Raw genomic sequence first — 232,142 nt, forward strand, 5'->3', positions numbered from 1 at the left:
CATAGAAAACCCTAAAGACTCTTCCAGGAAATTACTAGAGCTAATCAATGAATATAGTAAAGTTGCAGGATATAAAATTAACACACAGAAATCCCTTGCATTCCTATATACTAACAATGAAAAAACAGAAAGAGAAATTAAGGAAGCAATACCATTCACCATTGCAAAAAAAAGAATAAAATACTTAGGAGTATATCTACCTAAAGAAACAAAAGACCTGTACATAGAAAACTATAAAACACTGATGAAAGAAATCAAAGAGGACACAAACAGATAGAGAAACATATCGTGTTCATGGATTGGAAGAATCAATATTGTCAAAATGGCTATTCTACCCAAAGCAATCTATAGATTCAATGCAATCCCTATCAAGCTACCAATGGTATTTTTCACAGAACTAGAACAAATAATTTCACAATTTGGATGGAAATACAAAAAACCTCGAATAGCCAAAGTAATCTTGAGAAAGAAGAATGGAACTGGAGGAATCAACCTGCCTGACTTCAGACTCTACTACAAAGCCACAGTCATCAAGACAGTATGGTACTGGCACAAAGACAGAAATATAGATCAATGGAACAGAATAGAAAGCCCAGAGATAAATCCACGAACCTATGGACACCTTATCTTTGACAAAGGAGGCAAGGATATACAATGGAAAAAAGACAACCTCTTTAACAAGTGGTGCTGGGAAAACTGGTCAACCACTTGTAAAAGAATGAAACTAGAACACTTTCTAACACCATACACAAAAATAAACTCATAATGGATTAAAGATCTAAATGTAAGCCCAGAAACTATAAAACCCCTAGAGGAGAACATAGGCAAAACACTCTCTGACATAAATCACAGCAAGATCCTCTATGACCCACCTCCCAGAATATTGGAAATAAAACCAAAACTAAACAAATGGGACCTAATGAAACTTAAAACCTTCTGCACTACAAAGGAAACTATAAGTAAGGTGAAAAGACAGCCCTCAGATTGGGAGAAAATAATAGCAAATGAGAAACAGACAAAGGATTAATCTCAAAAATATACAAGCAACACCTGAAGCTCAATTCCAGAAAAATAAATGACCCAATCAAAAAATGGGCCAAAGAACTAAACAGACATTTCTCCAAAGAAGACATACAGATGGCTAACAAACACATGAAAAGATGCTCCACATCACTCATTATCAGAGAAATGCAAATCAAAACCTCAATGAGGTACCATTACACGCCAGTCAGGATGGCTGCTATCCAAAAGTCTACAAGCAATAAATGCTGGAGAGGGTGTGGAAAAAAGGGAACCCTCTTACACTGTTGGTGGGAATGCAAACTAGTACAGCCACTATGGAAAACAGTGTGGAGATTTCTTAAAAAACTGGAAATAGAACTGCCATATGACCCAGCAATACCACTTCTGGGCATACACACCGAGGAAACCAGATCTGAAAGAGACACGTGCACCCCAATGTTCATCACAGCACTGTTTATAATAGCCAGGACATGGAAGCAGCCTAGATGCCCATCAGCAGATGAATGGATAAGGAAGCTGTGGTACATATACACCATGGAATATTACTCAGCCGTTAAAAAGAATTCATTTGAATCAGTTCTAATGAGATGGATGAAACTAGAGCCCATTATACAGAGTGAAGTAAGCCAGAAAGATAAAGAACATTACAGCATTCTAACACATATATATGGAATTTAGAAAGATGGTAATGATAACCCTATATGCAAAACAGAAAAAGAGACACAGAAGTACAGAACAGACTTTTGAACTCTGTGGGAGAAGGTGAGGGTGGGATGTTTCAAAAGAACAGCATGTATATTATCTATAGTGAAACAGATCACCAGCCCAGGTGGGATGCATGAGACAAGTGCTCGGGCCTGGTGCACTGGGAGGACCCAGAGGAGTCGGGTGGAGAGGGAGGTGGGAGGGGGGATCGGGATGGGGAATACGTGTAACTCTATGGCTGATTCATGTCAATGTATGACAAAACCCACTGAAATGTTGTGAAGTAATTAGCCTCCAACTAATAAAATAAAATTTTTTTTAAAAAGTGATTTTTTAAATGAATGGTTGAGTCTATGATATCTCATGTGGGCTTACTGACTTAGGAATATTTTGAAACCAATGAATCTAATTGACAGTAATCATTACAAAATAATTCAAACACTGAAGAATGTAACATTAAAGATTAAAAGGCACAGATATCAGTCAAGATCACTTAAGGTGATTAAGGTACCAAAATTTCAATATTATTAGCATTACCATATAATTCAAACACTGAAGAACATAACATTAAAGATTAAAAGGCACAGATATCAGCCAAGATCGCATAAGGTCATTAAGGTACCAAAATTTCAATATTATTAGCATTATCATATTATCATCATTGCAATCAGAAGTGTTTTCTAAATTGTTGCATATATTGAGAAATAGAGTGCATATTCAGGTCATTCTTTAGGTGGGCAGTTCTGTGTACTAAGCTTAAAGGTAAAATTTGTATAAGATTTATAATTAATTATGCTAAATGGCATATGATCTTGTAATGGGATTCTGTTGTTTCAACCTGGCTAGGCTATAATACAAGGGTTTAAGGTAATCCATCAGCCGCTTTGAACCCTCATCTCCTGGAATTATTCAAGCAGATACTAATCTAGGTGATGCTGTGAAGAGGTTTTGAGGATGTAACTCTGTGATACAGACTCTAATCTAAGGAGGTTATGCAGATGCACCCGATTTAATCAACAGGAGGTCTTTAAAAGGATGTATAGAGACTCCTGGAATAAAAGTGCAGACAATAAGTGGATCAGCATTGCTCCCAGTGCCTCAGCCTCGTGCGGGCGACGACTTTGCCCTGAATAACTCGGATTCCAGCCTGCTTGTGTTTACCCGCCCCGAGGAAGGCCCTCCTGCCCTCACTCTTTCCCCTCAGCATCACGGGGGGCAGCTCCCTGCGCACAGGAGCTCTCTCTCCTTCTGTAACTGAACCCTAGCTGAGGCAAACCTGATACACTGACGGTAACTATTAGCTTAACTTTAACTGTAAATCTTACAGTCCATTGACTGACAACGGCCCTCCCAGTATATTAAGATAGATAACCCAAACTTTTCATGGATTTTTTTTTTTTTTAATTGCTGCAAGTTCTTAGCAATAAAACTTATTTCCACTGCTTCTTCATGGGTCAAGGAAGAAGGTGACCACTCTTTGACCCAATTAAACACCTTGCCCGGGTTATTAGGAGATGCCAGTTTTGAAAATTTACATTTAGGAAGAAAATATAACTACACCTTCTTAGAAGAAATGTATCATCAGTAATTTTCTGCTCTTTCCTCCTGATTGCATGCGAGGTGTGGTTTCCACTGCTTGCTAGCTGCCCTCCAGACGATCATCTATGTATAGCTTCATCAATCACCAACTTGAATGATTTTGTTCATAAAATTTGCTTCCTAGCCTTATTGTATTTTTATTCATGTATTTTTATGATTGTGCTCATTGCAACACATTTAGTTACTAAGGAGTTTATAAAGGAAACATTTTACAAGGTAAGGCCCCAATCATAATTACCAACTGCAATGTTTTCATCGTTGTTCTATGATCCATTACTTTTCTGTGAATCTTTTCTCACGGACCCCTGTACTGGAACTGTGGTGGGGAAATTTTAATGAGAGATGGGCTAGGTGACATTAAGAACATTTTCAAAATGTTGGTATCTCACTTTCTTGCTTCCTAAATTTAGAAGTAGGCCACTCTCCTACTGGGAGTGAATATATTGGGGCAGAACTATTTTCATATGTATACTTAAGCTCTGATCTGCCAATAACGTGTTTCTTTCTGACTTAGAAAAGTAAAAATAGAAGCAAATTCATGCTCATTTGAATGAGGTATGCCACTTGTTTTCAAGCCAGCTTCTGCATTTATTCTTAGCAGAAATCCTGACTCTTTGTCACTAATACATAGTTCACTGATGTATGAATGATATTGGAAATCTGCTTAAGATTAAGGCCCTCTCATTATTTGTTCTTTACTCCCCCTCTAGGTTCCTGGCTTTTTTCCATTTTTTTGTTTTCATGAACTATTGTATCTTTTATTAGTAGTTGTATCTTTTGTATACCAAAAAAAAAAAAAAATGAGTTTGAATATTAATCTTGTTTCCAAAAGAAATCTTAATGATTTGTTTATTTTTTGTATACTCTTTTTTTTTTTACTTTATTGTTTATTAGTGTGTTTCAGGTGAACAGTTGTTACATCAGAAATAATGATCATACTTGAATTTTTATACCTAAACTTTATTTCTTACTGTGTTTTGACAGTTGTCTAAAAAAGCATTAATAGTGGTGATGTATTATTGTCCTGATTGTGAACTTTAAATTGACACTCCAAAGCTTTAATACAGAATTTGCAACTACTAACATGATTTAAATTTATGTTTAAATTAACATAAGTTTAAATGATTCTTAAGCATCTATTAACTTACCTTGTTTTAGGTTTTTAACTCTGTTGGTAAAGAATCCACCTGCAACACAGGAGACCCTGGTTCGATTCCTGGGTTGGGAAGATCCCCTGGGGAAGGCATAGGCTACCCACTCCAGTATTCTTGGGCTTCCCTTGTGGCTCAGCTGGTAAAGAATCTGCCTGCAATGACGGAGACCTGGGTTTGATCCCTGGATTGGGAAGAACGCCTGGAGAAGGGAAAGGTGACCCAATCCAGTATTCTTGCCTGAGAACACAGTGGACTATATTCCATGGGGTTGCAAAGAGCTGGACACGACTGAGCGACTTTCACTTTCATTTCAGATCATGGTGTGTACTCGTATGTTCATGGCATCCTTTCTTTCAACTATCAGTCTGATTTTTCCTCCGACACATTAATATAAGCCAATTGTATTCATTGGTTCCTTTCAGAAATCCTGTTATTTTCCAGAAATAACCCACATGTAATGATTTTTTGACAATATGACAAATTCAGACAGATTATCTCAAACTTTGTTAGAGTGGAAATTCATATTTATGCAAGGCCCCATGGTATACAAGGTTCTTCACTTGCCATGTTTTGTTTTGTTTTTTTTTTTTTTTGATGACCTAGATGTTAATCCTCTGTTCCATAGTAACATCACCCACAGGAAAACTTGGAAATTATTCAAAGTCCAAACACTTCTCTCACTCCTTTCTCCAGATTATTATCTTTTTTTTAATATAGACTAAACTACTCATCTGCAGTTTTGCTTTTCTTGATTTCAGTTACCCAGGTGGTTAAAATCTTGTTCAGGAAAAATTAAATGGAAAATCTAAGAAATAAACAATTCAAATATATTTGTGAGTCATTCTCTGTAGTGCAATGAAATCCCACACCATCCAGCTTTATCCCAATGAGAACATGTATTGTCACTTTTTCCTGCTTATCCCACCCTCATTGATTTAACTTTCTGGGTTATCATATCAATGGTCCTAAAAATCACACTAGGTGTCTTCAAGTAGCCCTTATTTAACAATGGCCCTCAGGTATGGTGATAATGAAGGTGGTATTTCAGATATGCCAAAGGGAAGCCATAGGGTCCATCCTTTAGGAGATGGTTTCTGTCTTTTCCCTTATACTATTGTAATAGAAAAAGACACGCAAATTCTGAGTGCTCTAAAAGAAATGCTTTTCCCAGTTTCCAGGGCAATGGCGATTTCCCTGCAAATCAGATTTCATCCTGAGGATGAATAGATGTATATAGGGCAGAGAAAGTTACAAGAAAGCAGGAGAAGTTTGCAGGCTGACGTTGGCCTGGTTGGTGACCAGGTCTGCCTATGCTATGCAAGCTCTGAGTTCTTGTATTGTGGTCCAGGAAGTGGGAAGCACATGGTCATATTGTTGTGAATTTAGGAAGTTCATGAAGAAAGTGAAAAACCACAGCATATATTCTGGACACATGGTAACAATAGAAGAATTTATTTTCAGGAATATGGAGGACAACCAAGTGAAATTTGCATTCGACACTATCTTCACATCAAATAACAATAAAGGAAGCTCCATTACAGTAGAAAGAGCCTAAAGGTCAGGAAGTCTCCTTGATATGCAGCACTGGACAAGGGCTCCCTCAGGGCAGGAGTCCTGAGCATCCCATCTGGGCCGTGACTCAGCCTCCTCACCTGTGGCCAGTGCAGATGAAGGGCCTGACAGGGAAAGTGCACACGCCATCATCGTACCTCCAAAGGAGGCAGCGCTTGGCAACATCCACAAAACTAATACTCCCACTGTCACAATCAAGGAACACCCCAACCCTGTCCAGAGGTCTCTCTATGTACAGAGGCGTGGGGGGGGTGGTGGTCCAGAGTTGGTAATGGTCATCCTGCTTCACACACACAAGAAGAAAGTTGTCCCTGTTGGACTTGTCCAGTATGCCGTCATCCTTCCTTATCCAGGAATCCTTACAGACGCCTACAGCCCAGTCCCAAGAGCTGTCCACGAGCATCTCCCAGTACTGTTTGCCAGAGGTGAAGCTCTGGTCTCCCCATGCAGCAAAATACTTGGATGTTCCACCATCCAAAGACGCATGGAGTCTGGCATGTTCATACGTCAGACGTCTTGCATCATCGAACAGCCTGATGTGCTGACTGCTTACTTCATTATTGAATGAAAAGGTAACTGTGGAGAGATGAGAGAAAATGCCAGTCAAAATCAGTGTTAAAAATCAAATTACCTACCAGAGAAGGTGGTCCCCCTGGAGTCTCACTGGAAATACATTGTAAGATTGGAAGGGCAGTTCTGATTGGAAAGTATAAGATTTAAATATTGCTAACATATCTGCTGAAGAAAGAGTTAATTAAAATGAGGGGGAAAAAAGTCCCAGGAGTTCAGAGATTATAAGTTAGAGGGAGGTCAAGGTAATTTCTGACTGGGAGTAATATTGTATATTTATTATATCTAAAAGATTGGACTCCTGGACATCGATCACCTCCAAGACCATGACAGCATATCTTATCCCCACCTTCCCTACCACTGTGCAAGGAAAAAAGCTGCATTGTAGAACAGAAAATGGTGATCATTCTACCATTTCAGTTAAGTTAGCAAATTAACACTGAAGAAGTATAACCTAAGGACGGCTTCTTCAGAGTAGTTTCTTTGTAGGGCTTATCTGTCTTTGATCTGTGGTTCCAAACTGAAGCCTAGTCTTCCACTTCCTGCTGTCACCTTCCGGGGTGAGGTTTATCATGGAGCTCATTGTGGCCTCATCATCCAACCATTTGCTTCCTTTTGATTTCTGCATTTGATTTTTGAGGCTTATGCATTTTACCAGATTATGTGAGTGGAAAAAGCACTTTATGTCTTCAGTTGCTAAGAACTTTTTAAGCAAAAATGTTTTTAGGGCTTCCCTGGTGGCACAGTGGATAAGATGCTTCCTGCCAATTTAGGGGACATTCATAATCTGGGAAGATTCCACATGTTGTGGAGGAACTGAGCCTGTGGATTACGACTACTGAGCCTGTGCTCTTGGGCCCAGGACCCACCACTACTGAGCCCACACGCTACAGTTACTGAAGCTCACTCATCAGGGGTCTCTTGTGCTCTTGAGCCCAGGACCCACCACTACTGAGCCCACACGCTTCAGTTACTGAAGCTCAGTCATCAGGGGTCTCCTGTGCTCTTGAGCCCAGGGCCCACCACTACTGAGCCCACACGCTTCAGTTACTGAAGCTCAGTCATCAGGGGTCTCCTGTGCTCTTGAGCCCAGGGCCCACCACTACTGAGCCCACACGCTTCAGTTACTGAAGCTCAGTCATCAGGGGTCTCTTGTGCTCTGCAGCAAGAGAAGCCGCTGTGATCAGAAGGCCCCCACTGTCGTGAAGGGGAACCTGGCTCACCACAGCTAGAGAAAGCCTGGGCAAAGCAACAGAGCCCCAGTGTGGTTAAAACTAAGTAAAGAAAATATTTTAAAAATAATATAAATAAAAAAGAAAAGAAAATGTATTCTTAAAAGATGTTTTAAAACTTAACTTCACTTAAACTCTGAAATTTTAATATCCTGTTTTAATTACCAGTTTTCTAGATGTCAGTGAGCAGCTGACATTGTATTTCATGATATTTCTAGGGCTCAAGAAGCCATTTTGGGAGCATGTTACTTTTTTCATTATACAAATTTTTATGAAATATAAAAAATTTGATGAGGCCTGAATCAAATCAGTATCTGCACCAGCCTGCATGTAATCTGTAAGGATGTCAGTGACTCTGACCACATATGTCTGCACCTGCCTGTTTGCAGGCTGTCCCCCTGCACAAGGTGAAAGCTAAGCAGGAAAAGACTCTGTGGACACCATCACTGACGGAGCCTGCAGAATGGACGCACCATGGGTTGACACTCACCTCGGAAGCGGTTGAGCCAGTCCATCAGCCCGGACATGGGTCGTGCAGGGAGTTCAGGGACCAGGGGCTGAGGCACGTGCAGCTGTGCTGACTCACTCCTGTAAGAGGAAGATGCGGGTCATCCTTCTGCTGCCCAGGGCTGGTTAAACACAGCCTTTATGATAAGACAACACCCTTCAGCTCAACATTCTTCATCTAAATCTCTTCTCCACCCTCATGGGATAGAATTGAGCTGTTTTTGGAAAATTATTCTCACTCTTCTTCTTGCCCTGATTCCAGCCCATTTCTCAGAGATAATTGCCTCTCTAACCTCAAATCTGGGAAAAACTAGTCTTTGCACGTCTAGCTGCTTGTGATTTTGAAATCTAAATCAGAAATTACTGACCTTTAAAAAATTTTTGCACTGAGCTAGAGAATACCTCCCTCTGCCACAGGAACAAAAAGGCTAACTTCCTTTTGAGCAAGAAATCATACTCAACAAAACAGGTGCAGACACATGTACACAAGCAACCTAGCATTATCTAGGTAAGTTATGTCATCGCTTTGTTAAGTGCTGCTGTATCTCTGTCAGAGCCCACAGGTGCCCTCATCAGCATGGAAAAACTTACCATTTCAGTTTGTCTTCCAATTCCTGTCAAGAAAAAAAAAAAAAAAGACAAGTTAGACCTTATAGATAGGCAACCATGATTTGGCTTGGCAAAACTTCAGTAGAGTTCAAATCATCACCATCAGAAACAGTCTGAGACATCTGTTTTCCTTTTCTTTCTGAAAACAAGAACAAAAACCTTTGGGACAGCATGTTTTATATGGATGGAATGTATTTCTTGATGAGTTAATAAAACAAAACGTGAAACAGAGAAAGGTCAAGAGTACTGGTGATTCACCCTCTGCTCTCTGCACATTGATCTTTCCTGGGGCTTTTCCCCAAAGTGTAATAAGCTCCAAACTAATGTTTAATGAAACATGGTATATCCCAATAGGACGTGGAAATACACACACACACACACACACACACACACACACACACACACACACACACACACATATATATACACACATATACATGTATGTGTGTTTGTATATAAGTATATACATACACATATGCACTTTGTCCAAATGTCTCCCATTACACATTTGGAGACCAAAAAATGGAAAGAGTACAGAAGCTGTTCCTTTCTGGTTTTAATAGAGGCAAGTTACAAAAGGAGATTTTGAAAAGGGAATATTCCCTGGGGAATGTCTAGGATCAGAATACTGTAAAGCTTGCTCAGTCATGAGTTGCATGAGTTGCACTTTATCTATAATATTTCCAAGTAGGAGAGAATCCCATCTTAGTCTCAGGGGATGAAGAAATTTACTATGTCAGGGAAGTCAAAGGAGGGAACTTCAGGTAATGTATTTTCAAACAGATCCTCAGTTCTTACCTGGAGCAGCTCCACATCTGGTTTAGAGCACATTTGAATGAGCTCCTTGTGTATTTCTCGGAGCTCTCTCTTCTTTCTGATTATTTCCTCTTGGCTTCTTCTGAGTTGATTGCATATGTTTTGGCCTTCTTCTATAACACTCTCTACATAGTAATCTTCTTCCTCTGGGAGAAATGGGGGTGCCATCTGATAAGTTCTCCTAATCATGTCTCCATGTCGATACACATAAAACTGTCGAGAGATGAATTTCAACATCATTTAGTTTGCTCTGATTCATATTCTTTCCCAAGAAGCGACATCCATGCTAAATGCATGCCCTTCCTCATCTCAGAAGTCAAGTTCATTCCTCTTTCCTTCACTTTGTTTTCATTCTTTTTAATTGATCAGAAACCAAACCCACCCTTTCCTCAAACAACTTTCATCTAATTCAGGAGTTCCTGAAACACTTGGAGAAAATCTTTTCATGAATCATTTCTTTCATATGCCTCCTGTTAAATGTGAAAGGGCCCATGTAAGCAATTGAAATTTATGGGTGATTCATGTGTCATATGAAATATCCTCATTTCAATGCTAATAAGTAAGCTTGTGTTTCACCTAGTATCTCCTGGCTTTCTCTCTTAGTAGCCATGCTACATAATACTCTCAGTGTTGGTAATCTCAGGAAACATCTTCCCAAAAATTATCGCCTGCCCTCGAACAGTTGTCCAGCCTCGATCGTTTCTTTCTAGTGTTCTTTTCTCTATCAGTCAATTTTCTGCCTCCCTGTAAGTTCACAAGCTTCTTCCCATACTGTTTGGAAGATCATTTCTCTTCATTCCATTTCATAGTCCTCCTGGTACTGAATGACTCATTCTCTCATGCTCCAACTCATTCTCCTTATTCCTTTCCCCCTGAGTTGTTTAGCATGTCACATTTTCTCTAACTTGAACCAATATCACTCTCTAGCCAGAGAGCAATCACTCTTCACCATGATGGGCACACTCCTTAAAATGTTAAGGACTTAACTGTTCCTGTTTGCTCTGCATCACCTGGGCTCAGGTACTAATCAGATTGAAGTACTCTGTGGTCCCCAACGACATGCGTTTTACTTTCTGCAATGTATGACTGACAGAAATCTGTGCCTGAAATAACCCATGGATTTTAAAACATTTACTTGAACTTCAGAACTGGAATTGATCTTAAACTTGAGAAATTTTCCTTGAGATACTGAATCATGTCTATGCAATCATCCACATCACACCATAAACCTCCACCTTAGAACTTTCTTCTAATGGGTATTTTGTTTTAGTTACTGATCCACTGGATTCTAAAGATCTCGAGAGGCATGAAAATGTTGGTTGAATGGTGATGAGATTTTTTCTGATGGTGTTCAACTCACTCTCTGAATTTCACTATACATGGTAATTTCAGCTGACATTATTAATGATAAGTTTCTCACTGTCTGCCTCAGTCTGTTTTTTCCAGAGAAATATGTTCTTCTACTTACCATCCAAGGGTCAGTTCCTCTGCCATTTTTCTTGAGATTTCTTTCAGTTTCTTGAATCTTTTCCCATAAGGATCTCATTTGGTTTGCCAACTTCTCCTGTAAAAGAATTATGAATTTTAGTACAAGAAAAGCAAATACATTGGCGTTTCAGAGCCCAAAGATTGGGATGTACTGATGATTATTAGATAAAAGTCCTTGAGGGAGACACTAACAGACCACGGCAGGTGATCACGTGTCCTTATTTTTCCTCACTCATGATCTGTTGTATGAAATTCTACACTAAAAATCCACACATCATTAGGTAATTATCTGCCGAAGATATCACTAATTTTCAGCTGCTGTGGCAACTTATATCAAAATTTGAATATACTTATGTTTATCTTCTGTAAAATCCAATGTACTGACTGTATCTTCCTTCTTGTCCAGGATTAGAAAACCTATATTCAATGAAAAGTATTTTGGCACTTGTTGATTTTACAGTCAGTTTCTTTCTTAAAATGAAGGTCCTACAGTGTCATTAGCATAATAATATATCACCCAAATAATTTCAGTTAGCTTCATCAGCCAGCCATTGGATACAAGTTCCACAAAGCAGGTATACTGCTCTATATTCTTCACCACTTTATTATTGTTAATTAGATCTGTTTGTGGCACTCAGTAAAAGTGAAAGTTGCTCAGTTGTGTTCAACTCTTTGTGACTCCATAGACTGTATAGTCCATGGAATTCTCTAGGCCAGAATACTGGAGTGGGTAGCCTTTCCCTTCTCCAAAGGATCTTCTGAACCGAGGGATCAAACCCAGGTCTCCTGCATTGCAGGTAGATTCTTTACCAAGTCAGGAAAGAGAGAGTTTAAGCATCATCATTTTAGTCTCTTAGCTGTACCACCCCCAAGCTTCCTACATGTCTCAGAGGCATCACTCACCCAGGATTCCTCAGCAGCCTCTTCAGTGGGACAATGTCTGTGAGTCTTGTGCTCCTGACCTTGAGAGCAGACCAAACAGAGCAAGCTCTTGTCAGCTTCACAGAAGATCGTCTTTGTCTGCTTGTGGATCCCACACAGGTGTTCCTCATGCTTCAGGAATTGCCTGAGATTTACTTTTCTGACAGCAGACACCAGATTCTTCAGAAGAAAATTGGTTTTGAGGTTTGTCTGTCCTGATTGTTGTCTGCACACTGGACAACTGGCAGGGACTTCGGCTTGTTCCCAGAAAAGACAAAGACAGGACCTACAGAAGCTGTGCCCACAGCCTATGGTGACTGGGTCTAGAAGGAAATTCAGGCAGACGAGGCAGGTGAGCTCCTTCTGGAAGGCTTCTGGGATTTCTGAGTCCATTTTCCTGAGGGAAGAACATCAGTTTATTCCTCTTTCCCCAGGACAAAAAGGGAACAAACAAAATTAGACTTGGGTTGTGACTAAATAATGCACTGCTTAAGGAGCAGAAGAATCTGGATTTTTCATTGGATGCAAATGGAAAACAGAAACACAAAGAGAGCTTTCAAGAGCTACAGAAAATTTTCTGTGGCCTCACCAACACTATCTATCTTCTGGCCTGTTTCCCTTCTAATTACTGGAGAAGCTCAGTTTTGATGAGGTCTTGTTTTCCTCTAGATAGCACGAGCTTCAGGAGCTTGACCGAATTGACAGCTGTACATGGTGGGTCCTGATTTCTGCAAACAGTCACAATTCTCTATGTCAGTCATTGATTTAGTGTGAGATAGTTGATTAAGCTTGTATTTTTATTATTTCATGTAATTATCATGCATTTTCTTTAGATGTCCTTTTTTTATAATCTCAATCTGCATTTGTATCCAAAAAAATTTTTTTTCTTAAAACACTTTAAGTACATTCAGAATCAATAAAGAGGAAACTAAATCTTGGCAAATTGTAACTTATCCAACCAGCGTCACTTTTCTGACTGCTCAATCATTCCCTAGCTTCTTTAAGATTTCTGTCAAAAATGTATTTATTGGAGGGATGATAATTACCTCGCTTTAGCAATATTTTCAGCAATTCCTTGTGTGCATTCTCAATAGTGTAGAGTATTATCTCTCTGGTGAATACAGACACACTTCACTTTTCGGGTAAGTGGTGATAGGTACTACATATTGAATCAAATAGTCTTAAGAAATATTTTTAGAAGCTACATCAAACACAAAACATATCAGTCAGCCACTTTCAGAGTCCTTAAAATGCATGGGGACACAAGAAAGAAATGCACTCACAGAAGTAAAACACATCCCCCTAATCATTCCACAGTGCATGCCAAGACAAGCTAACAAAACCGGAACAGGATTATTTCACTAAGTTATTAAACAGGGTTGTTACATTGAAAAAAAATCTCATTTTACCAATAAATTAAAATTAGGGAATTCCATTTGTTTTCCCTCAGGAGAGTCACAGGAGCTGCTCTGTGGTGAACTGTGTACTCACCTAAGGAGCTGTAGAAACAGTCTACCCTGGAGAATAATATGAAGTTGGTTCAGGAGTCGAGAGTTCCAAGTGTGGCTTTCAGAAGTCTCAAGATGCAGATGAACTCTAAACACTCCCTCTCAGTTCTGGAGAAGACTGACTTTTCCTCCTGGAGTCTCCTTATATTGTGTCTCTGAACCCCACCCATTTGTTCAAGTGATTACATTTCACCAGTCTTCCAATGGGGTTGATATGGATGATTAGATTTCCTGAAACAAGATTCCTTTAACAAATTGGCTTATCTTCAAAAACATATCTGCAAACATCCTCTCATCAAGAGTCACTGATTGTATCACAAACCCAACCTGTGACTCTCTGTCAATAATTTTTATTTTTAATCTACCAGACAAGTTGGAAAGATTCTTTCATCTCTATAGAGTTTAGCAAATGTCTTGAAAAACTTGGGAACTTGTTTTCTGAGGTTTCACTAAATATATTCTGTCATGAAAGAAGAGCTTTACTGTATTGATTCATTGAATTTTGGATTGTAGAAAAGCACTTCAACATAAGAACTCCTGTGGTCACCACTCTAGAATGGAAATTTCTCTGCCCCATATCCTCACAGAGATCAAGCCTTCCAGTGCCCCCAGCAACAACAGGCCAGGAAACTCCCTGCCTCGTGGGAGCCAGTAGAGAAAGGCCCCAGCTCAGACACCCCTTTGGGTCAGTTTCATGAATAGGTTACTCTCAGACAAAACAGAAACAACAGTGACCATTTTGGAAAAATTAAGCCAAAAAATATTTTGAAGAAGTCACACATTTCCTTACCTTTCTTCCCTGACATATTTTCCACTGAACAATCAGTTTGAGAACACAGAATTTTTGAAAGGAGTGGGAATCTTGACCCTGTCTTTAAGTCTTTTGAGACACATGTACCGTTTGTGTACATTTCAAGTGGCTGATGCTCCTGAGTGCTTATGGACAAGTTTTTTTAAAATGACAGTATGTTGCAAAGGCACCACCATTCCTTGCTGGGGCAGGTTCTTGTTAACATCAACCCCATGGGATTTATATTCCAAGTCTTAACCAATTTCCTTACCACTCTCCTTTCCTAAGTGAAATATGCCAATATAGGATAATGCTACTATAGTATGATTTGTCATAGTCATGAAGTCTTTTTAGGAATGCTGGCATGATAGTGATTTTATTTCTCAATGTTTCTGTATTTTACAAAATAATGACAAAAGTGAGGTCACCAGACCCAAGTATAATGTTTCCTCTTGTGGAGACACTGGTGAAGTGGATCACCTCAGAGGAAGAGCTTGAAGATGGGACTAACCCGGAGCTTCCTGTAGAGGAAGACACTGGGCCTGTGAGTGTGTGTTTATTAAAAGTCTGCCTGTCAAGCAACAGTGAGAAGATGAATTAGTGTAAGCTCTCTAGTTTGAAATCAGGGTAAGATTCTTGCATGCAAACTTCCTTCATGATAATCTTAGCTTACTCTAGCACCTGAGTGAATAATCACAGGAGGTGTGTGCATGCTACAATATGGCTGCTACTCTCACTCCCCGCTTTGTTGTCTAGCCCTGCCCACCCGGCATGTCACAGAGCCATTGTGAGGTTCTGTGACACAGAACTTATCAAATGCAAGTGTAAATCTACCTGCTTCATTGTAAGTTTATTATGCAAGACCACCCACAAAGTAAATGTTCTAGATATACATTCTGAAACTCAATAAAATGATCATGTTACTACACTTTTCTGATTGAAAAGTTAAGAAGGCAAAATTTTGTCTTCTAAGTTTACTCTCTGTGAGCTTGAGCGATGTCAAGGAATTTTTTTTTTTTTAAGGGAGTTTCTATATTTAATTTTACCTCAGTCAGTATTAATTGTCTTGCAGTGGTTTTGTTTTGTTTTAATGTGGAATCAGTTATTTTAAAATATTAATAAAATCTATTATTTTTAAAGAATAACATTAGTTCTTCTTCATTGACTATGCTAAAATGTTTGACTGTGTGGATCACCAAAAAATGTGGAAAATTCTTAAAGAGATGAGACTATGAGACCATTTTACTTCCCTCCTGAGAAACGTGTATGCAGGTCAAGAAGCAACAGTTAGAACTGGATGTAGAATGATGGATTGGTTCCAAATTGGGAAAGGATTATGTAAAGGCTGTATGTTGTCACTCTGTTTATTTAACTTAAATGTGGAGTTTATCATGTGAAATGCTGGGTTGGATGAGGCACAAGCTGGAATCAATTGCTAGGGGAAATATCAATAACCTCAGATATTCAGATGACAGCACCCTTATGGCAGAAAGTGAAGAAGAACTAAAGACCTTCTTAATGAAAGTGAAAGAGAGTGAAAAACAGGCTTGAAACTCAACATTCCAAAAACAAAGATCATTGTGTCCCATTGCTTCATGGCAGGTAGTTGGGGAAAATGTGGAAACAGTGATGGACTATTTTCTTGGGCTCCAAAATCAGTGCAGATGGTGACTGCAGCCATGAAATTAAAAGATGTTTGTTCCTTTAAAAAAAAAAAAAAATGCGTGCTCCTTGCAAGAAAAGCTATAAAAACCCAGATATTGCATTAAAAAGCAGAGACATCACATTGCTGACAAAGATCTGTATAGTCAAAGCTATGGTTTTTCCAGTAGTCATGTGCAGATGTGAGAGTTTAACCACAAAGAAGGCAGAGCGCCCAAGAATTGATGCCATCAAACTGCAGTGCTGCAGAAGACTTTAAGAATCCCTTGGACTGCAAGATCAAACCAGTTCCTCCTAAAGAAAATCAACCCTGAATATTCACTGAAAGGACTGGTGCTGAAGCTGAAGTTCCAGTACTTTGGCCACCTGAAGTGTTGACTCTTTGGAAAAGACTGATGCTGGGACAAATTGAAGTCCAACGGAGTAGGCTATGCCAGAGGGTGAGTTGGTTAGCAAGCATCTCTGATTTAATGGTCATAAATTTAAGTAAACTCTGAGAAACAGTGGAGGACAAAGCAGCCTGGCATGTGGCAGTCCATGAGGTTGCAAAGAGTTGGAAATGATCTAGTGACTGAACAGAAACCACAAATGTATTGGAAGAAATCAAAAGGAGTAATTGGAAAAGATATAAGCACCCTAATATTCATTGTAGTAAATATGATCTCTTGTGTCTCTTTCTCAGGATTTAGGCTGTTTTTTCCCCCAATCTACAGAGGTATGTAGGAGGCCTTACAAAAAGCTGAGAAAAGAAGAAAAGTTAAAGGCAAAGGCATAAAGATATGACACTAAAAGATGAATTCACCAGGTCAGTAGGTGCCCAATATGCTACTGGAGAAAAGTGCAGAAATAACCCCAGAAAGAATGAAGAGATGGAGCCAAAGCAAAAACAGTGTCCAGTTGTGGATGTGACTGGAGATGGAAGTAAAACCTGATGCTGTAAAGAACAATATTACATAGGAACTTGCAATGTTAGCTCCATGAATCAAGGTAAATTAGAAGTGGTCAAACAGGACATGACAAGAGTGAACATTGACATTTTAGGGATCAGTGAACTAAAATGGACTGAAATGGGTGAATTTAACTCAGATGACCATTATATCTACTACAATGGGCAAGAATCCCTTAGAAGAAATAGAGTAACCCTCCTAGTCAACAAGAGAGCCTGAAATGCAGTTTTTGGGTGCAATCTCAAAAATGGCAGTATGATCTCTGTTCATTTCCAAGGCAAAACTTTCAATGTCACAGTAATCCAAGTCTATGCCCCAACCAGTTATGATGAAGAAGCTGAAGTTGAACGGTTCTATGAAGACTTATAAGACCTTCTAGAACTAAAACAAAACAAAACAAAAATGTCCTTTTCACTATAGGGGACTGGAATGCAAAAGAAGTAAGTCAAGAGATACCTGTAGTAACAGGCAAGTTTGGTGTTGCAGTGCAAAATGAAGCAGGGCAAAGGCTAACAGAATTCTGCCAAGAGAACACACTGGTCATAGCAAACACCCTCTTCCAACAACAAAAGAGAAGACTACACGTGGACATCTTCAGATGGTCAATACTGGAATCAGGCAGATATACTGTTTGAAGCCAAAGATGGAGAAGCTCTCTACAGTCAGCAAAAACAAGATGAACTGACTGTGTCTCAGAGCACGGACTCCTTATTACCAAATTCAGGCTTAAATTGAAGAAAGTAGGGGAAACCACTAGCCACTCAGGTATGACCTAAATCAAATCTCTTATTATATACTGGAAGTGATGCATACATTCAAGGGATTAGATCTCATAGACAGAGTGCCTGAAGAACTGTGGATGGAAGCTTGTGACATTGTATAGGAGGCAGTGATGAAGACCATCCCCGAGGAAAAGAAATGCAAAAAGGCAAAATGGCTGTCTGAGGAGGCCTTACAAATAGCTGTGAAAAGAAGAGAAATGAAAAGAAAAGGAGTCGGGAGGAGCTAACATAGCGGAGGAATAGGACGGGGAGACCACTTTCTCCCCTACAAATTCATTGAAAGAATATTTGAATGCTGAGCAAACTGCACAAAACAACTGCTGATCGCTAGTAGAGGACATCAGGTGCCCAGAAAAGCAGGCCATTGTCTTCGAAAGGAGGTAGGACAAAATATAAAAGATAAAAATAGAGAGAAACGAGCTAGGGACCGAGACCCATCCCAGGAAGGGAGTCATAATAGAGGAAGTTTCCAAACACCAGGAAACCCTCTCACTGGCAGGTCTGGGTGAAGTTTTCGAATCTCAGAGGGCAACCTCACTTGGAGGAAAAATAAATAAAACCCACAGATTACATGGCTAAAAGCAACTCCCAGCAGAAAAGTACACCAGACGCTCGCATCCACCACCAGCAAGTGGGGGCTGACCAGAGAGGAGTGGGCGGCATTGCTTAGGAACAAAGGAAGGACTGAGCAATTCCAGAGAAGAACCAGCCGGCTGCAGACCAGCCCATCCCCCGCCAGAGGCAGGAGGCAGGGGGGAGGGGAAAGGAGCAAATTCCGCCCCAGAGATGGCACCCCCTACCAAACTGCAAACAGGCTCCCAGTTTCTAACCAAAGACTTCCTGAGATTCTGGATGGTTGACATTTGCCAGGAGGGTCATGGCTAGAAACCAGCTCCCCAGAACAGACACAAGGCCCACCGCACCGGAGCGGGCAGAAACTGAGTCTGGGACCGCGGAGGGGAGAAGGCGCACCACACCCGGGGAGAGTGCGCTCGTCAAGCTCCTGGCTGCCTGAGCTGCTCGGATCCAGCTGAGTCTGGGCTTTTGTGGAGTACCTGAAAACTGGAACCGCGTGCAACGCAGCCTGAGCAGTGTAGCACAGACACTGTGAGCTGGGGCAAACCCAGTGTGGCTGGAACACTGCGAGTGCTCCCCACACACGCCAGTGATATTTGTCTGCAGCATGCCTCCCTCCCCGCAGCACGACTGAGCAAGCGAACCTAAACAAGAGACCACCTCCACCCACTTGTGTCAGGGTGGAAATTAGACACTGAAGAGACCAGCAAACAGAAGCCAAATAAACAAAGGAAACCGCTTCAGAAGTGACAGGGGCAACAGATTAAAATCCCATAGTTGACACCGACTACACCAGAAGGGGCCTATAGATATTGAGAAGTGTAGGCCGGAACAAGGAGCTATCTGAAACTGAACCAAACCCACATTGCCTGCAACAGCTCTAGAGAAATTCCTAGATATATTTTTACTTTTTTTTTAATTAAAATTTTTTTTTTTTTTACTTTTTAAAAAATTATTTCTTCTTTTATTTTCTTTTAAAATTCCCTCTGACTCCTCTATTAATCCTCAATTTTCATTTTCATATATATTTTTACTCTTTTTTAATTAATTTTTTCCATTTTTTTCTTTTTCTTTCTTTTATTTTCTTTTAAAGTCCTCTATTGCTCCTCTATTGCTCCTTAATTTTTATTTTCATTCTCATATATTTTTACTATATCTTTAATTAAAATTTTTTTCTTTTCTTCTTTTTTTTAAAATTTTCATTTCAAGTCTTCTATTACTCCTCTATTACTCCTTAATATCATTATCATTTCACTATAACCTAACAAAAAACAAAAGACCCTATTTTAAAAGTGAACTTCATATATATTTCTTAATTTTTTTGTGTTTTTGTTTTTAATATTGCATTTTTAAGAGTCTAACCTCTACTCTAGATTTTTAATCTTTGTTTTTCAGTATTTGATATCAATTTCAAACATTTAAGAATCCAATATTCAATACCCATTTTTACTCAGGAGCGTGATGATTACTCTTTCCCCCTTTTGACTTGCCCTTTTCTCCCCCAGATCACCTCTATTTCTTCCCTCCCCCTTCTCTTCTTAATCCAATTCTGCGAACATCTGTGGGTGTCTGGAGTACAGAGAACACTTAGGGAACAGAGTACTGTGTAGATCTGTCTGTCTCCTCTCGAGTCCCCCTTTTTCTCTTCCTGCTCATCTCTATCTCCTTCCTCCCTCTCCTCTTCTTCATGTAACTCTATGAACCTCTCCTGGTGTCCCTCACAGTGGAGAATCTTTTCACAATTAACCTAGAAGTTTTATTATCAGTGATGTATAGTTGGAGAAGCCTTGGGGCTACTGGAAGAATAAGACCAAAACCCAGAGGCAGGAGACTTAAGCCCAAAACCTGAGAACACCAGAGAACCCCTGACTACAGGGAACATTAAGTAATAAGAGATCATCCAAAAGCCTCCATACCTACAATGAAACCAACCACTACCCAAGAGACAATAAGTCCCAGAGAAAGACATGCCATGCAAATTCACCAGCAACGCAGGAACAGAACCCTGGGCGTCAACATACAGGCTGCCCAAAGTCACACCAAACACATAAACCCATCTCAAAACTCATTACTGGACTCTCCATTGCACTCCAGAGTAAGAAATCCAGTTCCATGCACCAGAACACTGACGCAAGCTTCCCTAACCAAGAAACCTTGAGAAGCCAATCGTCCAACCCCACCCACTGGGAGAAACCTCCACAATAAAAAGGAACCACAGGCCACCAGAATACAGAAAGCCCACTCCAAACACAGCAGTCTAAACCAGATGAAAAAGCAGAAAAATACCCAGCAGGTAAAGGAACATGAAAAATGCCCACCAAGTCAAACAAAAGAGGAGGAGATAGGGAATCTACTTGAAAAAGAATTTAGAATAATGATAATAAAAATGATCCAAAATCTTGAAAACAAAATGGAGTCACAGATAAATAGCCTGGAGACAAGGATTGAGAAGATGTAAGAAATGTTTAACAAGGACCTAGAATAAAAAAGAGTCAATTAAAGATGAATAATGCAATAAATGAGATCAAAAACACTCTGGAGGCAACCAACAGTATAATAACGGAGGATAGGATAAGTGAAGTAGAAGATAAAATGGTGGAAATAAACGAAGCAGAGAGGAAAAAAGAAAAAAGAATAAAAAGAAATAAGGACAACCTCAGGGACCTCTGGGACAAAGTGAAACACCCCAACATTCGAATCATAGGAGTCCTAGAAGAAGACAAAAAGAAAGGCCACGACAGAATACTTGAGGAAATAATTGCTGAAAATTTCCCTAAAACAGGGAAGGAAATAGTTACACATGTCCAAGAAACCCATAGAGTCCAAACAGGATAAACCCAAGGCGAAACACCCCAAGACACATATTAATCAAATTAACAAAGATCAAACACAAAGAACAAATATTAAAAGCAGCAACGGAGAAGCAACAAATAACACACAAAGGGATTCCCATAAAGATAACAGCTGATCTATTAATAGAAACTCTTCAGGCCAGAAGAGAATGGCAGGACATACTTAAAGTAATGAAAGAATATAACCTACAATCCAGATTACTGTACCCAGCAAGGATCTCATTCAGATATGAAGGAGAATTTAAAAGTTTTACAGACAAGCAAAAGCTGAGAGAATTCAGCACCACCAAACCAGCTCTTCAACAAATGCTAAAGGATCTTCTCTAGACAGGAAACACAGAAAGGTTGTATAAACAGGAACCCAAAACAACAAAGTAAATGGCAATGGGACCATACGTATCAATAATTACCTTAAATGTAAATGGGTTGAATGCCCCAACCAAAAGACAAAGACTGGCTGAATGGATACAAACGCAAGACCTCTATATATGCTGTCTACAAGAAACTCACCTCAAAACAAGGGAAACATACAGACTGAAAGTGAAGGGCTGGAAAAAAATATTTCATGCAAATGGAGACCAAAAGAAATCAGGAGGTGCAATATGCATAACAGATAAAATAGACTTTAAAATAAAGGCTGTGAAGAGAGACAAAGAAGGACACTACATAATGATCAAAGGATCAATCCAAGAAGAAGATATAACAATAATAAATATATATGCACCCAACATAGGAGCACCGCAATATGTAAGGCAAATGCTAATGAGTATGAAAAGGGAAATTAACAATAACACAATAATAGTGGGAGACTTTAATACCCCACTGACACCTATGGATAGATCAACTAAACAGAAAATTAACAAAGAAACACAAACTTTAAATGGACCAACTATACCTAATTGATACCTATAGGACATTTTACCCCAAAACAATCAATTTCACCATTTTCTCAAGTGCACATGGAACCTTCTCCAGAATAGATCACATCCTGGGCAATAAATCTAGCCTTGGTAAATTAAAAAAAAATTGAAATCAGTCCAGTCATCTTTTCTGACCACAATGCAGTTAAGACAAGATCTCAATTACAGGGGGAAAAAAAAAAAACTATTAAAAATTCAAACATATGGAGGCTAAATAACATGATTCTCAATAATCAACAAATTATAGAAGAAATCAAAATATGCATAGACATGAATGAAAATGAAAACACAACAACCCAGAACCTATGGGACACTGTAAAAGCAGTGCTAAGGGGAAGGTTCATAGCATTATAGGCTTATCTCAAGAAACAAGAAAAAAGTCAAATAAACAACATAACTCTACACCTAAAGCAATTAGAGAAGGATGAAATGAACAACCCCAGGGTTAGTAGAAGGAAGTAAATCTTTAAAATTAGGGCAGAAATAAATGCAAAAGGAATAAAAGAGACCATAGCCAAAATAAACAAAGCTAAAAGCTGGTTTTTTAAAAGATAAACAACATTGACAAAACGTTAGCAAGAATCATTAAGAAACAAAGGGAGAAGAACCAAATCAACAAAATTAGAAATGAAAACGGAGAGATCACAACAGACAACATTGAAATACAAAGGACCATAAGAGATTTCTACCAGCAGCTCTATGCCAATAAAATGGACAACTTGGAAGAAATAGACAAATTCCTAGAAAAGTATAACTTTCCAAAACTGAACTAGGAAGAAATAGAAGATCTCAACAGACCCATCACAAGCACGGGAATCAAAACTGTAATCAGAAATCTTCCAGGAAAAAAAAGCCCAGGACCTGATGGATTCATAGCTGAATTCTACCAAAAATTTAGAGAAGAGGTAACACCTATCTTACTCAAACTCTTCCAGAAAATTGCAGAAGAAGGTAAACTTCCAAACTCATTCTATGAGGCCACTATCACCCTAATTCCAAAACCAGACAAAGATACCACAAAAAAAGAAAACTACAGGCCAATATCACTGATGAACAGAGATGCAGAAATACTTAACTAAATTCTACCAAAGAGAATCCAACAACATACTAAAAAGATCATACACCATGACCAAGTGGGCTTTATCCCAGGAATGCAAGGATTCTTTAATATCCACATATGAATTAATGTAATACACCACATTAACAAATTGAAAGATAAAAACCATATGATTATCTCAATAGATGCAGAGAAAGCCATTGACAAAATTCAACACTCATTTATGATTAAAACTCTCCAGAAAGCAGGAATAGAAGGAACATACCTCAACATAATAAAAGCTATATATGACAAACCCACAGCAAACATTTTCCACAATGGTGAAAAATTGAAAGCATTTCCCCTCAAATTAGGACCAAGACAAGGCTGCCCACTCTCACTACTACTATTCAACATAGTTTTGGAAGTTTTGGCCACAGCAATCAGAGCAGAAAAAGAAATAAAAGGAATCCAGATAGGAAAAAAAGAAGTAAAACTCTCACTGTTTGCAGATGACATGATCCTCTACATAGAAAACCCTAAAGACCCTACGAGAAAATTACTAGAGCTAATCAATGAATATAGTAAAGTTGCAGGATATAAAATTAACACACAGAAATCACTTGCATTCCTATAAACTAACAATGAGAAAACAGAAAGAGAAATTAAGGAAACAATACCATTCACCATTGCAACAAAAAGAATAAAATACTTAGGTGTATATCTACCTAAAGAAACAAAAGACCTATACATAGAAAACTATAGAAAACTGATGAAAGAAATCAAAGAGGACACAAACAGATGGAGAAATATACCATGTTCATGGATTGGAAGAATAAATATTGTGAAAATGAGTATAATACCCAAAGCAATCTATAGATTCAATCCAATCCCTACCAAGCTACCAATGGTATTCTTCACAGAACTAAAACAAATAATTTCAAAATTTGTATGGAAATACAAAAAAGCCTCGAATAGCCAAAGCAATCTTGAGAAAGAAGAATGGAATGGGAGGAATCAACCTGCCTGAATTCAGGCTCTACTACAAAGCCACAGTCATCAAGACAGTATGGTACTGGCACAAAGAAAGAAATATAGATCAATGCAACAAAATAGAAAGCCCAGAGATAAATCCACATACGTACAGACACCTTATCTTTGACAAAGGAGGCAAGAATATACAATGGAAAAAAAGACAACCTCTTTAACAAGTGGTGCTTGGAAAACTGGTCAACCACTTGTAAAAGAATGAAACTAGAACACTTTCTAACACCATACACAAAAATAAACTCAAAATGGATTAAAGATCTAAATGTAAGACCAGAAACTATAAAACTCCTAGAGGAGAACATAGGGAAAACACTCTCCAACATAAATCACAGCAAAATCCTCTATGACCCACCTCCCAGATTATTAGAAATAAAAACCAAAATAAACAAATGGGACCTAATGAAACCTAAAAGCTTTTGCACAACAAAGGAAACTATAAGCAAAGTGAAAAGACAGCCTTCAGAATGGGAGAAAAAAATAGCAAACGAAGCAAAAGACAAAGGATTAATCTCAAAAATATACAAGCAACTCCTGAAGCTCAATTCCAGAAAAATAAATGACCCAATCAAAAAATGGGCCATAGGCCTAAGCAGACATTTCTCCAAATAGACATATAGATGACTAACAAACACATGGAAAGATGCTCAACATCACTCATTCTCAGAAGAATGCAAATCAACACCTCAACGAGGTGCCATTGCACACCAGTTGGAATGGCTGCTATCCAAAAGGGTACAAGCAATAAATGCTGGAGAGGGTGTGAAGAAAAGGGAATCCTCTTACACTGTTGGTGGGAATGCAAACTAGTACAGCCACTATGGAGAACAGTGTGGAGATTCCTTAAAGAACTGGAAATAGAACTGCCATATGCTCCAGCAATCCCACTTCTGGGCATACACACCAAGGAAACCAGATCTGAAAGAGACACGTGCACCCAATGTTCATCTCAGCACTGCTTATAATATCCAGGATATGGAAGCAACCTAGATGCCCATCAGCAGGCGAATGGATAAGGAAGCTGTGGTACATATACACTATGGAATATTATTCAGCCATTCAAAAGAATTCATTTGAATCAGTTCTAATGAGATGGATGAAACTGGAGCCCATTATACAGAGTGAAGTAAGCCAGAAAGACAAAGACCAACAGAGTATACTAGCGAATATATATGGAATTCAAAAAGATGGTAATGATAACCCTATATGCCAAACAGAAACAGAGACACAGATGTACAGAACAGGCTTTTAGACTCTGTTGAAGAAGGCGAGGGTGGTATGTTCAGAGAGAACAGCACTGAAACAAGTATACTATCAAGTGTGAAACAGATCATCAGCCCAGGTTGGATGCATGAGACAAGTGCTCAGGGCTGGTGCACTGGGAAGACCCAGACGGATGGGATAGAGAGGGAGGTGGGAGGGGGTTCGGAATGGGGAAGACATGTAAACCCATGGCCAATTCATGTCACTGTATGGCATAAACCACTACAATAAAAAATTTAAAAAAAAAAAAAGAAAGAAATGGAGAAAAGGAAAGATATTCTCATTTGAATGCACAGTTCTAAAGAATAGCCAGGAGAGATTTAAAAAAAAAGCCTTCTTCAGTGATCAGTGCAAAGAAATAGAGGAAAACAATAGAATGGAAAAGACTAGTGATCTCCTCAAGAAAATTGGAGATACCAAGAGAATATTTCATGCAGAAATGGGGCACAATAAAGGACAGAAATGATACGGAACTAAGAGAAGCAGAAGATATTAAGAAGAGATGGCAAGAATACACAGAAGAACTATACAAAAAAGATCTTGATGACCCAGATAACCATGATGGTGTGATCACTCACCTAGAGCCAGACATCCTGGAAAGTGAAGTCAAGTTTGCCTTAGGAAACATCACTACAAACAGTGCAAGTGGAGGTGATGGAATTCCAGTTGAGCTATTTCAAATTCTAAAAGATGATGCTGTGAACGTGCTGGACTCAATATGCCAGCAAATTTGGAAAACTCAGCAGTGGCCACAGGACTGGAAAAAGTCGATTTTCATTCCAATCCCAAAAAAAGGCAATGGCAAAGAATGCTCAAACTACTGCACAATTCCACTCATCTCACACGCTAGCAAAGTAATGCTCAAAATTCTCCAAGCCAGGCTTCAACAGTATGTGAACTGTGAACTTCCAGATATTCAAGCTGGATTTAGAAAACGCAGAGGAAACAGAGATCAAATTTCCAACACCCATTGGATCATTGAAATAGCAACAAACCTCCAGAAAAAAACATCTATTTCTGCTTTATTCACTATGCAAAGCCTTTGACTGTATGGATCACAATAAACTGTGGAAAATTCTGAAGGAGATGGGGGCACCAGACCACCTGACCTGCCTCTTGAGAAACCTGTATGCAGGTCAGGAAGCAACAGTTACAACTGGACACGGAGAAACAGACTGGTTCCAAATAGGAAAAGGTGTATGTCAAGGCTGTGTATTGTCACCCTGCTTATTTAACATATATGCAGAGTACATCATGAGAAACGCTGGGCTGGAAGAAACACAAGCTGGAATCAAGATTGCCGGGAGAAATATCAATAACCTCAGATATACAGATGACACCAACCTTATTGCAGAAAGTGAAGAGGAACTAAAAAGCCTCTTGATGAAAGTGAAAGAGGAGAGTGAAAAAGTTGGCTTAAAGCTTAATATTCAGAAAACTAAGATCATGGCATCTGGTCCCATCAATTCATGGGAAATAGATGGGGAGACAGTGGAAACAGTGTCAGACTTTATTTTTTGGGCTCCAAAATCACTGCAGGTGGTGATTGCAGCCATGAAATTAAAAGACGCTTACTCCTTGGAAGGAAAGTTATGACCAACCTAGACAGCATATTAAAAAGCAGAGACATTACTTTGCCAGCAAAGGTCCATCTGGTTAAGGCTATGGTTTTTCCAGTGGTCATGTATGGATGTGAGGGTTGGACTGTGAAGAAACCTGAGCGCCAAAAAATTGATGCTTTTGAACTGTGGTGTTGGAGAAGACTCTTGAGAGTCCCTTGGACTGCAAGGAGATCCAACCAGTCTATCCTGAAGGAGATCAGTCCTGGGTATTCATTGGAAGGACTGAGGCTGAAGCTGAAACTCCAATACTTTGGCCACATCATGTGAAGAGTTAACTCATTGGAAAAGACCCTGATGCTGGGAGGGATTGTGGGCAGTAGGAGAAGGGGACGACAGAGGAGGTGATGGCTGGATGGCATCACTGACTCGATGGGCATGAGTTTGAGTAAACTCTGGGAGTTTGTGATAGACAGGGAGGCCTGGCATGATGTGATTCATGGGGTCACAAAGAGCCGGACAAGACTGAGCGACTGAACTAAACTGATGTTTGTGTGTGTGCGTGCGTGCGTGTGCGTGTGCATGCGTGCGTGTGTGTGTGTGTGTGTGTGTGTGTGTGTGTAAGCTAACTGGTTTATTAACATTTTTAGACAAGAACATCTAATTGAGAACAAGGATCTGCAGCAGGCAAAAAAAAAAAAAAAAAAGCTTCAACACTGAAGAATATAAAATTAAAGATGAAAAGTCCCTGATGTCAGTTAAGTTTACATAAGGTGATTTAAGATACCAAGATTTCAGTTATTATCATTGTTAGCATTCCCATATTATTATTTATTGCAAATAAAAATGTTTACTAAATGCCACATTTATTGAGAAACAGAGTTCATATTCAGGTCTTTTTCTGGGTAGGCAATCATTTGTAGTATACCAAAAATGAGAGAATACCTATGTTTTAATACTTTTTCTGCTAAATAGCATGTGACCTTGCCTGGATTTGTGGTGTGTCAGACTGGCTAGGGTAAATTGCAGGGATTTCAGAACACACTGACCACTTCCTGGCACACACATCTCTTACAGCTATTCAAGTGAATATTAGACAAGGTGCTGCTGTGAGGGGATTTCTCAAGAGGCAGGTCAGGTGGTCTGGTATTCCCATCTCTTTCAGAACTTTCCACAGTTTATTGTGATTCACACAGTCAAAGGCTTTGGCATAGTCAATAAAGCAGAAATAGATGCATTTCTTGAACTCACTTGCTTTTTTCAATGATCCAGCGAGTGTTGGCAATTTGATTTCTTGTTCCTCTGCCATTTCTAAAAAGAGCTTGAACATCTGGAAGTTCACAGTTCACATATTGCTGAAGGCTGGCTTGTAGACTTTTGAGCATTACTAGCATGTGAGATGAGTGCAATTGTATGGTAGTTAGAGCATTCTTTGGCATTTCCTTTCTTTAGGATTGGAATGAAAACTGACTTTTTCCAGTCCTGTGGTCACTGCTGAGTTTTCCAAATTTGCTGGCATATAGAGTGCAGCACTTTCACAGCATCAGCTTTTAGGATTTGAAATAGCTCAGCTGGAATTCCATCCCCTCAACTAGCTTCGTTTGTAGTCATGCTTTCTAAGGCTCACTTGACTTCACATTCTAGGATGTCTGGCTCTAGGTCAGTGATCATAGCATCATAATTAACTGGGTCGTGAAGATCTTTTTTATACAGTTCTTCTGTGTATTCTTGCCATCTCTTCTTAATATCTTCTGCTTCTGTCAGGTCAATACCATTTCTGTCCTTTATTGAGCCCATCTTTGCATGAAATATTTCCTTGGTAGCTCTAATTTTCTTAAAGAGATCTCTAGTCTTTCCCATTCTGTTGTTTTCCTCTATTTCTTTGTATTGATCACTGAGAAAGGCTTTCTTCTCTCTCCTTGCTATTCTTTGGAACTCTGCATTCAAATGGGTATATCTTTCCTTTTCTCCTTTACTTTTTGCTTCTCTTCTTTACTCAGCATTTGTAACGCCTCCTCAGGCAGCCATTTTGCTTTTTTGCATTTCTTTTTCCTGGGGATGGTCTTGATCCCTATCTCCTATACAATGTCCATAGTTCGTCAGGCACTCTGTCTATCAGATCTAGTCCCTTAAATCTATTTGTCATTTCCACTGCATAATCATAGGGGATTTTATTTAGGTCATACCTGAATGATTTAGTGGTTTTCCCAACTTTCTTCAATTTCAGTCTGAATTTGGCAATGAGGAGTTCATGATCTGAGTCACATTCAGCTCCCGGTCTTGTTTTTGCTGACTGTATAGGGTTTCTCCATCTTTGGCTGCAAAGAATATAATCAATCTGATTTTGGTTTTGGCCATCTGGTGATGTCCATGTGTAGAGTCTTCTCTTGTGTTGTTGGAAGGGGGTGTTTGCTATGACCAGTGTGTTCTCTTGGCAAAACTCTATTAGCCTTTGCCCTGCTTCATTCTGTACTCCAAGGCCAAAGTTGCCTGTTACTCCAGTTGTTCCCTGACTTCCTACTTTTGCATTCCAGTTTCCTATAATGAAAAGGACATCTTTTTGGGGTGTTAGTTCTAAAAGTCCTTGTGGGTCTTCATAGAACCGTTCAACTTCAGCTTCTTTAAGAATACTGAAGTCGTTTGCTGTTCCCTTCTCCAGTGGATGGCATTCTGTCAGAAATCTCCACCATGACCCAGTCATCTTGGGTGGCCCCACATGGCATGGCCTAGTTTCACTGAGTTAGACAAGGCTGCAGTCCACGTGATCAGATTGGCTAGTTTTCTGTGATTGAGCCACCATCATCACATGAAGCTATTCTTTATAAATGTGAATTCTCTCCCTTGTTTTCTGTCACTATAAACAATATAGTTCACTGACAATCCTTCTCTCAGAAATACCAGGATTATAATTTCCAAAATTCCCTTCTTCTTTTCGAATTTGCTTACAAAAACACAAATCTTTGGTATACAATATAAAATAGATGCAATATATATTGGAATATATATATGTATGTGTGTGTGTGTGTGTATATATATATATATGAGGAATTTGTATATGAACAAAACTCACGGAATCTGAAACTATGCTGGAACTTCTCCATCTTCCAAAAATCCCATTGTGTCATTCAGCTTCCTGCATGTCCCATTCCCAATATCAGCCTGAGCAGGGTGTCCAGGAAGTGACAGCACCTTAATGAAAAAATTTAAGAGATTTTTCTCTTGAGTCCCAGATTTTATTTCACTTAGTATCTTTGCATTTTGACTTCTCTGGTGGCTCAGCTGGTAAAGAACCCACCTGCAACGTGGGAGACCTGGAGATCTGGGTTTGATCCCTGGTTTGGGAAGATCCCCTGGAGAAGGGATCTCCACTCCAGTATTCTTGCCTGGAGAATCCCATGGACTGTGTTATATCGATCATTTGGTTGCAAAGAATCAGACACGACTGAGCGACGTTCACTTTCATCTTCCCATTTTAGCACAAACTCTGTAGAGTTAGAGCCTTGCAGTTAATGGGATATATTGGGGTTCAGTGAATATTGCCTTGGAAGAGTTTAGGACGTTTTAGAACATTTCTTTAAAAAAAGAGTTTCTATTTTGGTGTGAAGTGTTCAGTTCAGTTCAGTCGCTCAGTCATGTCCAACTCTTTGTGACCCCTTGGACTGCAGCATGCCAGCCCTTCCTGTCAATCAACAACTTCTGGAGTTTACCCAAACTCATGTCCATTGAGTCGGTGATGCCATCCAACCGTCTCATTCTCTGTCATTCCCATCTCCCCCCACCTTCAATCTTTCCGAGAATCAGGGTCTATTCAAATAAGTCAGTTATTCGCATCAGGTGGCCAAAGTATTGGAGTTTCAGCTTCAGGATCAGTCCTTTCAATGAATATTTTCAGGACTGATTTTCCTTAAGGATGGATTGGTTGGACTTCCTTGCAGTCCAAGGACTCTCAAGAGTCTCCTCCAACACCATAGTTCAAAATCATCAATTCTTCCGCGCTCGGTTTTATTTATAGTCCAGCTCGCACCATGTGAAGTGTAAAGAAAGTGAAAGTGAAGTCCTTAGTCGTGTCCGACTCTTTGTGACCCCATGGACTGCAGCCTACCAAGCTCCTATGTCCATGGGATTTTCCAGGCAAGAATACTGGAGTGGGTTGACATTTCCTTCTCCAGGGGATCTTCTCGACCCAGGGATGGACCCCAGGTCTCCTGCATTGTAGACAGACGTTTTACCTTCTGAGCCAAGGTAGAAACAAAACCTAAATGACATAGAGTCAAGAGACCAGGTGAGGGTGTGTCAAGTCCTGGTAACAGGGTGGAACCCAACAAGAAGACAGACTCCTTTCCTGACGATTAAGCCAATGAAAAACCAAACAATCTTTCCTTACCATAGCCTTTCCCCTTCTTTTTCCTCTCTAAAGGAGAGCTTTTCTTAAACAATAGTAAACTGTTATTTTTTGCTGTAGCTAATGAGGATGACCTCATGCAGGGAGTTTTCAGGCAACCCGTCAGATACCTGACTAAGCCCTTATCATTTGTTTCCAGTATAAAAGAAAGGCCTGGCAGGGACACTGGAGGACTCATCTGAGTAGAAGGAATTCCTGGCGGCATTCAAGAAACCAACACCTCTCCTTCAACATCTAGGAACACACCAAGCCCGCCTGCTCACAAGTTTTGCTATGGAATGAAAAACACATTGAATGGGGGCGGGGTGAGGGGAGTCAAAAGACTGTGGGAAATCTTCCTTCTCACACATAAGAAATGAGTCTGGATTCAGTGATCCGTCTTTCTTATCTCTGAGTCCTTACCCAAGGCTGGAGCTCGGTCCCAGAAACCCACTACTCCTGCTCCCACTGATATCACGTAGAGGTGAAGGTCTGGGCTCCTCCTGGAGCGACTAGTTAGAGCCCTGAGAATTCAGAAATGCATCTTGATGGTCATGTCTGCACCGATAACTTCTCACATTGTCAGACAGCCTGTGAGTGTAGGTGGTTACTTGATTTAGGAACTTTACACAGTTGAAACAGAGTAAGAGTTCAATAAAAGTCAATTTTAAATGTCAAATTGTCTTTGACATAAGAGCTTCTTCCTAGAATCTACCTGGATAAGAAAAGCAGGCTTAGACTCATAGACAGTTCTGGCTGGAAAATCTAAGACTTGCCCTCCAAGCAAAACTGCAGTAGAAGCTACATCTAACCCCAGACAACAAACTTGCTAACATTTAGAGATTATAGAGGTCTGTTTGTCTTTTGTTTGGTTTGATTACACAGTATTGCTTTTGCTCTGGCTGTAACTGCACACACAATAGTGGATGGTGGTTATTCCCCAAGACTCTGTTCCTTTTAGTCATTCCTGGCATATCGTCTCATACCCCATCATTCTATTATGCAATCTGTATGCACATTTGAAATAATGATGCTAGCATGTGAAGTTAAGGATTATGGCATAATTGTACAATACAGGATAGACTAAAAGAAATCACAGACAATCTGTGAAAGAAATGTGATACTGTCTATGAAGTTTGGCCACCATCTCTTAAGATTTTCTCTATTTTGACTGTTTGCATTCTATTCCTCAAAACATTTTCCTATTTAATCAAAGATGGGCCATCATGGTCCACTCAAGGAAAGATACTTTTTTTTTTAATTTTTTCTGAAGTATGTTTGATATGTTTGATTTACAATATTGTGTTTAGTTTCAGTTGTATAGCAAAGTGAATCAGTTTATATATAAACCGATATCTCCACTCTTGTCTTCATACTGTTCATGGGGTTCTTGAGGCAAGAACACTGAAGTGGTTTGCCATTCCCTTCTCCAGTGGACCACGTTTTGTCAGAACTCTCCACCATGACTCGTCCATCTTTGGTGACCCTGAAAGGTATGACTCATAGCTTCCCTGAGTTACACAAGGCTGTGATCCATGTAATCAATGCAAGAAGGTAAAGTATTTCTGAAGAGGCTTTACAAACAGCTGAGAAAAGAAGAGAAGGGAAAGACAAAGCAGAAAGGGAAAGATATTCCCAACTGAGTGTAGAGTTCCAGAGAATCGCAAGGAGAGCTAAGAAAGCTTTCTTAAGTGAACAATGCAAAGAGATAGAGGAAACCAATAGAATGCGAAAGACGAGAGATCGCTTCAAGAAAATTGGGGATAACAACGGAAAAGTTCATGCAAAGATGGGCACAATAAAGGACAGAAATGGCTACGTTTTATCTTTATGCTTAGAGCCCACTTGACTTGATTTTTTGTGGATGATTTGTGCTATTTATTGGAACTTTCTGGATTTTTTGCAGATAGTGTTTCAGTATAAGTTTTTGAAAAGATTACGGTTTCTCCACTAAATTCCTTTCTCTTTTATTTTAAAAAATCCATTTTCACATATACAGAGGTGTATTTCTGAGCTCTTTCTTTTTGTGCAATAGATTTAGTTATTTCTTTGAACACCAATACCACTCAGTTGTGATTACTGTTGCTTTAAATAAGTTTTGGCATTAGGTAGTATTACTCCTCCAATTATGTTCTTTGCAGTAACACAATAATTTATTGTCGGTGGGAGTCACATTCTATAAATGTCCATTAGGCCAGGTTGGTTTATAGTGTTGTCGTGTCCTTCATGATCTTCTTTTTTTTTTTTTTTTTCATTTATTTTCATTAGTTGGAGGCTAATTACTTCACAACATTGCAGTGGGTTTTGTCATACATTTACATGAATCAGCCATGGAGTTACATGTATTCCCCATCCCGATCCCCCTCCCACCTCCCTCTCCGCCCGATCCCTCTGGGTCTTCCCAGTGCACCAGGCCCGAGCACTTGTCTCAAGCATCCCACCTGGGCTGGTGATCTGTTTCACCATAGATAATATACATGCTGTTCTTTTGAAACATCCCACCCTCACCTTCTCCCACAGAGTCCAAAAGTCTGTTCTGTACATCTGTTTCTCTTTTTCTGTTTTGCATGTAGGGTTATCATTACCATCTTTCTAAATTCCATATATATGTGTTAGAATGCTGTAATGTTCTTTATCTTTCTGGCTTACTTCACTCTGTATAATGGGCTCCAGTTTCATCCACCTCATTAGAACTGATTCAAATGAATTCTTTTTAACAGCTGAGTAATATTCCATGGTGTATATGTACCACAGCTTCCTTATCCATTCATCTGCTGATGGGCATCTAGGTTGCTTCCATATCCTGGCTATTATAAACAGTGCTGCGATGTGTGGATCAATTTGATCTATTTGTCTATTAATCTATGGATTTCAGTGTTCAAAGAGATGTTGAAGTATCTATTGAAATCTCAGACTACAATTTCCATTTCTCTTGGCATTTCTATCAGTTTTAGCCCTACGTAGTGTGAATCTCTCTTATTAGGTACATGAACACTTAGGATTCTTAAGTCCTCTTCATGATTTGATCCTTTTAACACTTTGAAATGAACTGGGAATAATATTTTTATTCTGAAATTTACTGTTTCTAATATGCATATAGACACTCCTGTTCTTAGAATAGTGTTAACATATATGACTATTTAGTTGTTTCAATTTAGCCAATGTGTGAATCTATATTTTGAGTTTTTGGACAACATGTAGTTGTACCTTACTTTTTTGTCTATCAGAAAACTTTTGCCTTTAACTAGAATGTTTCCATCACTTATATTAAATATGATTATTGATATGGTTATCAGTCAGTCTATCATTGCTGCTATTTGTTTACTGTTTTCCCACATGTTGTCCCCCTTTCTTCTCTCTCCCTGTCTTTGTAAAATATTGTTTATGATTCCATTTTGTCAACTTTGTTGGCTCATTAGTTGCAACCCCCAATTTAAAGTTATTCTAGTTGTTTATAAAAAGTTTAGAATATTTATTTTAATTTATCATAGTCTATATATATGTGTGTGATATCTCACTTCACAAATACTAAAATAACCATATTTTATGTGTAAATAAATATACATGTATGTATTTCTTCTTCCAAACTCTGTAATATATTTGTCATATATTTTACATTTATATACATAGGAAAAGGTTCATAACATTGTGAAGTTTTTAATAATTGTCATATTGCTTTTATTATAATGTTTTTATTTTTAAAATATAATTCATTATCTTAAAGAGTTTCAAATAGCAAAATAAAGCCTTATATATTTACCCACATAATTATAATTTCTGGTGCTCTCCATTTTTGTGTGTTTATTTTCCTTGTTATGTGCTATACATCTAGAAGCCATGATTTCTTGCACTTTTTGGTATCATACAAGAAGAAACACCTAGTCTCTATTTCTCCATCTTAAGAAGTAGCAGTCTCCCCTTGTGTAACTTTTGTGAGCAGTAGTAAAAATTTTATAATGAAAAGAAAATGGACTTTCTGTTAATTTTCTTTTACTAGAGTTTTAGTATTTTAAAACTAAAATTGGATTGCTAGTGAGAATATCTTACCTTGCTTATTTGGGACATGAACACTTAAGAAAATATTAAGATGCACCAGTGGGAGACTGAAAAACATTGTGATTTTTAACAATGACTTCTATCTGGGTGATATTATTACAAACAAATGTGCAGCTATGTATTTTGAAAAACATGTTCCAAAACACGCTTATTTTTCTTTATTGTTTTATACAATTCCATTGTCTCTTTGAAAAAAAATTAATATTAAACATTTAATTGTAAATACGCCAGAGTTTTGAGGTCACTGAAACACTCCTTACTTCTTTTTCATTTTTTAAATAAAGCTAATTTTTTACAACAGTTTAAGTTTACAGCAAAACTGAGCAAAGTAAGGGGATTCTGATATACCCCTCTCCCTCACACATGCATAGCGTCCCCCACAAGCAAAATCCTGTAGCAAACTGGAACCTTTGTGGCCTTTGCAGACTGGCTTCGCTTACTCACTCATAAACAATTAGACTTCCTTCATGTCTTCCTGTGGTTTGACAGCTGCTTTCTTTTGAGCACCGAGTAACATGCCGGGGTCTGGATGCGCCATGGTTCACTCATCCCTTCACCTAGTGAGGGACGTCTTGGTTGCTCCCATGTTTTCACAGTTCGGAACAAAGTTGCTACAGACGTCTGTGTACAGGTTTTGGATAAGCAAACATTTTCTACCCCTTTGTGCAGATAACAGAGTGAGATAGCTGGACAAACACAAGTTTAGATTTGGAAGAACTGCCAAAGTTTACTCCTAAGTGTCTGCGCCGTTTTGCATTGCCAAGAGCAATAAATGAGTTTCTGTTAACTCCACGTCCGTGTTGGCATTTGACATGTTTTCTACTCCTTTATATTTTGCATGGTACATGCAAATATAGGACTTGGTACATGTTTATCTGAAGAAATAAGTTTAAACAAGCACCATGATATTCAGAGTTGAAAGCAAACAAACCGGAAATCCCAGCTGGATTTACCTCAGAGGAAAAAGGCCAGTGCTAGGAGCGCACCAGGGCTTCCCAGGAGGCTCAGCAGTGCAGACCCCGCCTGCCAACGCCAGACACAGAAGACGCGCCGGTAGGACGCGGGATAGATGCTTGACCAGGGACGATCGGCTGGAGGAGGAAACGGCAGTCCCCTCCGGAATTCTTGCGTGGACGATTCCATGGACAGAGGAGCCTGGCGGGTTGCAGTCGTCCTCGGTGTCCCGAGGAGGAGGAGGAACTGGGCGCACACAGGAGCTCCCGGGTTCGCTGTCTACGGCCGGCTGCGCCTGGCCTGGGGGGTCCGGCAGCGCCGGGGATCCTCCTCTCAGGTGGCCCTGGACACAGAAGTCCCCCGCGGCCTCGCTCCGCACCCGGGGCCCTCGGCGTCCTTGCCCGCGGAGCCGGAGGTGAGGTCGCGGCTACAAAAGTCCGCGAATCTCCTCTCGGGCTTAGTGGCCCGGCGCGCCCCGTTTCCAGCACAGGGCCCGCAGGTCCCGGTTTTCTGACGTGCGACCCGCCTCCCTCCCGCGACAGCATCCGCGGGGACGCAGGCCTCCTGGCGCCACCGGGCACTCGTGGACAGAGGGGGCCCGGGTACCGTGAGGAAGCCCTCGGGTCCCGTGAGGAAGCCGTCGTCTCCCACCAGGACTCGGTTGCTCTCCGTCGCCCTCCACGGCCTCCTCACTCCCGCGCGACTTCGGCGGGACGGAGCCGGACACCTCCCGCAGCCCAGCCCGGGACCGGCTCCCGGGGCGCCCTCCCGTGTCCTCCCAGGGATATGGAGCCGCGCGCCCCGCGCTCCGTTTCTGCGCTTCTCTCTGCGGCGGGCGCACTCGGCGGGACGCGGAGAGGAGTCCCCCGCCGCCCCGCGACGGCTCGGAGCTCAGATCCGCAGACATCTCTTGGAGACGCGCCTCTCTCTGGGAAGGAGGAGGCTCCTTCCAGAAAGGATGCGAGAACCGGGGACAGACTCTAAGTTCACAAGAGTTCTGTCCCTAGCAGTGACACGGAAGCAGAGCCGGGGCTGAGGCCGGGGATCTCAGATCTGCAGGGTCAGAGGGTCCCCGGGGCCGCCCCTGCTCTTGCTCACGCCCCTGGGGCCGCGGAATTCTGCGCTGTAGGGCTTCAGTCTAGGGCCCTGAGGCCTTTGTATATTATCTTTGATCCAATATTTTTCTGTAGCACCGCTTACATTTTTTTTTCTAGATAACGTTTGTATTTTTTACTCCTATTGTTTTTGTTCAAAGCCGAATCCCTTGATATTTTAAAAGATAATACAAGAAATACAGTGAAAACTTTGTTTCTAAATTAAACCGATAAAAATAAATACAAATTATAAATCTAACCAATTTACAAAAAGCCTGCAGTATCACAAATTCATGAAAGAGGAAACTGGAATTGTTTATAGTAAGACAGAAATGAATTTACTCATTTTTATATATTCTAAAAATAATAATACTACATAATGAAAAAATAAAACTAAAGTGGAAATGCTCTCAAATTTTATACAACTCAGATTCATTTAACCCAGTTACTGACTGTGTCATTTTTAAGTCATTTTGGACAAAACCTCTACTTGCCTTTGCCCTCCCGTGCATTCTCGCATCAAGTCACGTGTAGCAAAGGGCTCTGGAATTACTGGTCTCACTCTATTAGAGAGACATAAACAGGCCACAATTCCATCCAAACACCTGTTTCCCATCAATAGAATTCCTGAAACAGTCAGCTGATTTAAATTCCCTGTCTTAGATTGTATACTGTACATGATACAAACATGAAAGAGGACAGTAACTAGTAGTTTCAGTTTCATGAGTAAGTGTTGCCAGATCTCTCCTGCTATTGATCCAGAAAGGAAAATTACAAGCAGGGATTTATTTTCTGCCCCCGCACTAAGGTGGTTGTCATTTTTCTGGGAACTGGCAGTGAGTTTCAAGGAGACAGGACAGAGAAATTGGGAACACTGGGTCACAGCCTGGGAAGGGAAGGACTAGGACACGCACGAACCTGGAGTCTGTACACTGTCCTGGCCCATTAACTTCTGTGACAGACTGTTCCGCCTCTCCTGCCTCATTCTCATTATTATTTTCACTTCATCTTGGCTCCTGTATCAGTCACCCTTTGTATATTGTGACCTTACATATGCTTTGCATGGCTCTCTCAATGGTAATGCTTTCTATTACTGATTACACTCACTGTTCAATCTTCAATCAAGAATGAAATACTATAAAGTTAAGAACTGTAACTTTTAGGCTTGTATCCTATGCAACAAGACATGCTTAGAAAATCTGTTCACTCTTCAAGGATAGAATAACATAGAACTGTAACTTTTAGGTTTTATATCCTCTGTAACAAGACATGGCTTAGAAAACAGTAGATGCTGAAAGAATTAGAAAATATGCACTTTAAATTCACAAGAAGAGCCCCACTTGACTGGATATCTCACTATCTATCTTGGGCTATAAGACTTATTAGCACTTCATGGCAAAAATAACTTAGGAGAAAATCTCCTGATTTTAGGTAAAAAGAACTGTAACTTAGTCCTAGTTTTCAAATTAAAGCCAAGTAGGGAAGTAAGTGACACAAACTGATAAGAAATTTTCCATACAAATTCAATGTTTTAGTCATCTATTAATAAAAGAATATAAAATAGAAAATTTCTGGAAACATTAAGAAATCAAAAGCATTTATGTACAGTGCATTTTAAAAGCATATATTGAAGAGCATACCAGTGTATGAAAATTCATACACAGCATTCTATGGGAAATAAATGTATTGGTCATTTTTTGGATACCAAATGTCTTGTACACTACTTAAATGCTTGTTATTTTAAAAAGAATTCGTGTAACTCTATGGCTGATTCACATCAATGTATGACAAAACCCACTGAAAAATAAATTTTAAAAAAAAGGCAAAAAAAATAAATAAATAAAAACAGGAAAAAAAAAAGAAAGTCAAAATCACCTTTTACAAATATTTGCTTAATAAAGTAAAACACAAAGTGTTTTGAAGAGTCTGAAAAAAAAAGTATTTTGATGAGTCTGAAATAACTAGCTATCTGCCTATCTACCTAATATGTATCTATCTAATTTAAAGACATTTATGTTTTAAAATAAAAATATTTTCATATAGCAACAGTGAAATCTATGGGCTTAGGTGATAATGATGAGTCCATGTGGGTTCACAAGTTGTAAAAAAATATATACATATATATATCTGCTGCATAAGGGAGACAACTTACAGAAAGTGTGAGAACGTGATCATGAGGGAATCCCTATGTCCAAGTTCAAGCAAATCTACAGTCCCCATCTACAGCACGTCCTTCAGGACACTAACTCTAGAGCCGAGGACCCAGGTCCACCTTGTACTGTTTCTGCACCTCCTCAACCTGCTTCTTATAACACTGTTTCTGACTCTTCAGGACGCCTTGGCAGGATCTGCCAATCTCCAGCCTCCTGCAGGGAGATTCTGGCAACTAGACTTGACCATTAATCCTCATGGAAAATCTGACCTCTGTCCTTGGAGGGGTTTTTAGACTCTCCATGGAATTGAACTCCTCATGGAAAAATAATTTTCTGGGGGAGGTTCAACTCTTGCACATTGTCCTAAAACTTCTCATGGGCTTTCATTTGGATTCCTTTGGGGACATCTGACTTCTTGGAAAACTGGACACATAATCTCTTGGAATATTTCTTTGGGAACATCCATTGTCTTGGAATATTGAACACTCGAATCGTGTTCCCTGAAATGAACCACTTTCTCCTCGGACTCCTATTTCTCCTTGAAATCTTGAATGTATTTCAGCTTTATGTTCTCTGAGAACTATTTGTCTTTCTCAGACAGGACCATTTTCAGCCCCTGATACTCAGTTTGGGGTATTTTGGGAAGTATTAGGGCCATAAGTTCTTTAAAAAATGGGTAAGCTTTCAGGGGCTTCTTGGGTAAATTAGAATAGTGTGTGTATGTGTGTGTGTGCGCGTGCATGTGTTTTGTTTTCATGAGGATTTTTTAAATATTCCTTAATTTCCAGGAATAATTCTTAAAGTGCACAGTTTCCTCATGTTGTAAAAGTTTCTAACCATTCCATTATACACATTTCTCCAGAAGTATCTTACAAGTAATTTTTCCCCAGTCTATCAGGGATGGAGGTATTTTGAATGGGTGGCCATCACTGAGCAGGGGACTATTCTCCATGTCTTCTAGTAATTTCACAAGATCTTTCTTGGATACTGGACTCTCTGATTCTAGAATTTGGGGCCACTTACAAAGTGCCAATGATGCAATCACCATCCCAAGAGCTTGACCATCCTCACACTAAAGACGTAGAAGGTTAATTCCTTCTTGAAATTCTATAGTGTGTGGGATGCAATGATTCCATAGACAATCGAAGGAAAATCCCTTTCCTTGTATTTCCTAAATGGGAAAATCACACCACACTTGTTATATATCAATTCTATAATCTAAGTTGACCCTAAAAAATAAAATGAAAATTGTTGCAAATCCTGAATTGAAATTTGTGCTTGGATTTCAGATGCAACATCTATACTCTTCAGCATTCCCTTTTCTCTTCAGCCTGTTTTCCACCCAGTTTTACAGGGTTTATCCTAAATGGAACTTAACCAAAAAATGAGTTATTCAATCAAGAGTGTTAGAATCAGAGATGTAATCCAGGAAAATGTACTAAAAAGGTGAAAATGAAAAGAGAAATGGCTGAAAGGCTTGGGATTCCATACCACAGAGAATGGCCTTCTGTGAATTGAAGGACCAAGGGTCCAAGAGAGGATCTGGAGATAAAATGAGATAAACAGAGAAGCTGGTTTGAGATCTGTCAAAAAGAGACTGATTGTCTCAGGGAAATTTCAAAATCAACAGTATAAAACAAGCTTCTGTAGTAGATATTTTTAACCTCAAGATAATGGAATTTCCTTAAGCTGTGAATCTGCAACTCAGTTTCCTCTCTACTCCTGACTTTATCCCTAGTACTTTATGTCTATTATGTTCACTATCTTTTGGAAAATTTTGTCAATGAAGGAATATTTGTCTATACAGTTCAGTTCAGCCTCTCAGTCGTGTTCGACTCTTTACGACCCCATGAACCGCAGCACACCAGGCCTCCCTCTCTATCACCAACTGCTGGAGTCTACCCAAACCCAAATCACCATCCATTGAGTTGGTGATGCCATCCAACCATCTCATGCTCTGTTTTCCCTTACTCCTCCTGCCCTCAATCTTTTCCAGCATCAGGTTCTTTTCAAATGAGTCAGCACTTTGCATCAGGTGACCAAAGTACTGGAGTTTCAGCTTCAACACCAGACCTTCCAATGAACACCCAGGACTGATCTGCTTTAGGACAGACTGATTGGATCTCCTTGTAGTCCAAGGGACTCTCAAGAGTCTTCTCCAACACCACAATTCAAAAGCACCAATTCTTCGGCACTCAGTTTTCTTCATAGTCCACCTCTCACATTCATACATGACCACTGGAAAAACCATAGCCTTGACTAGACGGACCTTTGTTGACAAAGTAATGTCTCTGCTTCTTAATGTGCTGTCTAGGTTGGTCATAACCTTTCTTCCAAGGAGCAAGCATCTTTTAATTTCATGGCTGCAATCACCATCTACAGTTATTTTGGAGCCTGGAAAAATAAAGTCAGCCACTATTTCCCCATCTATTTGCCATGAAGTGATGGGACCAGATGCCATGATCTTAGCTTTCTGAATGTTGAGCTATAAGTCAACTTTTTCACTCTCCTCTTTCACTTTCATCAAGAGGCTCTTTAGTTCTTTTCACTTTCTGTCATAAAGGTGGTGTCATCTTCCTATCTGAGGTTATTGATATTTCTCCCGGCAATCTTGATTCCAGCTTGTGCTTCTTTCAGCCCAGCATTTCTCATAATGTACTCTGCATAGAAGTTAAATAAGCAGGGTGACAATATACAGCCTTGATGTACTCCTTTTCCTATTTGGAACCAGTCTGTTTTTCCATGTCCAGTTCTAACTGTTGCTTTCTGACCTGCATACAGGTTTCTCAAGAGGCAGATCAGGTGGTCTGGTACTCTCATCTCCTGAAGAATTTTCCACCATTTATTGTGATCCACACAATAAAAGGGTTTGCCATAGTCAATAAAGCAGAAACAGATTTTTTTTTTTCTGTTTCTCTTGCTTTTCTGATGATCCGGCGAATGTTGGCAATTTGATCTCCTGTTCCTCTGACTTTTCTAAAACAAGCTTGAACATCTGGAATTTCACAGTTCACATATTGCTGAAGCCTGTTTTGGAGAATTTTAAGCATTACTTTACTAGCGTGTGAGATGAGTGCAATTGTCCAATAGTTTGAGCTTTCTTTGGCATTGCCTTTCTTAGGGATTGGAATGAAGACTGACCTTTTCCAGTCCTGTGGCCACTGTTGAGTTTTCCAAATTTGATGACTTATTGAGTACAGCGCTTTCACAGCATCATCTTTTAGGATTTGAAATAACTCAACTGGAATTCCATCCCCTCCACTAGCTTTATTCGTAGTGATACTTCCTAAGGCCCAGTTGACTTCACATTCCACGATGTCTGGCTCTAGGTGAGTGATCACGCCATCGTGATTATCTGGGGCTTTTGTCTATACAGATTCTTTAATTCATGTGTTTCTTCACTGATTCACCTAACACGTCTATGTGTTCTGTTCTGAGTACTGCACAGAGAGTGGGATGTAACAATAATATGAAATAAGACAAGAACTGTCTGAACTGTCAGAGGAATTTGACTAATTGAGAATTATTCAAAATATCTACTAACTTGAGAAAAGTTTGCTGAAGAGTGTAATGAGAAGGTATATGCTAGAGTCAGTAAATGGTATTGGGCATTTTTTCCTTTTGGAGGTCACGCATATGTCCCACAATGAAATAGTCCTGGTTTTACAATTTTGTATATTTCTAAAAACTACTGATTATGTAGTTTAAAAGTAGTGACCTTTATGACACATAAACTTTAGTTTAATAAAATAGTCCTTATTTTAAAAAGAAAAGCAATTGACTATATTCTATGAAATACTCCATAATAAATGTTTATTAAAAAATTAACAGATTTATACATACAACAATTTTATGCCATTTTGTAAACATACAATCACTATGTCACATTAAATAGCAATGCACTGCTGAGCACAGTCAGGTATCCTGTGGCCTCACATGAAGTGAAGGGCAGCATTATCCCCAGAGAAGAAGCTCCAATAAATGGCCTGAGAAGTGGACAATTCATGGAGATTTAAGGCAAAGGAAAGGTATCAGAGGGGAGGAGAAAGCAGAAGGAAGGTAACTATATATGAGGGAACTTCTGAAAACATCATAGAAGCTCACAGTTCCGTTGTCATAATCCAAAAACACTCCAATTCTACCCAGAGGCCTTTTCACAAAATGAACGAAGGGTGGGGAGGTGGTGGACAGAATATACTGACTGTTCACCTTTGTAGAACACAGAAAAAATGCTTCTTCAGCACCAATAATGATACTGGTATCACGTGTGAAGATGCTTTTACAGACCCCCAGAACCCAGCTGGAGGACAGTGCCACGTCCAGCTCCCAGTAATGCCTCCCGGAGGTGAAGGCCCAAGCTCCCCAGGACACAGCACACGCCCCGCCCCGGGGCTGTCCTGACGTACTGGGGTTGTCATCCTCAAACAGCACACTTGCATCATCCAGGATCACATGGTGAACGGTCGTTGTCCGACTCAGAACATTATTCACTGAGGAAAGAGTAAAAATTGTGTCAGCCAGTTGAATTTCCATGTCTCTGAGAGGCATAGACTCTCTACACAATAAGCTTTTTGATTTTCCTTTCCTCCTTCAAGGAAATCAAAACAAAGACAGCAAAGGGAGTTAGAGTGACTCTTCTCTGAAGAATAAAAGTTATTTAAAAAGACATATATCATGAATTGGGTGAAGTCTGAGTTAATGTCAGTCTCTTCATAGTTTACTTTAGGACTCACCTAAAAACATTTATTCTTATATTAGAAAACTTTTCTTTTGTCCTTTGTACTTAATACTATGGAAACTGCAGATGGCACTTTGTTATCACGTGGCTATTTATGAGGGTATAATCTCTACCTATTACATTTTCAAAGGTCAAAAGAACTGATAGAAATCCATCTATGAATAATTTGGAAGCTTCAAAATAGATGTTCTGACTAACAGTGTTCATGCATCCTTTGCCTTAAAGTTGTTGTGAGATTGAGAGCATTACAATTCTTCTGCCAAAGTCCATTTCAGTTTTTCTGTCATTTATTCCTAATTTTAGAAATAATAAATATTCTTTGGACAATGTGTAATAAATGTAGCTATAATGAAGTTAAAGTGAAAGTGTTAGTCCTTCAGTCCTGTTCGACTCTTTGTGACCCCACGGACTGTATGTAGCCCACCAGGCTGCTCTGTCCATGGAATTCTCCATGAAAGAATACTGTAGTGGATTTCCATTCCCTTCTCTAGGGATCTTCCCGACCCAGGGCTTGAACATGGTTCTCCTGCATTGCACGCAGACTCTTTATCATCTGAGCCACCAGGGAAGCCCATACAGTGAATTAAAAAGCACCAATGAAAAGCAAAACAAAACAGACAAACAAAAAGCAGCAATGATGGATTTAAGCTCAAGAGTGAAATAAACTGAGTAAGCAACATATTTATGGCCACTCACAAAACTAAATATTCTGTCTGTTTATAATCACAGTAACAACGTGGTTGCTCTCCTTTAGCTCATCCTATTTCATATATATTTATATATATGTGTATATGTATATATATATGTATGTGTGTGTGTGTGTGTGTGTGTGTGTGTGTGGTTTTGCATTTTCAAGAAATTGCAGTGGCAAACATCAGACTTGGTGTTTCTAATCTGACTATAGAGGCAACAAAAGTGTCCGAAATGCAGTACTTGGATGCAATCTCAGAAACGACAGAATGAACTGTTCATTTCCAAGCCAAACCATTCAATATCAGAGTAATCCAATTATGCCTCAACCAGTAATGCTGAAGAAACTGAATTTGAACAGTTCTATGAAGACCTACAAGTCCTTCTAGAACTAACACCCAACAAAGATGTCCTTTTCATTATAAGGGACTGGAATGCAAAAATAGGAAGTCAAGGAACACCTTGAGAAACAGGCAAATTTGACCTTGGAGTACAGAAAGAAGCAGGGCAAAGGCTAATAGAGTTTTGCCAAGAGAACGCACTGCTCATAGCAAACACCCTCTTCCAACAACACATGAGAAGCTTCTATACATGGATCACCAGATGGTCAATACCAAAATCAGATGGATTATATTCTTTGCAGCCAATGATGGAGAAACTCTATACAGTCAGCAAAACAAAGACAGGGAGCTGACTGTGGCTCAGACCGTGAACTCCTTATTGCCAAATTCAGACTTAAATTGACAGTAGGGAAAACCACTAGACCATTCAGGTATGACCTAAGTCAAATTCCTTATGATTATACAGTGAAAGTGACAAATAGATTCAGGGGATTAGATCTGATAGAGAGAATGCCTGAAGAACTATGGACAGAGGTTCATGACATTTTACAAGAAGCAGTGATCAAGAAAAAGAAACGCAAAAAGGTATATGGTTATCTGAGGAAGCTTTATAATTAATTGTGAAAAGAAGAGTACCTAAAGGCAAAGGAGAAAAGGAAAGATATACCAATTTGAATGTAGAGTTCCAAAGAATAGCAAGGAAATAGCAAAAAAAAAAAAAAAAAAAAAGAAAGAAAAGAAAAAGAAAAAGGAAAAAAAAAGAAAAGCAAAGAATAGCAAAGAAAGCCTTCCTCAGTGATCAATGCAAAGAAATAGAGGAAAACAACAGAATGGGAAAGACTAGAGATCTCTTCAAGAAAATTAGAGATACCAAGGATATATTTCATGCAAAGATGTGCTCAATAAAGGACAGAAATTATATGGACCTAACAGAAGCAGAAGATATTAAGAAGAAGATGCAAGAATACACAGTAGAACTACACACACAAAAAAACCTTAATGACCCAGATAACCATGATGGTGTGATCACTCACCTAGAGCCAGACATTCTGAAATGTGAAGTCAAGTGGGCCTTCGGAAGCATCACTAAGAACTAAGCGGGTGGAGGGGATGGAATTCCAGTTGAGCTATTTCAAATCCTAAAAGCTGATGCTGTGAAAGTGCTGCACTCTATATGCTAGCAAATTTGGAAAACTCAGCAGTGACCACAGGACTGGAAAAGGTCAGTCTTCATTCCAATTCCAAAGAAAGACAACGCCAAAGAATGCTCAAACTACTGCACAACTGAACTCATCTCACACGCTCGTAAAGTAATGCTCAAAATTCTTCAAGCCAGGCTTCAGCAGTACATGAACCCTGAACTACCAGATGTTCAAGCTGCATTTAGAAAAGCCAGAGGAACTAGAGATCAAATTCCCGACATCTGCTGGATCATTGAAACAAGAGAGTTCCAGAAAAAAACATCTATTTCTGCTTCTTTGACTACACCAAAGTTTTTGACTGTGTGGATCACAACAAACTGTGGGAAATTCTTCAAGAGATGGGAACACCAGAACTCCTGACTTGTCTCCTGAGAAATCTGCATGCAGGTCCTGAAGAAACAGTTAGAACTGGACATGGAACAACAGACTATTTCCAAATTTGGAAAGGCGTAAGTCAAGGCTGTATATTATCACCCTGCTTGTCTAACTTAAGTTCAGAGTACATCATGAGAAATGCTGGACTGGATGAAGCACAAGCTGGAATTAAGACTGTTGGGAGAAATATAAATAACCTCAGATGTGCTGATGACACCAGCCTTATGGCAGAAAGTGAAGTAGAAGTAAAGAGTCTCTTGATGAAAGTGAAAGAGGAGAGTGAAAATATTGGCTTAAAACTCAAAATTCAGAAAACTAAGATCATGGCATCCAGTCCCATCACTTCATGGCAAATAGATGGGGAAACAATGAAAACAGTAGTAGACTATTTGGCAGGGGGTGGGAGGTGTGTGGTCCAAAATCACTGCTGATGGTGACTGCAACCATGGAATTAAAAGATGCTTGCTCCTTGGAAGAAAAGTTATGACCAACCTAGAAAGCATTTTAAAAAGCAGAGACATTACCTTGCTAACAAAGATTCATCTAGTCAAAGCTATGGTTTTTCCAGTAGTCATGGATGCATGTGAGAGTTGGACTATAAAGAAAGCTAAGCACCAAGATCGATGCTTTTGAACTGCAGTGTTGGAGAAGACTCTGGAGAGTCCCTTGAACAGCAAGAAGATCCAACCTGTCCATCCTAGAGGAAATCAGTCCTGAATATTCACTGGCAGGACTGATGCTAAGGCTGAAACTCCAATACTTTGGCACCTGATGGGATGAACTCACTCATTTGAAAAGGCCCTGATGCTGGGAAAAACTGAAGGTGCGAGAAGAAAGGAACAATAGAGGATGAGATGATTGGGTGGCATTACTGGCTCAATGGACATAAGCTTGAATAAACTCCAGGAGTTTGTGATGGACAGGGAAGCCTGACGTGCTGCAGTCCATGGAATCGCAAAGTCAGACAAGACTGAGTGACTGAACTGAACTGATAGAGGTAGAGAAGATGTTACCAACTTCAGGAATGTGTGTACCACCTTCATATCCAAAAAAGAAAAAAGAAATACAACAAAAATGAAAGAAGATTTTTTTCCCAAGAAGCTCTAATGAAATGTAGCCCTGATCACCAAAAGGCTGACTCTTACCTCTGAAATTGTTCAGCATGTGTAGGAATCCAGAGACAGGCCAGGAAGGGAGCTCTGGGTTCACGGGCTGAGGCTTCTGCATCTGTGCCAAGTCAGTCCTGTAACAAGAACATCGGTTCCATGTCAAGACCAATGGCTAAACACATGAGCATTGCAAAACAGCAGACTTCACTACAGGATCCGATATGTTCTCAGGATTCTCCTACTTTTGGTGATTTGCTTATTCAATATATTCTACTCATTTGAGAATATAAAAATGTTGCCATATATTTTACTAAATATAAATTATATCAAATTTCATTTTCGCCATTTTTCTCAGACAATATTCCAAATTTGCACTCACTAAACTTCATTCCCTTCCTCAATTTCAAGATCCTGGGCACTTTACAGAGAGCAAAAAATTCAGGCTAAGCCTTTGAGACTTCACTCACAAAGTAGCCATGTTGTCTAAACGGAAGTGCTCACTGACCAGACATGTTTACTCTTGTCAGTCCAGCAAAGTGACCCAGGTCCAACCTGGCTGCCCTGGTCCTGAACGTCTCACTTCCCAGTGGGCAGCAGAAAGCCGCTCCCTGTGAGGTCCTGCCTGCAGGGGGCTTGCTGTGATGGAACGGGCTGAGTCACTGCTACTCAGTATTAACAAAATCACAGCCTCTCTTTTCATGGTAGGGAGTGTGCCTCTTTCATGCCTTTTCCACCTTTCAATTACTAGGCTAGGTGCTTACTCTATGATGTCTTAGAAAAATCCCTGGCTAAGTTTTATTGCGGTCAGGTTGGAGAGAATGGGTCGAGTGGGTGGAACAAAGCCCAGAATGTCAGCAGGTTTTCAGATATATTCGATTTCAGTCAAATGAAAAGGAAACTCCTGAGACCAAGGGTCAGAAACCCATGAAATTCTTTTGAAATAAAATAGAAAATAGCCAAAAAGACAATGTTGGCAATCCATATGTTAGGGTTCTGTACCTGTGGATTCACACATGGATTCACCTGTATATTCTGGGCTATTTATTTGCTCATTTATTCCTTTATTTTATAACAGGATCAGAGCTACTGTTCTAACTATACTTCATATACAGTGTGCACCAGTCCATCCTAAATTCCCAGTGTTCCCCCCAGTGTTCCAAAACCCCTAATTCCTTTCCTTTTGCCTTTGTTCTGAGTTGAAAAGTTCACAAAAAATTCCAGAAACTTCCAAAAATATAAAAATTGAAAATGCCACACACCAGGGTATGACTTATGTAGCATTTACTTTACACTGTATGTGTTAGTTGTAAAGTTGTCTAGAGATGACAAAGTGTTCAGAAGCATGTGTATTAGTTATCTGAGAATACTATGGCATTATGTCTAAAGGATCCTGTATCCTGGGATTTAGATATGGGGGAGGACCTGAAATCAATCCCCAGGTCCCAAGCAAGAACTGTGGGTCCACCCCATCAAAAAGACAAAAATATTTCAGAAATCAAAAAATGGCAGTGTATACTCACATTTCCAGCACATTGTCCAAGTCCTGCAAAGGGGAAAAAAAAAATCATGTTAATCATTAGTGTTCTGTCCTTTTCCATCTCCTTTCCTATTCCTGTTTCAAAATAAGACAGGGTTTTATAATTCTTTTCTAAGTAACACTCAGAAGCAATCTTCCTAACAGACCCTAACCTAAAGCATGATGGGCTTCCTCAGGTCTCATTAAAGAGGGAAAGAGGGCAGGAACGGTCTGCACAATGATGCAGCAACCTCTAGATTTCCAGTGTCACTCACTGCCCACTGCTGTCTTCAAGAAGTGATTCCACCATTTATGGTAACAATTAAAGTAAACCAGACAATTGCATAAAAATAACTATATTGCATTAAAACTGATACCAGTTCTAAACATCTTGCCTGTGTGACAGGAAGAACATCAATGTCTTCAGGAAGCATGGATAACAAAGGGTGCCAAGGGTTTAAGGAGATGTATACTGAGATTTACTCCAAGAAAATTAACTTTCCCCTGGTCACAGAATCTTGCTGATTGTGTTACCATCTGTCTGGATAGGTAATATTTCAGTGTCATAGCAACTCATCTAGAAGAGTGTTTCTCTCTCTGAGGATGGATCCTCCTTTCTCACCTGGAGCAACTCCACGTCCGGCTTGTGGCACATCCCGGTCAGCTCTCTGTACATTTCTTTCAGACTTCCTCTCTGTTGAGTCATTTGGAACACACTCTCCTTGAGTTGTTCACAAATCTCCTTGGCTTCTCTCTCCAGGGCTTCTAGATGCAGTTGCTCCTCCTCCCGGAGGAACAGAAGCATCCTCTGATACTCAAGCTTGATCATCACCTTCCTTAAGGCCATGTAGTCCTGCAGAGAGAGTGGATCCAAAGCATTACTTATGTTCACATTCAAAAGAAAACCTCAAATATTATTTCCTTAGTGTCATCAAGGAAGTTCCTGACAAACTGCCACATGCATCAAAGAGTCTTAAATATTTCCTGGTCCTTATTGCCCACGCTTTCTCTGAATTCCTAGTCTCTTTCCCTGTTTAAATTAAGTCATCTAAGGGATCCAGGCTGTCTCCCAAGGAGGATTCTTTGGCGTTCTTACTCCATCAATTATTTCCTCTCCGACCTGAGTCTTGTTTTTCTCTTGTTCCTTTCTCTGATTCCTCTAAATATTCCTTCATGAAGTAAACCCATTTTGTAAAATGTATTTTTTTTTTCCCTGCATGCTAACTCTCTTCAGTTGTGCCCAACTCTTTGTGACCTTGTGGACTGTAGCTCGCCAGACTCCTCTGTCCATGGGATTCTCCAGGCAGGAATACTGGGGTGGGCTGCCATTTCCTCCTCCAGGGAATCTTCCCAACCCAGGGATGTACTCCATGTCTGTTGTGGCTCCCGCATTGCAGGCAGATTCTTTACCCCTGAGCCATCATTTTCCCTCTAGGTACGACTCCCTTCCTCTCTTCTCCTTCACAGTCACAGTTAGTGTGATGTGTCTAATACTCCATGTCTGAAAAGGCTTATTCCAATCTTCAAAGCGTGGCCTTGGAATACATTTCATGGCTTGGTCTCCCAAAATACTAGCATTCTTTGAACTAGCATATATTAGCCTATTCTAATTGCAGTTACTGATCAGTCATTTGAAACCACTCCTCCAGGGAAGAGACCAGTAGCCTTTAACAGGAACTTACATTGACCTAAAAAATCTAAGTTAAAATTATATCAATATTTATACAAATAAATAGGAACATTTAATTCTCACCTCAAAGGACTGAGTTGTGTTAGCTTCCTGATTCAGGCTGATTTGTATTTCTTCTCTCATTTTCCATAAAGACCTCATTCTCTTTAGGAGTTCCTCCTGCAAAATACCCATGGGATTTAGTGACATAGAAGATGACACCTTAAATTTAACCCCCTTATTCATGAGCAAAGGCATTTATTAGTTATATAGAAACCTTGACTTAGGAGGCTGTCATCAGACTTTTCCACATTAATTTAATTTGATGCCAATATTTGATTATCAAGAAATAGAACTATTTACTAGAGAACTGGGGGAACGTTACAGATAATGGAATCCATTCCCCAAGATACTGAGACTCAGACTCTAGTAGCCCGAGTAAGAAAGCCTCACGCTCCCATCAGAAGCCTGTGTCCCTGGTGCCACCCGCCCCGGGATGCTGCATTTCCTCACGTGTGGACAACTGGGCAGCAACACTGAAAGGACACATTATATGTGAGGGTCCACATTCAGGAATCCCACCTCCACTGTCTCCATCCCATCACCATCACAGCACCCCCGCCTTCCTCTCTGACTTGGGAGCCTCTAGACCCCAAACTGCCCCAGGGCATCACCTACCCGGGACTCCTCAGCAGCCCTGTGTATGGGACGGTGGCTGTGAGCTGCGTGCTCGGGGCGCTCAGAGCAGGGCCCGCAGAGCAGGGTCTGGTCAGCCTCACAGAAGAGGCCTCTGGCTTCCTGGTGTGTCTCACAGATCTGCTCCTCAGAGCGGTGGTCGTGGTCAGCTCTGGCCTGTCTGGCAAGGGAAGCCAGCCTCTTGAGGACAATGTTGGTTTTGAGATCAGGCCTCTCTGCTATTCCCCTGCACTCAGGGCAGCTCCTTGGAGTCTGGCCTTCTTCCCAGCAAAGGCTCAGACAGGGACGGCAGAAGCTGTGGCCACAGTCTATGGTGACGGGGTCCAGGAAGCAGTTCATGCAGATGGAGCAGGTGAGTTCCTGCTGGAAGGCTTCCAGCTCGTCTGAATCCATGTTTCTGAAAATTAAAGAAAGAAATAAGAGAGGATAAGGGAAAAAGTCTTTCTTCTGCCCTCATCAGGAAAAATAAATCCTTTCGACAAAGTCCTATCATGAACTTTAATTTGCCTATTTGTTTACCTCCCGAGAACAAACCTGGAAATGGTGACTATATACACTTTGAGTCTGAACTATTATACAAAAGATAAAATACAATAAAAGAGTCCTTAGCACCTTTTTTGTTTAAAATAAACCAGGATTTCAGTCATACTAAAATTATTAATACATGGAGAAGCTTAAAGATTAGTGTGAGTATGCTCAGTCCTGTCTGACTCATTGCTATGCTATGGACTGTAGCCCACCAGGCTCGTCTTGGGATTTCCCAGGGAAGAATCCTGAAAAGGGTTGCCATTCCCTTCTCCAAGGGATCTTTCCAACTCAGTGGCTGAACCCACATTTCCTGCATCTTCTGCATTGGCGGGTGGATTCTTTACCATGGAACCACCTGGGAAGCCCCTTAAAGATTAGAACGGAGGTAAGTGGTGGGATGACTTCAGAGTTACTTCATTAGCTGATTCGAACAGAAGCACACACAGAACCTCAGCCTATGTCTCTCTCGATCTCCATGACTCCCTGATTGGAACCCACACTAGCACACCCTTCATTTCTCTCCTCATGGCCTCAGTTCCTTCTGTCATCAAAGTGACAAAACTGCTTTTCTGAAGACAAAGCAATTTGTTTACAAAGAACTTATGCTTCATACAATCAATGTTGGCTTTAATCTGATGTCTTAACCCTAAAGTGTTCAGAGCTTGCTTCCAACTTAAATAACAAAACTGCTCCTTTCAAGACAAAAAGAAGAAAAAAAAATGTCACTTCTAGTTCAGGAAAGCAAGTTTTCCTGGAGTCGGTTCATATCATCAGAGCACGTCATATTTTGAACTGGTGAATGTTCAACTATCACAATAATCAAGGAACAATAGTCAACATGAATATAGTAATTTGTAGACTGATAGCATCAATGACCATGATACTATTAAAACAATAATAGCAGAACTTAATATGTGTTGCCTAGGGTTTCTCAGCATTGAGTAAATCCTTTTCTATGGATTAACTACTTTAATTGTCTCAACAATATCTACTAATTTTCTATTTTTACCCACATTTTATAAGGAGGTTACTTGATATAGTGTGGGTAAAAATAAGTTACTTGTCTGCAAATCCCACATGGAATCAATGCTTGAGGAAGTGCTCAAACAGAGATAGTACTGACAGAATAAATGCAACTAGCTTTTGTGTCCAGGACTGCCATTGAAGTTTTACTTTTAACTGAACATATCAGAATTTCATTGTACCGTATTCAGAACTCACCTTTGGTTGTAGTTAATAAAATTGTCCACTCTTTTTCAGTCGGTAATTCTCAAATTCAGTTCAGGATTTAGGTGCTCCACTGCTGGTGGCAGAAACTTTCAAAAGTCTCCACAGATCAGCCAACTCCAGACACCACAGCTCTGGGCTCCAGAGAAGATTGAGCTTGGTGCTTGCTGGATGCTTTATATTCTCCAATGACCATGCCCATTTCTTCCAAGTGATAGGGTTATCAACTCCATGAAAAGGTATAGGTGCACATGATTAGATTTTGCAGAGTTGGAAACACATCAGGATGCCAATGATTGAATTCAAACGTTTGAAACCTACTTAATCAAGTTGCCACAATCCAACCTCTGAGAAAAGTCTCACCATGAATTCACCTTTGTAATTCATGAAGTTTTTTTTTTTTGAATAAAATATCCATGTATGAATTTCACATCTCCATCTAATAAAATATATTATAGTTTTAATAACACCTACCTATCTAGACGTATCACCCACTAGATTTACTTGCCTTTCTAATGTGCCTGCATTCATTCGGTGATATTTCTTCAGAACGAGGAGTCCCTCACATTCTATTTTTCAACCCGGGTACTCAAGCTCCGCCAAAATACCACATACAGCTCTGGCCAAGATAGCCAGAAGTTGTTTGGAAATAACTGAACTCCCGAGGACTGAATTTCATATCTTCATTTTATAAACGATATGATAGCCCTAATTGCAGCAATCAATAATCTCACCAGTAACAAGTGAGAATGCGTGCCTGCTAAGACTCTTCAGTTGTGTCAGTCTCTTTGCGACCCCATGGACCATAGCCCAACAGACTCTTCTGTCTGTGGGATTCTTTAGGCAAGAATACTGGAGTGGATTGCCATGCCTTCCTCCAGGGGATCTTCCCAAACAAGGGATCGAACCCTCAGCTCTTATGTGTCCAGCATCTGCAGGTTCTTTACAACTAGCTCCACCTGGGAAGCCCACAAGTGAGAAAAGGGACTGTGATTTTCATTCTAGGAGTAGCAGTGATTCAGCTTGTTCCATCACAGCAAGTCCACTTGTTCTCTAAAATGCAGCAATCTTTGCCTTACTTGACATGGAATAAGGGAAGGGAATGAAGTTCAATGAGTTCAAAAATGAAATAATACCTGAGAAAAATAGGATAGTTTAAATTGGATATATTTTGAAAACATAATATGGTAAGATTTTATATTCCCAAAGGTGCCATTGCTGGTTTTTAATTTTCTCTGTATTATAACTGAATCTATTATTCATTGCACAAAGAATATTTATTATTTGTAAAATCAGGAATAATTGACAAAAAATGATTAAAATTGTCTGAGGCTGAATAATTGTAAGGATCATATGAGGAATCTAAATATTATATCAATATCAAGTAACTGAAAGGCAAGAGATATGTGAACATGGTTATCTGGAACATCCTTTTTGAAGTTTCCTGTATTGACTGATGAATTGCTATCAAATTTTTGGACTTTTAAAAATATACTAGGTAGAGAAAACCCCCCAGTAAATAACCACGTGATAGGAAAGTGCTATCTATATGCTCCATTAGTTTAACAAAAGGGACACAAGAAAAACTTTCTACTAAAAGATAAAAATAGTGTTTTGGGTGAGTCCTGAAATAAAGGATCAAGACCACAGAGTGTGTGTGTGCTCAGTTGTGTCTGTGACTCCATGGACTATAGCCTGCCAGGCTCCTCTGTAAATGGGGTTTCCCAGGTAAGAATATTGGAGGAGGTTGCCATTTCCTTTTCCAGGGGATCTTCCTGACCCAGAGATCAAACCTGATCTCCTGTGTCAGCTGCATTGGCAGGCAGATTTTTTTTTTTTTTTTTTTTTTTTGCCACTGAGCCTCCTGGGAAGCCCAAAAGTATCAAGAGACTGACATTAAATCAGGCTTCACAGTTTATAATATACCTCTCTTGCTTTTGTTTTACCTTCTCTATGTGATTGGAGGTGTTTCTATATGCTGTAGTGATACTAATAACTTTTGTTCTTCCTAGAAAAGTCAGTCTGAGCTCTTTGCGGTTTGTGCTCTGTCCTTCTTTGGAGAAGGGAAACTGAACTAACTCATTGAATAGAAAGACTTCTTCTCTGAGGATATGGAAATGCCATTAACTGACCTGATTTTTCTCTTTCTCCCTTGGATAACATTCTCAGTCAGAAAATTAACATTCACAATGTGAGCCTTTCAGAGGATGATCCAAGTGTGATGTTTTGAAATCACCAGTACTGAAAGTTTCTTTTAAAAAAATAAACATCTAGCAAAAAATGCAAGTGTTGCTACAGAAAAAATATTGAATCAAAAATAGTATATAACAGCTTCAGCTCCATAGTCTGAACTCCTACAGCCCAGAATTAACCCGGCCACCGCAGCGGAGGGAGAGCAGAAAGCCGTCCTCAGGCCCCTCTGACCCGGGGGGCTAGAGACAAGCAGCCCCAACCCCGACTCAGGGCCAAGGCTTCCCCCGGAGACGGGCGTTTGGAGTCCTGGGGAGACCCTAGACTCTCCTTTCTCTGGCATCCCCGCTGATGGAGCCACCTCCTTCCCCAGAGACCTGCCTTCCCCGAGAGCAGCGTGTCTTTCAGGAGAACCGGGTCTGCCGGGGTCTGAGCCCGGGCGCTCCTGGCGGTCAGTGGGCTCCGGCCCGCCGCTGAGGGACCCGCCCGAGGGGGGCGCGGGGCTGGGGGCGCTCGGACACCCGCTCCGGGGGCGCCGGGAGGGACGCCAAGTCCGCACGGCCGCAGGGCTCAGAGCCCGCGTTTCTGGGAAGGATCTCGGCTTCTGTCCGCCCGGGAGTCCGCAGGCCCAGTAGGGAGTCAGGAGGACGTGCCTGGCGATGGGAGGACGGCCGTATTCCCGGATCTTACACGGGCTGCTCCAGGGAACCCCAGCATCTTTTGTCTGCAAGTGCCTGGCGGGGCCCCGGAGTCAGGCCGTCCTGAGGATCCTGCGTCCCGATGGAGGTGGCCGGAGTGTCAGAAAGGAACTCAGATCCGCGGGCACCATATGCGGGCCTTGGCGAGAGTCACATCCGCAAAGAGGGGTGCTGGACCACCAAGCCGGAGGGGTTCCTGGGGATTCCGCGGCTGCGGCCTCATCGGGCTCTCAGGAGCTCCGCTGGCGCCTGAACCCTGCAGGTTCCCCGGCATTGCACCTGCCACCCGCCGAATCTTCCTGTGCGAGGCCCCGAGAGTGGCTCTCTGTCAGGGTGAACTCAGGGGAGAAGCGACTGAGTCAGATAAAAAAGGTAAATATCATGTGATATTGACCATATGTGGAATCTAAAATAATGGTACAAATCAGGTTATTTACAAAAGAAAGACACAGATGGAGAAAGCAAGCTTAAGGTACCAGGCGCTAAGAAACAGGGTGGAGGATGGGAGGGATAAAGTGGAGATCTGGATGATAATACACCCATTCCTATGCATAAAGCTGTAATAAATAAGGATCTACTTTGTAGCACTGGAAATTCTATTCTATACTCTGTAATGACCTGTATGGGGAAAAAAATCTTTAAATAAAGAGTGGATACATGCATTTATATAATTGATTCACTAGGCTGTACAAGAGAAACGAACACAACCTTGAAAATCAAGGATATTCCAATGAAAATTAAAAAATAAATACATTTTCTCATCTAGTAACCTTCCCTGAGTGAAATATTATGGCTCATCATTGAATAAATAGAAAAAATGTTTTGAGGGCTGGAATGCAAACTCAGTATCATAAAGAAAACCTGAAGTTGTCCAAACTCAACAGACAATATCATATTTCTTTCACAAATTGTCTATTATTTTCTAGTCAATCTTGTACTGTACAAAACAAAGACATAATCATTAACTCCACAAGCTAGCATCAATATTTGCACTGTGCATACATGTTGAATAATAGAATGAGAGGGTATTAGGTCGTATGCAAGGAATGAGGAACAAGTATAGAGTCTTAGAGAAAAATCACCGACAGTTATTGTGTATGGAGTTACACACATAAAGAAAAAAAGCAATAGTGTATAACCTAAACAGAATAACAAAATAAAAAATAAACAAATAAAAAATATTCTGAAATAAAAATTTCATGCAGAATTGTACGAAAAGAATAAAATGTGAAAGAATTTTAGTTCAGATGAGGTTGAGAATACCTATCAGAGACTAGAGTGCTGTCTCAGCCCAGTCAGTGGTATTTGGGGGAGACTGAGTGTCCCGTGTTGAAAAATGGAATCTGAAGGACCCTTTTTTCTGAAGAAGTGTCACAGAGTGAACGCAGGCAAATTCAGACAGACAACTAAATCGAGTGGGTGATGAACCTGGATGGGTCAATGAAATTAGGACTATTATATTGTTCATGAAATGAAGGTATGAAATTCACATTTGAGGAGTTCAATTATTCCCAAACAATATCTTCATGGATAACAAGTGTGAACCATGGTGTGACTTCACCAGAATGGAATATGTAAAGACATATATATGAAGCACACACATATATATATGCACACATATTTTTGTATATGTATATATTGATGCATACTTTTGTGTCTGTGTGTGTATACACACATGAGAGGAATTTGTATTAAGGGAGTCTAGTGAGATCTGAAACCACGCTGGTCCTGTTCCTTTCTTCCTCCAACAATTCCACTCTCTCATTCAGTTTCCTGTCTGTACCATTCCTACCACCAACATGAGCAGGTTGTCTAGGAAGTTACAGCTCTGTAATGGAAAGATTTAAGAGATTTTTGTCTTAATTTCCAAGTTTCATTTCACTTAATAGCTTCCCATTTTTACCACAATTCTTTATAGACAGAGAAGTTTGAATTAATCAGATATATTGGAGTTAAAAACGTATTGCTGTGGAGGATTTAGGAAATTTAAGAAAGTTTCTCAACTTGTTTGGTGTGCACAGTGCATGTGTCCTTGGTCATGGCTGACTCTGGGATCTTTGGACTGTAGCCCACCAAGGTTCTCTGTCCATTGAATTTTTCAGTCAAGATTATACTGGACGAGGTTTTCATTTCCTCCTCCAGGCAATCTTCCCAACCCAGGAATCAAACCCGTGTCTCATGTGTCCCCTGCATTACATTTTATGTGAATTCTTTACCCACTGAGACATCAGGAGGAAAAAAACAAAAAACAACAACAACAACAAAAAAACCTAGATGACATAGGGGCTTCCCTGATAGCTCAGTTGGTAAAGAATCCAGCTGCAATGCAGGAGATCCCGGTTGTTCGATTCCTAACTCAGGAAGATCCAGTGGAGATCCACACCAGTATTATTGGGCTTCCCTTGTGGCTCAGCTGGTAAAGAATTTGCCTGCAATGTGGGAGACCTAGGTTCGATCCCTTGATTGGAAAGATCCCCTGGAGAAGGGAATGGCTACCCACTCCAGCATCCTTGCCTGGAGAACTCCATGGACTGTATAGTCCGTGGGTGGCAAAGAGTTGCACAGGACTGAGTGACCTCCACTTTCAGATGACATAGAGGCAGGAGCCCAGGAGAGGATGTGGTCCTGTACTGTTAGGAACTTTACACCTTGGAAACTAAAGGAGGGAGTCCAGTAAAATCCCTTTTAACAATAAAATTGTCTCTCATAGAAGAACCTCCACCAAGATTCTTTCTGGAAAAAAATAACAGGCCATGACTTTCTGATAGTTCTGACTGGAAAAATATCAGTCTCAAGACAAATCAGCAAATCTACAGAAGAAACTGGGAAATATTGTAAAAATTCTGAGATTATAAAGGGTAGGGAAATCATAGCTATGTTTCTCTGATTACTTTCCATGGCACAGGAAAGTTGTGACCTGTGTATTGCTGCAAGTTCACAGCAAGCAGCTGAGCCTGACTATCGGCCAGTAATGGCTCCTGAAATGAGCTCCGGGGTCACAGGCCCGCACAAGGACAGCAAGACTGACTCATTATTGCGGTGAGGATTCTGCAAGAGTTCTTCTTTTGCTGCCACAGGCTTCAGCAGTGTTTAGTAATACATATTAACCTGAAAATGTTCATCAGAATTTTTTTCTCATATTATACTAATCAGGCAGAAACATCAGGTGAATTTGTATCATTCTTAGAAAATCTTTCTAATTTCTCTTTTTTCCTGTCTGTTTCCACTGTCCTGACTTTCAGAGGTACTTGCCTCTATTACTTACAACCTGGGGAAAGTTAGCCTACAAGCTAGAAGAAGTTTATGAATTTGACTCTTAAAAGCATAGGTAGCAAATGTTTAGCAATTTATGTCTTGAAGCCTTCAAAACATACCACTGCAACAAAAGAGGGCTGCAGGAAAAAGGAGCCCAGAATAACTTCAGATTCAGAGACACAGGAGATCATATTCACTATGATGAATATTGGAGTGCATATATGTTTTCCATGTAGTCTGTTTGATTTTTTCTTAATAAAGACCCAAAGTGAAATTGAGGGAAAATATGCTGATGCAGGACCATGTGGTAGGAAGGTACTATTCATTAAAACTTTCAAGATTTTTGTTTTTATTTTCACTACTTTAGGAGGTGGGTCAAAAAGTATCTTGCTGTGATTTATATCAAAGTATGTTCTGCTTATGTTTTCCTGTAGAATTTTATAGCATATGATCTTCCATTTAGGTCTTTAATCCATTTTGAGTTTTGGTTTATGGTGTTAGGACGTGCTCTGATTTCATTCTTTTACAGCTATACAGCTAGCTGTGCAGTTTTCCCAGCACCGCTTACTGAAGAGACTGTCTGTTCCACCATATATAGTTGCCTTTTTTGTCAACAGTAAGGTTACCATAGGTGTGTGGGTTTTCTCTGGGATTTCTGCCCTGTCTCCTTGATCTGCATTTCTGTTTCTGGGTCAGTAACCTGCTCTCCTGATCACTAGTATAGTCTGAGGTCAGGGAGCCGGATGCCTCCTGCTGACTCAGCTTTGAAAGTCGGTGGATGATGTGTGTGTGCGGAGGAGCCGTGCGGTCCCTGCGGTCTCAGGGGGGCCCAGGGGAGAGGCCGAGGTGACCCTGGGCTCCAGGCGCCTCCTGCTGGAGCTGCTGCGGGTGAGGACGGTCCGGCCCAGGAGGCGGGGCTCACAGAGGAGGCGGGGCTCGCAGAGGAGGCGGGGCTCGCAGAGGAGGCGGGGCTCACAGAGGAGGCGGGGCTCGCAGAGGAGGCGGAGCCACTGCAGCTCCAGCGGGGAGCGTGCGGGGCCCTGACCTGGTGCGGGTGAGGCGCCACGGCCATCAGGCCGGGACGTGGACCGGAGCTCACACTTAGCGCCTTTTCCGTCCCTAGAGGTGGACGAGGGCACAGATCTCTGATCCCAGCCGCCCACGGCAACCGAGGAGTGATCGGGAGGAATTTACAGGGAATGGCCGTGACCTGAGTGTCGGTGGACACTGAAGGCCTTGCTTTCTTCTGAATTTCCATCAGCCGTACCTCCATCAGCTTTCCCTGGTGATCCGAAGCCGAGGCTGGGGAAAGGGGCTGAGGCCTGATCCTGTCCCTAGCTCTGGGGACACAGGGAGCTCACACTGAAGAGGAATCAATCGCCACCTCGTTGTTTGAGTCTCATTTGTTGCCTGCACTGGCCTTCGGTATCTCTTGGTTCGCTTGCTTTGTTTCCGGGCTGCTTGAGGAGTGGGACGCTTCAGTGCTGCTTACAGCAGAAAATAAAACTAAGTTACTTTAAAAATATATTGGTAGATTATGTTTTTATATATGACCTGCTACCTCTATTAACTTACTCAAACACATATAGTTTAGACATAGATTTGTGCTACTTGTGTAGAATTTATCTGTACAGACTGTAGATAGACATGTTCTTCTAATAGGTAAACTAAATGGGATGGCCAATATTAGGCTGTGAGCTCTAAACAGAAAAAAAATACGAGATGTGCCAAGTCTACCCAAAAAAATGACCTCATTCAGTCAGTAACTTTAAAAATAAATCTGTGAAATAATGACTTTCAAACTTAGACATGATGAAGGAAGATGATGTTGGAGATGCATAGCACAGAGAAGAAAATTCTAAAATCTGCCAGTGAGAAAAATCTGTGCTGTTCCTTTAACCCATTAAGCTGGGGAAACATAAGTGATATGCTTTGACCTCCAGCTATCTTAGAAATCAAGCGAACAGACAAGAAAGAATAACAATTGCAAAATATTTCCAGAGAGATTACATTTATTTCAAGAAAACAAAAAAATTTATATACTTATATTACATTAAAAAATGCATTTCATAAAACAAGGTTAAGTTATGGAAAGTCAAGCAGGCACAAAATTAACAATCTCCATTATTCAAATTCCTGCCCCTGGGGTCAGAATTTTGACCTCTCCCTCATCAGCAGTGTCCAGAGCAAAGAAAAAATTTGAGAGGAAAAGAGAAGGAGCAGTAGAGGAAACTGCAAATGAGGCAACTCTTGGACACACAGGAAAACTCACAGCACCACCATCATAAACCAGGAACACTCCCACCAGGCCCAGAGGCCTTCTGACAGATTGAGATGCATGTGGGGAGCGGGTAATAGCCTGCACTGACTGTTCCCTTTGATCCAAAGAAGTAGAAAAGTTCCCTCCGAGTCAAGGACCATGTCATTCTCCCAGGATCAAGAACAATTACAAAATCCCATAGCCCGGTTGCAGCAGCCCATCACGTTCACTTCCCAATAATATTGACCTGAAGTAAATGACTCAGCTCCCCAGGCAAGAACATAGTTAGATCTTGGTGGAGTGTTGTTGACACCAGAATGATCAGGGCCAAGCCAGCAGACATCTCAGATCTTCAAACAAAGGGACATCACGAGTGACTCTTTCATCATCTGAGGCAATGTACAGTGTGTGTGTGTGTGTGTGTGTGCGTGTGCGCACATGTGTGTATATGTGTGTGTGTGCACATGTGTATGTATGTGTGTGTGTGTTCACATGCATGTGCACACACGGGTTCAGTCATGTCTGACTCTTTAACACCCCAATGACTCTAGCCTGCCAGGCAGCCCTGTTCATGGAATTTTCCAGGCAAGAATAGTAGAGGTGGTTGCTGTTTCCCTCTCCAGGGATCTTCCTGATCAAGGATCGAACTCACATCTTTTGTGTTTCTTGCATTGGCAGGCAGATTTTTTCCCTCTGTGCCACCTGGGAAGCCCCATATAATAATATTACGCTATAGGCATTTCAAATTTCAAGCTAATGAAATTTTTATTGGTTATGACTCTGAAAATCAATTTCCTGTCTCTTGTTGACATTATTCATTAGTATTTAATGTGTAATATGTTAGGTAGATTTTGGAAGACTTTAATAACCATAGAGTAATATTTCAGAGTTTTAACTCTTTCACTCATGTACTTCTTTGTTCATTTGCCTTACATTTATTGTGTGGCATGTTCTCAGTGCTGAGCTGGATAGTGGGAATAGAGAAGTTAATAAGGCAAAGACTGTGGTTATTCTCTCAGGAATTGTATTCTCCTAGTAAAATACACCTAGTTATTTAAAGAAATTTTGTTGAACATTGTGATGTATCTGGCCAGAGAGTACATTTTAATAGAAAGCAAACTGGTCTGGACAGTCAGGAAAAACTTCCTGTAAAAGCTGTTGATGAGCTATGATGTAGTGGATGACTCAGGTTTAGAGAAAGTCTAAATGTTTGACAAAGAGAAAGGGTTTCACAATGTCTGTCAAATATGTAAATCCACACAAGTAGGTCACACTCGAAGAAAACCTGAGTTATTTCTTTTGTTTATGAGGCTGCAATATATACCACTTCATTCTTCTCAAATATGATTCAACTATGCAAGGAAGACACATTTCTTTAAGTGAACATGAAACTTATGGCATGCAAATTGTATTCTGATAAAACTATTATAAGTAAACCGAATATCCACTGATTATATTCAAGAAATGCTCAAGTATTTTATTAATAGATAATTTAATTAACGAAGTTATACTTTCAACCTGGTTATGCTACTTTATAAACACACACTCATAATGTTCCATTAAATCACAGTGAGATCAGAGACAGTCAGGTATCATACTGTAGCCTCAGGCGGTGTTTCAGGACTGTATTTTCCTCAGACGAGAAGGTCATCAAATAAACTGGCCCAGAACTTGACAATTCATGGAGACCTAAGGCAACCGAAAGCTCCAGAAGGGAGGAGAAGGAGGAAGGAAGGAAGCTATATGTGAGGGATCCTCTGGAAACACCGGAAGCTCCCAGCTCCATTGTCATGACCCAGAAACACTCCAATCCTACCCAGAGGCCTTTCCACATATTGAACTATGGGTAGGAAGCTTGGGGGCAGAAACTAGCGATTGTTCACCTGCCTAGAAAATAGAAGAAATGCTTCTTCAGAATCAATGACTTCCCTGGTGGCTCAGACGGTAAAGTGTCGGCCTACAATGCGGGAGACCCGGGTTCAATCCCTGGGTCCGGAAGATCTCCTGGAGAATCAATACTGATAGTAGTATCACTTGTCAAGCTGTTTGTATAGACTCCCACAATCCAGTCGGAGTGGGTCACATCCGCCTTTCAGTACTGCCTCACAGAAGTGGAAGGCCTGAGCTCTCCACATCACAAGAGTCTCTGCACCCTGGGCTGTCTGGACGAGAGGTAGAGGCTTTTTACACAATGAGCCTTTTCATTTTCTTTCCTCCAAGAAAACAGGAAATGAATACAAAAGGGAGTTCAAACAGGTGCTTCTATGAAGAACAGCAGTTATTATTATATCTATAGCATATGGAAAGTCCTCAAAGCATGTAGAAAAAGTAAAGAGAAAATACAAATATATAATGAACTCTGTGAAATTTGGCAATGCCAAAATCTTGACAGCTTACTTCAAGAACACATAAAATTTAATCTTTTCATTACTTTAGAAAATGTATTTGTGTCATTTGTCTTTTATATTATTTAATATATAAACAGCACTTTACTATTACATGGGTATTTTGGGGACTATAGTTTGTACCTCTTAAGTTTTCAAAGTAAAAATATTTGAGAGGAGTTCATCCATGTCTTGTTTGAAAGCCTTTAAGTGGGTGTTCTGACAAGCCATGTTCACATACCCCTTGCCATTCTGTTGTTTTGATATCATCTAACAGCATTACACTTATTCTGCCTAAGACAATTTTCATCTATTTTCTCAGATGTTAGTAATTTAAAAAATAACAAATATTTGTGTACAATGAATAACAAATGCAACAGTAATAGAGAACAAATTAAAACCAAACAATGCCATATTTAAACTTTCAGAAACAAAATACCTGAATAAACTTACATATGGAATGCTACACTGACAACTAAAGCTTCTGTTTAGAACCAACTAACCAACTAATCTCTTCTTGCTGTCCTTATTTCAGATGTAACTAAAAATATATGACAAGGCCACATGCCATTTGGTATAAAATTATAAATATTCTCTGATTTTCTGCTTACTACACGTGATTGCCTATTCTGAAAATGACTGGAATATGCACTCTGTTTCTCAGTAAATACATCATTTTAGTAAACATTTATAATTTCAGTGTCAATGATATGGAAATGCTAGCAATGATAATAATTGAAATGTTAGCATCTTAAATCACCTTATGTGAGCTTGACTGACATCAGCCTTTTAATCTTCAATTTTATAATCTTTAGTGTATGAAGTCATTTTCCCCCCCTAGTGATCATTGTTTTCAATAAATGTATTAGTCTTATACACACACAAAACATATATTAGCCTAAATTACCACTTTAAAATATCTTCATTTCTTTAAATGGAGGAAATACAGCTTTTTAAACAAGAGGTTCTGGGAGAACACATAGCTCCAAGTGAAAATATGAAATAGAACATTCTTTAACTGTTCAGTCGCTAAGTCATGTCTAACACCTTGCAACCTCCCAAAACTGTAGCTCACCAGGCTCCACTGTCCCCCACTGTCTCCCAGAGTTTGCTCAAATTCATATCCATTGAGTCGGTGGTACTATCTAACCATCCCTTCTGCTGCCCCCTTCTCCTTTTGCCTTCAATTCGTCACAGCATCAAGGTCTTTTCCAGTGAATTGGCTCTCTGCATCAGGTGGCCAAAGTATGGGAGCTTTATCTTCAGCAACAGTCCTTCCAATAAATATTCAGGGCTAATTTAATTTTTTTTAGGATTGGCTGCTTTGATACACATAAATAAACTCAAAATGGGTTAAAAACCTAAATGTGAGACTGTATACTATAAAACTCTTAGATGAAAACATAGACAGAACACTCTTTACCATAAATCATAGCAAGATTTTTTTTTGAGCCTTCTCCTAGAGTAAAGGAAATTTTTAAAAAATAAGCAAATGGAACCTAATTAAACTCAAAAGCTTCTCCACAGCAAAGGAAACTGTAAACAGTACAGAAAGAAAACACACAGAATGGGAGAAAATATTTGAAAAAGATGAGACCAACAAGAGATTTGTCTCCAAAAACTTATAAAGAGCTCATGTGGCTCAGTATATAAAAAAGTAAAAAAGGCAGATGGGCTAAACAGACATTTCTTCAAAGAAAACATACAAATGGCCAAGCAACACATGAAAAGATTCTTGACATCAATATTTACTGGAGAAATGCAAATGCAAATCTACAGTGAGATCTAACCTCACACAAGTCAGAATGACCATCATTAAAGCTACTACAAACAATAAATGCTGGGGAGAGTGGTAACTCAGCATTGAGACTGCTAACATGTGCATGATCGTGGCCTCCAGAGACATGGGTTCAACCTGGGGCCAAAAGACGCAGGACCAGTCATTCAGTGCTTTGTGCAGTAAAGTTTATTACAGTAACAGTGAAAGCTTGCTGGAGAAAACCTCCAGCAAAGTTACTGGAAGAGGCAGGAGAGTGCCTGCCTCACTAGTTTAAGCAGGGCCTTATACCTCATGTGAAGAGTTGATTCATTGGAAAAGACCCTGATGCTGGGAGGGATTGGGGGTAGGAGGAGAAGGGGACGACAGAGGATGAGATGGCTGGATGGCATCACCGACTCGATAGGCATGAGTTTGAATAAACTCTGGGAGTTGGTGATGGACAGGGAGGCCTAGCGTGCTGCGATTCATGGGGTCGCAAAGAGTCGGACACAACTGAGCGACTGAACTGACTGACTATGTACTTCTCAGCTGGCTGTTGAGAATAGATAAAAAGAAGACCTCAAGGTTGTAAGAGTTCCATGAGACCCTTTCCCAAGGCACACATCCTGAGATAATTTGGCACAAGATTAGCCAGGGAGAATGGTACTGGGCAATGGCTCAGCAGTACGAGTCTTGAGAAACAGGTTCCCGGGCAAGATCCGTTACAGTTATTAACATAGAGCCTAAGAAAGGCATTTCCACCAGTAAGATGTGCTGTGTGATCATTAGTTCCTAGAGAGGCCAGTTCTCAGGCAAGATACCTTGCTGCACAAGGCATAAGGAAAGCATGAGTGAGAATGTTCACCTCCTCCTTAAAGGTGACCTGGACTGCCTAAGCGTTAACTCTCTCAAGAATGTGGAGAAAAGGAGATCTTCCTGCTCTATTCATGGGGATATACATTGGTAAGCCACTGTGGAGAACAGTTAAAGTGTCCTTAAGAAACAAAAATAAAGTGACCATATGATCCAACAATCCCACTCCTGGGCACATATCCAGGGAAAAGTGTGGTTCAAAAGGATACATGCACCTCCATGGTCATTGACAAGTTGTTTGCAAATGTCAAGATGTGGAAGGAACTTAATGTCCAAGGACAGATGAATGGATGCAGAAAATGTGATACATATATACAATGGAATATTCCTCAGCCATAAAAAGAACCAAAAATGCCATGTGCAGCGACATGCAAGGAACTGGAGACTGCCATAATGAGTGAAGTAAGTCAGAAAAAGGAAGAGAAGTATCATATGATATTGGAATCTAAGAAAATGATGCAAATAGTGATTTATAAAACAGAATCACAGGTGTAGAAAAAATAACATGTAATTTGGGGCTAAGAAGGAGTGAGGGATTAATTGGGAGTCTGGGATTGACACATACATGTTACTATATATGAAATAAATAATTAATAAGAACCTACTGTATAGCACAGGAAACTCAAGTGAATACTTGGGAATGATGTGTAAAAAAAAATCCTAAAAAAAGAGTTATTGTTGTTATTCAGGAAATAAGTCATGTCCAACTTTTTGCAGCCCTAAGAACTGCAGCACGCCAGGCTTCCTTGCCCTTCACTATCTCTGGAAGTTTGCTCAAACTCATGTCAATTGGGCCAATGATGCCATTCAACCGTGTCATCCTCCTTCACCCCCTTTTCCTGCCTTCAATCTTTCTCTGCATGAAGGTCTTTTCAAATGAGCTATCTGTTTGTATCAGGTGGCCAAAGTACTGGAGTTCAGCTTCAGCTTCAGTACTTCCAATGAACATTCAGGGTTGATTTTCTTTAGGATAGACTGGTTTGATCTCCTTGCTGTCCAAGGAACTCTCAAGAGTCTTCTCCAGCACCACAGCTTGAAAGCACCAATTTTCTGGCACTCAGCCTTCTTTACGATCCATCTCTCACATGACTACTGGAAAAATCATAGCTCTTATATAGGGACCTTTGTTGTCAAAGTGATGTCTCTGCTTTTGAATATGCTGTCTAGATTGGTCATAGATTTTCTTCCAATGAACAAGCAGCTTCTAATTACATGGCTGTAGTTATTGGCTGCAGAGATTTTGGAGTCCAACAAAATAGCATCCATCACAGGTTCCAATCTTCCCCCATCTATTTGCCATGAATTGATAGAACCGAATGCCAGGATTTAGTTTTTAGAATGATGAGTTTTAAGCCAGCTTTTTCACTCTCCTATTTCATCCTCATCAAGAAGATTTTAAGTTCCTCTTTGTTTTCTGCTGTAAAAGTGGTATCATCTGTATATCTGAGGTTGTTGATAGTTCTCCCAGCAATCTTGACTCCAGCTGGTGAGTCATTCAGCCTGGCATTTGGCAATGTACTCTGCATAGAAGTTAAAGAAGCAGGGCGACAATATACAGTCTTGACATCCTCCTTTCCCAGTCTTGAGTCACTCTCTTGTTCCAAGTCTGGTTACAACTCCTGCTTCTATTCCTGTATACAGTCTTAGAAAACAGGTAAGGTAGTCTGGTATTCCCATCTCTTTAAGAATTTTCCACAGTTTTATTTGATTCACATAGACAAAGGCTTTAGAGTAGTCAGTGAAGCAGACATAATTCTTTTTTTGGAATTTTCTTACTTTTCCTATGATCCAACAGATGTTGGCAATTGCATTTCTGATTCCTCAGCCTTTTCTAAATGCAGCTTGCACATCTGGAAGTTCTCTGTTCACAAACTGCTGAAGTCTAACCAGAAAGATTTTATACATAATCTTGCTAGCATGTGAAACGATTGCAGTTGCACAGTAGTCTGAACATTCTTTGCCACTTCTTTCTTTCAGATTGGAAGAAAAACTGACCATTTCCAGTCCCATGGCCACTACAAATTTTCCAAATTTGCTGACATATTGAGTGCAGCACTTTCACAGCATCATCTTTAGCAATTTGAAATAGCTCAGCCTGAATTCCTTCACCTCCACTAGATTTGTTCCTAGTAATCTCTCTTAAGGCCCACTTTTTTCACACTCCAGATGTCTGACTCTAGGTGAGTGACCACACCATTGTGGTTATCCAGGTCATTAGGACTTTTTTAGTACAGTTCTTCTGTGGATTCTTGCCACTGCTCCTTAATCTCTCTGCTTCTGTTATGTCCTTGATATTTCTGTCCTTTCTTGTGCCCATCTTTGCAAGAAGTGTTCCCTTGATATCCCCAATTTTCTTGAAGAGATCTCTGGTCTTTCCCATTTTCCTCTGTTTCTTTGCATTTCTTACCTTTCCTTGCTATTCTCTGGAACTCTGCATTCAGTTGGGTATCTCTTTCCCCTCCTCTATTGTGTTTGCTTCTCTTGTTTTCCCAGCTATTTGTAAGGTCTCCTCGGACAAGCACTTTGCCTTCTTGCACTGACTGCATGCATCACAGCCTGGTGTAACTCAAGGAAGCTATGACTCATACCTGGCAGGGCCTCCAAAGATGGACGAGTCATGGTGGAGAGTTCTGACAAAACGTGGTCCACTGGAGAAGGGAATGGCAAACCACTTCAGTGTTCTTGCCTCAAGAACCTCATGAACAGTATGGAAAACAGAGGTGAGAGTATAGATATATGTATATATATATACATGGGGTCACAAAGAGTCAGACACGACTAGCGACTGAACTGAACTGATATCTGATTCACTTTGCTATAAACCTGAAATGAATACAATATTGTACATCAACTCTATGGCTTATTCATATCAATGTATGACAAAACCCACTGAAAGGTTGTGTGTGTATATGTATGTATATGTATATGTATATATACATACATGGGGTCACAAAAAGTCGGACATGACTGAGCGACTGAACTGTACTGAACTGATATCTGATTCACTTTGCTATACACCTGAAACTAATACAATATTGTACATCAACTTTATATTTTAAAAAAATTAGAAATAAGTAAATAAATTTTCCCATTTAGTATCGTTCCGTGAGTGGAACTCCATGACCCATTTTTTATTAAATACGAAAATGTTTTGAGGAATAGAATGCAAACAGAGTCAAAATAAAGAAAATCTTAAAGGATAGGTGTCCAAACATCATAGACAGCATCACATTTCTTTCACAGATTGTCTATGATTTCTTTAGTCTATCCTGCAGTGTACAACTATGCAATAATCCTTACCTTCACAGCCTAGCATCAATATTTCAAATGTACATACATATTGAATAATAGAATGAAAGGGTATGAGATGATATTCAGGGAAAGTCTAAAAGGAACAGAGTCTTAGAGAATGACCACCACCCGCTGTTCTGTGTGCAATTATAGCCAGAGCAAAACAACAGTGTGTAACCAAAATGAGCCTCGGAGGGAAGAATTTCATGGAAAACTGAATGAAAAGAATAACATTTAAGAGACTTTAGTTTTGAAGGGGTTGAGGACATCCATCAAACAGCAGAAGGCAATAGTAGTAAGTGGTATTATTAGGGAGCTTGACTGTTCTGGGTTGAAGAACAGAATGTGAAGAACTCTTCTTCCTGAAGAAATGTCCAGAAAGTAATCCAGGCAAATTCAGACAGGTAATCAAAGCTAGTGGGTCACTTCAATTAGGACTATAATAAATTTCTATAAGTGGAGATATGAAATTTATAATTGGGGAGTTCATTTATTAACCAAACTTCATGGATTGGAAGTGTGAACTCAATCTGTGACTCTTTACCTGAGATTGGATTATGGTAATTGGATTAAGTAAATTTCAGAAGGTTGGACTTCAATCCTTGGCATCTAGATGTGTTTACAGTTCTTGAAAAATCTAATCAGGTGTTCCTATAACTTTCTTCAGGGTTGATACCCTATCACTTCAAGGAAATGAACCTGGTCTTCAGAGGATATATAAAGCATCCAGCAAAGATCCAAGCTCATTCTTCTCCAGAGCCCAGAGTTGTTGCCTTTGGAATTGACTTGGCCTTGGAGACTTAAACCTGTTTGCCACCAGGAAGTGAGCACCTAACCTCTGAACTGAATTTAAAGAGTTACTTACTAAACAAGAGAGAAGACTTCTGTAACAGTACTGAGGTGAGTTCTGATCCAGGTATGATGAATATGTGCTATGTTCAGTTAAAAATGAAACTTTAATGGTAATCATGGATAGAAAGCTAATTTTTTTTTTTTTTTTGGTCTTCCAGTGATATCTGTTTTTAAGCCCTGCATCAAACATTTGTCCCATATGTGATTTTTAGACAAGTAGCATTTTACCCACAGTATGTCAAGTATCTTCTTTACAAACTGGGGGTAAAAATTAGTGAATATTGCTGAGAATACTAAGATGGTTAATCCATATAACAGGAGTTAATCCAATGCCTAAAAATAGTTTTCTTGGGGATGGTTTTGACCACCACCTCCTGTACAGTGTTATAAACTTCCATGCATAGTTCTACAGGAACATAGTCACTCCTTACTAACAGCTGAGAAAAGAAGAGAAGCAAAAGGCAAAGAAAAAAAAAAAAAGAAAGAAATATCCATCTGAATGCAGAGCTCCAAAGAATAGCAAGGAGAGATAGGAAAGGCTTCCTAAGTGATCAATACAAAGAAATAGAGGAAATTCATAATGGGAAAAAATAGAAATCTTCAGGAAATTAGAGCTATCAAGGGAATATTTCATGGAAATTTGAGCACAATAAAGGACAGAAATGGTATGGACCTAATAGAAGCAGAAGATATTTAGAAGAGGTGGCAAGAATACAGAGAACTATACAAAAAAAATCTTAATGACTCTAATAGCCATGAGGGTGTGATCACTCACCTAGGGCCAGACATCATGGAGTGCTTAGTCAAGTGGGCCTTAGGGAGCATCACTGCAAATAAAGTTAGTGGAGGTGATGGAATTCCAGCTGAGCTATTTCAAATCCCAAAAGATGATGTTGTTAAAGTGCTGCTCTCAATATGCCAGCAAATTTGGAAAACTCAGCAGTGGTCACAGGACTGGAAAAGGTCAATTTTCATTCCAATTCCAAAGAAAGGCAATGCCAAAAATGTTCAGCCTACCACACAAATTGCACTCAACTCACAGGCTAACAAAGTAGTGCTCACAATTCTCCAAGCCAGGCTTCATGAACCGACAACATCCGGAGGTTCAAGCTGAATTTTAAAAGTCAGAGAAACAAGAAATCAAATTGCCAACATCCACATGATCATAGAAAAGGCAAGATAATTCCAGAAAAATATCTACTTCTGCTTCATTGACTACACTAAAGCCACTAAAGTCGTGTTCCACTCTGTGTGACCCCATAGACGACAGCCCAACAGGCTCCCCCATCCCTAGGATTGTCCAGGCAAGAACATTGGAGTGGGTTGCCATTTCCTTCTCCAATGTGTGAAAGTGAAAAGTGATAGTGAAGTCACTCAGTCGTGTCTGACTCTTAGCGACCCCATGGACAGCAGCTTACCAGGCTCCTAAATCATGGGATTTTCCAGGCAACAGTACTAGAGTGGGTTGCTCCTGCCTTCTACCGCCATTGTCCCTGGGGGTCACTATTTTTATCAGTTTCCTAGGGCTCCCACAACACCCGACCCCACACGGGGTGGTTTAAAACCAGTGTAATCTCTGACAGATCTGGAGGCTGGAAATCAAGGTGTTGGCAGGGTTGTACACCTTCCAAAAACTCTGAAAGAATTTGTCTTTGTCTCTTCCAGTGACAGGTGGCTCCTGGCAATCCTCAAATTATGACATTTAACTTGCATCTCTTCCTCCTTACAGGACCTTTCCTGCTGCATCTAAAACATCCCTCTTCTTTCTCTCATCAGGACACCTGTCAGCAGGTTTGGGGTCCACTCTACCCTGGGTGGTCTCATCATGGTATCTTTACCTCGATTATGTCTGCAAAGAATTTATTCTAAAAATAAAGTCACAGAGATACTGGCTGTTGGGATTTGGACATAATTTGGGAGAGGGTAAGAGGCACATTTTGGAGAAAGGCATGGCAACCCACTCCAGTATTCTTGCCTGGAGAATCTCGTTAACAGAGGAGCCTGGCAGCTAACGTCCATGGGGTCACAAAGAGCCAGACACGACTGAGCAGCTAACACAACGGGCACATTAACTCTCTACTTCAAGAACAGAATGAAAGAATGTTGTCCTAAATTCAAGAGGTCTCAGATTTTTCTGGGGGAAGTAAAAACCTCAATATTTTTTCTTTGCTTTGTATGTAGATTATATGCAGTAGAGAAATAGTTAAAGCAAGGTTTCAGATTTGCAAGGTTTTGCCCAGTGAATTCCTTTGAAGTTTTTTCGAGGTTAGAATTACTGGGTCAAAGGCAAATATACTTTTTAAGATCTGGATGTATATATACAAAGCATTCTCAAGTCCATTGACTGGTTGGATCTCCTTGCAGTCAAAGGATCTCTCAAGATTCTTCTCCAATCCCACAGTTCAAAAGCATCAATTCTTTGGTGCTCAGCTTTCTTTATAGTCCAACTCTCACATCCATACATGTGGATGGAAAAACCATAAACCAAAACCAAAGCCATAAACCAAAAACCAAAGCTACTGGAAAAACCATAGCTTTGACTTGACAGAACTTTGTTGACAAAGTAGTGTCTCTACTTTTTTAATATGTTGTCTAGGTTGGTCGTAACTTTTCTGCCAAGGAGTAAGTGTCTTCTAATTTCTTGGCTGCAGTCACCATCTGCAGTGATTTTGGAGCCCAGAAACTAAAGTCTGTCACTGTTTCCCCATCTATTTGCCATGAAGTAATGAGACGAGATGCCATGAGTTTCCTTATTTGAATGTTGAGTTTAAGCCAACTTTTTCACTCTCCTCTTTCACTTTCACATAAGATACTCTTAAGTTCTTCGCTTTCTGCCATAAAGGGTGGTGTCATCTGCGTATCTGAGGTTATTGATATTTCCCCTGGTAGTCTTGATCCAGCTTGTGCTTCATCTAGCACAGCATTCCTCATGATATACTCATGACATATATCACGATATACTCATGATATAAATAAGCAGGGTGACAATATACAGCCTTTATGTACTCCTTTCCCTATTTGGAACCTGAACATTTTGGAAATTTTTTATTTTCTCTAATAGCGAATCTACTAATATTTAATCTTTTTTTGTATTATAAATAATGCAGCATTTGTTGATTCCATTAATTTTTATGGATTATAAAATATTATATTAAAACTAATTAGAACTACTGACCTCTGCAAACTATTTATGTGAATATCATATATGTAAGAAAAATAACTGTGCTTTTTCAAGAACAGTTCATCAAAAACTATGAATTATATATAGAGAGATGAAACATTTATTTTTAGCAAATCCCATCTACTACCTACCATGGAATCCTCCAGAAAGTTGAGCAGTCCAGTGTATATTTTGATATATGATTTCAGCTTTGCCTGTGCACATCCATAAGTAAAAGTATATGCCCAAAATGATGCCATAGTTATTTACTGTTTTTTGATGCTAAGCATCAAAATTATTTCACTGATTTAGGTTTCCCAAATAATATCCTACTGTTCCATGTTTCACAATACTAGTTGCAAAGTATATTGATATATAAATTTGGAAATAGAAGAAATCAGTTTTAAGACAGTTATGAAATCTGTTATTGAAAGCATTCTTTGGCCTAATAATTAGTCATTTCAAGCTAGATATACTTTTGACCATGTTGGATTGAATCAAATTTTTCTCAACAAAGCAATTGCATTTTTAAAAATGCACTGTTCCTGTTTAATCACTCTAAAGTCAGAATTAAATCAATCACAGATGCCAGAATTTGGAGTCTCTTTTTTCTCTAATTCCCAAACTAATATACAATAATTATTCATATTTTGATCTATTCTATACACTGGTAGAATATGCATTAGAACTGAAGGGGTTTTAATGACCATTGTAAATTTGATATGTTATTAGGCCTTAGAGCTTGTGAATAAAGTGCAGAAGTTATCAAATCATGGAAGGATATATATTCAATATCTTAGTAAACTAAAATTAAATATGGAGGGAATTTAAGGAGAATGTAAGATCCTTAAAATCACAGAGGAACGGGTATTCAATATAAAACTCAGAGATGAGGACTGGGACTTCAGTTGTGGATTCTATTAACATATAGAGATTAGAAAGAGATTTAGTGCAGTTAGTGTTGATTGGGTTTACCCAAGGGAACTGTGGTAATCTAATCAGGAAGGGGCCTCAGGGTCCTGATTGGTGGATCTCAGATGCACTGTTGCTTCTGTTCACAGTTGTTCTGAGTTGGCTGGACTGTGGACAGCTCTGAAAGTTACAGCTGCTGACCCATCCAGAGAACATAGAACTCCTGACTGGACGGGACTGATTTTGTACCAGCACTGGGGAGACCAAAGCTACAACTTTCTGGTGAGTAGATTGTTCTGAGTAGATGGATTCATATTTCTTTCCCTCAAAAATTAAAAAAGATAATTTTAATTTAGCAGTAGCAGGCTTAAGAATTTCTTAAGCAAATGAAAAGAACTAGTTCATAAGAATTATGTTATTACTTAGAATTCACTCTGAAACTATAGGCTTACCTTCAAATCATTGGAATTTGTGAATGAACATGAGTGATTCTATGAACTTATGATTTCATGATATAAAAGGAAAATATGAATTTCTTGATGGGAAGTCCTAGACAGTTTTTCCATTTAGCATGATACCTAAAATTTGATTGAGAAACTGTGCTGTAGAACATGAAAAGTAATGTATTTGTGAGAAAAAGTTGGGATTTCCGCCTTTAAATTGTCCAGTAGTAATCCAGACCCGATGATGGCTCTCAAAACAACATCAGTAACACACCAAATAGCTGAAAGAAAAAGAAATTCTGCACTCACTCTGATATGGAAGTGAAAACTTTTATTAACTTCAGTCATGTATTTTGAAGCACAGTATATTAGATGGCTGGCTTCCCTGGTGGCTCAGGGGAAAAGAAGCTGCCTGCAGGAGACACAGGTTCAATCTGTGGGTCTCAAGGGCCGCTCGAGAAGGAAATGGCAACCCACTCCAGTATTCTTGCCTGGAAAATCCCATGGACAGGAGCCTAGTGGGCTACAGTCCAAGGGGTTGCAGAAAAGTCGCACAGGCCTCAGGGACTAAACAGCTACAATATTGGATGGAACTGTGTGCTTATGGAACTGATGGATTTGATGACATTGGCTGCACCAAATCTTTCTTGCACCTCAAGGGATCTTTAGATGGGGCACGCAGACTCTTAGTCACCACACAGGAACTCTGTATCTTGGCAGGTGAACACTTAGCTGTGGAATGTGGGCTCTAATTCCCTGACAAAGGACCAAATGCTGGGCCCGTCCATTGGGAGCATGGAGTCTTAGCCACTGAAGCTCCGAGGAAGTCCCAGAATTGGTCTTATTGTGACTTGGAATTTGTATGTTTTGAAATAGGAAAACTTTTCTGATAGTAGAGTAAATCTGATATGATTGGGAGTATGCTGATGTGATAATCAAAGAAATGGATTCCCCTTACATTAAGGCCATTTAAATTGAAGAGTGTCATTGTCAAAGAGAAGAGAAAATTCAATTGTTAGAGTTCTCAGAACTGAAAGTTGTAGTTAAACAAAGATTACTGTTATGCTTAAGAGTCATTTTTATTAGAGACAGAAGGGACTGAGTTTTAATAGAATAAAATAGAACATTGAACTTGAGTACCTTTGTTTAGTGTAGATACACTGTGTGTGATATGTCATTGTTTCTCAGATTGCCCTATCAGAGGCGGTAAGAAGACTCTTCTTGTGTGAGTGCAGGAGACACGTGCAGAGAAGGGCTTCTCTCCCAGCGCCTGAAGTACCTGCACCTCCTCCATAGGTGAGTGTTTCTATTTGTTCATTTCTATGAGCTTCCGATGAGACATGTTTTGTCATCTTTATATCTCAGCCAAAACAGAGTCCTTGGCTTATTGTGAAGTGGTGAAGTGAAAGTCACTCAGTCATGTCCGACTCTTTGTGACCCCATGGGCTATCCAGTGCGTGGAATTCTCAGGCTAGAATACTGGCGTGGGTAGCCTTTCCCTTCTCCAGGGTACTTCCCAACCCAGGGATCAAACCCAGGTCTTCTGCATTGCAGGCAGATTCTCTACCAGCTGAGTCACAAGGAAAGGGTCTTGTTGTATATAGTTGTATTTACTATGCCTTATTATAATGTCTATTGACCTCACCAGAAATGGAATATTGACCACTTAAACTCTTTTTCAATCCTTACATACATGTGTTTACCCTTCTCTTCTCTTCATCTTCCTTTTGTACTTCGGTGACCTGTTTCTTAGGTGAATTATATCATATCATCTCAACTGCACATTCAGTCTATGTCCATCTGGACTTTTTTTAGAAGGGAGCTATGCTCAGAATCCTAAGGAGTGTTATTATTCTAGAGAAGATTGCATTCACGATAACATTGAGCAGAAAGTACAGAATTCCCGTCTACATCCTGCCTCCCTAGAATAAGTTCGTGTTTCTGTCTCCCCACCCCCGCCCCCCGTTATAACATTATGTCTCAGAGTGGTGTGTTTATTATGATTTAGGAACCTCCACTGACACTTCATTATCACCCAAAGTCTATGGTTTCACATTAGTGTTTACTTTTGGTGTTGTGTATTCTGTTAGTTTTCACTGATATACAGTGACAAGTATCTACCTTTATAATATCCAGAAGTGTTAGACTGCTGAAAGTCATTTGTGATCACCTATTCATCAGCCCCGTCACCCTAACTGCTGGGAAGCAAAGTTTATTTCACTGTCCTCATATATTTCTCTTTTTTTCCATATATTCCTCTTTCCTGGAATGTCTTATAGTTGGACTCATGAAGTATGTATGCTTTTCAGCTTAGCTTCATTCACCTAGAGATATGAATTAAAAAATTCTCTGTGTCTCTTACTGGCTTGATCTCTCATTAATTTTTAGAACTGAGTTCTATTTCTTGGCCTTGATGTACCAGAGTTTCTTTATCCTTTCATATTGGTTGTTTCCTAGTTTTGTGATTATGACCAAAGTGGCTATAAACGTCCCATTGCAGGTCTTTTTATTTTTTAATGGATATAGGTTTTCAAATGATTTGGGTGAATATTAAGGAGCATGAGTCCGGACTTAAGAGGTAGGAGGTATTTAGTTTTGTCACAAATTACCTTATTGTCTTTCAGAAGGCGTGCACTGTTTTCATCGCCTTAGGAAACGAATCAAATTTCCTGATATTCCACCCTCTCAGCACTTGGTCCTTCTTGGGGATTTTGACCATTCTTTTCCGTGTACTGTGGTATCTCGATGCTATTTTAAAGCCCTCTTGCTTGTCAGGCATTTTTATTTTTAACTTCCCTTCCTTTTCTCTCATCTTTGTCCCTTGAGTGAGTCCCCAAGCTTTTGTTCATTTCTATGTAAAACTCACTGTGGTGAGACTGGAAGGCAAGTTGGGGTCAGGCCTGAGGATTTTTAATTGTGAAAAGAAGCTTCATAATGCTCACAGGACTCTCAACTCAGAGGTTGGGCGGGTTTTCATTTACGTTCTTGAGGGTAAATGAAATGACAGAAGGGACCTATGCCAAGTGGGTGGTGCTTCCCTCCTGTGTCACAAAGGAGAGTAACTTTCCTTTTCTTTCTCCACAGAAACGGAGGATCGCACACACTGCAGGACTTCAGAAATAACTCACCTGCTGAATCTTGAGAGTGAAGAAGCTGAAGATTCTGCTGAGGTGTCCGAACTGCAGGGGTCACATAAGTGTCCCAAAGACCCAGAAATGGCGATGCAGAAACGCCAAGACGACTGGTCCAAGGAAGACATTGTGCAGTTACTGGAATGTATGGAGAAAAACATTCCATCCAGTGACAGGCACACGTTCAAAAAAACCCAGTCAGTGATGGACTGGGAAAAAATAGCTTTTAAAGATTTTTCTGGGGAAATGTGCAAACTCAAATGGTTAGAGGTTTCCCATAAGGTGAGAAAGTTTCGCACGCTGAAAGAATTAGTCCTGGAAGCTAAGGAAAATGTTAACAATCGTTCCAAAAAACACAAGAAATCACAGAAAACACAAGAAAACACCAGAAAACACAAGAAACATGCTTATTTGTTCAAGAAGTCCCTGACAGCTTACCACCACATTTCCCAAGTGATGCAACCCCAGTACATCCAAAAACACCCCAAGATAAGCAACCAGGAGCTGACCAGGGATCTGCCTGAGGAACACAGGAAGCTGCCTGAGCAGCTGAGGGTGAAACACGGTCAGGATCTTGAGAAAGAGAAAAAGGATTTTAGGGAGAAAAAGGCTCTGTTCAGAGAACAGCACCCTGATCTAGGCTCAAACCCCAAGAAATCTGGTGTCCCCCAAAGAAGTGAAATGAAAGTGCAAGAGAAGTTTCAGGAGACTGTTCAAAAAGTGAAGTCTCCCCAAGAAAAAAGTTTACCCATGATGTGGAAATTCCACGGAGAGCCCAAGAAGCCCCCAATGAATGGCTATCACAAGTTCCACCAGGATCTCTGGTCGAGCAGGGAGCTGAAAGTGATTCCCCCGAGGGAGCGCATGGTGGAGATCAGTAGACGCTGGCAACGGGTACCCCAGGGCCAGAAGGAGCTTTATAAGAAGCAGGCAGAGGAACTGCAGACACAGTACAAGGTGGAGCTTGATCTCTGGCTCAGGACTCTGTCTCCTAAAGAATATGCTGCTTACAGAGAAGCAACCTGTGCTAAGCGTAAGAACATGAGCGTGACAGGGAGCCCGAACCCCAAGATTAGAAGGATGGATCTGCAGTTCCCATCATCAGGGAATCTGCAAGAAATGCGTAGAGAGGACCTGGGGCTTCAGGCTGCAGAGTTAGCATCATCAGACACCATTGGAGAACATTCTTCTGCCTCAGGGAGATCAGAAGAAAATGAGGAAGAGGAGGAAGGCAACTCCTCAGCCCCCAGCAGTGAGGATGAAGATGGAGATTCTGAGCCGGAGAACTGCAGCTCCAGCTCATCGTCCTCAGGGGACTCCTCTGACTCGGATTCCGACTGAGTTTAGTTCACAACCTGAAGGGACAGAATTTTCAGCAAAAGTCCACCGGCTCTTCTCTCTATGCCTTTTCATTGCCTTCCTTCTTTCCTTCCCTCTTCATACAAAGTGGGATCTGTTGGATAGAAGGCATCTTGTGCTGTAATTTCTGGCCTCTCCATCTACCCCAAGTTGCCCCGGAGAGAAAGTCAATGCAATGATGCCCCCTGGAATAAACCCTGAGCTGACCGGGCTGCGGGGCACCCAGGACTAGACTGAGCTCCCTGAACTGGAAAGGTTTGCTCTCCTCAGCCTCTGCTTGCCAGACGTGTGAGGGCTCCAGGGGTCTGTGAGCCCCTTCTCTGTGACCTTGTCCCTCAGGACTCAGGCACTGAGCTGGGGAGGGAAGGTCTGATTGACTGGAAGTAGGAGATTTGCCTTAAAGAGAATTGTCAGGCCCTGATGTCTCTGCCCCATCTCTCTGAGGTGAGGAGTTGGCCCTTCCTTACCTTGGAAGTGGGACTGGCACGTGGGCAGCAATATTTCCATGTGTGTGTGCATCCCGTTAACTGCCTGTGAGATTTCTCACTGATCAAAACCTCAAAATTAAAAATGTGTAACCCCTCCACCTGAATCAGCTTTTCCTTAAAACCAGCCTCCTTTGACCAGTGGCCCTGAGTTTGCAGGCCATGTCTGAATTTCTGCAGGTTTCTGCCCCAGCCCCTTCCTTCTGCTCCAGGTTGTAAGTGAATCATGTTCTTACCATAGACTTAAATTGTATTATATTATGACTTGTATAGTTTGTGTGTCATTATTTTAATTCCTAACTACTAAACAGTTTGGGAATTCATCTACCACTATGACACATTTTTATTTTGATTTATTGATGTATTTGAAAGTGTATTTAAAGCTAGTGCCATCTCATTAAACTTTTTTTTTCTAAACTTCCCTGGCTGTTTTCATTTTTGATTCTCATGGACAGTTAGTATCACACAATATTGTTCTTGTGTATGAAAAGTGTTGAATTTTAAAAGTGGAATATTTTATTCTTCATGAATATACAGCTGGGAACTTACTGTAAGGCACATGGAACTCTGCTCAATTTTGCGTGGCAGCCTGGATGGGAGGGAAGTGTGGGAAAGGATGGACACAGGTTTATTTATGGCGAGCCCCTTTGCTTTTTACCTGACATTACCACAATATTATCACTTCTCTCTTCTCTCTTTTTTTTTTTTTAACAGATTAATTTAATTGTTTTTCACTGAGTTTGGTGTTCTTGCAGTGCAGGGGATGTTCCCAGTTAGGGGGGGCTGGGGCAAATCAGTGCTCGGGTTTCTCCCTGGAGTGGTTTCCCTGGTTTTGGAGCAGGGCCTTAGAGCAGTGGCTCAGTAGTTGTGACACATGGGCTTCGGTGCTCCAGGGCCTGTGAGATCTTCTGGGACCAGGAATCAAACCCCTGTCCCCTGATTGGGAAGGCATATTCTTAACCACTAGACCAGCAGGGAAGACCTACCACAGAATTATAACTGGCTGTACTGCAATACAAATAAAAAGTGTTTAAGGAAAAAGGCAAGAAAATAGACATACTAGATGAATATAGGCTAAAATTCTGAATTTTCTAATAGAAGAAGACAACATTGGTTAAAATACTAAAATATGTATTTATCTGTTGCTTCAGCTATGCATGAACTGGGAATAAACCTCCAGTCTTATAGGATCTAATTTAAGATTAGATTTAGTGCTTCCAAAATGACTTGCTCACAGTTCATTCACACCCACAAAATGTGAAGTGGATTTCTTTCCTTTAGGAAAATCTAAACATATCTTTTGGTTGAAAAGACTCAGGGAAGAAAGCAGGAAGCACTGCTCACTGCCTGCCAGACAGCTTCTCCCTTTATTCTAGAAATGAGATTGAAGCCAGGAGTCTAGCAACTCAACCCCAGGGATAACTTCTGCCTCTTTGGCTGTGGGACCCAGCTGCTCCACGTCATTAGACCTTCCTTCTCAGAAGCTGCCCAGCCTGCACTTCTGACACCTTCACTGCAGAAAAACAGGTGCGGGGCAGCAGCAGGAGGAAAGCGGGGGTCAGGGACTCACCTTTCAGGATTCCCGGTCTCCCCTTTCCCGTTGAGCTCAACCGACGGATTGGTTTTCCATTCCTGATGCATGGGCTCAGGATGGACTCATGCTGGGACTCTGTGACCCCACACCACTCTAAGTTCACTTCCTGGAGTGTGGCTGCAACTTATTCCAGAAGAACGTGGAGGATCTCAGGACTAAAGTCTGTCATGGTGACCACACTCAGATCCAGGTCTTTGAGCTGATGCATGTTTGGGCTCTGGGACAGATGGGGCAAGTCTGACTCTGTAAGCTGCCAGTTAGTTACTGCCAGGTGGGTCAAGGGGGTCCTCGGACATCTGGGGAGAAAGCAAGCAATTAGCTCTGAGAAATCAGGGTGGCAGCTGAGCTAAAGTTGCGAGATAGGTGATTTTCCCAAAGACAAGGTCCTACTAACCACCTCCTGAAGGTCAGTACACAGAATGACCCGTCTCATTTTGGCCTGGCAGTTCCTCTCTGCATCACCTGCAAATCACCTGCAGCTTTGTATGATCTCTGGCTCCTGCTCCACTACGATCCTCTCAGAATTATGCATTTCTTAAATATTAACTAGCTTTTCAGGAGCAAAAGGCAATCTTTTAGGGACTGGTGATTTGAGACAAATTCATTGTGTTCAGGAATCTGGTAAGCACAGAGATTTTCTCTCTGTCTCTCTCCCGAACTTTCTCTTTTCATTTTTCTTTTCTGGTCACACTGCACAGGTTGTGAAAATTCTTCCCCCACCAGGGATCAAACCTGGACTTTCAGCCCCGAAAGAGGAGAGTCCTCACCACTGGACCCTCAGGGAATTCCTCAGACCTTTTCTCTCAAATTGCTCGGGTCTGAGGTGGTGTCCCTTCTTTAATGCCCTCTTCACTTACCTATTTCCTTAGTCATCTGACATAGCTTTCCCTTCCTAAGGGAACCCATGCCCGCCCTCACGGGATCCAAACCGCCCCACCCAGAGATCTCTAGTGTGCTGTCTCTGCTCCTCCCCCTTGATTTCCGAGGTGAAGTGATAGCACCGCGCAGGACGGAGCCATGGAGGACCCGGTGTGCCTGATGTGCCTGTGTTGTGTTCACTGTTTCCCAGGCAGCGATCCACCCTCACCTGAGCGTCTGGTCCAGGCAGGTTCAGACAAGGAGGGAGAGTCCAGATAGACAGACTGGAGACGGTGAGCTTAGAAACAGAGGGGGAAATCAGACCACTTCCTGCTGCTGCTCCTCACGGGCAGACCATGAATAGGGGAGAGACGGGGTCTCTGCACATTGCTCCTCTGACCCAGGAGAGGAGCAAATGTGGCCAGGATGGGCAGATGCCAGATCCAGGTCATTTGCACCTCCTGGATACAGTCCAGCTGCATATTCAGGACCTTCGTGACACTGTCCAGGGCCATTGCAGAGATCGTCAGCTTCTTACAGCACAGGTCTATGCAGGCTTTTCTCTGTGACACCCACCTGGGGAGGTAAGGGAGGAAGTTGTCCAGAGTCCTTTTCTTCAGGCAACGTTCTGTGTTTACCTTTAAGGGAGCCAAGGCCTGGTGTGTCCTTGAGCTCTGCTCCACCACTGGCGCCATTCCTGAGTGTGAGCACCCTTCAGTGCTGGCTCCAGCCCACGTGCTCCAGAAATTCTGGCCAGTAATCTGTGAACCTAGCACCTGCAGTTTGCACCTCCTATGAGGAACAGGAGATTGACAGGGATGCATTACCATCCACACAGACTGCAGCTACAGACTCAAAATAAGACCACAGACTGCCACATGTGTTTACCTCACATCTCTCTCCTCACCTGCTGCCTTGCCAGCTCCCCACTGAACCTCTCTGTCTCAGCTCCCTTTCTCCCCCTCTCCTCTCCAGGTCTCCACTTCTAGTAGGATTAGGCTCAAGGGAAGGGGATGGGGCATGTTCTCTCACCACCCCTGTGTTTCAGGCACCCTTGAACATCAGGAGGCATTTCCCACGGTGAGCCCAGGCCTCCAGCCTCTTCACGGCCACCCTCAGAGCCCTCGGCTCCATCCCTGGGTCACCCCCTTGGCCCACCCCAGAAGTCTCCTCTGGGATGCCCAGGACCCTGTCAAGCTCCCTGCATCTGGTTCCCCTGGAGTGGACCTTCTGGGCCAGCAGGACATCAAGTGCTTCCAGCGCTGCTCACAAGGGCCCCACATGAAGCAGGGCAAGCAGGACCCCCAGAGACAGGCAGACAAAGGGACAGGCTTGCACCATGATCCCAAGGGCTTGATGTGTCTCCCATGGATTGCGTCCATGAAGAGGGGTGGGAAGAGCTCCCTGGGCAGAAACTCCAGATAAGAATAGACCAAGGCATCTTCCCTGAGCAGGTGGATTCCCTCAAGGTCCAGGAGCCTACGGATGATCCGGACACTCATCCTGACTCTGCTTCAGGAGGAATCCTGTGGAAAATGCTGATGAGCATATCGTCCATGTCAGGCCAAGCAGGAGCACACCCAAGACAATCTCCCAACCCTTCAGAGGAACCTACTCAGGACTAAGGCACTGCTCTGGCAGGGGTGGACATGCCTCAGTCAGGGCACATGCCATTCAGGCCTCAATGGGCACAAAGCTATAGCTCTTTCCCTATTGCATTCAGAACAAGCCTCTCACAAGTACCAGTCCAGAGGAAAGGCAACCACCAGCCCATTCAGTTCCACACACTGCTTTGATTAATCCAAGTCCCACCTGGAAGGGGGTAGCTGGAAGACTGAAAACTCACTCCAGTCTTCATGAGGGGAAGATGCCAGTGTATCATTTAGAGCCCTAAATCAATAAGAAGAGGAAGGTCATGTGGACCAACACAGCCTCCATCCTCAGTTACCCCTAACGTGAATGCCATTTGTGTAAGAACTGTATATTTTAAATTCATGAAACAAAAGTCCAAAAAGATATTTTAAATACTTACTTCAAATGTCTTTAAAAGATATTTTAAAATGATAGAAGTTAAAGCACTAATTAAAATGTTTGAGTTCAGGCAAAACTACACTGAGAGGCAAAATTAAACCTGTAATATGTTCATCAGAAAGAACTGATTTTTTAATAACTCCTCCTGCACTAGGGATACATTCCACCCTTCATGATTAGCTAAGCAGCAGTAAGAGAAGAGCGTCCTTGTATGAGGGTGGTAACTTACTGCTCTAATGTGACTGGTGGGGTGCTCACACCTCACACCCTGAGAGAACCCCTCTGATGTCTCCAGAGCCAGGAAATTCTGCACCTCTTCTCCAGTGCTTGAGACTTTTATAAGTCTTTCTTTTTCTATCATCCCTCTGCTGCACTGCTAACCCAACCAAATCAGTATATCTGATTAGATTACAGAGCGAGCGTTGGATTGACCATGATTGGATCATCACACTTCTCTAGATTAGTTGATTGAATCATACACACATCACCAAACAGAGAGTGGTGGGGTGTTCAGGGAATCAAGGACCTATTCACTGATTCACTTAACAAATATTGACTGTATTCTAGTAATATGGACAGTTATATTCTTGTGGGTCAAGCATGAAAGGGGTTATTGATTCCTGCCCTTGGACAAGAAAGAACAAAAGTTGACAGGATCATTGTTGGGGGATTTTTGGTCAAGTCAAAATTAGCAAAATGTCCTTGAATTAAAACAGCTTCAAAAAAATAAAATAAAATAAAACAGCTTCATGAAAACAGTGGTGTTGTCATCAAAAAAAACAAAATATAGTCATTCCTGTATGAGATTTTCAGTCCGGTATTACATGGGAAACACAGGAGCTTCTGAGCCTATTCAGGTAGCAAGGGAAGAGCTTTGGGGGATGTGCTTGGTTTTCCAGGCCTAAGCCAAACTGTCTCTGAAAGTGGACAGGTCAAAACCTCAGTGACAGTAAGAGTGGGTTCTGGACAGTTTGGAGCTGAGCATTCCTAAAGGGACATCATGAATGATCCCAACAGGAAACACAGAAAAGGTTTATTTTATAAACTTTTTTTTCTTTTTTTTTTTTAATTAGTTGGAAGCTAATTACTTCACAACATTTCAGTGGGTTTTGTCATACATTGATATGAATCAGCCATAGAGTTACACGTATTCCCCATCCCGATCCCCTCTCCCACCTCCCTCTCCACTTGATTCCTCTGGGTCTTCCCAGTGCACCAGGCCCGAGCACTTGTCTCATGCATCCCACCTGGGCTGGTGATCTGTTTCACCATAGATAATACACATGCTGTTCTTTCGAAACATCCCACCCTCACCTTCTCCCACAGAGTTCAAAAGTCTGTTCTGTACTTCTGTGTCTCTTTTTCTGTTTTGCATATAGGGTTATTGTTACCATCTTTCTAAATTCCATATATATGTGTTAGTATGCTGTAGTGTTCTTTATCTTTCTGGCTTACTTCACTCTGTATAATGGGCTCCAGTTTCATCCATCTCATTAGAACTAATTCAAATGAATTCTTTTTAATGACTGAGTAATATTCCATGGTGTATATGTACCACAGCTTCCTTATCCATTCGTCTGCTGATGGGCATCTAGGTTGCTTCCATGTCCTGGCTATTACAAACAGTGCTGCGATGAACACTGGGGTGCACGTGTCTAAACAGAAAAGGTTTATAAACTCAAACCCAAAACAACAAAGTAAATGGCAACTGGATCATACTTATCGATAATTACCTTAAATGTAAATAGGTTGAACGCCATAACCGAGAGACAGAAACACTGTCTCTCAGCTAAGAGAATAGAGTAGTAGCAAAATGGATTAAAGATCTAAATGTAAGACCAGAAACTATAAAACTCCTAGAGGAGAACATAGGCAAAACACTCTCTGACATAAATCACAGCAAGATCTTCTATGACCCACCTCCCAGAATACTGGAAATAAAAGCAAAAATAAACAAATGGGACCTAATGAAAATTAAAAGCTTTTGCACAACAAAGGAAACTATAAGTAAGGTGAAAAGACAGCCCTCAGTTTGGGAGAAAATAATAGCAAATGAGGAAACAGACAAAGGATTAATCTCAAAAATATACAAGCAACTCCTGAAGCTCAATTCCAGAAAAACAAATGACCCAATCAAAAAATGGGCCAAAGAACTAAACAGACATTTCTCCAAAGAAGACATATAGATGGCTAACAAACACATGAAAAGATGCTCAACATCACTCATTCTCAGAGAAATGCAAATCAAAACCACAATGAGGTACCATTACACGCCAGTCAGGATGGCTGCTATCCAAAAGTTTACAAGCAATAAATGCTGGAGAGGGTGTGGAGAAAAGGGAACCCTCTTACACTGTTGGTGGGAATGCAAACTAGTACAGCCACTATGGAAAACAGTGTGGAGATTTCTTAAAAAACTGGAAATAGAACTGCCATATGACCCAGCAATACCACTTCTGGGCATACACACTGAGGAATCCAGATCTGAAAGAGACACGTGCACCCCAATGTTCTTTGCAGCACTGTTTATAATAGCCAGGACATGGAAGCAACCTAGATGCCCATCAGCAGATGAATGGATAAGGAAGCTGTGGTACATATACACCATGGAATATTACTCAGCCGTTAAAAAGAATTCATTTGAATTAGTTCTAATGAGATGGACGAAACTGGAGCCCATTATACAGAGTGAGGTGAGCCAGAAAGATAAAGAACATTACAGTATACTAACACATATATACGGAATTTAGAAAGATGGTAACGATGGCCCTATATGCAGGGCAGAAGAAGAGACGCAGAAGTACAGAACAGACTTTTGAACTCTGTGGGAGAAGGTGAGGGTGGGATGTTTCGAAAGAACAGCATGTATATTGTCTATGGTGAAACAGACCACCAGCCCAGGTGGGAGGCATGAGTCAGGTGCTCGGGCCTGTTGGGCTGGGAAGATCCGGGGGAATCGGGTGGAGAGGGAGGTGGGATGGGAGACCAGGATGGGGAATTCGTGTAACTCTATGGCTGATTCATATCAAAGTATGACAAAACCCACTGGAAAAAAAAAAAGAAAAGAAAAGAAAAAAAAAAAGCTCGCTGTACACAGAAAAAAAAAAAAAAGAATATCTCTCTGCCCACCACCATCCAAAAAATAAATAAGTAAAAAGCTTCCCCACCAGGAACTGTGGCAAGGAAAGGCTAATATTAGAAATGTATTTATTTCAGTAAGGTATTACCCTGTCCTCTTGGTTCTTTTAATTTTTTTAAAATAATTTTTATTTATTGAAAAAAAAAAAGAAAAAAAGAGAATAGAGTAGTAGGAGATGAGAACTAGCAGCAGGACAACTAAAATCTGAGGTGGAATTTGCATGATAAAAATCGGTGAGGTGAGATAAAGTTCGAGAGCCAGTTTTCTCTATGGAGAAGCATCCTTTTCAACGTTTTCTCTCTTCTCCAGTTATAAACATCCTACGCAGTAGACTTGTTTTTAAGTCACTCAGTCATGTCTGACTCTTTTGCAACTCTCTTGACTGAGCCTGCCAGGCACCTCTGTCTATGGTATTTCCCAGACGAGAGTACTGGGGAATCTTCTCTACTCAGGGCTCAAGCGTGCATCCCCTGCATTGTCAGATGGATCCTTTACCACTGAGCCACCAAGAAAGCCCACACAGTAGATACTTGGGCTTAAAAATGAAACAAAATGGACACTTCCCCTTCTCCAGTGATCATCTGATATTCTCTGCTATCCTTCTTACCCTAGGATCTGAAAATTTTCACTACCAGCTTCTCTGATAATCAAACTGTTGGTTCTTTTGCAGCAAAAGCTTCTGAACATAATGAGGTCTGTGTGGAAAAAAATACAAGAAAATAAAAAAATCTGAATAGAGAAACCAACAAAATCAGAACATGGTATGTAAGCAAGAAATTCTATTTCATTCAGCACAATCTTGAGAAACATGATGTTTATTCTAAACCTATGTTTGAACTAAATATTATAATGTTTATGTCTCAATATGGGTGACAGACCAATTACAAAAGGCTTTCATGTAACCATGTGGAATGAAGTCCATCCCTTTGTAGGATTTCTTTCTAAAATCAAAATATTGAGCTGAAAGATCTTACTTCCTAGATAACACCATAACATACCAACGGTTATAGAAAAATCACAGTCATAATTTGTCAATGAGATAAACCCAGGGCTTCTCACAGGGAAAATTTTTGAAACTTTCAGGAAGACAGCTCTAACCATTTGGATAGAATGGGACAAATTGAAGTTGGAAATATATGCATGTGCCAGGCAAGTAAAAATGTGAGAGTTAAAGACTAGAAGCTAGAGGAATCATGTGAATATTGAGATTCTACATAGTTCATGTAGGTTGACACATGTATTTCATTAGAGATGCAGAGCTGAGAGATATGGCTGGAAATGGAGATAGATGAGTTTCAAACGTGACTTAAATTCATGGGTGAAAAATTTGGATCTATCATTTGCTGATTCAAAAATGTGAATTGAGCACCCTATATAAAAGTGGTCAAATAGCAGTATATCTAGATTCTTGAGTAAGTAAACATTTAATGATGTGAAACATATAAACAAGCAATATTAAAAGACACTTCTCACCACTATAAAGAAAATTTAAATGGGACTGTGTGAATGACAAGGAGAGATAACAAAATTATCTCAATTATTCAAAGATGACATACCTAAGGTTAAAGTTTACAATGTTTGTCCTTTGAAACGTTGAGTGGCAGATATGTCATGATAACTGTCCTAAGCCAGTGTAGAAATAGATGAAAGGAACAGATTTCCTTGTACTCACAGATCAAATGGAGTAATGAAGAGAGTCAGTTAACAATTCTATACATAATATTTGTGGCACGATCCATTGTGATAAGTGCTTTTGAGAATAACAGCAATAAAGTTAAGTAATAAAAGTAATTTTGACAAAATTGAATTTTACATATGATCAGAAAAGATTTACTAAGCAGGTTCATGTTTGGGCAGAGATTTGCTTGAGGGTAGAATTCAGGGCAGGGGGCTTTCTGTGGAAAGAGGTTTCTTAGGGAGAGATAACTAAATCAACACATCTCAAACTAAACTTATTCTTTTCCCACAGCACACTTGCCATGGTTTACTCTATTGTGTCAACCTTGATATAAAGGGAAATGAGAGAGCATAGAGAAATTGGAAGCCAGATCTGAAAGTTGAGAAATTCTTAAAGGAAAGTTTAGGAAATAATTACCCACAGATAATGGGAAATGATAGAATTCAAGAGATATTCCTGATGGTAGAGCAATATCAGAAAACAGGAAGCACTTGATGTGTAATGTTAAGAGGATAAAATTTAAGAACTGATACCTAGTTTCCGCTCTGAAGGTAGGGCATCATTGAGGATAGAAACAAAGGAGGAAGTGCCATTTTCTGTTAAGAAAATATTAGAGTTTGAGAATGTGAAACTTTGAGTTTCTGACAGATATTCTAACACAAATAGGTAGTATGCAACTGGGTGAACAAGGATGGACCTTGAGTGAACGACTTGGTCTGGACAGGAGCATTTCAGAGTTTTCTGTATATTCCAGGCATGAGACGGGTATCACAGAAGTGTTTTAAGGATGGAAAGAAAAACATGTTTACATGGGAAGATAACTGGAGGAATCTGTGTGGGTCAATCAGGGAAAGAAGAGCTGGTTAAAGTAGACTAATAAAGGGAAACAAAAAAAGGGGGTTTGTTTGAAGCCCAAGGTGTATAGGTTTTATAAAGGAAGGATTGGGGTAACAGGAAGAAGTTCTTAGAAACATGCAGAGTGAAACTATATGGACTCAGCAAAGGAGGTTCCTGATAAGAGGAATGTGGTTTCGTTAAAGAAGTCCTGGAAATTGAGGAGAGTTTGCTGCTTTGGCGAAAGATTGAGTGCCGCAAACGAGTACTGTGAACATGCAGTCATGATCAAAAAATCTGCTCATCGAAAGTAAAGACAACACAAGAGAGAAACCAGTGAAGACTTTGGTCAATGGTGTATGTCTTGTTTTTCTTAAATGTGAATCATTTTTAAAGTTTAAAGGAAAGAAGGAAAATAGAAAGTGGAAAAAAAAAAAAAAAAAGAGAGAGAAGATGGGAATTAAGACCAGAAGGTAGTTGTCTGTTGACCAGTGTCTCTTAGGATAGGGTGGAAGCCGGTTAAGATGTGGAGTGTACAGCATCAGACAGGAGAGTCAAGCTACACTCATGTGCACAAGGTTCTGCTTTGCATGCAGTTTGTGGACCTGAAAGTAAATATTTTAGAAAGATGTTATCTAATTCTGTGACTATTTGCTATTATTCCTTTATAGCAAAGAGTCAGTCTATAGGTAAATATGTGAGGATAAGATAGACTCAGTAGTTTCAGTCATTGGAGTACCCCACATATTATATAAAACAATTATTAAATCACAAATTCACATTTTTAAGAAGTGTGGATATTTGTGGCAGTGTTCAGAGTCAAAATGTTGGTTTCAGGTTCAATGAAATAAAAGCAGCTGTGTGTTAAGTCGCTTCGGTCATGTTCAACTGTGTGCCATCCTCTGGACCGTGTGGCCTGCCAGGCTCCCCTGTCCACTGGGATTCTCTAGGCAAGAACACTGGAGTGAGTTGCCATGCCCTCGTCCAGGGGACCATCCCCACCCGGGGATCGAGCCCGTGTCTCTTACGTCTCCTGCATGGCGGGCAGCTGCTTTACCCTAGAGCCGCCTGGAAAGTGCACCGCCCCCACCCCCACCCCACCGCCCGCTAAAAAAGCAGCTAGAACAACAGCAATAAAAAAAAAAACGGATTCCCAGATTTTTGTTTTTAATGAACATACCAACATTTCTGAAAGTTAGAAGATAAATAGTGGATAACAGTTATGGATGTGACCTGATTAATTCATCGTCATCCCAGAGCTACATGAGTCCGTGGAAGAAGATGAAACAGACTGAATATTGGAAGGTGTTTCACTTAGTCTACCATGAAGTGAAGCATCATTTAGAGAAAACAGAAGAGGAAAGCAAAGAGATTTTTCAACAACTCAAAGAAAGTCAATACAATATGGACTTAAAGCAGAAACTTTTAAGGCAGATATATGAGGAGCTCAAGGAACTGTGCCATAAGCCAGACTTGGAGCTGATCCAGGTAAGGAAAGAGGACTGAAGATTCATGGTGCTGCTTGGATAATATCCACCTCTTCTCTGCCTTCCATCTAGTGTTTGCAGTCATGATTTCTGTTGCTGTAATAAGAGTTTTATCTGTCCAAGTAATGCTAGTGACCAAGGGCCCTTCTTGCCAAACACCAGAACTGCAAAGCTTCATGGAGAAGTAAGCAAAAGAAATCCTACAGAATAATTCTTCTTAAATTCTCCTAATATACATTTGACTACTGAGCAACTGCCACAGAGAAGGTGTTTAAAGATGTATGGATTGGTACCTGGACCTGGCGATAATGAGAAATTTGGGAATCCCTGTAACTCATTTCCCCTCCTGTTTCTGTGTACATGATACAATTTGCTGAAATTTGAGTTAACCCATCCTTGGAAATGAGAAACTAAATCTTCACTGTGAATCTTGTGAAGTGTATTAACGCGTTTTCTTTTTTATATCTCTCTGTACAGCATTATGAAAACATGTCCAGGAAGGTAAATTTGCCCTCATTTTCTTTTTTTTTTTTCTTTTTTTTTTGCCCTCATTTTCAAGTTTTGATAATTGTAACTGTGATTAGTCAGTTGGTGCTGAAATGGGAGCATGAGTTATCAGGACACTATCACCTCTTTCAGGATGTATTTAGATCCCCGTTTCTCCAAAGGTAGAGTTTTGTGTGTTGCTTTACCCGCGGTGGAGCTGGGCAGGGAATTACTTTTAGGGTTTTGTACAAAGATCTCATGACAACAACTACCATTCCTGATTTTGATTTTTAGAAAAAGAAAAACACAGAGGGAATTTACCCAAAGTCATGACAGAATAATGTGCAAGGAATAAGGGTTTTATAGAAACCTAACGAGGTATCAGGGAGAGAATGGGCCAACAGAGGATCATCCGGGTTCAGGGTTTCCATGTGCAGCACACGGGGAGGCAAAAACGAAAGACTCTGTGATGCCCTCAGGAAAACTGGGTCCCAGGAATTGGGACTGCTGCCCCAGCTAAGCCCCTCAGCCGCTAGCTGTGGTTGTACAGATGCTGAGTATTTCAGCGGTGACTAAACGGCATTAAAAGTCAGATGCCCCTCTTGAACATCCTTCATTTCAAGTCATTTTGTGTAGCCCTGAGATTGGCTGCAGGAAACCAGATACTGTCATGACTGATTTGAATTGGATGCTAGGATTGCAGTGTTAGCAGATGGGGTAGAATTTTATTGGATTTTCATAAAATAAATTGCCATTGGTCACATTCTCTGGATTGAGGAATTACTTTTATGTCCCTGGAATCTAATTATGAAGATTTAACGGAAATCCGCAGAGTGTGCAGCCATAAATACTGTGATGAACACGTGAGCTCCAGAAGACCAATGAAGTGCCCTGTCCTGCAGGGGTGAGTCAGCGCAGCTGCTCCTGCCCCGGCCTGTAGCCCCCCAGCTCAGCGCGTGGCCCAGCCCTGGGCTCGTAGACTGGCCCGACCAGTTCCAAGGTAAGAGGCAGCCCTCTGCTGGGGTGGGATACACTGGCCTCTGTTACTGTCCTATGGGTTATCTTTCCCCACTGTCCAACCTGTGGACTATGCTGGAAATTTTAATATCCACACTCACCCTTATAGGAGAATACTGTATATGGAATAAAGCTAAAAGGCATCTGGAAAAAAAGACATTTGTAATGAGTGGTAGTAAGCTATCTTCGCTGGTGGTTCAGATGGAAAGAGTCTGCCTGCAATGAAGAAAACCTAGGTCCGATCCCTGGGGTGGGAAGATGCCCTGGAGGAGGGCATGGCAGCCCACTCCAGTGTCCTTGCCTGGAGAATCCCCATGGACAGAGGCGCTGGCCTGCGACAGTCCATGGGGTGGCAAAGAGTGACACGACCGAGCGCCTAAGCACAGCACTGTGAGCCCCCTGGGGGTGAACAAGGGGAAGAGGTAACCGACGCCCTCAGCGGACTGAGGGCTAGTGCTGACTGCTCACATGAAGCATGTGGCTCTGCAAGTGCACTCAGGACATCCCGAGGTTTAGGTATGGGAGCTTGTCAATGGTTGTGAGATGCTTAGAGAGTTTTAGCTCGTTTATAAAACTCTTTGTAATAAATGCAAAGCATACTTCACTCACATCATACAAAAATCCCTCTATGGTCAAATTTATTATAAACACAAAATTTTATACACAGTTTGTATACAACATTGGCAAAGTGAGCTGACTTCTTTTGTCAAAAGATTTTTCCCTTTTCTTTTCAAGGGGTGCTGGCAGAAAATTCTCACAAAGAAACCACTTCAAAAAATATAAGTTTTTGTTTCATTTTAATTTTTGATGCTGTAGTGGAAATTTCTTGTCAGGAAAAGTGATCAGAGTTTTATTACTATTATTGTTATTAGTGTGTATTTCCTGTGGAGATCGCAAGATACTTTTGTTTCTGACAGTGAATTTTTACTTAATTGCCAATTTCAAATGTTTCAGGGAAAATAATGACCAAAATATAGCAATAGGTCTCATAGACAGAAGTTATGACTTCTCCCATTTGGTCTGGCTCAATTCTTCTTCTCATGAAGACAGACCTATAGATCTTGGATTGCAAAAGATTCCTCAAGTTCTCTTGATGTTCTGCCTCCAATTTCTAGTCATACGTTAGGAAACTCAGACACTCTCCAGAGCTCATGTCCATCAGGAATTTGTAACACTAGTTGCTAATATAACTTTTTCTTCTTCCTGCAGTGTACATTGCTTTAGATAATGAAAGAGTCACTCATCATGTCCCTGTATTTGAAGGTCTGAGACGTGTCTGCTGGCTGGTCCTGATGGTCCTGGGGTTGACTACACTCCACCAAGATCTAAATATTTTCTTGCCTGGGGAGCTGAGTCATTCACTTCCGGTCAGCACTACTGGGAGGTGGATGTGGCGGGCTGTTGCAACTGGGCCATTGGACTTTGTAATGACTCTTGGACACGAGACAGTGACATGGTCCTTGACTCAGAGGGAATTTTTCTACTTCTTTGTATCAGAGAGAACAATAAGTGCAGTTACTTTACCGCCTCCCCACTATTACCTCAATATGTCAGAAAGACTCTAGGCCATGTGGGGGTGTTTCTGGATTATGGCGGTGGTGTCGTGAGCTCGGTGATTGTGGCCAGAAGTTCTCTCATTTGCAGTTTCCTCTCCTGCTCCTTCTCGTCTCCTCTCAAACCTTTTCTATGCTCTGGATACCCATGATCAAGGGCACTTTAGAAATTTGAAAACAGGTATCAGAAATGTCAATAACTGGCATCACTAATTTGTGTCTGTATGACTTTCTGTAATTTCATGTTCCTTTATGAAATGTATCAATTTATTTTTAAAAGGTTGATATATTAACTATATAAATTTGTATAAATTTTTAAATAAAAATGATATATCTTGGAATACTGTATGCTCATTATTCTACATCTTGTCTGCTCCTTTGATTTCTAAGGTAACTGGATGTAAAAGAACACCTTGCTCTTTTTACCCAGCTTAGTGGGATAAGGCAGAATTGGAGTTCTCTTTTCGCTGCTGTACATATTACTTCATCCAGTCTCAGCTTTAAAATCTCTTTTTCATGATGTTATTTGTAAAGCTTCTGAACTAAATGACGGCATCTTGTTGGGTTGACTCAGAGCATCTTACATATTTCTTTGTAAAATTCACAACCTAATATTGGTCACCCCACCTAGTTTCCCCTCTATTAGAAGGTTTGTGTCTGCAACATGTACAGATAAATCCCAAATAACTAACATAAACCTACCTACTTGAAATAAATTCTGCTTTAGTAAGTTAATAGGTGTACAAACTCATAACAAAAAGATCTTTCACCAATGTTAAAATGCTTATTATATGTTCAGTTCAGTCGCTCAGTCATGTCCGACTCTTTGCAACTCCATGAACCACAGCATGCCAGGCCTCCCTGTCCATCACCAACTGCCGGAGTCTACCCAAACCCAAGTCCATTCAGTCAGTGATGTCATCAAACCATCTCATCCTCTGTGGTCCACTTCTCCTACTGCCTTCAATCTTTCCTGGCATCAGGGTCTTGACAAATGAATCAGCTCTTCCCATCAGGTGGCCAAAGTATTGGAGTTTCAGCCTCAGCATCAGTCCTTCCAATGAACACCTGGGACTTATCTCCTTTAGGATGGAATTGTTGGATCTCCTTGCAGTCCAAGGGACTCTCAAGAGTCTTCTCCAACACCACAGTTCTAAAGCATCAATTCTTCTGCACTCAGCTTTCTTCACAGTCCAACTCTCACATCCATACATGACCACTGGAAAAACCATAGCCTTGACTAGATAGACCTTTGTTGACAAAGTAATGTCTCTGCTTTTTAATATGCTGTCTAGGTGGGTCATAACTTTCCTTCCACGAAGTAAGTGTCTTTTAATTTCATGGCTACAATCACCATCTGCAGTAATTTTGGAGCCCCCCAAAATAAAGTCAGCCACTATTTCCACTGTTTCCCTATCTATTTGCCATGAAGTGATGGGACCAGATGCCATGATCTTAGTTTTCTGAATGTTGAGCTTTAAGCCAACTTTTTCACTCTCCTCTTTCACTTTCCTCAAGAAGCTCTTTAGTTCTTCTCTGCTTTCTGCCAGAAGGATGGTGTTCTGCATATCTGAGGTTATTGATATTTCTCCCAGCAATCTTGATTCCAGCTTGTGCTTCTTCCAGCCCAGCGTTTCTCATGAGGTACTCTGCATATAAGTTAAATAAGCATGGTGACAATATACAACCTTGACGTACTCCTTTTCCTATTTGGAACCAATCTGTTGTTCCATGTCCAGTTCTAACTGTTGCTCCCTGACCTGCATACAGGTTTCTCAGGATACAGGTAAGGTGGTCTGGTATCCCCAACTCTTAAAGAATTTTCCACAGTTTGTTGTAATCCACATAGTCAAAGGCATTGGCATAGTCAAGAAAGCAGAAATGGATGATTTTCTGGAACTCTCTTACTTTTCTGATGATCCAGCAGATGTTGGCAATTTGATCTCTGGTTCCTCTGTCTTTTCTAAAACCAGCTTGAACATCTGGAAGTTCACGGTTCACATATTGCTGAAGCCTGGCTTGGGGAATTTTGAGCATTACTTTACTAGCATGTGAGATGAGTGGAATTGTGCGGTAGTTTGAGTATTCTTTGGTATTGCCTTTCTTTAGGATTGGAATGAAAACTGACCTTTTCCAGTCCTGTGGCCACTGTTGAGTTTTCCAACTTTGCTGTCATACTGAGTGTAGCACTTTCACAGCATCATCTTTCAGGATTTGAAATAGCTCAACTGGAATTCCATCACCTCCACTAGCTTTGTTCGTAGTGATACTTCCTAAGGCCCACTTGACTTCACATTCCAGAATGTCTGGCTCTAGGTGAGTGTGATTGATCAAACCATAGTGATTATCTGGGTCGTGAAGATCTTTCTTTTTCATTTTGTACAGTTCTGTGTATTTTTGCCACATCTTCCTAATATCTTCTGCTTCTTATTATATGTAGCCAACAGCAGATGGAAAAAGTGAAATAGGTTACCTTTAAAATTCATAAGATAAAGAATTTCTATATCACAGACAATTAAATATTAATATATACATACATTAACAGAATGACACTGACAGAGAAAATAAGACTGTATACCTTGGAAATTTCAGAAATTTTAATGGTGAGACCTCAAGACACAGAAATCCTGAAAGTTCACTTACCAGAATAGACTGTAAAACTTTTTGCAGTGTAAAATAAAGAGTACAGAAGAAAAAAATCATATTTAAAATTTTTTTAAGTTGATAAAATCTTAAAAGTTTCAAAACAATAGTACATTACTACAATATGTAGTTATAGTATGTTACTACTACATTATTACTACAATATGTAGTAATAGTAAATTACTACTATATAATTCATAAACACTGCATGATCCAGCAAATCCACTTCTATTTATTGAAGAAAATGAAAAGACCAGCTGGGAAAAGATACACGTACTGCAATGTTCATTGTAGTGAATTTGATTTCCCATGTCACTTTTTCAGAAATTAGTCTGGGCTTTTTTCTCTCCTCCTGTGTTGCAAAAGTATGTCTTGAAGGAGTCAATGGGTAATAAACTGCTACCTATGTGTTTAAGATTCTAATTCAGGGCTTCCCTGGTGGGGCTCAGTGGTAAAAATAATCTACCTGCCAATGCAGGAGACACGGGTTTGATCCCTGATCCAGGAAGATCTCACATGCCCTGAAGGAGCTAAACCTGAGTGCCACAGTTATTGAGTCTGTGGTCTGGAGTCTGGGAGCTGCAACTACTGAGCCCATGCATCACAGCTACTGCAGCCCGAGCATCCTAGAGCCTGGGCTCCACAGTCAGAGAAGCCACAGCAATGAGAAGCCCATGCACAGAAACTAGAGTCATCCCCACTCTATGTATCTAGAGAAAAGCCGGCTCAGCAACAAAGACCCAGCACAGTTAAAAACAAATAAATTAATAAAATTATTAAAAAGAAAAGATTCAAATGGATAAATTTACTCTGGTGCATAGGCTAATTTTCCCCAAGTAGCATTAAATGAAAGGCAGATCTGGCTGCTCACCACTTGAAAGGTAATACTCCAGAGGCAAGGCTAGTTGAAGGGAAAGACTGCTTTACTTTGGAGACCAGTCACTGCTGGAGCAAACCTGTATGTCCAAAGACCCATTCCCTGCTGACAATCTGTAAGCAAGAACTTTAAATGGGGAATTCCAGGGCTATATAGGAGACAGGAGGGGACTCCATGCAGAAACAGCATATAGACCACACTAATGGCAGAGAGTGAAGAGGAACTAAGAGCCTCTGGATGAGGGTGTAAGAGGAGAGTGAAAAAGCTGGCTTAAAACTCAACATTCAAAGGAGAAAGGTCATGGCATCTGGTCCCATCACTTCATGGAAAATAGAAAGGGGAAAGTGGAAGCAGTGACAGATTTTATTTTCTTGGGCTCCAACATCACTGTGGACAGTGACTGCAGCTATGAAATTAAAAGATGCTTGCTCCTAGGAAGAACAGCTATGACAAACCTAGATAGAGTATTAAAAAGCAGAGACGGCACTTTGCCAACAAAGGTCCATGTAGTCAAAGTGATGGTTTTCCCAGTAGCTATGTACAAATGTAAGAAGGCCTGCATGCTAACTTGCTTCAGTCATGTCCGACTCTTTGTGACCCTATGGACTGTGTAGCCCGCCAGGCTCCTCTGTCCATGGGATTCTCCAGTTAAGAATACTGGAGTGCGTTGTCATTTCCTCCTCCAGGGGATCTTCCCAACGCAGGGGTTGAACTTGCATCCCTTACATCTCCTGCATCGGCAGGCAGGTTGTTTACCACTAGTGCCACCTGGGAAGCCCCACAAATGTGAGAGTTGGATGATACAGCAGGCTGAGTGCTGAAGAGTTGATGTTTCAAATTGTGGTGCTGGAGAAGACTCTTGAGACTCCCTTGGACAGCAAGGAGATCCAACCAGTCCATCCTAAAGGAAATCAGCCCTGAATATTCATTGGAAGGACTGATGCTGAAGCTGAAACTCCAATAGTTTGGCCACCTGATGTGAAGAACCAACTCATTTGAAGACCCTGATTCTGGGAAAGATTGAAGGCCAGAGGAGAAGGGGACAACAGAGGATGAAATGGATAGATGGTATCACCAACTCAATGGACATGAGTTTGAGTAAACTTCGGTGATTGGTGATGGACAGGGAGGCCTGGTGTGCTGCAGTCCATGGAGTCGAAAAGAGTTGGACACGACTGAGTGACTGAACTGAACTGATGCTGAAGTTGAAGCTCCAGTACTTTGGCTATCTGATGCAAAGAGCCTACTCTTTGGAAAAGACCCTGATGCTGGGAAAGATTGAAGGCAAGAGGGGAAAGAAGCAGCAGAGGATGAGATGGTTAGATAGCATCACCGAATCCATGGACATGAATTTGAGCAAACTCTGGGAGATAGTAGAGGACAGAGGAGCCTGGTGTGCTACAGTCCATGGGGTTGCCAAGAATTGGACACAACTTAGTGAATGAACAACAACATGTCATGGACAATCTGGTAATCATGCAGTTAACTTCTTCCATCGAGTGGGATTTTTAGTTTCTACAAAACTGCTCAAAGCATATGGCTCAGAATATTACTTATAGTCTTTGAAGAGGAACTAAAGGTTCTTTGCTTAATGACTAAACTATTATTATTTCATCTTGTTTCATTGTTTTCCTTGTTTTTGGATTTTCTCACTTCTTTGATTAAATTTATTTATTTTTTTAGTGGTATTTTTTTCATTTATTTTTATTAGTTGGAGGCTAATTACTTTAGAATATTGTAGTAGTTTTTCCCATACATTGACATGAATCAGCCATGGATTTACATGTGATTTGGATGGGGAGGGAGGTGGGAGGGGGGATCAGGATGGGGAACACATGTAAATTTATTTTTTGATTAGAGACAAAAGGCAGGTAAGTACATTGGAGGCAGAAGTTAAAAGGAGCATAGGGTCCTGTTCTGTTTCAGTAGCAGGTGAGAGAGGCAAGTACATCTGAGAATCAAGCCAGTGGAGGCAGATGAGAAAAATTAGAAAGATTCTCTAAGAATGATGCAAATGTATCTAGTGTTTGGGCATGAGAAAAAGGTTTGATGAAACATTTTCAGGTGAATATGTATGACATTCATAAACACTATGATGAAACATGTAGGACCCAAAAGAGAAGCTCTTTTTTTAAATATTTTTAATTTATTTATTTTAATTGGAGGCTAATTACTTTACAATATTGTAGTGGTTTTGCCATACATTGACATGAATCAGCCGTGGGTGTACATCTGTTCCCCATCCTGAGGAAACTCTGCAGGAATGAGTCAGCGCTGCTGTCCCTGTACCAATCTGTGAACCCAGAATTCAACCCAGGAGTCATCACTGGACTGAGGGACAGACTCAAACTTTCCAAGATAATATAGCCCATTGGTGGAACCACACATCCCTGTCCTTCGAACATGGTTTTGCATTGGCAATCTTAACCATTGTGTTCAGTTCAGTTCAGTCACTCTGATGAGCTACCCTGGTAGCTCAAATAGTAAAGCATCTGCCTGCAATTCTGAAGAACTGAGTTCGATCCCTGGGTTGGGACGATCCGCTGGAGGAGGGCATGGCAACCCACTCCAGTATTCTTGCCTGGAGAATCCACATGGACAGAGGAGCCTGGCGGGCTACAGCCCCATGGAGTCTCAAAGATTGGGACACAACTGATTGACTAAGCATAGCAACAGTAACTTGGATATGGTACTTCACATCTAAAAACAATTTCCCCTAAACATTTCTCAGTAATTAAATTTGTTACAATGAACACTACAATTGATATATGAATAAAAATAACTAAGTATGCAAAACAATTTTTATGAACAAGAAAATAATACAAGTTGGTGACTGAAGGAACACTATATAGAGCCAAACCTGGAGGACAATCTCTTCTAAGGAGGTGCATTTAGGTTTTTCTTTTCAGTGTAAATTTTCTCCACTACCATGTCATAATAATCCTGACAATGTGATCACCAGGTATTTTGGTCTAAGAATAGTCACTTTCTCCCCCAACCCAAAGAAGCACTGGAGGTAACTTATATTACTAAGGACTTGAAGCAATGCACAGATCATGAACTTCCTTGTGGACAGAAAAGTAACCAGAGAGAAGTAGCCATGATTCCCTTTCCCCTTTGTAATCTCAGAGTTTTTAGGAATTGTCTAGTGGGGTTAGATATCATTTCTTCAGCAGATATGCTGGTAGTGTCTGAATCTATTTTTTTTTTTCAGTCAGAACTATCCAGGAAGTCTTTGTCTGGTTTTTGGGTTTTAGTGTTTTGGTTTTTTTTTTAATCTAGGAAAATTCTACATAGAGTGACTCTATTATGTCAAACACAATTGCCACTTTAATATTGAGTTTTGGCAGGAGGGGGGATCAGGATGGGGAACACATGTAAATCCATGAATGATTCATGTCAATGTATGGCAAAAACCACTACAATATTGTAATTAGCCTCCAACTAATAAAAATAAATGGAAAAAAATATTAAAATTTTTAAAAAATAAAAATAAAATTGAGTTTTACTGGATTCTTCTTTTGTTTTCACGGTGCTAAGTTTCCTAAAATAACAAAATCACCAACACTAGTCACAGGCTGTTTGACAATGTGAGAAGTTGAAGGTGTAGACATATCATCAAGGTGCATTTTGAATCCTGAAAGGTCTAACTAGTTTGCTGTGGGAGAGACCACGGGGAAAGCTGTCTAGAAAGCGTCACTGGGTGCAGAATGCAGTGGGCTCCCGGGACTGAAGTCCAGCTGTGTTTCTGGTTTCTTGGATAAGGTGGCACATAGACATTCAGTTTCTTACAGTGTCAAGGATGGAGTTCTTCATATTCTTTGAACCATCCTTCAAACGTTTTCTCCTTACACAGAGGAACTTCCGGGCAGGATGGGTGTGTTCCTTGACATTGAAGGGAGAGGTTTCACTTTCTTCAGTGCTGCCAAGTGTCCCCTCAGCTTAGTCATCCAATTTCTGTGCCAGGCCTTATTTTTAAACTGGACGCAGACTTTGAGGAACAAAACAAGGAACAATGCAATTAAAAGCCATGCTACTAAATATATCTCTTTCTGTATATCATTTTCTTAAGAAATTCTATGTGAAATACTATAGGATGCTATTGCTGGCTTATTTTTGTGAATGTAAGATTTTGATAGGCAACACAGTACAGTGCAGTTACAGAGGGTGATGGTCTTTCTCTGGCTGGAGTGGTCTCTGACCCCTCTGATCCTGTCTTATCCCATCCCTTGAATCAGGAGTGCAGGGTGTGGGTATGGAGAATGGAATTACAGGACCAGAGGATCAGCAGGCATGCACAATGAGGCATTCCCAGAAATTAGGTAGAATACCAACTGGAGGGTGGGGGAAATACTGGGAGCAGGTTTAGCAAAGGAGTCGGAGTCCTGGGTGTGGTGGGCGTGGGAGGGAGGGCAGTGATTCCAATCAGTATTTCCCAACATTCCTAGTCTCACCAGATACACACACACACACACACACACACACACACACACACACATCACACATGTGGATTCCACTCCTGGTTGCACAAGAATCATGGAACCATGTGGTCCGCAAATCTGCAGAGTTTATGCTTCTAAGCCCAAGGGAGTCACAGAAAATTCTTGTGACCTATCTGGTGGCCAGACCTCTCAGCCTTGTCATCTGCCACTTGTCTGGTATCTAAGGACCCCACAGCCCAAACTAGAAGTCAGAGTACCCGGGATTTATTGAAAAGCTGCTAGGAGGATGACTAGAGTTATCATGGCTGTCAGCAGCATTTGCAGATACTATGTAAATTATCAACTAAAAAGGATGATAATCTGTACTATTCTATTATTATTATTTAGGTCTTGTAGAATAAAGTTGGGCTTCCCATATAGCTCAGTTTGTAAAGAATACACCTGCAGTGCAAAAGACCCCGGTTCGATTCCTGGGTCAGGAAGATCAGCTGGAGAAAGGATAGGTTGCCCACTCCAGTATTCTTGGGCTTCCCCTGTGGCTCAGCTGGTAAAGTTAACCATTTTTTCTAGATACATAATGAATGTTAACACCTTAGCTTTTACTTGGCATAAAAATTTAACTCCCTCAAGATGAATTTGAATTTACCTATGAGAAAATTGACATTTGGTTGCTAACACGAGTTTATTTCTGCATCCAATGTGAGGGTTGTTGTTTAAAGAAAGAAATAATTAACAAAAATATATCACTGGATATGTAAATATATATCACTTTTTTTATTTGTTATATTTTAAAACACAAATTATTTTGTTTGTTATTTACCTATTTTCTTCAGAAAAAAATATGTAGCTACATGTATAAGTCCATCTATGGAAAGACATTGAGTGACTCAAGGTTAAGTGTCATGTAGGTCGCAGGCAGGTGAAGACCACATTCAACGGGAAGGTAGGTACCATTCCTGATTCCCCCAACCAGGTATCTGAGAGACCCAGGCTCCGACAATTCCAGCTCTAGGCTCAGTGAGGAGCGTCACGTCTCCTGCAGCAAACCAAGGAGAGGCCCACATCCTGAAGCCCCCTGGACAGAACAGAGCAGCAAGTAGGACGAGCCAGGGGACTGGGGACCCAGCTCTTTGACCTGCAGGGTCTCAGACACCTGCTTCCAGGGGCTGGTGGTAGGAGAGACCTCCCTTTTCCCAAGGACTGGATCTCAAGAGGGTCTGAAGAAAAGTCTTCTGCTCCATTGGCTCAGGAAAATCCCCAGGAGTAGCCAAGGCCCAGGGACCAGGAGGAAGTTTAGGGATTAAAAATCGTGGTTCTCCAGGAGCTCACAAAATTCCCCAGGGTGGGGAAACTGCTGTGGTACCAAGGAATCCTGGCAGCTTCTGAAGGGACTGGACCCAGGAGGGAGGTGATCTCCTGCCCACCCCAGGCCAATCTGCCCACAGTGGTGCGGCGCCCCAGTAGACTCAGCCCTGGACTCAATGGGTGGCTGCCCGCTGGGACCTTCCTTCAGGGCAGGAAGGGACCCTGCAGACCTTTGAGGGGGCAGCACTGGGTTCTGTGTTCTCGTCCCCGCCTCCATAGGCACTGAAACTCTGACAGCCCAGCGTGGTTTTGTCCAGAGAGGGAGCTTTTCCCTGAGGCCCCAGAGCAGCTCGTGTACCTGGCACATCTGGTAAAGCGCAGGTGAGGCTCTGCTCAGCCTGGAGTCCCCCTTGGAGGATGTGCAGGAGGGGTGGGGGGCTGCAGGGGTCCCGGAGCTGCTCTTTACACTCAGTCTGTGCCGCTCACCTCCAGAGCCTGCACCCCCAGGGGAACCGGTGGGCCCCACTCCTGGAGAGAGGGGGCAGAATAACTAGGAAGGACTCCAGGACTGAGAGTTCAAGAACTCCTGCCCTTCACTGAAAGAGAAGCTGCAGACAAGGAAAGGGGAGACCGGGAAGGTGAGTCCCTGACCCCCGCTTTCCTCCTGCTGCTGCCCGGCACCTGTCCTTCTGCAGTGAAGGGGTCAGAAGTGGGCAGGTTCTGAGAAGGTTCTGAGAAGGAAGGTCTAATGACGTGGAGCAGCTGGGTCTCCCAGCCAAAGAGGCAGAAATATCTCTGGAGCTGAGTTGCTAGATCCCTGGATTCAGTTCCATTTCTAGGGGAAAGGACTGAGCTGTCTGGCAGTGTGAGCAGTGCCTAGTGTTCTTCTCCACAAGTTTTTCATTCAAAAGGTCTGTTTAGATTTGCCAGGAGGAAAGAAATTCACTTAACGTTTTGTGGGTGTGAATGAACTGTGAGTCAGTCACTTTAGACACACTAAATCTAATCTTAAATTAGATCTTAAACTATTGGAGTTTTATTCCCAGTTCATGATTGGATAGGTGAGGCAATAAATATAGATTTATTATTTTAACCAATGCCATCTTCTTCCATTAGAAAATTCAGAATTTAAGCTTATATTCATTTAGTGTTAATATCTATTAACAAAGAAGCTTTTTATTTTATACTGTAGTACCAGTCCATCCTAAGGGAGATCAGTCCTGGGTGTTCACTGGAAGGACTGATGTTGAAGCTGAAACTCCAATACTCTGGCCACCTGATGCAAAGAGCTGACTCATTTGAAAAGACCCTGGTGCTGGGGAAGATTGAGGGCAGGAGGAGAAGGGGACAACAGAGGATGACGTGGTTGGATGGCATCACCGGTTCAATGGACATGGGTTTGAGTGAACTCCGGGAGTTGATGATGGACAGGGAGGCCTGGAATGCTGGGGTTCATGGGGTCGCGAAGAGTCAGACACGACTGAGTGACTGAACTGAACTGAACAGCCAATTTGCAATGTTGGAGTAAATGTACAAGGGAGTAAACAATGTACAATGGCTCCTTGATGGTCTGGTGGTTAAGAATCCCCCAGCCAATGCAGGGAACATGGTTCCTTTCCTACACTGGGAATATCCCACATGCCTCGGAGCAACTAAGCTCATGCACCATAACTACTGAGCCAGCACTCCAGAGCCTGTGCGCTGAAATAAGAGGAGTCACTGTATTGAGAAGCCCAAGCACCACAACACGGAATAACCCCCATTCGTTGCAACTGGAGAAAGCTGGTTCACAGCAATGGAGCCAAAATAAATAAACCTTTAGGAAAAAAAAAAAAAAAAAACAATGCCGTGATAGTTTCAGGTGAAAAGCAAAAGGACTCAGCCATTCATGTATATGAATCCATTCTCCTCCGAACCTCCCTCCCATTCAGTCAGCCACATAACAATTGAGCAAGAGTTCTGTGTGCTATATAGCAGGTGCCCGACCTGTATATTTATAAAGTATTTCACTAAGGCATCAAGGAGTAAGATGAACCCTCAAAACTCTACTCTTTTTATATATAGGAACACAATTTCATGTGGTAAAGAAACTGCCTGCCAATGCAGGATTACCCGAGGTTTGATCTCTGGGCTGGGAAGATCCCCTGGAGGAGGAAATGGCAATCTACTGTACTCTTGCCTGGAGAATCCCATGGACAGAGGAGCCAGACGGGCTACAGTCCATGGGGTCACAAAGACTCAGACATGACTCAGCATGCATGCATGAACTTGTGTGATACTTATTGTCCATGAGAACCAAAAATGAAGCTAGCCAAGAATATTTAGAAAAGTTTAATGAGATGGCACTAGCTTTAAACACATTTTAAAAGAAACTAAAATTACAAAAGCAGTCCCATAGTGGTACATGAATTCCCAAATAGTTTAGTAATCTCTGCACTAAAATACTTACCCAGATCATGGACAAATGCATAGCATAGTACAATAAATCAAATGTATGGCAAAAAGCATGATTCCCTTACAACCAGGAGCATGAGGAATGGGTTGGAACAGAAACCAGAGAAATTTAAACATGGCCAAGAAAATTAGTGCCACTGAGTCACAGGAGGCTGGTATTAAGGAAAAGCTAATTCAGATCAAGGAGTTTTAAATTTTTAATTTCTAATGTTTGGGATAAGAAAATCTCATTGCAGCTAAAAGGATGAAAATACATATAGAATTGTTACTGCCCACATGCCCATCTCCATTTTGAAGATAAGGAAGGGCCAACTCCTCACTTCAGAGAGAAGGGAGAAAGACGCCAGAAGCCTGACAAAGTTGCTAAAGGAAACTTCTCTACATCCAGTCAATCATAGCTTCCCCTCCGCAGTTCACTGCAGGAGTCCTGAGGGACAAGATCACTCACAGAGAAATGGGGAGTCACAGACTCCTGGGAGCTCCGTCACACCTATGGCGGGCAGAGAATCCAATGGATGGAAGAGCCTGGTGGACTTCAGTCCAGAGGCTGGTAAAGAATCAGACATGACTGAAGCGACTGAGCTCACACACACACTTACTGCATACAAGTTAAATAACCATGGTGACAAGTCCAGCCTTGCTGTAATCCTTTCCCAGTTTGGAACTAGCCTGCTGTTCCATGTCTGGTTCAAACCTTTCCTTCTTGATGTGCATAACAGTTGTCTCAGGAGAGAAGAAAAGTGGTCTTGTACTCCAAGCTCATTAGAATTGTCCACGATTTGTTGTGATCCACACAGTCAAAGCTTTAGTGTAGCCAGTGAAGCACAAGTGGATGTTTTTCTAGAATTCCTTTGCTTTCTCCATGATCCAACAAATGTTGGCAATTGGATATTGGGTTCCTCTGCCTCTTTGAAATCTAGCTTGTACATCTGGAAGTTCTTGGTGCATGTACTGCTGAAGTCTATCATGAAGGATTTTGAGCATAAGCTTGCTAGCATGTAAAATGAGGGCAAATATAGGGTAGTTTGAACATTCTTTACCATTGCCCTTCATTGGAATGAAAAGTGACCTTTCCCAGTCCTGTGGCCACAAATGAGCTTTCCAAATTTGACGAAATATGGAGTGCCACAGTTTAATGGCGTCATCTTTTAGTAATTAAATAGCTCAACTGGAATTCCATCATCTTCACTAGCTTTGTTTTTTGTAATACTTTCTAAGACCAACTTGACTTCATATTCCAGGATCTTTGGCTCTAGGTTAGTGACTACATCGTCATGGCTATCCAGGTCATTAAGAGCCTCTTATACAGTTCTTCTGTGTATTCTTGCCATGTCTTCTATCTCTTCTGCTTCTGTTCAGTCCTTAATGTTTCTGTGGTTTATCATCCCTACCCTTGTATGAAACAGTCCTTCATATCGCCAATTTTTTTTAAGAGATCTCTAGTCTTTCCATTCCATTGCTTCCCTCTATTTTTTGCATTGTTCATTTAAGAAGGCCTTCTTATTTCTCCTTGCTTATCTCTGGAACTCTGTGTTCAGTTGAGCGTATCTTTCCTTTTCACCCTTGCTTTGATTTTTCTTCTTTCCTCAGCTATTTGTTAAACCTTCTCAGACAACCACTTTGCTTTCTTGCATTTACTTTTTCTTTGGGATGGTTTTGGTCACTGCCTCCTGTACTATGTTACTAACTCTCCTCCATAGTTCTTCAGGCATTCTGTCTGTCAAACCTAATACACTGAATCTATTCATGACTTTCAGTGTATGATCATAAGGGATTTGATTTAGCTCATACCTGAAGGTCCTAGAGGTTTTCCCTACTTTCTTCAATTTAAGCCTGAATTTTGCAATAAGAACTCTCGATCTGAGCCACAGTCAACTCCAGGTGTTGTTTTTACTGACTGTATAGAGATTCTCCACCTTTGACTGCAAAAAAAAATAAAAATAATAATAATCAATCTGATTTTGGTATTGATCAAAATGCACTCTGTGCATGGTGATGTCCATGCATAGAGTCATCTCTTGGGTTTTTGGCAAGGGTGTTTGCTATGACCAGTTTAGTCTCTGGACAAACTCTGTTAGCCTTTGCCCTGCTTCATTTCATACTGCAAGGCCAAACTGGACTGGTAGTCCAAGTTTCTCTTGACTTCATACGTTTGCAATCCAATATCTTATGATTAAAAAGACATCTTTCTTTTAATGTTAGTTCTAGAAGGTGCTGTAGGTCTTCATAGAATTGGTCAACTTCAATTTCTTCCACATCAGTGGTTGGAGCACAGACTTGGATTTCTGCAGTGTTCAATCGTTTGCCTTAGAAACAAACTGAAATCGTTTTGTCATTTTTGTGATTGCACCCAAGTTCTAAAGGAACTTAAGAGTCTCTTGATGAAAGTGAAAGAGGAGAGTGAAAAAGCTGGTTTAAAACTCAACGTGCTTATTATATAAGTCTGAAATTATTTTCAAATAAAAAAGTTTAATGAAAAAAAAAAAAAAACTCAACGTGCAAAAAACTAAGATCATGGTATCCAGTCCCATCACTTAATGGCAGATAGACGGGGGAACAATGGAAACAGTGAGAGACTTTATTTTGTAGGGCTCCAAAATCACTGCAGATGGTGACTGCAGCCATGGAATTAAAAGATGCTTGCTTATTGGAAGAAAAGTTATGACCAATCTAGACAGCGTATTAAAAAGCAGGGACATTACTTTGCCAACAAAGATCTGTCTAGTCAAAGCTATGGTTTTTCCAGTAGTCATGTATGGATGTGAGAGTTGGACCATAAAGAAAGCTGAGTACCAAAGAATTGATGCTTTTGAACTATGGTGTTGCATAAAATTCTTGAGAGTCCCTTGGACTGCAAGATCAAACCAGTCCATCCTAAAGGAAATCAGTCCTGAATATTCATTGGAAGGACTGATGCTAAAACTGAAACTCCAATACTTTGCCCACCTGATGAGAAGAACTGACTCATTGGAAAAGACCCTAATGCTGGGAAAGATTGAAGGCAAGAAGAGAAGGGGAGGACAGAGGATGAGATGGTTGGATGGCATCACTGACTCGATGGACATGAGTTTGAGCTAGTTCCAAGAGTTGGTGACGGACAGGGAGGCCTGGCATGTTGCAGTCCATGGGGTCACAAAGAGTTAGACATGACTGAGCCACTGAACTGAACTGAACTGAACTGCAGTTCAGACTATTGTTGACCATGAGAGCTACTCCATTTCTTCTAAGGGATTCTTGCCCAAAGTAATAGATATACTGGTCATCTGAAATTAGAACTATGATGCAGTTCATTAAATGGAGATATTCACATCCGGGGAGTTTATTTATTGTCCAAACAGCAACTTCATGGATTACAACTATAAATTCAAAATGTGACTTTTTAGTAGAGATTGGATTGTGACAATTGGATTAAGTAGGTTTCAAAGGACTTCAATCATTGGCATCTGAAAGTGTTCTCAACCCTGGGAAAATCTAATCATGTGCATCTCTATCTTTTCACAGGGCTGATAACACTATCACTTGGAAGAGATGGGCGTGGTCTTCAGAGACTATATAAAGCATCTCTTGAAGATCCACACTCACTTTTCTCCAGAGTCCAGAGCTGCCAGGACTGGAGTTGGCTGCATTGTGGAGACTTTGGGAAGTTTCTGCCAGGCAGAGGTGAACACCTCAAGCTGAACTGAATCCTGCAGAGTTACTAACAGCATAGGAGTTGAACATTCCTCAACTGTACCCAGTGGTGAGTTCTAATCAAAGTAGATGAAATTCTGCTATGTTCACTAGGAATGAAACTTTAATGGTGATTATGGACAGAAATGTAATTTGTTTTTATTTCTATCAGTAATATCTGTATGGATGCAATGCATCAAGCATTTATTACCTCTGGGATTTGCAAACAAGTAATATCTTTTATCCATACTATGTCAAGTAATTTCCTTATAAAATGTGGGTAAAAATAGAAAATTAGTAAATATTGTTTAGAAGATTAAAAGAGTTAATCCATATAGAAGGAGTTAATCTAATTGCAAACTGATTCTTTATCATGGAGACACTGGGGAAGCCCATTTAGTTCTTCTATTATTTTAATGCTATCATGATTCCCAGTGTCATTAGCATAAAAGTGATTTTATTTGTAAAGAATTCTTGGTCAATTTCTAGCCCACTCTACACATGTCTTCTTTATACTTTCTCCCTGTTCATCAGCTATCTCCTCATTTGATGCACATATTTATAAATACAGAAGTATTTATGAAACACATAGTACTCCTAAAATGTTCAACATAATTAATACATTTCATAGTCTTTACACAGATGAATATGAGTTAAATGGTTAAATTAATCAGAAAACCTTCTTGAAATGGTCACATTTGCTATCGTTTTAAAGACATCACTTTGCAGTCCATAAGTGAAAAGTGTTCAAAATAGATCCAATCAACCAATAGGGACTCTAAAGAAGTGGAATGAGCAAAGAGCGAAACATTTATGTTGCTTCCATTAACCAGGTATTTGGAGTTTCCAGTGTAGGTGGAAATCTTTGGGTATAGTAAAATTATTTCTAAGGTTTTAGTAAACAGTGTAGAGTCAAATTGGAACCTCCCTGGTGGTTCAGACAGTAAAGTGTCTCCTACAATTCGGGAGACCCGGGTTCAATCCCTGGGTTGGGAAGATCTCCTGGAGAAGGAAATGGCAACTCACTCCAGTATTCTTGCCTGGAAAATCTCATGGACTGAGGAGTCTGGTGGGCGACAGTCCATGGGGTCGCATAGAGTTGGACACAACTGAGTGACTTCGCTTTCATCTTCACTTTCTTTAGTAAAGAATTGATTCTTTTTTACATATTATTGTTATAGTGGGAATATTCACCAGTTCAAAATATGACATACTCGGAATATCTGAACTGACCCCAGGAAAAATTGTCTTCCTAAACTAGCAATGTTATATTTATTTATTTATTTTTTTGTCTTGAAAGGAATAGTTTTGTTAATTTAAGTTGTAAGTAAACACTGACCAGTTTACAGTTTCAGAATGTCCAAGTAAAAGAAAACATTAATTATATTGTTTAAATTATTCATAAACAATTTTATTTGGCTTTAGAAAAGCATATATGTCACTTTAAAGGCAGAAGGCTTAGAGAACTTTAGCGAAGAGACAAAGTGTGTGTTAGTGTGGGTTGTAAGTAGGGGAAAATGGAGAGAGACAGAGAGAGCGCGACAGATTGAGATTATATATATGCTTTTGTACCAATCAGCTGACGAAAGTTACTCTGGAGTCATCCTAATATTTATCCTCAGGTTAACTTTAAACAAAAAAATAGTTGCAAGTGACTCTCTTATCTAATTTCATCCTTTTTATTATAGCAAGAATAAAACCTGTCTGTAGTCACCATTTCCAGGTTTGTACTGTGTTTCTGCTTAGTCATTCAGTCATGTCCAACTCTTTGCAACCCCATGGACTGTAGCCCACCACGCTCCGCTATCCATGGGATTTCCCAGGCAAGAACACTGGGACCGGTTGCCATTTCCTTCTCCAGGGGATCTTCCCAACCCAGGCCTCCAACCCACATTTCCTATTTCTCCTAAATTGTAGGCAGATTCTTTACCCACTGAGCCATTGGGGAACTCCAGGTGCAATAGTGGTAAAGAATCCACCTGGCAAACCAGGACACTTAAGAGACATGGGCTTAGTCCATGGTAGCAAACATCCCCTGGAGGCGGGCCCAGCAACCTACTCCAGTATTCTTGCCATGAGAATCCCATGAACAGAGCCTGGTGAGCTACAGTTCATAGGGTCACAAAGAGGTGGACACAACTAAGCAACTAAGCATGCAGGTTTGTGTTGGGGTTTAGCAAATATGGAAATTAGAGTTCAAGACAGGACTGGGCCAAAGGCTTTATTTCCCCTGATGCAGGCAGAATAAACACGTTTTCTCTTGCCTTCTCTTATTTGTCTCTTTAATGTTTAGAAACATGGATTCAGACGAGCTGGAAACCTTCCAGCAGGAACTCACCTGCTCCATCTGCATGAACTGCTTCCTGGACCCCGTCACCATAGACTGTGGGCACAGCTTCTGCCGTCCCTGTCTGAGCCTTTGCTGGGAAGAAGGCCAGACTCCAAGGAGCTGCCCTGAGTGCAGGGGAATAGCAGAGAGGCCCCGTTTCAAAACCAACATTGTCCTCAAGAGGCTGGCTTCCCTTGCCAGGCAGGCCAGAGCTGACCACGACCACCGCTCTGAGGAGCAGATCTGTGAGACACACCAGGAAGCCAGAGGCCTCTTCTGTGAGGCTGACCAGACCCTGCTCTGCGGGCCCTGCTCTGAGCGCCCCGAGCACGCAGCTCACAGCCACCGTCCCACACACAGGGCTGCTGAGGAGTCCCGGGTAGGTGATGCCCTGGGGCAGTTTGGGGTCTAGAGGCTCCCAAGTCAGAGAGGAAGGCGGGGGTGCTGTGATGGTGATGGGATGGAGACAGTGGAGGTGGGATTCCTGAATGTGGACCCTCACATATAATGTGTCCTGTCAGTGTTGCTGCCCAGTTGTCCACACGTGAGGAAATGCAGCATCCCGGGGCGGGTGGCACCAGGGCCCCAGGCTTCTGATGGGAGCGTGAGGCTTTCTTAGTCAGGCTATATAAATATGTGAGTCTCAGTTTATTAGGGTATGGATTTTGTTATCTGTAATATTCCCCCTGTTCTCTAGCATACACTTCTGTCACTATCACATTCAAGTGTTAGATTCAGATTAATGTGGGAAAATCTGACCGCAGCATTCTAACTAAAGGTTTCTGTGTAGCCAACAACTGCCTTTTTGCTCATGAATAAGGGGATGAAATTTACGGTCTCATCTTCCATGTCACTAAATCCCATGGGTATTTTGCAGGAAAAATTTCTGAAGAGAATGGGCTCTTTATGGAAAAAGAGAGAAGAAATGCAACTCATTCTGAACCAGGAAGCTAAAAAAACTTGGTCATTTAAGGTAAGAATAAAAAGTTGCTATTTATTTGTATAGATATTCATATAATTCCAGCTGTTTGGTCCATTTAAGTTCTCATTGGTCTCTTCCCTGGAAAAGGTGTGGTTTCAAATGAACTATCAGTGATCACATTTGAAACAGGCCAATGCATGCTAGTTAAAGAATGCTAGTACATGGGAAAACCACAGCATGAAAAGTGTTCCTAGGTCAAATTTTGAAGATTTGAATACAACTTTTCAAATGAAAACGAAGTATAAGACACATTGCCCTAAGTGTGACTAGTGAAGTGGGAGAGGTGAATAGAGTAGTATCTAGAGGGAAAATAGAGCATATTTTAAAAGTTGTACAAAGTTTGGTTTACCTCATTAACAGATATTTAGAAAAATCAGGGAAAGGGACAAGAGAAATGCAAGATTCATGTCAGAGAAGAAATAATGAATAGAGTAAGAACCTTAGAGAATCCTCCTAGGGAGAGAGCTTGGACCCCTCAGATGGCCTGATTCGAGCAAAGAAGGATACTAGGAACTCAGAGAATGCGTGGACAGGAAAGACCAGCAGATACAGGACCTTTGATGTGTGAGGCAAAAACTTTGCCAAGAGCTTTCTTGATGACATCAAGGAAATATTATTTGAGTTTTGTTTTGAATGTGAGCATAAGCAATGCTTTGAATCCACTATCCCCTCAGAAATATGTGGCCCTAAGGAAGGTAATGATTAAATTTGAATATCAGAGGAGGCATCCATTGCTCCAGGAGGAGGAGAAACTGCATCTGGAGGCTCTGAAGAAAGAAGCCAAGGAGATTTGTCTACAACTCAAGGAGAGTGTGTTCAGAATGACTCAACAGAGAGAAAGTCTGAAAGAAATGTACAGAAAGCTGACTGAGATGTGCCACAAGCCAGACACGGAGCTGCTCCAGGTAAGAAAGGAGTGTCCGTCCTCAGAGAAACACTCTTCTAGACAAGTTGCTGTGACACTGAAATGTTCCCTGCATATACCGGTACTCTCAGCTAAGAAAGGATTTTCCTTGACCCCCATTATTGTATTTGTCCACTCCCCTATTTTATCATATCCTGGTAACTTTTGGAAGATTTTTTGCCCATTTCCTAGCTAAAATAGGACTTTTTTTTTCTTTTTTAGTGTGATCGGGGTACTATCCAGATAAGTTTCCAAAATCAGCAAAATTCCATGACCAGGAGAACGTTAACTTTCATGGAGTAAATCTAAATGTGTTCCCCTAAACCCTTGTCACTCCCTGTTATCCCAGATTTTCTGGAGATACTAGTCATCAATTTCCATGCACTCTATAATTCACTTTATATGGTTCCCTGTTTTGGTTTATTGTTTTCATAGATGGTGAGCTCTGTCCTTGGGAATAGCACTGGGCAATGAGTGACATTGGAATCTTAGATGTTGCTACATCATTATGTACTCTTCATGGCTCCCTTCCTTCCTTAATGTGCACTGAGGAAGCCCATCATATTTTAGTTTAAGCTCTGTTACGATGCCTTCTGACTGTTCCTTAGAAGAGAATTAGCAAAACAGTATCTTATTGAATAAAGAATAGAGAAGAAGATGCAAAAAGACAGAAATCTCGTGATTAACATGATCTTTTTTTTTTTTTCTCCTTGCAGGCCATGGGAAATGTATTGGAAATGTGAGTATACACTAATGATTTTTTATTTCTGGAAAAGTTGTTCTCTTTTTGATGAAATGGATGCACAGTCGTTCCTTAGTATCAGGGGAGATTGTTTTCAGGTCCTCCCTAATATCTAAATTCCAGAATGCAGGATTCCTTATACAAAATGCCTTGGTATTTGCAGTTAACTTACAAGAATACTCCCTTTATCATCTCTAGACTACTTATAACAGCAAATATACACAAGGCAAATTACATATTATTCAAAAAATTCCCTGGTATGTGGAATTTCAAGTTTTACTTTCTGGAAATTTCTTCTCCAATTTTTTTTATTCAAAACCAGGAGTAAGAATGGAGGAATAGATAGACTGGGAATTTGAGATTGACATGTACACACTGCTATATTTAAAATTATATTTAAAATAGTAGGTCCAACAAGGACTTCAATAAAATACATAAATATGTATTTATACATAAAATGTATAAATAAATAAGTACATAAGTAAGCAACCCAGAATTTACAAGTTGAATCCACATGTGAATCCATAGGTGCAGAACCTTTAATATCATCTTTGTGGCTATTTTCTATTTTATTTCAAAAGAATTTCAAGGCTTTCTGATCCTTGGTCTCAGAAATTTCCTTTTCATTTTGCTGAAATCAAATATTTCTGAAAACATTCTGACATGCTGGACTTTGTTTCAGCCACTCACCCCATCCTCTCCAACCTCACCACAATAAAACTTTGGAAGGAATTTGCTAATATATCACAGAGGAAGCACCTATGCTTGTGAGTTGGAAGGTGAAAAAGGCCTGAAAGAGACAAATTCCCTAAGAATGAGAAGAGGAACTGTGCTTTTGTTCAGAGGAGTAGCAGTGACTCAGCATAGTCCATCGTTGCAAGCTCCCTTGTAAGCAAGGACCTCAGAGCGAGTGGCTTTCTGCTGCACACTAAGTTAGACTTTCAGACCAAGGTAACCAGGTGGGAATTGGAATCCCTTGCTGGTCTGACAAGAGCAAACAGGTCTGTATCAATGAACTCTTCCTTGTAGACACTGAATGCATCCTTGCTGACTCCTTGCTGACTGCAATCTCAAAGGCTTAGCCTGAATTTTTTCTCTCTGTAAAATGCCCAGGATCTTTGAATTATCTGAGATGGAATAGAGGAAGGGAATGAGGTTCAATGAGTGGAAAACTGGACTAATATTTGAGAATAACGGAGAAGTTGAAATTTGATATAATTTATATTTAGTAAACAGTATGGTAATGCTTTTATATTCCCAACTGTGTAGAATATATTGTATATGCAGTTAGCCAAAAATAGGAGAATTCTAACAAAATGTCCTGGGTTAAAAGCTGTTTTTATGCAATGATAATGTGTTTAGACTTTGGCCTTGAAATGTATTGGATATTATTTGTTTCAGGACCAACTTGGCACATATGCAGAAGCCTCAGTCAGTGAACCCAGAGCTCACTTGCTGGCCTGTCACTGGAATCCTAGACATGCTGAACAACTTCAGAGGTAAGGGTCAGCCCTGTGATGATCAGGACTATGCTTCATTAGAGTTTCCTAGAAAGGAACCTTCTTTTGTTGTTATTTTGTTTTTTCTGAAATATGATAGTACTTAACTTCCCAAAGTGGTAACATCTATTCTGCCTATGTAGTCAGATTACAGAAGTCAAAGTTGACCTTTGCCACCTGTAGTTTACTGAAAATACAGATACATACATTAAGTTACAACTGGCATAAGGGAAGCAATAGTAGAACAACCAGGATGCTCATGTTGTTATAAAGAGAATATTTAGCTTCGTGAGTAGCCATCAACTTTGTGTTTATTCAGGTTATTTCACTCTTGAATGATTAATTGTGGCATTTCTGGTTTTTAATGTGTTCTGCATTTCATGTGCATTTGTTATGTGCATTTGTACAGAGAATATTTATTATTCCTAAAATAAGGATTAATTTACAAAACAGATTAAAGTTGGCTTATGCCAAATAACTGTAACACTCTTAAATCAATCTCCTGACAACAGAAAGGCAAGGGATAAGGGAACATGGTTAGCCAGAATATACTTTCAGAAGCTGCAAAACTATGCATTTATGGATTTCTATCAAATGTTTGAACCTTTGAGAATGTAATAGATAGAGAGAATACACCCCAGTAAATTTTCACTTGACAGCAAAGTGCCATCTATCTATTAAATAATATTGAAGACAAAGAACACAAGAAAGTTTTCTAAACAAAAGATAAAACATATTTTAGGTGAACCCTGAAATAAACTATCAAGAGATTGACATTAGAGACTTCACACAGTTTATAATGTATGTTGGGGTTTTTTTTGTTTGTTTGTTCATTTGTTTGTTTGTTTTTTCCATTTCTATATGATTTGAGGCATTCTGTATGCTGTAGAGAGAATGATAAATCTTGTTGTTCATTGTAGAGCCAGTCTGAACTCCTTTTGCTTTGTTTTGTGTTTACTTGGAGGAGGAAAAATGAAAAAAGGCAGGGGGTAGAGAGTCTCTGCCTCTCAGACACAGAAATCCCACTTGCTAACCTGGTTTTTTGTCTTTCTACAGTGGATAATGTTCTGACTCAGACAACCATTCACCATGTGAGCCTTGATGATGCAAGTGTGATGTCGGGAGATGACCCCCACGGCCTGTCCAGACAGATCGATGGTGGGGAGAGCTTTGTGGCCTGGGGAGCTCAGGCTTTCACTTCCGGGAGGCATTACTGGGAGCTGGATGTGGCACATTTCTCCAACTGGATTCTGGGGGTCACTAAAGATATCTTGACAAGTGATACTATTATCCGTATTAATTATGAAGAAGCATTTCTTCTATTTTCTGAAAAGGTGAACGACCAGTGTAGTCTCTTCACCAACTCCCCACCCTTAGTTCAGTTTGTGAAAAGGCCTCTGGGTAGGATTGGAGTGTTTCTGGATTATGACAATGGAGCTGTGAGCTTCTATGATGTTTCCAGAGGATCCCTCATATACAGTTTCCTTCCTTTCTCCTTCTCCTGCCCTCTGAAGCCTTTCCTTTGCCTTAGGTCTCCATGAATTACCTAGTTCCCTGACCATATTTTTGAAATTCTTCCCTGAGGAAGTTGCTATCTTAAACCTCATGCAAGGTCGCAGAATGATACCTGACCATGTCTGAGCACACTGCAATTTAATGAAACATAATGATTTTATGTTTATAAAATATCTCAGTCATGTTGAATGTATAAATTTCTTAATAAAGTTTCCTAATACAAAAAATGTATTATGGAGTATCTCATAGAATAAAATCAATTGCTTTCATTTTTTAAATGATGGTTTTATTAAAATGAAATTTACATATCATAAAGATTAGCCTATTTAAAGTATATAACCCAGTTGCTTTTTTATTTTTATTTATTTATTTTTCATTTATTGATATTAGTTGGAGGCTAATTACTTTACAATATTGTAGTGGTTTTTGCCATACATTGATTGGAAACAACCATGGTTTTACATGTGTTCCCCATCCTGAACCCCCCTCCACCTCCTTCCCCATCCCATCCCTCTGGGTCATCTGAGTGCATCAACCCTGAGCAGTTGTCTCATGCATCAAACCTTGACTGGTGATCTGTTTCACAATTGATAATATACATGTTTCAATGCTCTTCTCTCAGATCATCTCACCTTCGCCTTCTCCCGCAGAGTCCAAAAGTCTGTTCTATACATCTATGTCTGTTTCTGTCCTGCATATAGGGTTATCGTTACCATCTATTTAAATTCCATATATATGTGTTAGTATACTGTATTGGTGTTTATCTTTCTGGCTTACCTCACTCTGTATAATGGGCTCCAGTTTCATCCATCTCATTAGAACTGATTCAAATGAATTCATTTTAATGGCTGAGTGATATTTCATTGTGTATATATACCACAGCTTTCTTATCCATTCATCTGCTGATGGGCATCTAGGTTGCTTCCATGTCTTGGCTATTATAAACAGTGCTGGGATGAACATTGGGGTACACGTGTCTCTTTCAGTTCTGATTTCCTCAGTGTCTATGCCCAGGAGTGGGTTTGCTGGGTCATATGGCAGCTCTAATTCCAGTTTTTTAAGGAATCTCCACACTGTTCTCCATAGTGGCTATACTAGTTTGCATTCCCACCAACAGTGTAAGAGGGTTCCCTTTACTCCACACCCTCTCCAGCATTTATTGCTTGTAGACTTTTGGATAGCAGCCATTCTGACTGGCATGTAATGGTACCTCATTGTGGTTTCAATTTGCATTTCTCTAATAATGAGTGATGCTGAGCATCTGTTCATGTGTTTGTTAGTGATCTGTATGTCTTCCTTGGAGAAATGTCTCTTTAGTTCTTTGGCCCATTTTTTGATTGGGTCCTGGAATTGAGCTACAGGAGTTGCTTGTATATTTCTCAGATTGCTTCTTTGTCCATTGCTTCATTTGCTATTATTTTCTCCCATTCTGGAGGCTGTCTTTTCACCTTGTTTATAGTTTCCTTTGTTGTGCAAAAGCTTTTAAGTATAATTAGGTCCCATTTGTTTATTTTTGCTTTTATTTCCCATATTCTGGGAGGAGGGTCATAGAGGATCTTGCTGTGATTTATGTTAGAGAGTGTTTTGCCTATGTTCTCCTCTAGGAGTTTTACAGTTTCTGGCCTTACATTTAGATCTTTAATCCATTTTGAGTTCATTTTTGTGTATGGTGTTAGAAGGTGTTCTAGTTTCATTCTTTTACAAATGGTTGACCAGTTTTCCCAGCACCACTTGTTAAAGAGGTTGTCTTTTTTCCATTGCATATCCTTGCCTCCTTTGTCAAAGAGAAGGTGTCCATAGGTTTGTGGATTTATCTCTGGGCTTTCTATTCTGTTCCATTGATCTATATTTCTGTCTTTGTGCCAGTACCATACTGTCTTGATGACTGTGGCTTTGTAGTAGAGTCTGAAGTCAGGCAGGTTGATTCCTCCAGTTCCATTCTTCTTTCTCAAGATGGCTTTGGCTATTTGAGGTTTTTTTTGTATTTCCATCCAAATTGTGAAATTATTTGTTCTAGTTCTGTGAAGAATACTGTTGGTAGCTTGATAGGGATTGCATTGAATCTATAGATTGCTTTGGGTAGTGTAGCCATTTTCGCAATATTGATTCTTGCAATCCAAGAACACGGTATATTTCTCCATCTATTTCTGTCCTCTTTCATTTCTTGCATCAGTGTTTTATAGTTTTCTATATATAGGTCTTTTGTTTCTTTAAGTAGATATATTCTTAAGACCATCCCCGTGGAAAAGAAATGCACAAAGGCAAAATGGTTGTCTGAGGAGGCCTTACAAATAGCTGTGAAAAGAAGAGAAGTGAAAAGCAAAGGAGAAAAGGGAAGATATTCCCATTTGAATGCAGAGTTCCAAAGAATAGCAAGGAGAGATAAGAAAGCCTTCCTTGGCAATCAATGCAAAGAAATAGAGGAAAACAACAGAATGGGAAAGACTAGAGATCTCTTCAAGAAAATTAGAGATACCATGGGAACATTTCATGCACAGATGGGTTCGATAAAGGACAGAAATGGTATGCAACTAACAGAAGCAGAAGATCTTAAGAAGAGGCGGCAAGAATGCACAGATGAACTGTACAAAACAGATCTTCATGACACAGATAATCACGATGGTGTGATCACCTACCTAGAGCCAGAAGTCCTGGAATGTGGAGTCAGGTGGGCCTTAGAAAGCATCACTACAAACAGAGCTAGTGGAGGTGATGGAATTCCAATTGAGCTATTTCAAATCCTGAAAGATGATGTTGTGAGAGTGCTGCACTCAATATGCCAACAAATTTGGAAAATTCAGCTGTGGATACAGGACTGGAAAAGGTCAGTTTTCATTCCAATCCCAAAGAAAGACAATCCAAAAGAATGCTCAAACTACTGTACAATTGCACTCATCTCACACACTAGTAAAGTAATGCTCAAAATTCTCCAAGCCAGGCTTCAGCAGTACGTGAACCATGAACTTCCAGATGTTCAAACTGGTTTAGAGAAGGCAGAGGAGCCAGAGATCAAACTGCCAACATCTGCTGGATCATCAAAAAAGCAAGAGAGGTCCAGAAAAACATCTATTTCTGGTTTATTGACTATGCCAAAGACTTTGACTGTGTGGATCACAATAAATTGTGGGAAATTTTGAAAGAGATGGGAACACCAGACTGCCTGACCTGCCTCTTGAGAAACCTGTATGCAGGTCAGGAAGCAACAGTTACAACTGGACATGGAACAGACTGGTTAGAAAAATTAAAGAGCCTCTTGAAGAAAGTGAAAGAGGAGAGTGAAAAAGTTAGCTTAAAGCTCAACATTCAGAAAACTAAGATCATGGCATCTGGTCCCATCATTTCATGGCAAATAGATAGGGAAACAGTGGAAGCAGTGTCAGACTTTATATTTTTGGGCTCTAAGATCACTGCCGATGGCCATTGCAGCCATGAAATTCAAAGACGCTTACTCCTTGGGAGGAAAGTGATGACCAACCTAGATAGCATATTAAAAAGCAGAGACATTACTTTACCAACAAAGGTCCGTCTAGTCAAGGCTATGGTTTTTCCTGTGGTCATGTATGGATGTGAGAGTTAGACTATGAAGAAACCTGAGGGTGGAAGAATTGATGCTTTTGAACTGTGGTGTTGGAGAAGACTCTTGAGAGTCCCTTGAATTGCAAGGAGATCCAACCAATCCATCCTGAAGGACATCAATTCTGGGTGTTCATTGGAAGGACTGATGCTGAAGCTGAAACTCTAATCCTTTGGCCACCTCATGCTAAGAGTTGACTCATTGGAAAAGACCCTGATGATGGGAGGGATTGGGGGCAGAAGGAGAGGGGAACGACAGAGGATGAGATGACTGGATGGCATCACCGACTCGATGGACATGAGTTTGAGTAGACTCCAGGAGTTGGTGATTGACAGGGAGGCCTGGCGTGTTGCAAATCATGGGGTCGCAAAGAGTCGGACAGGATTGAGTGACTGAACTGAACTGATTCCTAAGTATTTTATTCTTTCTGTTGCATTGGCGAATGGTATTGTTTTGTTAATTTCTCTTCCTGTTTTCTCATTGTTAGTGTATAGGAATGCTAGGGATTTCTGTGTGTTTTTATATCCAGCAACTTTACTATATTCATTGATTAGTTCTAGCAATTTTCTGGTAATTGCTTTTTTAATATACAAAAATTTGTGGAACCAAGAGCTATGTAATTCCAGAACATATCCATCACCCTAAAAAGAAATCAATGCCCATTAACATTTATTCTCCATTGCCCCTCCCCCTTCTGATGTCACCTTCAATCTAGCTTTATTCCTCATGGATTTTTTTTCTTTATATATATATATACATACACACACACACACACACACACACACACATATAATTGAAGTATAATTGACTTGCAGTCTTTCAGATGCATAGCAACATGATTCAGTTATACATATATACAAATATTATTTTTCAGATTATTTTCCATTATAGATTATTATAAGATATTGACTACAATGTCTCTGTGCTATACACTAAGACTTTGTTGCTTGTTGGATATCTATATTTTAAATTATAAATCTAGAATTCTATTCATGCTGTCAAATAAATGGATTCAAAATATCATAAAGTTTTTAGTTAAGCAAAAGTTTGTTTTCTAAAATATATATTATGCATACTCTTTATATATATATGAAGTATATATATGTGAATATATATAGAAGTATATATATGTGAATATATATAGAAGTATATATATATGAATATATATGTGAATATATATATGAAGTGTATATATATATATGTATATATATATATATATGAATCCAAAAGCTTTTTGACTACACTTGATAAAGTCTTGAGAAACAACATCAAAAAGAAAAAGAAGGGATGGAGAAATTGGAAAACGTAAACCAAATGAAATCGGAGCAAAGAACATGAAATAGAAAAAGTGAAACAAACTAGATAAAAATAAAATATCATCATACAGTCCAGCCTAGCCCACCAGGCTCCTTTACCATGGGATTTTTCAGGGAAGAATACAGGAGTGGGTTGACATTTCTCCCTCCAGAGAATCTTCCTGACCCAGGGATCAAACCTCCATCTCCTATGTCAACTGCTTATCAGGAGGATACTTTACCACTGAGTTACCTGGGAAGCCTATTGAAATATACCTCAAGTTTATCAAATTAATCTAGAAGTAAATTTGAGAAACACCATCTTGGGTATTTGTGGTTCATGTTGACATATCACAGGACACGTGAGATTAAAAAAAAAATCTGAGAAACTTTGTACAACTCATTATTTACCAAAAATGTGTGTTCATGGAACCCTCTTTCCTAAAATTGTTCATCAAAAGCTCAGAGCTCCAGTGGATTGAGGGACATACTGTGAACAAAGTCTATTTAAAATGCACATTTAATGGGGAAAAAAAAGCAATCCTAACTCAAAACACTGGCTTAATTTTTGAATGTTTTCTGTCTTGCAAAATATAATCAAATCACACCTTTAACATTGCATCAACATCTTTTGTTCTATTAAGAGAAGTGAAGCACTTCAGCTACAGCTTTCTTATTCTCAAAAGACTAGATTCCCAGCAAAGGGGAAATATGTGCTATACTCAGCGTTATTCAAAGGAAATATGAACTTTTAAGTTCCTGGTAGGGCTTGATCATTTTTATTTAATGTTTTTATTGTATCTTCCCTTTTTATTCTGCTGGTAAAGAATCTGCCTGCAATGCGATAGACCTGGGTTCAATCCCTGGGTTGGGAAGATCCCCTGGAGAAGGGAACGGCTACCCACTCCAATATTCTGGCCTGGAGAATTCCATGCACTATGTAGTTCATGGGGTTACAAAGAGTCAGACACACTGAGCGACTTTCACTTTTATTATGGATGATATCTACCAGCAGAGTATAGGTGACCATTCAACCTTGCCCTGCCTTATAAATTAAACAGGAGTGTTAGAACTAGAATGGCTTGTTTCTCTATGTAAAATAATTAACAAAGGGAAAAGGCTTCCCTGGTGGTTCAGTTGGTAAAGAATCCACCTGCAATGCAGGAGACTACCTTCAGCACAGTAGACCCAGGCTTGATCCCTGGATAGGGAAGATCCCCTGGAGAAGGAAATGGCAACCCACTCCAGTATTCTTATCTGGGAAATCCCAAGGACAGAGGAGACTGACAGGCTACAGTCCATGGGATTGCAAGAGTCAGACATGACTTACTGACTAAATCAACACCAAAATAATTACATGCAATTTTGGGGGGTCAAGCACAAGTAGACGTGCTTACAGGCACATGTTTTCATCCGCCTAGCCAGTCTATGTCTTTCTGCTGGTGCATTTAATCCATTTACATTTAAGATAATTAATGGTATATTTGATCTTATTACCATTTTCTTCATTGTTTTGGGTTTATTTTCTGTAAGTTTTTTCCTTGTGTTTCCTGCCTAGAGAAGTCCTTTTAGAATTTGTTGTAAAGCTGGTTTGGTGGTGCTGAATTTTCTTAACTTTTGATTGTCTGGGAAGATTTTTATTTCTCCATCAAATATGAATGAGTCTTGCTGGATAGAGTGTTCTTTGTTGTAGGTTCTTCCCTTTCATCACTTTAGATATGTGGTGCCACTCCCTTCTGTCTTGTATAGTTTCTGTTGAGAAATAAGCTGATAACCTAATGGGAGTTCCCTTGTATGTTATTTGTCATTTTCCCCTTGTTGCTTTTGATATTTTATCTTTGCCTTTAATTTTTGTCAGTTTGTGTCTTGTTGTATTCCTCCTTGACTTTAGCCTACCTGGGACTCTCTGTACTTCCTGGAGTTGGTTGACTATTTCCTTTCCCACGTTAGCAAAGTTTTCAGCTATTACCTCTATAAATATTTTCTCAGGTCCTTTCTCTCCTTCTCCTTCTGGGACCCCTACAATGTGAATGTTGGTGTGCTTAATTTTGTCCCAGAGGTGTCTTCATTTTTTTTTAATTTTCATTCTTTTTTCTAAATTCTGTTCTATGGCAGTGATTTCTACCACTCTGTCCACCAGGTCATTTATCCATTCTTTTGTCTCAGTTATTCTGCTATTGATTTCCTTCTAGTATATTATTCATCTCTATTGGCTTGTTGTTTAGTTCTTGTAGGTCTTTGATAACATTTCTTACATCTTCTCCATTGTTTTCCTGAGATCCTGAATCATCTTCACTATCTGAATTCTTTTTCTGGAAGGTGGGCTTCCCTGGTGATTCAGAGGTTAAAGTGTCTGCCTGCAGTTCAGGGGACCTGGGTTCAATCCCTGGGTCCGGAAGATCCCCTGGAGAAGGAAATGGCAACCCACTCCAGTATTCTTGCCCAGAGAATCCCATGGACGGAGGAGCCTGGTAGGTCCATGGGGTCGCAAAGAGTAGGAGACGACTGAGCGACTTCACTCACTTTACTTGCCTATCTCCACTTCATTTAGTTATTTTTCTGGACTTTTATCTTGTCGCTCCATCTGGAACATAACTTTCCACTTTTTCATCATAATGAACTTTCTATAATGTGGGTTTTCTTCTAGCTGCTGTGGGATTATCGTTCTTCCTGCTTCTTCTCTCTACCTTCTGATGGAGGGGGCTAAGAGGCTTGGATAAGCTTGTGATAAAGGACTGGTGGTGGGAAACACTTGGTGTTGCTTTGGTAGGCAGAGCCTTGCTCAGGAAAGCTTTGATCCAATTATCTGCTGATGGGTTGGGTTGCTCTCACTCCCTATTAGTTGTTTGGCCTAAGGTGACCAAGCCCTAAGGTCTAAGGCTCTGCTGTTGCTGTTCAGTCTGACCCTTTGGAATCCCACGGATCCCAGGACTCTCTGTCCCTCACCATCACCAGAAGTTTGCCCAAGTTCATGTCCATTGCATCAGCATTGCCATCCAGCCATCTCATCCTCTAATGCTCTCCTCTCCTTCTGTCCTCAATTTTTCCCAGCATGAGGGATTTTCCAATGAGTCAGCTGTTCACATGCAGTCTCCAAGAGGGCTTACACCAAGGGGGACCTTTTAAGATTGCTGCTGCCAGGGCCCCCATCCCTGTGCTAAGCCCCTGCCAGCCCATACCTCCACAGGAGACCTACCAACACTAGCAGATAGTTTTGGTTCAGTCTCCAGTGGGGTCACTGCTCCTTCCCTCGTGGTTTGTGCCCACCAAGACTGGAGTCTTTGTTTCACCCAGTCCTGTGGAAGTCCTGTAATAAAGTCCCACTGGCCTTCAAGGTCAGATTCAATGGGGATTTCCAGTCCCTTTTTTCAGATAGTATCCCCAGGTTGGGAAGCCTGGCAGGTTCAATACCAACCTTCACAACCCTGGGAGAATCTCTTTGTTATTATTTTTCTCCAGTTTGTGGCTCACCTGCCTAGTGGGTATGGGGTTTGATTTTATCATGATGGTGCCCCTCCTGCAACTATTTTGTCATTGGACACAGGGTATCTTTTTTTTGATGGGTTCCAGAATTCTGCTGATTGTTGTTCAACAGCTATTTGTGATTTTGGTGCTTTCACAGGAGGAGGTGAGCCCATGTCCTTCTACTCCACCATCTTGAACCAGAAGCCTCTCTTCATGGATTTTTCTACTATATAGTTTCAATTAAAGGGTATCACACAATTTGTGGCTTTTTATACCTGGTTACTTTCACTTAATGCTTTCAGGGTTCCTATACATTATAAGCAATATGCTTTACTTGCATGAATGAACTACACTGGGGTGGAAGAATGAAGTGGTATACATATAAACACAAGTAATGGTGCTTAGTATACACTTTAAAGCTGACTTAGTTGATTAGATCCAACTGTTTGACAGATTTTATCATTTTCCAAAACCTTAGTCATTCAGCACATCTCAGCCCAATAGCAGTTTTCCTGGAAAGTTTTTCATGACTATACAGACCAGTGTAGTTCCTCTCATTTCACTCTCTGAGCATATACAAACAGATCGTAGTATTCAGTAAACTTTCCGCAAATTAGTAGACTTTTATTCCTTAATAGAAAATTCAAACTGTATTCATTTTACTTATTACTATATTTCCACTATCCAGTGCAGTACTTAGAACATGTCCATGTGTAAGATGAATCAATGGACCAGTATATGAATGAAAGGATTCATGCAAACAAATATCATTCCATCATTGATAAAGTTTTCCAAAATGTAGCTAACATAATATACATAAAATGCTGAAGGATGATGTCAATAAAAGAGAGGAAATTGATTTGAAGACTCACAACTGAAGAAAAATCCCTTTTAGGGGGGTTTAAAGTATCTATGGCATATTTTTTTAATGGTGTCAGTTTTGAGATTTCCCAAAGATAATCAGTATAATCTAATGGAATTTGAAGACCCTACATAAAGTAACATGGAAACAGAAAACAACTTCACATGATGCCTGACTGTCAGTATTCAAATTGATGTATAAATTACTACTAATCATAAGGTGATATAATTTCCTTAGGATTGGGAAAGTCAAAACCAATTTAAATTGGAAAGATTAATTCAGATAACAGAAATACAGGATTCTGTAGTAATATAATGTCATGCCTAATAAATACTGTAATTGTTCTATATTGCTCATTATACTCTGGCCATTTGAAAACAGAAATTGTATGGCTCACAAATGCTCATAGAGAGCATGTCCACAACAATATATTAAACAATAATTTCTTCCAGCTCAGTTTACAATATCCAATTCATTAAAACTGAAGCACTATATCAGAAAAACAATCAACCCTATCAAAAACTGGGCAGAAGATCTAAACAGACCCTTCTTCAAAGAAGACATACAGATGGTCAATAAACACAGGAAAAGCTGTTCAGTGTAACTATTAGAGAAATGCAAATCAAAACTACAATGAAGTATCATCCCACACCCCCTCAGGATGGCCATCACTAAAAATCTACAAACAATAAATGCCAGACAGCATGTGAATAAAAGGAACCCTCTTGCACTGTTGGTGTGAGTGTAAATTGATACAGTCACTATGGAGAATAGTATGGAGATTCCTTAAAAAACTAGGACTCAAACTACCATATCACCCAGCAATCCCACTACTGTGCATACACCCTGAGAAAACCATAATTCAAAAACACAAATGTACCCCAATGTTCATTGAAGCACTTTTTACAACGTGGAAGCAACCTAGATGTCCATTGACAGATGAAAGGATAAAGAAATTTTGTGGTACTTATATAAAATGGAATATTACTCAACAGTAAAGAGTACTGAATTTCAGTCAGTTATAGTGAGACAGATGAACCTAGAGCCTGTTTATACAGAGTGAGTCAGAAAGCAGAAAACAAATGTCATACATTGGCACTTATACATGGGATCTAGAAAATGTTACAGATGAACAAGTGGCAGGGCAGGAATGGAGACATAGACATATAGAATGGACTTGTGGATACATCTGGGGATGCAGAGGCTAGGATGAGTTGACAGAGTAGCATTGAAATATAAACATTACCTAGTATCTAGTAAAAAGACAGCTAACTAGCAGGAAATTGCTGTTTAACACAGGGAGAAGGTGCTCTGTGATTACCTAGAAGGGGTGGGAGAGGGTGAGGAGTGGGAGGGAAGTTCAAGAAAGAAGAGATATATATATATTTTATATATATATTTATGACTGGTTCACATTGTTGCAATTATCATCCAATTAAAAGTGAATTTTAAAAAACTGTGAAAAGCTGTGTTTTTTGTTTTTTACCAAGTGCAAAGGGAACATCTCCATTTTAATCTCACTTTTATCCCCAAATCCTCCATTGTACCTTCCATTCTATAGTTCAAAGGAGGCCATTCAGAGAAGTATGGCGTGAAAGACCTTTCCTCTTAGCCATCTTTTTCTCTTTGATCTTTTTACTCCACTTTCCGAGATTGCATCTCCCCTTTTTAAAACACACACACACAACACTGATGAAAGAAATCAAAGAGGACAGAAATAGATGGAGAAATACACCATGTTCATGAGTTGGAAGAATCAATATTGTCAAAATGGCTATTCTACCCAAAGCAATCTATAGATTCAATGCAATCCCTATCAAGCTACCAACGGTATTCTTCACAGAACTAGAACAAATAATTTCACAATTTGGGTGGAAATACAAAAAACCTCAAATAGCCAAAGCCATCTTGAGAAAGAAGAATGGAACTGGAGGAATCAACCTGCCTGACTTCAGGCTCTACTACAAAGCCACAGTCATCAAGACAGTATGGTACTGGCACAAAGACAGAAATATAGATCAATGGAGCAGAATAGAAAGCCTAGAGATAAATCCACGAACCTATGGACACCTTATCTTCGACAAAGGAGGCAAGGATATGCAACGGAAAAAAGACAACCTCTTTAACAAGTGGTGCTGGGAAAACTGGTCAACCACTTGTAAAAGAATGAAACTAGAACACTTTCTAACACTATACACAAAAATGAACTCAAAATGGATTAAAGATCTAAATGTAAGACCAGAAACTATAAAACTCCTAGAGGAGAACATAGGCAAAACACTCTCTGACATAAATCACAGCAAGATCCTCTATGACCCTCCTCCCAGAATATGGGAAATAAAAGCAAAAATAAACAAATGGGACATAATTAAACTGAAAAGCTTTTGCACAACAAAGGAAACTATAAACAAGGTGAAAAGACAGCCTTCAGAATGGGAGAAAATAATAACAAATGAAGAAACAGACAAAGGATTAATCTCAAAAATATACAAGCAACTCCTGTAGCTCAATTCCAGTAAAACAAATGACCCAATCAAAAAATGGGCCAAAGAACTAAACAGACATTTCTCCAAAGAAGACATACAGATGGCTAACAAACACATGAAATGATGCTCAACATCACTCATTATCAGAGAAATGCAAATCAAAACCACAACGAGGTACCATTACATGCCAGTCAGAATGGCTGCTATCCAAAAGTCTACAAGCAATAAATGCTGGAGAGGGTGTGGAGAAAAGGGAACCCTCTTACACTGTTGGTGGGAATGCCAACTAGTACAGCCACTATGGAGAACAGTGTGGAGATTCCTTAGAAAACTGGAAATAGAACTGCCATATGACCCAGCATTCCCACTCCTGGGCATACACACTGAGGAAACTAGATCTGAAAGAGCCACGTGTACCCCAATGTTCTTTGCAGCACTGTTTATAATTGCCAGGACATGGAAGCAACCTAGATGCCCATCAGCAGATGAATGGATAAGGAAGCTATGGTACATATACACAATGAAATATTACTCAGCCATTCAAAAGAATTCATTTGAATCAGTTCTAATGAGATGGATGAAACTGGAGCCCATTATACAGAGTGAAGTAAGCCAGAAAGATAAAGACCAATACAGTATACTAATGCATATATATGGAATTTAGAAAGATGGTAATGATAACCAAAATGCAAAACAGAAAAAGAGACACAGATGTACAGAACAGACTTTTGGACTCTGTGGGAGAAAGTGAGGGCGGGATGTTCTGAGAGAATAGCATTGAAACAAGTATACTATCAAGGGTTAAAGAGATCACCAGCCCAGGTTGGATGCATGAGACAAGTGCTCAGGGTTGGTGCACTTGTGAAGACCCAGAGGGATCGGATGGGGAGGGAGGTGGGAGGGGGGATCAGGATGGGGAACACATGTAAATCCATGGCTGATCCATGTCAATGTATGGCAAAAACCACTACAATATTGTAAAGTAATTAGCCTCCAACTAATAAAAATAAATGGAAAATAAATAAATAAATAAATAAAACACACACAACACACACAAAACAAATTGTTTGTTTGTTTTGGAGCTTTACTGAGTCCTCCTTGCATTTTGCAGACTTTCTCTAGGTGCAGCAAGCAGAGCTCAGTGGTGGTGGTGCACAGTCCTTGTTTCTCCACAGCAAGCAGCATCTTCCCAGACCAGGGATCGAACCTGCATCCTCTGCATTGGCGAGCAGATTCCTACCCACAGTGCCACCAGGGAAGTCCCTGGACTACATCCCTTATCCTAAACCTCTTGATTGAATGACTCATTGTTTGGTTAAATTCCATTTAGGATAAGTTCTATAAAATTGGATGAAATGCAAACTGGAGAGACAAGGTGGATGGTAAAGAGAATAGATGATGCACTGAAAATCAAACTTAAATTTCACATTAGATTTTGGTACACTTTTCATTTTATTTTAAGGGTCAATTAAGGATCAATTAACTTCTAGAATCACACATGAGGTGTGATTATTCCATTTAGGGCATAGAAGCAAAGGAACATTCCTTCCCTTTCCCAGCAGAAACAGCATCACAAGCACCTCACCCAGAGCTTCAAGAAATAATTCATCTAATGAGTCTTGTGTGTGATGAAGCTGGAGCTCTTATTGTGGTGAAAATGGATCAATTAAGGGAGTACTTGTCTGATCCAGTCCAATATTCCAAGAAATTGAGTGTCTCCAAAAGAATCTATACCAAAGCCCGAAAGAAATTTCAGGAAAATATTAAGGAAATGAAGTTTTCCCTCAGAAAACTGTTTTTTTCATGAAGATTAAATTTCATGGAGAATCTAAAAAACCCTCCAAGGGCAGATCTCATTGTTCCACCAGGACTTATGGTCAGTTCAAGAGTTGCAAGATGTGTCCCTAGAGGATGGCATGGTGGAGACTGGCAGATCCTGGAAAGGCCTCTGAAGAGTCAGAAGGAAGTTTACCTGAAACAAACTGAGCAGGTGCAGAAACAGTACAAGGTGGACCTGGATCACTGACTCAAGTCTGTTTCCTGAAGAATATTCTGCTTGACGGGGACTGTGGATCTCTTTGTTTGATCTTAGGGTTCAGGGATTCCTTCATGCTCATGTTCTTAAGCTTAGTTCAGGTATGCACCATGAACTCTCTGTATGCACCATGTATTTTTGACAACTGATGAATGCACATTGACACATCATTGTCACCAGAGTCCATAGCTTTTATTATTGGTATATGAAAATATTTTTATTTTAAGACATAAAAGTCTCTGAAGTAGGTAGATAAACATATAGACAGATAGTGTAGGTACTTAATTTTTTTTTATTTTATGAAAGCCAATATTTATTAAAGCTGATTTTGAGTTTTCACTGAAAAAACATGAATAAATAGTGCACAAGGCATTGGGCATTCAAAAAATGACTAATACATGTATTCCCCATAGAGTCTTGGGTATGCAATTATATACATAGGTAAGCTCTGTAAATATGTGCTTTCAGTCTCTTAAGGTTTCTGGTAATTTATCAATTTTACATGCCTTCTGGATGGTTGTGTGTTAGTTGATCAGTTGTATCCAACTCTTTGCAACTTCATGGACTGTGACCCACAGACTCCTCTGTCCATGGAATTCTCCAGGCAAGAATAGTGGAGTGGGTTGTCGTCTGTTTCTCCAAGGGATCATCCTAACGCAGGAAATAAACCACATTGCAGGCAGATTCTTTTTCGTCTGAGCCACCAGGGGAGCCCTTTCTAGATGGTGAACATGTTGAATTTCTTTGGAAAATCCTTTAGCAGGTTGTGTCACTTGTTTCCCTCGATTTTAAATCTGCAAAATTAGTCCTCAGATATGATTCTTTTTACCTGAAAATCAAGAGATTTTCTCATAAGTCATTTTTGCAGTGAAGTGTTGTGCTGTGCTTAGTCAGTCAGTCATGTCCAACTCTTTGCACCCCCGTGGATTGTATTCCACCAGGCTCCTCTGTCGCTGGGAATTCTTCTGGCAAGAATCCTGGAGAGGGTAGCCTACTTTTCCAGGAGATCTTCCCAATCCAGGAATTGAACCAGGGTCTCCTGCATTGCAGGCAGGTTCTTTACCAACTGAGCTACCAGGGAAGCCCCAATGACATACTAGTAATTGCTTATAACTCAGGATAGTGAGATATCCAGTCAAGTGGGGGCTCTTCTTATGAATTTGAAACACATTTTATCTGATAAATTCAGCTCCTAATGTTTTCAAAGCCATGTCTTATTGCACATGATATAAAGGTACAAGTTATTATTCTTGATTTTAAAATATTTCATTCTGTCTTTGAAGACTGAACAGTAAGTATAATCAGTAATAGAAAGCACTATTTGGTAAAAAAAATTCTGGAATTGGGCAAGTAGAAATTAAAATTGTGAATTTGTTATTAAAGTAAGATGACACAGGTTAAAATATTTAATTCTTTGCTTAGCTGGGTCCTCTATTCTTTCATGAAATGAGAATAAAATCACAGTGAAATATGATATCATTGAAGGTTAAATTTAATGCCTATACAATGCCTGGCTCACAGTAGATTCATAGATCATGTTAGGTTAAGCCCATTGGGGCTGCTATTACAAAGATATCATAAATTTGAAAAACAACAGAAATTGACAGTTCTAGAGGCTGGAAGTGTCAGATCAGGGTGCCACAATGGTTGACTGATGGCTCTGTTTTGGAGGCAGACTTCTTGTAACCTCACTTGGTGGAAGAGACTTGGGGTCTCTCTGGAGCCATTTTTATAATGCACTAATCCCATTCATCATAACTCTACCCTCATGACTTAAGCAGCTTTCAAAGAACTCCCCTCCTAAAGTCATCAGTTCAGGCATTAGGGTTCAATATATGAGTTTGGGGGTTACATAGACATTTAGATTGTAGCACTTAGCTTCCTTTATTGCCTTATCTCATCTGTCTACCACATTTCTCATTTACTCAATTCCAACAAGAAACTATTAATGCATACCTGATAATAAAATAAATTATGTTAAAAAGTTAAATACATTTAATGAAATTTTTGTACAATATTTATGTCATGATGACCTACAATCTTGCTAGAATGTGGTTTTAAGTCTGGTTCAAAGCATCTTTCTAGAAATTTTTATAACAGTGCTGGTGCTATATAGACATATTTACACAAAATAATAATAGGGGATGCCTAATAATAATAGCACAATGCCTTGGAGAACTCCTTCTACAATTCCTTTGACTTCTTTTTGTCTTATATACAACGTATGGAAACTACTGACAGCACAGTGATCCAGAATAGAGGCACTCTTTGTTTCCTTCTACAGTGCATTTCCCGAAACTACATTTGGGAATCCTGGCAATACACAAGTAGCATTATGTACCATAGCAATATTTCCAAATCTCAAAATAAAACAGAAAAACAACTAGGATCCAAAATAAAAATTCCTGAATATTTTCTACAATAAAACTGACTGAAAGTCCCAAAATAAGTGGAGATATATCAGGGTTAACTAAGATCCATGGGGCAAAATTTCTGTATAGAAGGAAGCAAAAGGAAGAAATAGAGTAACTAGTCAATTTTAGAAGCCCAAAACTTAGTGACAGAAATACTTTGAAATGTTGGCAGGTCACTTTAAGAACAACTGATTAACCCAAGTAGGGTGAGTAGAGGTTGAAATACGTAAGGAGTCTACAATAACATGTGAAATCGCCGGTACCACCCAGTTTCTATAAGTCTCCGACATAACCAACTAAAACTCTCTTCCTGGATCAAGCTCCATACTGAGAAAAAAAGTGCTAGGAATAAAACATGTAGGGAGCAAGACTGAGGTGGTCGAAGCAGAGAAAGAGAATGTCTCAGGAAAAGAAGTGTGAAAAAGAAGCAGGAGACAGGAAAAAGTGAAGAGTTCACACGATTGAACACCTTAGGCAAACAGAGAACTCTAGACTGATGCAGTGAAGAAAGCTCTCTTGGCCCTTGTTCACCTGATAAAAGTCCAGGGAAACTAACAGCTTATGTGCCCTGTCGCTCAGTCGTGTCTGACTCTTTGCGACCCCATGGACTGTAGCCCACCAGGCTCTGCTGTCCATGGGATTCTCCAGGCAAGAATACTGGAATGGATTGCCAAGCCCTCCTCCAGGAGATCTTCCCAACCATATACCATTAAAAGAGCAAGTTTTTCACTTCATATTTAGGAAGTGTCCTGAGGAAAGAAAATACTTTTCCAAATAAAATAGGATTTGGTACTTACTGTTCATGAAGTGGCTCTAGAGAGACAGTCCCTAGTAGAATCCTCGAGCCAGACCTCTGTGCAGACTGTGCCTTGCCCTCCCATCTCAGGAGAACGTGGCTCTGAGAGGCCCTCTCTGCTCCTCGGCCCCAGAAACCCGCAGCCCCACAGTCCTGTCTCCCCAGATCCTTCTCCACCACGCGCGGGGCCACCTCCAGCTGTTCCTGAAGGTCAGTTCTGCAGCGTTTCATATTCCTCTCTTTCACACCCCGCCTCTAGTTCCTGAGGTCATTCCCTCTAAGGAACCATCTGTAAGTCACTTTGTCTTGGCTTAATAACCACTTTTCTAAGAAATCATTACAGAAAAAAAAAATACACACACACACATATGTAAAACCTCCCCTGAGGGCCCAGGCTTTTTTATCCCTAATTGTAGACCACACACCCAGCTCTCACTAGGTTTTGATAATTTTCTGTTGAATATGTGATATGAAGGACCCAGATATGTCTGGGACCACAAGGTATTTCCAGTGATCTACCGTGTCTACACCTGACAGAGTCATCAAACTTAACAATTCCCTGTGGTAGATTATATATTGTATATAACACCCAGATAAGACATTTTCAAACCGCATGCAAACACTAAGAAGGAGGATAGTAATGAGTAGCTTCAGTCTCCAGGGTAAGGATTACCATATCTCTCCTCCTATTGATCCAGAAAGGACAAATACAAACAGGGATTTATTTCCTGCCCCTGCATTAAGGTGGCTGTAATTTTTCTGGGAACTGGCAGCAAGAGTTTTAAGAAGACAGGACAGAGAAATTGGGAACACTGGGTCTAGGACACGCACGAACCTGGAGTCTGTACACTGTCCTGGCCCATTAACTTCTGTGACAGACTGTTCCGCCTCTCCTGCCTCGTTCTCATTATTGCTTTCACTTTTTCATCTTGACCCCTTTATCAGTCACCCTCTGTGTGTTGTGACTCTAAGTGTGCTCTTTTGCCTGGCTCCCTCAAATGACCTCACCATCCCTATGGGTCCCACTGTAATTCAATAACCCACATCTCTAAACAGAAGATATTCCTCATGGTCCTAATTTGTATTTTTAAATATCTATAGGGCACATCTTCTTCCTTGGTGGCTCAGTGGTAAAGATTCCACCTGCCAATGCAGGAGATGGGAGTTTAATCCCTGGGTAGGGCAGATCACCTGGAGAAGGAAATGGCAACCCATTCCAGTGGATTCTTGCCTGGGAAATCCCATGAACAGAGGATACTGGCAGGCTACAGTCCATAGGGCCGCAAAGAATTCGACCCAGCTTAGTGACTAAACAACAACAAAAGAGGAAGTGTTAGTCACTCAGTTGTGCCTGACTCTTTGCGACCCCATGGACTGTAGCCTGCCAGGCTCCTCTGTCCATGGGATTTCCCAGGCAAAGATACTGGAGTGGGTTGCCATTCCCTTCTTCAGGGGATCTTCCCAACCCAGGGATCGAATCCAGGCCTCCTGCTTTGCAGGCGGATTCTTTACCATCGGAGCCACCAGGAAAGCCCAAACAATAACAAAGAGCACATCTAATTATATAAGGGCTGCTCGCTTCTATTTTATTTAATATGGACGTCAATATCTTCACTCTACTGTCACCTTCAATCATCTTCCAAAATTCTGTTTCTTTCTTGAAAATCATTTGTAATAAATTTAAATTCTAACTTTATTTTGTTAAGTAATTATGGCTAAGAAGAGCAAATTAAGCACTAACAAAATGAGGAGGACAATTTTTTATAGTATGAATCAATGTGACATTTTACTAAAGGTGATTTATTTGTGATCTGTAAACCAAACCTTCACAACTCTCACAATCACAATCACATAACAGCTCCAGCATCCCCTCTGGCACCTCCAGGACAGGATGGCAGGTTCAAAGCTAAGGACATAGAAAAATGTCAGTTCATGGACATTCTGGATCAGGAGTTCAGGGCAGTCTTCTGGAACTGGACATGATAGGTTAAAAGGGTGGACCCCCCCCTTCCTGGTGTTAAGGAGAACATTTATTGTAATCCTTTTCAAACACTCCCACTTTAATTCATAGGTGACAAGATCTATTTCCTTCAGTGAAGCATTCATGGGTTGTAAAGCAGCAGTGAGAGCTTTGCTAATGTTGCCCAAAAATCCCTTATACATAGCAACCCTCTCATTCTTCTCTCCAGCTCTCAGACCTTTCTTCTGCTATGGTCCTATTGGACCCAGAACAAATTCAGGAGTAAGGATGACTGTCAGGAGATTGCTCAAATCTGAGAAATGCCTTCACCTGTGCACTCTTGAATGAATCAAATAGATGATATCTGATTACTTTCAGGTTCTCTCTAATGTAGTGAAAATAGTTTAACATTAAGTATAGTGCTAATGTAAATGATATGTATTTGAAATGTATATATTAATCACAAAAAATCATATGCTATAAAGTACAAAATATACAGTGTTTCTCATATTAATTTCTCAACTACAAATAAGAGAAAAAAATCATTGATGGTTTAATGATGGTTTAAAGTCCAATACCAAAAAAAAGGCATTTTTTTTTTCTTCCCAAACAAATTTATGTTTTCTGGGAAATTTTTTTTCTATTTTCTCCCAACTACATCCTACTTCACCATCATGCTCAAGTTTAATAATCCATTTTGAGAGTAATTTTGATCACTGGTACTGTATTTTCTTTGTAATTTCAAACAATATGAGTAAATATTTATTTTATTATCAGTGTTTTCTAAAAATCTGTAAGTTACAAAAGGAAAAGACAAGTTTTAAGTTGTAAGTGGTTATAAATGTAGACAAAAACAAACCTTAAAGTTTATATCATGGCATAAAATAATTCTACATCCCTTCAATTATTACTGTGTAAAAGAATAATAAAAAAAATAATAAAGAATAATAAAGAAGAACAAAGCTCTCGGAAAAGTTTAGGAGTGTATATTTTCAGAGAAAATTTTCCATACTAGTTTTCCTAAATTTTCACAAGTCACTAAACAAAGAAATAAATTGGAATGCGTTAGGATTCATAATCCTTTATGCCAAGACACCATCGAAAATGCAAAGCAGTAATGGGAGTAGACACTTGACACGTCTCCGTCCAATAAATGACTCTATAAAGGAGACAGAAAGAGACCCAAAACTAAATGAAAAAAAAAGTCAACTTGGTAGAAAAACTCAGGGAAGGATGATTTGAGCAAGCATTTCACCAAAAAGCAGTATCCATATGTCTGATAAACCTATGAAAAATTGTTCCACTGAATTTGTCATCAGGTCAGTTCAAGTTAAAACCACACTGAGGGCTTCCCTGGTGGTTCAGTGGTCAAGAATCTGCCTGTCAATGCAGGAGACAACATTTGCTCCCTGATCCAGGAAGATTACACATGCCGCGGAGCAACTAAGCCCTTTCACCACAACTACTGAGCCCCCACTCTAGGACCCGTGAGCTGCAACTACTGAATCCCACATGCCCTCAAGACCATACTCCACAATGAGAGAATCCACAGAAATGAGAAGCCCCCGCACTGCAGTCTGAGAGTTGTTCCCCACCACAACTAGAGAAAAGCCCCCTGCAGCAAGGAAGAACCAGCAGCAACAAAGACCCAGCAAAGTCAAAAAAATTAAGTTTTTTTTCTTTTTAAAAATTAATAAAATCACAACGAAAACATAAAATGACCAAAAAATTAAGACAGATAATGACAGGTGTTATCAAAAAATTGGAGGAAACAAAGCAATCATCGATTGCTTAGAAGTATGAAAGTTGATCTAGTCTCTTTGGCAAAATGTTAAGTATATGCTTTACAAGTCAACTATTTCACTCCTACTTACACACTGGGTATCACTTCTCTTTCAATAAAAAGGTATGTATAATGTCTTCATGTGTTTATGCTCACTCAATTGGAAATGAATATGTTCTTCAGTAGCAGAGAGAGTAAACTGTGGTATATTCATAGACTGAACTATTACAAAACAAAATAATAAAAATGCTGCATGCAACCAAGTGAATGAATCTCACCAACATAATTTTAAAGAAAAGAAACTACACAGAGAAGAGTATATGATATGTGATTTCACTTGCAAAAATTTCAAAAATTGATAGTGTCAGGGTATATTAATTACCAAGGTGTGATTAGCTTTATGGGAGAGGAGCTTAGAACTGGGTCAGGATTGGCAATAGAGGATTGGAAGTGGGAATATGATTACTTGGTGTTATGAAACAGAACATTCATTTGACAATTTCTTCACCATTATTCCACCATGTTTAGAGACTTCTATGAAAGGAAGGAATATTTTAAGGTCAGTAATGTGGAACTATATACATTTATTACATTTCCAAATATATATTATTCAGATATGGTTTCCTGCTTTTTGGATTCCAGTGACTGTTGTGGTTTTTTTTTTTTTTTTCAATTAATTATTTTAATTGTAGGCTAATGATTTTACAATATTGTGGTGGTTTTTGCCATACATTGACATGAATCAGCCATGGATGTACATGGATCCCCCATCCTGAACCCCTTCCCTCTTCCCCCCCCCATCCCATCCCTCTGGGTCATCCCAGTGCACCAACCCTGAGCACCCTGTCTCATGCATCAAACCTGGACTGGCGATCTGTTTCACATATAATATACATGTGTCAATGCTATTCTCTCAAATCATCCCACCCTTGCCTTCTCCCACAGAGTCCAAAAGTCTGTTCTGTACATCTGTGTCTCTTTTACTGTCTCACATATAGGGTCATCATTACCATCTTTCTAAATTCCACATATATGCCTTAATATACTGTATTGGTGTTTTTCTTTCTGACTTACTTCACTCTGTATAATAGGCTCCAGTTTCATCCACCTCATTAGAACTGATTCAAATGCATTCTTTTTAATGGCTGAGTAATATTCCATTGTGTATATGTACCACAGCTTTCTCATCCATTCGTCTGCTGATGGACATCTAGGTTGCTTCCATGTCCTGACTCCTGTAAACAGTGCTGTGATGAACATTGGTGTACAAGTGCCTCTTTCAATTTTGGTTTCCTCCGTGTGTATGTCCAGCAGTGGGATTTCTGGATCATACGGCAGTTCTATTTGGATTCCAGTGACTTCTAAGGGCACTCTTTCCACCATATCATCACAAAAGGAGATAGGATTACACCACTGAACAGCATTCTAACCTGTGCTCAAATGGTCTCTTCTAATTACTTTGTTACTCAGTGAAGTCCATTTATTTTCCTTACTAAATGTGAAGTGTTGAGCCCAGTCTATTACTTTAGCTACACTTAAGAAAACCTTATTAATGGTGGAATAATAATTGTTTATATGAATTCTTTAATTCAGGAATTTTTCATTGATCCACCTAATACTTATATTCTATATACTGCATTGGATAGTGAAAACATAGCAGTATAAAATATAAATATATAATATAATAGACATAAAATGCTAGGGATGACGTCAACAAAAAAGAGGAAATTGATTTACAGATTTACAAAAAATTAAATTATTTTGAGGTTTAAAATATCTACTGTATAATTCTATTTTAGCATGTCTCTGGTGGTTCAGTGGTTAAGAATCTGCCCTGCAATGCAGGCGAAGGCAGGTTCAATGCTTGGTCAGGGAACTAGGATCCCACTTGCCGCAGAGCAACTAAACCTGCACGCTGCAGCTACTGACCTTGCCTGCTCTGGATCCCACGTGCCACAACTAAGACTCAGTGCAGTCAAACAAATAAGTATTTTGGAGCTTCCCTCGTAGCTCAGTTGGTAAAGAATCTGCCTGGCATGCAGGAGACCCGGGTTCAAATCCTGGGTTGGGAAGATCTCCTGGAGAAGGAAATGGCAACCCACTCCAGTATTCTTGCCTGGGGGACCCCATGGACAGAGGAGCCTGGCGGGCTACAGTCCATGGGGTCAGAAAAGAGTCAGACATGACATAGCGACTAAACCACCACAAAAGATAAATACTGTCTCTTCTTTCTTGGAAATTTCCATCAAGTACTAAAATTATCTACTAATTGGAGGAAAGTTTGCTCAATGTTATGATGAGATGGTATATGCTCAGGGAGTTTGTAAACATTAATGGGCATTGGAAATTTGGGCAGTGATTGATATGTTCGGGAATTAGATATTTCTGGTTGCACACATTTTTATATATTTCTAGAAGACATTGAATCATGTGGTTTAAATGCAGTGATCTTTATGATATATAATTTTTAGTTTAATAGAATTGTTACTTAAAAAGGAAGAAAGGCAATGGATTATATTCTATTAAATCCTCCATAAAAAAAACTTTTATTAAAAGAAAATTTAATTAACAAATTAATTCATAGAGCAAGGTTATGTCATTTTGTAAACATACAATCATTATGTTAATTAAGTAACAATATGCTTGGACACAGTCAGGTATCCTGTGGCCTCGCTTGAGGTTAAGGGCCGCAACATCCCCAGAGAAGTAGTTTCAATAAATGGCCCCAGAAGTGGGCAATTCACAGAGACCTAAGGCAAAGGAAAGGCTTCAGAGGGGAGGAGAAGGGGGAATGAAGGAAACTATATATGATGGAACTCCTGAAAACGTCATAGAAGCTCACAGCTCCATTGTCATAATCCAGAAACACTCCAATCCTGCCCAGAGGCCTTTTCACATACTGAACTAAGGGTCGAGCATTGGTGAAGAGACTATAATGATCATTCACATTCATAGAAAAGAGAAGAAATGCTTCTTCAGAATCGATACTGATACTGTTATCACTTGTGAAGATGTTTTTACAGACGCCCAGAATCCAGTTGGACGAGTGCGTCACATCTGTCTCCCAGTAATGCCTCCCGGAGGCGAAGGCCCGAGCTCCCCAGGCCACGAAACTCTCCCCACCACGGGGCTGTCTGGACACACCGTGGTCATCATCTCCAAACATCAGACTTGCATTATCCTCAGAAAGGCTCACACTATGAAAGGTCATTTTCTGACTCAGAACATTATCCACTGCAGAGAGAACAAAAATCAGGTCAGCAACTGGGATTTCCATGTCATGAGAGATAGAATCTCTCTACTCAGTAAATTCTTTCATTTTCCTTCCTCCAAGGAAACAAAAAAAAAAGAGCAGATGGAGTTCAGACTGGTTTTCTGTGAAGAATAATTATTATTAGTATCTACAGCATATAGAAGCACCTCAAATCAACTAGCAAAAGAAAAAAAAAGACATATATAGAGAACTATGTGAAATCTGATTTAATGTCAGTCTCTTGATACTTTGCCTCAGGACTAACCTAACCATTATTTTTTCTTTTGTTTAGAAATTGTTTCTTATTTCCATTGTCTTTAATACCATGAAACATGTGAATGACATGTTACTATCATATGGATATTTATTGGGGTATATTCTGTACCAATTATTTTCAAAGGTCCAAAATTTGATGAAAAGGCATAAATGAATACTTTGGGAACTTCTAAAAGTATGTTCTGGCTAACCATGTTCACATATCCTTCACTTGTTTTGAGATTGATCCAATAGCAATACAATTACTCTACTTAAGCCATTTTAGTCTTTGTCGATTTTTTCTGATAATAAAATATTCTTTTACAGTGCAATTTTTTATAAAGGCAGTTATAATAGAGAGCATATTAGAACCCAGCATGGACATATTTAACTTTCAAGAGTGAAATAACTGAGTAAACAAAATATTGATTGATACTTTGATTGATTGATATTCACAAAACTAAATTCTATGTCTTTATAATCACATAAGCAACCTGGTTTCTCTCTTCTAGCTCTGCTTATGACATAAATATATATGTCTGGTTTTAAATTGTTAGTAAACTATAGGTTGCAAAGTTCAACTGCAATCTTATTAATATAGGCAGAAAATATGTAGCAACTTTGTAAAGTTATGTACTAACTTGATGTCAGAAGAAGTAAAATAACAGAAGAATTTCCTTCCTAGGGAGCTCTAATGAACAGTCCTGATCACCACAGGGCTGACTCTCACCTCTGAAGTTGTTCAGCATGTCTAGGAGTCCAGTGAGAGGCCAGCAAGTGAGCTCTGGGTTCACTGACTGAGGTTTCTGCATCTGTGCCAAGTCAGTCCTGTAACAAATGACATCAATACATGTCAAGGCCAAAGGCTAATCATATGAACACTAAAAAAAAAAAAAAAAAAAAAAAAAAATTGATTTTATTACAGGATATGTTTTCAGAATTCTCTTATTTTTTAGTTAATTACATGTGTATTATATTCTACACACTTGGGAATATAAAAATGTTACTATATTCTTTTCTAAATGTAAGTTATATCAAACTGCAATGTCCCCATTCTACCAAGACATGATTTCAGTTTTCAACTCATTGAACTTCATTCCCTTCCCCTATTCCATCTCAGGTGATGCAAAGATCCTGGGCAGTTTACAGCGACCAGAAAATTCAGGAAATCCCTTTGAGACGTGAGATAACAAGTAGTCATCAAGGATTCAGTTCAGTTCAGTTCAGTTGCTCAGTCGTGTCCAACCCTTTGCGACCCCATGAATCGCAGCACACCAGGCCTCTCTGTCCATCACCAACTCCCGGAATCAAACTCATGCCCATCGAGTCAGTGATGCCATCCAGCCATCTCATCCTCTGTCATCCCCTTCTCCTCCTGTCCCCGATCCCTCCCAGCATCAGGGTCTTTTCAAATGAGTCAGCTCTTCGCATGAGGTGGCCAAAGGGTTGGAGTTTCAGCTTCAGCATCAGTCCTTCCAATGAATACCCAGGACTGATCTCCTTCAGGATGGACTGGTTGGATCTCCTTGCAGTCCAAGGGACTCTCAAGAGTCTTCTCCAACACCACAGTTCAAAAGCATCAGTTTTTTGGTGCTCAGCTTTCTTCACAGTCCAACTCTCACATCCATACATGACCACTGGAAAAACCATAGCCTTGACTAGATGGACCTTTGTTGGCAAAGTAATGTCTCTGCTTTTTAATATGCTCTCTAGGTTGGTCATAACTTTCCTTCCAAGGAGTAAGCATCTTTTAATTTCATGGCTGCAATCACCATCTGCAGTGATTTTGGAGCCTCAAAAAATAAAGTCTGACACTGTTTCCCCATCTATTTGCCATGAAGTGATGGGACCAGATGCCATGATCTTAGTTTTCTGAATGTTGAGCTTTAAGCCAACTTTTTCACTCTCCTCTTTCACTTTCATCAAGAGGCTTTTTAGTTCCTCTTCCCTTTCTGCCATAAGTGTGGTGTCATCTGCATATCTGAGATTATTGATATTTCTCCCGGCAATCTTGATTCCAGCTTGTGCTTCTTCCAGTCCAGCATTTCTCATGATGAACTCTGCATATAAGTTAAATAAGCAGGGTGACAATATACAGCCTTGATGTACTCCTTTTCCTATTTGGAATCACCCTGTTGGTCCATGTCCAGTTCTAACTGTTGCTTGCTGACCTGCATATAGGTTTCTCAAGAGGTGGGTCAAGTGATCTGGTATTCCCATCTCTTTCACAATTTTCCACAGTTTATTGTGATCCACACAGTCAAAGGCTTTGGCATAGTCAATAAACCAGAAATAGATGTTTTTCTGGACCTCTCTTGTTTTTTCGATGACCCAGCAGATGTTGGCAGTTTGATCTCTGGCTCCTCTGCCTTCTCTAAAACCAGCTTGAACATCTGGAAGTTCATGGTTCACGTATTGCTGAAGCCTGGCTTGGAGAATTTTGAGCATTACTTTACTAGCGTGTGAGATGAGTGCAATTGTGTGGTAGTTTGAGCACTCTTTGGGATTGCCTTTCTTTGGGATTGGAATGAAAACGGACTTTTCCAGTCCTGTGTCCACTGCTAAGTTTTCCAAATTTGCTGGCATATTGAGTGTAGCACTTTCACAGCATCATCTTTTAGGATTTGAAATAGCTCAACTGGAATTCCATCACCTCCACTAGTTTTGTTCATAGTGATGCCTTCTAAGGCCCACCTGACTTCACATTCCAGGATATCTGGCTCTAGGTGAGTGATCACACCATCGTGATTATCTGGGTCATACTTTCTAGTAATACAAGGAAGAGTTCACTGAGCGAGACAGCTTTGCTCTTGTTAGCCCAGCAAGCGCCTCCAACTCAAGCCTGGCTTCCCTGGTCCTGGAAGTCTAATATCCCAGAGAAAACCGAGAAGCCCTCCCTCTGAGGTCCTGCATACAAGAGGGCTTGCTGTGATGGAGCAGGGTGAGTCACTGCTACTGCTAGTAACAAAATCACAGCCCTTTTTCCCATTCTTAGGGAATCTCCATCTTTACTCTCTTATTCATTTCAAACTCACTATGGTAGGTGCTTCCTTTTTGATAGCTTAGAAAATTCCCTTCACTAAAATTTATTATGAGCTTCCCAGATGGTGCTAGTGGTAAAGAACCCGCCTGCCAATGCAGGAGACATGAAACTCGGGTTTGGTCCCTGAGTCAAGAAGATCCTCTGAAGTAGGGCATGCCAACTTACTCCAGTATTCTTGCCTGGAAAATTCCACGGATCCTGGAGGGTTACAGTCCACAGGGTCACAAAGAGTCTGACATGGCTCAGTGACTAAAGAGCATATATATGTCAATTCCATATTCCCAGTCTATCACACTCGACCATCCCTCCACTCTGGTTCTGAATGGGAAATGCTTAGAAAAAGCTTCCAGAAAGTTCCAAAAGTTAAAACTTGAAAATTCCAAGTCACAGTGAACTATTTACATAGCATTTAAATTGCATTTATCTATTAGGTGTTGCCTGGAGAATCCCACAGACAGAGGAGCCTGGTGGACTTCAGTCCATAGGGTCACAATGAGTCGGACAGGACTGAAGCAACTTCGCACACACAATCACACACGCATAAGTAGTCTAAAAATGACTAAAAGTGTATGGCAGCATGCTTATAAGATATCTGCAAATACTAATCATTTTCAATAAGAGATTTTGCACTCTGGAATTTAGATATTCAGGAGGAGCTGAAAGCAATTTCCAATGTTACCAAGAAAGAAATGTGTAATCCACTTAATCAAACAGAGAAGGTTGATCAGAATTAAAAAATCATTAATTTATACTCACATCTCTAATACATTTCCCAAGGCCTGCAATGAAAAAAAAAGAAAAGATCATGTTAATCATGAGAGTTCAGTCCTTTCACAACTTCTGTACAATATTCCTGATTGTTCAATAAGGTATTGTTTTTCTCATTCTCTTCTAAGGAACATCAGAAACCATCTTAATAACAGAGCTTAAACTAAAACATGATGGGCTTCCTCAGGGCACATTAAGGAAGGAAGGAGGCCAGGAAGAGTGTGTGCAATGATGCAGCCACATCCAGGATTCCAGTGTCACTCATTGCCCATGCTACTCCCAAGGAGAGATCTCACCATCTATGATAACAATTAGAGCAAAACAGGAAACCACATAAAACGAACTCTAGAGTACCTTGAAACTAATGACCAATTCTGACAATCTTGCTTAGAAAATGGGCAAAACCTCAATGTCTGCACTAAGTTTGGGATAACAGCCAGTGAAAAGGTTTAGGATGACATCTACTGAGATTTATTCCAAGAAGTTAACTGACCCCTGGTCACAGAATATTGCTGATTTCAGATCATCTGTCTGAACAGTACTCTGGATCAAACTGAAAATATCTGGCCCTATGTTAGCTAGAAAAAAGGCAAAAATCTTCCTAAGATTACCAGGAAATGATGAACTAAAGGATTGGACAAATACAATAATGGGAGTCAGGGAGCACCACCCCTTAGCTGAGAGTAACAGTATATGCAGGGAACATTTCAGTGTCACAGCAACTCATCTAGAAGAGTGTTTCTCTCTCTGAGAACCGACCCTCCTTTCTCACCTGGAGCAGCTCCATGTCCGGCTTGTGGCACATCTCAGTCAGCTCTCTGTACGTTTCTTTCAGACTTTCTCTCTTTTGAGTCATTCTGCACACACTCTCCTGGAGTTGGTGACAAATCTCATTTGCTTCTTGCTCCAGGGCTTCCAGGTGCAGTTGCTCCTCCCCCTGGAGCAATGGATGCATCCTCTGATACTCAAGTTTGATGATCTCTTTTCTTATGGCCACAAACTTCTGAGGGGATAGTGGATTCAAAGCATTGATTAAGTTCACATTCAAAAGAAAATCTCAAATATTATTTCCTAAATATCATCAAAAAAGCTCTTGAAAAAGTTTTGCCTCACACATCAAAAGATCTTGAATATTTGTGGGTCCTTCCTTTCTCTTAGTGCTTAGTCTCTGTTTGTGTATAAATCAAGCTAACTGAGGAGTCCCAGACTCTCTTCCTAGGAGGATTCTTCAGGGTTCTCCAGCTCAGTCCCTCAGTCATGTCTGACTCTTTGCCACCCTATGGACTGCAGCATGCCAGGCCTCCCTGTCCACCACCAGCTCCCAGAACTTGCTCAAACTCATGTCCATCGAGTCGGTGATGCCATCCAACCATCTCATCCTCTGTTGCCCCCTTCTCCTCCTGCCCTCAATCTTTCCCAGCATCAGGGCCTTTTTCAATGAGTCAGTTCTTCCCATCAGGCGCTCAAACGATTGGAGTTTCAGCTTCAGCCTCAGTTCTTCCAATGAATATTCAGGACTGATTTCCTTCAGGATGGACTCATTGGATCTCCGTGCAGTCCAAGGGCCTCTCAAAAGTCTTCTCCAAAACCTCAGGGTTCTTACTGTATCAATTATTTCCTTTCTAACCTGAATGTTGTTTTTCTCTTTTTTCTTTCCCTGATTTTTCTAAGTATTCTTTTATGCGGCAAATCCCACTTTGTAAAGTTTTTAAAATATGCTCTATTTTCCCTCTAGGTACTACTCTCCTCCTTCTCAGTCACACTGGGTGCAAGGTTGTCTTATACTTCATGTCTGAGAACATTTATTCAAACCTTCAAAATTGGCCTAGGCCTACTTTTCATGCTTTGGTTTTCCAACATACCACTAATTTTCTTTTTCTTTTTCATTTATTTTTATTAGTTGGAGGCTAATTACTTTACAATATTGTAGTGGTTTTTGTCATATATTGACATGAATCAGCCATGGATTTACATGTATTCCCCATCCCAATCCCTCCTCCCACCTCCCTCTCCACCCGATCCCTCTGGGTCTTCCCAGTGCACCAGGCCCGAGCACTTGTCTCATGCATCCAACCTAGGCTAGTGTCTGTTTCACCCTAGATAATATACATATTTCATTGTGGATGAAACTGGAGCCCATTATACAGAGTGAAGTAAGCCAGAAAGATAAAGACCAATACAGTATACTAACACATATATATATGGAATTTAGAAAGATGGTAACAATAACCCTATATGCAAAACAGAAAAAGAGACACAGATGTACAGAACAGACTTTTGGACTCTGTGGGAGAAGGCGACAAATGGATAAGGAAGCTGTGGTACATATACACCATGGAATATTACTCAACCAGTATTCTTTGAATTAGAATACATTGGCCTGTTCTAACTGTGATTAGTGATAGGTCATTTGAAAACAATACTTTTCCAAGAAAGAGACCAATATCCTTTAAGGGGAACTTATATTGACCTAAACATCTAAGCTAGCATTCTATCGATATCTATACAAATAAATAAGAACATTTTTATTCTTACCTTAAATGACCGAGCTTTTTTAGCTTCCTGATTCAGAATGAGTTGCACTTGTTCTTTCATTTCCCATAAATAATCCATTCTATTCAGAAGTTTCTCCTGAAAAATACCCATGGGATTTAGTGGCATGGAAGATGACATCATAAATTTTATCCCCTTATTCATGATCAAAGGCAGTTGTTGGTAACACAGAAATCTTGAGTTAGAGTACTGTGGTCCTATTTTCCCACATGAATCTAATTTGATTGGAATATTTGTGTCAAAGTGACAGAACTGCATACTAGAGAATTGGGGGAACTTTACAGATGATGAAATCCATTTCCTAAGAAATTGCCACTCAGACTCTAATACAGCGTGAGCGTGAGCCTCACGCTCCCATCAGAAGCCTGGGGCCCTGGTGCCACCCGCCCCGGGATGCTGCATTTCCACACGTGTGGACAAGTGGGCAACAACACTGACAGGACACATTATATGTGAGGGTCCACATTCAGGAATCCCACCTCCACTGTCTCCATCCCATCACCATCACAGCCCCCCGCCTTCCTCTCTGACTTGGGAGCCTCTAGACCCCAAACTGCCCCAGGGCATCACCTACCCGGGACTCCTCAGCAGCCCTGTGTGTGGGACGGTGGCTGTGAGCTGCGTGCTCGGGGCGCTCAGAGCAGGGCCCGCAGAGCAGGGTCTGGTCAGCCTCACAGAAGAGGCCTCTGGCTTCCTGGTGTGTCTCACAGATCTGCTCCTCAGAGCGGTGGTCGTGGTCAGCTCTGGCCTGTCTGGCAAGGGAAGCCAGCCTCCTGAGGGCAATGTTGGTTTTGAAATGGGGCCTCTCTGCTATTCCCCTGCACTCAGGGCAGCTCCTTGGAGTCTGGCCTTCTTCCCAGCAAAGGCTCAGACAGGGACGGCAGAAGCTGTGGCCACAGTCTATGGTGACGGGGTCCAGGAAGCAGTTCATGCAGATGGAGCAGGTGAGTTCACTCTGGAAGACCTGCAGTGTGTCTGAATCCATGTTTCTAAAAGTGAAAGAGAAATAGAGAGTATAAGAGAAAGTCTTTCTTCAGCCCTGATCAGGGAAAATAAAGCCTTTGGACAAAGTCTTGTCTTGAACTCTTAATTAATTTCCATATTTACTTGCCCCCCCAATACAAATCTAGAAATGTTGACTACAGAGAGGTTGGGATCATGGTTTGATACAAATGATGAAATTAGATAGAGCCCCTAACATCTTTTTTGTATAAAATAAACCATGATCTCAGTGATACCTAAATCACTAAGCTAAAGATTAGGTCAGAGTGTAAATGTTAGGATGATTCCAGAGTTACTTTTATTAGCTTATTGGTGTAGAAGTACATATGTATTCTCAGTCTGTCTCTATCTTTCTCTCTGGCTCTTCATGACTCACTGATCAGGTCCTGAACCCGCATACACTTCATCTCTATGCTAGTGATCTCTTTTGCTTTGAAGTGTCATATGTGTTTTTGAATGACAAGTAAAATTGTTTACAAATAATTTAAACTTAATATAATCAATGCTGGCTTTAATTTTGAAGTTCTGAAACTATAAGCATTTCAGTGTTTGCTTCCAACTTAAACAGTAAAACCCCATCCTTTAAGACAAAAAGAAATTTTAAAATATGTTATTTCAAAAAAAATGTTATTTCAAGTTCAGGAAAACTATTTTTCCTGGAATCAGTTTAGATCATCAGAGTTGGTCATATTTTGAACTGGTGCACATTCAAGCTACAACAATAATCACTAAAAATTAATCAGCTGGTTTTTAAAACAAAAGAAAAATGTTTGAATGTACACAAGGTTTCCTCTCTACACTAGAAATTCCAGAATTGTAGTTAATGGAAGCAATTTCATATCCTCTTTGCTTCTAATAATTCTTTCTGACAAATGCCACTTCCTGGGAGTCCCTATTGGTTGACTGGATCCATTCTGAAAACTTCAATTCCAGACTACAAACTAAAGGTTTTAAAAAGGTAACAAGTATGACCTTTACAAGAAGGTATTCTGATTAATTTCACCAATTTAACTCATGCTCTTCTTTGCAAAGACTATGAAATGCATACATCATGTTGAACATTTTAGGATTTCTATGGGTTTTATAAATACTCATGTCTTTAGGAATGTCTTTTAAGGCCTAAACACATCTAATGACCTAAAAGGTAATGGAAAATATAAATGATTAAATAACTTAATATTACAGATAAAATATCTGCAACAGATATTTTAAATATTGGTGTCATCTTCCAAACCTAAGAAAACTATTTGCTTGCTTGAACAAGAGCCAATATAATCTTTAATTAAAGATTTAATTAAAACAAATATTTAAATAGAAAATATTTGGATAAGAGAAAGTGTGCATGAAGATATAATTTCAGTTATCATACATTGTGACTAAGTATTTGGTTTAACTACATGATTCCTGTTATCTTCCCTGTCTATGAGAAGTTGAATGTAAGAGGCTACTTCATTCCAAAGCTGAAAATTTAGTTCTGGTCAAAAGAGACAGAAAGTAAACCCTTGCTTAATTGAACAACTATAACATTAGGTTTAAGATGCCTTTGGAAAAATTATGAGCAGTGATGTGTGCAGTTATATTCATAAGTAAAAATTATCGAGAGGGTCATTACAGACTTCTGATCGATGACCACAAAATATTCAAGAGTATAGAACCTAACGCCATGGACTAAAATGTCCATGAAATAAGGACAGAGTTTGATGAAGAGGAAATACAGTAAGCTCAGTTTAGAATGGGCTAGAAACTGGCAAAGAATTCATTATGAATATAATCACTTCTATATCTATACGGATAACATTAATGATCATGATAATATGAAAATAATAGGAGAACCTAATATGTGTTGCTTACTATTTCTAGGCTTTGGATTAGCTCCTGTTATATAGATTAACTATTTTAATCTTCTGAACAATGCTAACCAGTTTTCTAATTTTACCCCCAATCTATAAGGAAGTGACTTGACATAGAGTGAGTAAAATAAGTAATTTGTCTACAAATCTCACATGGAATAAATGCTTGATTCAGTGCTCACATATATATATTACTGTTGAAAAAAAAAAAAAAAAAAAACTTTTATGTCCATAATTACCATTACAGTTTACTTAAGTGAACATATGAGAATCATTGTACCTTCATCAAACTCACCTCTGGGTTCCGTTAATGAAATTTTCCAGTCTTATTCAGTAAGTAACTCTGTTAAACTCAGGACGAAGTTTAGGTGCTCACCTCCTTGTGGGAGAAACTCACAAGTATCCACAGACCAGCCAACTTCAAACACAACAGCTCTGAAGTCTGGAGAAAACGAGCTTGGGTCTTTGCTGGATGCTTTATATATGCTCTGAGGGCCACACCCATTTCTTAACAAGCAACAGTATTAGTCCTATAAAAAGGTGTAGGTGCACATGATTAGATCTGGAAAAGTTGATTGATTAGATTTTGGATGCCATTGATTGAAGTCAAACCTTTGAAACCTACTTAATCCAATCCCCATGATCCAAGCTCTGGTAAAACGTAATGGCATTATTAGTTTACACTTGTAATACATGAAGTTGTTGTTTGGAAAATAAATGAACTTCCCAAATATGAATTTTATCTCTCCATTTAATGAACTTTATTATAGTCCTAATTGCATTGACTCATCACCCACTAGATTTATTCATCTGTCTGATTTTGCCTGCATTCCATCGGTGACAATTCTTCAGAAAGTGGAATCCTTCACATTCTGTTTTTCAACCCCCAAGCTCCTCAATAACACCACTGCTCTGGTCCTTATAACCTTTTGCTCTTTGGTGACGATGACTATTCTCAACCTCATCTGAACTAAAATTCTCTCAAATTTTATTCTTTCCATTCAGTCCTCCATGAAAGTCTTTCCTCTAAGATTTGGGTTTTTTTTGTTTGTTTTGTATGTGTGTGTTTGGTTACACACCATTGCCTTTTTTCTGTCCATAACTTAACACTCAGCAGCTATTAATGGCTGCTTACTAAAACTGTCCCTTTTCTTCCCTCCCTGCATATGATCTCATTCCCACTCATTCAACAACAGAAATATTGATCCTATGTTGCAAAATTAGTGATTACATCATAGTTGTATACTATATGATTGACTAAAAAAGTCCTAGACAATTTGAGAAAGAAATATGATATTGACTGTTAAGTATGGGCAGCTATCTCTTAAGGTTTTCTTTATTATTTACTGTGTTTTCATTCTAGCCTTCAAAAACATTTTCTTACCTTAACCCAAGATGGGTTATAGTGCTTCACTCAAGGAAGGAGAGTAGACATGACAATTTATTTACAAAATTTTTATTGAAATACCATTGATTTACAATGTTGTTTTAGTTTGAGGTGTACAGCAAAGTGAATCAGTTACACATATACATATAGACACTGTTTTTTTAAAGAAAATTTTCCCATACATATCAATACAAAATAATGAGAAGAGTTCCCTGTGTGATACAGTGGGCCCTTATTTATTATCTATTCTATATATTATAATGGATATAAGTCAATCTCTCAATTTTTCTGCCCCCTCTTCTAAGTTGCTAATCATAAATTTGTTTTCTACATGTGTATCTCTTTTTAAAATAACTTCATTTGTACCATTTTCTTAAGATTCCACATATAAGTAATGTCATATGATATTTTTCCTTTTTTTCCTGACTTCTTTCCTTCCTTTTTCTGACAATATCCAGGTCCATCCATGTTGCTGCAAATGGCATTTTGTTCTTTGTTATGGCTGAGTAATATTACAGTGTACATATGTATGATGTTGATATCATCTTTATCCATTCATGAAAAGGCAAAAAGATATAACACTGAAAAATGAACTCTTCAGGTCAGTAGGTGTCCAATATGCTACTGGAGAGGAGCGGAGAAGGAACTCCAGAACAAATGAAGAGGTTGAGTCAAAATGGAAACGAAGCCTAGTTGTGGATGTGTCTGATGGTGAAAGTAAAGTCCAATGCTGTAAAGAACAATACTGCATAGAAACCTGGAATGTTAGCTCCATGAGTCAAGGTACATTGGAAGTGGTCAAACAGAAGATGGCAAGAGTGAACACCGACATTTTAGGAATCAGTGAACTAAAAGGGACTGGAATGGGCAAATTTAATTCAGGCAACCATTATATCTACTACAGTAGGTAAGAATCTCTTAGAAAAAAATGGAGTAGCCATCATAGTCAATAGAAGAGTCCAAAATGCAGTACTTGGATGCAATCTCAAAAACAACAGAATGGTCTCTGTTCGTTTCCAAGGCAAACCATTCAATATCACGGTAATCCAAGTCTATGCCCCAACCACTAATGCTGAAGCAGCTGAGGTTGAATGGCTCTATGATGACCTCCAAGACTTTCTAGAACTAACACACACAAAAATATGTCCTTTTCATCACAGGGGACTGGAATGCAGAAGTGGGAATTCAAGAGATACCTGGAGTAACTGGTAAGTTTGGCCTAGGAGTACAAAATGAAGCAGGGGAAAGGCTAACAGAGTTCTGCCAAGAGAACGCACTGGTCTTCCACCATCTTCCAACAATACAAGAGATGACTCTACATGTGGACATCACCAGATGGTTAATACCAAAATCAGATTGATTATATTCTTTGCAGCTAAAGATGGAGAAACTCTATACAGTCAGCAAAAACAAGACCAGGAGCTGACTGTGGCTCAGATCATGAACTCCTTATTGCAAAATTCAGACTTAAATTGAAGAAAGTAGGGAAAACCACTAGACCATTCAGGTATGGCATACATCAAATCCTTCATGATTATACAGTGGAAGTGACAAACAGATTCAAGGGATTAGATATGATACAGATCTAATGTGAGAGGTGGACCATAAAGAAGGCTGAGTGCTGAAGAATTGATGCTTTTGAACTATGGTACTGGAGCAGACTCTTCAGAGTCCCCTGGCAGCAAGGAGATCAAACCAGTCACTCCTAAAGGAAATCAACTCTGAATATTCATTGGAGGGACTGATGCTGAAGTTGAAGCTTCAGTATTTTGGTCACCTAATGCAAAGAGCTGACTCATTAGAAAATACCCCGATGCTGGGGGCAGGAGTAGGGTGCAATAGAAGATGAGATGTTTGGATGGCATTACCAAGTCAATGGACATGAGTCTGAGCAAACTCCAACAGATAGTGAAGAACAGGGAAGCCTGTTGTGCTGCAGTCCATGGGGTCACAAAGAGTCAGACACAATGAGTAACTGAACAAAAATCCCTAATATTATTCAATTAAAATATTGCATAACTTTTTTAATTTGTGCAGTTGCATAACAAATACATAGTAGAGACTTCCCTGGTGGTGCAGTGGATAAGAATCAACCTTCCAATGCAGGGGACACAGGTTGGTGGGTCCTGGAAGATTCCACATGTCTCAGAGTGACTAAAGCCCATATCCCACAACTACTGAGCCCAAGCTCTAGAACCCAGGAGCCACAACTACTAAGCCTACATGCTGCAACTACTGACTATATGCCTAGAGCTTGTGTTCTGAAACAAGAGAAGTCACAGCAATGAGTAGCCTGTGCACCACAGTGCAGAGTAGCCCCCACTTGCCACAAATAGAGAAAAGACCGTGCAGCAATGAAGACTCAGTGCAACCAAAAATAGGTAAGTAAAATTAGGAAAAAATATTTTTTTAAAAGAAATGCATAGGAGGAGGAAAATAGATGTTGAGTGCCAAAAAGAATGAACTGTCAGACTGGGACTTGAATGTGTTCAGAATCTTTGCACATCTTCTCCATACTTTGTTCTATTATCTTGGCTAGCCAGTTTTCTAAAACTTTTATACACCTTGGTTTCCAGCAGGCTCTGGAAGGACAATAGAGGGTAATAGAGAGAAGCTGCTGTATTTCTTCTTTTCCTCTCTACCTCAGGCACCATCTCCCCTCATGGTTCCAGCCTGGAACTGACTCTGACTCTAAGGATAATTAATATCACTACCACCCTATCTCCACAGCCTAGTTTGGTGATGGCATTCTTGCTGATGCTAACCTCTGGCTGGTTCCACTATCTCTTGTTTCTAGTGTCCCTCTTGTTTCACCAGTATAACCAATCCCTTGCATTACATTCCTTCTGTTTTAAATGCCCAGAATTTTTTTGAGTCTTACTGATCCATTTGCATTTCATATTTTAAAGACCACACAAGTTAAAATATGAATCAGGGATTTCGTGGGTGGTCCAGTGGTTAAGAATCCACCTTCCAATCAGAGGATCCTTAGTTGGGAGACTAAGATCCCACATTCCACAGAACAACTAAGACCCAATGCAGCTAATAAATAAATTTTTTAAAAATGTTAATTAGTTCCAGGTAACAAATTATCCCTTATGAAATGAAGTAAACGTAATATAAGAAAAGCAATCTCTTCTAAAATGGACTAAGTATGCCCTATTTGTGTTTCTCAGAGGAAAGCATAATCTTTTGTCTCTTTTTTGTTCCAGAGGTTTTGATTTACAGATAACTCAGAGCTGCCCCTGGTGGCTTACCCAGTGGCTCAGACTGTAAAGAATCAGTCTGCAATGCAGGAGACCCGGGTTCAGTCCCTGGATCAGGAAGATCCCCTGGAGAAGGAAATGGCAACCCACTCCAGTATTCTTGCCTGGAAAAACCCCATGGATGGAGGAGCCTGGCATGCTACAGTCCACGGACTAGCAGAGTTGGACAGGACTGAGCAACTAACACTTTCACTTTTCAGAGCTGTCAGTCATCAAGTTTAAATATTTGTTTAAACTAGCTAAAATTTATTTAAAGGTACATCTATAAATTAAACATGTTAAAGATACATGAAGTATTGCATTTCACTACCTGTGTTCCCTACTGATTCAACTCAGTCATCCAGTTTATATGAAACACTTACCTTTGCTTTCAGGTATGGTGGGTGAACCAAAACAAGATAGTCAGCTTTATCTCCCAGAAAACATACTACATAGGTGTATGTAAGTCAATTCAGTCGTGTCCTTCTCTGAGACCGTGTGGACTGTAGCCCGCCAAGCTTCTCTGTCCAGAGGGTTCTCCAGGCAAGAATACTGGAGTGGATTGCTATGCCCTGCTCCAGGGTATCCTCCTGACCCAGGGATTGAACCCACATCTCTTATGTCCCCTGCATTAGCAGGAGAGTTCTTTACCACTATTGCTACCTGGGAAGCCCTATTATCCAGTCAGATAAAGGAAAACACAGAACAATTTTTGAAACATGCTTAAGTTAATCCAAGATTTAATAAAATACAACTGAAATGCTTAATGCAAAAAAGATTTAGAATTATATAATAATGATGTCATAGAAATAAAATCAGTCACATATGTATTTTTAAATTCTTAGTGTCTACATTATAAAAAGTATTTAAAATATTTGAAATGAATTTCAACAATATATTTAAGCCAATATATTAAAAAAATTATCATTAATACATAATATTGAAAATACTAATGAACTGGTTTACATTCTTTTTTTATACTAAGTTTTTGATGTGCAGCATGCATTTTATACTAACAACTCCACTCAATCCAGACTAGTCACGTTCCAAGTGCCTGAGACCTAAATGTGGCTACCCTGTGAGACATCACTGTTGCTGTTCAGTCACCCTTTGGGGCCTTATGGGCTGCAGCACGTCAGGCTTCTCCGTCCTCCACCATCCTCTGGAGTTTCCTCACACTCAGATCGAGTCAGTGACATTATCCAACCATCTCATCCTCGGCTCTCCCTGTCTCCGTTTGCCTTCAATCTTTCCCAGCATCAGGTCTTTTCCAATACATCAGCTCTTCACATCAGGGGGTCAAAGTACTAGAGCTTCAGCATCAGTCCTTCCAATGAATATCCAGGGTCGATTTCCTTTAGGCTTGACTGGTGCTACCTCCTTGTAATCTAAGGGACTCTCAAGCGTCTTCTCCAGCAACTCAATTGGAAAGCATCAGTTCTTTGGCACTCAGCTTTCTTTAGCCCAGCCTTCTTTATGGTCCTTCGCTATGGTCACATCTGTACATGACTACTGGAAAAACCGTAGTTTTGACTATAGGGGCCTTTGTCACCAAAGTGATAGAATTAGACAAACCATTTGTTACATGGGAGATACCTTAATTTCAAACCCTCAGTTGACAGAACAATTTAAAGTTGTCTCAGGAAGACAGAATGGACTAGACCCCACTATCTCCAACTCTGTACCAATAAATGAGCATTATAAACATTTTCATGTGATAGTTTTAGACAAAAAGTAAAGTCAGCTAGGCTGTTTGCTTTATAAGAGAGAACTCACTGGCGACTGTACTTGTCATCCTAATGTCCACCAGTGAGGATCTCTATCTTCTGGAAAATGTGAATTGTATTCTTCAGTCCTTTTGTAGAAGTTCCAGACTACACTCTTCTTATGGTATTATACTATACTTTTAAAGAAGATTAGGTTATCATAGGTATAAACACAAGCTTAAATCTTTCTGATTTATACAATGACTTAATTTACTTAAGGAACCAGCTACCTCTTCTTGCAGTCCTCAACCCAAGAACAGTGATTGTTTTCTGTATCTGTAGGTCTTATATTCTTTAAGCCTTTATCTACCTTATATTAGACAATACTTCGTAGCTCCAGTGCTATTATAATTAATCATTCTTTATGTTAATGTTCCTTGTTTACATTTTTGTGTGGTTTCTCTGCCTTGACTGAATGCATTTAATGGATAAGTGATATATTCATGCAAGGGAGTGCTCTCTTGTTAGTGAAGTCTGATGACCACAGCCACAATAATACATGGATGGATGAAATGTCAACAGTGATTTAAAAAACCAAGTTATAGTGAAATACATGGGGTACAATTTTATTTTCAAAAATTCTAAAACTACACAAGGTCAAACACATGTCTGGGATAAAGCAATGTATGGTAAAAGCATAAAATTCAAGAAAGTGAGTATCTCTGAAAGGAGAAGGCATATGGTCAGAAGTACATGTGGGATCCAAAGATGTTGGTAATGTTCCTTTTCTTAACCTAATTATTGAAGTAGGTTTACAAATGCTTACTTTGCGCTGTATGTATATGTTACATATATCCTTTGGTATAAACAACGTATTTGCTAACTTTTAAAAAAAACAATTATCCCTTATTTTGTAGAGGGACTATATTTACCTTAGGATTTCCCTGGTGGCTCAAAGAGTAAAGACTCCACCTACAATGCAGGAGACCTGGGTTCAGTCCCTGGGTTGGGAAGATCCCCTGGAGGAGGGCATGACAACCCACTCCAATATTCTTCCCTGGAGAATCCCCATGGACAGAGGAGCTTGGCAGGCTCCTGTTGCAAAGAGTTGGACATGGCTGAGCAACTAAGCACACATATTTACTTCCCGAGCGTCTCATCAGTAAAGAATCCACCTGCCAATGCAAGAGACGCAAAAGACATGGGTTTGACCCCTGGGTTGGGAAGATCTGCTGGAGAAGAAAATGGCAACCCACTGCAGTATTCCTGCCTGGGAAATCCACAGACAGAGGAACTTGGTGGGCTAAAATCCATGGGGTTGCTAAGAGTCAGACATAACTTAGCAACTAAATAACAACAATAAAACAAAACATTTACCTTCAGGGTGACTAGACCAGAGTTGCCCAACTACTGAGCTGATACAGCAATCCTCTCAGCCCTGGGAGGCCAGGCAGACAGAGGTCCCAGGCTTGAAGAAGCCCTGTGGATTTTCCCCTGTGTTCTATAACAAACTGATGCTTTCTACATGTGCAGTGACAGGAATAGATCTGGAAGTGTTGAAGGAGATGTTATTTCTGATAACGTCACCTAAGTGTATTAAAATTTTAGGCACTTCTTACTTTCATCATTTAGTTCAACTTCAGAATACCTTTCTATAATTTTAGAATAAAAATATCCATCTTTCTTATTGATCTATAAGAAGAAGAAAAGAAATGCCAAGGTAGATATATGCATCTATCTATACCTATGTATACATATGTACATAACTTTACTTTTCAGTTTATCAATACATCCAACATGATTCTCTCCAATACATCATACCAATTCAGTATGCACTTTACAAAGAAATTTCTTAGGCGACTTCTCTCAGAGTCCCTGCTGCAGCCTGTACTGTGAAGGCTGCAATAGAAATCTGTCTTTTCACTTCTTCCCAGGCCTTGGATGGGTCCACTCTGTTTTCAATATCAAAGAGAGCATCGTAGATCCCTGGGAATGACTCACCCACGTACTTGTTGTGGCTGCTTGGAGCATAGATGACATGCCTGTTGACAGAAATAGTTTGCTATCAGTTGCTCAAATTACATACACAAGGAAAAAAACAAGAGCACTCTACAATTCATGGATTGTATAATTCTAATTGCCGCTTGTCAACTAGACTTCCAAGTTCAATCTCCAAAGACTATGAAGTATGTGATAATTAACTATATCTTGAGTTTAGACAATGAGTTAAAGTGGCTCAGAGCAACAAAAATGATGACAATGATAGCAACAGCAGCTTTTCACCTACTATGCATCACACTTGGCATTAAATTATTAACCTATAATTTTTCTAAAGGGCTTCCCTGGTGGCTCAGTAGGTAAAGAATCCGCCTGCAATGCAGGAGACTGCCTGCAACATAGCAGCCCCGGGTTTGATCCCTGGGTCAGGAAGATCTCCTGGAGAAGGAAATGGTAACCCACTCCAGTATTCCTGTCTGGGAAATGCCACTGACAGAGGAGCCTGGCAGGCTACATTTCATGGGGTCGCAAGAGTAAGACATGACTTAGCGAGTAAACCATCATAAGTTTTCCAATTCTTGAAAATAAATTCTACAAAATTGATATTAGCATCTTAAAGAGGAGGAAATTGAGGTATGGGAAATGAAGTGATAAGTCTCAGTGTATATTGTAAAGAAGTGATGACTTCAAAATACCATTCTATCTTCTGGAATGCAGCACAATAGGGTCTCATTTGTGACCCAGCCAATCAATTACTGTATGGGCTTCCCTGGTGGCTCAGAGGTAAAGAATCTGCCTGCCATTTCAGGAGACGTGGGTTCAGTCCCTGGGTTGGGAAGATCCCCTGGAGGAGGGCATGGCAACCCACTCCATATTCTTGCTTGGAAAATCTGTGGACAGAGTAGACTATGGGGCTGCAAACAGTTGGACGTGACTTAATGACTAACAACAGTAACCACAACTTGTCACTGTTTTTCTCCTACTTAAAAAAGAAGTCATGCTGCAATACCCAGAATCAAGTGAGAATCATTAAAAACAGTTTTGTAACATTCAACATGAGCTTGGAAAAACGTGCTGTTTTACTGAAGGAGCTAGTGAAAGTGAAAGCGAAGGTCATTCGGTCGTGTCCAACTCTTTGCAACCCCATGGACTATGCAGTCCATGTAATTCTCCAGGCCAGAATACTGGAGTGGGTAGCCTTTCCCTTCTCCAGGGGACCTTCCGCCAGCTGAGCCACAAGAGAAGCCCAAGAATACTGGAGTGAGTAGCCTAGCTGCTTCTCCAGCGGATCTTCCTGACCCAGGGATTGAACCGGGGTCTCCTGCATTGCAGGCGGATTCTTTACCAACTGAGCTATGAGGGAAGTGCATATAATAACCCTGGAAGAGAAGGACAAGTTCCAGAGTAAAAAGACAAGGAAAGGGGTACAGTGCTGCCGCCAGGGGGAGACCATTCACTCTGTTTGGGTGACACCCTTAGTCTCAATTCCAATTCTTCACAAATAATCCCTGGACAGAAAGATGGGGTCGTTTCTGGCTGGCCAATGACCTAATTCTTTCTGAATTCTTAGTAAGATCAACCTGGGGACAGTTGATGTTTATCAGAAATAATTAGTGATTATCAAAAATTAGGGGAAAAAACTGAATATCAACATTAAGACAGTAAATGCTGCTGCTGCTGCTAAGTCGCTTCAGTCGTGTCCGACTCTGTGTGACCCCACAGATGGCAGCCCACTAGGCTCCCCCGTCCCTGGGATTCTCCAGGCAAGAACACTGGAGTGGGTTGCCATTTCCTTCTCCAATGCATGAAAGTGAAAAGTGAAAGTGAAGTCGCTCAGTCATGCCCGACTCTTAGCGACCCCATGGACTGCAGCCTACCAGGCTCCTCCATCCATGGAATTTTCCAGGCAAGAGTACTGGAGTGGGGTGTCATTGCCTTCTCCGGAGACAGTAAATAAGTATATATTTATTATGCCTTATGTATATGCATAAATACACATTTAAAATAAAATAAAAAGAGGCTAAAGTTTATGAATACCAAAGGGGAGATTTTTATTTTCTACTTCTGACTTTCTCAGTCTTCTAAATTTCCTACAAGGAGCATATACTCTTTTATATACAAAAACAAACAAAAAAATAGATAATAAAGACCTGTAGTAATCATTTTATATAAATAAATAATATTTACCATTTACTACATATGTTTTGGAATTTTTTGTTTGCAAGAAATCAAATACATTTTTGCCACACTTATTAAAATGAAGAGCCATATTTTCATCCTTACCTATAGAAAGGCCTGTCTGGTAATCCTAAAGGATCAGTAAATGCTCGTTCCAAAAACATCAGTTGATCATTCATAATTCTTAATAATATTGGGCTAGAAAAGGAAAGGCATAAGTTGCAGCTTCATGAAAATATGTGCACTACCCAGCAAACTAAACGTTCAAAACGAAACTAAACACGGCTAATTTTAAATTCCTATAACATGCGAATTAAGAACAGTAGCATGCATAGTTATATTTCTTTAAATCCCATAAAGTAATATTCTCCTGAGGCTTATAATTAGGTCCGAAAGAAAGAAACAGACATCATATATTAATGCATGTATGAGGAAACTAGAGAAACGGTACAGATGAACATACATTAGAGAGTGTAGGGGATGAAGTGTGGATCCAGGGGCATGGGCAGGAAGGCATGGATGAACTGGGAGATGAGGACTGACACACATACCTTACCATGGATAAAACAGAAGGCTACTGGGGACAGCTACAGAGTTCAGTTCAGTTCAGTGCTCTCTGCTGACCCAGATGGAGGGGACGGGAGCAGGGTTGAGAGGGAAGTCCAAGAGGGAGTGGCTATATGCATACATATAGCTGATTCATTTCTTTGTACAGCAGAAACTAACACAACACAAAATTGTAAAGCAACTATATCCCCAATTTAAAAAACAAACCAAAAAACTGAAAATGTTCAATGTGCCAATGGAAAAAATTACAGTAATTTTTATTTACACTGAAATAACTAACTATAAACCTAGGTATTCAAATAATAGGCAAGACTTTTTCATTTTAAATATCCTAATAATCTGTTCATAGAAGTCATTTAAATATTGAAAAGGATTAGCATATTAATGTTTAGTAGGGTGCCTAGAGAATTATATTTATCAAATGATGGCTATTTAATACTTTATTGTTTTTAAAGACAGACCTACATGAACACAGGGGTGTTGCTTATTTCCTCCTTTCAACAAAATTTGAATGCCTGCGAGGTATCAGACTCTTCCTGCTTACAGAGTTCACATTCCAAAGTATGCAGGAGAGTGTTACTGTAATAAAAATGCCTCAATACAACTGACAATTTATCAGCAATTCTGGAGCAGGGCAGCAATATGTTGTTACATTCAACATATTGTCATAATTTAGTCAACTAATGAAAAATAATCATTACCATAAGGAATCAAATTACTTTATATAAAAATTGAATTATCTCTAGCTTTGTTATGTCTTAGTTTTAATAAGAAAACTATGTGCCCATTACTATTCTGAATGTTTATAAAATATATTCCTTTTAATCGTCTGAGCAATCCTTCAAGTTATGCATGAATAGCAGCCCCATTCCATAGATGAGATATTCAGATTCAGTAGAGAAATAACTTGCCCAAGTTCACATCTAGAAAGTTTTAGAGTGAAATAGGAGCTCAGTGGGCTTCCCAGGTGGTGCTAGTGATAAAGAACCCACATACCAATGCTGGAGATGTAAGAGACATGGGTTCTATCCCTGGGTCAGGAAGATCCCCTGGAGGAGGGTGTAGCAACCCACTCCAGTATTCTTGCCTGGAGAACCCCCATGGACAGAGGAGCCTGGCGGGCTACAGTCCATGGAGTCACACAGAGTTGGAACCAATTTAAGAGACCCAGCAGCAGCAGCAGGAGGTCAGTACTATTCCTTCAACTGCAGTACGTCAACAAAAGGCAAATCGAATAATTAAAGGCCACAGAATTTGGATATGAACTATTTTCAACATTCATTTAGCGTCAAGAACTCAAGTTATGTGATAGGATAAAGGTAAACCATGGGCACAGACTTTACCTGTGAACAGTCCACATTAACTAATAAAGAGGAAAACTGCATGAACCATAATTTCAATAAGGTATCCCAAGTTTCTGAACCAAATTCATAAAGCATTGCTAAGAACACAGAAACTCATGTGGATACACACACACCCTCCATTCAGATGTTCCTTGTTCAGCGCAGTAAGTCGCTTGAGTCGAGTCTTACTCTGTGCGACCCTATGGACTGTATCCCGCCAGGCTTTTCTGTCCCTGGGATTTTCCAGGCAAGACTACTGGAGTGGGTTGCTACTTCCTACTCTCAGGGATCTTCTTGACCCAGGGTTCGAACCTGAGTCTCTTGCGTCTCCTATCTCCTACGTTGGCAGGCAGATTCTTTACCACTAGCGCCACCTTGCAGGGTTCAAACTAAAACATCCCTGGGAGGTAAACGCTCAGAGCACCAGACGTATGTGAATAGGCTCTATTTCCACCAGAAGTATGCTGGCCTCCCTACAGAGACTGGAGGCGGCTAGGTCTTGAAGTTGAAAACTCGGTCTTGGTACCATAAAGGTACCAAGAAGTCAACACTCTGTTTTTTTCAATGGGTTAAGACATGGATTGAAGAAAAGCAGGATTCAAGAAGTGTCTCTTCCACAGATTTCAAAGTTTGGTTGAGAAATTCTACATCCACCTTATTTTAGCCAGCACTTACTCTTATTATGTACAAACCACAGCTCCACATGTTTCAGGGTATGCATACATAATATAGAGATACAAATGGTACCTTAACTATCAGTTAGAGATGGTAAAACAAATCCAGAAATACTCAAGGAAGTGAAAGCCCAGTGTGCTAGATTACCATACTATGCCATCAGGCAGTTCCCCCACAAGGAAGAAACATCATTTAATGACACTTAACATCATTTAATGACAGAAAATCAGCTTTATAGACTGGAGTGGGTTGCCACTTCCTACTCCAGGGGATCTTCCCAACTACAGTGTTTGACTTTACTCCAAAATTTATTTATCATTGGTTATTTTTACTTAGATAAAAATTCAAAAAGAATTATAAAGTATAAGGGAAAAAAATCTTCACATTCACCCAAGGATAACATGATTATTATACTAACTGCTTTCTTATAATATTTTCTCTTATAATATTTTCTTATGATATATTATAAGATATATAATATAATATTATATATAATATATAAGATATATAATATAATGTAATATAATATAATATTATTATATTATAATCTTATATAATATATATTATATATTATATTATATATAATATATATAATATGTAATAATATAATATAATCTTATAATATAATCTTATATAATATATAATCATATATATTATAATAATATATATTATATATTAAATATAATAGAATATTTTCTCTTATATTTTTTCTTATAACATTTTCTCAATAAAATAGTGTATATGAACAATTTTATGATCTTTTTATTTGCTTAACATATTATCTTAATAAACTTCTTTTTATAATTATCAATTTTAATGTTTACAAAATGTTTAAATTGGTGGACATCCGATTGTTTAGTAACTTCAGTCCTCATAGGTATTAAGGCTGCTTTGAGTTATTTGATATTGTAATTTGAATTTTTCTATGAGAAGCCATTTCATTCCCTCAAACTTGAGACCCTTTCCTGAAGGAAAAAATTTCAAGAAACAGAAATACTATGGCAGAGTATAAGAACACTGTCATTGCTCTAGAAATTGTAACAGTATATACTTATGTTCTTTAATTGCTTAAAGCAGCAGCGATTTCAATGCGATCAGAAAAAGTAAAGCACAAGGGCATCAGCTTCAGTGTACTGCCTACAGCAATTTGCACAAACAAATTTTAAATTGCTATTCACTTGATATGAAAATAATACATTTTCATTTGTGGTTTTGGAATTACTAGTAAATTTGAATTTTTTTCCTGTTTCTGTACAGATGATATGTTATTTTTGAATTCTCTTGTCTAGTGTCAATATTCCCCACTTTGTCTTTTGGATCCTCATCAGTTTTCAAAAACAAATTTTTATAATATCTGTATTACCCCCGTTCATATTTTCTGTGTTTTTATTACCCACCATCCAAATTTTCCAGTCTTTTATCTTTGATTTGGATTATTAGTTTTCATATTGTAAACCATTTTAATATTCTCAAATCTGACTGCATTATCATTTCTAGACTTTGAATCTCATTTCTAAGATATTTCAATTTTTACTAAAAAATTCTTCTATACCTGTTGTTTATCTTTGCATAGAATGTGAAGTGAGAGTTTGGATTCACTTTTTTTTTTACCAATTCCTGAAAAAGTTCATACAATATTATTATTATTGAATACTTTTCTTATTTGATTTTAATGTATCCTTCATTACAAATACTTCCTTATATATCACTGGTCTAACTTTTGATCTGTCTGCACTCTCTCTTTCCATGTACTCTTGCATCAGTCCCCAAGGATTTGATATTTGTATCATCATTATATATTTAATTGATATTTACTCTCAAAATTCTACCTTTTGGAAAAAAAAGAATGGCTTTATCTTATTTGCTACTCTGGATACAGAGAATTTTTCCAGGTGGCAGTGGAGATTATGAAGTGTTTGTGGGAGTAGTGACATTAAGAAGAGGGAAGAAGAAGGTGTGTTTTAGGGAAAGAAGAGTTTGGTTGAAATATGATGTACAGATGTTGAAACAACAAGAAAAAAACAAGAAAATGATGGGGACATATGGTGAAGGACCCTTCAACGTTAAGGTGGAAATGTTACAACTACTCAGAGTTCAGAGTAACGGAGGCACCAGCATTTCTCAACAGCACATATGTCATCTAAATGTCAAAAATACATCTTTAAGAGATACGGCAGCCCTATATAGGGTGTGTTAGAATAGAAAGAAAGCAGAAAAACACTTTCCAAAGATAGTTCAACAACAAGACGTCAACTAGTATTTCTTTTTTATTATATACAGTGCATGCATAGCATATCTATCTGTCTCTCTGTATATATGCAGAACATACTTGTTTTTATCCAAGTCTTGCAGTCTCTCACTGAAATTAGAAGCAATCTCTGTAAAATTCTTCACTGCAGAAAAGAGTGAATCTAAAAGAGAAATTAGAACCTAATGAAACAGCATTGCTCTGTAGTTTAAACAAGGGGAACCATACAGGAAGCTGTTCCCTTTTGTCTAACAAGGTGTTTATATTTTGTATATTGCAAGATAGGTATCAGAGGGAACATTTATATGCATAAAATATTTGATCATGCGCAATAGCAATAAATAACAAATGGACCTGAGGTAAGTCATTACATTTTAGAGATTATAGGTTGAGAGTTTTGAAAGAGGAAAGCTAGCATACCAAATGACACGCTGTATGTTTTCATTTCTTGTGGATGCTTCATTGAAATATTGTAGATTTTATCAGCGTACTTTCTCAAAACAACAGCATAATCTCGACAGTCGAAGGGCAGCACTATGGAATTGGCTATTTCGAAGATGATTCCACCTCTAACCTGGGCCACAGTGAGGTGATACTTAAATGCTGGATCATAAAATTTTTCCACTAATTCATACGTTTCATAAATACTATGATACAGAGGATAGCTGCTGAATTTGCTTGTTTCCTACAAAAAAAAAAAAATGCAAAGAAATCCAAAATGTATCCCTTGTAAGATAACTTATATAAAATACATGGTATCACAGTTACTGTTAGTATTAGTAAGACTGTTTTTGTCAGTAATGAATAAAGGAAGTATCTAAGTACTTCAATAAGCCACTTACTAAATGTTTATTATTATATTATTAAAACCTGCCCCAGGTTTTCACTAGTAAAAAAAGTATGTGTATATAACATAAACAATACTGCAAAAATGATCTTGGAAGAAACCTAACATTCTTGCCTTTAACAGGAGATGTAAAAATCTTCCTCAAATAAAGACGAGATAATGCTGCATTTGTGTGAAAATAATTTAAGAAGACAGAGAATTGTTAGAAGCAAGAAAATAAGCATGATTTATTATATACAGCAATGGTGCAAACTGTTTACTGACTGAAATTCCATGAATGAGTAATTTTGTGACAAGCAGTGTGCTGATGAGTGAGAGTCTAAACATAGTTGAGGGTTCAGTAGTAGATCTGAAATCTCACTAAAGAGACAAGTAATGCTCAGACCGTTATAAGAATACAAGAACATACACAAAAGGCAAGAGGGAACAACTTTTCAAATTCTGAGTTGCTGATTTATGCCTTTCGCCCATTTTTTAAAGATGCTTTTTTTTTTTTTCTTTTTTCACTGATATCATAGAACACTTTACATAGAGGTATGTTGAGAGTGGGACTCAGGAATTAGCTTGCCAGAGTCTGAATCCACGCTTCAGAATTTACTACCCCAAATAACTTCAGGAGTTTATTAACCCCAGAGTTTACCAACCTTTCCTGGCTGCAGTTTGCTCCTAAGAAAATACAGATGATATTAACATCTACCTTCATCACCAACCCCAGTGGTGAGAGATTTTCTCTCTGGGCAGAATAACCAACCCAAGACAAAAGACTACAGATCCTCAGTGTTAGCTCTCTCCCAAAGAAGCAACCAGAACAGGCACTCTCAGTCCCTCTGTTGTGAAGCTTCCCCCTCAACAGGCATCACCCCCGCATATGAGCTTTCTCTAGCCTCACTCCCAAATAAGACAGACTGCCAAAGACGGCCAGGCATTTGAAGACATCTTTTAACTTGAAAGCTATAGATCCAGCCTGCAAACTAGAATAAAATCATGTCAGAGTAAGGAGGTACTACAGGGAATGGAGGGAAACTTAATAAAAAGGAATAAATGAATGACAGAGTTGAAGAAAACATTGCTGAATGTAAAAAAAGACACAGGAATGCAAGAGAACAGATAAAGGCATTGGGAAAGAATCCCCCAGAGGCTAAACAAATTCATAATAGTTTGAGAAAGAGAAAAGAGGGAATAATCAAAGATAAAACATTTCCTCCAACTACAATTCATAGGTTTCCAGAACAAAGGGTATAACTTGTACCCAGTTTAGCATATTAAAATATGACATAATACGCATTTGTTCACAAAGAACAACACAGTCATAAAGAGTAGATACTAAAATTTTCCTTTAAAAATAAAAAGCAAGAAACAACAGATCAGGGAACAAATAACATCTCTCAGCAGGCTGGGAGACAATAAAGGAATAAGATCAAAATTCTAAGGGTACAGAATTTGCAACAAAACTTTGCTTCCCAGTCAAATTATTGAAGACTTCGTGTGTAGTATAATAGGCATGCAAGGTATTTAGCTTTTGTTTACTCTTTTCAAGAAGTGCCTGAAAGATGTGATTCAGAAAAAAAATGGTGAGTAAATAAGAAAAAGGAAGACATAAAATCTGGGAAACAGAAAATCCAAAGTATGAGTGAAATGAAGATGTTCTCAGCTGTCTTTTAAAATTTAGGCAAAAACTGTGCCACAGGCAGAAAGAATAACCAGAGAACCCAGAGGAGCAGAAGAACCCCAACAGGGAAAATGAACTCTGCCGGATCACCTGATGAGCCTGAATATACTAAAAGTTTGTAGATACATGGAGGAAAAAAAAAATGTCTTCTAATCAACAAGCATAGCACAAATATGATATTGAAAACAATGCCATGAAGGAAAGTATTTGGGGGTTGGGAGAGGAAGTGACATAAGAGAACTGAATGCCTAGCTTCCCTAGAAAGAAGTAAATGGATAATACCTAAAACTGAAAAAGAAAGAAATAGCAGAAGTATATGATTGCAAACATGCAGACAGACATCAGAAGAAACCAATTAAACATGGGAAGAATTCTAAGTTGCTGAACAAAATCAGGGATGGAGCGAGCATGGTGCTTAAGTCACTTTTATTGATCCAGAATTATTTGTTTAGCTAAAATATATTCATAATTAATCCTGAAGAAATTATTAATAGACTTACCCAATCTTTAGTATACCTTGCTCTGCCTGAAGCAATTCCAAGTCTTTGGAAGAACACTTCAAAATCATTTCCAGATCCTAATTTGCTAATCCTTTTAGAGATAAAATACAGGATTATTTGAGTAACTTCTTCACTGAATACATATTGAAATGAATTAAACTAAATCTCCACTCAATACTATAAATACAAATTTTAGATATATTGCCTTTAGAGAAGCAGCAAAAAAAAGGGGGGGGGAATGTCATTTTTTATCTCAAAATATCTACTTCCATAAGACTATTTTGCGGAGGGGTGATCATTGTTCTTTTGAGTTTCTGGACCCAATTCCAACCTGTTTATGTGGGGAGGGGAGGGTTTCCCACACCGACAGCACATAATTCTCCAGGACACCAGCTGGGTGTTCTACAATTCAACTCAGTTCTGTCCACATGGAGGTAGTGTCAGGTCCCGGACATGAAGGGCTCACCACCAGAGACTGTCCCACCCCTCCCACTCAGAATCCTGTGCCTCTGACCAACCGCTACCGAGAGCAGGGTCCCACAAGCCCCTCCTTGGATTGGCCAGAGCAGCTCACAGGACCCAGAGAAGCATTTACTTACTAGATCACCGATTCATAGTTTAAAATTATAACTCAGGAACAGCCAGATGCCAGAGATGCATAGGATGAGGTATGGGAAAGGGGTCAGAACTCCCAACCCTGCCCAGGCTCACCACTCTTCCAGCACCTCCACATGCTCACCAGCCAGGAAGCTCCCCCAAACTCTAGAGTTCTGAGGCTTTATGAAAACCTCAGGACATGGTCATAATCAGTTAAGCTATTGGACATTGGTGACTGGGTCAACCTCAGGCTGCCTCCCTTCCAGAGAGGTTGAGGGCCAGATTGAGACTTACAATCCTCAAATCACTTGATTGTTTCTCCCGGCAACCAGTCCCCACTTTAGGTATGGGTCCGTGTTACCTCATTAACAAAACAAAAGATACCTTTGTCCCTCTCACTTCTTAGAAAATTCCACGGATTTTAGGAGCTATTTAAGAGAATCAAGAAGACCAAATATGCACTTACTATGAATCACAATTGTATTTCACTATTTAAAAAAAAAAAAAAAAAGATTCTTGAAGTTAGTATTTTCCTCCACTGACTTATTTTATTATCTATATTTGTTGTACATGATACAGTTAAAAGAATCAGAAAATTTTCAGATAACTCAGATTTAAATCCTATCCTTAAAAATTTAAATTATTCATACTGTTATCTTAATCTCAAACTACTGAGACATTTATTCTTCATCCCTTGCTTGTGAAAATATGGCTAAACCTGATATGATGTCTATATTCTTCTCAGCGTTACCAAAATATTGCATGATGTTCAGAAAAAAGGAAATTTATTAAGCAGCAAGAGGACAGACTTAGGCACCATGTGCATAAACTATTCAAAAGAGAATCACATTTTGATGGCCTACAGATTTAATTTCAAAACACATACCCATACTTTGTAAGCAGACAGGGTCGGGGGTCCCTAGAAAAAGAGAACTAGGTTTGGCTTTCTTGACATAAGACAACTCACTTTTGATCTAAGCCATTTTGTGATAAAGCCCTGGTCACAATGCTTATCCCTGAACAAGTCTCAGTAATAAATGATTTTAAGGCAACAAGAAAATTTAGAAACAAAAGCCTTAGGCAAGAGAAGTAACAACAGCAAAGATAATAGGCCCGCTGTAAAGACTTTCAGTTCAGTTGCCATGGCAAATGCTAGCCTAAAGAACATTTCTGAGCTGTTCTGCAGAACGTAAACCCCTGTGTGTGCTCAACCAGATCAGCGGGGAACGACGAGGTTAACCTTCTCTGAACTCAGTCAACTAAAGTTTGGACTTTCTCAGATTTTGTCCCAAGTTTATTACGAATTATACTCTGCTCAAGCCCCTTTCTGAATATGCATGTACTCTTAGCTTAAAACATCTATGATTTTACTGTTCAGGGAGATATTGCTTTGGGAAAGATCCCCAGTGTTTTCCAGGCTACCGTGATGGCTCAGCAAGTAAAGAACCTGCCTGCAATGAAGGAGACACAGGAGATGCAGATTTGATCCCTGGGTTGGGAATATCCCCTGGAGAAGGAAACAGCAACCCACTCTAATATTCTTGTCTGGGAAATCCCATGGACAAAGAAGCCTGGTGGGCTACACCCACAGTGGGTCACAAAGAGTCATACAGGACTGACGAAGCACACCCAACGTTTTCCAAACTTGCTGCAAATCATTCATCCTTCCATCTCCAGTTCTTTGACTTGGTTGTGTCTTTTGGCTCTACATCCCCTGAGAGGCAAACTCAGTTTTCAGGTGACAATTTTATTTGTGAACCTAAGCATTGCTTAATCTTTATCAGATGTTAGAGAATTTTAAACTTTTATTATTTATTAAAAGAAGCTATCCTTTATTTTTGACACAATTCCTTACTAAATTCCGTACAGAGTTCTGTTTGTTTACCTTGGCAAGTCACTGAATTCAGGGGAAGGACTTTTTTCATTCCAGCTCTCAAAAAGAGACTTGCCTTCAAAACCTTCATCAGGACTTCGGAGCTACATGAGTTAAACGGGGGGAAAAAAGAGAGTATACTTATAAATCAGATGTTTCAAAATCTAAATATCTTTTAACCAGGGAATGAGTAGTTAAATCATATTAAGGAAAATATGAAAAGCAATTCATACATTAGCAGTCATTAAGAATTACAGCACTGAGTTTCTGATGATATGGGAAAATGTTACTATACATAATACACCTATTATAAAAAAAATACATGGAGTGTATGGAAAGAAAGGATACACCAAATTATTACCAAGTCATTAAATTCAGATGAATGGTCATATTATAAGATTTTTTCAATCTATTCTTCTGAATTAAAGGAGGCTACTTTCAAAGATCCATTCCTTCTCCTCTTAAAAAAAAATGAAAAGGAACAAGCTGGTTAAGGGAAGACTTTTGTTTTGTTTTAACATTGCTTTGTGCCAACAAGGATGTCAAAGTCATTAAATAATACATAAGAAAATAAATGCAATAATATTTCACTTAGTTGAGTGTATACTGTATTTATGTTAAACACAGGGCTTTAATGAATTTTTAGATTTTACAGATAAGAAAACTAAGGGAGTAAAATATGCCTTACTACTGAATGTGCGTTTCAGAGCATTAAATGTTATGCCAAAACATTTAGCACACTAAATTGTAATTAATATTCCACTACTATTGTTAATTGACTAATATATGGTATAAAAAGCTTTTATTTTGTATTTAATAAAAGTCCTATGATCTTTTTTTTTTAACAGATTAAACTCAAAAAAATTTATAGACTACTTATGCTGTGGAAGACTTTTTGTAGATGCTAGCAATACAAAGTGTAATAACACATGTTACATATCATCTACTAGTGGGAACTGTAAATAAAAGTGTGGATTTCATGTGCTAGGCACTATAATACAGGGATGTGCAATGGTCAATGTGAACACAATTAAATTTACACAAGTATGAGGTAAAATGTCAGTATGTAAAGCAACAAAATAACTTCACTCAAGCTTATAAATTTACCCAAAACTTTTTGCTACAAATGGCAGAAACATTCGATTTATTTTAGGAAATATGAATTTTGAATAATGTAGAAATATATTACTAGATTGCTTAGTTTATCACTAAAATTTGAAATACTGCAAATCATCTTCTCAAAATAAACAAAACATAATTTTTAAAAATCCAAGATTACCAAGTATCACATAATTTCAAACCTAACCTAGAAGTAGTGTTTTTGCATTTGTCACAGAGAACCACCAACCCACCTGGTAAGCAGATATAACTGCCAAGCTTCCTTAGCATTGATTTTAAATTCCATAAATGGTGGAATTCTCTGAGATGCAATGTTTCCAGTATTTAATTTTGTAAACACATCCCAGGAATTGATTAAAAACTACAGATCCTGCAGGAACTCTTAAGGAACATACAAATAGATTAGTGCCAAATTAAACTTTTCCACTCCTACTGGAAATGTCAATAAATTAAATTCCATGCTTGTTAAACCAAAGCTTAACCATATGTTTAGGGTCTATGTAAAATCCCTACTTCAGGGAAACAAATGTTTTTCTTAGTAAATACTTCAGTTGGTAATTCTGTTAAGTGAAGTCACTCAGTCATGTCCAACTCTTTGTGAACCCATGGACTATAGCCCACCAGGCTCCTCCATCCATGGAATTTTCCAGGCAAGAGTACTGGAGTGGGTAGCGTTAGCTCTTTGTTAAATAATCAAGTTTTTTTTTTTTTCCTTTTTCTGTTCAAAGCAGGTAAATAGCAGTAAAAACAAAAATCTACCAAGCAAAAGCTCATTCATTATGACTAACTCTAGGACCAGAGGCTTTATGGGGCAGGAGAACTAAAATGAAGAGCTGCCTGTCAGTCCTGCAGGAATTCAGACACTACCAGGTTCAGTATCTCGGGCTGCTGTCAGAGGGAATAAGGCAACTTTAGCTCAGGGGACTGAAAGCCACAGCAGGAAATCATGAACTGAGTACATTCAATTCATGTACTCCAGGCTCCGTCCCAGGAGTCTGCATGTGGTGATTTACTTACTCTTTCTCAGCCAGTTAGAAATACCAGCTTTTCTTGAGTCCCGATTAACCGGTATCATATTAAAGAGTAAACATCAGTTTTAAAACTAAGAAGCTAAACCACAGGACTTGGTCACGGCGCAGCTACTGAACAAGCTGTGTGACTTCAATGGCTAATGCTTTTTGAGCTCTGTTTTCTCATTCTCAAATGGATACGGCATACGCAATGCTCCCCACAGACTGCCTCAGACTGGTGTGGGAAGAAAGGGCGGTGTGCACCCACCATCTATAAGACGTTTCTAGGAGTGGATCTTTGCTATGTGAAAAAAAAAAGTTATAAAACAACAGCTGTTCGACATAATAGACATAAAAATGCCACCTCAGGAAAACATTTATAGAACTTAAAATTCCACGTAATTATTTTTACCTCCTTTGTTAGGTTATATACCAAGCTGTACATAAGCGGGGTACAATCAACTCTCAGAGTGTAGTTTCCTGAAAGACAAGAAGACTGTTTTCTATTTCATTACTTTATTTTATTCTTCCATTCAAAGACCATTGCTAGCTCCTTAGCCAGAATGACCCTTTTAAAATCTGACTGGGACTTGCGTGGCAGTCCAACGGTTAGGAAACTGCATTTCTACCGCAGGAGGCACAGATCTGATCTCAGACCAGAAGCTAAGATCCCACGAACCCTGAGGTGCAGCCAAAAATAAATAAATAGGATTCAAATCCGGTCAGAACTTTCCAACTCATCCCTGGCTAAAATTCATCCTCACCTTGACCCTTGGTGCAACACATGAAACAATCTTCAATCACCTCTCACCTTTCCAAAACTTTACCTTCTACTCTGCCAAAGCAAATGTTCCATACAACAGAGATGATGAATGTACTTCCCTCACAGGATTACTGTGTCAAATAAACGTTTATATTTAAAGCTTTACTTTAAAACATTTAAAGTAAATGTTTATATTTAACAGCATTTGCCGTTGATGGCACTTTGAGCTAAATTTTATATATGAATGTCAACATGATAGAAACACCCCAAACAGGATAGTAGTGTCTTTGAAGAGAGAGTTATTTCAGAATGGTTTCAGTAGGAATTTTTTCTTCGTAAATTTTGCATCTTAACATTAGAAAGCCAATACATGATTTACTATATTATTTGAGAAAGGAGCAGTTAATAAAATTTTAAATACATAACAAAGTGAGAAAAGCTGTGTTCCAATCACAGACTAATGGGGGTGTTATTTGCTTTTGATCCTAAAAAGGATCGGGAGACAACAAAAGAGCATTAACTCAGAATGACATGATCAGCAAAATCCACAGATTAAAAAAATGCATTAAAATCTTAAAAAAATAGCAATAGAATGTTATTCTACTTTTGAAGAATACATGTTTGGAAAATTTCTTCTGTGTGACAAGGTATTTCATCTTCCTAAGTGTTTAAACAAGGATGATAATAATCCAAGTTAACATTTCTGAACATTAACCCTGTGCAAGGGACAACTCTGGGAGTTTTGTAATTATTAACTTCTTCTCCCTTACAAGACCCTTTGAGATATGTGATCTTAGTAACTCTACTGCGACCTGAGAAAATTGACACAGAGAGCAACAATCTGAGGTCACGTAATTAAGAAGTAGCAGGGCCAGATATAAGCCCAACCCCTGAGCCGCTAACTAAGGAAAGTCAGAGGAAGGAGGGGAAGATAACCGAAATGCACTAACTTAGGAGACAAAGCAGCTCAGATATATGGACAAAGAAGAAAGTGTAAATGCCAATGTGCCTCCATCATGTGCAATGTCCCGACTATTTTTGACATGGCAGACTTACTAATAAACTAAATAAAATATTCTATAGTCCACCCTTCATTCATTTACACATTCATTTGTTGCACCCATGCAAATGACATTTATTTAATGAGACATTAAGAATCCAGGGATGAAGAAGTATGATCCCACCTGTTCCTGGTGGAAGAATATAGTCTAGAAAGGGAGGCAGTTTGTAAAACAAATAATTACTTAATAATGGCAGTGATGAATATTACAATGATATAGTTTCCTGGGGGAAAAAGTGGCATTCCTAAGGAGACTCTAAGAATTAACAGATGGTGTGTTGAACAGCAATCTGAGGATAGAGAACAACAGTCACAGTGGCTGACAAGGAACAGAAAGATGAGCAGGGCTATGGTGTAGTGTGATTCATACCCGCTTCCCTGGTGGCTCAGTCGGTAAAGAATCCGCCTGCAGTGCAGGAGACCCGGGTTCAATCCCCGGGTCGGGAAGATCCCCTGACGAAGGAAACAGCAAACCACTCCAGTATTCTTGCCTGGAAAATCTCATGGACAGAGGAGCCTGGCAGGCTACAGTCCATGGGGTCGCAAGAGTCGGACACAATTAGCATCTAAACCATCACCACGGTGCAGTGAGTGACAGTGGACTGTTTGGGTTTCTTGGAAATTGACCTGAGATTGTCTTCATTGGAATCTCTGTTTATCAAAACAAACCCATTCTAAAAGTCCTGCCTTCAATGCTTATCTCATTTCTCAAGCCTTTTCTGAAGTTGCTATCGTTCTGTCCTCTGAATTCCAAGATCAGTACATTAATACCTTTCTGAGAGTACCTGCATATATCAGAATCCTAGACTGACTTATTTTATCATCTATACTCAATCCTGGGCTTCCCTGGTGACTCAGATGGTAAAGAATCTGAATGCAGTGCAGGAGACCTGGGTTCGATCCCTGGGTCGGGAAGATCCCCTGCACGAGGGCATGGCAAACCACTCCAGTATTCTTACCTGGAGAATCCCCACAGACAAGGGAGCCTGGTGGGTTGCAGTCCACGGAGTCACAGAGTTTGACAGGATTCAGGAACTAAGCGCAGCACAGCACATACTAAATCTTAAACTCTGAAGTATTAGACTGTTCTTTATCAACCCCTAATTCTTTTGAAACCTTGGGAAGTTCATTGCATAGAGAGGTGCTTAATAAATGTTTGAACTGAAGAAAAAAAATTTAGAAGAAAAAAATCTTGGTGAAAGACGAAATCTTGGAAGCTACTATCTGTCCTCAAAATGTGTATGCATGCTATGATAATGATAGGAGTTAAACATAAATCATAGCTTTTTGATAGCTCACTCTAAAATTATAGAAATCTCTAGTTCCATGACTGATTTATTCATTTAACAGTCACTGAATTCCTACCACAGATACGGTAATATGCCAGATGAAACAAATCAAAGGGTGCTGTTTCAATAGAGTCCAAATTAGCATCCTCGAGCTCAGAGCTGCCCCGAGCACAGCAAACCCGCAGGAGATTCCCTCACCACCTGTCACCAGATTTCTATTCTTTGTCAGCATGTGATTTATGAACTAAACTGCTGTACTACCAAGATCATATATATTTTCCTATGAAACTGATGATATTCACCTTCTATAGAAGAATCAGCATTGATATAGGCCACACCACGCTCCTGAAGGAGTCTGGAATTTTCCTATAATAAATAAATAAAGTAAATGAATAAATAAACATATAGTCATAACTCCCTTCTTTAAAAAAATGCACATATACATTTACTGTATGGTTTGTGAATGAAGTTGGCCCAAGTTCACCCCAAATTTGACATATATGACTTTCAAGATTTTCAATGTTTGAAAGAATTTGGCAAGAAATAACAAGCAAAACATTTTTAAGACTAAAATTTGAGATGAAACTGTCCACATTCTTAATATGGTGAGCGGAAAAGTTGATTTCTTAATCACACATAATCCTGGAAGCTAAGTTCTCCTGTGTTATGGTACCACCTACTGGTCAAAACCTTAAAACTTTGTTTTCAATTTTAAAACACTGCCAAAGAGTAGCAAGATTTTTTTTGCTAGAAGTGGACTCTGAATCTCCAAAACAAGCAATTTTCTGTGTCCTTTTATTTATCTGTGTCATTTTATTTATAAAAAATAAAGTGAAAAAACATGAAAGTAAGTAAAATAATATGAAAGAGGCAAATCAAAATATTTCAGCTCTTCTTGACACCAGCATAAATCTTCATTTACAGGAATACCATTTTTTTTCTTGGTAAACTTCAAAGAAAATGTAAGCACATGGCTTCTCATAATTTCAAGATAATAGGAGATAAGTAAATATTTATATCATGACTATAAGTTAATGTAATAAATGTTATTTTTGCATATATTTACTTTACCAGCAATGCTTCTATTACCCATAGCCAACAATGTGTGGAGGTAAAATTACTTTGCAAGAAGTCTCATAAATATTCTGTGGTGAGATTTTCCATCTCACTCTTAGCATGATTTAAAGTAGGCCATTATGATATGAGGAAGACAGTACAAGCTGACAAAATTTTTTAACATGAATACATTGTTTCAGACTTTTGAAAAAAGGGTTTGAATATTTTCTTGCTGGAAGGACATTTTTCTTACATTCTTGTGAATTAAATATTATCTGTTTTATTGTTATGAAAATCCATCTTACATCAGATAATAAACTAACCTCTGCCCACTCAGTGGAACCAAAAAGACCAAATTCTTCTGCATCCCAGCTTGCAAACAGAATTGTTCTTCGAGGCCTCCATCCTGAAATATATGTGCATACCTAAGATGGTGATTGCAGCCATGAAATTAAAAGATGCTTGCTCCTTGGAAGAAAAGTTATGACCATTCTAGACAGCATATTAAAAAGCAGAGACATTACTTTGCCAACAAATTTCCGTCTAGTCAAAGCAGTAGTCATGTATGGATATGAGAGCTGGACCATAGAGAAAGCTGAGCACCAAAGAATTGATGCTTTTGAACTATAGTGTTGGAGAAGACTCTTGAGTCTCTTGGACTGCAAGGAGATCCAACCAGTTCAGAAATCAGTCCTGAATATTCATTGGAAGGACTGACGCTGAAGCTGAAGCTCCAATACTTTGGCCATCTGATGCGAAGAACTGACTCATTGGAAAAGACCCAGATGCTGAGAAAGACTGAAGACGGGAGGAGAAGGGGACGACAGAGGATGAGATGGTTGGATGGCATCACTGACTCAATGGGCATGAGTTTGAGTAAACTCCAGGAGTTGGTGATGGACAGGGAAGCCTGGCATGCTGCAGTCCGTGGGGTTGCAAAGAGCTGGACATGACTGAGCAACTGAACTGAACTGATAAAAGCTGGAAAAATGCATAATATAGCCAAGACATCAGCATGCCCAACAGCATAACAGCAAAAATTCATTGGTTACTTAGGAAGGGTGAATTATGGTGATAATCTTAATTTCCTTCTCAATGATTTTAAAGTTGATCTGTAAATACAAAGTAGAGCATTTGTACTGAAAATGGGGGAGGAATATAGACATGGTAAAAATTCTGTGAGATCCAGGGAACTCAAACAGGTGCTCTGTGACAACCTAGAGGGATGGGATGGGATGGAAGGTGGGAGGGAGGCTTAAAAGGGAGGGGACATATGTATACAAATGGGTGATTCGTGTTGATGTATGGCAGAAACCAAAGCAATACTGTGATTATGCTTCAATTAAAAATAAATAAATTTAAATAAATAATTTTTAAAAAATATTCTATGAATTCATAAAACATTCTAATAGGTTTACAATGATTGGCTAAGAATAGGAAGCCATCTGTGGTCTGCAGCTGCCTGGAGTGAAAGAAAGTGCTAGATATAGACTACGCTCTTACAGCCAATAGAACTGAGAGAAAATCCTTTACAATTCTCCCAAGCTGCACTGGCATCACACAAACAATGGTTCAGTATCAGTTGGTTGTGTGACTTCATGCCATTCTTTGCCAGAATCAGTCAACAGAAACTCCGTTCGCAACGACAGGGTCTGCTGCTGCTGAAAAGTACACCATTCAGTAGGAAGGTCATGTGGCTTGGAGTTATAAACACCGACCCTGGAGTTAAACATATCTTAATTCAAGCCCTGGTTCTTCCCCTTACTAGCAATAGGACCAAGGGAATGTTACTCAAACTTGCTAAATCCCTGTTTCAACATCTGTATACCAGGAAGAGCAGAGCAAAGATAAAGATATTCTTTGACTGTTGGGAGGATTAAATGGCATAACAGTTAGAAAGACAGCACTGAACAAGTGCTCCAAACAGTACAAGTTCTCCTTGTTTGAGTACATATTTCATTTGTGCTTATTAAGGCTCAATACCCCTCTGGCTATTGAGTCATTTTTGTTAAGTGTATTAATAGTTATTACTCAAATCCCCGATTAATTATTATTCCTCATCACTGCAGTCTATAGGCACATTCTGTAACTGTCATAGTCATGTTTTATATTTACCACAGGGATCCTTCTTGCAAAATAATGAAACTTTTTGTAATAATATTAAATACAACGTAATTTACAAACTATGTAAATTCTAGTTTCCATAATTCTGTTTTCTTAAAGAATAAGAAAACTGCATGGTAAAAAGAACAGAGCACCCTTAGATTTAATTTCAAAGAGAGATGTCACGGTTTTTTGGACCGGGAGCCAGAAATCTGAATTTCAATCCCAGATTCTGTCACACACCCGCTACACAACCTTGGGTGAATTACTGAATCCTAAACACTTCAGTTAATTTATTTTAGCTTTTTCTTTGTTTTTGGCCATGCTTCACAGCATGTGGGATCTTTCCAACCAGGAATCAAATCTGTGCCCCCTGGAAGCGTGGAGTCTTAATCACTAGACTGCCAGGGAAGTCCATCAGTTAATACATTTGTAAATCGAAATAACTAGGTAAACATCTCCCTGATGCTATGAGTTCAAAACAGATAGCAAATATAATAACATTGTTTCTCTGAGAAAGTAGGTATCATGCAAACATATTTTTACTAAACATAGTTTTACTATTTTCATTGTTGCTAAAAAAAAAAAAAAAAAAGAAAGAAAAATTACGATCACATTTCCAGCCCAGACACCTTGTTTGCAGGAGCAGTAAACAAAGTAGACCTTCTCTTCTCAGTGTGCAGTGTTCATTTTAAAAAACAACCATTTGAACTGAATTTTATTTTGGTTTCATAAAAATGTTCTAAACTGATGGAAGTAATGGTCAGTCTAACAGTACAGTAAAATCTGAAAGTCCATGGGAGAAACCAAAGCTGGACTGTGAGAAAGCAGATATGAAACTTTTGACAGCATCATATTAAGCAAGAAGACCAGCATTTTTCTGACTAAGCTTTCATCTCCTCAATCACTTAGAGCCCTTGACCTGAGGCCTGAGGCTTGGAAGAGACCAAGGAACTCCTGTTCACATTTCTCAGACCAGGACACAATGGCTTATAACCTAATTCTGGTGTCTATTCTGCAGGGAAGAAACCCTTTTCCATCTTCTTTGCTGCCAAAAAAAACCATGAACAGTATAATTCCTTTATTTCAGATTATAATTTAGTATCTAAATATAAATGATGTGAATATTATAATAAATGAATTATTAAAAATAAATATATAAAGGAATAAACAATATTATTAATCAACATAAGGTGGCACAGTTGGTAAAGAATCCACCTCTAATGCAGGAGATGCAGGTTCGATCCCTGGGTTGAGAAAATCCCCGGGAGGAGGATACGGCAACCCACTCCAGTATTCTTGCCTGGAGAATCCCATGGACAGAGGAGCCTGGTGGGCTACAGTCCATGGGGTTGCAAAGAGTCAGACAAGACTGAGCAACTGAACACCAGTAATACAGCTGCTAACTACTGAGAGCTACTCTCTGCTCCTAGCCACTGTGACATAGTGTATGCTACTACTATGATTTAATTTGCATGCAGCCTCTGTGCTGCTGCACACAAACCACTGAGGTGGTGATTTTACACTCACTTTACTGAAGACCAAACTGAGATTCAGAAAAAATGGTCTTTTTACTTTTTGCTTACATTACCTTCTTTCTTCAGCTTTCCAAAACTCCTGACAATTTCATGAACGACAGCTGCTCCACTCTGAGGGTCAATGCCACCAAACACCCACGAGTCCCGGTGACCTCCAAGAATGACGTATCTGTCTAGAAAGCATCATTGCAAAATTACGTGCCAATCCAGGCCAAGAACAGAGCAAACTGCAAACGACTCAACAGCATCTAACACCAGGCACTAAGGACTCAAGACAGCAACATTCCTAAAGACTTACACAAATATATCACTATTCTGCATGTGATGCATGAAGAAAGTATACATGCGATAGGCAAATGTAAACACTTCAATGAATTATAGTAATTATAACTATGTAAGTAATGATAAGTGAATATGAAAGTGTCCTTTTCCACCTCTTTATATATTCTCTGTTATTCCTCTTTTACCGATTTAGTTTCCAGTATTTTCAGAGTAAAAGAATAGAGTGGCCACATAATGAGTTCTCCACTTTCTACTCTTTCTAGTTAGTTTTTAAGGTACAGCTCAAAGATTCCACCTCTCTATAATCTGCTCCCATTTCTACAGGGAGAGGGAATCACACCCCTACCCTACTTTCAGGGCAGTCTTTTCATGTTGATAAAGCATTTACCACACTTAAATGTAGGGGGCTCCTTGTCCCCGGTCTGGGTCTTTTATAAAAATCCCTCCATCCCCAAAGCCTAGCACAGAGCTGGCACAAAACATGTACTCAGTGAGGTTCAATAAACAGTTAGTTGCATATCACTTAGTGTTCACTGGAAGGCATATCAATATTCTTTACCCCTGAAAGAAAATACTGGCTGCTTGTATGAAAGATATGCAGTTTAATTCTATTTTGGTTACAAATTTATAGGTCCTAAGGAATCAAAATGTAATAAAGTAAGATTATTTTCAAATGTATCACTGAGCAGATTATCTGAAATCATATGAAAATCACATGTCTATGGATTTTACCAATTTCAGTGTAAAAAAAAAAATAAATCCATGTATGGGATTCATTAACTTGAAGTTATCTTAACTTCGTAAGGGTTATTTATTATTATTATGAAGCTATTTCTCCATGCAAAATATGCAGTAAAGAAATCTGGAATTCTTTAAAGAGAAAAAATGCTCAAACACCTAGAAACCATCTCTCCCTGCTCCTCCTCCCTTGTTCCTTTAACTGAACCATGCGTAGTTTTTCACCAAGCTTGCTCATCTGACCAATCTCGTCCCTACCTTTATTCACAACATGCATCACAACGCAAAATTGCCTCCTATGGATCTGTTTTGTGTTTACATGAGTTCCATTAGGAGTAAGAGTTGCCTCGCTTTGTTCTCTCTACATTCCCGGAGCTCAGAGCGGTATCTGGCACCAAAGCATTGCCCAATCCACATGCGCTGAACAGATGACTGAGTTACCTGGCTCCACGGCCCCTCTGAGAGTTCCAATCACGTTGTAAATTCTCTCCACTTTATTGCTGGAGTGGATATGCATCTTGACTTTTCTAACACAAAAATAGAGGACACAGGCTAACAATACAGGTTAACAGCTTGCCACCCACATTTTTTAAATCTTCCATTGTTTTGAATATTTCTAAATGCACATAAGCAAGAATTACATTGTCCAATTGTGAGGATGTAAGTGTAATACCCTTTCCAACCTGTTGTTATGTCTCCTGCTGATAGTAGATTTTACTTTCCAGTCATCCTCTATAATTGTTTTCTGAAAAAAGGTTTCCTCCCCCTAAAGAGGGCTACAATAAAAATAATCTCTTAACTGTGCAGAAAAGTTTCCAGTAAATCCAGGTCCAACATTGTAGGGCACTTGAAGACCTCCTTTCCAGCTGTCATCTGGGGGTGCTAATCCACCCATTTTTCTGTTGAACATAAAAACCAATTACTAGCTGATGGAAAATTCTGAGGTTATAAGTTAAAATGTCAAAGAACCTGCTTTCTGTTTTTCTTGTTTGTTTGGCCACACTGTGCAGCATGGGGAATCTTATTCTCTGACCAGGAATCAAACCTGCGCCCCTTGCACTAGAAGGCAAAGTTGTAACCACTGGTCTGCCAGAGAAGTCCCTGAATTTGCTTTCTTGAAAGTGAGCTTATAATAGCTTCTAGGATAGGATTTGCATAGGATATACCATTTAACCCTCACACCATGGTGACTGCAGATGTGAAATTAAAAGATGCCTGCTCCTTGGAAAAAAGCTATGACAAACCTAGACAGCATATTAAAAAGCAGAGACATTACTTTGCCGACAAAGTCCATACAGTCAAAGCTACAGTTTTTCCAGTACTCATATATGGTTTTAAGAGTTGGACCATAAAGAAGGCTAAGCGGCAAAGAATTAATGCTTTTAAACTGTGGTGCTGGAGAAGACTCTTGAAAGTCCCTCAGACAGCAAGGAGATCAAGCCAGTCAATCCTAAAGGAAATCAACTCTGAATATTCATTGGAGGGTAAAGCTGAAGCTCCAGTACTTTGGCTACCTGATGGGAAGAACCAACTTATTGGAAAAGACCCTGATGCTGGGAAAGACTGAGGGCAGGAGGAGAAGAGGGCGACAGAGGATGAGATGGTTGGATGGCATCATCAACTCAATGGACATGCGTTTGAGCAAACTCCAGCAGATAGGAAAGGACAGGGAAGCCTGGTGTACTGTAGTCCATGGGGTTGCAAAGAGTCAGACATGACTGAGCAACTGAACGACAACAAAGTTGACTTTTACATCAGACATGAATTTGGATCCCAAATCTATTACATATTCTCTGAACTTTGATTTCTTTATTTGTAAAAAAAAGTTATCACAATATTAACTCATCTGGTTGTTTTATGAGTAAATTGATAAAAAAATATGTAAAGCATTTAGCACAGAGTAAGTGCTAGAAACTAATTAGTACTTTATGTATGTTAATGCTATTGTCATTGTCTTTATTATGATTGTTGCTGCTGTCATTATAATTCTGGTGTTTACTCAGGGAGGCAAATAGAAGCCATATAATCACATTCACTTTAGTATAAAAGAGTAAAAAAGAATATGAACATCCCACTCAGGTAAATTAAAACTTTACTATAACTCAAATTTCATCAACTTTTTATAAAGTTCTCAGCATTCCTGGGCCATTATATAACTTTCTGTGTCTTTTCGTCTTAAAACCTTATTGAGAAACTTCCATTTTATGATATATCTAATTTATAAAATACTGTCTTTTCTAATTAATACATAGTATTACATTGCTAACCATTTGTGGGAATATGAGAATTGACCATCAGGGACAAGTATCACATTCCTTAATTATGCAGAGGGAGTAAATTTTCACAGTGAAATTCAAAGTGTATGTTCTTAAATTTTCAATAAGATGAGATTCTAATCATGTACAGTGTTTCATTATACCTTACAAAGTATAAAATAAAGTGTTAGTCGCTCAGTTGTGTCTGACTCAGATTTTTTACTGTCCACCAGGGAAGCCCTTACAAAGTATGGACATGGATGGAGAAATGCAAACTATCTTATTGCTTTCGTACATGCAGATCATTGCCTCCTTCCAAAAATTATGTTGTACTTTCCAAAATTCACTTTTAATCACTGTGTCTTGAATGCAAAATACACTTCCATAGAAGTTATGCTATTAATGACTGCATTTACAAAATGACTTACTAAAGCTGACTTAAACACATTTGGTAATTTTTTTCATCAAGTAATTCCTGTAGCAACACAGTTATAGCACAGCCAAATTTGACTAGTTTACCCTAGTCAAACAGTAGACACTAAATTAAACAAACCTCACATCTAATTCCATAAAATCTTCTAACTGCATTCTTCTTCTAACTACAAAGATAATACAGGTTTACTTTCATACAGCATTAGGATTATGGACTTCCCTCATAGCTCAGTCAGTAAAGAATCCGCCTGCAATGCAGGAGACCCGGGTTTGATTCCTGGGTCAGGAAGATCCCCTGGAGTAGGGAAAGGCTACCCACTCCAGTCTTCTTGCCTGGAGAACCCCATGGACAGAGGAGCTTGACAGGTTACAGTCCACAGAGTCACAAAAGAGTTGGACACGACATCACCACTAAACCACCACCATACATATTTTTGAAACTGTTTTTCCCATTCAATACTATACTATAAGCATATAGCCACATCATTAAATACTCTTATACAATATATATTTTAATAGCTTCATGTACTACCATAGTAATGTATTTAACTACTTATCAATGATTGAAGTTCTGTATTGTTAATAGTTTTCCACTATTACAAGTAATGCTATAATCACACTCATCTTTTAAATGTAATGAATATTTAGACTCTGTATTTAGACAAACACATAGTCCATGGTGCCCTCAAAAGTTGTGGTCCATCCTGAGTCTTAACCCACATGGCAAAGCTAAGAGCTCAAAAGAAAAACAGACCAGGGTGCTGTTCCTAAATCTGCCCCTTCAATGGGATGTGCATGAGTGGCATACCAAGTCGCTTCAGTGATATGCAACTCCTCACAACCCTATGGGCTGTAGCCTACCAGGCTCCTCTGTCCATGGGATTCTCCAGGCAAGAATACTGGAGTGGTTGCCATGCCCTCCTCCAGGGGCTCTTCACACCTAGGGATCAAACCCAAGTCTCTTATGTCTCCTGCCTTGGCAGGTGGGTTCTTTACCACTAGCACCACCTGGGAAACCTCGTTAAATTGGACAAATTCCTCCAGCTGTCTGATGACAGCCTCCTCACCTGCCATGAGGGCACTGCATGAGGTCATGAAAAGTTTTCTCATCCATTCTAAAATACAGTTATTAAGACTGCCTTGAATTCAAAGAAAAGAAACTAGCCAAATGCTTTGGTCTCTAGTGATAAGTCACTAGAGAAGTCAGTGATGACTTCTTAAACCCTGCTCAAGAGTAATGGAGAAGGGACAGGAAGATGGTAGAAAGCAGCTCAGGAAAGAGGAAAGAGCTCCAACATCAGGTTAAACAGTAATTTTGGAGAAGCTTCAATGACGAAAGGAGAGGAGGAAGAGGAATGAATTAAGATGATAATCAACGGAAGACACTTTCAAAGGGTGTTATTCTAGGTCCGTGAAAAAGTAGTCAACAAGAGAATTCAATAAGTAAGACATTTATCAGGGGAAAGGCCAGTGAAAGAAATAACTAGGGAGCTAGGAAAGGCCAAGAAAGCCAGATATGGAGCAAAAGAGAAAGAGAGAATTGGTGGCAGAGTCCCAAGAGCCTTGCTCTCAGCCTTTCTAACCCTTGCATCAGAGGAGTCCCGTGTCTCCCAGTAATGGGCCTCATTTAATATTCTTGCTGCATCTAGTTCCTGACTGGGAGCATGTGATGGAAGCATGGCCTTGACACAAATAGGGTGACTGTTTTAGCACAATGCTTCAGCACAGTGGAGCAGACTTCCCTGGTGGTCCAGTGGTTAAGAATACTCCTACCAATGCAGGGGACATGGGTTTGATTTTTGATCCCAAAAGATTCCACGTACTGCAGAGCAACTAAGCCCATGAGCCACAACTACTGATCCTCACTCTAGAGCCTGTGCTATTCAACAAGAGAAGCCCCCACAATGAGAAGCCCATGAACTGCAGTGAAGAGTAGCCCCCACTCGCAGCAACTAGAGAAAGCCTATGTGCAGCAACGAAGACCCAGCGCAGCCAAAAATTAATTTAAAAAAACGCAGTGGAGGGGCGGTCCCAAGATGGCAGTATAGGACAGGGAGACCACTTTCTCCCCCACAAATTCATCAAAAGATCATTTAAATGCTGAGTAACTTCCACAAAACAACTTCTGAACACTGGTGGAGGACACCAGGCACCCAGAAAGGCAACGCATTCTCTTCGAAAGGAGGTAAGACAAAGTATAAAAGATAGAAAGAGAGGCAAAAGAGTTAGGGACAGAACCGTCCTGGGGAGGGAGTTGTGAAGGAGACGTTTTGACATAGCACAAAACCACAGGCGGGTCTGTAGGGAGTTTTGGAATCTCAGAGGGCAACATAACCGGGAGGGGAAAAAAAAAAACACCACAGACTAAGCACCTAACCACAACTGTCAGTGGAGAAGTAGCACAGATGCTCACATCTGCCAGCAGCGAGCGGGGGCTGAACAGGGAGGTGTAGGCTGCGTGCTTAGGGTAAGGTCCGGGCCTGAATGCTCTGAGGACAATCTGAGGGTGCTAACGTGAGATAGTAACCCAAACTGTGGGATTGCCAGAAAGAAAAAAAAAATAGACCTTTCCTGCAAAAGATTCTAACGCACAGCCTGGCCCGCTCACAGAACAAGGAACTGAGCTTATACCAAAGGAGAGCTGGCCAGCTGCGCACAGGCCCGTCCCCCCGCCGAGGGCAGGGAGGCAGGCAGGCAACAGCCAGAGCTGGAAGGCGAGAGGCTGCTGCAATCTCGGCCCCAGAGACTACATCCTCCACCAAACTGTAAGCAGTCTCCCACTTGCTAACCACGTCTTTCTGAGATCCTGGATGGTTGACATCTGCCAGGAGGGTCGCATCCTGAGATCAGCTCCCCACAGGAGACACACGGCACACCTGAGACAGTGCTCCTGCAGTGAACCCGGGAAACAGAGCAGCCAGGAGCAGGAAGGTGATTAAGATGCACAGCCCACCTGGGACAGTGAACCCTCCAAGCACCTGGTCACCTGAGCTGCTCGAACCTGGGAAGGGCACAAAACGCAGGCCCAACTGAGCCCGTGCCCTTTCAGAGTACCCAAGAACCTGAGCGGCTTAGACCTGAGAAGTGCATGAAATGCAGGGCCCACTTTGGACAGTTCCCTTGCAGAGCACCCTTGAGTCCAAGCAGTGTAGACCCGGGAAGCACGCGCTGCCATGAGCTGGGGCAAACCCAGTGTGGTCAATACATTGAGAGCACTCCTCACACATGCCAGCGATATCTGTTTGCAGTGTTCCTCCCTCCCCACAACACAACTGAACAAGAGAGCCTAAATAAGTGACCACCTTCTCCTGCTTGTGTCAGGGCAGAAACTAGACACTGAAGAGACTTGGAAACAGAGGAAGCAAAATAAGCAAAGAGGGACCTGCTATGGAAGTGACAGGTGCAACAGATTAAAACCCTGCAGCTAACACTAATGAAGCACTGGAGGGGCCTACAGACCTTGAGAAGAAGTACAAGCTGGAACAACAAACTACCTGAAATTGAACTCACCCCACACTGCCCACACAAGCTCCAGAGAAATTGCTAGATATAGTTTTACTATGATCACTCTGTAATTTTTTTAAATTTAAGTTATTATTCCTTTAACTTTCATTTTTATAACCTACTATTACCTTGCAAAAAGAAGACCCTATTTTTAAAGCAAATTTCATATATATGTTTCTTTAATTTAGTGATTGATTTTGTTTTGTATTTTTTTATATATTGTATTTTTGAGAGACTAACCTATACTGTAGATTTTTAATCTTTGCTTTTTGGCATTTGTTATCAATTTTGTACCTTTAAGAATCTATTCTCCAGTATCCATTTTCACTTAGGGATGTTATTACTGCCTTGATTGCCCTCTCCCCTTTTGACTCTCCCTTTTCACCCCCAGGTCACCTCTATCTCCTCCCTCCACCTTCTCTTCTCTACATAACTCTGTGAATCTCTCTAGGTGTTACAGACTGGAGAATACATAGAGAACTGATTACTGGCTAGATTGCTCTCTCCCCTTTTGACCTCCCCTCTTCTCCTCCTAGTCACCTCTATCTCCCTCGCCCCTCTTCTCCATGTAACTCTTTGAACCTCTCTGGGTGTCTTTCGCTGTGGAGAATTGTTTCACCATTAACCTAGATGTTTTAAAATCTATGCTGTATGGATGGAGAAGTCTTGAGGCTACTGTAGGAGAAAGAATGAAAGTCAGAGGCAGGAGGTTTAACTCCAAAAGTTGAGAACATCAGAGAACTCCTGATTCCATGGAACATTAATAGACAAGAGCTCACCCAAAAGTCTCCATGCCAACACTAAAATCAAGCTGCACCCCAAAGCCAACAAGTTCCAGTGCAAAGCATATGACACTAATTCTCCAGCAAAGCAGGAACACAGCCCTGAGCATTAAAAGACAGGCTGCCCAAAGCCATGCCAAACCCATAGACACCCTAAAACTCATTACTGGACATTTCACTGCATATCAGAGAGAAGAGATCCAGCTCCACCCAACAGAACACAGGTGCAAACTCCCCAAACCAGGAAACCCTGACAAGCCACTAGTCCAACCCCACCCACAGGGAGCAGGCTCCACAACAAGGAGGAACCATGAATTCCAGCCTACAGTAAGGGCACCCCAAACACAGCAATCCAAACAAAATGAAAAGGCAAGAAATATTCAGCAGGTAAAGGAACATGATAAATGCCCACCAAACTACACAAAAGAGAAGGAGATAGGAAGTCTATCTGAAAAAGAATTCAGAATAGTGATAGTAAAGCTGATCCAAAATCTTGAAAACAAAGTGGAGTTACAGATAAATAGACTAGAGACAAGGATTGAGAAGATGCAAGAAATGTTTAACAAGGACCTAGAAGAAATAAAGAAGAGTCAATCAATAATGAATAAGGCAACAGCTGAGATCAAAAAGGACTCTGGATGGAACCAGAATAACTGAGGGAGAAGATAGGATGTGAGGTGGAAGATAGAATAGTGGAAATAAATGAACCAGAGAGGAAAAAAGAAAAAAGAATTAAAAGAAATGAGAACAACCTCAGAGACCTCTGGGACACTGTCAAACACCCCAACATTTGAATCATAGGTGTCCCAGAGGAGACAAAAAGAAGGGGTATGAGAAAATACTTGAGGAGATAATAGTTGAAAACTTCCCTAAAATGGGGAAGGAAATAGCCACCCAAGTCCAAGAAACCGAGAGAGTCCCAGACAGGATAAACCCAAGGTGAAACACCCCAAGACACATATCAGTCAAACTAATGAAGATCAAACACAAACAGGAAATATTAAAAGTAGCAAGGGAAAAGCAATAAATAACACACAAGGATATCCCCATCAGGATAACAGTTGATCTTTCAATAGAAACTCTTCAGGCCAGAAGGGAATGGCAGGACATATTTAAAGTAATGAAAGAGAAAAAATGACAATCTAGATTACTATACCCAGCAAGGATCTCATTCAGATATGAAGGAGAATTCAAAAGTTTTACAGACAAGCAAAAGCTGAGAGAATTCAGCACCACCAAACCAGCTCTTCAACAAATGCTAAAGGATCTTCTCTAGACAGGAAATACAGAAAGGCTTTATAAAATCAAATCCAAAACAACAAAGTAAATGGCAATGGGATCATACTTATCAATAATTACCTTAAATGTATATGCACTGAATGCCCCAACCAAAAGACAAAGGGGCTGAATGGATACAAAAACAAGACCCCTATGTATGCTGTCTACAAGAGACCCACCTCAAACCAAGGGACACATGCAGACTGAAAGTGAAGGGCTGGAAAATGATATCTCATGCAAACGGAAACCAAAAGAAAGCAGGCACAGCAATATTCATATCAGATAAAATAGACTTTGAAATAAAGACCGTGAAAAGCAAGAAAGAGGGACACTACATAATGATCAAAGGATCAATTCAAGAAGAAGATATAACTATTATAAATACATATGCACCCAAAATAGAAGCACTCTAATATGTAAAGCAAATGCTAACAAGTATGAAAGGTGAAATTAATAGTAACATAATAATAGTGGGAGACTTTAATACACCATTTACACCTATGGATAGATCAACCAAACAGAAAATAAGGAAGGAAACACAAGCTTTAAATGGTACAATGGGCTGGTTAGGCCTAATTGATATCTAGAGGACATTTCACCCCAAAGCAACCAATTTCACCTTTTTCTCAAGTGCACACAGAATATTCTCCAGAATAGATCACATCCTGGGCCATAAATCTAGCCTTGGCAAATTCAAAAAACTTGAAAAGCATTTCAAATATGTTTTCTGATCATAATGCAGTAAGATTAGATATCAACTATAGGAAAAAAACTATCAAAAATACAAATATATGGAGGCTAAACAACATGCTTCTGAACAACCAACAAATCACAGAAGAAATCAAAAAGTAAATCAAAATATTCATGGAAACAAGTGAAAATGAATACACAACAACCCAAACCCTATGGGATTCAGGAAAAGCAGTGCTAAGGGGAGGGTTCATAGCAATACAAGGTTACCTCAAGAAACAAGAGAAAAATCAAATAAATAAACTAACTCTACACCTAGAACAACTCGAAATAGAAGAAATGAAGAAACCCAAAGTTAGTAGCAGAGAAATCATAAAAATTAGAGCAGAAATAAATGAGAAAGAAGCAAAGAGGACTATAGCAAAAATCAACATAACTAAAAGGTGGTTCTTTGAGAAGATAAATAAATAGACAAACCATTAGCCAGACTCATCCAGAGAAAAATGACGAGGAATCAAATCAACAAAATTAGAACTAAAAATTGAGAAATCACAACACAGAAATATAAAGGATCATAAGAGACTACTATCAGCAAAGATATGCCAATAAAATGGACAACTTGGAAGAAATGGACAAATTCTTAGAAAAGTATAACTATACAAAACTGAACCAGGAAGAAATAGAAAATCTTAACAGACCCATCACAAGCACAGACATCAAAACTGTAATCAAAAGGCTTCCATCAAACAAAAGCCCAGGAACCAGATGGCTTCACAGGTAAATTCAAACAAAATTTAGAGAAGAGCTAAAACCTACCTTACTCAAAGTTTTCCAGAAAACTGCAGAGGAAGGTCAACTCCCAAACTCATTCTATAAGGCCACCATCACCCTAATATCAAAACCAGACAAAGATGCCACAAAAAAAGAAAACTACAGGCCAATATCACTGATGAACATAGATACAAAAATCCTTAACAAATTTCTAGCAAACAGAATCCAACACATATTAAAAAGATCATACATCATGACCAAGTGGATTTTATCCCAGGGATGCAAGAATTCTTCACTATTCACAAACAATCAAGGGATACGCCACATAGCAAATTATAAGATAAAAACCATATGATTATCTCAATATACATGGAGAAAGACTCTGACAAAATTCAACACCCACTTATGATAAAAATTCTCCAGAAAGCAGGCATAGAAGGAACATTTCTCAACATAATAAAAGCCATTTATGATAAACCCACAGCAAACATTTATCTTCAATGGCAAAAAATTGAAGGCATTTCCCCTAAAATCAGAAACAAGAAAAGGGTGCCCACTCTCACCACTACTATTCAACATAGTTTTAGAAGTTTTAGCCGCAGCAGTTAGAGAAGACAAAGAAATAAAAGGAATCCAGATTGGAAAAGAAGAAATAAAACTCTCACTATTTGCAGATGACATGATCCTCAGCATAGAAAATCCTAAAGATACCACCAGAAAATTACTAGAGCTAATCAATTAATATAGTAAAGTTGCAGGATATAAAATTAATACACAGAAATCCCTTGCATTCCAATACACTAACAATGAGAAGACATAAAGAGAAATTAAGGAAACAATCCCATTCACCATTGCAATGAGAAGAACAAAATATGTAAGAATTACATTTACCTAAAGAAACAAAAGACCTATTTAAAGAAAACTATAAAATACTGATGAAAGAAATCAAAGATGACACAAATAGATGGAGAAATATACCATGTTCATGGATTGAAAGAATCAATATAGTGAAAATGAGTATACAACCCAAAGCAATATATAGATTCAATGCAATCCCTACCAAGCTACCAATGGTATTTTTGCACAGAACTAGAACAAATAATTTCACAATTTGTATGGAAATACAAAAAATCTCAAATAGCCAAAGCAATCTTGAGAAAGAAGAATGGAACTGGAGGAATCTACCTGCCTGACTTCAGGCTCTACTACAAAACTACAGTCATAAAGACAGCATGGTACTGGCACAAAGAGAGAAATACAGATCAATGGAGCAAAACGGAAAACCCAGAGATAAATCCATGCACCAAAGGACACCTTATCTTTGACAAAGGAAGCAAAAATATACAATGGAGAAAAGACAATCTGTTTAACAAGTGCTGGAGAAAACTGGTCAATCACTTGTAAAAGAATGAAACTAGAACACTTTCTAACACCATAGACAAAAATAAACTCAAAATGGATTAAAGATCTAAATGTATGACCAGAAAAAATAAAACTCCTAGAGGAAAACATAGGCGAAACAATCTCTGACATAAATCAAAGCAAGATCCTCTATGACCCACCTCCCAGAGTAATGGAAATAAAAGCCAAAATAAACAAATGGGACCTAATTAAACTTAAAAGCTTTTACACAATGAAGGAAACTATAAGTAAGGTGAAAAGACAGCCTTCAGAATGGGAGAAAATAATAGCAAATGAAGCAATGGACAAAGAATTAATCTCAAAAATATACAAGCAGTTCCTATAGCTCAATTCCAGAAAAATAAACAACCCGATCAAAAAATGGGCCAAAGAACTAAACAGACATTTCTACAAAGAAGACATGCAGATGGCTAACAAACACTTGAAAAGATGCTCAACATCAATCATTATCAGAGAAATGCAAATCAAAACAACAATGAGGTACCTTCTCATGCCGGTCAGAATGGCTGCTATCAAAAAGTCTACAAACAATAAATGCTGGAGAGGGTGTGGAGAAAAGGGAACCCTCTTTCACTGTTGGTGGGAATGCAAACTAGTACAGCCACTATGGAAAACAGTATGGAGATTCCTTAAAAAACTGGAAATAGAACTGCCATACAGCCCAGCAATCCCACTGCTGGACATACACACCAAGGCAACCAGAACTGAAAGAGACACATGTACCCCAATGTTCATCGCAGCACTGTTTACAAGAGCCAGGACATGGAAGCAACCTAGATGCCCATCAGCAGACAAATGAATAAGAAAGCTGTGGTACATATACACTATGGAATATTACTCAGCCATTAAAAGGGATGCATTTAAGTCAATTCTAATGAGGTGGATGAAACTGGAGTCTATTATACAGACTGAAGTTAAGTCAGAAAGAAAAACACCAATGCAGTTTACTAACGCATATATATGGAATTTAGAAAGATGGTAACAATGATCCTATATGCTAGACAGCAAGAGACACAGATGTAAAGAACAGTCTTTTGGACTCTTTGGGAGAAGGCAAAGGTGGGATGTTTTGAGAGAACAGCATTGAAACATGTATATTATCATATCTGAAGTAGATCACCAGGCCAGGTTCATTGCATGAGACAGGGAGCACCCAGGCTGGTGCGCTGGGACAACCCTGAGGGATGGGATGGGGAGGGAGGTGGAACGGGGGTTGAGGATGGGGAACATACACACACCCATGGCTGATCCAAGTCAGTGTATGGCAAAAACCAAACACTGACAAAAACCATATTGCAAAGTAATTAGCCTCCAATTAAAATTAATTAATTTTAAAAAACTAAAAAAAAAAAAAAAAAAAAAAAAAACCACAGTGGAGCAAATGATCGTTACAATCCCTGAAGTTGATGATCTGGAAAGACTCACTTTCATGGTGGTATTTCACTTTAATATCAGTATTTAAAGCAAATCCCAGATTAGAATCACTATTGTATAAAGCAGTGATAAAATTGTATATTCCACCCACCACAGAGAACTTCAGTATGGAATAATGAAGATAAAAGCATGCTAGCTGAAGAATGTCGGTAAAGAGAATTACTCAAATAGCCATCTGTTTGCTTTTTAAAAACTTACTCCAGGAGCTTCTGTGCATCATAGTATCCAATTGGATGAACAGGAATATTTGGAAGACCAACAGCCTCTGCGATTTCACGTCTGTAAGCATATTCTGAAAAAGTTGAACATATTTCTAATAAAAATGGAGTCCCTTTCAAAACGTTCGCTGTAAATCACACTAACGTGAAAGTCACTGTCATGTCCAACTCTTTGCAACCACCAGGGGCTATACAGTCCATGGAATTCTCCAGGCCAGGATACTGGAGTGAGTAGCCTTTCCCTTCTCCAGGGGATCTTCCCAACCCAAGGATCGAACCCAGGTCTCCTGCATTGCAGGTGAATTCTTTACCAACTGAGCCAAATCACACTAAGCACACTTTTAAATTGCATACACTAGAACGGCTAAATTAAATTGACAACTTCAAATGTTAACAAAAATGTGGTGCAACTGAAACTCTCATACTTTTCTTGTAAGAGTGTTTATACTCTTTACAGTCACTTTAAACAACTTCTTTGAAAATTAATGTTATGCAGAAAATTACACCCTATGGCACAACAACTACACTCCTAGTATTTACCCAAGAAAGATAGAAACATATGTTTACAGAAAGACCTGCACAAAACTGCTCATAGCACCTGAATCTGGGTAGCCAATACTGGGAACCATCCTGCTGTTCATAAATAGGAGAATGAATAAGCAATTTATAGAGGAGTCCCATAATAGAATTCTATTCAGCAATTAAAGGGAAGGAACTATCAATACACATAATAAGATGACTAATCTCTACTTAATATACTGAGTGAATGCAGCAAGACAAATGATGAGCACAAAAAAATCACAAATTTTTCAATGACAAGACAATTAAACTAAGAAGGAAAAAGGATAACATGCTCTGTTTGTGGCAGTCTTTGCAAGTGTGCAATGTGCATCTACAATGTACATTGACCAGACCTCCTCAAAGCAGAATAATATCAACCTCTGAGAAAAATGGATCCTTCCATCAGATGTCAGTATTGTCATTTTAAGGTTAATATTTCTTTTTCACACCATACATGGAGTCGTATTGACCAAAGGCTTATTCTATACATGCATTACTGGATCAAAATATCTTTGGTCAACTTTACGTACAAGTCTAATCTGTCAGTATGATGCATAAATTCTTTTCTCAAAAACGTATAAAACTGCACCTCTAACTCCCAACCAGTGGAAGAGTTCTCAGAGCTTCTGAGAATCTGTTCCCTGGGTTATACTCCTCAGTTTGGCATAAATAATATTCCCTTTTCTTTCTTCTTAGCTTGACTGCTACTTGATTTTCTGTCAACAAACAAAAGAACATATATAATCTGATTCAATTTATATGAAGTTCAAAACCAAACTAATGAATGACAAAAGATATCAGAAAATGGCTGTTTCTAGGGTGAGGCTATGGTAAAAACTGACCAAAAATGGGCACCAGAGAACTTTCTGAAGTCACAGAAATGTCCTATATCTTAGAGTGACACAGATATATACAACTTTTTAAATTTATTGAATTAACACTTAAGATCTGTACATGTTATCATATGTAAACTCTACCTCAAAATAAAAAGACACATCCTGTCATTTCTCCAGATTTAAGAAAAATAAAGGCTATTCTTCCATTTTTTTCCTCCAAAATTTCAAATCACAAGAAATTTATTGTTAATGTTCAGTTGCTCAGTTGTGTCCAACTCTTTGCAACCCCATGGACTGCAGCATGTCAGGTTTCCCTGTCCTTCACCATCTCCCAGAGCTTGCTCAAACTCATGTCCATTGAGTCAGTGATGCCATCCAACCATCTTGTCCTCTGTCATCCCCTTCTCCTCCTGCCTTTAATCTTTCCCAGCATCAGAGTCTTTTCCAGTAAGTTGGCTCTTCACATGATATGGCCAAAGTATTGGAGCTTCAGCTCCAGCATCAGTCCTTCCAAAGAATATTCAAGGTTGAGAAATCAACCTATAGGAAACTATAGGATTGACTGGTTTGACTTCCTTGCCATCCAAGAGACTCTCAAGAGTCATCTCCAACACCACAGTTCAAAAGCATCAGTTCTTCCACATTCAGCCTTCTTTACTGTCCGATTCTGACATCCATACATGACTACTGGAAAAACCAGAGCTTTGACTAGACAGATCTTAGTTGGCGAAGTAATTTCTCTGCATTTGAATATGCTGTCTAGGTTTGTCATAGCTTTCCTTCCAAGGAGCAAGCGTCTTTTAATTTCATGGCTGCAGTCACCATCTGCAGTGATTTTGGAGCCCAAGAAAATAAAATCTGCCTCTGCTTCCATCTATTTGCCATGAAGGGATGGGACCAGATGCCATAATCTTAGCTTTTTGAATGTTGAGTTTTAAGTCAGCTGTGTCACTCTCCGCTTTCACCTTCAAGAGACTTTTTAGTTCCTCTTTGCTTTCTGCCACTAGGGTTGTGTCACCTGCATATCTGAAGTTATTGATATTTCTCCCAGATATCTTGATTCCAACTTGTGCTTCATCTAGTCTGGCATTTTGCATGATGTACTCTGCATGTAAGTTAAATAAGCAGGGTGACAACATGGAACCTTGATGTATCCCTTTCCCAATTTGGAACCAGTCTGTTGTTCCATGTCTGGTTCCAAATGTTGCTTCTTGACCTGCATATAGGTTTCTCAGAAGGAAGGTAAGGTGGTCTGGTATTCCCATCTCCTTCAGAATTTTCCACAGTTTGTTGTGATCCACACAGTCAAAGGTTTTAGTGTAGTCAATGAAGCAGAAGTAAATGTTATTCTGGAATTCTCTTGGTATAGGTGATTGTAAAAGCTAGTCTTTTTATGGCAAAATGACATAATAATACATTACATGGGATTTTTTAAATTTAAAGCAATAATCAAAAAAAGGACAATGAATAGATAAAATAAGATTGACAAAATGGCATTTATTATCTCTATTTTTGTGTTAGACCTATTCCATAATAAAGAGTAAAATTAAAAGAAAAATAAGAAAGAATAGGGCACAAAAGGGAATTCAACAAATAGACGCTTCATAGGGATAACATTTCTACAATGCCATCTTTTAAATCTGAGCATAGTAAACAGAAATATTCCAGTTAATCTTATTTTATGCTCATAATTTTAGCTTTGTATAACACAGAATTCAGGAGAAGTTGCATTTTTCAAAACTTGGGAATAAAAAGGCTAAGTCAGTAAAGTTCAGGTAGACATATGATTTTATCACAGGATAATATGTATTGCTTAAAAAAAAACTATGACAATGTACTATGCTCAAAAATTTACAAAGCCAAACACATAAGCTTTAAAGGAGTCTACAATTAGATAGAAGGAGCCAGGATGAAAAACAAATATGGAAATGCCACCAATACTTTGGTAACCTACTTTATCCAAGTTATAAACCTTCGTTAATTTATTTATTTATTTTCCTTTGTTAATTTTAAACCACACAAACTAAATGATGACAGGTTTTTGTAAATGTCATCAAATAGCTGAGTACATTAAAAATATGCTCCAAGCTCCCTTGTTAATGATCTACTGTTTTACAGCAGGGCATTTCAGCATGAGACAAACACACGGACTCTGGAGCCAAACTACCTGAATTTGAATCCCCACTCCTCACTTAGTGGTGTGATGAACAAGGCAGACTGTTTACTTCCTTATGGTTTCACATTCCTCCTATCAAGTAGAGATAATAGTACAACAAAGGCTATAGGGTTGTTAATGCATTAAAAAGTTAGCATTTTCGAAACATTCCTTGAAAGGGATCACTATTGTCTTTACACAGTAATGACACAATAAGCATTTTCCAGACTCTCTATTCAAAATATGCCATTCCAGGGATTTGTAGAATTTTTTTTTACTGTCCCTTATCTACAATTAGAAATTTAAAAAACTGTATATTGTCACCCTGCTTATTTAACTTATATGCAGAGTACATCATGAGAAACGCTGGGCTGGAGGAAGCACAAACTGGAATCAAGATTGCCAGGAGAAATATCAATAACCTCAGATATGCAGATGACACCACCCTTATGGCAGAAAGTGAAGAACTAAAGAGCCTCTTGATGAAAGTGAAAGAGGAGTAAAAAAGTTGGCTTAAAGCTCAACATTCAGAAAACTAAGATCATGGCATCTGGTCCCATCACTACATGGCAAATAGATGGGGAAACAGTAGAAACAGTGAGAGATTTTACTTTGGGGGGCTCCAAAATCACTGCAGATGGTGATTGCAGCCATGAAATTAAAAGACGCTTACTCCTTGGAAGGAAAGTTATGACCAACCTAAACAGCATATTAAAAAGCAGAGATATTACTTTGACAACAAAGGTCCATCTACTCAAGGCTACGGTTTTTCCAGTGGTCATGTATGGATGTGAGAGTTGGACTATAAAGAAAGCTGGGTGCCGAAGAATTGATGGTTTTGAACTGTGGTGTTGGAGAAGATTCTTGAGAGTCCCTTGGACTGCAAGGAGATCCAACCAGTCCATCCTAAATGAAAACAGTCCTGAGTGTTCACTGGAAGGACAGACGTTGAAGCTGAAACTCCAATACTTTGACCATGCAAAGAGCTGACTCATTTGAAAAGACCCTGATGCTGGGAAAGATTGAAGGCAGGAGGAGAAGGGGATGACAGAGGATGAGATGGTTGGATGGCATCACCAACTCAATGGACATGAGTTTGGGTAGGCTCCGGGCGTTGGTGTTGGACAGGGAGGCCTGGCGTGCTGTGGTTCATGGGGTCGCAAAGAATCGGACATAACTGAGCGACTGAACTAAACTGAAAAAATTGTGAAATCCATTAATTGGGAGAGGGCATTTATTAATACTTGGCACAAAACATGATCTGATATAAATTAATTTGGCAGCAAGATCTGACTTGAACAGACATGAGGCTATTTATATTATTTATGTACCCTCTGCTTAAAATGGTTATTCATACATTTTACTGTAAAATATTTACATGCTTGCTTCCCACATTTTGTCCCAGCCTCCTATGTGAATGTTATGCAGTAAGGTATATGCACCATCTTACTTTTAAATATCTGATAATGTCTGCATTTCAAAACCTACCAGATGCAAGGGTTCCAAACAAGGGATAAACGACCCAAACCAGTAATTTTCCGAGTTCAAAACCCTTTAATTTATTCTTAGATGTAAAGACAGTAAGAAAATGACATGCTTTATCCTTTTGTCAAAGGAAGTCTTTTGATAAAATCACTTCAAAATGTTAAAAGTTTCTGTGATGGTTGAAGCCTGATCACTCACCGTTTGCTGGGTAGCCAGGGGTGAGAGGGTCCCCTGCACCATTAAGATTTAAGATATTTCCACGCTGAACACCACCGCCGGGAAGATTCCAACCATCCGGATAGGCCTCCACCCCAGGAGCAAAGTAATCAGCAGGGTCTGAGTACAAAATGATCCCTCTGGCCCCAGCTAGCTGGGCATTTTTAACCTGGAAAACAGTGCTTCTTATTTTAGGTTGGTTATTTGAAATTACACTTAAATAAGTAGCTAAAGCTTATCTTCAATCCTTATCTTTCATCCTTATGCTTACAACAAAGGACATCTCACAGAGAACTGGTTTTGTCTTTTTCTTATGCAAACTCTAAAAACTAGCTTCCAGGGCTGGATTAGCTCTCAGAGAAGATTTTTTAAATGTACATGTCAGTGGTAACAGATACCCGCTGTTTCCTTCCTCTAGTCTAGAAGCACAATAAGCAAGTAGATTTCACAGACTAGATTCCCATTTCTTCTATGGTTGAAAGAGAATATTTTTTAAATTAATTTCCCACAAGAGGGAGAAAAAAAAATCAAGTGTTCTGTGTGCTCACTCAGTCGTAGCTGATTCCTTGTGACCCCATGGTCTGTACCCACCAGGCGCCTCTGTCCATGGGACTGCTCAGGCAAGAGTGCTGGAGCGGGCTGCATTTCCTACTCCAAGGGATCTTCTCGACTCAGCAATTGAACCCCTATCTGTGGCATCTCCTGCATTAGCAGGCACAATCTTTCCATGCAGCAATCACTGTGCTGCCTGGGAAGCCCCAGTTCAAGTGCTGGTAACTTTCAAAACTGCTGTGCATAGACTGGCTTGTCTCATTATCTCTAACAAAGAATTAACACCAAAATTCAATTTAGTAAATATTTTCAAAGATAATATTTAAAGATACCAAAGACTAACAATAAATCCAATGCACGCTACCTCATAGACCACAGGGACAATGTGTAGGTATGGAAAAACCTGAGCTGTTCTCCTTGAACACTGGCCAAATACCAATGACCCAGTTTAAAACCTGCCTATTTATAGCACATGTACCCTCCCCATTAGGCGTGAATGGTAAAGAGTATGGGAAGATCATGGTCATCAAAAAATTTTAAGGATGTGGTTCTACCCATATAAGATACAATATGAAAAACAGAAAGTGTGAGTCCCTCAGTCTGACTCTCTGCGACCCTATGGGCTATAGACCACAAGGCTCCTCTGTCCGTGGGATTCCCCAGGCAAAAACACTGGAGTGAGTAGCGATTCCCTTCTCCAGGGGATCTTCCTAAGCCTGGGATTGAGCCCAGGTCTCCTGCATTGCAGGTAGATTCTTTACCGTCTCAGCCACCAGGAAAGCCCAAGATACAATATAACTTTTTATTTTTATTGAAAAGAAAAAAAGAGAATTTTTTGGGGGGGTTTTACCTTATTTCCTCTGAAAATTTTTCCATATCTGGCAATGAGAATCTTCCCAGAGCAATTGATTTTCATGTCCCGCTCTAGTTTAAAGAAGTCTTCAGTTCGTGCATAGTTAACATACACTAGGTCACCCTGTTGAGAACATAGATGACTTAGTACAAGAAAGATTTCATAACAGAGGTTTCTTGGAATGAAGACTGTTTTGCGTTTTTGAAAGAGGAAAGAAGCAAGAGTACATAAGAGGGTCAAAAAAGCCTCTGATAAGAGATTCATGGGAGAAATGAACTTGAATTGAGAAGGCAATTAGCTGGGTAGAGACTTATGAATTAAATATTGTTTTGTTTATGTCAATGTCTCCTCTGTAGTGACTATAAAACTATAGAGAAGCATTCTCCAGAAAAATGCACATACACACTGCCCCATGCAATTTGGAGGGAGCCAGGTACCCTAGGTTAAAAAGCCCTTGATGAGAGCTTTATTCTCTTTGAAGTACATTCACAATGCATCTTCACACAACCAGGTAAGAAATAATTGTCAGGTAACACTACTACTTTACAAATTTGGCTTCATATCATTATAATGATCACAAGCAAGTCTCTGAGTCTCAAAATTATCATTTGTAAAATGGCCTGTTAAGATTAGATCAGGGTTCTTCACACACATTTTTTTTTTTTTTGGCTTACCTACTCCTTAAATTAATTTTGAAAAGCAATGTATCTCTCCTTTATTTTTAGGTTCACATCTGAAATTGTTTGTCATATCTTTAAGTTGCCATAAAGAATGCAATTTCCAGCACATTATAAATATTAACATTTTCAGAAGCAATTTTACCTCTTTTATTTATATCCAAAAGAATTTAAATACTATAATGATTTATTATTCAACATCATTCATTGTAAAGTCACACTCTTCAGTCAGAATTTTATCAATAGTTTTCTCCTTGAACTCGTATTTTCCCCCTTGCCTAAAGTATCTTACTATATACTAAGGTAAAATACGTTTCTACAGGACACCAGGGTGTCCTGCCTAGATTCCCCTTCATTGAAGATGTCCTTGTTCCAAAGAAGGAAGGCTGTCTGCAGGCCGTCTTCAAAGTCAGCCCTTGCTCAAGATCAGCTACACACAGCCACTCTGCTCAAGGTCAGGCTCTTCCAGGATACACATGTTCAATGACTGATCAGTGTGGGAACAGAAAGATCTGGACATCTTTGTCCAGCCCAGGGCATTCTGAAGGGCTATTCTGACTCCAAAGCAGCCCACTGGGTCAATTGAGGCTGTCCTTGAGCTAGCATTGAGGTGCAATTTCTCCCTCTGTCTGTTCCAGCTTCCTTCCCCTCCTTGCCACAGATATTGATCCCAAGAGGACACTCCTTAATTAACATCTAGCATGCAAATTCCATTTCAGTTTCTGCTGCCTAGAAATCCGGACAATGCTTGTAAATCTTAATCACTGCCAAACCAGTCTTGGTTAAGAATGTATGTGTATAGTGTTTTAAAATATTTATTTCCTATGACAAACTGTACATGTTAAGAAAATTCTTCAAGCAAGTTACTATTATAATTATTAGCAGTATCAAAGTGAGTCTAAACATCATTACAAACTTTTATAAACAATGCCTAAGCATAAAATTTTGCTTGAAATACAACTTTTAGTACTATGGGATGTTAAAACATGAGGTCATGGATCTATGGATGAATAAATTATTTCCAGAATAAGTCAAGACAATCAGTTTTATTCACATTTCTCATTGTTAGTCATGTTTTGAGAAATTTTAGGATATGAGTGAAAAAAAATTCGTTATAGAATTTTCCCTGAATCATTTTAACTCTTTCCAAGTTACAACCCCTATATCTCACACTGGTCTGTTATCCAAGTTAATTCTAATGGTATTAGCTGGAAACTCAATTAGACCCATCTTTAATTTTGTTCAACTGTAAACCATTTGGCTTGACAAATCTCTGTTACCTAGCTATCAGAATCTTTCACTAGCATCTCTTTGTTTGGAGGCCTAGAGAATTTTTTTATAACTCAGAGATATGTTTCAGGATGGATGAGTGATGTCTCTCATTCATAAAATAAGAAATAAATACTTGTAAATCAGGGAGGTGGAAACAGGAGACCAGCAGAACCTTACCACAGGCTAGTTCTCAATTCCATGAAGAGTCCACTGAGAAACAAATAATGTGACTTTTATTTTAAATGATCCTATATCTGCCTTTGGAAAGTCTTTACACACCCTAGTGCTTGAAGTCCCCATCCTACACTATTTCTAATGCCCTATTCCTGTCTCACACTATTTCTGGTGTCCCATCATTTTATTTTGGTTAGTGTTTTCCTCTTTGACTATGTCTCATAACATGTGCACATCAAATTTATAATGCATTGCAGTAAGGTTGCTTCCAAGCTGACTCTCGGATTCATTCCACAAATATGTTGAAGACATATCATTCCAGGAACTGCAGATACCCCTGTCTTTGAAGAAACTTGTGTTCATGTGGAAAGCAGAGACAATAAATCATAAAAGTAATAAGCAAATTGTATACGTAATAAGCAAATAAATATATAAATAAATATAAAAATAAGACAATAAATCATAAAAGTAATAAGCAAATATTAAAAGGCGCTGAGTTTTGTAGAGAAAAAAAAACTAAGTTTAAACATAGTAAGCAAACATGAACCTTGTACTCAGTTGCTTGCAATTTCCAAAAAAAATGAAGAAAGCTTATTGAGAAAGTGACGTATGAATCTTTGCTTCAGGAAAAGGATTACTTTTAGCTATTATTTTTCTTCCCAAGATCGATGCAAGATTAATAAACTATTGATGGCAGCACTGTATGTCTGGTTTATAATTATTAGCCTTCTCTAGAGCACACTTTTATTCTAACTGTGAATACACAGTCATTAACCAATTTGGTTCCAGTGAATTCTGTTTAGCATAAATGTTCTACTTGAAATTTATTCATATTTAATATCACCAACTTTGGGAAAACTGACTACTTTAAATGCCTGTAAATTGTAGCTACCTTTTAATCTGCACATCTCACAAGACAAATTAGGATGGAGAAGGGACAGGAGAAGAAATTAGTTTGAAAATGACAGAAAACTTTGAAAATGAAAACAAGTGTGGACAGACAGGTCCTCTTGGCACTTCACAAATGCAAGCTGTCATTGCTAGTTAGAAAAAATCTTTGTTTTCAGACAATGACCTTCTTGTAAAATTTACACTGCACAATTGTTCTATAACTGGAAATAATTAACAATGTTGCACTGTTAGAACTTCCATTTCTTTCAAGCTTCCATCTTCCTGCTCTTGTTAATACAGACAGAATTGGGACATAAGACCAGTGGTTCTTAAAGCATGGTTCCTGAACCCACAGAGTCAACACCATCTAGGACCTTACCAGAAACAAACTCTCAGGCTTCACCCAAGATCTAGTGAGATTTAGGGGGTGTGAATCAGAATCTGTGTTTTATAAGCCCTCTAGATTATTGTGATATAAGCTGTGTTCGAGAACCACTGAATTAAACTATAATTACAGACACTGTTGAACTGCTAATTTCAAATAACCTGAAGCAAAACTTCCCCGATAGCTCAGTTGGTAAAGAATCCGCCTGCAAGGCAGGAGACCCCAGTTCAATTCCTGGTTCGGGAAGATCCTCTGGAGAAGGGCTAGGCTATCCACTCCCATATTCTTGAGCTTCCCTTGTGGCTCAGCTGGTAAAGAATCCGCCTGCAATGTGGGAGACTCGATCTCTGGGTTGGGAAGATCCCATGGAGAGGGAAAAGCTACCCTCTCCAGTATTCTGGCCTGGAGAATTCCATGGACTGGATAGTCCATGGGGTTGCAAAGAGTCGGACACGACTGAGCCACTTTCACTTTCAGAGGATAGGGCCACACAAGATGAATGGGTCATGGCGGAGAGTTCTGACAAAACGTGGTCCACTGGAGAAGGAAATGGCAAACCACTCCAGTATTCTTGCCTTGAGAACTCCAAACTAACAAAACAACACAATAAGATAGGCAACATTTAGAAAGTTATATAACCTCAATTGTTGATGAAAATGTGAGGAAAAAGGAACACTCATATATAGTGTTGCAGGGAGCAACAAACTGCTGCAGTCTGAACATTGTGAAATCAACTATCACTTACAAACCAGCAATCCCACAACTGGTTTACTGTACACAGAGAAAGCCTTGCAAGCCCATACAGGGACAAGTATGAGCACATGCTCTCCAACACTGTTTGCAGTAATTTAGATTCAGAGACAAACAGCCTGTTTGCCAATAAGAGAACGGATAAGCTACATGTGGTGTGCACATAACATGGGATACTATGCAACAGTAAAAAGTAACAAACTACTCTGACATAAAATAGATTTTTAAAAAATAGTTAATTGACAACAGTCATGGACCAAGACCTAAGGTATAATATTATTATTTGCATATATTCAAAATATACCAATCACTAATAAGCCCATGTTTTTATAAGAATACATACATTCCTAAAAGTATAAATACATTACAGATGGTGGCAGGGTGTAGGGAATGTAGAGAAGAGGAATGAGATTGAAAATAAGGATAAAAGATGAAAGGAAAGAAATTAAATTAGGAATTTTACATGGACCCATTATGGTAATGTGCCTTACCCAGAAGGTAAAGTCTATGTAATCTCAAGACACCTGAGAACTAAAATATACTATCTCTTCATTTCCAGTTTTTATATCCTTTATTTCTATGTCATGTCAATTATGAAATAACTACAATGACTGTAAGCGACCTATGTATGTGTAAATTGGGGGGAGAATTTTTCTAATATTGTGCCATTAACTATGGTGTTAACTACTCATTTGAAGCAAACTTCATACAACTGATAGAAAATATTCTAAACCTGTGAGTTTTTAAATATGTTAATCAAATGCATTAGAAAAAAATTAAACATAGTATGTTTTTAACTTTACATATTAAAAAATATAGCATTGCCGAATATTAAATCATAGGTCTAATAATTAATTAAAAACATAGGTTTACTGCCTATGTTTTTGCAATAAATATTAACTGACTGGTGAAGTGTTTTAGTCACTCAGTTGTGTCTGACTCTGCAACCCCTTTGACTGTAGCCTGGCAGGCTCCTCTGTCCATGGGGTTCTCCAGGCAAGAACACTGGAGTGCGCTGCTATTTCCTTGAAGCTTTAAATATCAATTCAGTTCTAAATGTAAATTTTTTACTAGGGATGTTTCTGATGATAGTCAAGTGTTTATCTCTCTATTGAGTGATACTTCAATATCCCAACTTCTTGGAATATCCTAGGTACCTCAAACTCTGTATGTCCAAAACTGAATCTACCTGATGTCAAATACTATAGCAGGAGAGGTAATATTTTAAAAGACTATAATAAATTATATTCAACTCTTTCAAGTTTAGCTTTCTTATAATAAACAAAGTACTATCCAAGAATCTGGGGATTTACTGTGAAAACTCAGATAATAAATACGCACACTGCCTTATTAAGTAAACCATACAAATTTTCTAAAAAGGATATCTGTACTCTTCATTTGAAAATGGCAACAATTTCAATTTCTCATTCAATTTCTTTATCAAATTAAGCCAAGTTTTACAGTGGTAGCAAGATATGTAGTATTTTCGTATAATGGAAATTAATTAGCAATAAAAAAAGAACAATCCATGGATAAATGCAAAATATGTGAATTTTCACAGGTCCTATACTTAGTGAAAGAAAATAGACAAATGCTATCAATTCCATTTATATGAATTTCTAGTATAGGCAAAACTAATCAAAGGTGGCAAAAAAAAAAAAATCAGGAGAATGACTGCCTTGGGAGTGTGTGGGGCTGATGGAGAAGGGACTTAGAAGTACATTCTGAAGTGACAGTAATATTCTACATGTAGATGGTGTTTTAATTACACAGGTGTATGCATTTGTCGAATAAATGTACACTTTGGATTTCCCCCATCTCAGTGCGGTAAATTTTATCCTAAAAAACACTATGAACACAAAATGTATATTCCTAAGAAATTCTACTTCTCTATTTCTAAGAAATTCTATTTCTCTATTCCTAAGAAATTCTATTTCTTAAATGTAGAAAAACATAAATTTGGATTACATCAAAAACCTCAATACCCCTTTAATTATTGCCTGCATGTACAAGAAAGTTCTGATTGTTATTTTTATCACACGCATTTTTACCTCCGGCATTCCTTGTGGAGAAAAGGCGCTAAAGGGTGGCACAACGTCTGAGACGTTTTCATATCCAGGAGGAGGTGGCTCAAATAATGATGTGTTAAAAATCTAGAAAAGCAAAACATAATAATCAGAAGCAAATCAGGTAAAGCTCAGTTACTACAATCAAGCAAAGAAATGCATATCATTTCTTCCGCCAGGAGAGGGTTAATCAAGACTTCTGTATTTTAAAGATGCAGATCAAAGAGCCAGTCCTGTGCTAGAAGCTGTGAGGAGTTCATGGGGTGAATAACCTATAGACTTAGAGGGTCTACAAGCACCAGCTTTTGATTTAGAAGGAAAACTTCACTTTCCAAATAAAAAAATAACATCACGTAGTGTTATTAGTTGGAGAAGGCAATGGCACCCCACTCCACTACTCTTGCCTGGAAAATCCCATGGACGGAGGAGCCTGGTGGGCTGCAGTCCATGGGGTCACTAAGAGTCGGACACGACTGAGCGACTTCACTTTCACTTTTCACTGTCATGCACTGGAGAAAGAAATGGCAGCCCACTCCAGTGTTCTTGCCTAGAGAATCCCAGGGACGGGGCAGCCTAGTGGGCTGCCGTCTGTGGGGTCGCACAGAGTCGGACACGACTGAAGCGACTTAGCAGCAGCAGCAACAATATTATTAGTCACTTATAAAAATGCTAAGCTAATTACTTATAAACAAATTAAAGGTTAAATTCAATTCTAACCAAAATAATATTATTTTTCAAGTGTATCACTGACACGGTTAAGTGGGAATCAATATTATTTTACTTCCCAAACTACTAAAAGAAATATAATTAATAAAATTAACCATTACCCCACCCCCCAAAAAGAACAAAAAAAAAAAAAAAAGAGAGAGAGAGAAAAAGGAACATTAGAGGGAAAAAGTAAAAGTAAAAATCATGTAAGTATTATTACTGCAAGTCAGTAATAACAATTTTTTTTAATTTTTAAAAAAAGCTTAGTATGTCAGACTAGATAAAATCAACTGTGTACCATTTTTCAAGAAGTGACTTAAACATATGATCACAGTAAGTCTGAAAGTAACTATGCAGAAAAAGAAACACTAAGCGAAATACTGTTTATATCTAATGGAAGCGCTCCAAACTACAAGACGTAGAAATTGACAGAATTCAAAACAGAAATAAAAATAATCCACCATTATGGTGAGAAAATCTAATATTCCTTTTCCAGTAATTAATAAAAATAGACAAAATGAGAGCACATCAAGGATAAAGGGTATTTTCACCAAACAATTAACAAATTTTAACTATTGAACAAATATAAAATTATTAAACTCAGCAACTCAAAATATTTTTTTCAAATAAGAAGAGAACATTTATAAAAACTGATGACATAATAGACCGTAAAGGAACAGTTGAAAGATTTAATGTCAAACGAATCGCAATTATTTGATCACAATGTAGTTAATTTAGAAAATCAGATCTTATGAGATCTAGCTGAAGTAGTTCTTAGAAGGAAATGCATGGTTTTAAATACTTATATTAGAAAAGAAGAAAGGTCCAACATCAATAAATTAAGTATTCAATTGAAAATTTACAAAGAACAGCAAAATAGAAACTAGGAAGGTAAAAGGGGAACTTAAGAAAAAAATGTAATACAAATAAATAATATTAGGAGTAGAGAAACAGGCATATCTATAGATCTTGCAAAAAAGATAGTAAGAAAATACTAGGAAGAACTATGCCAATAATTAAAAACTTAGATGAAATGGAAAAATGCATTTAAAAAATAATTAAAACTGACATAACAGTGCATTTTAAACAAATCTAAATAGTCCCATAACAAAAAAGAAATTGAATCAGTAGCTTAAACTCTTTCATAAAACAAAGTATCAAAACCAAGTGGTTTTCCTTTGATTTGAAATACTAAAAGATTTTTTAAATATAACACAATCTATTTCAGAGATTAAAAACTCATTTTATAAGGCAACTATAATCTAGAAACTATAACTAAATAAGCAAATTGCAGAAATACAAGCCAAACATATTATCAATATAATAAATGTATACAGATATGAGTTGAAAACTCTACTACAGACTAATATTATACATTTCAAAAATGTAAATTAATCTATTATATCATTTATTATAATCATCATTATGAAAAAGAAAACTTATATGCTCATCTCAAAAGTTATCCAGTAAAAGAAAAAAGTTTTCTAAAAGAAAAAAGTTCTGATAAAATTCAATATAAATTCGTGACAAAAAAGTCTTCATGAAGTTGAAAAGTGAATTAGTGCACACTGTGCTGTCGATTCAGTTGGCTCCGATCTCTGTGACCCCGTGGACAGACAGCATACTGGAGTGGGTTCTCATGCCCTCCTCCAGCAGATCTTCCCGACCCAGGGATCAAACCCACGTCTCTTATGTCTCCTGCACTGGAAAGTGGGTTCTTCACCACTAGTGCCACGTGGAAAGCCCTGAATTAAGGTAACCTGACATAAACATCAAAATCAAGGTGAAACATTAAAGACATTCAGGTCAAGGACACCTGCTGTCTTCACTTCCTTTCAATATTAAACTATAGGTCCTGGCCAGTGCAGTAATGTAAACCTGCTGGGAGATGGACAGTGAATCTGAGCTGACACTATACTAAAGCACCAGTTACCTACTTCAGATGCTGACAGAATCTAAAATGAAACCAAATCAACTATTACTCTTCAAAAATTCCCACATCTCCCATTTTTCCTGTAATTTTTCTCTGGTCCACATAGAGAACAAACTGAACTGAATCACTGGGAAAAATTCTAAGGAAAACTATGCTAAAGTGCAATAAAAATCCATCTCGAGACAAAGTCATCACATCAGCAAGTCTTTCAGCCAAGGGAGTATTCAAGCTGGTCTCACTTGATTTGCCTTTATGGTAACCTTCAATTTTACAGCATCACTGAGCAGGTGGATTTCACATCAAGTTTATGAGTTATTCCAACTGGGAAAAGTTTCTTACAGTCAAGGAAATGACTCTTTTGGGTGACTTTATCAAAGGCAGACAGTACACCAGTGAGCAACGTTCACTATCCAACATTCACTAACATAGCCTCAAACTATGTATTCTAACTAAAATAATTTTGGTTTACAAATTTCTATTTAACTTTTGCAACATAAAAAGGCAATATATATATAGTTCAATCTATATGGCACATTGTCCCTACATAAATAAGAGAAATAATTCATAATATGTGTTGAAAACATTTCTGGTAGAATCTATAAAATATTAATCATATTTGTTGTCTGTGGGAAGGGGAACATGTCTGTGTCATGTGGGACAGTAAAGTTCGCAGTTTATCTAGCTTGGCTATGAACGGTCAGTCACGTTAATTGATCTGGGAGATGGGGACCCAGTAAGAGAGCATCTGTAGTTGGAGCAGAGGGGTAAGAATAGAGCCGAGCTGTCACAAGGTCAAAAGAAAGTGTCTGAGTCTGAAACACAAGCAATACAAGCACGTCATTTAAAGAAGCAGAGGTAAATATCAAAAGAATCAACTCAGGGCTGAACAGTGATTCCCTTAGGGAAGAGGGAAATAGGAAAAAAGCAAAGCCCTTTGGAGAACTGTGTGAGTATTTACGTGCAGGTATAACTTGGAAAAGAACAAAACCGAATTAATGATACAACTTTCAAAAAAGTTAATAAGCTTTTGGCAGCTAACCCCATTCAGGAAAAACTCCAAAATGAAACTTCTACATTATATGTTCATATTATGGGACAAGCTTTAGAAATTTCATAAATGCTTATAATAGCAAAAACAAATAATGCAATGGAATAAAAACAAAGGTAGGGATGAAACTGGGAAGTGCAGAGGAAGAAAAAGAGAAGAAGAGTGAAAGTTTGTTATTTTCCTCATTGTACACAATCACCAAATTTGAGTGAGCAAATTTGGTTTAAGTACATGCATTTTTTTTTCCTAACTACATGTATTTTTTTTAACCTTAATATTTATTTTTTAATTTTTTTAAATTTTACAATGTTGTGTTGGTTTCTGCCATACAACAATGCAAATCAGTCTTTTTTTTTTTTTTTAATTTATTTTCTCCCCTAACAATGCAAATCAGTCTTAATTATACATACACGTCATCACAGAGCACCAGACTGGGCTCCCTGTGCTACACGGGGGCTTCTCACCAGCTGTCCAACTTCGCCCGATAGTGTATACATGTTGATGCTACTTTCTCCATTCGTCTCCCTCTCTCCCTCCCCCACTGTTGCCACATATTTTTTTTAATATTACTGATATTTTATTATGTGATCAAATACTCTTCCTAAATATACTTCTAAAGACTTTTAATAATTATATAGCTATGCCACCACTTATAAAGGTTATGGAATCTTTTTTTTTTTTTAAGGTTATGGAATCTTATGGAGTATATTGGTATTCCCCATACCAACCTTAAAAATATTTTTATAATTTTGAAATCATTTGATAGTATTTAATTTTAAAGTTAAACTGTATTAACTACTATAATTTAAAAGAGTAGATATGGAAAGTTTCAACTCATATTAGGAAATTTACCATGGGATTATATCACTGACTGCAAAATAGCATATTAATCATTAAGAAAAGGCTGATCCATTAGTCAATAAGTGGAGGTGATTAAAACTTTTTATGTACAAAAATCACATGACATTTGGAGCTAACCAATCAAACTGGATACATCTGAAGCTATATGCAATTTAGAAGGCCCAGAAAAGGGGAGTGAAGAAAGCTATCTAGAAGAAAAGGGCTATTTTAGATAGGAATATGGTAGCTCTAAGGCAAATAGTGATGAATATATGAATTATATTTTATGAGCTTTCATATTGAATATATATCATAATATGAAATATCTCAATTATTTGTATCATCTTCTTTTCCAATTATGTGCCCTAACTAGCGAACAAGATTGTAAATTTTTAGCATAGATATAATTCTATAGTATTTCTCTCCAAACTCTCTTCCTTCCAAATGCCCACACCCAAGTTATGAGCACACAGCTGAATACATGATCACAGGAAATATAATCATGAATTGCCAATAAAAACATACTGGCTCAAACAGCACATCTCTGAATTTTCTAGCATCCTCAAATTGATGCATGATCTTCTATTATCTGAACCAATCAAAAGTGTATCTAATTTAGCTGTCATTTACTAACATATTATATTTTGTTAGTGAACAATAGTTAAAAAGTAGAAAATAGCAACTGTCATCAAGCATCAATTTCTCAGAATCTTTTCAACATCACATTAAATTCAAACATCATTAAGAAAGAGTTGGCACCAGTAAAGACCATTAAAGGCATCATTCACAAGTGTCAATATTGATTTCTACCAGCATTTGGGGATGGCACAGGGCATTCTTTTACAGAAGATATTTCAAAAGAGAAGATGGGGGAGCTTATTTTTTTCTTTCTTTTTACCTCATTTCCACCTTCATCAATTATTGAGATGTAGTTGGGAAGAGTCTCATTTGGATAGGACAACAGGACATCATAATGGGCTAACTCAACAGAATCCAGGCCAAATTCTTTCCACTGAGCTTGAATTTGCTTTGCAAGCTGCAAGTTTTGTTCTGTTCCAGCTAAATGTGGTATCCGTGTAAAATTACTGTTGAACAAAAATTGAAAGTGGTTAGAAATTGTTTAGTCAGCCTTTGTCTTAAATCAACAACAAAATAAGGCAGGTTTACATTTAAAAAAAATACTTTGAAATGTTACACCTTAAAAAAGCAATGTGGCACCATTACTGAATCATACAGATTTTAAAGTGTGCTTTAAAATCTTCATCTCTAATTTGTACTCATTCAAGAGAAAAATCAGAAAAACTGATCTTTGTAGAGAATTGGTATGTGTACGCCTGTAGATGAATGTCTCTATATTAGATGAGGAAAGTGTTATATTCTTTCCTTAAGACTCATGTATATTTGAAATTTCATGGAATTATCTGTTTATTTCACCTTGTGAAATATAACTGGAAAGCAAAAAACATTTTCAACCAAAGATCAAGCTGTGACATTTCAAGAACTACTGATAATTACATTTATTTTTAAATAATGAACATTATAGCCAAGTGAGAAACCTTTTGATTAGCAGCCATTTTAAATTGTCTTCTTTAAGAAGTAATTTGAACATATTTACACAAGCTCAAACTGAATCTTTTGTATTCCATTCACCATGCATTATAAGTATAATACTAAAAATCAACAATGAGAATTAGTATGACCAAGAATATCTTTAACAAATAACAAATAAACTACGTGGCTAAAATTTTAGCTACCACAAATATTTTCAAGAATAGACTAATTTCTCACTTAATATGTGTAGATACTAGGGCTTTTGTTTTAAATTTCTCTTTCTTGGAAATTTGTTGTTTCCTTGAAGATTCAGTTCACTGTTATTTTCAATTTAAATCCTTTCAGGAAAAAAAAATCCCATATGACAAAGCATCATGTGTCATGAAATGATATTTATTCATTTCTAGCTTATAAATGTCTTGAGTTTCATGAATTTCTCATTCTAATTATATAGGTTTTTCTAAACTCAACCTACTTCCATTCTTACAGTGATTAAAAAAAAAGAATAACCAACATAGCTATAGTCATCCTAATTTTAAGTGTTGAATCTACTGTGTATATTGATAAAAAATAAAGGAGGAAGGGGAGTCCTGGGATTAATTTTATAATTAGAGTAAAATCATTTAAACTGTTATTTACAAAAACAGTATTACAATTCTCTTTTAATAAATATTTAGATGTTTAAAACCTTACATAGGATGTCTAATGTGTATTTGCAAAATAAAGTAATGAAAAGAACACAATTTTAAGAGGCAGCTGAGGCATCTATGCATCTCCTCATAGACCTGGAAAGAAAACATTACAAGTCAACATGTTGTTATTTTATTCCCTATTACACAAATCCAAACTGCAACATAACTAAAACAGATGCAAAGTATGCAAATTTCCTGAAGTCATAGCTATAATCCTATTCTTACATGAAAGAACTGTTATGGGAGCCTTGACCCTGCACACACACACACACACACACACACACACACACACAACACACACACACACACACAGGAGATCATTATCAGACTTTATTAGTGAAATGACTCCCCTAAAACTAAGTTCCCCTGCCAAGTTACACACACACACACACACACACACACACACACACACACACACAGGAGATCATTATCAGACTTTATTAGTGAAATGACTCCCCTAAAACTAAGTTCCCCTGCCAAGTTCATGATGAACCTCTCTATCCAAAAAGCCTTATTCCCTTTTCCCATTCAGTCACTATTCCTCTCAGCATTAAGGAATATCAAAGAAAAAGGGGGATTGAAACCAAGCAGTACCTCCAAGGGCCCTCCCAGATACAAAAGCCCCACAGTGGTTTATTTTTTGCAGTAAAAGGCTTTAATCTCTTAGGCTTTCCCTGAGTTCCAACGAGCAGACACAAGCAATTTCTACTATGGAACTGAGCGAATACAGAAACAAAGGAAGAGTGGTAAAGTGAGAAAAGTAATGATAGTCTAAACAATATAACAATCTGATGCATATCTTTGAGCTGTTCTGCAGAAACTGAGAACCCCACATAGGTGGAGGATGGTGACTGCACGCTGACCACAAGGACATAGACCTGAGACTACTTAGAACCACAAGGTTGATGATTCAGATTTCTGAAACATCATCTGGTTACCTCATCACCAACCAATCAGAAGAAAGTTCATGAGCTGCAACCAGCATCTCAAATGTTGTCTTTAAAAACCCTCCCCTTGAAGGCCATCTATGATTTCCGGCCATTTGAATATGAGGTGTCTGTTCTCTCTATTTGGCACCCTATAATAAACACTGTACTCCTTCACTTCAACCCAGTGTCAGTAGATTGACTTTGCTGCCCAGCAGGCTAGCAGACCCAAGTTTCATCAGGTAACATGATGAGTGAAATTCCTGGTAAAAGTTTTGTTGTTATCAATTGACATACAAGAAGCATGCTGTGATCAGCATTAGAATGCATTCATTTGGAGAAAAGTTGATCCTAAAAATGACGAGCAGGAAAAAAGATTTGTTTCCAAGGATAAATAAAATCAATTGGCACAAAATCAGTGTACTACAGGTTTTGCCACTGTCTTCTTGTATGATCCTGGCCATGTCTTAAATTTCTCATTCATTGTGCATTGCTTAGTGGCTCAGTCATGTCTGACTCTTTAAGACCTTCATGGACTGTAGCCCACCAGGCTCCTCTGCCCATGGGATTCTCTAGGCAGGAATACTGGAATCGGTTGCCATTTCTTCCTCCAGGGGATCTTCACAACCCAGGGATGGAACCCGAGGCTCCAGTGTCTCCTGCATTGCAGGCGACAGAATTCTTGGCCCTCTGAGCCATCAGAGAAGTCCTCTCATTCATACAGAAGGAGAAAATTGCTTCCTCACTAATGCACAAAGATCTGAGGCTCAATGAGACAACTGGAAATAAACAGAAGTTCCTATTTTTTTGTTTTAATCAATTGAGAAGTGTGACACAATTTCTTGACCTACTAGAATATCAAGTTATTTTTTATTTGAATAATTTACTAACTATCCAAAATAGCTAACATCATGCAGTTAAAAAACAGGCACATACATCTCTGTCTGGCTAGAAAACTTTAAATATGTCCTAAGTATCATTATGTCATCTCAATTAATAAAGGGAGCTATTCATGTATGTTTTAATACACTACATTGGGTTTACGAATGAACAATGCTCAGAGACATTAGGTGACTTAAAGACAACCAGTGAAAGGTAGAACTTGTATTCAAATGCAGATCAGTAAAATTCTAAAACATTCCTCTGAAATAACCTTGTCTTTCAGAACAAGTGGAGGAAGAATGCAAAATAATGAACAAATCTGAGACTTTAACCAGGTGTTAAAAAACAAAAGGAAAACAGAGGACAACCTTACACGCCAAGGGAGACTGAAAAGGCAGCCAGCCCCTCCTTAATCCTCCCAGTCAGAGTCAAGTGACCTCAAAACAGTAGAGAATCTTTAGCAGTAAAGCAAAGGGTCAGAAAAGGGGAGAAGCCAGATCTGAGCCTTTACTGACCCCTGACCTAAGGGTATAAATAGACTGAACAGCTCCAATGGACAAATGGCAAACTGGAATTATGGGGAGTTCAGGGGGCTTCTGGAGATTCTGTGGCCCGCGGAAGGGTGAGTGGGGGTTCTGTTCATCTTTCTGTGTTAATGGTGAAAATTCTCGAGTTCTAAATGATGCCAACCATGGCCCTGTGGGGTTTCGGGCATGGAAGCCTTTTGGTCCCCCATGTCTATAGGCAAGACTCTACCTTCATGACCTTCCCTGAGTTCCAAAGGGCAGACTCAAATAGCTGCTAATCAAGAGAGAACAGCCAGGAAACCACCTGAGATGTGGTGAGGTTAAAGGAACCAGAAAAACTCATCAAGTTTAGGAGACCCAACCACCTGAGACCCTGCACACATCCTAACCTGGTCACTTTGCAGAAGAATGCCAATACCTTGATCTTTGTCACATAACCCTATCTGACTATTTAACCTCTTCCATTCTCCAGAGTTCCCTGGTAGCTCAGATGGTAAAGAGTCCGCCTACAAGGCAGAAGACCTGGGTTCGATTCCTGGGTTGGGAAGATCTCCTGGAGGAGGAAATGGCTAACCACTCAGGTATTCTTGCCTGGAGAATCCCCATGGACAGAGGATCCTGGCAGGTCATAGTGCATGGGGTCGCAGACTCAGACACGACTGAGCAACTAACACTGTACATTATACTATTCTCCAGGGAGAGGAGCACAGTTCTTGAGGTACTCCCCCTCTGCCTGCCAAAGAAACAAAGTCACTCTTTCCCCCTCCATAACTGTCTCCATATTTCAGTTCCTCATCGGTACACAGAGAGCCAAGATTTTGGCAGCAAAAACAGAAGATCTTGGTCAAGGCCATGGAGAATAAGCAAAAAGCTGAGAGCCCAGAAAGTGAGAGAGGAAGGTATTCATATTTCTTCTTTGCTGGTCACTACATGTCACAGAGGATGAGATGGTTGGATGGCATCATCGACTCAATGGACATAGTTTGAGCAAACTCCGGGAGATAGTGAAGGACAAGGAAGCCTGGCGTGCTGCTGTCTATGGGGTCCCAAAGAGTCAGACACGACTTGGAAACTGAATAACAACAACCATGTCACAGGTCAGAAAAGGAAAAAGGACACAGAGGTAGCACCGGTCTAGGAGTGAAGATTATGTCTAGCCAAACGTCCACTTTTATTACACCTATTACACATCATTATAGTAAAAGACATGCAAGAGGCAGAAAAATTTCCACACAAAAAATTTAAAATTCCATATCTCTCGCCAGAAATGGCCCTTATAAAGGCTTGACAGATGCCCTAGCAAATTTTATTCATAGTTTTAATTCTAAAGACTATGTGTATGTTCTCTCTGGTGTTATTAGTTGCCTCGTTATGTCCAACTCTTTGAGATCCCATGGACTGTAGCCCACCAGGCTCTTCTGTCCATAAATTCCCTAAGCAAGATACTGGAAAATGTAGTCATTCCTTTCTCCAGGGGATTTTCCCAACACAGGGATTAAACCCAGGTCTGCTGCATTGCCTATCTATCTGTTTACTTGCCTGTTTTTATCCAAAGTTATAACTTACATTCATAAAGGAATCCTTTAATCATTATCAGGACTTCAAGTATTTTGCTTTGAAAGAGTCTAAGTATTCCAATCAATTATTCAATAAAAGTGTTTTATTTTTAGTTGCCTTGCAAATACCTTTTAAATTTATTCATTTACTCTTTTTCTCTATACCAGGGATAGCTATTTCAGGAAATAGGCAGCAGGTTTTTACACCAAGTCACACATATGCTCTCTAATTTCATGCTCATCATAACAGTATCACTATTCCCATTTTATAGATGTGAAAATGAGAGCTCAGGAAGGTTACATATTCACTCAAAGTTATGTTAGTATCAACAGGCAAAGATGAAATTTAAACTTGTCAATGTCTGACTTCAAAGTCCAAATTCATTCTTTTGACTTAAATACATTATCTTCCTCTAAAACAGGAGTCAGCAAACTATGTTTCACTGACCAAATCCAGCTCACTTCCTTTTTTTTGGTACAGCCCACAAGCTAAAAATGGCTAAAATGTTTTAGATAGGTGTAAAAAAGCAAGAGGAATAATATTTTATGACATATTTATACAAAGTTCAAATTTTATTTTGATAATATAAAGTTTTATCAAAACTGACCCTTATTCCAACATGTATTTCCTAGCACTTCTTTGTGATAGGAAATAGCAGGGTTGAGTAGTTGTGACAGAGATCAGCCAGCATGCAAAAGCTGGCTTCTTTATAGGAAAAGTATGCTGACACCTGCTTTAAAATAAATATCATGATAAAGTTCAGTTGAGGGAACAATCCTTTTGAGATGAAATGTGATACAAGATCTTCAATAATAAGACTTTTTTTAAAAGTCAGTTTCTGTTTATGAAATAGTGGATCAAACTTCTAAACAGAATAGCAAAATTTTCCAACTTGATATAAACTTTGAAGTATCTGCTTACTACAAAAAGGTCTTGATGTTCTCTGCTTTCAACTCATCCAAAAATGCTTTCTTTACATTATGCTGTGGAAGGTTAGCAGCTTCACTGGAGGACTTTATAAACCATCCTGCAAAAGACAAACAAATATAGGAATGGGGTATGAGCTCTCAGACAGAGCCTATTTTCCTTATTATTTTATTTACATATGTAAAACACAAATTGTCTATGACCTCTGGCATTAACTGAGATTTCCTGAAGTTTTCTCTTGCCTACCTCCATTGGAAAAAAAAATCATGCAGACAGACTTAATTACAAATCAGTCACAATATATTTTTAATCCAATTTCATTATGTATTGCTGTTATTCTAAGAAATGCTTTATGATATTAGCACTAAAATTAAATACACTTCAACTAATGGGGAAAATAAAAGCAGAAAGGAGATCCACCTTCTTTCTCCTTCAAGCTTCTAACCCCAGTGACTACTCCTCTGCTGACCCAGAAGAAACATTTAGTAGGTGTTTAATGAATTAATTATGAACATATTTCATGTACATAAATCATTTCAAAGAGTTGAAGGCAATTCAGTCTTGTAATTTGTTCTGGTTCTGAAACTAAAACAAAGTGTGATGAAATATTTTGTGCTTCCAGTTTAAGCAGGCTTGAAAAGTCCAACTTCAGAGAGCTACAATGAAACTACAAGTCACCCAACATCTCTTCAAGACAAAAACAGGCTAGAGGCAAGCGGTAGGCAGTTCGCCCAGGACCATGAGCCCCTGTAGCGGGCTTCATGACAGATATTCAGCTAAATGATAGGATGTGTGCCTAAAATGGTTACCAGAACCACCCAGCTAGCTTTCATGGAGCTTTCCAATTATGAATCACATACATGCTACACACGTGCATATATACATGTGTGCTGAAATAAATGGTTGGCAGCAAATGGAAATACAGTTCCACCAGTATGCTATTAAAAAAAAAAAAAGGAGACTTGGAAACGACTTTAAGATCAGGGCACATGGGGGATGAAATGCTTGAATCAAGATCTGAAAAATGAGTTGGATAAAGAGGATGGAGGCCTGTGGGACGGAAAGGAGCTGAGAATCCTCGGGAAAAATTAACATTAATAAAGAACACACTCTGTGTAAGCCACTGTATGGGGCCGAGGGCAACACGGGGCACACACTCAGGCACGTCAGTTGTGTCTGATTCTTTACAACCCAGGGACTATAGCCCGCCAGGTTCCTCTGTCCACGGGGTTCTCCAGGCAAGAACACTGGAGTGGGTTGACATGCCCTCCTCCAGGGAATCTTCCCAACCCAGGGATTTAACCCAAGTCTCCTGCATTGCAGGTGGATTCTGTACTCACTGAACCACCTGGGAAGCCCAAGGGTAACACTAAGAAGCACAAAATACTTCTAAAAGACAGAGAAGACGTCCCTGGTGGTACAGTGGATGGGAATCCACTTGCCAACACAGGGGACACGAGAGGATCCCTGGTCCGGGAAGATTCCACAAGCCAGGGGCAACTAAGCCTGAGTGCCACACAACTGCTGAGCCCAGGGGCAGAGAGCTGCAACTGAGCCCTGTGGCCCCCACTCCTGGCACCTAGAAAGCTCGAGAGCAGCAAGACCCAGCGTGGCCAAAAAAAAGGAAGAAAAAAGACACATAAGATCCTAATCTTCCTGCTAACCTTGCCAAGTGAATTTCCCACGTTTTCAGTTGAGACAATTGAAACTCAAGTTGGCGGGTGTCCTTAATGAGCACACTTATCTCACCTAAGCCCCACAACAACCCTGATATCCACAATTAGTTGTGGTTCAAAGGGCGCAAAGCAAGCAAAAAGAGACTGTCTGAGCCAGCCTAGCAGGCTTAATTGGAGAAGGAAATGGCAACCCACTCCAGTGTTCTATGCTGGAGAATCCCATGGACAGAGGAGCCTGGCAGGCTACTGTCCATGGGGTTGCAAGAGTTGGATATGACTTAGCGACTAAACTACTCCTCCTAGCAGGTTTATGCCCTGGTCTTCTCAATCCCAGAAAGGGAGCCCAGAATTCACAGTAGGGGTAAACTACCTGGGGATACCTTACACTAGTCTTGTGCATTAAAGTCCAGTTAGAAGCATCTCCTCACCAGGAAAGAATAAAGTGCCAATTTACTACTTCCAGTAAGTTACAGCTATTATTCTTAAAAGACTCACAAACTGAGGCTAAGAGAGACTCCCTCACTTGCTCAAGGTCAGGAAGAAGTTGCAGAGTCTGAGAAAAATCTCAGCGTTGCTCCCTGATTACCTTGGAGAGTTGGGTTAAGTTTACAAATGAGTACACAGGGGAAAAAACTTGAAAGCACCGCTGTTAAAAAGCTCTGTTCTGAGCACTGACAATAAGGGCTACCGGTTCCTAACTGTTCCTCTCTTACTTCCAAAAGGAGAGAAAAGGGCTCCCAAGAAGCAATGCCCAGCGCTCTCCCCACCGCACACGACTAGATAAAGACCCCAAAGAGGTAAGAGCCGTTTCTTACAAAGCTCCTTGGACGACCTAGCAAATGTCCCCTGAGATCCTGCGGAAAGGTGCCAATTTCTCGCAGGCCTGCAGCCGGCGGAACTTTCTCAAGTTGTTTCAGGGTTTCTGCGCTCTCCTGTAGGCGCCCGTCCTCCGGCAGCCCGTCCGGAACGCAAACGTGCTTCCCCGGCAACCAAGTCCCACCTAACTCGCGGGAGCTGGTCCGCACGCCCCCCAGCCCGATCCGCGCCCCGGAGCCCAGGAGCAGGAACCCCGCGGCAGGGGGCCCCGGAGCCCGGCGGGCCGCGGGGCAGGCGGGCGGGCTGGGGGCCGAGCGTGGCGCGGACCCCCGTCCTCCCCCTCGTACCGAAGACGAAGCCGAGGACGAAGAGGCCGGCGCACAGCACCAGGGCCACCGCGCAAAGCCGGCGCGGATGGGGCCAGGCCACCGAGGCCGAGTCGGTTTCGTGAAGCGGGTTCCACATCTCGGCGCGCGGCGGCGGGGCCTCCGGGGACCGTGCGGCTGCCCCGCTGCAGCCTCGTGGGCGGCGGGGCAAGGGCGCCTTTCCCCTGCGCCGCGCGGAGCAGCCCGGCCGCCTGGAGCGCGCTCCCCGCCGGGGCTCCGCCGACTCCGCCCCGAGACTCGGTCCGCTCGACTCTCAACCAATCCGGGCGAGCGGGAGGCGGAGCCTCCCGGAGCTAACCCCGACTCCGCGGAGAGGTGCTTTAAAAAGAGAAAAAGTTTAGCTTGAGGATTTCTAGCCCTTATTTTAAAATGAAAGAAAAAGGAGGAACAAAGGGAAGGAGGAAGCGGAGGACAAATGCTTCTCCTTTCTGCACTTCCAGGCCACAGTCCTATGGACTGAAAGAAAACTGCTTCCCGCGAAATTCAATGGAAGGGTCCTCTATTTTTTTCTGTCTAGGAAAATACATGTTGCAGGCTAGTTGTTAGACTAAATTATTTCTCAAGAACTTTTTTTCGGACCTGAGATCCCATTCGACTCTTTGCGACCCCGTGAACCGTATAGTCTATGGGATTCTCCAGGCCAGAATACTGGAGTGGGTAGCCGGTCCCTTCTCCAGGGGATCTTCCCAACCCAGGGATGGAGCCGGAGTCTCCTGCACTGCAGGCGGATTCTTTACCAACTGAGCCTTCAGGGGAGCCCCATTAAATACTGTTACAGCCCTGGAATGAGGAAAATCGAATAGAAAACGGCGGTGCCCTATTTTGGCACTGATTTGGATTCAGGGAGTGAATTTTGATGTCAATGTGAGTTACCACTGTGCAGTTTTTCCTAATGAAGATCACTGATATTAATAAATTATTAGGAAATTATCCCTGCCTTTACATTACACAACCATTTTTAAAGAAATGATACTGGAATTTGCTGAAAGCGGAGACTATCTTGTTTCAAATCCCAGCTGCACTTGGCACTCTATTACGTTGTGGGCGTGAAATCAGTCTTTGTTGAATTAACCTGACAAGTCAATCGCACATAATTCTACCCTTGTCATAAATTCTTAAAAAAAATTATAACGATGGTATCTAAAGGATGAGAATAACCACAGGCTTTATAAAATCAATGATGTTCTTAAAATCTGTAAGGGAAACTGCATACATGGCCTTTAGCTAGGAGTGCTTAATGGGAACACTGTATTTTACAAATCCAGGAAATAGCAGAGCTTGAACCTGCTGGAGATAACAAGAAACTGGGCCCTGGGAGCTGCTGGAGGGGTAGTCAAGGAAAGGCAGATAGGTTCCTTTGGGAAAGGCAGAGGACAGAGAGAGAGAGGAGAGACAGGGCTAGATGGTAGAGAATCTTGGGTACTTTACATAAAGAATTTCTGAGCTAAGTGAAGAGATATGGGAGAATTAAAATGTCAACAGTGATGACTGCTAGATGACCTAGGACAGATTACGGTTATGGAACCTTAACCCTAACCTTTAATCCCTTTCTAACAATACCTTTTATTTCTTGAATGCTGCCTAATGTTCTTGTTGTCAAATCTAACCAGGAATGGTGGAAGAATAATACTCGCTGAGCACTTTCTAAATGAGACAGTTTGTATGTACATTAACTTGTTTAATCATTGGTACCTTTCATAGTTGATACTGTAACTTTTCCCATTTTACACATAGAAAAACTGAAATTTAATGAGATGGAATAAATTGCTCAAAGTCACAAAGCTAAAACATAATCCAATGCTTATCTTACTCTAAATCACTGTCCTGTCTGCATTGAGCATGGGATATATTTGCTAAGAGCTTTGCTTATATTGGGAGGAGCACTGGGCTTGAAGTCAGAACACTTGGACTTAAGCTTTAGTTTTGGTCCTGTCTAAACCCTAAATCCTCAAGAGTCACATAATGTGTCATCTCATTTGTTAAAAAAAAAAAAAAGATCATCTAATAACATTATTAAGAACTATGTGTTAATAAAGATGTTCTGAAGGTCATATGTGAATGTAAATGAGACAAATTATTTTAAGTACAAGAAGAGTTTTTGAACAATATAAGAACTACATGACAATTTAGTTAATAGCCTTTACAATGCTTGGAGGGATTGGGGGCAGGAGGAGAAGTGGACGACAGAGGATGAGATGGCTGGATGGCATCACCGACTCGATGGGCATGAGTTTGAGTAAACTCCGGGAGTTGGTGATGGACAGGGAGGCCTGGCCTGCTGCGATTCATGGGGTCGGAAAGAGTCGGACACGACTGAGCAACTGAACTGAACTGGACTGAGGCTACATTTGAAGAAATCAGAGAACAAATGAAAATTTGTCATCTTATAGAAAGGATTCCTTCTCCCCTCATGAAGCATACAGTTTAGTGGGAAAGACATAGCTCTTATGAGTAATTAATGACTAATTAATATCCGGAGCACATTCTACATGATAAGCACTTACTATATGCTTTGAAAGATAATTTTATTTGACTACCAAGATTTTGCCCAAAAGAATTTGAAATCTCTAAGAAGTGATTTTGCAAGCGATACTAGATTTTTCTATTGTCATTTTTATTGTTATTTCCCTTTTATAGGTGAAGAAACTAAGCTTTAGTGAAGCTAAATTACTCCCTCCCCTACAAAAGCACACGTGCTTTGATAAGTGTTAGATCACATCATACTCCTTTCTTTGACTATTGAGGAAAGATTATAGATGACCTCTATATAAGGACTTGTAGAAGAATGCCAGATCCAGTGGGATGTGCTCTTATTTCTCTTGATTATAACATTTATCATTCTGTATTGTAACTGTGTTTATATGTCTATCTTCCTGAATATTGTGATCTTTTTCGAGGTCAGATACTTTATTTGACACATGTTTATACCCATAATTTTTGGCACAAAATAACTATTTGATAAATACGCTTTCATGAAACAAAGGAAAGACTGAACTGAAGAACAATTTTAATGCTAAAAAAGAAAACCATTTGCTTGCTAATTCACTATGTATTATGTCACCTAATGACAAATGAAGAATCTGTCATCCCTACACCTTGCCTGGGTGCCTGTTTGAGCTTTCAAAAGCACTGATTTCATACAGTACTCTCCCCAACCCTGAACCGCTTACTTCCTTCACACATTTATTATGATTCACAAAACCCAAGGAGATACAAAATATCTTTAATAATGCTTTATTTGAAAGTGTTCAAAATTGCAAATGCATTCCTCTATTTGGATATCTTATTTCCACTTTTATATGCATAATGTTTTCTCTCTTTAAAGAGCCTGCTTAAGAACACTTATGTTGTGTTCTTGCTATTCATAGACATTTACTGCTAACACACTGATCTCTAGTTTTCCTTAATCTTATGTGTTAGCCTTTTGTTGCATATTTTATTCTCTTATTCTCTTTCAGATTTTAAGCTTCTTGGTGCCAGGAACAATATCATGTTCCCATCTATTTTCCAGGGTTATCACAATGCTTCATATATAGAAACATCCTTTTGAATGATTGGATGACATTATACTAAGAGTTGAAGCAATTATGAGATATGAGATGATTTCTGTTACTCAAGAGCTTTATTCAAAGGGGGAAGATAGGGCCTAAATACAAAGATAAATAACAATACCAGAAAGCAGAGATTGCAAGCCAAAAAGAATAGCAATAGTTGATATTCAGAAAGCATTATGGGCTCCACATTTATACCTAATGATTCATATTAACCTCATTAGTGTTTGTTTGAAGAATACCTTGAAATATTTCACAGTACCATAGGCCCATCCATACACACAAAAATTGTACGGCATCACTTTGTAGGTAGGTGGACAAGATAAGCTAAAATGTAACCTGACCATCCTCTTCATCTTCCAGTGCATGAAATAATATGTTTAGAATAGAAATATTAAATGAAGTAAACACAGCACAGGCAAGTATATTGTTTGTCCATGCAAATGGAATATTTGCATCTGTACCAGTTACCAACTCTTATAGCATCTCTAGACTGAAAACTCTGCCTGTTGGGCCTGGCAGAGCGCTTCTCACGTAAAGCATGCATGCTAAGTCACTTCAGTCGTGTCTGACTCTCCTATCAACTGTAACCCGCCAGGCTCCTCTGTCCATGGGATTCTCCAGGCAAGAATACTGGAGTGGGTTGCCATGCCCTCCTTCAGGCGATCTTCCTGACCCGGGGATTGAACCTGGGTCTCTTTATGTCTCCTTCATTGGCAGCCGGGTTCTTTACTACTAGCGCCACCTGGGAAGCCCTTGTCACATAGTGCTTATACAATAAAAGCTTTTAAATGATTGAACTGCACAGCAACTACTAGATGATGAGTAGTTATTACCTAGTTACAAAGCTCTTTTAAACAATAAACAGTATGGTGCAAAATACAAGTATTTAATTCAGTAATGAGAGAAAGCATTTTTGTCCTTTACTAACATATGCTCACAAAGGTATTTTATTCAATCTGAAAAGCATTTCTTAAAATTATCACCATGGCCCAAGAACTAGCCTGGGTCACAGAAACACCAAACTAATAAGATTTTTCTTTGCTTCAGTTGGGATTTCTTACTCCTGGAACTTTGGTAAAAACAGGTTGCAAAGTTTTGTGAGAAGAAAAATTAAGTAAATCTAAACCCAAGTACGTAATGTCTGTTGGTTATTAGATCTACAAGACTGTTAAATGAGTTGATATAATGACTACACATAGAGCATCATAGGCACAATGTCTCTGGTCAGTATTTCAGGAAAATAAGCCAAACATGTAAGAGAGTATCATTGAAGAATCTTCGAAATGACACCAATGTTTCACTTGTGAGATAGTAGATTTTAAACTCTAGAATACTTAGATTGAAACATAGAAATGTTCAGGTAATCAGATTATGTATTATTCCATTAATTATTTAGTATTTCAAAACCGTGCTTTGTGATATTTAAGAGAATTTGGTCTATTCAATTAGACTTGATTCTAATATAAGCTATATAATTGAATAATTCAGTTACCTGCTGTCTTCATATGCAATTTTTCCAAAATATGTAAAAGAAGTTAATATTCTCCATAATTATAAATTAAAATTTTAGACTGATGAGAATTAATTTTAACTATTTGATAAGATTTGTTAGATGATTGAATTGCCTAAAAATTAACAGACTATGTTACATGTATAAGTGCTGTTTAAAATGTTTAACAGTATTTAATTAACTAAGTGTGTAAACATAATACTAAAATTATAAAAGATCCCAGTTATTGTTAAAATTTATTATATTTATAAATTGAATAAGACACATATGCAGAAATTAAAGAAGTTAAAGAACAAGGTTTTTTTTTTAATTTCTAACTTCAGTCACCCAAATAATAATTATAAAAGTTAAAGTAAAATTATGAATAGATTTTTTTATATATATAAAACCTGCCCTTAAGGACATTTAAAAAGATTTTTAAAATATTGCAACACAAATCCTCAGAGAGTTTAGTAAGGTGAAATGCTAGTTCCCCAGTGAACACTCTCTCTTCTGGACTAGATGACACCACTTCTCTTAAACTGCCTGGCATTCCTTCTCAGCTTCCTTTGCCAGCCCCTCCGTTAACAGCACTTTAACTGTTAGGCTGCCTGAAGCCTCTGCCTTTGGCTCTGGGTTCTCTTCTTTCTGTAGCATCCCTTGAGGTGATTTTAAACTCCAAGCACCATCATGCCCTGGCAGAAACTGTTCACCAACATATATCCTATTTCCTAGGCATGCAGCTAGGACCACAAGTCTCACTCTCCCTTGAAGTTAAGTAGGGCTATGTTACTGTGTAAGAGTTAATAAAATACAGAAGGAAGTGTTATACACCACTGCCAAGCCTAGCCCTTAATACTTTCTCCATAATCCTCTCTCTATTCACCTCAATTATGTGGTTGAACACACAAGATCTAGCAGAGATATCAGAGGCTCTAGGGAATGGTATAGCCTCAAGACACAAAAAGCATCAATTTCTGAATCACTGTTTGGAGGAATGACCAGCAATCAAGAATGTCCACTGGACTTTATTAAAAAAAAATGACTTCTAATTTTTTAATCCTATAGATACATTACAGAAGTCAGTGTCACTAAATATCACTTATCTCGATAGAATCCTCTAGTTTTTTGTATTTATTGTCTGCCGAGACTTCACTTCAGAGATCCAGAATTAAACCTTCCATTGCTGAATTGAGATCTTCACCTTAGGTTCTACCAGGCCCCTCAAACTTCACAGGAACAGAGAGGAGCTGGGTGACTGACAACCAGTATTAGTAAGAGTTCTCCAGAGAAACAGAGCTGACAGGCTATGTAGAAATATATGGAAGAGGAGATTTATCATGGGAATTGGCTCAGCTGGTTATGGAGGCCAAGAAGTCCCACAGTCTGCTGTCTGAGTGCCGGGGAGCAAGGAGAGCTGATGGTAAAATTTAGTCCTGGTCTGAAAGCCTGAGAAGGGGTGTGGAGGGGTGCATCTCTAGTCTTCAAGTCTGAGGCCCAGGAACCACTTCCTCTGATGTCTGAGAGCAGGAAAAGATGAACAAGAAGAAATTCACCGTTCCTTCACCTGTGTGTTCAATTAAGACCCCGATCACACTGGTAACGGTGAATCTTTACTCAGTTTACCGGATCAGATGCTAGGCTCTTCCAGAGACACCCTCACAGATACAACCAGTACTAATGTTCTGCAGCTCTGCGGGCATCCCTTGGTCCAGTTAATCTGACGTATCAGTCACTTCACCACCACCCCCAACACCTTCACTTTCCACTCTCCAGCATCACCCCATCTCCAGCCAGACTTCTCTGTCAGCTCCATCTGAATCAATGACACCATTCTCCATTATTGTTCAGGATAAATGCGAAGTCATTCTTCATCCACTTACTTATGAAATATTTATTGAGAGTCTCCTCTGCATCAGGAAGTATGCCAGGTACAACATATACAACAGTAAACAAAGTAAATCTGGTAGTTCTTCTCTCTTTCAGTCAAAGCCGACCGCCAACTGGGTCCTCCTAAAAGATAAATACAATCACATTTGATTTTTTTGTTTAATATTTGTTTTATTTACTTATTTTATTTGGCTTTGCTGGGTCCTGGTTGTAGCACATGGGATTTCTATTTGCAGCATTTGGGATCTAGTTCTCTGCTGGAGGACTGAACTTGGGGCCCCTGTATTAGGAGCTCAGAGTCTTAGCCACTGGACCACCAGGGAAGTCCTTCACATTTGATTTCTTGCTTGAAAATCTTTACCGTCAGTCTTTTTTTCCCTTAATTTCCCTTAATTTAATTCTCTTAAAATTAAATGAAGTGTAATTTTTTTCATTGAGATATATATATGTATATATATATATAATTTTTTTCTTCCCCAAGACCTTATACAAGTCTATTCTTATAGTGGACACCTTGAAAACCTCATGCTTCTGGGTGCAGTTATTAATAGTTAAGTGAAGAATAGATACTTAATTGAGCTTAGAGGAAGGTCTTTTTTTGCTGTGGTATTGAATTGGAGATTGAGGTGGCTGGAAGTGTTATGTATGTGAGCAGTCAGCTTCTGCCTACCACATGGGTATATTCACAGAGAACTAAGGTTAACTAGAAAGTAGAATAAAGCACATGACCAGGTAGGAGCAGAAATAGTTTTAGAAATGGAATATTCCTTTGACTCCTGACCTTCAAGGTCTTGATTTCAGGTTTTATCGAGGCCCAGTGTTTTTCCTCCCTTTGGGTTCTGAGATACCCTTATTTTATCCTTGTAATAAACATCTGCCCCTTTGCCCACTCTCCCTTTTCTTGAAAATAACTTTAGTTTATTTTACTTGCAACATTTA

General features: G+C 39.5%; 5 protein-coding genes across 5 annotated transcripts; 2 read left to right on the forward strand and 3 right to left on the reverse strand.

Annotated features, from left to right (window-relative positions):
• Positions 1–43,778: 43,778 nt before the first annotated feature.
• On the reverse strand, positions 43,779–152,850 carry LOC136168683 (tripartite motif-containing protein 64-like). The gene is made up of 6 exons (XM_065936396.1): positions 152,728–152,850; positions 52,095–52,509; positions 51,501–51,596; positions 50,350–50,600; positions 48,268–48,368; positions 43,779–44,266 (listed from the first exon to the last, which is right to left on the reverse strand). The coding sequence occupies exons 2-6, from the start codon at positions 52,503–52,505 to the stop codon at positions 43,779–43,781; spliced, it is 1,347 nt and encodes a 448-aa protein (XP_065792468.1). The 5' UTR covers positions 52,506–52,509; positions 152,728–152,850.
• LOC136168742 (upstream-binding factor 1-like protein 1) lies at positions 78,504–80,416 on the forward strand. Its single transcript, XM_065936439.1, has 2 exons — positions 78,504–78,522; positions 79,029–80,416. Exons 1-2 carry the CDS (start codon positions 78,504–78,506, stop codon positions 80,414–80,416), a joined length of 1,407 nt encoding a protein of 468 aa, XP_065792511.1.
• LOC136169590 (tripartite motif-containing protein 64-like) lies at positions 113,284–118,983 on the forward strand. The gene is made up of 5 exons (XM_065937437.1): positions 113,284–113,694; positions 114,193–114,288; positions 114,972–115,210; positions 117,333–117,442; positions 118,499–118,983. Exons 1-5 carry the CDS (start codon positions 113,284–113,286, stop codon positions 118,981–118,983), a joined length of 1,341 nt encoding a protein of 446 aa, XP_065793509.1.
• Positions 142,278–152,780, reverse strand: LOC136168682 (tripartite motif-containing protein 64-like). The gene is made up of 7 exons (XM_065936395.1): positions 152,728–152,780; positions 150,074–150,488; positions 149,482–149,577; positions 147,719–147,949; positions 146,935–146,957; positions 143,866–143,963; positions 142,278–142,861 (listed from the first exon to the last, which is right to left on the reverse strand). The coding sequence occupies exons 2-7, from the start codon at positions 150,482–150,484 to the stop codon at positions 142,368–142,370; spliced, it is 1,353 nt and encodes a 450-aa protein (XP_065792467.1). The 5' UTR covers positions 150,485–150,488; positions 152,728–152,780; the 3' UTR covers positions 142,278–142,367.
• A 949-nt stretch (positions 152,851–153,799) lies between the features above and the next one.
• Positions 153,800–224,449, reverse strand: FOLH1 (folate hydrolase 1). The gene is made up of 19 exons (XM_065936829.1): positions 224,232–224,449; positions 221,387–221,492; positions 215,229–215,415; positions 209,787–209,888; positions 203,584–203,709; positions 202,164–202,350; positions 196,909–197,002; positions 184,943–185,041; positions 184,584–184,669; positions 183,176–183,295; positions 179,805–179,887; positions 178,728–178,791; positions 175,726–175,793; positions 173,197–173,288; positions 170,715–170,805; positions 168,119–168,383; positions 167,780–167,861; positions 162,971–163,063; positions 153,800–160,731 (listed from the first exon to the last, which is right to left on the reverse strand). Exons 1-19 carry the CDS (start codon positions 224,347–224,349, stop codon positions 160,542–160,544), a joined length of 2,253 nt encoding a protein of 750 aa, XP_065792901.1. The 5' UTR covers positions 224,350–224,449; the 3' UTR covers positions 153,800–160,541.
• Positions 224,450–232,142: the final 7,693 nt, after the last annotated feature.

This window comes from Muntiacus reevesi, chromosome 5 (genome assembly GCF_963930625.1).
Source record: "Muntiacus reevesi chromosome 5, mMunRee1.1, whole genome shotgun sequence".
NCBI classification, from domain to species: domain Eukaryota; kingdom Metazoa; phylum Chordata; class Mammalia; order Artiodactyla; family Cervidae; genus Muntiacus; species Muntiacus reevesi.

What these genes read in the sequence shown, in the direction of transcription:
- LOC136168682 (XM_065936395.1), bottom strand. Translation starts at nt 150,484, where the DNA reads ATGGATTCAGACACACTGCAGGTCTTCCAGAGTGAACTCACCTGCTCC. An exon ending in AAAAAGCTCGGTCATTTAAG is followed by an intron (nt 147,950 to 149,481) that starts GTAAGAATAAAA and finishes CTATCCCCTCAG; the next exon opens with AAGTTTGTGGCCATAAGAAA. An exon ending in TTGGGAAATGTATTAGAGAT is followed by an intron (nt 143,964 to 146,934) that starts GTGAGTATAAAT and finishes CATTTGTTACAG; the next exon opens with GACTGACTTGGCACAGATGC.
- FOLH1 (XM_065936829.1), bottom strand. Translation starts at nt 224,349, where the DNA reads ATGTGGAACCCGCTTCACGAAACCGACTCGGCCTCGGTGGCCTGGCCC. An exon ending in CCCTGGCTACCCAGCAAACG is followed by an intron (nt 197,003 to 202,163) that starts GTGAGTGATCAG and finishes CAACTTTTTCAG; the next exon opens with AATATGCTTACAGACGTGAA. An exon ending in CAAGACTTGGATAAAAACAA is followed by an intron (nt 163,064 to 167,779) that starts GTATGTTCTGCA and finishes TTCCTTTTCTAG; the next exon opens with CCCAATATTATTAAGAATTA.
- LOC136168683 (XM_065936396.1), bottom strand. Translation starts at nt 52,505, where the DNA reads ATGGATTCAGACGAGCTGGAAGCCTTCCAGCAGGAACTCACCTGCTCC. An exon ending in GTGAGAAAGGAGGATCCATC is followed by an intron (nt 48,369 to 50,349) that starts CTCAGAGAGAGA and finishes ATGTTCTTGTTA; the next exon opens with CAGGACTGACTTGGCACAGA. An exon ending in CATGCTGAACAATTTCAGAG is followed by an intron (nt 44,267 to 48,267) that starts GTAAGAGTCAGC and finishes CTCTTTCCTCAG; the next exon opens with TGAATAATGTTCTGAGTCGG.
- LOC136169590 (XM_065937437.1), top strand. Translation starts at nt 113,284, where the DNA reads ATGGATTCAGACGAGCTGGAAACCTTCCAGCAGGAACTCACCTGCTCC. An exon ending in AAAAAACTTGGTCATTTAAG is followed by an intron (nt 114,289 to 114,971) that starts GTAAGAATAAAA and finishes CTATCCCCTCAG; the next exon opens with AAATATGTGGCCCTAAGGAA. An exon ending in CATGCTGAACAACTTCAGAG is followed by an intron (nt 117,443 to 118,498) that starts GTAAGGGTCAGC and finishes GTCTTTCTACAG; the next exon opens with TGGATAATGTTCTGACTCAG.